This window comes from Culicoides brevitarsis, chromosome 2, assembly GCF_036172545.1.
Source record: "Culicoides brevitarsis isolate CSIRO-B50_1 chromosome 2, AGI_CSIRO_Cbre_v1, whole genome shotgun sequence".
NCBI classification, from domain to species: domain Eukaryota; kingdom Metazoa; phylum Arthropoda; class Insecta; order Diptera; family Ceratopogonidae; genus Culicoides; species Culicoides brevitarsis.
In genome coordinates this window covers 2,974,760-3,263,117 of record NC_087086.1, presented here as the reverse complement: position 1 = coordinate 3,263,117, position 288,358 = coordinate 2,974,760, and the positions used below count along the sequence as shown (strand labels likewise).

The following is a 288,358-nucleotide window of genomic DNA, read 5'->3' as shown; positions in this document are numbered from 1 at the left end:
TATTTAAAAGCGAATTTTTCTTCTGCAATAGCAATAAGAAAAGTACAAGCAATTTCCTTGCCCTACATATCTGTATAATTTCCGAAGATTTATTTTAAAACAAGGATTAAATACAAAACAAAGTAAAAGCTGGAAATATCACAAGCAACTACGATGTCTTAGAAGACATTGATAACAAGGAATAAGGCTCATTCATTTATTGTGGTAATGCCATTAGTGCACTTTCTCCTTTTATGCAGCAGCACAGAAAGTCGAGCGAAAACGAACCGAGAGAGAGAGAAAGAGAAAATGTAATCCCTAAATGCATTTTATCACTGAATGAATTTTATTTAGTTTTATGTTTAAGCATTTTGCCAGTGACGTCCAATGTTCTCCATTTCTTCTTCTCTACTCGACATAAAAGCTCCTGATCTTATAAAAACCAAGTATCAAGTGAACCAACACACACAGAGAGAAATTGTGAGGCAAACAAGGAAGATTATTATCCTTAAAACCGAATGAGTGAACATGGAATGGCATATTATTATTATTATTATGAGAATGTTGTGTACTAAAGGCAACACAGCAGTGAAGTAATGCGATGCATCTGGTGCCTTGTTATTGGCTGCAGGCATTTTCAATCTAATAATACGAGTGTGGCATACATTTCGCATGAATGCTCCATTAGAAGAAGAATAGACAAAGTGACATTGTGTTCGAGAGAGAGAATTTTCGAGCTAATCGACCTAATGCAGCTTTCGCTCGAAGGAATGAAGAATTTCGCAATGCAAAAAATTCTCCCATTATCCCTTCGATCAGATCGCAATTTATGAATAATTCGGTTTGATTATCTGTACTTTGCTTCACTTAACATCGCACTCAACCAAAATGTAAAAATAAAAAGTAACATCTGTTAATCCAATTCCATTACGAAAATTTTAATCAACATTTTTTTTTGCTCTGCCATGAAAAAATTCCAACCACAATATTTTCTGTGTGTGGGAGCGAAACCGACAATCGACCATATTTGACTGAAAAGGCAAAGATAACCGCCATGCAAAAAATGTCTGATTTATCAGATCCCTTTGCATCTTGCCAATCAATAGACATTCAAATAATTTTTATCAAAAAAAAAAAGGAAAAAAAAAGTTATGGACATCTGTTTGCTTGGATGCCTGCTTGCTTGCTACTTTCCCGATATCATCATGTAAAAAGTTTTTTTTTTATGGCGCACCGACTGATCTCTTTATGAATGATGTCTGCTGTGCTTGGCAAACCAACCTCAACTCAAAAAGTGAGTTAAAAATGCACGCTCAATTTATATTCAAATCACATTTCTGCTCAAGACAGATTTTCATTTCGGATATATTTTTTTTTCGCCCGAATTTGAAAAGAAACCACTACTCATTCATTTGTTCGATGGGATTGAATTGTATGCGAAAGTAAGCAAAAGTCAATATTTTTTGTTAGTTTTTTTCTTCTTTTGATTCAAATGATTTGTTTGCTTTTTGAAAACTTGTTTCAACGTTTCTTATAGTATCAGAGAGAAAATTGATCAATTTTTCAAAAAAGTAGCGAAAAAAACAAAAGTAGGTCACTTACATTGATGTCATCTATTGAACAAGGACTCTGAATGTGCCCTTGTAGATGTCCTTGCTTGGGCTGCTGTTGCGGCGCATAATGATCTGGAGTGGGTGTTGAACCCACTGTTGCTGAAAAAAACGAAGAAAAAAGGTATGAGACAAAAATGTTAATAAAAAAATTCGGAGAAAAAATATTGGATTGACAAGAAATCAATCTTTTATTATCACATCAGGTTTTTTTTTTGTTTGTGAAACTGTTATTCGCTAGATTTATCTATTTTTTTTCCTTCCTTCCCGCATGATGTCATAACAAATGCGGAATAGAGTAGAGAATAGAAAGGATGAGGAAATGTACGTTCAAAGCAATAATACATCAATTTTTTGTTGCGTTCTCTCGTTTGTTCAATATTTATCATACATATTTTTGTAGGCAAATATTTTTTGTTGATGCGATGGAGGGGCGTTCAGAGACAATATTTTGCTTTGGATTTCGATTCAAAATTGTTTATTCAAAGATAACGAAAGATCTAAAGAGATCGAAAGATCTAAAAAGATCGAAAGATCTAAAAAGATCGAAAGATCTGAACATATCAAAAGATCTGAAGAGATCGAAAGATCTGTAGAGATCGAAAGATCTGAACAGATTGAAAGATCTAAAAAGATCGAAAGATCTGAACAGATCGAAAGATCTGAAGAGATCGAAAGATCTGAAGAGATCGAAAGATCTGAAGAGATCGAAAGATCTGAAGAGATCGAAAGATCTAAAAAGATCGAAAGATCTAAAAAGATCGAAAGATCTAAAAAGATCGAAAGATCTAAAAAGATCGAAAGATCTAAAAAGATCAAAAGATCTGTAAAGATCGAAAAGATCTAAAATATTTATAAAAAATCAAAATCCCGCCATTTTTCAAAAAAAGTCATTCATGCACAATCCCGTTTTTTTCGTGAAGCCGACAATCCTGACTCAAATTTTATGAAAAACACTTTTTTTTCTATGTTTGTTGCTTGCTTTTTTCCATTGTCATACCGTAGTTTTTTTTTCTCTCATTTTCTCTCTTGTTAGAATATTTATAATAAAAAAATTTGAATTGTATACAGAATGCCATCGCAATAGTCGTTGCCTCTGCCGCCGCTATATTTTGTTGTTATGTGTTATGACGATGCGAGAAAAAAAATTTATATGAAACAGCAAAAGAAGTATTATTGTTTGCTGAAATTGAGCCCATAGGCAGGATCAAAAGTTGCGCGCGAAGATGAAACACCGAAAGTGCAAGAGAAGTCAAGAATGCCAAACCTAACTGTGTGGAATTCTAGTTTTCTGCAAAAAGGTAATAATAATAAAAGTCATATGAAGGAGGAAATGAAGCGTATTAATGTTGTCTGGTTAGATGATATGTATCCGATTTTTATTGTCTCGCAAAATATTTTTCTTTTGTTAACGAGTGTGTTTCGTTTGATTGTAGTTTTCCTCTCGTATTGTAATGCATTTCTATGATTTTTCTCGAAAAAAATAAAAAAAATGAGAAAGAGAGAAAAAAATCTTATTTTAAACTGTGCAAGGAACAAGTTTCGTCGTCATCACGCCGCGTGCCATTCACGAAAAAGTTTCTTAATTTATTTTGCACAAAAGCAGAAAGGAGATTGAATAAATCTTTAGATGGGATTGCAACAATCAACTTTCACGATTTTCCTGGCGAAATGAAAGCCGAAGGAAATTTGCAGTTGTTGTGCTCTTGTCGTTGTAACAAGAAAAGTAGTACAAGATACACTCCTTCTTCATCGATTCGTAGCTGCGAGATGCGAAGTAAGCTTACTGCGATAAGGGATAATGTTAAGGATTTAAATGAAATTGAAAAGATTTATTTCGAGTTTATGCTGCAACAACACGCGCGCAATAAACATTGATGCCATCACCATGTTTACCGATCCTTGTTCCGTCTTACAAGTACATGGCGACGTTTATTGAAAAATATAACGACGCACATTGCTTTCGAAAGTTTCACTCGAAGGCTTGCAAAGAGATTAATTTTACGAAAATTCTTACATTTTTATTTTTTAAAAATTTTAACTTAAAAAAATTATTGAAAAAAAAAATTTTTTTAATAAATCTTAATTAAATTTATGTAATTAAAATATTAATTTATTTATATTTTTTTTTAATTTTTAATAAGAATAAGAGTAACAAAAATTTTTTTTTTTAAATTTAATTTATTAAATTTTTAATTTAAAAACTATTTTTTTTTTTATTTATTTATTAAACTTTTAATAATTTTTTTTTTGTTGAAAAATTTAAAAACGTAATTCGTGTAAAAGTTTAAAAAAATTAAAAAGATTAAAAAAAAGTAAATTAATATAAAAAAATATTTTAGATAAAAAATTTAATAAGTTAAATCGACTTCAAAATTTAAAAAAAAAATATTTTTTATTATTATTTATATTTTTTAAATTTTATTTTTTTTTTTTTTTTTTAAAATTTTAAATAATTATTAAAATGATTATTAAAAAATTTAAATCTAACTTTTTTTTTAAATTTTATTAATTTAAAATTTTTATTTAATTTTTTTATTCATTTTATAAATAAAAATTATTCTTCTTTCAAACCAAAGTGCAGAAAAATAAAAAAAAAACAATTTCAAGTATCAGATCTTCCAAAGCCCTAAACGTAAAGGTAGCAAAAAAACTGAAGTAGATTTAAAAATAACACTAATTGACAGCCAAATTTGTTATTTTAAGCAAACCCCGTTTCCAACGTAACATTTTATTTTGACGAAATTGTTATATTTATCCAAGAATTACTCGAGTCACGAATTCAGCGAACAAGAGCGAAGCAAAGTCAGGAAATGTAAATAAACATGTGGGAATTCCCTCTACAAAAAAAAAAAATTGAGAAAGCGGAACGAATCCGGTATCTATCAGAGATAGTTGTTATGACGTTCGAAATGTAAACAATCACAGTTTCATCTCATTTTCTTCTTCCACACAGCAAACGGAACAAAACGTGTACAAAATAAATTTTCTAAACTTACAATATTGTGATGGTATCACATCAGGATCTCGTTCGTCTTCGACTACATCTATTATTGATTTTGTTTTATTATTTATTTCGGTGTTTGAGTGTTGCCATCGGGACTTTTGCGTACTGCCATTGATCTGAGAAATAGAAATCGAAAAAAATTGTTATTTTATCCTATTTTTCATTACATCGGGGGAAGGAAGGGCAGGATGAGGACAGGATGTGTTTTTCATAAAATTCAAATAATGAAGATGAAAAAAAGTTAAAACAAGAAGGAAGAAAGTAAGTAATAATATATAAGGATGTTAGTTTAGTTTGGAATTTTGATGAAAAGGAAACAAAGTCACCAAGGGAAAGAAAATTTTCTTCACTTTTTATGAGAATTTAATGGGAGGCCATTAAAATCTTTGGGATATTTGAATAAATAATAATCATCGATAGTGTCGGAGAGTCTCGTGAGATGTACCTTTTGTTTGGGTTTGAAAGTTTTTTTTTTTAAAGAATTATTAATATTTCAAACCATTCTGTTTGAATAATTCATTTTGAAAAGAAAAACTTATTTTTAATAAAAAAAAAAATAATAATAAAAAATTAAATTAATTTAAAAAAATTTTTTCGCCTGAATGTGCTTTGAGAATAAGATTTTTTTTTTAAATTAAATCAATTAAATTAAATTAAATTAATTATTAAAAAATTAAATAAATAAATATAAAATATAAAATAATTTTAAAAAATTATTAAATTTAATTAATTTTAAATTTGAGATTTAAAAAAAATAATAAATATTTTTTTTTATTCTAAATTAAAATCATTTTTTAACAATTTTTTTTTAAAAAATCCGAAATCCAAAAATATTGGTTTCATTAAGAAAATAATTTTTTTTTAAATTTTTAAATTAAATTAAATAATTTCCTCATTTATAACAAAAAACGTTATAAAAATTGGGTCAAATATGGAAATTCTTAAAAAACCTCGTTGTCACTTTTTCAATATAAATTTCCTATCAAAGGTATCCGCTTCATATTTATTTATCTTGTCCGTCTATTTTCTCTGTTTTTGTCACAATTTTTCATCCACATTTCTGCTTATCTTTATTCGCTCCGTTTTTTTTTTGTTCTTTATATTTTTTTTTTGCTCAGGGATCTACCTCAAAATATATTGTTTTTCCAAAGTATGCCTTAAAGCCTGAAATCTTACTTTTTTTTTCATTCTTTTGTGTGATGTTTTGTCGTTTCGATCAAGTCAAGGAGGAAGCGAAGAGGAGATATTGACAACTAACGACAGAATAATGAAATGCCGTAAAACATATCAAAAACAAATTTATCAAACGGGTCTCTTTGGCGTGTTGTCCTCCCTTGTTGTTGTTGTTGTTGTGATTGTTATTTTTGTCATTACCGTCGTCGTTAGAAGATAACGCACGTGAGAAGGTAAAAAAAAGTTTTTTTTTTTTTTTTGATAGAATGGTCGAACACGAAAAAAGAAAATAATGGAAAAGAAGACAAAGTAGCAATAAAAATGGAAAAAAATAAAAGAAAGGACGAAAAAAATAAACAAATAACTCACCTTAATAGCATCCTCTTTATTACTACTGCCATTATTAGTACTACTTAAAATTAATGATTGTTGTGTTATTTTTATGTCCTGCTGTTGCTGCTCTTTGCAATTCTTTAAAAGACTAGCTATACAAATTTTGAAGAAAATGAAGAATGACAAAATGAAGACGGTGAGCACGGATCCAATTAGTATTGGCGACAGCTCCAAGGAATCCGGAGGATCTAAAAAAAACAAAAAAATATTAAAAAATCCCTTTTTCCAATTTTTTGCGGTGAATTCGTCATAAATATTAATAAAATAATAACATGTCTCATAAAATCCTCGTCGTCTCGGCAAATTTTTCAACTGATTGCATCTCAAATGGATCAAAGACATATTTCATTCGCTCCTCCTTTTTACTTTTTTTTTGCTTTTCTCGTCCTCCGAGTTAAAGATCTGCTAAAAGGAATAAATATTGCTTACACACACAAATAACCAACACACAAAAAAGGAATGAATTCAATCATGCTTAAATTTCCATTTTGATTTTATGTACAATCAAATACTTAATCAAGGGTAAAAGTTTAATTTGATCTCGGAATATTATTACTTTTCTATTGCTCCGCAGCGTAACAACGTTGCCATAAAAAATATTTTTTTTTTGCGCTCGCAACACAAATATGACGTGTTGGGTTCGTAAACGAAAATCAATAAAAAATAAAGTAAAGGAAAAAATAAACGTTGGAGAAGACAAGTCATAAAAAAAAAGAAGAAGCAGCAAGCGAAAATCGCGTGTTAGCTGCCTCGTGTGTCATTTTCAATACAATCTTTATTTATATTTTGGAGCGTTTCAAAAAGTTTTTTTAGATAAAACATTTTTTTTGCACGTTTTGATGTCTTCTTCTTAGTTTAACAGCAAAAATCATCTTCTCAAAATTAAAATAATTTTTAAAAAAATATTTTAATTTATTCAAAACATTTTTTCAAAAAAAAAGTAATGAATTTTTTGTAATAAATAAATTATGAAAAAAAAAATATACAAAAAAATTTAAAAATTAAAATATTTAAAAAAAAATTGAAAATTAAATTATTAAAAAAAATAAAATTATTTAGAAAAAAAAAATTAAAAATTAAATTATTTACGAAAAAAAAATAAAAATTAAATAATTTACAAAAAAAAAATAAAAATTAAATTATTTAGAAAAAAATTAAAAATTAAATTATTTAGAAAAAAAATAAAAATTAAATTATTTACAAAAAAAAATAAAAATTAAATTATTTACGAAAAAAAATTAAAAATAAAATTATTTAGAAAAAAAATTAAAAATTAAATTATTTGGAAAAAAAAAATTAAAAATTAAATTATTTAGAAAAAAAAATAAATTATTTACGAAAAAAAATAAAAATTAAATTATTTACGAAAAAAAATTAAAAATAAAATTATTTAGAAAAAAAATATAAATTATTATTTTTTTTATAAAAATATAAAAAATGTTAAATTTTAAAAAAAAGATAAAAATTATTTAAATATAAAAATTAAATTATTTAAAAAAAAAATCAATTATTTATTTGAAAAAAAAAAATTAAAATTTTATTTTTAAATTAAAAATAAATCTTAAAACACTCTAAAGTTATTCATTCACACAACGACAACAATTTTTTTCATTACAAAAATTTTACTTTTTTTTCGCCTCATCTACGAGACATTGCTTGATTCGTGAAACATTTTCTCCCGTTGTCGTTGTTGTTGTTGTGTAAATGAATCACATGTCATAACACAAAATATATATTACGGTTGTTGGTGATGATTATGCCTCAAAGCATTATGACGGAATACTTAGGAACGGAAGATGATGTAAGTAAGAAGATGGTAAACGAGAAGAGAAAAAAAAATGTGTGTACAAAAATTTTTATAGGTGAAACTCGGGATTACAAGAATTTGGCATATGGCAGAAGGAAAAAAAATATTCAGAAGTGTAATCAAGAGGAGCACACACAATTAAATTTAGCATCACGGAAAATAAATGGGAATGAGGAAAATTACGTTTATTTTTGTGGATTTGTTGATTATTCGAGTTTTTTGACATGAACGGAGAAATTTTCAGAATAAAATTTTTTTTCGATGAAATTTTCTATTTTAGGTTAAAAAATTTTCCTAATTCTTCGATAAACTAAAAAAAAATAATTTCTTACCTTCTTGTCTCAACGACTCTCCAATCTTCAATTCTCGTATCAAGGCACCCGCACTCCTGCCCTTTTGATTCATCGCATAAATAATTGACGTAAGCGAGTCATTTTCATTCGTCATTTGTGCATTGATGGCATCCAGTGTGTCCAACATGAAATATGGCTCCTCAGAATTCGTGAAATTGAATCTGAAACAAGAAAATGAGATTTAACACCCACGTTCTTATTTTTTGCTTTCCCTTGAATTGTCATTTTGCGTTACCTGATCCGATTCGTTTTCTTCGAACGCATTTCTAGCACGAAGACTTGCGGCAATCCGCCATCGTATCCAGGCAGGCATTGAATTTCGACAATTTGATGCGTTTGATTGTGAAGCGTGCAATTGCTCACGATAGACGGGAGTGTTGCGAGAACAACTTGAAAAACGCACGCTTGTACTTGCATACCGACTTCGTTGGAAGCCCAACATGAAAGGGTTCCGTAATCCTGAAATGTTAAAAAAAAATATAAATTTTCGATTTAAAACAAATTTTTATACCCAATGCACATTTTCAAGTTAAAAAAATTAAAAATTTTGTAAAATTTTTATTTTTAATTTTAACCCCAAAGCATATTTTGAAATTTTTTTTATGCCTACTGAAAATTTTAAATTTTTCCCAATTAACATTTTAATTTTTTATTATGTGAAATTGAAATATTTTATTTGCCCAATGCACATTTCAAAATTCGAATATTTTTTTTATTAAAATTAAAATTTATTTTTTTTTCATCCCAAAGCAAATTTTAATTTTTTTTCATTGCACATCATTTAGAAATGTGCAGAAAAAAATTTATATTGAAATTCAATTTTTTAAAATTTTATCCCAATGCATATTTTGAGTTTTTTTATGTTTATTGAACATTTTCAATTTTTGTTCCATTGTCCCAATGTAAAATTGAAATATTTGCCCAATACACATTTTAACATTTGATTCTTATAAAAAAAATTTCAACTAATGATTTTATTTATTTTTATCGCAAAAAATTTGCATCTTTTACTTAAAATATAATTTCAATACAATTTTGAAATGGTTTCCCAATGCAAAATTTAAATTAAAAAAAATGCACATTTTACAATTTAATTCGTATACAAAATTTTTGACTAATGAAAAATTTTCATTTTCATCCAAAGGTAAATTTTTTTATTTAACCCCAATGCACATTTTATTGAAATTTATAATTTTTTAATAATTTAGTTAAAATTTAAATCTAACATAAATTTTTACCCTATGCACATTTTTAATTTTAATTCAACCTAAAACTTTAATTCCCAATGCACATTAAAAATGTTTGTCCCAATGCACATTTTAATAATTTTTTTTGTGAATTTGTGGTAAATAAAAGTCATAAATAAAATTTTCTCACCTGATCCGTTATCGGCGTGTACTTGAGCACGCTATTTGTCCCATTTATCGAAAACCGATCGCTATTCATATCTAACGTTTCTCCCGAGTTATTGAATTTCCATCGAAATGTCCTGAAAGCGTGTGTGATAAAGCGGAAATTAGAAAATGTGTAAACAGGAGACGACGACATCATAATCATAATATTTTATTGTTTGTTTAGTCGCAATCCGAACACATTTTGTTACAATATTGATAACAAGTTGTTGTTAAAACCCAATAAATGTGTAATGGCATAATTGACACGACATACAATTATTATTATGTTGATGTTTAGAAAACTCTTTTGCAATTTGCACAAAAGCATGAAGATGTCATCTCGCTCCGTATTGATTTTTGTGCCAAATAATTGTACACGAGGCATTAACGACACCTTCTTGCACATTCGTGTTTACAAAATATTTTCGTGTCAAATTAATTGTTTAGCTGTACGAGAGAACAGAAGAGTAAACAAGTTGTGCAAGGAAAAACCAAATGAAATGTTCGAGTGAATTAATGAATGTGGTTTTGACATGTTTTTGGCTTGTTTTTCCTCTCGTAACGCGTCATGCAGAGAGTTACTTACCGTGCAGGCGGATCTGCATGAATTTCGCAAGGAATCTCGATATTTTCGTTTTTAGCAGCTCCAATTAAAATCACACGATCGGCAGAACAAACAGGCGCATCTGTAATTAACAAAAGCAAGAAAAGTGGGCAGATGAGAAATTAGAAGCAAGAAATATGAAGCGAAAAGTCAATATTTTAACCGCAGAACGAGAAGGAGCTTTGTTTTAACTGCAAATGAACCGAATTTGAACAAACATGTTCAAATGGAATTTTGATTTCTAACGGTTTTAATGATTTATTGAAAGATATTAAATTAGATTTTATTGAAAAATTAAGTTTTTAAGATATTAATTAAAATTCTTGATATTTTTTATATAATAATTTTAATAAAAACTTTTTAAAAAATTAATTTTTTTTTAAATTTAACGATTTTTATATTTTTAAAATATATAAATTGACATTAAATAAAAAAAATAAATAACTATTAAATTTATTTTCATAAAATGATTATTTTTAAATAAATTTTATTAAAATTATTATTTTTTTTTTTAATTTCTTTTAAAATTAAAAAATTAGTAAATAATAAATTTAAGTAGACTATATAAATTCATAAAAATATTTTAAATTAAATTTATTTTATATTTTTTTATTTAAAATAATTAATTTTAATTTATTTAAAAAAAAATTTGTTATAAAAAATTAATTTAAATTCATATTTTTTTTTATAATTTTAATTTATTTAATTAAAATTATTTTTTTATTTTTGATTTTTTTTTCACATAAAAATTTTTTTTTTTAAATTTATTTATTTTATTTTATTTATTTTTTAATTTAAATTTAATTTTTAATTTTAATTTAAAAAAATATATAAAATTTTATATTTTCATTTTATTAAAATATTTTTTTTATATAAAATTTTCTCTTTATAATAACTTTATCTCCATTTTTTCTTTTCAGACCACAGCTTGTAAAAATTTCTTTCTCCCATGATTATTATTTATTTATCGCTGGATCATGTCACTTCTTTTCATTCATGTGAAACGAATGAAAATAAAAAAAATAAATGAAAAGCGACAAACACAAACTCACTTGACACACGAACAGGTCATCAAAGCAATAATGAAATGTTATAACCTGACACCGATGCGACGATGACAGTCAGGGATAAAAAACGGAAAATAAATAAATAGAAAAAAATGAGTGTTTACGAGATATCAACACAATACGCGAGAATCCATAATAAATACTTTTTAAATAAAAAGCAAGAAAGTTGTCATAGCCTCGTGTGTCTGTGTCTTGTTGTTGTTATTTTATCATTATTATCATTCATTCACTCAACTCACATTTACTGTCTACCATATTATTTCACTTTTTTTTATCATCTGTCACTAAGTCTTTTTTCTTCTATTTCTATTCATTTTTTCATGTTCTTGGTTACTCGCTTTGTTCAAAGTCGTTGTAACTGCATTCAAATGCATTTTTATCGCAGAAAACTCGTGTAGGAGGAAAAATATTATTATTTGAACATAAAAAGTGTTAAGTTATCAGTGTTTATTATTATTTTTGCATCATGCCGTATCGCGTATCGCATGGCAATCGCATCAGTTTCCCATAAAATGTATTTACTTCATTTCTATTCATGACAGGGATGGAAAATTGTTAGACAATGTGATGGAAAATGATAAAAGAAGGAGATGTAAGGGCAGTTTTGAGGTTATGTTGTATCGATTTCGATCTAAAAATTATTTTATTTTTATTTTCTTTAAAAAAAAAATAAATAAAAAATTAAATTAAATTTGAATAAAATAACATTAAAAATTAATTTAAAAAAAAATTTAATTAATATTTAATAAAAAATATTAAAAATCATTAAAAAAATTAAAATTAAAAATTATTATTTTTTGTTAAAAAATTTTAATTTAAAAAAAAATTATTATTTTATTAAATAATTTTAAAAAAAAATTAAAATCAAACTCTTTTGAAAATTTGTTAAATTTTTTTTAATTATTTTTTTTTCAGAAAATCATTAAAAAATTATATTAATATTAAATAAATTATTTTTTTAGTTTGAAAATTAATATTTTTTTTAAATTAACTATATAAAAAGTTAAAAGTATAATTTTTATTTAAAAAAAATTAAAATTTAGATTTTCCCGCCATTTTTTAAAATTTCCCGCGCACAACACTGCATCAACGTCGCAATTCAAAACTAAAAAAAATAATAATAAAGTAAAGCGGAAAATGTTTTTTTTTTCTTTTTTTTTTATATTTTTGCATTCACAACATTGAAAGCACGTCACAACAGTTTACGTTTCCTTCTTCTGCACAACTCTTTTTTTTTGTCGGCGTTGTTGTTTCGTTTCCTATTTTATGATTATTTTTCATTTTGCTAAACAAATAAAAGTGACATGAATGGAGTTGTTTATGTTGTCACAAGGAATTATTGACACTGGCAGATGTTATAATTATAATTTATGTCACCTGTCCTGCCAAAGGGGGGCAATTTTAATCCTTCTGAGTGATTTTTTTGTTGTTGTGAGATGTCATTACTTGACAATTTACATGATTTTACATGAATGGAGCCTTATGTTAGCTTTGGTCAGAGTATTTGCGATGAAATGTGAATGCGAATATTTATTCAGAAATTTTATGAAAAGAGAGATTTTCTGATACAAATCTGCAATTTTAATTATGGAAATAGGAGTTTTATCGTTCTTGGATGTTTGAATTGAGGGCAGTACAATTTTGTTTTATTGAAATTGAAAAATTATGAAATTTCTCAAAATATTTGATAAAAAAGTGAAAATTAAGCTTTCATGTTTAAAAAAAAGTAAAATATTAATGAATTAATTAAAAATAAAAATTATTTCATTTTAAAGAATCGAAAAAAAAAATTAAAAAAAAAAAATTAAATTAAAAATAATAATTATAAATTTTTTTTAAATAAAATAATTTAAAAAAAATTAAATAATATTTTTATTAAAAAATTTCATAAAATTTAAAAATAGATTTAAAATTGAAAATATTAATTTAATTTAAAAAAATATTATTTTATATTTATTTTAAATTTCATATTAAAAATAAATATTTTTTTTTTTTTGCAGAAAAAAATGCCTTTAAGGATTTTTTTTAAAATAATTGTTTTGTATAAAATATCTAATATATTAAAATTTTAAAGAAAATTTAAAAAAAAATAAAAAGATTTGAATAAAAAATTTTGATCTTAAGCCATAAAAATTTAATTTTCGGTTCAAAAACAGTTAAAATTGCTCCAATTTATAATTTATAAAAAAAAATCGACTTACATTTCACTCTCAACGACAACTGATTGCTCACAGTTTCTCCTTCGGGGTTTATTGCGCTGCATGCGTAATTTCCGGCGGAATTTTTCGTTATTTTCTGCAACACTAAACTTTGATTGGACCGGATGATGCGCGCTGTTGTATTATGTGTCAACACAACGCCCTAAAAACGCAAAAAAAAATTATTTTCGAACCCGAAAATTCAGTTAAATTCGGAAAAACTCACGTCATGTAACCATGACAGCTTCCTCCATTGCGGATTCGCTTGCACATGACACTCGAAGTAAACGTCGTCGCCTTCCTTGATGTCATCTGGGGAGAGAGTCGAGCCGAGACGCAGCGTGACGAGCGGCGGATCTGAAACAAAAATTGAAAAATTTGTTGAAAAGTTGATGTTTGATGGAAAAGTTTTGAGAATTTTATTGAATTACGCATGAAAGAGAGATGCTTGTGTAAAAAATTTGCGTGCGGTTCGTTTGGTAAAAGTTTCAAGTATTTTTGAATTGAATTACCTCTCTCTGCATTTGAATTTAAATATATATAAATTTATGTACGGGGCGAATAAATGAGCAACATGACGCCGAGCGAACGACAAAGCTCAGAGTAAATTTAAACAACATTTATTTAATTTGGAAAATTTTCACATCTCGTCGGCGTCATAATGCTCGACGTGTACCGACGACGACATGCGAAAGGCTCCTCTCATGTACTTTAATTAAAATTTATTTTCCATAACGGCGCACTCACAAACGCATCACACAGATGACAAACGCACTCCGTGCACACGATACGACACCAAATTAGGTTAAATGTGCAGCACATTCCCTTACCTTTGTGTGGCTTGCAAGTAAAATAGCCATGGATGGCAGTAAAATTTTTCACATAAATGCGTTTTTGTGCAGTCATGCATGTGTGTGTCACAAGCGTTAAATTTTTAAAATCTTGTGACATTTTTTTTATTTATTTACCTCAAAACAACTCTAATTACGTAATACTTTGAGGTTTTGTAATTTTTTCTCTTCAGCCGATTTTTTTTTTTTGAAATAAAATTGATTCAACAAACATTATTTTATGGGTCGTCTCGTCTGCTTTTTCCTTCGTTATCAATAAATCGTCATTTTTTGTGATTTTATTATTTTAGAAGAGAGAAAATTTATTTTGCTTCGAAAAATCGAAGTCGAATAAGGCAATGCACCATAAAATATTTTCGTAGTTGTTGTTGTTGCTGCTGTTAATATTACGTAATTTTATCTATAACATTCAATCTTTAATTTAAGAAAATCGAATTACCTTTATTTTCTTCTGGCTGCCTTTCGAGTACCGTCTCGTGTGTGTGTGCGTCGTCGTTCGTTCGAAAATTTTATTTCTCTGTTCATTCTCGTTATCTTGTAGTATTTTGTATTTATACAGACAGCATTTATGTTATTGGAAATATTTTTTTTTTCGTTTTTTAAGGAAAAATGATACAGGGAGGTTTCTATTTTATTTTTTTTTTAACTCTGAATTAATAAATTTGAGTCAAAAATTTTTAAATTTAGCTTTTTTAAAGGGAATTTTTTAAAAATTTTAAAATATTTAAAAGCAACATCTATCGTATATATTTTTTTCTTCTTTATCAGAAATAATTAAATATTTAATTAATAATTAATTATTAATAAAAATAAATTGAATAACTTATTAAATTTAAAAAAAATTAAAAATTTTAATTTTTATAAAAAATCTTTTATAAGTCCAATTAAACAATGTTTCGTTCATTAAATTTAATTGAATTAATTTAAATTTAAATAAATTAATTATTTAATAAAATATAATTATAAAAATTTAAAATTAAATTTAATAAAAAAAAATTACCTAAATAATTTAAAAAAAACTTAAAATTAACTAATAATTATTAAATTTATTTTTTTTTAATTTATTTTTTAAAACATTTTTTTTTTTCATTAAATTTAATTTTTATTAAATTATTAATTTATTTAAATTTAAATTATTTAATTTAATAAAATTTAATGAAAAATTGTTGAATTGGACTTAAAAAAGATTTTTTATAAAAATTAAAATTTTTAAAATTATTTTTAAATTTTTTAATTTTATTCACTTTTTTAATTTTATTTATAGAAAAGTGAAGGTAATAAATAATTATTTTTAAGTCAAAATAAACTTTCGAAAAAAAAATATCAATATTTTTTAATAAAAAATTAAATAAAATAAGACTTTTAACTATTTTGATATTTCCTTAAAATTTTGATCGAAAAAAAAATTTTTTTGAATAAAAAATTATTTAAATTATTAAAATTAATAAAAATTATTGAAAAAATATTTTAAAATTTTGACTCTTAATTTTTAGTTTAAATTTTAAAATTTAAATTTTGATCACTTAAAAAAAATTTATATAAAAAATTGTAAAAATATTTTAAAAAAAAATAAATTTAATTAAAAATCTGTTAAAAAAGTTCAAATAATCGAACGAACCCTGTACGTATTTTTGCACAATGATTATTATTGAAGTTTCCCAAACTCGAAAGTACAGACAAAAGCAAGAGAAGGCGAATTATGTGATCATATTGTTACTCTATTCTACATTGTTCTGTATATTTCTCCGCATCTACACTGAATTTCTTCATACCCGATATCTTTCCCTCTTGCAGCTTGAAAACGACGAAACAACAACAATTTTGTATATTTTGATAATAATTTTGAATTCAACACTCGTTCTCTCTGTTAGTCTACAATGGATGCATCTTTTGTCCGTGTTTCTGTGTGGGAGGCGTCCTATTAGGTATATTTTGTGTCTTGTCTTGGCTTGCCTCGTCTCGAGCTCGATTGCTTAGTTATCGGTCTGTTGTTATTTTTCTGTGTGTATGCTCACTTACTTTAGCATGTTGCTAAGACGATCTAATGCGAAGAAATTGCAAGAAATTGATATTGCCTCTCATCCTTCGTTCATTCGTTCGTTTTTCACCGCACACTCCATTTCGTCGTTTCTTCCAATTTTATGGCAAAGTTATGTTTATTTTTTTCTTCTTCTTGTTGGAAATATCAATTTATTTTATCTAAAATTTTTGCAATAAAATTTTTGATTTCATTGCATGTTTTTTTTTTCGTTCGTGAATTGAGACGAAAATTTTTACGAAGAAGGGGCAACGAGACATTATGTTATCGCATGACCTTTGAAAATTTTTTGAGTGAAAAAATTACCCTCAACAAATTTTATTTTATTTTTTTTTAAAAATAAATGTGTAAAAAATGATAATTTTGCATAAAATTTCACAAAACTCGAGTTATGCGTGCCATTTATTTGCTGCATTCAGTTCATTCTTGTCGGTTTTTGTACCTCTATTTATTATTTGCTTGCAAATTTTATGATATTTCTTATCCCTTGTTCGTTTTTGCAACGAAAATTCAAATAAAAAATTTGTCCAGAAGCGAAATTGGTAGACTAAACGCTTCGCGATACGAGTCGAAACAAAAGAAATATTTTAAAAATATTTGTCTATGGAATTTTCCGATAAAACAGTCGGACAAATGCGAATAACTAATAATGAAATATTAATTCATGCTGTTCTTCCTAATACATGTTCAAGCGGATTTTCATGTAGAAAAGGCAAATTTTAGAGCGTTTCGTGGAAAAAAATGAGTTTTTATACATAAATTGATGTCTTTCTGTTAATTATTTGATTTTGACTTGAAAAATGTGCACAGGGAAAAAAATGAAATTTCAAAAAAATTTAAAAAATTAAGAAAAATTATTGGATTGAAAATTTGAATAAAATTTAAAAAATTAACAAAAAAAAAAAATCATGTTCATTGGGAAAAAATTTGAATTATGAAAAAAATAAAAATATGCATTGGGTTAAAAATTATAAAATATGTTAAAAATAAAATTCATTTAAACAAAAATTTTAATTTACAAATTAATTAATAAAAAAATTTAAATAAAAGTGAATTTCAATGAAAAAAAAATTCTTTAAATTTGCATATTTACTTTGTAAAAATATTAAAAATATTAATAATAATAAGAAATATTAAGAATAAAAATAAAAATTAGGTATTTAATTAATTAAAAAATTTTTAAATAAATTAAAATAATTAAAATAAATTAAATTAAATTTAATTAAATGAATTAAATTAAATTAATAAATTAAAAATTAAAAAAATAAAAGTGAACTTGAGTGAAAATAAAAATATTTTAAATGTGCATTGGGTTAAAAATTTAAAAAATACCAAAAATAAATAAAAATTATTTATTCAATTAAAAAAAAAGTTTAAAGGAAAAAAATTAAAAATAGAGCAATAAGATAAAATTTTACATAAAAAAAAATAAAAAATTATTTAATTAAAATAAAATTAAGGACAATATTTAAAATTAATTTTGGCGCGAGATTTAAAAATTATTTAAAAATATTTGAAAAATGCTTTGAGGTTAAGTTTAAAAATTATTTAAAATACAATGCGATATAATTTTAATCGACAACTTTTAATACTTTTGGTCCAAATTGAGAGACAAACTTTTTAAAAAATTCAAATAAACGGAACTGCACTCAAAAATAAAATAACATTGAAATTCACAAATTTCCTGTGTTGCCTCCGTCCTGTTAGGAAAATATTATTTTTTTTCTGCATATTTCCCTTGATAATGAAAAGATATTTTTTTTTATTTTCAGCTAAGCCCGAGAATGAAATAACGAGGCGGGTGTGCAAATGTAATCAAAAAGCGGTTAATAATTGCTCGGGACTTTTTTTCTTGTTTGGGCAACTTTTAACGATATAAAAACGCCCCTTTGACCTGAGAACGACGTCGCACGTGGAAAGTCATCGACATTCATTGATTGCGTCAATATTTACAAATAATTTACGATCATCAAATAACCTTTTTTATATCGATCGTAAAGCATCTTTCTTTCCTTCACGTGTGGATGGATGCGTAGGAACCGAACATCAGAGTAAACAAGAAAATTCCGAGTAAATAAAACGAAACTACTTACAAACAACATCTAATTTCCATGATGTTTCCATAAAAAGTCCATTTACGGTTGGATTTTCCGCTCGGCACGTTATCGATTTGCCATCGTCCTCCGTTGTCGGGACAAAGCTCAGTTCACTCCGTGTCGTGTTGTTTAAAATGTCGTCCTGTAACGAGAGAGAGAGAGAGAAAATATGTGAAAAATTTCATTTATTAGCAAATCATGTGTGGTAAGACGTGTGTTGTCGCTCATCATCAGCAGCTCAGGTTAAAATTTGCTTGAATCGTAAATAATTACATTTGTTAACAGCTTATTTACCGCAAAATGAGAGTAGGAGAGATGCAAAGGTGAAAACATAAATTTTAAAAGTAAATATCATGATAAAAAAAAATCATGAATAATAATGGAAAGTACTTTACTTACAACAACTCTCGTGGTTATGGCGGGCGGGCGTTGTGTAAGGAGCACAAACACACGAGGTGACTCACACACACAACATAATTTACATTTAAATTACCACATCATACTTTTAAATGAAGCGAACGTTAAATATACGTGTCTTCATTACAACAAAACATGCCGTTTGTGAGAAATTTACTTTTCGCGTTTGATTTTTGATTTGTTTTGGAGGATAAAGTTCAAAAGTTTCTTTGAAATTATCAATAAATGAAGAAATTTTTCTTTTTGTCTAAATGAAAAATTTTAAAAATATTTGAAAATTTTACAAATTCGATTTTTTCCTTAATTTATTTAAAAAAATCAAAACTTAAAATAAAAATTTAATTTAAACAAAATTATTATAAATTTGAAGTCAAAAAATATATTTTTTATTAATGCATTTTATTTACAATTTTTTGTTTAAAAAAATTAAAATGATTTTTCAAATTTAATAATTTTTTATTTTTAGACAAAAATTTTAAATTTTTTTTTTAATTTATTACTTTAATTTATTTTTTATGACTTTTGTTAATATTTTTTTTATAAAAATATTTGATCATAAATAAAAATAAATTACTTTAAAAAAAAAAAAAAAAAAAAAAAAATTTAAAAAAAATCTAAATAAAATTAAAATTATTTTGTTATTATTTAATTTTAATTTATTTATTAAAAATAAAAATTTTTTATTTAATTTCTTAATTTTAATTAAATTTTTATTTAATTATAATTTATTTTTTAATGAATACCATAATAATTTAAATTTTAAAAAACAATTTTTTTAAATTTTAAGAAATTTAAAAAAAATTAGTATAAATGATATTTTGAAACAAGATTTGAATTTTAAAAAAATGTAAAAGAAAAAAATTAAATTTAAAAATAATATTTCTTAAAAAACTAGAATATTCATTAAATTTGCGAAACATGTTATATTCAATAAATTTCGTGTTTTTCACCTTCTAACCATTCCCTCCCATCCAATCATCGCCTACGTAAAATTTTTGTTGTCGCGTCAATTCACTCATTCCTCAAAATGCGATTCATGTAACAAAAACGCAAGATTTGATCAGATATCGAAAACATTTTTTTTATTATTTTATTAAAAATTAACGCGTACGAGCAGATGAAATTGTTTGTAATAAAAAAAAATTAATAATGAAAAAATCATTTTTTCACATGTTCACATGACTTGGCAGGTCAAAAATTAAACACCAATGAAATTATAATAATAACGACGACGACGACGATGATGTCGAGTCAAATCCCCTCCATCGAAAAATCACACGAAAAACACACACGACGCTCATTTCTGCATGTTTTGTGGCCAAATTGGTATGTTTTTCACATGTTGTTGGCATGCACATGGCAGCGAGGTGTCAGATATTACATTTTCAGTTATATAATAATAATAATAGTAATAATCATAAACACACTCGACGCACAACACACAAAAAGTGCAGGTACGTCGTTCGCGGTAAAGGCAAATGGCAGCCATATTGCTCTCTCACTCATTTCGCTTAAAAACAATGAAAATTATTTTTTGTACGAAAAAAACGCGGGAAAGTAGAGCAATCTAATATTAAAGTTTTTTATTTTAATATTTTTCGTTTTTCATTTTATTTTTTGGGGAAGGAGTATTTACAGGATTTGTAATTAGAATCAGATTAAAGCAAGAGAGATAGAGAGAGAAGGCAAAACTTTTAGATATGCATTAAAATTAAAGTTTTAAGGTTATTCTTCATACATGATTGCCTACAAAACGCCGTAAATGCCAACAAATGCTTACAAAATGTTATCTCGATGTTAAATCTAGATTGTTTGTGCAGCAAAAATATAAAAATGGGTTTTTGGAACAAATTTCATGCAAAGACGAAGGCATTGTAGTTTTCTAAAGGAATTCTCGGAAGGAGAAAATTTTCATAGAATCATAGTTTTTGGGTTGAATGGCAGAAAATTTTTTGTCTTTCTATTAATTTGTTTGAAGAGGAGTTGTTTTTAAAGAATATTTACGAATTAAAGGAAATGTAAGTTTTTAAAATTCATTTTTATGATCATTTTGAGCTTTAATAAATTTAAAGTTTTTTTAAAACTTTCAGAAATTTTATGAGAAAAAAAAATAAATAATTTTTAAGAATTAATCTTAAGCAAAATTAAAGTTTAATAATTTTTTTTATTAAAATTAATTTAAATAAATAAAATTAAAAATAAATTTAATTTAATTAAAAAATTAATTAATTCGCAAATTAAATATAATTAAATTAATAAAATTTAATAAATTAAATTTTAAATAAATTTAAAAATTAAATTAAATTAAATTTTTAATTAAAAAAAAATCATATAATTTTTCTAAACTTGGCAACCCTGAAAAAGATATTTTAATATTTTGAAGATCATTATGTTGAAAATTTTGTTTTTCAAATTTTTAGTTCTCTAAAATTTTATGTTATTAATTTTTTCGTTGAGAAAAAATATTATATTAAAAACTTTTATATTTGATTTAAAAATTTGGAAAAAAATGAAAAATATTTAAATTCAGGGTTGCCAATTTTTTTTTTTTAATGAATTTTTTGAAAATGATTTTTAATGATAAAATTATTTCATTTTAATACAAAAAAAAACATATTTTAGAAAAAATCACGAAATTTAATAAAAAATAAGAAAAGAGCTCAAAATTTGGCAACCCTGTATCAAACAATTAAATTTCCCGCCAAAAATGTAACTTTTCATTAAATTACTTTTCGTCTCATTATCTTTAACTCAATTCAAGGTTTCTTTAACTACAACAAGTAAAATCTCATATCGAACAAATGTCTCTGACAAATCCAAAAATTAATAACAAGGTCACGTATTCCAATTGGATACTACGACATTTTGTTTCAGTTAAACTGGCAATTTGCATCGTTCCTTTTTTTGCGTCTTTCCCATCAAAATTCAATATCAATCTCCCTCTCGGATATAATCCGAAAATCAAAATTTCGCACGTCGTTCAAATTCATGCCTCGTCGTTTTTGCAGTAGAGCGTCGCGTCAACTGTTCGCGAATCAATCTTGCGGAAAATCGGGACATCCTTGCTAAACATCATTATCATCATATCTTAAATGTTATTTTTTTTATGTTGAACACAAAACATATTAGTGTGAGATATCACACGACGAGTGATGTGCTAAATTTGTTCAAAATCCCCAAATGGGAAAGGATAATGCGATGGTTATAATATGATTATACACAAACACATAATATTTTTCGTGTCTAGCATTTTGCGCCATTGTCATCATTACGACTTGGCTGCTTTTTTGTCGTCGTTTTTTTTTTGTGATGAAAGGCACTTTTTTCTGCACATCTCGTGAAAAAAAGGAGAGAGACAAAAAAATTGGAAAATGTGCTATAATATGAAATTCTTTGCACAAATTTTTTCTTGTTTCTTGTTGTACGTGTAATAAATTTCGAGAATAATGCGACTTTTCATGATATTATCGCCATCCAGCATCGTCATCATCGTCTCTCTACCGTTTCTCGTGTTCCGCTCGCAAACTATTATTATAATGGACATAATTGTTGTACATGTGCTGCGACGCCATACGTTGTCGGGCGAGATAAGAACCGCTTCTTTTTTTACTGTGCAAGCGAAATTGATGGTTTGTTCGAGGAAAATTAGCAGAGATTCCAAAGAGATTGTTTCGCCCCAAAATTGCTTGTTCGCAAAATAACAAAAACACACACACAAAATATATGTGACACCTTTTCTGATTATTATTATTTTTTTTTGCAGGATTTTTACCGAGCAACGAGGAAAAAAAAAACGAGGAGGAAATAAAAAATGAGATGCTTACCTTTGTTCTACGTAATTGTCTTTTTCCTTTCCACCAAGTTATAATGGCATTTGGCCGAGATCCAGTACTGATGCAGGTAACTTCGTATCGACGATCAGCAACTAAACGATTTGGCGGATCCATTATGTTCACAGTTAAGGGTTTCACTGTTGTTGTTGTTTGGAGTTATTAATGACGTTGATTTTGTTGGTTGATGCGGGAGAAAAAAAGAAAACGAGAAAAAAAGATTAAAATTTAAAATTATTGAGAGTGATGTTAAAGTAAGATTGTAACAAATTAAAGATTTTATGGGAAATGTTTTTTTTTCATTTTTTATATTCTTTTTTAATTTTTAATAATTTTAAAATTTTTAATTAAAATTAATTCAATAAAAATAAATAAAAAATTAAAATTAAATTAAATTAAATTAATTAATAAAATTTTGCATAAATTTAATAATTTTTAATAAATTAATTTTTTTATTATTTTTATTTATTTTTTTTATTTAATTGATTCTTGAATTAATTTAATTATTTTTTTAAATATATTTTATTAATTTTTTTAAATTTATTTTTTTAATTATTAATTAATTTTTGTTTATTATTTACTTTATAATTTTTTTATTGAAAAAAAAAAAATTTTTTTTTCATTGTTTTATATTCTTTTTTAATTTTTAATAAAAATTAATTCAATAAAAAAAAAATAAAAAATTAAAATTAAATTAAATTAATTAATAAAATTTTGCATAAATTTAAAAATTTTAAATTAATTAATTTATTTACTTATTTTTATTTATTTAATTTTTATTTATTTTATTTTTTTTTTTAAATTATTTTTTGCTTCAAAAGCTTCATATATCGTTAATTTTTCAATATTGGTCAAAAACATTTTAATTCATAAAATTTTTTAAACAAAAATTTGAATTGATCTTTTATGACACAAAATTGACATTTAACGAACATTTATTTGACTTATTCAAGTTAGATAATTTCTATTCATCAAAATTCACTTTTTAACCTATTTGACAAAAAATTGACAAATCAGGGTCAAAAACGTTTTTGATCTTCTTATTCATGAAAAACTGTAATCCGCTCACAAAGGCCAAATGTGCCCAAAATTCCAATTTACCAAACAGCTTTTTCCGCGAAAAGAAAGCCATAAAAATAAAATTTTTACAGCAAACTGCAACACAATGACAATACGGCGCGCAAAATGTTTCGTGTTGCAAGTCAGGCAAACAGGCAGACGAGCAAAATGCTACAGCGAGTTAGACAGTTACAGCGAAAAAAAAAGTGAGAGAGGAGGAAAATCTATTGCAACTTTTATTACACTGTAAAAACGTGATGAATTTTCAATAAATAAATATTTCACACAAGTACGTTTCCTGCGCGCTCGACGAAAAAATATTGTATGACTGGATTACAGTTTTTCATGATTTTTTTTTCATAAAAAATTTTGCTAAAAATTGTTGACCCGGAAAAAAATCTGGATTTAATCCGAGTTTTAAAAAAATAACTTACAATTCATATCCAGAACGAAACTCGTTTCCTTTGGTTCAACCAGCAGCGTGTTTAAGGCTTGACACGTGAACACGGAATTGAGATCGTTGCGAGCGATGGAGGGCCATAAGAGACGATTTTCAATGACATCGCCGGAATTTTGCTCGCATTCGTCGTCGATAACGTCGCCATTAATTAACCATTGTACTTGAGGTTGGGGTCGACCTGAAAAAAAAAATGTAAGAAAAAAAAAATTAAATATTTATTAAAAAAAAAAATTTTAATAAAAAACCAGTCGTCTCCATTCGTAATCATCGCTTGTAATTGAAATAATCAGTATCCGGGGACGACGATTTTAATTTTTAAAATACATTAAAAAGCATTTCCTTTTTCTTTTTTTTTCTCGCTCTTAAGCTTTGTATCATATCAAGAAGATTATAAAAGACAAAAGATTATGAATGTAGTAAAAAATAAATGAAAAGCAAGAGAAAAAAGCGAACAAGAGCTTATAATAATAAAATAAAAACTGTCAACAGGGATTTTTATCTTCTCGAAACTAAGGAAAAAAGCAAACAACGCTCCGAAAAAGTTAAAGAGCCGTAACGAACGTTTCCTCATCATGTTTCGAGAATCCCGAAAACAATAAAAAAAACAGCATGAACTCAATTTGCTTGTCTAATTTTCCGTGTCTAACTCAAATAAATAGTTCCCACAAGACGAACAAAAAAAATCCTACACCTCAATTTCTTCTTAATTGACTGCGTGTTTTATGTCTCTTCTACCTTCTAACATTTTTTTTTGCTTCCCCATTATTTTCTAACAACAAAAAATCTTGCCACCAAAAATTTAAAAATTTCCCATTAAATATGAATTATGTAGCCTCAAGAGTAAATTTTTCATTCATAGACTCGATTTTTTTTTTGCTCGTCGTCATAAATAATTTTTACCGCATTCACGAGCATTTTCGGTGCTCCATGTTATTATAGTGTTACACTCCTCATTATGTTCTGCCCTTGAAGATATTATTTTTTCATAACCACAGAGATAAAGTGAGGCTGAGAGAGAGAATTGTAACACATTTGTGAACATGCACAAAAAACGAAAGAGATATAAAAACAAGTAGGAAAAAAATAATTTTAATGAATACGTAAACGAGTCTGCAAATGGTCTTTGAATGAGTTCTGCCATATGAAATGAAGAGCACGGAAGAAACGAAGGAAAACGAAAAAAAAAACAATTTAATCTTCTTATGAATTCAGTGATTCATTTGAGTCGAGTACAATGTCATAAATGTTGTATGAGGCTCATATAGAAATGTAGTTGGAGAGATATTGCAGGGATGGATTTTATGTTAATGAAGTGCCCTCTAACGTTGGATGATAAAAACTTTTGATCAGAAGATATTTAAAGTTGTCATTAGATACAAAATTTTGAATTCATATCTTCAAAAAGTATCAAACTTGTAAGAAAATCTTACTTTTGGTATTGAAAATATCATTAAAAATAAATTAAATCTTTTATATAACAAATTTTGGCGCCCTCTACAGTTGAAAGAAAGAATTTTTTGATCAACACAAATAAAAAAAAATTTAAATATAAAACTTGAACTGAAACTCAAACCTGAATTAAAATCATGAATTAAAAATTTTTTTTACTTATTTAAAATTTATTTTATTTAAAAATAACGCGCCCTCTACCGTTAATTGATAGAAGTTTTTCAATAGAAGATATTTAAAGTTGTCATTAGATACGAGATTTTGTTTAAAAAGCTTTAAATTTAAAGAAATTTTCAATCAAAGTAATTTTTCTTGTATTAAACAAGTTTTAGCACCCTCTACAGTTGAAAAAATGAACGTTTTGATCAACACAAACAAAAAAAGTTTTCAGACTTGAACTTGAAAATTTAGGATCGAAGTAAGATCTTGAATTTAAACCTAACTTGAACATTTAAAATAAACAATTTTTATTTAGATGAAAAATGGCACGCCCTCTGTCGTTAAATGAGATAAGTTTTTGATCAGAACAAACAATTATTTTATAAAATAATTTAAATTGAAACTCGAAGTAAAAATATAAATTTTTTGACAAACAAAAAATATTTTGGCGCCCTCTGCAGTTCAAAGAGAAAACTTTGTATCAAAATAAACAAAGATCTGTCATTATCTGAGATTAAAAAAGTCAAAACTGATCAACTTTTGAATTAAAATTAAAATGTGAATAACAAAAAATTAAAAAAAAAATTCAAAAGTCACAAAAAGTCATCAAATACTTTTTTAACAGGTAAATTTGACAAAAAAATTACCCTACCAACCCTAATTTGACAAAAAACCCAAACTTTTAACCTCCCATCTCTGTTTTGCCTTCCAAATTCCTTGTAATAATAAATGTTTTTATCAACATTTTCTGCTCTAAGGTCAAATTGCACGCCACCCTTTTTTGTTTAAAGGGCTGTAAATCTCTTTTTTTTGCTTTCATTCCTCGTGCGTAAAACAAACAAACAAAAATAATGATCATAATTGAAAGTATTTTGCAAAAGGCCACGAAACGATTCAAATATAGGCACAAATAATTGAGACTATTAACAAACATTTCTCTTGTTTGCCAAAAAAAAAAATCGTAAAAAATGAAAAACTGAGCGAAGAGAAGAAAAAGTAACTGCCAAAAATGATTTACACTCATTCTCGATTTTATTATTTTATTTTTTTTTTGTTTGTTTCAAGTAGTAGAGGAGAAGTAGTAGAAAGAATGTAACGAAATATGAAAATGATTTTTAATAATTTATTGTTTTTTTTTTCGCTATTTCATTTCGTTTCTCGAGCGGGTGATTTTTCAAAACGAAATTGAATAAAAATAAAAAATCATGAAGTTCGCCATAAATCAAAGGGGAGTAACTTACCTCCAACCACACGACACGTTATCATGAGATCATCTCCTTCCTGTTTTGGCCCGAGCTTTGTGCCATTTAATTGAACGCCCCATCTATCTAATACAATTGGTTGCTCAGGTAGAACTGAAATTCAAACAAAATTTATGGCTTTTTAAAAGTTTCTTGTTTGACTTTTTTTTCGCGGCAAAAGTTTGACGAATACAAAATTTTTTGCTTGTTGCCACGTGAAACGACAATTTCAGTTAAATATCTAATTAATTATTGACTGAATCCATTAAAGGTCATTTATTTTTCATCCAGCAAGCAAAAAATTAATGACGTCTTTTATACAATTTTTTTTAATCGAGCCAATAAAAATTAAAATAATGGAAAAACGAAAATTTATTGCGGTTGTCAGAAATTTTCGGTTCCTGCCCGCAAATCGATACTTACTTATTACTGATAAATTATATCTAAAGCTTTGCGTTTGACTCGTACGAAAGTCGATGCGGCAACGATAAATGCCCTGATCATGGCGTTTAATGTCCTAAAACGAGAAAAAAAATTTTTTTTTAAAAAAAGGTAAAAAAAATCTTCTGTGGAGACGCCTTGTTGAAAAAAAATCGATAATCCCTTCATTTAAAATGCATCAAAGTACGTAAAAAAAAGTAGAAAACGAGAATGCGAAAATACGAGAGAGATCTTAACTACGTGCATTATTGATAAAATGGTATTACACTTTTATTCGTTTTTTTTTTTGTAACGTACCTAAAGCGAAAAGTAGAGGTAGGAAGTAATTGAAATTGGTAGTTTTATTTTAAAAATGAAATGTTTGTAAACCACATTAAGGTCGTAATCATAATAATGCGCCAACTACCTCAAAGTTGATTTTTTTTCTCTCTCGTTGTGTGTCGGTTTTATGTGTCAGAGCAGCGTTAATGCATTTCTCTGGTAGTTTGGAGGGAAAAGACAGGAAAACTTAAGAAGAAAAGTTTTTTTTTGCAGAGAGAAGATTTTATTGTGTCATCATGCATTTCTAATGTGCATGAGGTGATGTAAAAAAGAAGTAGCAAACTCATTTAAAACTGCTTGAACTGAAGTGTTTCACGGAAACAAATATTTTTCTTTTAAAGTAGATTTTTTTTGACTTGAGTGTTTTTTTAAGTTTTTAATTAAATTTAATTAAATTAATTTTTAAATTTAATTAAAATTTTAAAAAATAATAAAAATTTTTTTTTTGAAAATTTAAATTTTTTTTAATAGTTTAAATATTTTTGATATTTTTTTGATTTACCAAGAATTTACTAAATTTACTAAAAATAAAAAAAAAATATTTTTAATAAAATTAGAAAATTTATTTAAAAAATAATTAATTAATTTTTAGTAAAAAATTTTTATCAAGATATATCAAGAAAATTAAAATTATTAAAAAATAATTAAAATTTAATTAAAAAAAAAATATTTTTTTTTTTAATTTTAAATTAATTTAAAAATTGATTTAATTTAAATTTAAAAAAAATATTTTTAGTAAAATTATATAAAGAAATATCAAGCAAATAAAAATTATTAAAAAATATTTCTTAATTATGAACTTTAATATTTTTTATAATTTTATTAAAATTTATATATTTTATGAATATTTCTAAAATTTTATGATTTTTAGAAATTAAAATAAAATTTATATTTTTTTTAGATTTAAATAAAAAAACTTTAACAAATATTCGAAAAGAAAAAACAAATTCAAATTGTAAACAAATTTGAAAATTTAATGACGTTTATCAATTTCATACATCTCAATTCATAGATCAGCTGACAAACAGATCCAATATGGCGATCTTACTTTTCGCCATTAAAATGCATCAAAAAAAGTTTTCAGAAGAGAAACAGAATCCAAAAATTACTTGGCGCAAAATGTCCAAAAGTTTTATTACAAGGTCTGTTGAGTTGAAACTCACGGAAAATTACAAGTTTAACTTTTCATCGTCGTCATCATCGTGCAACTTTTGCATGTCTGACACGATCCATCTTTAAAAATAACATCAGGTACACATAATCGTGATGCAATACCTCTAATAATATTTTGATTGTTCGAGCACGTGGTGTGCATTTTACATCGAGGCAGCGAGAGAAAATTCCGCATGATGATACAGAAACTTGAATAAATTAACTTTGTTAAGAGTGTTGAACTGATAATAATGCACGCTGCTCGGAAAATTTGCTTACTTTGTAACTTCCGTGTGGAATTACATTTTAAAGGCAAGTTTGACGTCGTCTTTTTCTTCTTGTGTACTTTCAGCTCATGATGATGATGATGCTGCACAAAAGTAAGCAAAATAAATATTACGAGAAGGGTTGCTATTTTTTGATTTTTTCTCTTAAAATGTCGAAAAGTTCGGTCATTCACCCCTTGAAAAAAAAATTAATTTTATGATATGTTGTGATTTTTCGCATCCAAGAGAAAACTTAATTTTTTCATCAAAAAAACAAAAAAATTGATACTCAGTTTTCAAAGTTTTTTTTTTCGTCTATAAGGCGATGCAATGTTGTAATGCGCCGCCTTTAAAATATAAAGTTTCACTATCAGAATCAGTGTGTAAATATTTGATTAGAATCTTGCAGGCAGGCAAGTGCGCTCTTCTTCAGAAACAGCGAACAAGTGTTGTTGTTGTTGTTCGTTGCTATTTGCTAAAATGTAAAGTTTTAATTGGAGTGTAAAGCTAATTTAACTAATTTATTGCTGTTACTGCATCTTAAATGAAGACGGAGCAAAATCAAGAGTTACGACGACGAAAGACGCGCAAATAAAATAAATGTTACGGCACGTCGGGGAATAATTCGGATTCAATGATAACTTGTAATCATAACTTTTGCAATAATGATTTTTGAGTGCAATGAAATGGAATTGTTTTAAATTCGAACGAATTTTTTCTATGAGAGACTGTAGAAATTGAAATAGTAATAAGGAATAATAATAGTTTTGAAAGTCGAATAAATTATTTTTTTTTTCTGCTGGGTTTTGATTGTTAAATTGACTTTATTGATTTTTTTTATGAGATAATTTATTTTTTTTTTCGCATATTTTTTAAATGAACTAATTTTACATAAATTTACATAAAAATGAAAAAAAGTCTCATATAAAAAAATATTTTGAGCAGAACTTTTCAAGAATTTATTTAAAAATTAATAAAAAAAATAATTCTATGGAAATTTAAAAAAAAATTAATTTTAAATCGAAATATTTTGATTTCTTCGAAAAAAAATAATTTCTTCGAAAAAAAAAAATAAATTAAATTAAATTAAAAAGAAAAATTAATTATTTTTTGTTTTGATTTTAAAAACAAAAGTTTTGATAAAAATATTAATTTTTCGAAAAAAAAAAATAATCAATTAAAATAAATTGAATTTACTAATTTGACATTTGAAATGCATTAAAATTTGACGAGCTAAATATTATACTAATTGAAATTTTTAATTTGCGAAAAAACTTTTATTTAAATAATAATTAGCTTAAAATCACAAAATTTTAACTTTTTGATTATGAATTCATCATTTTTGCTTCAAATAATATCAATAATTTATTTTTATCAAAAAATTCTTTACACAAAAACATCTTTCAAAGCCATTTCCTGATAATTTTCGTGCCCCAAATTAATTCAAATAAAATTAAAATCTCGTCTTTTTCGCTTCTTCAACATTAATAATAATTATGGAAAAACAAAATATAATTAATTATCGTGACAAATATTGAAATTGACAAGAAAAATCTTTCGTTATTGTTTAACTTTCTTCTCCCATTTTATTATTTTTGTATTTTCAACGAAAAATCAACAACAATTTTTTTTCTGCGTCAAAAAGTTTTTCGCTTCCTCGTCAGTCGTCCATAAATCTAAACAAACATCGAAACTCTCAAGAATAAAAATAATTTTTTAATAAAAAAAAAAAGTTAATAAAAACGCAGTAAAATACCCTCTCCTTCGACATCATCTTAACTCGCTTAATAACGTAATGAATAGCTTTTGCCAGCAGATTACACCATCAATGCCGTAATAAATCAACTTATTTTCTACTTTCTTAATTCTCAATTATTAAAAGCTAATCATAATTAAGTTTTTTTCTTTTCTCTCTTCTGTTTTGATTTCTTGGTCCGTATAGAAAACATTTTTTTTCTCTTCCATAAAAGAACGTTTCACACCTGTTTCTCGTCATTTTAACGCTTTCTGGATTTGATTAATTTTCAAGTTTGAATACATTTTTCTCTCTGTTTTGTGTTGACTTTGTGAGAAAACGAGAAAACTTTAATTACATTTCCATTATTTTTCTTTGTAAATAAATAAATCTGGGTCGATAACTCGCACACAACACACATCGACGACAACACTCAAGTTGAACGATCAATAAATCCATTCGAGAGTGACAAGAAAATAACCAAAGGGAGGAAAATGTCAGATGGTGTTACATGATTAATGTCACTGCTTGCTGCTGATGCGATGATGACCTTTTTAATCTAAACATAAACTTAAATTATCGCTTCATATTTTTTTGATGCATTTGGCTTCAATGAATTTGAGATTTTTATGCTTTGATGTCATTCAGTTTAAAAAATTAAAAAAAAAAATAAAAACTTAAAAATTAAAAAAAAATATTCATCAATTAAAAAATTTTATTAAACTAAAAAAAATTATAAAAATTAAAAATTTTATAAAACTTTAAAATTTTATAAAAATTAAAAAAAAATTTTTTTTTTAAAATTAAAAAAAAATTTTTTTTAAAGATTAAAATTAAAATAAAAAAAAAATTTAAAAATTTAAATTATTAGGTAATAAAAAAAATTCAATTAAAAAAAAATTAAATTTTCGATAAAAATAAATTTTAAAGATCGAAAATTAATTAATTTAAAAAAATTATTTTTTTATTAAAATTAAAAAAAAAATTAAAATCATTATTTTAAAAATTAAAAAAAATAAATTTTCGATAAATAAAAAAAATCTGAAAGAGATCAAAACTATAAAAATTTAATTAAATCTTGTAAAATTTAATTTTGTAAAAATCATAAAAATTAATTTAAAAAAATTATAAAAATCAAAATATTTATTAATAAAAATTAAATAAATTAATATAAATTATAAAATTAAAAAAATAAAATAAATTTATGAATTAAATTAAAAATTTGAAAAATCTTGAAAAAACAATGAAATTTAAAAAAAGCCGCCAAAGCTTCATTCAAAATGACAAAAATTTCTATCTCATATTTTTTTTTGCATTGCTAATGTTGTTTTTGCCTGTAACTCTCCTCTAACGGTTTGTCATACAAAACCGCAAATTCCACTCGTTAACGACCATGTGCGTCGTCCTTGCATTGTAAACATTGCAACTGAACCGAGTTATGCACACACAAAATAAACACGAGCAGGAGAGAGACAAAGCGAGTGTAGGACGAAGAGGAAAAAAATATAATTAACTTTGTGGAAAGTGTGTTGTTGACACATATTTTCATATTTTCTCCTTTGACACATTTTGCGTTAAAAATTTCGCTTTAAAGGTGAATTTTTCCTCTTTTTTTTCAATGACAAGGCGTCTCCATGGAAAATTTTTAAATAAAATTAGCTTACCTTAATAATTAATGATTCTGGTTGCGTTTCTAAGCTATATTTGGCACGTGGACCGAAAACTTCTGGCGCTGACCAATGTTTCGGTTTCGAAAAGGACTTATCACGAACGTCGAAGCTGCAAATGAAAAAAAAAAAGAATAAAATATATTTAGACAGAGAAATAAAAACGGAAACCACAATTATTTCATCAAGTTTGTTTGTTTGAAAATTAAAACAACAACAAAACTCGTCAAACTTGTATTTTGTGCGCTTCAAACGAGCCAAACGAGCGAAAAGAGAACATCATCCAGGTTGTTGTTTTTTTTTTGTTGCGCACCGGAAAACTCTCTCACACACTTTTTGTTTGTCAAACAAGCAGCAGCAGCAGCAGGAGGAGGAAAAACTTGTACGAATGGTCAGAGAATAATTGAAACTCGAAATTAAAATTAAATGAAACAAAATATTTAGATAAAATCTCGCAAGCGACGAAGAAACCGAAACACAGGCATGGAATTGAAACAGATGAGAAAACTTTGCGTCGAGTGCAGAAAAAGTTTCGTTTTTATAGTTTGTGAATTTGTTTGACCTCAATAATTGTCGGCTTAAACGTAGAGACACGAGACGAGAGATGAGGAGTTTATTTGATATTCATTACGAAATCTCTCGGAATTTTTGTGTTGATTTTGAGTTCTTTTTTTTTTACAGCGCAATGCGAACCGCAAAGAGACATTTTTTGACATTTGACTTGAACGAGAAATTCTCAAGTGCATGAATTTATATTTTCGAGAAATGAAAAGTTTTTGTCCCTTTAGTTTATTTTTTTTTTATTTTGTGGAAAAATAACACACACAAAAATGCATTCATGAAACATATTTTGACGCTCTTTTTTTTATCACATTTAAAAAAAAAAATTTCTCATATTTTTTTCTCGTCTATTTTACCATAAAAAAATACATAAGAATTTCTCAAAAATAAATTAAAAAAAAATTAAAATAAAATAATTTCTCTTAAATTTTATTTTTAAAAAATAATTTTAATTTAAAAAAAAATAAGAAATTATTTAAAAATTTATTTTATTTTATCGAAACAAATTTCAAAAAAATATTTAAAAAAATAATCTTATAAAATTATTTTAAAAAATTTAAAAAAAAATAATTAAGTTTAAAAAAAATAATAATATTTAATTAAATTATTTAACAAAAAATTATAAAAAAATTATATGAAAAAATTTAAAGAAAAAAAAATAATTAATTTAAAAATTATTAAATTAATATTTATTATTTTAATTAATATATAATTAATTATTACTTGTTTAATTAATTTAATAATTTAAAAAAAATATTTTAAAGAATTTCAGTGAAAAAAATAATTAAATTCTAAAAAATCAATTATAATTTTGTAAAATCAAAAATTATTTTTATTTAATTTTAATTTTATTAAATTTAATTTAATTTAATTTTTTTTAATTTTATTTTATTTAATTTAATTTAATTTAATAAATTTTAAAATGAAACGCGCTCAAAAATATCATTTCACGATAACTCAAAAAATTCAAATTTAAAAAGACAAAACAAAACAACTTTTGAGGTCAACAATACAACACAGTAAAACACAAAAAGCAATGTTCAGGTCTTGTGTCTTGTGACATTTTACGTTTTATGAAATATTTTATGATGAAGATAGTCACAACTCCTCTGTTCATTTCCCATCTGAGCATTGCAATGAATAAGTCAAAAGTTTTAAACTCTTTTTAAGTGTTCTCTGTCCTCCTCTTCTCATATTTTTTGACAAAATTTGTACTGAATTTTTTTTTTGCGGAAAATGTCTTTAAGAAATTTTCGGGTTAAATTTTTTAAAAGCATTTTACGACGCAAAAAAAAATGTAATAAGATGTTTTTGTCCGATTCAAAGTAAACAACAAACAGTCGAAAGTCAAATACAATTCCGAAAGATTTTGTTTGCGAACACACATCGACGACCCAAACACACACACAAAAGCCGAGATGAGATTCGAAAGAAGACGTAAAAAAAGTAAATTTTACCTGTACAATGGAATTCCAGCGGTGTCTCTAAACCACAGCACCATATAAACATCACGTATATTTGTTGACATTGGGCATGGCAGGGAGATACTTCGTCCCTCGACAGCTTCGATATTGACTGCATGCACTGCAAAAAAAAGATAGAAAAAGGGATTATTGATTAATTTTCGTTCAAAAAAAATTTTCTCGTGTAAACAAATTCTTGGCAGCCGATCACTCAAAGACGATTTAATCGAGAAAAATGCCTCAACCACTCGATTAATTATTTTCTTCGCTCGTTTTCAGCAAAAGGAAAACAAGTTTTCTCTGTCCTCGAGAGATAACGACGATAATGTAATGGAGTTTCATTAAAATGATCAAATGATGTAATAACAACGGCGGAAATTGTGGAAATTGTTTAATTTTAATACACAACACTTTTCTCTCTGTTTTCTCTTCAATTTTTTTTATCTTTTTCTTTGCAGATACTTTTACTTTGATTACATTTTCCTCAGATACAGACGAAGTGATAATGTAACTTCAAACAATTCGTGTCATTTATCGTCTGTCTCTCTTCGTCGATGATGATGATGGGAAAGAGGAAGAAGATGATGTCATTCGCTAAGGAAATATTTTTACACGTAGATAGATATTTTATACAGTTAGACGTGATTAGGATCGTTTCGTGTTTCGTTTGAACTCTTTTCTAGCGTGTTGTTTAGACAAGGCACGCGGAGAAGAAAATTGGCGGGAAATATTAAAAGTGAGTATTTTTAACATTTTAATAATTTTTTTTATAAAATAAATAGTTTTTTATTAAAATTTATTTTTTTCTAATTTTTTTATATAATAAAAAATTTTTGTATAAAAAAAATTATTCAAAAAAATTGAACTTTAACTGAAAATAAAAATTTATAATTTTTTCTTCTAATTTTTTTTTTATATTAAAAAAAATTTTTATTCAAAAAAATTGAACTTAAACTGAAAATAAAAATTTATTATTTTTTCTTCTAATTTTTTTATATTAAAAAAATTCTTGTATAAAAAATTTTTTATTCAAAAAAATTGAACTCAAACTAAAAATAAAAAATTATTATTTTTCTTCTAATTTTTTTATCTTAAAAAAATCCTTGTTTAAAAAAATAATTTTTTTTATATTCTTGTTTAAATTTTTTTTTAAAGGAACTTAACCTGAAAACTAAAATTTATTATTTTTTTCTAATTTTGTTAATATTAAAATTTTTTTTTTTTTACAAAAATTCAAAAAATTAAATTAAAAAATAATAATTCAATAAAAATTTTTAAATAATTTTTTTTTTTCAAAGAATTTTTTTTTGTTTAATTGAAAAATAAATATTTTGATGTTTTTGATATTTCAACTTGTAAAATTCGAATTTCAGTTAGGAAGAAATTTATTATTTTTTTCATTTAAAATTTTGTTTTTCATTTTAAATCAAAACTTTATCAAATAAATGAGTTTTTATTAATTTTTTTTTATTTTTAAACTAATTTTTTTTCTATTTATGAATCTTCAATGATAAATTCTAATTTATTAAAAATTAATATATATGAAGTTTTTAAAAATTTTTTTTTTTCAAAATTTTGATTTTTCAATTGAAAAAAATTAATTAAAAATTCCAAAAGATTAAAAAAAATATTGAAAAATAATTCCCTTTAAATTTTAACATGAATTTTCTCCTCATTGTGTTTTTACAGCACAGCTCCTTGTTCACATCGTCATCAAAAACATCGCCTTTCCCATACTCTTACCCGCTCGTTGTCTGTAACCTAAATATTAATGTTCACACAAAAACGTCCTTGCCTTTCTCGTTTTTTGCACACATTATTCACGCCATAGTTGGCACACAACCTTCTTGCCGTGTTAATTCATCATCTCATCATCATCATCGAACCTCGCGCCGCTCGCTAATTGCGTTAAAAATAAAATTCAATTTTATTTATGCGAAAATCTCGCACAAAACCTCCCCTCTAACGACACTCGACGCTGATTATTTCGACAAAACAAAAACAAGAATTTTGCCCGATTTTTAATGATGATTACACGGAGCGAAGAAGTTATAAATAAAATGTTGTTTAATAAATAAATCGCCTGCGGAGCATTCAAATCAAAAGAAGAGGAAAAAAAATTGTAACAACCCACATTTTACGTCGAATTTTGTGACATTTTGAACCGTGAATGACCTCGAAGCGGACTTTTTATCGGATGTTTCAAATCAAAAAATGACAAAAAAGTTCATTTATTTATTTGTGTATTTACCTTATCAATAAAACATTATCGACTCCTCTTTAATTTAATTGAATCAATTAATTATCTTGGAAATTGATAACAACAATAATACATGATAATCATGCGTTTTTTTGTGAAAAGCGAGCGGCAGCGGCACAGAAGCAAGTTGACATATAATTCATTCTCCGTAATAATTACCATCATATTTTATTATTGTTTTATTTTATATATTATTATGATTATTATTGCCGTTTTGTTGTTGTTCGTTGTTGCTTTTGGTCGGTGAGTAATCGGAAAATACGGTTATTATTTTATTTATCAATTTTTTTGTGTTGGTGTAGCTTCAACATAATTTAATCCCCTTTTTTCTCATTGTCTCTTGCGGATTTGTCTCTTCGTACATGAATTAATGTGTGTTTGCGAGTCATAATTATTATACAATAATAATTCATTCGTAATTAATTTTATTCGATTTATTTTGTGTTTTATTAAATTTAACCTTTTATTGTATATTTTTTCCAATTTAATGCCATTTTCTTCAAAATAATGGAATTATGTGGATTTTTTGTTTATCAATAAAAAATAATAAATTTAAAAAAAAATATTATTAATTATATTAAAATTAACAGAAATATTTATCCGATCAACCTAAAAATTAATATTACTTATATAATAAAAAAAATTAAAAAATAATAAATTTAAATTTAAATTAATTTTTTAATTCAATCAATTTTTAAATAAATTTTAAAAAAATTAATTTTAATTTTTTTCAATTTTTATAAAATATTTTTTTTATATTAAAAAAAAATAAGAATAAAATTTTAAAAAATTTATTTATTTATTATGAAAATTTTAAAAAAAATATATTTAATTTTAAATAAATAATTTAAAATAAATTTAATAAAATTAAATAATTTAAAATTTTAATAAAATTTAATTATTTTTAATAATATTTTTAATGTAAAAATAATTAAAATATTTTTTTTTAATAAATTTTTATTTTAATAAAAAAAATTAAAATTTAACTAATTTTAATTTAATTTAAATAAATTAATTTATTATTTTTTTTATTAATTTTTAATAATTTTTCTATGATTACTCGTATTTTTTTAATTCAAAAAAAAAATCGTCAAAAAATAATTTAATTTAATATTCATTTAAAAATAATAAATTAATGAAGTTTTATTGTGTTTCTCGACATCGTTCACTTCGTCGTTGTCAAAAATTGATAATAATGGCCTTTTGTTTTCTTTTGTTCTTATAAATAAAATAACACCGAAAAGTAATTATGTAAATCGAAAAAGTGAGTTGCGTTGTGAGAAGCGTGCACGACAATCTCATAAATTAATAGGATAGTTTCGTAAACAACTATCAACAACTTTTCACTCCCCTTGATTAATTTTAAATTTTTTTCTTCTCTTCGTTCGAGCAACTGGTAAAATAAATAATTTTTCTTGTTCTTTTTTTTTTGTTTGTTGATTTCTTGTTTATTGAATAAAAGATACTTATTATGACACAAACGAACACAAAGAAAGAAAACAAATGGAACAGAGTCAATTTCTGATTTGTTTAAATAAAAATCAATGCCAGTCGATGGGAGAGACAAACAAATGATAGAAAAGAGCAAAAAAAAAAAGAGGAAAAGTCTTCTTTTATGCGGGATGGCTTTCTGTGAAAGAATAGGAAGTTATTAAGTTACAAAGAGAAAATAGAGAGAAAAATAATATTGTTGTAACTGAACTGGGCGATTTTTGTGTGTGTCTGTGTTGTTTTGTAAAAGGCTTTGTTTGTCGAACAAATGAAAGTAGAGACAAATAATGCTCAAAAAGGCTTTCCTTTGTGATTCAAAATACTTTTGTGAAACTAAAGAGTCGGATTTTTCATGTGAAAAATTTATTTGTGGCTTAAATTTTAAACAAATATCTTTCAAAAGGTAAATATTCCAAATTTTTATTCAACTTTTTTCATTTAAAAAAAATAATTAAAATAAATAAATTAAAAAAAAAATAAAATAGAATTAAATAAAACAAAAAAAAAATAAATAAAACAAATAACAAAAAATTTAATTGATTTTTTTTTTGCAATTTTAAAGAAATATTGAAGTCTAAAATAATTTAAAAAAATTAAATTTTTCAATTTTTTTTAATTTAATAAAATAAAATTAAATAAAAAAAATTAAAAAATATTAAAATAAAATAAAATTTAAAAAAAAATAAAATTAATTAAAATTAATTAAAAATTAATTTAATAAAATTATTAATTAAAAAATAATTTAAATTTTTTCAAAAATAATTTTTTTTTTTTTTTTTAATTTTTGAGTAATTTTGACGCCAAAAAAATATTTTTTTCTATTTTAAATCCATAAAAATTCAATTTTTCAAACTTAAAGTGACTAAAATGACTCTTAAAGTTACTCAAAGCCATTTTCAAAAATAATCCATAAGAATGACATGCAAAACAATTATTATTAGACGTTCCATTGTCTCCCTTCCTCAACATTACAAACATTCAGTCTCCCTCAAAAAAAAAAAAAAGTAAAAAAGCTAAATCATAAATTCCTAAAGTCCTTTACAAAACAGTGAGTCGAGTGTAAACTTGTAAAATGAATTTTTCATATACTCGAGAACAATATAACAGCACTTTACGTAGAGCTTTTCTCTCGGCGCGCGTACGTGGGGCGACAGGCACACACACACAATGACATCATCAAATTTTTATGTTGTTACCCTTCAATAAAATGTAAATGTATATGTCGTTAAAATTTTGTTCACTGCATTATTTAATGGGCATGGTTCCTCGTTGTTGTTGTTGTTGTTGTATCGCTTTAACGTAGTCAAAAATGCTCAAAAAAAATTTTATGACTTCAACATCATTTATGTCCTACTTACGCACGACAACGCTCTGGCTATGCAAACAATAAATGACTCCCTCTAGTGTCATACATAATACAAGAGGCTGCTCATATTTTTTTTTGTTGTTTTTGAGTGTATTTTTTATAGATTATATTTTATTTTTTCCTGTGTTTGCTTTTTTCTCGTTACTGCACAAAATATCCGCATTTATGGATCACTTGACAAAATCATTGACAGAGTAAATTTGGATTCGGGGAATGCATTATTAAATTAAAAAAAGTTTTTCAAGCGATTAAAATATGCTTTTTTTTAGTGCTACTCGAACTGATGGGGAATTAACACAAACGACAATATTTTTTTTATGAATGGAGTTGTCAGGTTTTTTACTTAAATTTGATTTAATCAAACGTTAAAATTTTTAAGCAAATTAAATAAAAATAAATAAATTTTATTCTTTTTTTTTAAATAAATCGAAATTTCTTCAAAATTTAAAAAAAATAAATTTTATTAAATTAATAAATTAATTATAAAATTATTTATTTATTATTTTATTAAAATAAAAAATTAAATTGAATAGAAATTTTTTGTTTATTTTTAAAATTAAATTTATTATTTAAATTTATTTGAATAATAAGTAATAAAAAAAAATATATTTTTAGAATCAAAAAAATAAAATATAATAATAAAAAATTAAAACATAGAAAAATATTAATTTTAATTATAAAAAAAATGAGACAAAAAATATAAAAAAAAATTAAGTATAAATTATTTTTTTAATTTCAATTTATTTTAATTTTAATAGTTTTTAATTAAAAAAATAATTAATTTAATCACGCCAAATAAAATAATTCATTTCAAAAATAATTAAAAGTATTTTTTTTTTTGCTTGAATATTTTATTAATTTTAAAAATGTCAAGAAATTGATGAATTGAAAAAAAAATTTATTAAATAATTTCTTTGCTTGAAAAAATCTTAAAACCAAGAAAGCTTTAATTTTTTAAATTAATACTCAAAGTGTAAATATTTATCTTTGAAAACTTTTAAAATTATGTCGATCACTGAAGTATTAAATTATCCAAAAAAAAAAAATTGTTCGGCAACAAAACAAAGAAGACAAACACAAACTTCTCCCTTGTTAACCTTCAATTAAATCCCCATTTGTTCTTCGGTAATACTAGCTTTTAAATTTTTGACCACATTTTGAATCCTTTTATCCGGCATTCGACACACACACACACACGAGGTTGCCTAAAAATGTAAATTCTATTTTTCCGTATTTGGAACATGCGAGAAATGGAGAAACACAAATCTTTTGGGCAACCTCAAACGCTATTGCGCTAACTAACCAAAAACCATTGTCGTCGTCGTCGTCGCTAAAAACAACAAAAAGTAAACAAAACCGAAAATTTCACTTCATTAAAATTCTCGCGAATCCGAAAATTCATTGTTTGGCAATAATAAAGCGGCGACGCGTCGGAGGGGATGAGACGAAGACGAGGAAAAATAAATGGTGAGGCAAACATGCACCTTATTTAAACAATTATGCGAACCCATAAAATAGATAATTTATTACCGAGAGTTTCTGTTTGTTTGTACACAACAACGAACAATCTAACGGCGGATGTACGTGCTTTGCTTACTTTATGCCTTGCCTCGTCGTTGTCTCTCGAGTCGCTCACACACACCAATGAACGGGGTAGATTTAAATTTATGTCTCTTTTATATATTATTGTCTCCTTTACAGCTTTTGACATAATAACAATACCTAAATGGCGAGCGAGACTTCACTCCATTCAATTCAACGGCGTGCGGCGTTAAAAATTTTCTGCTTCATGGATTTTTTTTTATTTTTTCTATAAATTTTGCATGAGCAAGCGAGTTGTTAATTTAACGATACATGCAGCGGCAGCAGGAGGAAATTTATAAAGAATAAACAAATGTTTGGATTTTGCAGAGAGACTTGTTGTTGGCTTTCGGGATTATCCGATTGTTTATCAGGTAGTCGATTTTGTCCATTGGAGCGACAGAAATGAACTGGATTTAATCTTGAGTTAGTTGTTTTTAGCATTTTTTTTCATAAATTTTTCACAGAAATTACTTTTTTCATGATCTTCAGTTATTTTTTTGTCTAAAAATTTGAAAATAAATAATTAATTTTTTTTATTTTGCCTTCTAAAAAAACAAAAAAAAATTTTCGCCAAAATATATATTTTTTTACAATAATTATTTTAAATTTAATTTATTAATTATTTATATAAAATTTTTAAATAATTAAAAATTTAATGTATAAAAAAATATTTGTTTATAAATTTATTTAAATTATTTAACTTATTAACAAATTAAATTAATTTGAAAATTTTAAATAATTATTTCAAAAAAAATATTTTGGCGAACATTGTTTTATATTATATTTTTAATTTTTTTTTTTTGAAATAATTATTTAAAATTTTTAAATTAATTTAATTTGTTAATAAATTAAATAAATTTATAAATAAATATTTTTTAAATTAAATTTTTAATTATTGGAAAAAAATTAAATAATTTAAATATTTTTTTTTAATTTAATTTAATTTATAAATTTTTGTAAATTTATTTAAATTATTTTATTTTAAAATTATTAAAATTAATCAATTAAATTTTTAATTAATTTTAATAATTTTTTTTAGTTTAATCTTATTCAAAAAATATTTAAATAAAAAAATTTAATAAATTAAAAATAATAATTATTTAAAATATTTATTTTATTTTATTTCATTTTTTTTTTTTTTTTTTTTTGAAGGCAAAAGGAAAATTATTTTTAATTTTTATTAAATAATTTTACAAAAATATTTTATTAATTAATATTTTTTTCAAAACGAAAGAAAAATTTTCTTTTTGCCAAGTTCATCTATAAATCCATGATAAATTTAACAAATTCCATCGAAACCCATAAAATTCAACTCATTTCTCACAACTTTAAACGAAAATCGATCAAAAACTCATAAATCGAAGACATTATTACGTCTGTACTTTTCAAGGTTACTCTCAATCGTTGAATTAATTAGTCATCCATCATTTATAGTCGATTTCCCTCAAAATTTATTCCATTTCCCCCGTTTTTCGGAATTAAATTTTGATTTAATTGAAACTCGAAATCAATCGATATCATCTGAAGTGAATGTTTTTTACCTTTTTTGATCCATTTTACCCAAAAAGCAAAGTTTTTTTTTCGAGGAAAATGTATTCAAATTGAATTAAAACGAAAAAGTTTCCGGCAAAAAAATTCACTTCCATGATCGAATTACATCACATATAATTTTCCGCTTCATTTGTTTTTTTTTTCGTTCTTCCTTTTCTTTTGTCCTCTTAACCAAGCTGCTGCTGCTGCCTCGAAGGCACTTATCGCACCTTCGCAAATCATGTGAACCGTCTCCCAGTTTAATAATAAAAATAGAACGTTATCGAACGACCCTTGTCATGTTACTCGCCGGTCTCCGTTCGTCAAAGCGACGAGCGGCAATTGGGTCCCATGTGCATTCCGATTTTACTCTAAAACAAATCGTAAAACAGCAAAAGACAATCGGTTTATCGAGTTTTTTTTTTCTCGTGTCACATCACTTTTTGCACGAGATGAGAGAAGAAGAAGAAGAGACACGATAATAATAAATATACAATAAAATCATGATATCACAGTACATAAATGGAAAAACTTGTTAGACACTTATGATATTTGGGAATTGATACGACACATTGTGCTTATCTTGTGTGATATGATTATTATCAAGAAATTCTCTTCTCGCCTCGCTCTCATGAGTTGTCCAGTGCTATTTTTGTTATTTTATTTTTCTTTTATTTTTACATGACGTCTCTGTACGGCGGCGCTACGAGTGTATGTGACAGGTACATGGAGACGTCATAATAGCATCCTGTGAGAGAAGAAAATCTAATTTAATTCTGTTTATCAGAGAAATTAGTTTTTCCATTTCTGTTTTGCGTTCTCTTCGTCATCTTTGGGCGTCCCACGTTGCTTCGTGTGTTTTTCTTCCTTGTCGGTGTCGCAAACAGATATTTATGACAGGGATCAGTATCAACACTCGTCGTCAACAACTTGCATTAAAAGTTTTCAAATGCATTTCTGTGAAAAATTTGGGATTTTGTGTAGAAAGAGTTTTGTCTGTCTTTAAAAAAAAATCTTTAAAAAAAATCTAAAAGAAAAAAAATTAAAATAATATTTAAAAAATTTCAAAATAATTTCTGAAAGAAAAAAATTTTCAAAATAATTTTTTATTTTGATTTAAATAATTTTTTAAAATTTCAATTTTTTTTAGTTTCAAAATTTTTTGAAAAGATCTCAAAATATTCTTCAAAAAAAATTTTGTATAGTTTATAAATAATTTCTAAAGGGAAAAAAATTAAAATTATTTTTAAAAAATTTAAAGTCATTTCTAAAAAATTTCCAAAAAATTTTAAAATTATTTCTAAAAATTTTCAAAAATTTTTTTTTTAATTTAAAATATCAAAATAATTTTTAAAAATTTAAATTTTTTAAATTCTTTAAAAATTTTTAATTTTTTTTTACAATTTATAAATTATTTCTTAAGAAAAAGAAAATTAAAATAATTTTTAAAACTTTTTAAAAAATTTCAAAATAATTTTTAAAAAATTTTAAATTTTTTAAAAAATTTTAAATAATTTTTAAATAGTTTTTAAATTTTTTTAAAAAGTTTTTAAAAATTTTTTAAAATAATTTTTAAAAATTGTCAAAAAATTTTTTTCTGGTTTCAAAGTTCAAAATAAATTCTAAAATAATTTTTTAAACATTTAAAAAATTTTTTTTTAAATATTTAAAAAAAAATCAATAAAATTTTTAAAAGTTTTGAAAAATAATTGAGCTTCAAAATAATTTTAGAAAATCCGCTCAAGTTAATTTTTTTTTTATTTTTACAATTTTTCATCATTTAGATTTTTTTTCAATCTGTCTTTTGTTTTCTTTCTGTATACTTTTATCCCTGAATAAAATTAATTTTTTCCCTCAAATGACCGATTTATCGTCCCACAGCGTAACACAATATTTTCCGTGTAGGAATTTATTCAAAAGTCCTGATTGACCTTGTGTCCCATATCGCACCGTAACCCCCATTGTTATGGCATGTCATGCTCTCCATTCAATTTAACACAAATTATCCTGTCACGTATCTTTTCAATTTCATTCATTTCATTCCGTTCCGGGGAGTGTATGCGTGTGTTTGCGTTTGACAAGCAAGCAACCTTACCTTTTTTTTTTACTTTTTTTCGTTAGTTGGATGAATGATTATTCTGATGAAACCAAAATCTTATCGATCGAAAAATAAATTTTCAGTAAAATGTTTTTTTTTCTGTCAAAATTAACAAAAAAAAAGTCAAAATAAATGAAGTTTACACATAATTAATTCAGTTCGACACAGAACTAGCAGTAATTAGGTTACCACGCAAATTAACATCGGCTAATGTTGCAATTAAATTAAATATATAAAATAAAATTTAATTCAATAAATATTATCTCTCTCGCGAATTCCCTGATTTAACGCTCGGTTGTGCGTGAGTCGTGCATTATTTGCATATTTTATTGGTATTGATTCAGTCAAAATTTACATTTTTATCCTTTTTTTCTCGTAGATCTTTTTTTTTGTTGGCAGGTTTGTCATGCAGGCGCGAAACAAAATTTATTTATTTTTTTTTTAAATTCATATCAATTAATAAATAAATTTATGTATGCAACTCATTTTTTATCGCGGTAAAGTGCGAGGAAGGAATGAGAATGAGGACGATGCACGTGATAATACATAATTGACATCGAAATTTTTTAACTGTCTAGATTATCTTTAATTAGTTGAAATTATTTATATGAATAAATAAATAACGTCGTTTAATTCTGCATACATTTATAAAAATAATTATTGTTCATTTATCATTTTTTTTTGTGTGTGATTTTTTTAAATTCATGAAAAATCTGTTATGGAGACGAATGGTTTTTTTATTTATAGAATTTTTTTATTATTTAATTTATTTATTTAATTAAATAATTTTATTATTTATTTTCCAATTTAAATTTTTTTATTTTTAATTATTTTTTTATATTTAATTTAAAATTTTATTTATTTTTTTTTAAATTTTCTTCAAAAATAGTTTTTAATTTAGATTAAAATTTTTTAATTATAAATTATTTTATTTTTTTTTAAATTTAATTTAATTCATTATTTTTTTTATTTCAATTTTTTAAATTATTTATTTTTATTAATAAATTAATTTAAAAAATTTTTTTAAATAATTAATATTTATTTTAATTTTTAAAATTAAATTATTTTTTATTTAAATTATTTTATTTTATTATTTTATTTTATTTTTTATTTAAATTATTTTTTTTAATTTTTTAATTAATTTTTTAAATTGCTTTTAATAGAATTTATTTTAGTTTTGTTAATTTTTTTAATTTTTTGAGTTAAAATAGCTTGATTTACAAAAAAAAAATATTTTTTTCAAATAATTTTAACACATAAAAATATAACCGCATTTTTTCATCGAAATTCGGTAATAAATTAAATAAATCCATTATTCGCTTAAAAAATTATTTTTTAATCAAAATTTTTAACTTTATTCCATGAATCAACCAATTATATTTTTTTATTAAAAAATTTATCTTGTCACTGCCTACCCATGGTTAATATTTCAGAAAAAAAATGTACAATCAAAAAATCGCCCACACAGATCAAAAAACCCACGCTCAACCTATTTTTGTTACGTTAACATTTTACGTCACTTGAACTTTTTTTTTGACAAACTAATCTTCTGTCTCTGCTGTAAAATTGTCTTTTTTTCCAAGAACTCTTGAAAAATTCCCTAATCGAGCAATTATTCATCATTCCGCTTACTTGAACTCTGAATAAATCTTACTTTATTCCGCTTTTTCTCCTTTTTTATTTTCCATTTAAAATTTCATTTCAACTGCAAAAAAATTACAAAAATCCCAGACAATTTTAATAGACATTGATCGAATGAATTCATTTAAAAGGTTCATTTACCCGCCCGTCATCCAGGGCAAGAATCAAGCGAAAAAACCTTCCATAAATCTGCTAATGCGGTAATGTATCAAATTTACGTTTTTCTGAAGTGATTTTCTGTGCAGTCATTTCATTTTGCTAATGCACTGCCTGAGATGTGCGGCAGAATTTTTTCACAGAAAAAAAAACATTAATTTTAACAGGATGGAAATATAATTCATGAATGTCTCTCATTATTATGACTCGCAAAAATTCTTCTCTGCATTTCTTGTGTTTTTACCTCAAAAAATCAAGCTGAATAAAAATTTTTCATTTTTTTTTTTTGGCAAGCAACGTTCACCTGTCTGTATCTCGTTTGCTCGATTTTCTCGTTTCGACGTCAGAATTTTGCTGCAAAACTATGCGAACGGCATAAAATGAGAGCGCATCAAAGTGATTGAAAGATATGAAGAAAAATATGTTAATATGATGCACTTTCTATGTTTATTAACGTGATTTACGTGCACTGTGGATCGTTTCGCAGCATTTGGGGCGAACGTTGATGGATACATGACGAGACGAGAAAAGTGCTCGTGTTCTAATAAAGTATGAAAGAGCAGAAAGGTGCTTGAAGCAGCATTTGTGTCGTTTGATGTAGAAAAAAATGGAGTAATTGTTGTTTAAGAGACTTCCAAAGGCCATTTAATGTTTTAGTTAATGAAAAAATGTAAGATTTTAAGCGATGAGAAATTTTTTTTCAAAGGAAGTGGTAAAAAACAAAAAAGTAATTTTGAAAAGAAAAATTACTTGAAGGGATGTTTTGGTCAAAGAAAGGGCTGGAAATGAACAAATTTTGCTTATAGAAATTTTTTTAAATATATTTAATTGTAAATTTAGCTTAAAAATGAACATTAAATAAAATATTAAAAAATAAAATAAAAATTAAATAATAAAAATAAATTAATTAAATAATAAAAAAAATAATTAAAAAATAAAAATTAATTTATTAAATAATAAAAATTAATTAATTAAATAATTATTTTAAAAAATTATTATTAAAAAATAAAAATATATTAAAAATAAATATTTTAAATAATAAAAATAAAATTATTTAAAAAAATAAAAAAGTTGAACTTTTTAAATTAGAAAAAAAATTAGAAATTAAAAAAAAATAAAATTGTATTTATTATTACTTTTGAAAAAAAAATATTTCTTAAATTTCAGTAATTAATTTGAAAAAAATTATAAGAAAATTATTTTTAATTAATTGTTGAATAAATTTAAATATTTTTCTATCAAAATTTCAAAATTAATCAATTTTTTATTTTTCATAAAATTTTATCTGAATTAAACTAAATGAAACTTATTTTTTTTTTGTTTTTTAATCAAAACATTTTTTTACTTTTTTTAATATTCTCTATTATTTTTCATTTTTCAGTTTATTAAAAACAAATTTCTCCGAAACCATAGGCAAATAATTTCAAACACAGATGACCTGTTTATTATCTCCAAAATTCCCGGACAAGCTCACGTTGCATCAAAAGTACAGATGAAAAGCCTTTTCCCGTAAATTGAAGCGAAATTTTTGATTGAAAAATTGTGTATTTGTGTAAATGAAGTTTCCATGTTCGCCGTTCATCCTGCGCGCAAAATATTCGAGTAAAAATAGACAAGCACGAAAGTACCTGATGACCCAGCAATGTGCACATCAAACAAAATACGGAGCAATAGCGGCAGTGGTTATGCTAACAAAGCCACACAACACAACGCACACGTGACGCTACGTACCTTTCAGATATGATCCACAATTTAATCATGATGATGATGATGATGTGAACGTGCTTATTTTTTGCGTTTCGCTGCGATGTTCACTGAATTGAATATGAAACATTGTTATTATTACGGTTTGGCACACACACATTCCCGTGCGATATTCCGTGTGTGACCTTACAATGTAGGGAAGGGAAGTTATTCTTGAGACAAGGTTATTGATTATTGGAAGTATTTGGTACGTGATCGGTTTTGTTGCTGCGAGTTTTTGCGATTGTTTGTGCGGAGATGAGTCAATTTTTGTGCGGCGAAATGAGAGAAAGATGGAAATTAGTTGGTTTTATGTCACGAATTGACATTATTTGAAGGTTATTTGATTGAAAATTAAATTTTGAAGGATTTCAAGTACGAATTTTGTTGAATATTGAAAAGTTTGAAGATTATTTAAAATCTTCATAATTAAATTTTTAACTAAGTTTTTGAACCATATTTAATTTTTAAATGTAATTAATTAAATAATATTAATTTTTTTAAATAAAATTAATAAATAATTTTTAATTAATTAATAAAAAAAATAAAAAGAACACTCGGTACTATTTTTTATTATTTTTTTTTTACTATTTTTCAATACATTTCACTGTCGTGTGTTTTTTTTTTTTTTTTTTTTTTTAAAAATTTTTAAATTTTTTTTAATTATTATTTTTTTAAAATAATTATAAAATTTAAATAATTTTGATATATTTTAAATTAAAATTATTTTTTTAAATTAAATTATTTAAGTTTTACATTATTTATTAAGCCTTTTAAAAAAAAATTTTTAATTTTTTAAAAAATAATTTCTTAAATTTTTTTCTTATTAAATAATTAATTTAATCAATTAAATTTTATTAAATTAAAAAAATTAAAAATAAAAAAAAATATTAAATCAGAAAATCAAAAAAAAAATCTTTCTGCAAAAATTAAAAAAAAAATATTTCTAACCCATATTCCCAAATCGATAATCACTCGTTTTCTATTGATTTCCCCAGCATGAAGTGTGTCGTGTCCTCTCAATGTAGTAATAACAAAAACACAAAAGGAAAATATAAATTTCATTTTATTCCATATATATTTATTTACCTTTTCTCGTTACCTAACTCATTCCCTTTCCCTTATTTTTCTCTAACACTATAAACTTCGAACTGCTTGCTAAAACTGCAACGGATGATGATGAAATGCGTTTCATTTCGCCGCCCGATGAATATTTCACACAAAAGCATAAATAAATGTTTAGATCAGCAGAAATATAATATTTTGCGAAAAATAGCAGTTCAGGGGCTTTTTCTCTCTCGCTCTCGAACATTTATTTATTATTATATAATGCATGTGTGACGGAATATGGTTTCTGCAATATACAACGCCGCAACGAACAATAGGGACTCGATGAAAGCGACGATTTTTATGTTTATTCAAAATATTGAGAGTTTATGAAATTTTGTGTTGATTTTTGCGAGTGTTGTTGCATGGGGGTGTGATACGCACTGAACTAGTTTTGCAGAAAACTGTGTTAGAAGTAATTAAATGGGAAAATCGATGACATGTTTCTCTCTAATGTTTATTGATTACTTGAAAAGTTTTTGATACTCTTGACAAGAAGAAATTTTTGTATTAAACTAACGGTCATGTACACTTCGTTCTACCCAATAACCTTTTTTTTTAAATAAAACCAACTCCTGAAAGTATGCAATTAACATTTCTCAATAAAAATTCGTTTAAGTATCTTATGGGTTATGCAATGAACATTACATTACATTTTATTGATTTTCCACAAAATCTTTACCGATTTTTTAATTTTTTCTAAATAGAGACCTTCTATGAACTAAAAGTGACTTATTACAAAAAGCTTCAAGGAATTTTCTGAAGAAAACATTTTTCAATAGAAAATGAATTTGAAGTCTTGGAAGTTATGCAATGAACTTTACATTACATTTTGTTGATTTTCTACAAAACCTTTAATGATTTCTCAATTTTTTCTGAACAGAAACCTTCTATGAACTGAAATTGACTTATTACTAAAAGCTTTAAAAAAATTCGTAAAGCAAAAATTGAGTTATTGCATGTCAAGTTTTTTTAACTGTCAATTACCGTATAACTCTTATAGAGCTCCGTACAGAAATTATCTATAAGATAAATTTCTGTACGAAGCTCATACGAGTTTTTAGTTCCAAGTCTCACCGCTTGAGTAAAACTTAAACTGACGGTTACAATAAAATAAAATGAAACAATAAAAAATTTCACAATAAAATTGGATAAGAATAAATAATGAAACACGAAAAGCGGAGGTAGTATTTCCTTGTTTTTATATCATTTTTCTCTCTAAAAAGTCTAACTCATGCAGACTTTCTTTCTTTCGGTTTTATTTCATTTTATTGCTTGCTCACTCGCTTCATGTTTGTTGCATTATAAATTTATTTCTGTTCTGCTTTGCCATTCCTCCTCCTCCTACGATTTTTTTCTGTGCTTCTCTCATTTTTTCTCGTACTCAATTGTTGCATTTTGAACATGTATCTCATTATTATCCTTCTCCCTTTTTCTGATGCTCCTCCGATGATAATAATGGAAAAGAGGATTCCATTGTATGTTTTTCTCTGTCTGAATTCTGAGTGTGTAGGCAGCAAAACGAGAGAAAAACATAAAAGAGACGTCATACATGCGAAATTTAAAGAAAATTTTCTACTTTAATTCTGCTCGTTTCTGGGTCAGCATTTTATTAAAGCTGAGAAAAAAAAACAAAAGAGAGAAAATTTTGTGTCTTTTCTTCTGGTTTGATGATATTAATTAAAGACACACAAAAATGAGACAAAAGGAAGACAATTTTCTGCCGAAAGACGTGACATCAGCAGAAGAAAATTGACACACAGAGAAAAAAAAGGTAACTATGACAACATTTTCTCTTTTGCTACATTTAACTTTAATGACCTTCATCAATCAATCAATTTGAGTTTTTTGCTCTGTTATTGTGTTTGTGCGTGTATTTGTTTGTTCTTCTGTTTATTGATGATTTTACGAGAAGAAGAAAAAAATATAGAGATTGATGTCGTTTTGTACACGAGTAGGTTTCACGGAAATACTTTGCTCGAACGACTGAACATGAAAAAGGAGCTTTAATAAAATACACAAAAAAAAGGTTAAGGAAGAAAATATTTTTAGATGAAAGAAAATTTTTGAGCATTTAAAATTTTTAGGAATTTATCGATTAAATTGAATGAAATTCAATTTAAAAATTATTTAAAAAAATAAATTTAAAGTAGAAATTTTAATTTAAAAAAAATAGATACTTTATTTTAATAAATTAATTAAAATAAAAATTTAATTAAAAAAAAAATAAAAATTAAAAAATTAAAAAAAATTTAAAAATTTAAAAAAAAAATAATTTTTAAAATTTAATTTAAAAAAAAAATAAAATTTAAAGTTAAAAAAAAAAATAAAAATTTTAATTAAAAAAAAAATTAAAAAAATAAATTAAAAAAAAAAAAAAAAAATAGAAATTTAACTTAAAAAAAAAATAAAATTTCAATATAAAAAAATATAAATTTAATTAAAAAAAAATTTTTTAATTAAAAAAAAAATAAATAAAATTGAAAAAAAATATTTTGTTTGAAAATCTTTCGATTTCTCGGAAATTTTTTTCTATTTTCAGATATTAATTTTCAAGGAAATTTTTTTATATTGAAAAAATTAAATATTTGATGGATTTTAATTCCAAGAAACGTTGAAAATGTCAAGTAAAAGTTCATATTCAAAAAAAAATAAATTTTGCCCTTAAAATTACTTTTCGCCTCAAACAAACAAAAAATTTTCTTCACTTCGACATTTCCCAATTCTTTTATTTACGTTTCCTTGTCTCTCGAGACATTTCTCTTCCTGTGTTAACTCAAAAAATGTTGTCCATTTTACAATTTTGCTTCGTTTCCGTTCGAGTCACAATGACAAAACACGAAATAAAAAGACAACTGCTTCAATAATGGCTGTCCCAGTTTAGCAGCGCACACTTTTTTCCCATAAAAAGCCTAAATTTAATAACAAAAAAGCTGAAATAACCGAAGCATGAACAAAAAAAGACGAAACGAAGGAACGGAAAAAATATATTACTGTTGGGACAATAAATAATCAATAAAACCAACATTGGATCATAAACGACATATATCAATAATGCTTGAATTCTTGAATTTGATATTTATTTTCGTCGTCTTCTCTTCGTCGGCGTTTTCTTCTTCTTCTCCTCCTCAACTCGAGCTGGATGTTATATTATTTGTCTCAACATTTTGACATTTATGCAATATTAAATTTCTGTTTTTCCTGACGCCAAAGTGTGTGTGTGTGCGACATATATTTGAATATATTTTAGTTGGAAAGTGTTTCGGAGTATATTAGGTCTCTTGACATTAATATCATTCAAATATCTTGTTTACTCATATGTCGTTGTTGCTGCTGCTTGTCGACGACTGAACATTATTATTATTATTATTTTGTGTCGTCTCACGGTGTTTCTTCTATTAAATTTGCTGTATTTGTTTTATTTTGCTGCCTTTGACGAGTTAGACAAGCGTCAGTAGCTTCAATAATTTCCATTTCTTGAAGAAGGAGAGCTTTAAAGTTAATCCATGTGAGCTCCCCTTCTTTTAGTTTCTTTTTTCATTTTCGTTTGAAAATTTTTGAAAAGCACTTCTTGCTTTTTTTTCTCGCTTTTGAATGAGACTTGAAGATTTTTTTCTTTTTATAGATTGCGTTGACATCAAACTCATGAGGACTCTATGGAAGGTAAGAAGATTTATTTTGAGTTTTGAAGAATAATTTTTTTTATTTTTTTTTTACTTAATTTTATTTAATTTAATTTTTTTTAATTTTAAATTTATTTTTTAAATAAATTTATTTTATTTTTTAAACTTTACTTAATTAATTATTTTAATTTAAATTCTTTTTTTCTCAATTTTTATATTTTTTTTTTACTAATTTAATAATTTAATTAATCTTTTTATTTAAATTTTAAGAAAAAAATTTTTTTTCATTTTAATTTAATAATTATTAATTAATTTAATTAATAAATTTACTTTTTAATTATTTTTTTTTATTCAGCTTTAATATTTTTTTATGTTTTTAATTTTTTTTTTACTTATTTAATTATATTTTTATTTATTTTTAGTAATTTTTGATTATTTTTACTTTTTTTATTTTTTTATATATTTTTAGGTAACTAAAGGATTCAATAGATGAGAAAATTTTAAAAAATCCAAAAATTATTTCAATTAATCCAAATCAAGCAAAATTACAAAATTACTTTTTCATTAATGGAGTCGATAGATCTAAAAGATCGTTAAAGATCTAAACTTCCAATAATCCAAAATGGCGGGAAATTATTCCAATTAATTCAAACCAAGCTAAATATCATTTAAACCCTATTAAAAAACTCTAATATTCAAGAAATAATAATTTTAGACCTTCAAAGAGAAATTTAAGACCTTTAGAAGGAAATTTATAACCTCAAAAAATTTTTTAAGGACATGAAAGGTAAAATTCATCCATTTTCTCACTTTAGAGCACTTTTCTCTTAAAAAAAATTCTTTACATGCTCAAGTTTTCTCTTCATAGCAAGCAAAATGATGAAACTCTGGCAATATAAAATTTATATATATTTACAAAAACCTGCAGACACACACAGAAACTGTAACGATTTGCTCTATTTTGCCTTTCTTTCATGCTTACACGCGTCACGCTTTACTAACAATTTATTGTACAAATAGAATTACTGATACGAGAGAATCGTAGACAGAATCATGGCTGCATGCCAGGATCTTGACGATAATGTCGACGACGACAACGACAACGAACAAAACGACGATGAAGCAGAGAAAAAGAAGAAGAGAATGAAAACGTCGGTGATGGAGGCAGGCAATAAAATAGACGAAGCTAGTTTATTACATAAGTAAAATATAAATAATAATGAGAATGGCAATGTACTGCGACGAAGATGAAGAAGAAGGGAATTTAATCTTTCATGAGATTTTTGACAAAACTCGACGTTTTGTTTTGTTTCGTTTCATTTTGAGGCATTTCAAGAGCGAGACTTTTCATCTTGCAATTCAATTTCAGTTGACAACAATTTTGAAGGAGAAACTGTCACATGTCTCTGCTTTTCAAACAAATCAATAGACGACACCTGTTTCGGTATTTTTTTCATTCTTTGAGGGGGAAGAGAGCGACGTTGCGGATCATATGTCGGTAATTTTTCACCCCAAAAGTTTTTTGAGAGATTTAAAGTCAGTTTAAAGGTTCTTTAACTTTTATCAAATATAATTTTGTGAAGATTTTTCACATTTTTCTTCGAAAAAGATATTTTTTAGAAATTTATGTTAAGTTAAAGAAACATAACCTCAAAAATTTTATTTTTTAAAAAAGGCGCCAAATTTGAAAATCTGTTAAAATTGCCAAAATTATTTTTTTTAATATGAAACATATTTTTTAAGGTTAAAAGTAAAGTATTTTCTAGTCTAAAATGTTTCATATGAAAATTTGGCAACCCTGAAGATAGATCTTGACAGATACAAATTTGGCGCCATTTTCAAAAAATTATCTTTCAATCAACATTTTTCTATTTTTAAAATAAATTTTCAAGTTTTTGTTAAAAATTTCAGATTTTAAAGAAAAAACAAACAATTTTTTTGACATAACTCAATTTTCTCACAAAATCTCACGAGAAATTTAAAGTAACCATGTAAGAAAATCTCAAGTAGATTTACGAATTTCATTTTTTTTTCTCGTTTCTCATAAAAAAAGCGTCATGTTGTTTTATTTACTCTTTCTATATTTGAAGGGTTCATGTTGATCCGTCATGTATAGTCAAACTCAAACAAAACACATCAACGTCAAATCGAAGTCAAATGCGTAACATGACGGCGGAACGTGTGTGTGCGCGATAAATCGAGGTTAAAATGAATCGCCCAATATTTTTGGTTGCCAAATATTTGCTTACTTGATCGAAAAAAAAAAAAATCGAAGTTGGTGTGATGATATCAATCAGTTCAATCAGCTTACCTGCAAATAAAGAGAAAAAAAAGGAAAAAATTAGTTAAAAAGGTAACATGTTTCATACATTAAATTAAATCGTGCGTTCGCTTAAATGAACCCATTAAAACAACGGGCACTTGGTTACCGCAAGAACATGACGCGTCATGCCTCCCACAAGTGCATCAATGATCCTGTTCATATAAAATGTATTATTTCGTCGGAATTGTGTTTCGTGTCGTACACCTGTCAGGATATTTATACATTTCCATCGGCGGCGGAGCAAAAAGCATGTTATGGCGCGCTTATAAAATCAAATAGTCGCATATTTTATTCATTTGCAGTCGTCGTCGTCGTCATTTCTGCAACGATGTCGTTTTAACCAACAAACAAGCAGCAAGAGCAATAACAACGAGGGGTGATTTGTTGGGCAGTGACTGCAAAAGTGGCAACAACGGGATTTATTATTGCCTTTTTGAAATGTTGTTATGAAAATGTTGCAACAATTTAATTCCTTATGACAGAATTTCTTCAAGGCATAGACACTTTTCGATAGAATTTTAGGTTTTGATGCATTTTGTAAAATCATCATATTTTCATTAGAAAATTATTTTTGTTTATATTCGTTCAAAAATGGAAAAAAATTGATCAAAATTTTCTTTTTTTGAAACGAAACGAAAAATTGATTAATTTTTGGGAAAAAAAAATTAAATTTTAATTTATTATAATTCAATTATTTAATTTAATTTTAAAATTTTTAATTTTTTTATTAAATTAAATTTATGTTATATTAAATTATATTAAATTTATCTAAAAAATTAAAAAAAATATATTAAAAAAATCAGATCTTTAAAAATTTTTATTATTTTTTTTAATTTATATTTTTTTATAAAACAATTTTTTAATTTTTTTTTAAATTATTTTTTTTTTTTATTTTTTTAATTTTAATAAAATTTATTAAAAATTAATTTATTTTATTATTAAAAATTTAAAAAAGCTTCTTTTTTTTTTGAAAAAAATAATTTGAAAATATTTTAAGATCTTAAAGTTTTTAAAATTAAATTAAAATTTTGAGAGACAAAGAAACTTTTTTAAAATTTCTAATAATAAAACCAGCCTATGACCTTTTTCAAACAAAATTTATTCTATCCCAAGGGAACTTCACTTTGCATTAACTGTCTTTGCATTTCAATAAAATTACTTGGAAATCCTATTTTAGATCATCAACCTTGACCGGTAGATTCTCCTTAAACGCCTTAAACCTCGATTTTATCGATTTTCATAAATAATACGAACGAATGAAGATGATATTCCTCTCACAATCAAACGCAATAAAATATTTATCAAAGTCTTAAGCACAAGATAAAACTTTATCTACAACATCATTATTATTATCTTATTTAAATACTTGAGACTTTTTCATTGGAATAATAATAAATCAACTATGTACTTTTTCTTTGCATTTTATTCGAATTCGTACAAAGCAAAAAAAAAAGAATATTGAAAATTTTCTTTTTCGATTTTATTTTACTTTTCTACAAATATTTTTATTAAAGGAGGCACATTTTTATTATTTGTCTTTCAAATTCAATAGAAAAGTTTTTTTTTTACGAGAAACGAATGAAAATATGATGAACCTTTTTGCTTGAAATACCTCTCAATATTTGTTTTTTCCTCGAAATAACTTTTTTTTCTCGGAAAAAGGTCCAGGCTTGCAGTTTTTTGTTACAATTTGATCTCTTGCACAAACACTATTAAGCAACAAAGAAACTTTTTAATTGTCTTTCGCTCAAAATGCGAAGAAGAAATTAATGGAGTTTAGAGAAAAGTTTGACTTTTAATAATTACATTTGATATCTTCGCAAAAGCAAAAAAAAAAGTAATGGAAAAAAATTACAAAAATTTATTATCTCATAAAAGTTTCCCATCATTAAAACTGTCATTCAAGGCAAGGCAAGAGTAACACTTTCGTCATCATCTTATGAATAATGAAACACGTTTTAAACAAATTTCACCTGTGCTCATCTTTAAATTTTCTTAATCCTTTCGTCGTTCGTCTTCGTGATATCATTGCACAAAAACCCCTTCGAGCATTTACGTTTTTCGCTTAATAGCGTAAACTATACTCTGCAAAAAAGCGTATGGCGGCGAATACGTGTGAGAAGCAACGTGCAAGCAATTATGAAAAGAAAAGTGTGTAAAGCAACTCGTTGTTGTGAAAAAATTGTGGAAAAAAAGAAAATTTTGAGCGAATTTTTGTGTTATGAAAAAAATAAAAATTATTAAAAAAATACAAAATTTTGAAATAAAAAATAATTTAATTTTTTAAGATATTAAATTATTAAAATATTGTTAAATATTTCAATTTAATGTTCAAATCAAAAAAAATAAATAAAAAAATAAAATAAAATAATAATTTAAGAAAAATATTTTTTTATTTTTTATTTAAGTATTATTTTTTATTTATTTTAATTTATTTATTAAATTATTTTTATTTAAAAAATATTTTTAATTTATTTAAAATAATAATTTTAAAAAATTTTAATAATATTAAAAAGCACAAAAAAAAATATTTATTTTATAAAAATTTGTTTAAAGTAATATTTTTTTTATATTTTTTTTAATTCATTATTTTTTATTTTAAAAATTAAATAATTTAAATTATTTAAAATGAATTTTCATAAAAATATTTTTTTAATAAAAAAAATAAATAAATAAAAAAAATGAATTAATACAAAATTAAATAAAATAAAAAAAATATTTTTTTTCTTAATTTTTTTTTTTTTTTATTTGAACATTAAATTACACTAAATTGAAATATTTAACAATTTTTTTTTTTAATTTTAATCTTAAAAAAATAAATTATTTAAAAAAATAATTTTAAAAAAAATTTTATTAATTTAATTTTTTTTTTTTTTTTTTTTTTTAAAACCATAAAAAATTCCAATTAATTCAAACCAAGCAAAAAAATTTCCTCGTGCGAAACACAAATTCATCACAAAGCAATAACGGTTGTCTTTCGTTAACCGTCGTCGTGAGATAAAATTCTGCAAAGTAAACAGGGTGAACCATTTTCTCCATCATCATGATCAACATAATTGTAATATAAATACCCCCTGAAATGTACTTTGGTGTGTTGTTTGTGTGTTTGTGTCAGCAGGTGTGAAACTTGTAAGTGTGTGAAGGAATAAGAACCAATTATGCGGGTAAATGTAATTTGTTTATTACACAAACGTTTGATCGTTCGTTCGGTTATCGCCATCGAGCAAGTAAACTTGTTGTGTAATTATTAATTGTTATTGCCATTAATGGAAGCGTCTGGTTGCTTCGTGATAAAAATTATTTTTTAAACGTTGCCGCAAAACTTTTTCTCTCTCTCGCATGAATAAATATTTATTCAAAACAACCGCGCGCAAAATCATCACAAAGCGCGAAAGAAGCCAGTCAGGCAACAAAATATGGTTCTGTCGTTTTTTTCATTTTTTTTTCCTTGCTGGCTTCTAACAAAGCGCCCACGATAGTATTTTACGATCATCGTATACAAAAAAGTAACAAAACAGTGAAATAATGTAATATTTTACAAACACTTGCAATGATGATGGTAGATCGCTACGTTGGATGCACGAGCACTTTATATTTATATGAATAATAATTTGCACTGAATTATTCATGGAAATTTCTCATCATCATCATCTTTTTTTATTCCTGACTTGCTACGTTCCGTGTCGACCATAAAAATTACAATGAATATTTTTCTTTGTTACTTTTTTTATTATTAAGAATTTTGCGGGGAATCGATTGAATGGAAAATCAATTTTTTTTGCGAATTTTTTTTTAACGAAAAGATTTTTAAAAAAATAAAATAATTACATTAATAAACAAAAAAAAACTGAAAATTCCCTTGGAGCGTCATTTAATTTTTAATCTTCAAACGGCGGGAGGCGAGAAAAAAATTAAATTTCATAGGAAATTATTTGATGCTTCTTCTTCTTATTTTTTTTACATTTTTTTGTTTCCCTTTTTTCTTTGCAAAAATTTATACAAAAAAAAATAGAGAAAAAAAGGAAAACAAAAACATTGCAAATTCAAAAGAAAAATTAATGAAAAAGAAACATTATGATATGCAAGATTTTTATTTACTTTTCTTCCTTTTTTTCATCTTTTTTTTTCGATATACAAAAAAAAACAAAAAATTGTCGTCTTGTATCCACAAAAGTGTTGTGAATTCAAGCGTGTGCCTTACAAGACAAGGATTTTAACAGCTGCTGCTGCTGCCGAGTCGAGGGATCTTAAATAGCTGTTTTGTTTGTTTTTTTTTTATACTTTTTGAGACACCTCTCAAATGACGTCAAAAATAAAAAGAAGAAAACGAGGGAAAAATTCGTTGTTTGTGATTATGCTTAAAAAGCTTATCCTAGCTTCCAATTTTTTTTTTTTCGTGCGCTACTTTTTTGTGTATTTATTTATTTAAAACGGAAGGAAGGTGGATAAAAGTTGGGTAAAAATAAATAATTTCGGGGTTTATTTAATGATTAACAAGACCCAAAAGAGAGATAACGGGATTATTTTGGAATTTTTATTTTAAAGGAATTTATTTCAAGGACTAACAATTGATTTTTTTTGTGCTGTGAAATAAATAAAAAATAAATATTTTTTGACACGATAAAGAAAATTTTAATTTTAAATGTTTTATAAAAAACTAAAATTTCGTAAAAAATATTTTAAATAAAAAAAAAATCTTTTGAATTTTAAATTAATTATGTTTTATTTTTTTTTATTTATTTTAATTTTTATTTAAATTATTTAGTTATTTAAATATTAAAAATAAATTGTAAAATTAATTAATTCTTTTTTATTAATTTTTTATTTAAATTTTATTATTTATTTTAAATTATTTTGAAATTTTAATTAATTTCATTTTTATTAATTATTTCATTTATAATTATTTTTTAAAAAATGTTTTATTTAATCAATTTTTAATTATTATAATAATTAATTATTATTTATTTTAATTTTTTTAAATATTTAAAAAAATAAATTTAAATAAAAATTTATTTTTTTTTATTTTTCTTTAAAAAACCTTATTTTCATATTTTTTCCTTATTATGAATAAAATAACTTCTCAAATAACAAACTTAATCTCTCAAAATAATTTCAATTTACGTTAATGGAATACCTCAGCAATTGTCAACATAAATTTCCTGTTAAGTAAACCCAAACAAAAACTAAAAAAAATATAGGCCACAAAAAAACGTGAGAATCCTTGAACTTTGGAAATTAATCCACCCCAAGTAACACGTTATTACGACAAACCACACACTTTTTATAAATATAATAAATAGTTCCAAAGGTACAAACAACCTACATTTATTTGTTAATCCATGCGAAAATTTATAATACAAAAAATAAATAAATCGCTGCCCTTGTTTCATTTTTTTTCATTATTATTATTTTTATTGTATTTTCGTACAAAAACAAAAAAAAATTATTCAGAATCCATTTTATTTTTACTTTTCCTCGTGTACTGAGTTGTAATTGCCTTTTGTAAAATTTATTGTTTGTTTTATTGTTGGTGCAAACGTGAAAAAGCATAAAACTTAAAAATTACAAAGCACGCGTTTCCTACTTTAATTAACAAACGAACGAAATTTTCAACAGGAAAAATATTAGTTTTATCTTTTTTCGTTTTTTTTTTGTTATCTCTGTCGAAAAATGCGCAATTATAAAAAAAAATTGTAAAAAAAAGATGTTCGACACTCACTCGGCAGGCGGCAGGTAAATAGTTATGACAGTTTTGCACGAACCGTTTATGCCCAAAATTACTGGCGAGGCATGCGGAACGCTGTTTGGTTGACGTGGCATAAAAACCAACGACAATTAATTAAATAAATAAATAAACAATTTTAATAGAAAATATTTAAAACAATAAAATTATGTTTGAAATTTTGTCATGCCCATCATTGTTGGGTTTTAATAAATAAATTGCGAGAGAGAGATATTTACAATTATTTTGTGTGTGGCACACACGATTTTGATCTAAATTTAATGACTACAACAATCTATTTGAATTAATTTTGCGCCGCAACCCGCTGAAAAATTTCACGAGCGTGGCAAAAATACAACAAAAACTAAATAACTTTGCTGGAATTTTCATATTATGCGACATTTTATTTGTTTATTTAATTTGGATTATCAATGAATACATTTTTGCTTTTATTTCGCAAACATACGAGCAATGCAAATATAAGTAGCATGGAGAGAGAGACGGAGATAATAAAAAACAACATGATGTACTATTTACCGAGTAAACATTCATTTTTAGGCAACATTCATTTTATTTTCATATTTTGTATGAATAAATCCAATCATTTTATGCAAAAGAATTTTTGATATTTATTATTATCATCGGCATCACGAATAAAAAAAAATGAAGAAAAAAATGTATATAAAAATAATAAATATCGCAGGGCTTATCATTTCGCTCGAACATAAATTAAAATGTCATATTGATTCAACATTAACATTTATTATCAATCATTGGCGGAATATAACGAGCCACACATACACGCGATGCGATGCGAAACGATACGAATATGCTTCATTTTTTCCGACCATATCATCATCATCATTTCGTTCGAGTAGCGATAAAATAATAAAATAATGAAAAAAAAGAGTTGTTGCAAAAAAATGTGTATTTACCTACATTCTTTGGTGAGGGGGTTTGAAAAAAAAATTTAAACAAATAAATAAGTGACTTGAGCGCATTTAGTGTTTCAGTTTTTTTTAATTAAATAATTTATTAAAATAATAATTTAATTTAATTTATTTATTAAATTATTAATTTAATTATTTAATTTATTGAATATTATTTTTTAATTTTAATTTTTTGAATTCCAAAATATTTAAAGAACAATCAATTTTTTATTTTTATTATATTTTCATAAATCAGAAAATTTAAAAATAAATTTAAATTATTTGATTTTTATTTAAACTAAACTAATTTTATTAATATTAATTTATATTTTTTAAATTCATTAAAATTATTTTAAATTTGAAAAGATTTAATTAACATTCATTTTTTTTATTTTTTTTTAAAAGTAAATTAAATTTTAAAAAATATATGTTAAAAATATTTATTTAATTTTTTAAAATTAATTTCTGTTTTTTACAATTTTTATAATTTTTCAATTTCATATGAAGTTTAATAAAATAATTATTTGTTTAAATTTTTATTTTAAGCTGAAAATATTTTAAGATTAAAAATATTTATTTTTTATTTCTTCAATATTTTTATTTTATTAAAATTAATCAAAATTAGTAAAATTAATTTAATTTATTGAAAAAAATAATTAATTTTTTAAATTTTATTTTAAAAATTTTGATTTTTTTTCAAATTAATTTTTCGTTGGAATTTTCAAACAAACAACAATCCACAAAACTAATCGATTAAAATACCCTCGAATTCCTCGAAATGCGGATTTAGCTAAAATTTTATTTTTTTTATTCGAAGCAAACAAAGCGCCGAGTATCATCGAAAAATAATTTATGTCACATAAATTGACTTCATGGCATGGTTGGCGTGTCTACATATTATTTCTTGTCAATTTTTTTTCCCTCGCAGTGTTTATACGCGAAATTGTATCGCAAAAAAGTAAAGGAAAGGGTTTCATATTTGTATGACGATGATGATGATGATATATCGATCAGTAACGACAACGGTAGACGGCAGTGAGTGCATAAAATTATTAATATTTGAAGAATATGGGGGGATTCTTTGTGGTAAATGTAAATTTTTTGCATACGTTCATGAATTATGATGACATGAGCGAACAATTGACCGACAATTAAGAGGGAATTTTTTACTTTGCGGTTAATTTTTTGTTGAATTTTTCAGAAAAAATATATTTAATTTTTTTTTTTCATTTATTATCTGATAATTTCAAAAAATAATTTCAAAAAATAATTTAAAAATTATTAATTTTTTTTAATTTAATTTATTAATTATATTCGATGTTTTTTAAATAAAAAAATTAAAAAAAAATTTTTTTTTGTTATCTGAAAAAAGTAAAATTTTTAATATGTTTTAAAATAATTTCAATTAAAAGTTTTAAGTCTTTGTCAAAAATTTAAGTTTTAATGAATTAAAAAAAAATTAATTTAATTTTTATTTAATTAAATAAATGTGTTTTAATTTATTCAAATAAAAAATATATTTTTTCAATAATATTTTAATTTTTTAAAATATAATTTTTTAATTAATTTAAAAATATAAAAAAAATTTATAGGTACTCTAAAAATTAATATTTTTCACATTAACATTAACTCAAAAAAAAATTGTCAACCACATTAATATCTTAATTTAACCATCATTACTCAAAAAATCCTAAATTCCCCTTTTTTCGTAATTTTTCATTTTTTTTCTTGTCAAGCAATTATTCGCTACAAAGCCCCCTTTTTACGACATAATTGAGGATGATAGACAAAAAAAAATTTAGAACTAACACAATTTTTACTCATTTTCAATCATTTCCTCACAAACAAAGCATCGTTCGCCCGCCGAAAAAGCAAAAAAAAACCGACGAAAAATGTGAAAATGCAAGAACGTTTAATCTATTATATTCCTCAAAATTACTTATAAACGATCCTTTTTCGTGTTTTCTTTCGGTAGACTTCTTCTTTTCGTACATAGTTGAGTACACTTTATTATGACGGTTGTTGTTTGTGTGCTAAATAAAAGTCTTTAATCATCTTTTTCACGGTGTTCGTACATAATTTTTATTTTTTTTTCGTCGTCGTGTATTTATTATTGTTCGCTACTTTTTTTTGCTTTATTATTTTTTTTTGTCGTGTACAAATATATCGTTACAAGAACAACAGACAGCGAAAAAAAAACTGGAAATAAAAACATACAACAATCCACAATGTACAAGGAAAGTTTCAACAACAACAACAACCCTTTTTTTGCTGCCAGATTTTTTTTTCGTTCCTTTTTTTGTACGAATTTATACGTCACTCGCGCAGCAGTGTATCTCATCCATTTAAGTCATTATCTTGTCTTTTTGTGTTCCTTTTTGCGTTACGAGTTATTGTGTCGTGTTGTTGTAGATTATTCGTCATCGTTCCCTTTTTCAGCTTTATATCCCTTCGTTCGTCTACTTTTTTTCAGATATTGACACGAGGATGTCTCAAAAATGTTTAAACGAAGGATTTTTGGGGAAAACTTTTGTCAGGAAATGGGAAAAACGATGCTCGGACAGTAGAAAAAAGCGGGCGCCAAATGAAATTAAATTTTTGTCTTATAATTCTGTTCTTTCATTAAAATTATGAATAAATAAAATTATCCGAGCGGGACCCCGTCATAATTTGCACAAAGACAAGTTATTGGGAGAAAATTGTGTTTCGCAGAATATAAAATATTTAAATTTATTTTAAAATTAAAAAAAAAATATTTTACAAAATTATATTATTTAATTTTTAAAAAAAAAAATAATTTTTATTTATTTTTTTTTTTTGTTTTAAATAAAAAAAATAATTAAATCTAGATTTCTTTTATTTTTATGATTTTAAATTTTTAAAAAAATTAAAAAAAATAAATAAATATTTTTTTAAAAATAATAATTTTTTAAATAATAATTATTTTTTTACAAATAAATAATTAATTTTAAAATATTTTTTTTTATTTAAAAATTTTCGAAATTTAAATGCTAAAACATTTTTTTAAAAATAAATTAAACAAAAAATATTTATAAATAAGTAAGATAAAAAAATATTTTTTTGTAAAAAAATTAATAATTTATAAAAATTGTTAAACTTTATTAAAAATATTTTTTTAATTTTGAAAACTTTTAATTATTTTATTTAATTAATTATAACTGAAATTTAAAAAATTCTTTAAAAATTTAAATTTTGTTATAAATTTCTATTTAAAAAATTTTGAAGAGGAAAAATTAATTTGTAATTAACTAAAATCAATTTTCATCAAAATTTATTTTTTTTTAGATAATTTTGAATAAATTTTCAAATTGAATTAATTAAAAATAATTTTTCAAAAAATAAAAAAAATAAAAAATTAAAATTTTTGCAAAAACAAAAAGCGAAACATAAATTTCTTACACTTCGTTTTAAAAATCTTCCAAGTGTGAGTAATGAAAACTTAAAAGAAAAGCGAGAGAAAAATATGCTCGCTTGCTTTCTTGTTAAATTACTACTAAAACAAGTACTCTAACAAGTCTTTAATTAAAAATTTTCCGTTCTAATCGATTTTCTTCACTCACTTTACATTTTTTACATTTTTTTTTTGTCATACACGACAAATTTTCTTTTAAAACCTTATTATTACTTTATTATTATGATTATCACTGTGAACGAAACGACTTTAAAAGTTGCTCGTGTCTGTTTTTTTCTTTCCTTTCTTCAAAAAAAAATTTTTTTACGACTTTTTCGCCTGCCTTACCATGCCACGCCATGCAGTTACTGATGCGTTAATCATCTGCTTCCTCCGTATTTTTCTTCTCTTTTTTTAAGACGGAACGGAAGTATGCGTGTGTCTACTACGTCGTTATTAATTTGGAATGAAGAAAAAAAATTACTAAAGAGAACGAAAAAAAAATTCATAATTAAAATATTAATTGCCGTTTCCTAAATTTTTATTTTTTTATGCTTGCTCGGAGCTTTTGTTATTTTTTTTCTTGTATTTTGCTTGGCTTGAATTTATTGGAATAATTCTTAAAGTTTTTTCTTGTCAAATTTAATAAAAAGTTTGTAGAAAATGAAGTGTTCAAAGTACCTTTTTCTAACCAAATGCCCCAAAAAAATTTCCTGTCGAGTCAATTTCCATTAAAATTTTGGACGATCATCAAATTATAATAAAATTAAGGAGGAACTTTATCTCTTGTGTTGTAATATTTCATGCAAAGGACTCACACTCGGCATTTGATAAAGTGTAGGTTGTTCGAAATTTACCGTTAAAGGCACCTTTTAAGACGAAAACTTTCGAGAAAGTCACTTTTCATGCCTTTTTGTGCAAAAAATTGGGAAAAAATTTGAAGTTTTTTCCTTTTTGCGTATACGCCAACACTCAAAAACTGTAAGAGATACTAAAGAAATTATCCTTTTGTGTATCATAAAGGATTAAGGGATCTCAATTTGACCTTAATTTTATTATTACTTACATGTATATTCGATACACACAGATAAATTTCCTCTGCCTCGACAACGATGACGATATGCCAGGCAATAAAATACAAGTTAAGGTAAGAATAACATAATATAGTTATTTACTTGTCGCATACATAAATAATAAGAAATTATTTTAAACATTTCTCTACACACCCGTCAAGTACACTCGAAACCATGAAAGCCATGAATGACAAAAAGTTTTGCATAAAGGAGTTTATGGTAAAATTTTGTTTTATTTTATGCGACATTCTTCATAGGTTAGTTCCAACCTTTATACGGAACATAAAGAGAGAGAAGTAACTCGATGAATTATTCAACAAATGTTACAGTTTATCCCTTTTTATTTTGCGTGTGTTTCAGGAAAAAAATAAAAATAATTTGCAAAAATTTTTTTTTGTTAAGCTTTTACGTTAATAAGTCATTAAATGGGTAATGAGCGAGAGAAGCTGCGTAAATGCGCTTTAAATTAATGAACAATTAGATATAATTCCAAAATCAATATAATAATGATGATGTCAAAAGTTCGACTTATCGTGAAAAGAGACTTAACATGTTTTGAACAAAAAATTCGTTAAAGCGCATTTTTATTCTGAAAAATTATTTTTATGATTGATTTTTTGGATTATAATAAATTATTAAATTAATTATAATTTTTTTAATAAGTAATTTTTTTGACTTTTTATTTTTACTATATTTTGCATAATTTTCTGAAAATTTTAATAATTATTTATTTTTATTATTTTTTTATAAACATTTTTTTATTATTCACTTTTTGATCAAATTGTTTTATTTTTTTATGAAATTTATGTAAAAATTCACTTTTTTTGAATTATCTTAATTTTTAAGAAACACATCAAGCAATTTTATAACTACTATTTTATTGAATTATATAAAAATTATAATTTTATTTTTTACAATTTTTAACATTGAATTAAAATTTAATTAACAATTTTTAGATTTTATATTTTTGATTTTTTTTTAATATTTATTTAATTAAATTAAATTTATTTTTTTACTTATTTAATTATTTCTGTAAATTATAGTATTTTTGATAAACTTCTGAAAATTTTTATGATTATTATTTTTTTTTAATTAATTTAAAACAACTGAATTTTAATAAATTAAAAAAAATTAGTAAAAAATTTAATAAAATTAAATTAAATTTTTATATTTTTTTTATAAAATTAAAAAAAATTACTTAATTTTCTTTTAAAAAAACGAAAAATAATAATTTTAATAAATAAATAAAAATTTTTTAATAATTAAAAAAAATACGGTCATATTATTTTTTTTTTTAATATTTTTCATTTTTAATTTTTTTTTTTTTAATTTCTGTTAAATTTAAATTAATTTTTTTTAACTTTAAACCTTTAAATTATAAAATTTTATTAAAATAAATAATTGTAAAAAATTATTTTAAAATAATAAAAATCAGATAACCGTTTATATTAACATTTTAAATTTTTTTTTTGATAATTCACAGACAAATAATGATAAATAATTTTTCAAATAGAAACGCATTAAAAATATACATCTGCGAAAACAAATTGAACGCAATTAATGAGCATGCAATTATTTTCCATCAAATGCAGGTCGTTGTTCGTCGCCCTCTTTCACGCACACGCACTCGTCATGTTAGTGATGAAACGTGACAGTTTATAAATGATAAATACATGTAATTAATTAAAGAGATTAAGTTACGTAACGTAAAAGTGTGTGGCGACGCTGCAAGGATGATAATTATTCTCCTCATTCAATAACGACAACATGCGAAATCCTTTAATAAGCGAAACTCTGTATCGATATGCGTTTTCCGGTAAAATTGCGGATAATAATGAGGATTAACTTTAAATTGAGTTTGCTCTCACGAGCGACAAGAAATATTTTCGCATTATTGTAATTAAAGCGTCAAGTCAAGTGTAACTAAATTTCGGATTATAATTTAAAGCAGAGAGAGAGAGAGCAATATTGATGTCCGTAGCGAGTTGCCGCAATTTATTATAACAAACAAAGTTAATTAGTGTGCGGTGTCGAGAGATGCGAACGGATGATAAGGAGCAAGAAAGTAAAAAAAAAGGAAACCACTCACACACATAAACACAAAACCCCGAGAAATTTCTCAATTTTCCGGTTCGTTTATTATCATAATAATAATATTAATTCTAATAACACACAAAAACCGCACACACACTCAACTTTTTTTTTGTACATTTAATGAAATCGATAAAGTCAATTTTCTCAGTCAATAAATTGAATCAAACCAACACCTTTTTTATTTGGCTACGGCAACACGTATCGCGCGAGTGTTTGAGCAAGCATTAACATGCAAACACCCAACACACACGAGCTTTATTGACTATCAGAAACAATAAATCTTTCAAACAAAAAAAAAAAATTTTTTTTTTCGTTATCGTGAATTGGTGTTCGTGGGTATTTTTTCGGATATCTCTAATACAACTAATAATATGGATTTTTGCCATTTTTTGTGTTGTTCTGATCGAAATCGAGCTAAATGAGCGGAAAAAGAAGCAAAATATAGAACATTAATTTGCTCGTTCGTAACACGCATCATTGAAAAGAGGTTGATTGTGGGCATGTAACATATATAGATTATTTTATTAAAAAAAAAAGAAAAGAAAATAATGCGGGGGCTCGAAAGTCAAGTCAACGTAGGAGAGAAAAGTATAACATGTAATAATATACATAAATGGTCACGAAATGTGTTTAACGAATCAAACATATTTTTATAATGTGATGTATTAATTAGGTATTAGACATATGAGGAAATGTAGGTAAGCTATCATTAAGATGTTTAAATGGTAATTGGATATTTTTTGACATTTGTTTTGATTGTTTTTGGTGTTAATTTTAGAATTAATTAATTTTAAACATTCATTAAATTGTGTAAAATTTAGAAAAATTATTTTAAAAAAAATATGTTGAAAGAATTTATTTAATTTATTTTTATAATTAATTATTTTTTTTTATTATTTAATAAATAATTTTTAATTTTATTTTTATATTAAATTATTATTAATTGTTTTTATTTATAAATCAGAAGTAAATAATTAATAATTTTGAAAATAAATTTTTATTTATTTTTTTAATTTATTTATTAAATGTTATTAAATTAAAACTGATTTTATTAATTTTCATAGTTTTCTAAAAATTAAAAAAAAAAATATTTTAAAAATTTAAAATTAATTCAGTTCAATTTTGTTAAATTTTAATTTAATTTTTAATAATACTAATTAATTTTATTATTTATTTTCAGTTTATTTTTTTCAAACGGGTAAGTTTTATTTTATACTTTAATTAATGGAAAATTTCGTAATCAAACTTCGAATTATTCCAATTAATTCAAACCAAGCATAAAACATCAAAATTACAATTTCTTTAATTTTCTTAACCTTTTTAGCGCAAACAAAAAATAAATTTTATATAAAAAAAAAATATAAAAAATTATTTTTTAAAAAATTTTTATTTTTAAAATTATTATTACTTATAGAAAAAATTAAAATATAAAAAAATAAATAAAAAATAAAATAATATAACATTTTTAAATATAAATATTTTTCAATAAAGAATTATTTATTTTTTTCATATATAATTTTGTATGTTTAATTTTTTTTTTTAATAAACATTATATTCTTATTTTATTTTTTATACTAAATTTTAATCAAAAATACATTCAAAATAAAATAATTGTAATTATTTAAACATGATTTCCATTAGAATAAATTTTCATTAGAAATTCTTATAGAGTACAAGCTTGAAAACATTCACCGCTAACGACATCCAATTTATGTTCGCTTTAAATTAAGTTAAAATGGGTGTCAAGAAACGACGTGTATGTTAAATTTATTCATTATATTGATCGGTCTATTTCGGAATACGAAAAACCGACCACCAAACATAAGCCCCAACATAAATTTTCCTTTCCTCTTTTCATATTATAATTAGTATCAACATTATTTATCTTGTACACACATAGCTACTCTATAATTATTATTACAAGTATACCACTTATTATTATACAACCGCTTTCGCTTCACCGCTTGATTGTTATATACATTGTATATTATCATTATATATTCAAAAGTAACGGCATGCATGTGGCAAAAACTATAATTGCTATTCACATGGCGGAGAGGCGAAATTTATCTGTTAGCAATCAACAAATATACATAACTTAACTACGCCTTTCCATGTTCTCTCGTTCTCTCCGTTTCATGACATGAGCAAATTCTAGCCCGCTTTCGGATTGAATGTGAAAATGAACATGACACGGACTCTGTTATTAGTCGAGGTAACAAATATCGAATGTCGGAGAAAAAGGAGAGAAAAACTATTATAAGTAGGGCATTTGCATTGATTTTACATAACAGTAACCTCGCACTGTGGGCTGAAATTGACTCTTCGAGGTCAAAAAAATTTTCATAAAAATTTCTTTCAAAATCTAAAATAAATTCTTGATTTAAAGTCAGTTTTAAAAAAATTTTTTGCTTGGTTTGAAATAATTATGAAAAATGTGAAAAATTTTGCTCATTTTTAATCATTTTTGGACCACTGTGCGTCATTGTAACACAAAAGCAAAGCGAATCGAGAGTGAAATGGAATTTTAACAGACATTTAACATGATCCGTATCGACGCCCGCTAGCAGCTCCGATATCGATGCAACAAAAAAAATGTTAACAAAGGTCTCTCTCTGTTCAACGAGAGGCAAATATATACCGAAAGGCAGATAACGAAGGCAACATTTTGACTTTTCGTTTTTGGTTTCGTCCTCTTTTGCACTTATCTCCGTTCAAGCAACATATCGTTCGAACTAATGCCATTAGTGGCAGTGATGAAGTTATCTTACTTGCGTAATCTATTAAATTTATATTCGACGTGTGTGTAACAATGGCAAAGAGCTGAAAGAGAGAGAACTAAATGTGTGAATAAATGAAATGTTTTTATTACATTATTGACAAGAGTTTCTTCCTCTTTCTTCTGTTTGTGGCTCGTTGCATGCGCCGGAAATGTCGACACATGTAAAAATATGGGTGAAAGACACAAGTTGCAAACAGCAAAAGTTAAATTGAATTCCGAAAAAGTAGTTTTGCTTGTAACAAAGTGAGGGAGACATGTCTTTGGTTTTGATTCAATTTCCATCAGATTTTTCGGTAAGAAAATTAAATTTCAATGAAACATTCAGGAATTTTCAAATAAAAGTGATTTTTCAATCTAATTATTTTTTTAAACAAAAATAAAAAAAAATATTTTTTATTTTGATTTGAAAAAAAAAGTAAAATATTTTTTATAAAAAATTCGAAAAATTCGATTTATACCAAATTTTAAAAAAACATTTTTTTTTTTCAAAATCAAAATTCATAAAATTTATTAAAAATTGATTAAAAATTAATTTTATGTTTCATATTTTGATAAAATAAATTAATTTAAAAAAATAATAAAAAAATAATTAAAAAAAAAATAAAATAAAAAAATAATTAAAAAAATAACAAAAAAAATTAAAAAAAAAATAATTAAAAAAAATAAAATAATTAAAAAATTAAAAAAAATATATTTTAAAAAAAATGTTGAGTTATTTATTAGAAATCAAATTAAAATAAAAAAAATTAAAATAAATAATAAAAAAATAAAAAATATTGAAAAAAATAAAAAAATTAAAAATAATAATTTATTAAAAATATTTTAAGAATTAGTTTTAATGTTCTTTTTTTTAATGAAAAAAATAAAATTAAAAAAAATCAGATTTAAAATATAATTAAAATCCTCATAAATTTCTCCCTCGAGTTTCATCCCATTAAAAGCGCAAAAAAAACCAATGAAAAAGTGCTTATAATGCATTTCTTTTCAATAATTTTTTTTCTTTTTTTTTTCAAGATGCACATGTCTAGACAAATAATTTTCATTCCGGTTTTGATTCAACCCTTACAAAACACTCATCTTCGTACATCTATTGTGTCTCAATGTTGGCTTCCGTGAGGACATAAAACACTTTTAGCATCCCGCAGGAGGAAAAAAATTATAATTACTGCAAAATTCCTCATGCGTCTAACGAACGGTAAGAGGAAGTGTTGTTTTGTTTCTGGTTTCATTCTATTTTCCTCCTCACAGTTTGTTTTTTGTTTGTTTTCGACAAAAAGCTTTCCTCCCCGGAAACATAAAAGAAAGCATGGGGGAGAAAAGAGAGAAATAACGCACTTTGGTGAAGTGCTTCAATTGTTTCTGACAAAGAATTTTCCTGAAAGCTATTTTTTCATTACATTAAAAAAAAAGGAAAAAAATGGCTTTTGAATATGTTTTAATAATTAAAAGAAAATTTGTAAAGTTTCGTATGAGGATAGGTCAATTTTATCTTCAGCAATAACCTTCGAGTCTCTCTATCACTCCGTTCATGTCACACAAGTGCTTCGGAGATAAAGATAAGTGACTCATGTTACTAAGGATTATTTACTGTACTCACTTGGCAACGCGCTGCATGTACACAAAATTGTGGCAAATATAGATTAAATCTTTTCCGTCCAAATGCCTCTTTTTTTCCTTTTTTTCGTATTTTCACACAGAACAGATCCGACAGTATGAATGTCACTATCAGTGTTGTTCTTTTATTTTTTTTTCAGCATAACTTCAGACTATCTCTTCTACGACACGCCAAACAAGAGGAGAAAGGAATAAAAGAGAGTAGAGTATCAAAATCGCCTCTATCATCAAAAATAAATTTAGCAAAATGTTGGCATACGTTTCGCACACCTGCCTGTCTTATTTTTCTATGTATCACTTTTCCTTCAGTTTTATCTCTCTTTTTCTCCGTTTTGTGAGTGTATTAGGCACTCAGGTGTTTTGCAACATTTTTTTTTTTATTTTTGGCATGCAAAGCAGCAACAACAAAACATGAAATGAAGTGAAGTAGTAAGAGGAAAAAAGGGAGATCTGCTACTTAGCTGGAAGGTGTTTGATAAAATAATATTTTTTTCAGGAAATAAATAAAAAATATTTTAGTTTTTGAGGCTTTTTTTTCAGGTTAATCGTATTATTTTATTTTATTTTGTTTTTTGTGAATTTAAAATGATTTTTTTTTAATTATTACTTATTTATTTTTAATTTAATTAAATTTTTATTTAATTATTTTATTTTTTAATTATTTCATATATTTTTTAAATTTTAGTGTATTTAAATTTTAAAAAAATAATTTTAGTTCAAAACGCAAAATTTATTTCAAAATTAAAAAAAAAATTAATTTTTATAATAAGAGTGAATTTAAATATATTTTTTTAATATTTTTTTTTAATAATTTAACAAATATTTTTTTATAATTAAATTTTTTATCAAATTCCATGAAAATAATTTTTTTTATTTTTTGTCATTTTATTTATTTAAAAATTATAATCAATTGATTTATTTAATTACAATTTTAGTTGATTAAAAAAAAAGTTTAAGAAATATTTTTTTAAATGATTAAATTAAATAATTAAATTAATTTTAAAATTTAAAATAAACAATTAAAATATTTAGATGATTTAATTTTTTTTATTGAAAGTCTAAAAAAAATTTTTTTAAATTTATTCTAAAAATTCTAAAATTATATTTTTTTTTTCAAGCAATTTTGATTTAAATTTAAATTAACGTAAGAAAATTAAAGAAAAAATAATTAAATTTTTCAATTAAAAAATTTTTTTTAGAATAATTAGCCTTCAATTGAGCTATTTTAGTAATAAATTAATTAAAATGTTTTTTTTAACTTTCTTTTCTTTTCAGAGTTAAAAATCTCATCATTCTCTCTTAGCAACAAAAAGCAATTTTCCTTATGTTAAATGAATTTCAAACACAACAAAAGCAAAAAAAAGTCCTTTGATCTTTTCATTTTTTTCCGTCACTCTTGAAAATCCCTCCTCTTACATAACACAACAATTTCCGTGTTCAGTTCACGTGAGAGACCTTTTTGCCTCACACACACGTTCGTTTTATTATTAAAACAAAAACCAACCTTTGAAATTGACTAAAACTATATCATTATTATGATTATACAATTACACACACAGGGCACTTCTATAGCTTTCTACACCCACTCTCACACCTTTCATTATAATCAAATAAGCGTAATAACGATATTAATGACAAACAACCTCATTCATTAATATTTCATGTACTGCCGCGGCTTTTCGAACCAACCCCGTCATCATAAAAACGCGCCATCGATGTAATTACCGACTCTTTCGCATTCCGCTTTTCTGTTTCTGAATTCAATTCTCGACGATTTTTCTGCTCTTTAAGAGAAAAAAAAATTACACATTCGCTAAATGCTACCTGCGGTCACAATTTTGCAACAATTTAAAGGAAAAAAAGTTCAAAACCCCTGAATTAATGGATAATAAACATAATTAATACAACAACCAATTCGCTCGTTCACTCAATTCATTTATATTACTGCGACTCGAACACCGCCAGGTCATAACAGTAAAACAACGTCCTGAATCTTGATCATATCAGTTCAATCTTGTTGTTCTCTACGTTTTATTTTTTCGTTTTGTGCCACGACGATTGCGACGGAATTGTATTAAATCGACACTATTGTACGTGTTTAACAAGTGGATATTAAATTTTAGTGTAATTGTTATGACTGTTTGGGCGCTCTTTCGTTTCTTTCCTCCCGCTTCGAATTGTGTATCCCCGAAATAAGGTTATTTGACACGATTCGTCGCGAAAGAAAAAAGAGGAAGGAAGGAAGTTGGATTAATAATATTAAATTTTTTATTCATTTTATTGATGGCGAAAGTGTCTTTAATTGCGATTTTGACAAAAATGTTTAAAGTATTTAAATATATTCTTATAAAAGAATATTTTTTTTATTTTTTTTCATAAAATAAAAATAAATAGATTGGAATTTTTAACAGAAAAATAATTTAATTAATTAATAATTAAGTTAATAAAAATTTATTAATTTTAAATATTTTTTAATTTGAATAATAATAATAAATCATTTTTTTTATTAAATAATTAATTTAATTAATTTTTTTAAATAATTATTTAATTAATTATTAATTTTTTCTTTATATTTTCTCACATTTTCAAATTATTTTAATTAATTTAACTAAATTTAATTTTTATTTTAATTTAAGAAAATAAATTAAAAAATTAAAATTGACTTTTATGAAATTTTTGAACATTTTAATTTATTTAAAAATTAATTTTTTTTATTTAATTTTTTAAAAAATTTGAATTAGGATTCAAAAATATATCTAACAATTAAATTAATTTTTTATTTATTTATTTTTATTTTATTTTATTTTTTTTTAATTTATTATAAAAAAATTAATTTAATTATAAAACTTTTAATTTTAGTTTTTCAATTTTTAAAAGAATTTAATTTAAAATAAAAAAATATTTTTAAAGAAATTGAATTTTGAAATTCATACAAATTTTTTAAAAAATTTTAAATTTAAGTTTAAAAATTTTTTTAATTAAATTTTAATAGTTTCAAAAAGATTTATGTTATTTAAAAAATTAATTTAATTTAGAATTAAAATGAATTAAAAAATAAAAATAAAAAAGAAATATTATAAAAAAACAATATTACATAACTTAATATAAAAAGTCAATCAAATTAATTGAGAAAATTCCTAAACAAATAAAATTCATCAATTTTCTAATCACAAGTCATTTAAGTCAATAAAGGTTAATTTTTCCATCAATTCATGTCCATTACTTGTCGTTCTAATTTTTCTCTCACACTTTTCTTTTTACAAAAAAAAAAAATCATAAAAAACTCGTTTGTTGAACTTTAATATTACCAAAAATCTCTTTTTCTACTCTAATTACTTAAATATTCATCTCTCATTGTTTTTTCACGTTCACAAACCTTTTAACTGTGATTAAAGTAACTTTCTGATCGAAATCGCTGCTACCGCACGTTGTAATCCATTTACATTAAAGCATGAGAAAATTAAGTAGTTAAGCCTAAAATGTTTTATATAAATAAATAACTACACGCACTCCAACGTTGCTGATAAAGGAAAGCACACAAAAAAAAAGAAAAACAGCTTGTTTCTCGACGATACATTATAAGTAGCCCCAAATTGCTGATTTATGATTTCTTTGTGCAGATGTCAGTAAATAAATAAAATCGCCCCGCAAAAAAGTCATTTTTGGCGTGTTTTATCGGAAATTAGCTCACTTTTTATCATCCAAGCTCTTTATCGTCAAAGAGAAAAAAAACAACTTTTTTTGTGTCATTTGCTAAAGTGGGGATTTGATGGATGACTGCAGTAAAAGGTATTCAAGGGATCGTCATAGTTACACTAATGAGGGCAATAATGTCTCTTTTAAAGGGATTATTCGTCGGCGATGATTGTTTGGGACCATTGTTGGCATACAAATTGTTTTCTTACAACTTTTTTTCCGCAAAATTTGATAATTGAATAAATTACGAGGAAACGCCCGGCACTTAACTCCATCCAAAAAAAAAACTTGAATGATGGTCAAAATTAATTCAAAGAACGTCAAAAACAATTTTTTTTTCTTTGAAAAATAATTTGGCTGAAATTCACTTCACACAGCGAAAAAATGTCACAGCTCATTATTAAATTTATTACGCCGTCATCGCCAACACGTTATTTACAGAGCAGGAACGAGGAACAAAAGTCCCATCGTCGAAAAAAAAAAATTCGTCGTCGTCGTCGTGATTTTCTGCGCTGTAAATTTTATGAAAACGGAAGCAAAGATTTATTTTCGGCAATTTGTCAATGTTGGAATTCACGTCATGCTAAATCAGGTTATGAATTCATTTACTCGTCGGCAGAAAATTCGTGGCGTTGTTCAAAAAAAAATGTTTAGAAAAAAATTCTGGCTTTAAATTATTGATCGTGAGTTTTTTTTCTGAGCATTTCTCGTCTGACCCATTTCGTCGTTTTTTTGTAGTTTTTTTTTCGTGTCATTCACTAAATAGAAGAATTTTTTTTTGCCTTCGTTGAAAATGAATTTGAATGACAAAATGAAAAGAGAGGAGAAAAATCAATAGAATTTAGTTGAATTCGGGTTTCTCGGAAGCTTTTATTCCGATTTGTTGCACCTTTTTCGAGGAAAATTACATTGAGAGTTGTTCGACATGAGCAATTAGTCACAATTGATTCGAGGGAAATTCGGAGTAAAAAGGTTGTCTTTGTCTGTTGTTGTCATTTTTTCGAGGAAAGGAAGCAAAAATAAAGAAAATAAATGCTTCTTTAGAAATTTTAATGATATTTGTTTGAGAGATTTGTACTTCTTGAAAGCTGTAAATCAGCTTAAAAGGTCAGGAAAATAATTTTTTTAAATTGATTTGAAGAAAAAATTACTTAAATGCGCAATTGAGTTCAGAATTTTATTAAAAATCATTAAAATAAAAAATTGAGTTTTTGTGAATAAAAAAAAATTTTTGACAATTATTAAAGATTAAAATAAATTAATTTAATTAAATTAAAATTTAAAAAATTGAATTAAATTATTTTTTAATTTTATTTTAATTTAATTTTTAATTTAAATTAAATTATTTTTTATTTTTTTTTAATTTAATTTTTAATTTAATTTTATTAAATTAAATTTTTATTTTTTTTTAATCTTTTACTTTTTTTTAAAAGATTAAACAAATATAATTTAATTAAATAAATTATTTTTTATCCACAAAAATTATATTTTTTAAATTTTAGTTATTTGTAGCAAATAATTTTTTTGTTCAATAATCCCGAAATTTCATGCTTAAATTCCCTCACAAGTCCTCGTAAGCTACTTTTTCGCCATATATTTAAATTTTTCGTTCTTAATTACACAATGCTTCAACCACTGATTACGCCGCACACGTTCCTTGTTTTATTTGCTATTTTCTCTCGTTTCATTTTTTTTTTCGCTTTCTCAATAGGGTGCCTCTGTTCCAACCGCATCTTCATCACGCATTAAGGACACGCTCGTCGAATGTTGTCGCTGAGAATAAATGAGACTAATAAAGTGAAAAATTGATTTTAACCACGACACGTCATGTCAAGCTTTTTGTGCGTAGACCTAAAAACAAGGAAAAAATGAAAAAAATAAGAAAACGACGGAAACACAATAAAGAAAAAAACGTAACGAAGGGAAAAAATTAATGAAAATTACACGAACAAAGGTATCTTTATTCGCATTCTCGTCTGTTTAATGCTCGAGGAACACACATAATGAATGTCTTTCCCGTGTTGTTTTGCGTTTATTTTTCGCATGCATGGCGAACGAATAAATGAGGAAAAAGAAAAAAAGGGAAGCTCTAATAATAATCTTTAATACACAATTAAGTTGTGGATAGTTGACTTGTGTGTGCTTATAAATTGCTGTATTAAGCATCTTCTGCTTAGGTTTTTGTTTTGCGCGTTTCAAAAGAAAAAAAAATTGAATTTGACTTGTCCGTAAATATATTTTTGGATAATAAGAAAAAACTGAAAAAACTTTTGTTTTTTAATTATATTATTATTTTATTTTTTTTTATTTTTTTTTTTTTTTTTTTTTTTTTTTTTTTTGAAAAAATTAAAAAAAAATATTTTAAAAATTATAAATATCTTTTTATAAAATAAAAAAAAATTAAAAATTTTCTAAAAAAAAATAAAAATGAAAAAAAATTAAATTTGTAATTTTGTAAAACTATTTAAAGCTTATGGAATTTTTTTTTTTTGTAAATTATTAAGAAATTAAGTTATAATTTTTTTTTATAAAAATTGAAAATTTTGGAATATTTTTAAAAATTCATAGAAAATTATAAATTTTAATTATATAAATAAATAAAGTGTATAAAAATATACAACTTTTAAAAAATTATAAGTGAAGGAATCTAATTTTTTTTTTTTTTTTGACAAAAATATTAATTTTCAAATTTTTTCATTTTATATTTTTTCCATTTAAAGTTAATTATAATTCAAATATTTTTTTAATGTTAAATAATTAAATTTAATTTTTTTTTTAATTTAAAAAAAATATTTTTTTTAATATACCTTTAAAAATAATTTTTTATTTTTTTCTAAAATAAATACATACCTAAAATAATTTTTTTTTTTAAATAAAAAAAAAATAATTTTTAATTTTTTCTTTAAAATTTAAAAAAAACTTATTAAAAAAAAATTAAATAAAAATTATTAAAATGCGCTTAATATATTCATTTGAGTCAATTTGTGTAACAAAAATTTCTTCTTTGTGCCCAAGTTGTTTCTCATTAATACTAGATGAGAGCATTTTTTGCTTCCCTTTCCATTTTTGCTGTTCACAGACCCACAAATGATCTTTATCGACGCCAGATGTAGGCAAGACAATGTTATAAATATTTAATTCACGTACCTTCTACGCGCGCTTTGTGTGAAGTTATTTCGTCTGTAAATGCGAGATAACGTGTCAAAAGCCTCTCGATAAGAATCTCGTCATCTTGAGCTCAAACAATAATCGATTTTCGCGCTTAACGCTTTGTTACCCCGTTCCTTTACATATTTTTTCTACATTTTTTTTTGTTTTGTTTTTCATTCATCACGAATGTCACACACACATTTTTTATTGTTTTTTCGTTGATTACACAAACAATTCCGTTCCTGTGTTTGTGTGGAAATGACGTTGAAAAATTGCGACACACAGCGTGGTTTGGACGACAGACATGCAAAACACAAATTGTACAACAATAAACAAATTATGTGCTTTTTTAATGGCACCACGCGAGAGGCGAGTTTGTTTACTGATGGAGTACTTCATCTGTGTTTCGCCACAACATACTTTTATTTTTTTTTACATGTTTTTTCTGTGTTTGTAGCACGCAGGTGAACTCAATTCACTTCACGGAGAGAGAGACAGTGATTAATTGGATCATTTCGAGACCACCAACAAATCCGAATGTTAATGAAAGAGTAGAAAAATTATGTTGAATGAGCTTCGATGGGGATTTTTTTTTATTTAGAAAAGGAAAATTTTTTACATGAAATGAGCAATTTTTCTTAATTTTTATTATTTAGTTAAAAAAAATATCATGCTATGGAATGTTTATTCTATATTTTATTTATTTTTTTTTTAATTTTTTCTTTTAAAAAATTATATTTTTGTTTATAATAGAAAAAATGTCTTTTAATTTTAGATTAAATTTTTTAATATTTAAAAAATAACTTTAAAGATTTAAAATTGAAACTTAAAAAAAATTATTAAAAAAATATTATTAATATTATTTATTTTATTTATAAATTTAATTTGTTTATAAATTAAAATTTATTAATATTTTTTTTAAATATTTTATTAAAATAAATTTCTTCACTTAATTTGTTATTTCATTTTATCGTTATTTTTTTTTATTTTTCATAGAGTAAAAAATTAATTATTCAAATTAAATAAAAATTAAAAATAATAATTTATTTTAATTTTTACAATTAATTTTTTTTTCAATGTAAAAATAAAAATATAAATTTGGAAAAAATATCAATAATTTTTTTAAATAATTATTGGGATTTAATATTTTTTAATATCTATTAAAAAAAATAATTTTTTACCAAAAATTTTAAAATAATGTCAGAATATTATTAACAAAAAATATTTGATCGTAAAAATTTTTATGATTCTTGATACTTTTTAACTTGAATTTTATCTTTTAATCACTTTTTAATCTTTTAATTAAAATTCGTAAATATTATACCAAATCCAAATTTTCATTTTTTTTTAAACAAACAAATTTTGCTCTTTTCAACGGATTAAAACGGCAAATAAAAAAAAACCTAAAAGCTTTTTAAGAGCATTTTCACGGAAGACTCTCAACCAAAAAAAAAAAAAAACTTCAAAATTCAACAATGTTTGAAGCACTTTCAGAACCTTTTACTTTTTTCCCGCTCAACAAAAATCATTCATCCACAAAAAAAACCTCAAAATATGTAAATTCTCTTACGAACTCAATTAGTGGCTACTGCCATTCACGTGAAAATTAACCAACAAAAAAAAACCGAATCCTAAAAATGTATTTGCCCAACAAAGTCCGTCGATTCGTGTGTGGCAGACAAATAATCTCTCACTCAGTCAGTTCGTTTATTCGACTCACATTCCTCTGCGCAAAAAAAGGTACAATTTGCGTGTTGCACGGAAAATTTATGTTCGCTGTTTGTTGCTATTCTGCTTCGTATATGAATCTAATAATACGAAAAAAAAGGTAAAACGTGATGAAAATGAATTGAGTGAGGCGCTACAATGACCACGGATTTTACATGATGAATATTATTATTTTTTTTTTATTATTTTATCACACACTGCGAACGACGTCACCCACGCACACGAAAAAAAAAATAAAAATTAAAGTAATGGTCGTGATAGTAATAAAATGGAAAGCTAATCTAAAGTTTTTGTTGTTACATAATTAAAATTACGCGATTATTCCGTTTTTATGTGTGTGTTTAATGACAACAAGTCAGTGGTTTGTGTAATTGGCAACACACAATTTTAAATTGCCGCCTACTTTGATGAAACTTTATCGTCGTCGCCTTGTCGTTGTCGTCAAATTAACTTAAAACCAAAATTGCTCTCATTATCGATGATTTATACGGAAAATATCTCCCGCACACTTAAATAACAATATAATAATTTTCGATGATGACGAGAGACAAGACGAGGAGAAAAACATGAAGAAGAGACATAATAATAATAAAAATATTACAGATATCAGATTTTTTTCTTTTTCTTCTAGTTTATCGTCATCGGCGTGGTTCGTCGTCATCTTTCATGGGGGAGACGAATTTTTTTTTTCTTATCTTCCGTTCATTCCGTCATTCATAGCTACAAAAGTTGGAAATGTCAGAAAATATGAATACAAAAAATAAAATAAAATAAAAAAGGAACGGAAATAGAGATGAGATGCGATCAGAATATCAGCAGACAGACCGAGTTGTTGTTGTTGTTGTAAAAAAGTATATTAAAAATAGCTGTTCCGTTACTTTTTGGAGGAATGAAACACTGTTAATTTATTTTTTTTTTTTTTTTTTATTTTTTAAGGAGAAAAATAAAATTTTCAAATATTTTTTTTTTATTTATTTTGATAAAAAAAATTAATTTTATTTTATGAATTGAAATATTTGATTCAATTTTATTTTTTTAATTAAATTTTTTAATTAATTTTTTTTATTTAATTAAAATTTACTGAACTTATTTTTTTAATAATTATCCGCTTAATTTTTGAATTTAATTATAAATTTTTAAAAATAAAGTTTATACCTAATTTTTATAGCTTTCCTGATAATTTCTTTAAATTTATTCTAAAATGTACAAAAATTATTTTAAACTTATTGTTATTTTTTTACAAAAAAAAAAATAATTTTTAATGTCTTTTAATATAGAATTTTTTTTAAATTATAAAATAAACCTTCTGAGATTAATTTTTAATAAAAAGTTGTTGAAATTAATATTTTTGCTAAATTATTTTTGCTTTTGCTTTTTTTTTACTTAAAAAAAATAAAATTGAATTAAATTAAAATACAAAAAAAAATAGTATGAAAAAATTTGGAAAAAATTAAAATTTTAAAAAATTTTTTAATTTCAGAAAAATTCATAAATAATTATTTTAATGAACTTGATTAAAAAAATATTTTTTGAATGAAATTATTTTTATTTTAAATTTTATTTTTATTAAAATTTTTAAATTGATAAAAAAGTTAATTTTTTGACTCTACATAAAAAAAATTTCGTTAAAAAATAAATTTTTACAGTGTACATTCCTGCTAAAATTCCTTCGCATACCTACAAACAAACACAACTGAGGTTACTGTAGAAGAGAAGAGCAAAAAAAAAATATTTTTATCTGGGGTATTCTTTAATTCGCTTTTAATCTCAGTTTTTCATCTAACAGTTTTTTATTTTTTTCTACTCAAATTTTTCAGTCTCATCTCACGAAATGAAGCGAAGTGTGCGCCGCGAAAGAAGAATAAACGACGAGAAAGGCACTTTATCAAAAAGGAATGAATAATAACAGAAGGGCGACATCAAATTTTTATGTAATCTTTGTCTCTTGTCGCACTTTTGTCGAGTGTCGAGTGTGCGAAAGAAGCCCTCTACACAGATTGCGAAGATGATGAAGAGAAATGAAATAGTGCCGGAAAGATGGCACTTTATAGCGTCATAAATTTCATATTTTCTAGTTGAAATATGGTGAATAATGGTTTATTTACTCGGAATATGTGACTTTTTCGACTGTTTTGTTGTTTTAAGCTTGAACTTGCATAGAGAGAGAAATGAATATGAAGAAGAATTATGGTGACAGGCAATAGCAGTATATATTTATTAAGTAGATTCGAGACATTTTGCGAATATAGGTCATAATTTGAACATTTTTGGAAGAGAAATGAACACGAAAAAGGTGTTAAAGGTCTTGATTTTGACAAATTTTCAGATAAAAAATTAAAAATTTCTCGTATTGAGTTAGGTTTTTGAACGAAAGACAAAAATTTGAGAAAATTTTGTAAAAAAATATTTTTTAAACAATTTTTTTATTATTTTTTAACTTTCTTAAACATGAAATTATTTCAATTTTTTAATAATATTCGATTTTGAATCAATTTTGAAATTTTAATGAAAAAATTAAAATTTAAAAATGCTTTTCCTAAAAAGATTCTTCAAATGCTCAAAAATCTTTGAAAATAAATTATTTTTAATTTATATTGAGCTTTTTATTAAAATTTTTTTCTTGTTGAAGACTAAAAATGTCTTTTAATTAAAATTAAAAAAAAAATTAAAATTCTAAAAAATTTTATAATTTTTTTAAAATTTTTTGAAGAAAATTAAATTTGTAATTGTTCAAGAATTAATTTTCTTAAAAATTTCTTTAAAATTTTGACTTAAAAAATAAATTTTGCAAAAATTAGCTTCAATAAATTTAAAATTTTTTTGAAAATCGAATTTAAAAAATATTTCCTTAAAATTCGTTCAATTTTCAAATAAAAAAAGATAAGAAATTGATGAAAAATGCTCAAGATATTTTTTGTACATCATTTTTTTTAAATTGTTTTCTTGTGTGAGAAAAAAATCCTCAAACTCCAACAAGCAAAGTTCTTTTTTACTTCCAAATTTTTACATCATGTATTTCGTAAGAAAAAATTTTTTGGCAAAATTCGACGAAAATTCTTCTGAAATCCCATAAAATAATTAAAAAATTTCTACTTACCATGCTTTTCATTGATAATCTTCCCGCTCCTCGCATCCGCGACGAGACAAAACTCGTACAACAAAATCCACAAACAATGCACGAGTGAAATTCTCCTGCGGCTTCCTACTTTTATCGGAGCATGTATAACTTTTTGCGGTAATAATTTCATTTTTCACTCATTAATTTACGATTATTTGATATTTATTTATTTATTATGACATGTATAATTATTTGATATTATTATTTATTTAATCACTTTTTTATTTATTTTATTTTATTCGAATAATTTCTTTATTATTCACATAAATTACTGAAATAATTATTTTATTATTATTTTTTGATCAATAGACACACATATTTATTTATTTTTTATTTTTCCATAAAATTCATAAAATAATTGCAAAGCGCATTAACTAGATTTATTTCACAATTTTTTTTTTTAATTTTCTGTTGTTGATGTAATTAGAGGCTTCAATTGACTGCCAGAAGCATTTTGTTGTGTATGTAACTTTTTAATTCGTTTAAAAAAAATGACAACAACGTCGAATTGACAGTAAAAATTTTGTTGTTTTGTCTGTTATGTCAACAGCAACGGTGAACTATTTGCGAGTAATCGATATTTTTTGTTCAGCTTTTTTTTTGTGTGTTTTTAGTGATAACAACATGAAAATTCGCCTGTCCAATCGCTTTTCATAATGGTTCAATGTCAATTACGGGCACTTAGCAGCTTGACAAATGAAAGGGATAAAAATTTATTGTTGTGTCAGGAATGTTCTCTTTTTTTCGATCACAAAACTAATTTGTATTAATTAAAAAATCCTGATTGATGTTTTTGATAAGGAAACAAAAAAAAAAAGAAAAATTGTTTCTCTGTGCCCGACATTGCTCGAAAGGGTTTTCTTGTGATGATTACAGCAATGATGAGGGAAGAAAAAAGGATTCGACGGTTTCCCCAAATCACGTCAATTTGCGCTTGTTATCGTTTCGGTTTGATTTCGTCTCTCTGATATGCTTTTCTGTGAAGGAGAGGAAAAAAAAAGAAAAATTCGAGAACATTAATTAAGTTATCAACACATTTTAGGAACAGATCGATTTTTTTTCGATGTTTTTTTCTCCCAAACCCGTGTCAAGCAGCAACAACAACATTTTTTGACAAACGATCCAATCAATAAAAAAAGTCTGGGATCAATGTAGACGGAAATTCTGTGCGCTTTGGGAGTTCAAAGTTATTTTTATTAAACATTTATAGAAGAAAAATATTTTTTTTACGGAATTTGAAGTCTTTCAAGTCACGTGGTTAAATTTTTTAAAAATGTGCATTGGGGAGAAATTTTTAAACAGTTAAAAAAAATAAAATTTGCATTGGGAAAAATGTAAAGTCTTTTAGGTCACGTGGTTAAAAATTTTCAAAAATGTGCATTGGGCAAAATTTTTAAACAGTTAAAAAAATTAAAATGTGCATTGGGATAAATTTAATTTTTATAAAAAATGCAAAAAAAAATGTAAAAATTGAAATTTGCATTGGGCAAATATTTTTAGTTAGTTAAAAAATTTAGAATTTGCATTGGGATAAATACAATTTTTATTAAAAATGCAAAATTTTTAATATAAAAAAAAATTAAAATACGCATTGGGATGAAAATTTCAAATGAATATCGGCCAAAATTTTTTAAAATGTGAACTGGGTTCAAGTTCGTTAATTTCAAAATACGCTTCTTTCGTTCAACTAACGACAACTTTTCAATATTTTTCAACTATTTGAAATGAAAAATAAGAAAAAATATGTAAAAAAGGATCCCAAATCAATTTTTGTGTCGAAATGGAAAAACAAATCACACACAAACTGTATCAATAACCCTTTTCACAACTCCCACTAACAACATCTGTTGTAAAAAAAAAACGTTTTCTATTTTTGTTTTACATAAAAATCGCCTACCAAGCGTCAAAAAACAGGACGACACAACGCACCAAAAAAAAATATTCAATCCCTCAATCTCTAAATTGAATTGGGTCAAATCAAATAAAATGAATTCCAACCAATTTAATACACTTATCACCTTTTTTGCTCCGTTTGCTTCATGCAAACCGTCATGAGACGAGGAAAACTCGTCGTCGTCGTCGTTATTATTATTAGGTTTCGGACAAATTTTTTGCTGATTTGTTTTTATTTCGAATTAAATTAAATTGGATTGGGTAATCGACGAATTTTTCGGTGTGCATACCTTTGGGATTGTCTCGTGTTTTTTCGGGCCCTTTATTCGAGTGTTTGTTGTTCCAAAATGCAAATGAGACAAAGTTATTTTAATAAATGAGAATTTTTTCAGTGAGTGTGTGTGGGAATCGATTAAATCTACAATGGATGCGGAGTACTTGTAATAATGTAATAACCAAACCGACAAATAGACAAACAAACAATGATGATGGTAATTATATTTTGTATTGTTCGGAGTAATGACACTGAATTACGTTACAATGGAAAAGTTTCTCTCTCTGCTTGGTTGTGTGTGGAAAATGTAATTTTTTTAATGACTTTTTTGTTCTTTTCACAATTTGTAGGAGGGAGATGAATATTTAAGTTTTTCATTTCATGGGATTATGAATTTTCATGAATTTTTCTGTTTAAATTTATGAAAAATCTTAAATTTCTTTACATGAAAAAAAAAATCAAATAAATTATTAAAAATTTTATTTTCTTAACTTATGAAAATTTTATAAATTTTTTTTAAATTTAGTTTTTTTTTTTATTTTTTTATAATTTTTTTTAAGTTTATTTTTTTTTATAATTTTTTTTTTTTTAAAAAATTTTATTAAATTTTTTATTTTAAAAAAATTTTTTCTTTAAAAAACAATTGAAAAAAATAAGTAAAAATTTTTCAAAAGTAACTTAACAACTCTTGATTTTTAAGTTATTCATTTTGTAAATATTTTTTTTTTCTTTTGAATAAATATATAAAATTTTTTTTTATTTCAAATTAAAATTACAAAAAAGAAGAAATCTAATCAAATTTTATAAAGAAAAATTATTTTTCATTAAAATAATAATTTTTTAGCAATTTCAAAGTAGTTTTGTGTCGAAAATTGAATAAAAAAAATTAAAAAAATTTAAATCAAAATTTTAAATTAAATTATTTAAAAAAAAATTTCAATTTAAAAAAAAAAAATTTTTTTAATTTTTTTTTAAAGCAAATTTATCTTTAAAATTTTCAAAATAATAATTTTTTTAATTTTTAAAAATTTCATAAAATAAAAAAAATATTTTAAAAAATTTTAATCATTCAATTCCTATTTATTTTCTTTAATTGCTCACAAATTGGTTCAAATTCAGACAATTTAAATAAAAACAAAATTATTTTCCCGTGAAATCCTATAAATCAAGGTTGACAAATCAAAACGATTCCTCATTATCCTCATTAAGTCGCAACACGGCAAAACAAAAAATAAAAATTCCCGTCGACAGACAAAAAATATCTCTTTTTAATACAGTTATAAATAAATTAAATTACATTATTTTGGCTCAATTTACGCTCGCTACCGGCACAAAACATAAACGACGTCGACCGAAAACAATAAAATAAAATAAAAATATAAAAAAATAATATAAAAGAAGATACTTCACTTTTTAATCGACCTCATTTATTTTACCCCCATTTTTTCCCATAAACGAACTGAGAAGATACACGTTTTAATAATAACATTTTCAACACCTAAAATACTCACTTGTGAGCGTTTTATTGTGCCATTTATTTATCTCCTTCGTATTTTTTTTTTCTTTTTGTTCTCTCTCCGTTTGTTATTATCATTTCTTCACTTTTCGCCAAATTCAATTCATTCGTTGGCGGCACTTGACAGAAAAAAGGGCAATTTTCATGCAATTATTTATATGAAATAGCATCTCGTCTTTTGTTGTAAATAAAATCTATTTGTATCATTAAAAAGTAACAAAACGTAACAAATAATCGCTCTTTTTGTGCTCTTCTTCGCCTTTTTTCCCTCTTTGAATATTCCTTCGATATCGCATTAATAAATGAAATGTTCGCGCGCTCTGATTAATGACGAAGAATTAAGACTTTTTATTGTTTTTCTGCTTTGTTTTGTGAGCAAAAAAAGAAAGAAAAAAGATTCGGAGATGATTTGCCAATTATTTCTGTCTTTTTGCACACGAACGCTCCATTTACTTTTTTCTCTATTTTTCTTCTTCCTGCTGTCGCCGGTCAAAATGTTTATTTTTATGAAGGAACATGACACACATTGCAGAAAAATTGAGAAGAAAGCAGAAAAAGGAAAAGTTCGTTAGACAGAAAATTGTCGTCGACAAAAAAAAAAGATTTTTCTTTTTTTTTGCGAATGCATGTTGCTGATGATGAGAGGTGATGACTACTGCTGCTGCTGCTTGAAAATGCAAACTCAATTAATTTAATGAAAAGAAAAGTTAAAAAGTTTTTTAACGAGGTTGGCAACTACCGCACTTCCTTTCTCGTGTCAGAACAAGCAACAAAATAATGGGCACACAGGCGAATGTGCTTTACTTTACGTTTATTGTTATTGCACGTTACTCTCATTTTTATTTTAAAATCTAATTTTTTCTACTGCTTAACGATGTTGCAAAAATTTCCCTCAGTATTTAACGCTGAGTTAGACACTCACACGAGTTTACATGAAAAAAAAACGGGAAGTTATTTAAAACAAAGTATGAGTAGATTTAATTTTCATAACAAGAAAGTAGGTGAAAGAATATTTTGTAAAAAAAATGTAAATATTAAATATTCATGTGATTTTTCATGAAAAATTTAAAAATAAACTGTGAAGAATTTTTTTGACTTTCTATTAATATTTTTTTTAAATAATAAATTTAAATTAAAATAAAAATTTTAAAAAATAAATTCATTGCCTGAAGTTTATTAAATAATTTTTTTTTTTCAAGAAAAAAAATATATAAATTACTTCTTAATTTTTTTTATAAGTAAAAATGAAAAAAAAAATACTTTTTGACATGAAAATTTATTTTTAAAATAAATTTAATTCTAAATTAAATTAATTCAATCAAATTAATTTTTATTTCTTAAAAATCGTCTTTAAAAATTAATAATTATAATATATAATAAATTTATTTTTATATATTTTTTTTTAATTACTAAATTCAATTTAATTTTATTTATTTTTTTAAATTTATTTAAATTAATTTTGAAAAAAAAAAAAAATTAAAAAATTAATAAAACATTAAAAAACTATTTTTTTATTTATTTTTTTTTTTTTTTTAAATTAAAAATTAAAAAATTTATTTTTGGCATTCAATGTCATTTTTTTCGAAAAAAAAAACTTTTTGGCACGACCTAAATTTTTTTAAAACTGAATTAAATTTTAATTTAATTAAATTAACTCAAAATTGTTATTGAATAATCATTTAAAAAGTTTAAAAAATATTTAATTTATTTTTGAAATTTAATTTAAATTATTATTTAAAAAATTATGTCCTTTCAATTGTTTGTCCAAATCAAAAAAAAAATAATTTATTTTCATGTTCTTTTATTTCTTTATTTTATTTTCACAAAGAGACAATAAAAATTTTCCATATTAAAAAATGTCTTTTTATTCATTTATCTGTCGAACAAGATGTTGCGATAAAAAAAAAACTTTTTTTCTTGTTCTTTTTTTCCATCATTTTCTTTTTATCTCTTTTTCCACTAAAAATTATGGAAAAACGTAGAAAATAATTAAATAAAAATTAGACAATCAATAAAAAATATTAAATTACTCGTATTTTAATTGAAGAGCAAAAAAATATCAAATTGAAGGGTATTGACAAATTTTCGTTTTATATCAAATTACCCTAAATCAATTCTCATGAAATTCGAAAAAAAATCACTAATGACGAAAATAAATTATTATGAACTGTATCACGTAAAAATCTGACAAAATATAATTTTTTTTTTGGGTTATTTTTGACCAATCCATTAAAAGTAAAATTAGATGATGACGCATTTGTTTGTCTGGATATGCATAATTTTCGTGGTTACTTGCGTCAATATTTCACGTGCAAATAAAATGCGTTAAAATTTACGTCAAAAATTTTATGGTGCTTTGCGTTAAATAAATTTTGTAAAATTATCTGTGTTACGCAATATTTGGAGTGCGGTGCGAGATTTTTCGCACACAGTAAATAAATTCATAAATAAAAGCTGATAGGGCGGCGAGCTAACGCGCAGCAGGTGGCATTAATAATAGAAAATTTATTTACACGTTATTTCAATTTTTTGATAAATATTTTTTTTTTCGGGAGGAAAAATTTTGTTTGAGCGCGAAAAGTGATTGTTAATGCGCTGCTCATAAATAAATCATTTATTTCACTTTATGATGAGAGCGACGATGATGATGTTGATGAAATGAAGTCCCAAAGTGATCCATTTCCGCATTATTTATTAGGAATCCATCATAATTGTATTTTTTGGCGTTTTCCTGTTTTTTTTTATTTCCACGAATTGTTCAAATAAATGAAACAAATGGCGCTGGGACGCAAAATGGAATAATAACAAAAGGAATGAATAAAATATTTTACTTTTATTTAATATTTTTTGGGGAATATTGAAAAATATTTAAATTTGAATTAAAATTTGATGCTGTGGAAAATTTATTCGGGAAATGTAAAAATATCAAATGTTGGAAATATTTTTGCTTGTTTGAAAAAATATTTTTGTTCCCCGTAGATTTTGCTTTTAATTTTTGTGAAATTTTATGCTTTATTTTTTTTTTGGGATAAATTAAATTTATTTTGCCTTTTTGATTTTTCAAATAATTTAAAAATTCAATTTAAATATATTTTTTAATCATTTTTGTTATTTCAAAGTTCACATGAGAATTTAGTTTAATTTTTTTTCATAATTTTCGTTTTATAGAAAAAAAATAAAACTAAATAAAAATAAATTTAAAAAAAATCAAAAATATTCAAATATTAAAGAAAAAAAAATAAATTGTAAAATTTAATAAAAAAAAATAAAATTTTATTATTTTATTTAATGTTCAATATTCACATTCATTTTTTAAATGTAATTTTAAATTTTTTGTAAAATCATTTAAAATTGTCATGTTTTCATATTCAACAATGCTTTCAACTTCAATTTCCATAAAAACCTGTTTTTCAATAAAATTTTCTTGGAAATTTTTCCACATGTCAATTTTTTCCATTATTGCATGTTATTTTAATGATAATTGTTTTTTTTTTTTTTTTTCAGTTTTTTTCAACAATTTTTTTTTTATTTTATATTATTATTTTTTAATTGAATTAAATTTCATTTTCCAACCAACGAACCAAGTGACATTAAAATTGACCCAAATTTCTCTCAAAATTTGTCATCAGCACAAAGTTAAATTCCAGAAATGGATTTAATTGAAACAGAAATTTCTCGTATAACGCACAAAAGGGAAATACTCTTAATTGTGATTTACATTCCGAAATTTTCAGTTCGATAGACAACAAATAAATTCTTCTTCGTATCTCGGTCCTAAATTGGCTTCTGGCATGTTGTTGTTGTTGTTGCTTTTAGGTTGTGATTGAAAATTGGTAGCAAATAACTAAAATATGTCATGAATTATTAAATATTTACCTTTGATGATTAAAATATTTTGGTAATTGATAATTTTTGCTTAGGATATGATTTTGTCAATATTTTAATTTGATTTGTTTATTTTTTTGTTATTTAATTATTTATTTATTAATTGATATTTATTTTTGTATCGTTGCAGATAAATTGTTAGATATGATTTTTATTTTTTTGTATATTGACTGATATTTTTTTTATTTTGTTAATTTTTGGTAAAATTGATATTTTCCTTTAAAATTGATTTTTTTTCTGATATGATTTTCACTTAAAATATTTATTTTTATTATTTTTTTCTCATTTTTTCGAATTTTATGTACATTTTATTTGAAAATTTTCCATTTTCTTTGCAGTACTCGCGCGCGCGTATTTTCCGGACATTCAAGTTATCGTGCCATTTGTAACAGCGGACAAATATGAACTGAAAATCAAAGTTGAACACGATGTCTGTTCACGTACAACGGGTCGTCCTGGAAGTCGTCGTCGTTACCATCATCGCACATCAATGACGATTTCCACGTGAAATGAACTCGGTTGCCGTTAAAACAAATCATGACTCCCCGTTTGCCGTTATTGTGCAAGGCAAAGGCAGATCAGCTGTTTCGTAATATTGCCGGCAATGTGTGGCATGGCGCGCATGCCTTTAACGATTTTACTTCGATGACAACGGAATGAACGACATCCCGCAATGTTTTGGCAGGCAGCATGAAATATCAAAAAAAAAAAGGAAAAAAAAAGTTGATACACGTTTAAATTTGTCAACTTTCATGTCACTCTGGAGAAGAAGAAGAAAAAAAAATTTAGAAAAAAAATGTGAGTAAGAGACTTATTTGTTTAGGACCATATTAGCTGTCATTCAATTTTTTTCTCTTTTAAATTTTTTTTCTCAAGAGTTCTCGACAATTCGCACTGAAAATTATTTATTTTTCAAAGAATCACAAAAAAAAACTTGAAATTGAATTTTTCCTTTTTCCACAAAAAAAAAAAAAATTAAAATAATTTTTATTTAGAAACTCGTCGAACAAACGCCCAATTATTGTCATATTAATTTTACGCGGAACACAAATACGTACAATGAGCGTAACTCAGGAGAAAATTACCATAAAATCGACTGCAAATATTGATAGTAAATGAAAACGAGCCAACAAACAAGCGAGCGCCATTCAAGTTACATTGAGCAAATACGAAGCGAACGAGTGACGCGATGTAAAATGAGAATATAATATTATTGTGTAAAAATCCATCGGATCGAATGGACAAAGTTAATTAAATTTAATTAAAAGCAAGTAGGTAAGCAGCGAACGGACTAAATTGTGTACACATTATTTCATTTTATTCCGTTATTTTGTTGAATGAAGTTTACTGAATCAATATAATCATGATGGAAAAAAATTGTTGTTAATGAAAGGGAAGGAAATGGATCTTACGAAGGTGTTGCATCGAAAGTAAAAAGGGTTTTTGTGAATCAAAAGTTCAGGTTTTTATTGTTTATTATACTTAATCTTACTGAATATGCTTAACCGTAGAAGTTGCTGAGAATTTAAATCCTGATTGGCTTTTAAGCACAATCTAAGTTATGAAGTTATCCTTTGTTGACATCTGAAAAAAAAATTTTTTTCAATGGAAGAAAAATTTTGTAATTTTATGTGAGAAGCTTTTTATTTACCATTGATCCAATAATACAATTTTTGTTTAATACCAATCAGAAATATTTTAATTTTATAAAATTTGTTTTTAAATCCCGATTGGATTCGTTTCACAATCGAAGTTGTAGTTACTTAATGGAGTAATTGCATATCTAAAAAAAAATTCTCAATAAAAATTAATCTGAAATAAATTTAGTATTAAAAAAAAATTACCATTTAAAGTTTCTGAAGTTGGAAATTTGTTGACTTCCATCAGAAAAATGTTTAGTTATGAATAAATGATGAAAATCCTGACCAGCTAGATTTTTGAAACAGCACAGTCTAAATAGTTTTGACTTAACAAGATGTGAAATTCTCGAAAATTGATTTTGAACTGAAGACAAGTCTCATTCTCCCTTGATTTTTATTTATTTTTTTCTATGTCTTACTCATTTTTGATCCCTTATTACATAAAGCTTTTATGTACAGCAAATTCTTTAGGTATGTAGAGACGTACAGCGAGATTTGCACAAAACAACCCGTTCAAAACCTGTTTTCAAATAAGAAAAAAAAATATTAGAAATTTTGCAAATAATAATTATGAGTTTTTTATTCGTACTTTATTTTTTTAAACTATAAGTTTCTATAAATTTTTTTCATCAGCATGACAAGTACGATTAGCTATGCAAATTCTAAATGTAAACAAAACAAAAAATTACGTCATTCGCATTTCACAGAAATTTTTATCGAAATAATTTTTAGTATTATTTGATTGATTTTTCGTAATTTCTTGTTAAGATCAAACCAAATGATCGTTCTTTAGCTATTTCATGTTTTTATGATAAATTAAAACCACTAAATAACTTAAATTACTTACTTTTCACAATAATTATAGTTCCCGGCTTTTTTATTTTATTCAGAAAGAACGAATGACGTATTTCGCCGAATTTAAATACAATTAATTTGTGTATACGACTGTAACCAAGTCATAACAATACCTCTAAATAATTTTTTTCTTCGCAAAACATTTTTTGCATCCAAAACACAAAAACCATGAACCATTTACACAAAAACACATCATCTAGTTCGTAAAACTCCAACGATGAATGATGACGCTTTACTACTTTAGATAAAATATATTTTCATTTTATTACATTTTATCTCGTTACTTGTCCGCCATCGTCACAAAAATGACACAAACCGATGTCCATTCGTTGCTGAAATGTGGGCAAAGAGAAAAAAACTCTTTTTTTTCATCATTATTCATTTCATTCATTCAGAAAATGTTTTCAGTGTTAGATGTCATTCATTTATTTATTCATGAGACTGTTTGCTTTCCTTCTCGATGGATGGCTGGATGGCGAGTTGCTGCTGCGAAAGTTATTATGGAAATTTTATTGCTTGTAAATTTCTCGAGTGGCGTGGAGAACGAAAAAAATTGACCGATGACCATTTTCATGGTGACTTGTATTCAAATTCGTTCGATTCAGGTACGCAAAAAAAAAGAAGTGAAGAAAAAAAAAATAAATGACAAAAAAAATATATATTTTATTTATCATTAAAATATCAAATTTTTTATGAGGGTCAAGTTGTGAACGATCCATAAGAATGACAAAAATGCCGTCGTCGTGCGTCGTAAAGGATAAACATAAATATATTTAGGTAAATATAGAAGAAGTTATACATTTTTGCGGTATCCCAAGAGGATCTTCAGTAATTTACGTTTTATATTTATGTAAAATGACAAGCAAACAAGAAAACGAGGCAGGAGTAGGAGAGACGTGTTTATTGTTTGTGTGTGAACAAATATTGCGTTTTGTAGTTGGGAAAAGTCAGTAAAGCGAAAGAGAAATATGGCAAAAGATGGTTTAGGAGTCGAAAAGGGCACTTGAAAGTTCATGGAAAAAGGACTTTTTTTTGTAATTTTGTCATAAATTTGTCTGAAAAATATTTTTGAGGCTTAATCTTTTAGCTTTTTTTTGAACTTGTAAAATCCTTGAAGGTCGTTTAAGAGTTTTTGAATGTTTTTTATACAAAAAAAAAAAATTAAATAATTTAAATTAATTATTAAATTAAATTATTATTAATTATTTAACTTAATTGATTCACAAATTTTAAATTAATTTTATTAAATTAGGTATATTAAATTAAATTTTTATTAATTGAATTCATTAATTTAAATAATTTTTAAATGTTTGTTGAACCAAATTCTTTAAAAATTTAATTTTTTTCGATTATCTTTAGTAAAAAAATTATTATTTTTTTTTTAATTAAAATTTTTAAAAATTATTTTTTATTTTATTTTTTAAATTTACCTATCTCATGAAAAAAAATCCTCAAAAAAATTTTTTTTTTTAATTTTAATATTTTTTTTAATATATTAAAATTCGATATTTATAATTTTAATATTAATAAAATTTAAAAAAAAATATTAATTTTTTTGAAGCAAATTTTGACGTTCAATTACTTCAGAAAATAATAAAAAATAAATATTAAAATTAAAAGAAAAAACATTAATTTCAATCATTCAAAGAGGAAGTAATTGACCATTTATTGAACCTTTGGCAAGGAAATAATTTCCTCAAGTATTAAAATTTACCGAATTTGGTCTTTCACTCAATTTCTCGCATTTCCGGTAGAAATTTTAATTCAATTTCCATCGGCAAATGTTCCTTAAAAACTGTTCTGTAAGCAAAATTCCTCGAACAAAACCGCAGTATTTGTCTTAAGCCCGCATGATGATCTTTTTCAGCAAATTTTGATTGTTTACACCACACAAGCAACCTGAAAACGAAACAAAGTTTAATTCAAATATTATTACAAGAAACTTGACTTTTCCTTTTGTTAGAAAGAAGACATGAGACTCGAAAACTCTCGAGGCAATTAAATAATTTATTTAAACATGTTCAATTGTTCCTGCGAAATCAATAAATAGTCATCTCATCAAGCCTCCCCTCGCATAGATTTTGTTGCTCATTTGCATTTCGAGTGTGTCTTGTGTGTGTTCAAGACAATGCAAAATTATCGACTCACATAATCAATTTAAATCAAGAAGATATTTTAATTGTTATTACAAAGCAAGCCAAACAACTCACTCTGTACAACGACGACGGAGAAATTGTTTTGTTTGATTAAATTTTAATTAAACTTGCATGCAGCCGAACGGGGTCATGTGTCGCTCGTTATTGAATTGTCTCCAAAAATTTCCTCCTTCGGTAAATTAATCGATATTTAAGTTGCCATTGCTTAATTTAACCAAATAATTATTGTCATGGTTGTTTATCTGTTTACGAGAGTTTCAAGGACTTGGCGAAGTAGACCGGAGATAATTGAATTAAAAGTTTAGCAAATAAAGCCAACGGAGGATTAATTAACGGCAACTTTTCAAATTCACGTGCGGCTTTGTGATTTTTTTTTGAGCCACGCGCTTGTTGCGAGTAGCAACAAAAATCAAATTCATCGCAGATCAAAAGAATTTCGTTAACACATGTACTTTTTATGTTTTATAGATCATAATCGTGTCATAACAACCGAACGAGAGATGGAGAGAAGAAATTTCTTTTCGAACATGTCTTTTATGAATTTTGTAACGTAGTCGAACATCAAGCCTATTATAGATTACAGAAACGCTCGTTTGGTAAGGTTTATCGATCCTGAAGTGAAATAATGAAAATTTTTACATACATTAGGTTTTAAATAATTTTTTTTTGTTCATGTTAAAAAAATAATAAAATTAACTTTTTAAATTTAAAGTTGTTTATTTAACATGATATTTTTTTTTTAAATTTTTTATTAAAAAAATAATAAAATTTCAATAAATCTTTTCTATAAGTCATGGAAATTAAATTTTATTTATAATTTCAAATATTATTTTTTAAATTAAAAAATTTTTTTGGGTTTTAAATTAACAATTTTAATAAAAATATTTTTTTTATCCAAAGCTGATATAAATTTAAAAAAATATATAAAAAAATATTAAATTTAATTAAAATATAATAAAAAAAATTAAAATTTTAATTTAAAAAAAATTATTAAATTAAATTAAAAAATTTATTTAATAATTTTTTAAATAAAAATAAAATAATAATAAATATTTTTTTTTTAAATTAAATGAATAAATTTATTTAAACTGTAATTTTTTGAATATTTTTTTAAAATAAAAAAAACTAAAAAATGTTTTAAAAAAAAATTTAAAAAAATTATTTTAATTAAATTTTATAAAGAGATTAATAATTTTTTATCGCAGTTTTAGATTTTATAAATTACAATTTTTATTAAAAAATATCCCTTTCAAAAGAAAATTTTATCTAATTTCAAATCGCAAGGAAAATTCTTGCCATTCGCCTTGTTTTTCTTGCTTAAAATGCATGCTTGATGGACAAAAAATGAATACAAAAAAATTTCGTGTATATTTTTCATAGCATGAACTAAATAAAAAAAGGGGGAGAGAAAAAGATAAAAGCAATTCTTGATTGGATCAATTTCAGTCACACACTCGTTATGTTCTGCTCTTTTACATGGTAATGGAGATGGATGAAGATTTTTTTTTTGTGAATTGAGATGCTGCACTTTTGATGGAATTTTCTGGACAAAAAAAAATTTCTGAGAAAAAATTTGTCACAAAAAACCGAGCGAAAAAGTGTAAATGAATGAATTGGGATGATAGATTCGATTCAATTCAATTTTTATTAATAATAGAGGAGAAAAGTGTCCTTTTACTTTGTCGTCTCTTCGTTTTATTGCCATGTACGTTTCGAGATATTGATACAGGCTTTTTTGTTGTTTTTTCTTTGTTTTATGAGGAAATTTTGAGGGTTGGAAACTGTTTAAAGCAAGTTTTTACTGAAAAAAAAATTTTTTTTCTTACTTTAAAATTTTAAAAAATATTTTAAAATTTTAATTTTTTTTATTTATTTATTTTATTTTAATTTTTATAATTTTCAATTTTAATTAAATATTTAATTTATTTAAAAAAAATATTTTTTAAACAAAAAAATAAAAAATAAAATAAAATAAAAAAAAAAATTAAAAAATTTTTTGAAAAAAAAAATTAAAATTTTACAAAATTTTATTTAAAATTTTTTTAACTAAAAAAAATTTTTTTAAAAAATAAAAATAAAATAAAATAAATAAAAATAAAATTTTTCGAAACATTTACCCTCATTACATCATCACTCCTTGACCGACAACATTTTTTTCTCACACTTTTAAAAAGGTTCTTACCATCAAGAAAAAAGACGTTCGCTACATTTTCGCAACAAAAAATATCGGATATTCTCTCACACAACACACACGAAAATGTAAAACGTGCTTAGAAATTAAATCAAAAAACAACAGAAAATAAGGTTTTTGTTCCAATTCCTCGCGTACATGAACTTGAAAGGCATTTTTATCGTCCATCGTGGCAAAAAAAAACACACGAGTGTAAAAATAAAATCAATAAAATGTTAGCAACTCATCAGAAGTGTTATGCAATCCAAAGAGCGACAACGATCCGGATAAATAATTGTTATTATCTGCAGGTTAGTGCGATTAAGGCAGACAATGCCATTTAATAAAATTTAATTACTTTGCTTTTGTTCCGAGTTTTTTTTTTGCGTCGAGTAATTTCTGTGTGTGTGTTATAATTTTAATTTGCGAAAATAAAATGAACCCATCAACGCGTCAACACTTCATTATAAATTACATTAATTACCATTCAACTTTTCCTCCTGATGTGCCGAGGACAACGACGACGACGAGATGTGCGCATGCAAAAAAATTCAGTTAATTAATTTTTTTTTGTGAATGTTTATCTGAAACGAACTGTTCATAATTTAATTGAATTGTTGCATTGCCATTATTACGTTATAATAGTTAAACAATTAAATTTCAGGGGATTGCATTGGATTTACGAAAATAATTACAAAATTAAAATTCTGATTTTTTTCTGCGTTTGTCTCTTTTAATTGATGAGCAACGGATTGATATGGGATTTTTTTTCCTGATGAGCATCGCGGGAATTGAAATTTTTCTTTTGTCTTAATTTTTTGGATGAAAAAAATTAGAAAGTTGTCGTTTGAAGAATTATTTTAACATATTTTGGTTTGAACCACGTGACCTTTAAATTTAAAATTTTTGTTATAATTTTGAAAATTAAGCTTAAAAATCATTTAAAATAATTATTTAAAGAAAATGAATTGAAAATTATTTAAATTCGACCCAATGCGCATTTTAAAAAATTTTCCTGATGAACATTATAAAAATTTTAACCACGTGACCTTTTCATTTGATTTTTTTCTTTAAATATTAAAATTTTTAATTAAGTTTATTAAAAAAAAATTCTTAAACAAATAATTTTAAATTTACTAAAATTTTGACCCAAAATATATTTTGAAATTTTGAAAAAATAACCCACGTGACATAATTTTTTTAAATAATATTTTATTTCATATATTTTTAAATTTTTTGCCCAATATAAATTTTAAAAAATTTCATTCAATTACAAATTTTGAATTTTGTCCCAAAGCACATTTCAATATTTTTTCGTATTTGAAAAAAAAATAACTACGTGACTTTTGAAAACCACGTGACTTTTGAAAACCACGTGACTTTTGAAAACCACGTGGCATTTTCAAATAATTTTTTTTTTATTTATAGTTTTAAAAAATTTCATTCAAATACAAATTAAAAATTTTGTCCCAATGCATCTTTTAAAATTTTTTAACCACGTGACTAAAAATCACTTATTTCATATTTTTCATTAAAAAAAAATGCTTTGAAAAAAGGACAATTAAGGAACAAAAGAAAATTGAAGAAAAGTGACAAAAAAAAACATTTCGCGCCACAAAAAAATTAAACAAAGCCCCAAAATTACTGATGCATGTTTTTTTATTTCGCACAATTCGTACATCACACACGAAGAGACACCAAAAAAACATACATTTTGCTGTTTATTTCCTGATGTTTCTATTATTTCGCGCGAAACAAAAGAGTCTCACACACGTTCTTTTCGCGCGTCGCAAACAAAAAAAAAGTGTATCTTCATCATTTGCCAGTTAGTAGAACAAAACAGCGGTTGGATAATATCTGTGGTGACAAACATAAATTTAAAACAATGAACAAATCAAAGAGACACAAGCAACGCATTGTAGAGAATTTTTTCTGTGCATTTTTTTTCAGCAACTCAGACTGACATGAACAAAAATGCGTAAAACTTGTAAAAAAAAAGAGAGGAAGAGCAGCGACATGACATTGTGGCGTGTTTCTAATTTTAGCGTCGAGTTAAATAACAACAGCAGCAACTCCGAGAGAAGACACAACTTGGTCGACGACGACGAAACATTAAATGAAAATATATTCCTTTAGGTGCTGTGCTTGCTGCGTTTTTCCTCTTTTTTTTTCGTCGTTGCACATGACGCCGAGTCCGGAGAAAATACGTAATTAGAGTCACAGTTGAGCCATTTGTTAGTTTGGTTTTTTCTCTTCTTGCACATTTTCTTCGTCATCTTGTCTCGTAGTGCCTCGCAGTTCGCCAAAGCGAGGCAAAAGTAGTTTTCACAAGTTTTTGTCGGGCCAGACATCAACGAGCAATGTCAGATTGAGTGTCGTTATATGATGAACAGCACAGAGAGAGACGATAATTTAATAATAATGATGATGATTCCTTGATTGTGGGATTGTGTGAAGCCAACAAAAAGTGAGTTGTCTTTATCGAGAACGACGAATTTTATCGATAAAGTGATTTTTTCTGAAGTTTTTTTTTATCGCAGCGGATGGCAAGTCAATGATTTTTTAAGAGAAAAGAGGCAATCAATAGTTTTTGCGGCGATTGATGCGATAAGGAGAGGCAGATTTATGACTTGAAGGCGGTTGAAAAATTATTTTAGTGAATTTATCGGTTTTTTGTATGAAATCTGCATTAAACAATTTCTAACTTTTTCTTATTTTGGTTTTTTTTATATAATAATTATTAATTTTTTTTTATAAAAATTAACTTTAAATAATTAAGTAAAGCTTTAAAATTATTTTTTGTATGACTTTCAAATTTAATTATAATTTATTTTATTTTTTTTTTTTAATTATTTTTTTTAAATTATTTTTTTTTTAATTATTTTATTTATTAAGCTAAAATTAAATAAATTTAAAATTATTTTTTAAAATATTTTTTAGGTATAAAAATTTTAATTTTTTTTTTTATAAATTTTTTTTTTTCATTTTTAAATTAAAACAAAAATTTTATTATAAAAATTAAAAATTACCTTAAAAATTACCTTAAAGAATATAAAAGATTTTTTGATGTAAAATTTTTATTAAAATTTATAAAAAGTAAAATTATTTTTTATTTAAATTATTAAATTGTTAAAAAAACATAAAATAAAAATTTTGCTTTATACTTTTTATTATTTTTAATTAAATTTTATTGTCGTAATAAGAATTAATATATTTAAAAAAAAGTAATTATTAAAAAAAATTTATTATTTCATTGAAAAAATATAAAAAACCAAGAAACTTATCTATTTATTTTATTTTATTTATTTATTTTATTTTATTTTTATTTTTTTGATTTAAAACTTTTTATTAAAATCAAAAAAAATGCTTTTCGCTTAATTTTTTAACTTATCTTTCACTCCCTCCCGCAAAAAAATCGACTTACCATTAAAATTTTCATTGACAATGAACTTGCTTATCAATAAATTCACTTCAACTTAATCTTTTATGTTCAATTTACCTTCACCTCTTTTTTCATGCCCTTACTTTGATATACATACAAATACAGCGTAACCAAGAGATCGTCATTTCCATTTCCGATAAGAAACACAAAGTAACATGCCCACGAGTGAAATCGACAACAACGAACGAAAAAAAGAGCTGAACAGCGGAGACATGGAAAATCACATAAATTTTTGGTCATAAAATTTATTATGCTCATTTAATGAAAATGGTTTGCTGTGGCTCAGTTAGCAGTCTCGCTCGCTCTCTGTCTCGGCTTTAACCACGCATTTTCGTCAATTTGAAAGAATAGTTTGCTTGTTGTTGTTGTTGTAATGTAAGTAATAATATTATTTTCTCGTTATACGCAATAAACTTTTTTATGGTCACATTTGTATATGGGAACGACGACGCCGCCGCCGCCGACGACGAGTGGAAATGGAAGTAAGTAATCTAATGATAATAATAATAATAGTCATTGGAGCGTCTATTTCCCCTCTGATTCCTTTTAACAATCGTAATGGTTTATTTTATGGATTTGTAAGTTGTTTTTGTCTCTCTTATCCCTCGCATCGTCATTATGTGCCGCAGACCCTTTTACACATATCATTAGTTGTCAGTGTCCTCATGATTTTTGATTAGCTATGCAATAAATAATATTGTTATTAGTTTATTGACTTTTTTTTTCGTGTGTCTTTTGTTTGAAGAGCGAGGAAAGTCCTTGAGGGCGTTTCTTGTCGTCTCGCAAGGGCGGTTATGTGGAAAAAAACTTCTTGAGAAATTTATGAGTATGGAGGAATTGACACTTTCGAGTGTAATTTTGATGAGGAAAATTACCTTTTTGGAAATTTTTATCAAGTTTTGTTAAAAAAGTCATCAAAATTGAGCTACAAAAAACTTTTCTGATAAATTAATGAAATTTCTTTAATTATTCAAAATTCATAACAAAATAATCATGATCTGTTTATTTGTAGATCGTATAAGTTCCTTCATTCACCGACAGAGGGCACAAAAAAATCATTCTATCAAAAACCTTTTTTATGGATATAAAGTTAAATTTATTTTTAATATTTTTCCCTATTTTTTATTGAATTTTTCTAAAAAAATCAAAGATCTAAAAAAAATATTTTTTTCACAAATTTATTTTTAATAAATTAAATGTATTTTATTATTTATTTTATTTTAATTTATTTTTTTTTTTATTTTATTTTTATTTTATTTTATTTTATTTTCATTATATATTTTTACTATTTTTCCGAACTTTTTCGTTTAATTTAAAAAATCTACTTGTTAAAAAATTATAAAAAAAATATTTTTCTAAAACCTCCCATTAATTACATCAAAAAATAATAAAATTAGTTAATTTATTCTGCACCCTCGCAATAATTTTCCGCTTCCTACCATCTCAATGCCTTATCACAGCATTACTAATTACTTTCCCGCCAAAAAGAAAGATTGCTTCATCAACCATTATAATTCATTTATTTGCCTCCGCCATCATCCCTCGTCTACTTTTTTTCTCCTCGCGACGCGACTACGAACACAAAAAAAACTTATCATGATAAATCTTTTTTTGTTTTTGTTTCATCATCATCATCATCATCATAATAATAGGTACCCGAAAAAAAAATCAACATTACTCAAGGCACGTGTTTCTTGCTTCTCGTCTTTTGCGATTGACGACTTGTCGAGAACAAAAATGGAACAATGAACGTCTAAGTAAACAACGAAGCGACCTACAACTTATTATCAATGGAATATAAAAAAAACTACAATGACAACGAGACACACAGAAGTAGAGTAAGAAAGATTATTTTTTTATCATTTCATTTATTTTGAAACAAAAGTAAAATGGACTCAGCTCACAGAGACTAATCTAAAAGCATTTATTTACATTAAATGTGATTCGTTTTGTTTTCTTTATTTTTTTTATCTTTTTCAGAATGAGTAAATGGTGAAGAATGGGCACTGAAGACGTCTCTATTGTTTCGCCTCGTTTCGTGAAAAAATGATTGTAGTTTGGTTATGTTGCATCATTATTTACCACGAAAATTCGACTTCCTTTTTTTCTTGGCTTGAGGGTTAAATTTTACTCTTTTTGTTTTTATTTTGTGAAAAATTGAAGTTTTGCAATAAAATAAATAAATTATGAAAATTTAACAAATTAATTAATTCAATTATTTTAATAATATTAATTATTTAATTTTGAAATATTAAAGAAAATCAAATTTGATTAGATAAATATTTAATTTATTAATTTTAAAAAAAAAATATTAATATTAAAAAAATTTAATTTTTTTTTGTTAAAAAATTATATTTCGCAACGAAAAAAAATAAAATTATAAATTCATTATTTTTGAATTAACAAAAATTTAATTAAATTAAAATATTTTTTTTTACAATTTATAAATAAAAATAATTAATTATTATTTTTTTTTAATTTTAAAAAATTAAGAAATTAAAAAAAAAATTATTCAGATAAATATTAACTTTTAAAATAAAAATTATTTATTTAATTAAATTTTAAAATAATACTATTTAAAAAATTAAAAAAAATATTTAATTATTTTTTTTAATTTTTAAAAATAAAAAAAAATTATTTTGATAAAATTAATTAACTTAAAATATTTTTTTTTTTTGCGAAATATGAATTTTTCACATTTTTAGGTAGAATTGTGTAAATGAATATCAATCATCCAGAGATAGAATAAAAGATAAATTATTTATTTGTTCGAGTCTCTTCTATACTCTTTCAGCAGAAAAGAAAGAAATTCGTGAAGCAAGTAAAAACAAAAAAAAAATACATCAAACAGAATTTCCAATGAAAAGTGTTTTCATTAAAAAAAAAAAGAATAATTCTTATTTCATAATATTAGCTTAGCTTCCTAATGTAATGAGAAAATTTTATAATCCGTTTGATGTTTCGTTGCAGGTCATTTTCCATTGTGGCTACTTTTTTTTTGCGAAAAACGAGTCAACTTAACAAAAAAAAAAAGCTATCAACACGATTGGATGCAAAAAACGAAGCATAAAAGCAGAAAATGAATATTAATGGATTTCGCATTTAAATATTTTTTCTGCTACAATCGTTTTAACACATTTTGTTTCGCCATATCAATCCAATTCCATTTTATTTATTTGGTTCAACTTACAGCTGCTTTTCTACTACACAAACAAACAACTACTAATACTTCTGATTGGATCACTTTCAGCCCATAAACCGGAATATTGATTGAAAGAATAACATGCCCAATCAATATCAAATGAAAATGGATTCGGTTTGATGATGATGATGACGACGTAAAAAATAAAAATTACGCAAATTTAAAAAAAAAATTGTAATCGTATTAAGCGTGAAATCCGGAAAGATTCATCAAATTTTCATGCAAAATACAAAAATGAAAACCGAGAGAAGGACAGCCTACCGAACAATGTGTATTTTATTATTCACTTCATTAAATTTGTAAATCTTTATAATGTGAGTACGTAATAAAATTCTTGCTTAGTCCGTAAACCGAAAATAATAAAAAAAAACTAAACGGATGATGTGAAGTGAGTTGAGTAACTCAAGTGAGCGATAGTGTTCCAATTTTATTTTATTGAATGAACACGGATTTTTTCTTTGAATTTATTGACTTGAGTTCAGTTGAGAGCATTTTGTCGTAAAAATTTAATTAATGACAAAAATTTCAATTTTATTTCCTTTAAATTAAGTATTTGCAAAAAAAATTATACGATAGATGGCGCTTTTTAAATAAATTATCAAAGGGGCTCTAATTTATTATTTTTAATCATTTTGCTACTATAAAATGCCAAAAAATTGAAACTGAAAAAAAAATTTCCTTTGACATAGTTTTGTTTTGAAAACTAAATCAAGAGCAAAAAAACTATGTCAAAAACTGTGTCAAAGCCATTTTTGTCAAATCTTGCTCCAAATGGATAAAAATTTGTCAGAGGGCTCTAATTTATCATTTTTAATAATTTTATAACTCAAAACTGCCAAAAAATTGAAACTGAAAAAAAATTTTTTCTTTGACATAGTTTTGTTTTGAAAACTAAATCAAGAGCAAAAAAACTATGTCAAAAACTGTGTCAAAGCCATTTTTGTCAAATCTTGCTCCAAATGCATAAAAATTTGTCAGAGGGCTCTAATTTATCATTTTTAATAATTTTATAACTCAAAACTGCCAAAAAATTGAAACTGAAAAAAAAATTTCCTTTGACATAGTTTTGTTTTGAAAACTAAATCAAGAGCAAAAAAACTGTGTCAAAAACTGTGTCAAAGCAATTTTTGTCAAATCTTGCTCCAAATGGATAAAAATTTGTCAGAGGGCTCTAATTTATCATTTTTAATCATTTTATTAACTCAAAACTGCCAAAAAATTGAAACTGAAAAAAAAGCAATTTTTTTTCTTTGACATAGTTTTGTGTTAAAAATTTGTCAGAGGGCTCTAAATTTTTAATAATTTTATAACTCAAAACTGCCAAAAAATTGAAACTGAAAAAAAAATTTTCCTTTGACATAGTTTTGTTTTAAAAACTAAATCAAGAGCAAAAAAAACTGTGTCAAAAACTGTGTCAAAGCAATTTTTGTCAAATCTTGCTCCAAATGGATAAAAATTTGTCAGAGGGCTCTAATTTATCATTTTTAATAATTTTATAACTCAAAGCTGCCAAAAAATAGAAACTGAAAAAAAAAATTCGACATAGATGGCGCTGATTTTAATTAAATAAAATTTTTTACTGAACAAATTTTTAATTTCTTCATTTATTTCTCCATCTGAGGGTTGAAATTATACAATAGACGGCGCTTTAAGAATAAAATAACTCATTATTAAATTAACATTTTTACTTTTTAAACAGAAAATTGTTCTCATGAGTTATTTTTAATTATTCAAAAACCTTTCTTTGTTTCAAATCGAATAATGGAATGTACTTTGACTATTGACGAATTTGTAATATCCAAAGCGGTTTAAACTTTAATTGAAGTGAAATTTCTATTCAAGTTCAATTCAATTAAAACAAATTTCGACAGTAATTCAGACAGTAATGGAAAGTTTTAACGGACAGTCAATTCCGAATTAAATTTAAAAAATTATTCAAACCAAAATTTTTGGTAAGTCTAAATTATTGATTGACTCTTGTGGATTTGGTTTTATCAATTTTTTTAATTTTTTTCTCTTCAAAATGAATTTTTACGTATTTTCAAGCATTTTTCGACCTCTTTGATCCCACGCCCTCTCATTTATTTTTTCTTCCATTCAACAATCCTTTTCATTTGGATTCCTCTTTGAGTAGGTGTAAAACAAATACTGTCAAGTGTGTGTGCAAATACTCATCAACGTCGTCATAATAACAACAATTGCTACTATTTCGGTACAATTCTCATCATCAGTTTGTTTGCTCTATTCAAATTACGAGGCGATGTTGCGAAACTCCGAAGAAGAAAGGAGGAATGGCAAGTGGTCTATTGAAATAAATTATGGACAAAATGATTAGAATCTTTTATGAGCATTCATTTATAAATGTATATTCGTTTTTTTTTTCTTGTGAGAGAAACGAGAATTGAATTCATGGAAAAAAGGAAAGATAAATATGAAAAGCTCAAAAAAAAAAGAAATCTATTATGTCGATTTAATGAGATATGGAGGTGACTGGCTCTTATTGTCTTATTTTATTAAGTAAACAAGATAAAACGAAGCACGAGTGTTCCTAATTTATCTTTTTTCCTCTTTTTTGCGCTTTTCGAAAAAGAAATCGAACTGTAAAAAAATTAACAACTTCCGTAATTTTTTTTCAAGCTTTAAATAACGAAAAAAAAATAAATTTTGGATAAATTTTAACAGACAAGACAAGACCAAACTCAATTTTATGTAAATTGAGACTCGATGCAAAATTGATGCAATTTTTCGATGGAGAAATTTAGCTAAGACCAAACTCAATTTTATGTAAATTGAGACTCGATGCAAAATTGATGCAATTTTTCGATGGAGAAATTTAGCTAACGAGCAAGTATCAAATGTCAGTTATGCGGATTTTGAATTATTTCGTTAGGGTAAAGATGTTAAAAATTTCTTGGAAATCGGTTGGCTTAAATTTTTAACGACTTCACGTGAAATTTTCGGTAAAACAACAGATGGCTGAAGCGTTTCATGAGAATTTTTTTAAGTTTTCTTAATGTAAATGGAAATTATTAAAAAATTAATGAAATTTATTTTAGCACATTTTAAACTCAAACGACAACTTGAAGTATATTTTTTAAAAAAATCATAAGATTTCTTTTAAAAAATATTTTTTTAAAAAATTCAAAAAAAAATTAATGAATAAAAATGTTTTTTTTTAAATAAAATTAAAAAATAAAATTTTTAATAAAAAAAAAAAAAATATTTTTTTAAAAAATTAAAAAAAAAATATTTTTTTTTAAAAAATTAATGATATACACATCATTTTTCTAATTAAAAATTCGAAAAAAAAAATTTTTTTTAAATAAAATTTTTAAAAATTATTTTTTAAAAAAATTAAAAAAAAAATTTTTTTTTTAAATTTTTTTCTTTAAAAATTAAAAAAAAAATATTTTTTGAAAAAAAATTCTGAACTCGTCATTTAATCAACACTTTGTTATCTGATGCGAACCAAAACCTTCACACACTTGCCGACAATCACTCCGAACAATCATCAGAAAACTTTTTCACACAAAAGTAGACACGATATGTGACAGATTCCTCCGCCGATAAGGCAAACAAGCAACCCAAATAACGCTGAAATTGAAATCAAACACACACACAATCGGCATGAAAATCGATTTCATATATATTAATTAGGTGTAAAATTGTGTCAAGGGGGAATTTGAAAGCCAGTTGCGAATGAAAATTTTTACAACACCCGAACACAGTTCGTTATACGAAAAAGGGTTGGAAAAGTTTTAATGTATTCGCTATTCGCGCGCTTTACCCATTTCAAAAGAAAATTATAAACTTTTCCATTGAACAACAAGAAAAAAAGAATTTACAAGTGTCGAAAATGGGAACCTAAACAAATAAACCTTCTTCTTCTTCTTTTAAGGCTTCTGGTTTCTTAGAAGGAGCATTTTAAGGTGTTATTGTTATTTTTGACATAAGAAATGTAAGGTAAACAAATATAGACAACAGAAGGTGTCTTTTGAAATTTTTTGTGGATCGAAAGTGACTTAATTTAACACTTTTTAATGATTTTAAAGTTAAAAACATTCGAAAAGAATTTGAAATAAATTTCTAAAAAAAAAATGTTAAAGAAATTTTTGAAGAAAAATTTAAATTCTCAAAATAAATTAAATTTTCAAGCTTAAAAACTATCAAGGACATTACAAAAAAATTTTACGAAAAAAAATTTTTATTTAATTAAAAATTTTGCATGACTCATTTTAATACTAAATATGATAGTTTATAAAAATATATTTTTCAAGATTTTTTGAATCTAATGACTTGAGTTTAGTCAAAGACATTTTGTCGTAAAAAATTTATTTAAAGGTTTTTTTTAAATATGAGAAGAACTTTCTTTAAATTATAAAATATTTGAAAAAAAAATTATACGTTAGATGGCGCTGTTTAATTTACTTAAATAAACCTAGATGGAGCTTTTTAATTAATTTTCATATTTCAAAATTATAATATAGGAACTGGTTACAACTTTGAAGAATAATAGATGGCGCTAAATTTTATTTACTTATAATCTTTAAAATTTCATAGATGGCGCTAACTAAAAATAAAATGAAACTTTTTACTTAAAAAATGTAATAAAATAAAAAAAATGGTTAAATTTTCACAAAATTGAACAAATTTTCAATTTTCTTATTTTTTTTTTTTGCATTTCAGAACCAAAATTATACACAAGATGGCGCTTTTAAATAAAAAATCATTTGTGATCGTTTGAATTTAACAGTAGATTGTTAATTTAACATCCTGACGAGTAAAATTCATATCTTATCAAACCACAGAATGCTTTTTGCCTATTGATTATTGCCAAGAAAACGCTTCACTTGGCTTCCAGTTCAATTTGTGACTCTTTTAATGATGATTTGAAGTGCAACAACTTCGTCTTCTCTCTTCGTCTTTTGAATACGACATGAATTGAATTGATGTCTCTAACAATAATAACAATAATTCATCATGAATTGGTTTCCCTTTCTACTTTGCTTTTACCGAAAACACTTTTGACAAACTGAAAAGACACTTTCACAAAAGGAAACAGAATGAAGTCAAGCAAAGTCTTCTTATTCTGTTACTTTCTCGGTATTTTGTTGTTCGAAGCAAATTGGCACCTGATTCTTTTTTATTTTTTGTTTATTTGTGTAAAATGATATACAAAAGTTGTTGGTCTTCTCGAATGTGAAATATTTATTTGGGTGAAACGATAAGAACTGCCATAAATTTGTGCCGTAATTACATTTATAATCTCGCATCAAATTCACTTTTGAGCACGTACGAGTCAATTGTCTCCCGTAACAGTTCCCTTATCTTCTTCCGATAAAATTCGTTGTTCTCGTAGGCGTTCAAGCAGATTTCCGTGTGTCGATTCAGCATGAAATCCTGAAATTTTTCGCTAGATTCCGTCATTTCGGTCCAAAAATCCATCGGAAGGAAGATGATTTGGTTGAACAAAAGGCTCTCGATTAATCCAGCTAAGCGATAATCCTCGTAGCTTTGGAGAAAATCATCGCGATTCAGGAGATCTTCCGTTACGAAGCCATAAAGAGACAGTTCGGCATCTAATGCTTCGTAATAAATATCGAGAAGTTCCTTTTCATGCTTTTCTCGAAAGTCTTTGGTATTTGAGACAGTTAGTAAAGTCGCAATTTCATACGCTGGAGGCGCATATCGCGAAAACTGAAAGTCAACCAATCTCGAGTCGATCGGTTTGTCATCCTCATACTTGAATAAAATGTTGCTACTCCATAAATCTGCTTGGTTCATGACATTTCGATATTTTTCAGAGGGTTTCACAAGGTCATAGATTCGATTAATTACTTCAGGAAAAGCTTCCAGGGTTTCATTGATATCCCAATCGTCATATCCCGGAAGAACTTTTACGAGTTCAAGGATCGTTTTTGTCATTAAACGAACTCCTTTTTGGCGGTATCCGTTTTCGCCATGATTTTCCGGATATCCGTTCTCATCCAAGAGATGCGGATAGAGCTTCGGGATCTCCGAACGAGTTCGTTCTTCAACTGCTATACTTGCGGCATGCAATCTCGCGAGAGTTTTCAAAGCAATGGCGAGATGTTCAAAATCCAAGACGGAAGACTCCAAGCGACACTTGACAAAATTCTCTGCTTGCAAATTCTGTAGGATTATCACAGTATCTCCTTTTGTGTGGTAACATCGAGGCGACCACGGAGCATGACCCAAACCAACGTCTTGCAATCTCGGAATCAGCTGCTCGTACAATTTCCGTTCCTTTTGATAAATCGACAAATCTTGGGCGTATTTCATGTTAAACTCTTCTTGCGGAAAACATTTGATGAAAAATGAGCAACTTTGTTCCTCGTGACTTCCTTCGCTCGAATCGTCGCCATTGCAATCTTTCATGTCTGTGTAAGTAACTCTTTTTTCGCGAATCTTGACTTTTAGCAGATAATTGGAGGAAAGTAATCCGCCCGGGACTTCAGAGTCCAAACTTTTGATTTCGTATTCGATGACTTGGAATTTGCCGCCTCCTTTGTCGACGTGATGCTTTTTGACAGCTTGTTCGACATCTTTTACCGTTAAATTGAGGGATTCGAGTTCGATGCTCATGATTTTTTTTTTTATTTTTTTGGAAATAATTTAAAGCGCGACTTTCTCGTACAAAAGTTCGTTACAGATTAAAAGTTTATCTGAACAGCTCTCGAAATAAATATCGTAAGAGATAAGATGAGAGAAGAACTAAAATTATCAGACACTGGAGAATGACTTAAATTCAACTTAAAATAGACTACAGATAAGTAATGTTGACATAGAGATCCATTGTTTTCAAGAACAGTAGTCGAAAGTTCATGTAAGAAAAAATAATTTAAGCGCTTTTCAACTGAGTTTCAAATTATTTTTAGTTTTTTTAATTTTTTTATTTATTTTTTTTAATTTAAAAATTTTTTAATTTTTTATTTTTAATTTTTTTATAAATTTAACTAACTAATTTAATTAATTAATAATTAGTTAATTTTTGTTTTATTATTAATTTAAATTATTTTTTTTAATAATTTAATTTTTAATTAAAAAATTAATTGATTTTTAATTTTATTTTATTAATTAATTTTAATATTTTTTTAAATTAATTTTTTTTATTATCAATATTAATATTTCATTAATTAATATTACTTGATAAAATTTTATTTTATGTAATTTTTTTCTTAAATTTTTTTTTATAAATTAATTTTTTAAAATATTTTTTATCCATTAATATTAATTATTTTAATTAATAATATTTTTTTTTTTTTATTTTCATTTTTTTCAATTTTTAAATGAACGAAAAAAACATCGGGAAATGAATTTTGTGTAAAAAATTTGAAATGCTCTTAAAATATTTGTGACTCAGTTATTTGCGTCAAATAGACTCAAAAATGACATCATCCATTTCAAACATTTACAAATTCGTCGAAATTGGCTCCCCTTGAAATTCACTTTCTTTATCTCCATTGTAAAAAGTGATGTACTTAATTTACAACAATCATCGCCTGATTTAATTCTCGAGGACCCCAAATGCTCCCAATAGTGTCAATAAAGTAAATTAAGTACCAACAAATAAAAATAAAATGATTATAGGTAACAAGGGAGAAGATAATAAAATTTTAAATAAGGGTAAAACACACAAAATGCTTCTTTTTTATTAAAAACCTTGAGATAAGCTTCAAATTCCTAAAACACGAAAAAAATGGAAATTAAACTTCTTTTGAATGAAAAGCAAAAAAAATAAAATAAAATGAATGGACAGTAGAAATAAATAAGTAGACATTAATGGTCTTCTTTGCTTCCTGATTAAAATAACATTTATTGCAGAATTTTATGGAGATTTTTTTTTGTACATTTTTTATTATTTTTTCGGCAGGTAAGTAAATTGTACGATTTCCAAGAAGCGAAGGGATGGATGAGTTTTATGCCTAAACCCTTAAAACGTGTTTTTTGTCTTTCACTTTATGGGACTTTCTATTTTACGATTGTTTATCTTTATTTTCATCGTCATGTTAAAAAGGTCGTTAAAGCCTCTCTGTTTTCCATTTTTATTTATTTTCACTTGGATGACCAATGCGGAAAGTGTCTTTTTTGAAAAGTATGAGGTCGAGGTGAAAATTGACGAGCAAAGATCAAATTTGAGGTTAGAAAAGATGCCTCTAACGGTGAGTGAGAGAACTAAAAAGATCTTTAAACAAAAAAATGATTTAATACTAAAATTTTTAAAACTTAGAAATAAAAAAAAGAAAAAAAAAATTAAAAAAATTTTAAGTGACAAAAAAAAAATTAATTTAAAAAAAATATAATTTTTAATATAAAAAAAATTAAATTTTTAATTAAAAAAAAAAAATAAGAAATTTTAATTTAAATAATAAATTAAAAATTTTTAAATAACAATATAATTTGAATTTATTATTTAAATTAAAAATTTTTTAATTTATAAAAAAATGAAAAATTTTAATTTAAAAAAAATTATTAGGTAAAAATTAAAAATTTTAATTAAAAAAAAAAATAAAAAAAAAATTTTATAAAAAAAATTTTTTTAATTTTAAATAAAAAATTTTAATTGAAAAAATAAATTGAAAAATTTTTAATTTACAAAAATTATGAAAAATTTTAATTTTAAAAAAATTATTAAAAATTAAAAAAATTATAAAAATTTTTAATTTTCAAAAAAAAAATTAGAAGTTACTTTTGAGAATCCATTAACGATGAGTTCCTTCTATATGTTTTTTGTTTAAGTTCAACGACATTTTTTATCTATTAAGATCTTCAAGACGCCCTCTGGCGGTTAATGAATGAACTTCAAAGATCTGTAAACAATACAAAAAAGCAAAATAATCGAAGGTAAAACTAAAATTTAAATTATTTCTAACATTTTTTTTTTCAATTAAATTCATTCTCGACACAAAACTAACGAAACATTCAATTGCAAGTTCCGAGAAAAACGGTTGATGGGAAATTAATTACGTCGCCGCGCCGTCATTTGATTCGATAATTGCACTAATTATTGGCTTTTTTCCGTACCGTTATGCGAACCGAGTTCGCCAATTACAGTCATTTCTGTGTCAAATCAACCCGAAAATTTCCTTTCTCGCATCACAACTCGACGCGCTGTCTTGTTTGTTAGCATTCACGCCACTCTAGTTATTCACTCACTCACTGACTGATGACGCTGACGTGAAATACGAAAAAAAAACAGTAGTAATTGATAGATAGCGTGCTATTTGAAAATAATATTTAAATAAATGAAATAAATATGTGTTTGATTGCGACAAACAAAACGTGTTAAACTGAAATGAATAGTTGATGCGCGTTCCGTATACACGAAAAAGTCAGTTCATTACCAATTTTTTGTATACAAAGTCGATTCTTTCTGCATTTCGCAGTAATGACTCTCGTAATGTTGTTTTCGGTGATTACTCGCTCGATAGTTGTCAAAGTTAACATGGAACGTTTTGCAGGAATTTTAATCAAAAAAAAAAAAAAAGTTGTCTTTGTTCGAAATTGTTTCTTTTGAAAAAAAAAGTCGATGAGGAAGCACTTTAATTAAAAACAAGTTTATATTTATTCGCTTAATGTCATCTCTTCGTCTTCATGCTGTTTGAACTGCACTTTTGCAACAACTTTTGGAATTAAAAAATATTTGCACACATCTCCGTACTCGAAATGCAGAGAGATAAAGACAAAAATTTGTAATTTTGCAAGCGTTTTGTAAATCATTCACTTTTCTATTTGAGAGCACACGACTTGACTTGCTGCGGAAAAAGTTTATTTTTTAAAAGAGAAAATTTAGTAGTACGACTCGTGTGCATTTAAAAGAATTAAAAACAAGTGAAATATAAAGTCAAACACAAAGCAATATTTATTCAACTGCACATAAATTGCAGTTTATTCAGCTTAAAAGATGGAGAAAGTCGGTAATGTGAAATTTGTTTAAATTGAAAAAAAGCAGAAGAATTTTAATTATTTTCTGTGGATTAATTTCTGAAGCATTTTTGAGCTTATTAAACTTATTCTCGTTCATTTTAATTTTTTTGTCTCTTAAGTTTTTTTTTAATTATTTATTTATTTATTATTGCTCTTTAAAAAAATTAAAATTTATTTAAATGAATAAATTAATTAAAATTAAATTTATATTAATTTTTATTTAATTTTTTATTAAACAAAATTAATTTAAAAAAATTATTTAAATGAATATATTAAATAAATTAAAATTTTAAAAATTAATTTTAATTTTTCAAATAAATAAATTAATTAAATTAAATTAAATTAAATTAATTAATATACCTTAAATTTTAATTTATATAAAATTATTTTTTTTAATTTAATTAATTAATTAATTAATTTTTAAAAAAAAATTATTTAATGAATAAATTAAATTAATTTAAATTTTGAAAATTAATTTTAATTTTTTTCCAATAAAAAAAATTGAATTAATTAAATTAAACTAAACTCATAAATTAAAAAAAAATAATTAAATTACTCAATTTTATTTAATTTAAAATAAATAATTTTTAAATTATTTTAATTAATATTATTTATAAAATTTTTCTTCAAAAAAAAAACTTTTTGTGCGTGTTATAATTTTTTCGAAAATTTTTTATTATTTTTTAAAATGTTTTCAATTACAAATTTAACATTTTCTTTGAAAAAAATTTTAAAAATAATTTTTAATTTAATTTTTTTTAATTAATTACAAATTATTTTTTTTTTTATATCAAAATAAAAAGAAATTTAAAAAAAAAAATTTAAATATCTTAATATGCTAAAAATTTACCGTTATAGACTCTCCCAACCACTTCATCATTCATTAAAACTCATCCTCGTGCAATCCAAACTTTCCGCTTGCTGTGCATTTACAATTCCGTACGCCCGTATTTCATCCCCCATATTGATATATGTCGGTATTAAGGGATAATAAAGCCAACAGAAGATGAAATATCGCACACATTATTAGCAGTTAATCATATCATAACAGTTGTTTGACACTTTTTTGATTTATTTCAATTTTTTTCCTCCTTTCATTTTATTTTTAGAAGTATCGTCTTACCTTTCTGAAGAACATTTCACGACGTGAACTCTTGTCTTATTTCAGGAAGGAACGTAATTTTGACAGATTTATTTGAAAGGATTTTCTTCGTGGATCAGCGGGACTTCCTTCTTCTTCTTGTGAGAAAAAGAAGAAAAAGTGCTTGAAACAATCGAAATCAATAAAACGAGCAAATATTTATTTATTTGCGCGAGAGCATCGGAGGGCGCCCACGTTCGTTCGCCACTTATTTAAATGCCAATCGAAGAAAAAAAAATAAAGTAAAAAAGTTTTGCCGAGACGTAATTTGTATGCCGTTGCCGGTTGTTACGCTTCAAGTGTGTTGTTTGTGTGTGCACTAATGAGAAAATAATTGCTTTTAGTTTGTATTTGTAGCTGCGAAGCGACGATTGGATTGCTTATCCGTGAGCGTTGCATGGAATTGAAAACTAAATAGGCAATAAAACAATGGCGAAAAGAAAACAAAACAAAAAAATATCAATATTGAATAATTTTTTCAAAGAGTGTAAATAAAAAAAAATGCAAACGTTTTGTTTCGATGTTTGCGTGAAAAACTTGACGTGTCGTCATCGATTTATTTATTAACAGAGTGGACTTTACTTCTGAGTATAGTTGTCGATTGGAATGGAAAATAATGAAATATTTAATTTTTCATTTTCAGAATTTTCAATTAAGTTTTCGATAACAAGTCACGGAAGTTAGTTCACATGTGTAAAATCCTGTGGTTTTAAAAATGTTAAATTTTACACTTCATTTTTAAAAAACTAAGACAAATAAAATTTTTATTATTTAAAAATAAAATTAAATAAAATAAAATAAATTATTTAAATATAAAATTTAAACAAATAAATTAAGAAAAATAAAATTAAATTTAAAATTAATAATGATTTATTATTTCTAATAAAATTTAAATAATTTTTTTTTTAATTAAAGATTATTATTTTTATTAAAAATAGTATTTAAATAAATGAAGAGTTAAAAGAAAAAAAAATAGAAAATAAATAAAATTTAAAATAATAAAAAATTAAATAAAGTTTAAAAAATATTAATTTAAAAATTAAAATTAATTATTTTTTAAATTAGAAAAAATACTATAAAGCTCAAATATTATATAAATTTCACTAAACTAAATTTTTTAAATTTTTTTGCAAATTTTTGTATTTTTGAAAAACACTTTTAAAAATTTTTAAAGGAATAAAAAAAAAAATTGGAACAAAAACCAGTTAAATTATTTTATTTCATTTAAATTTTATTTTATCTTTAAAAAATGTTTTCTTTAAAAATTACCTTAATTTTAATATAGAATTTTTATTTTAAATTTAAAATCTTAATTTTCGTGAAAAAAAAATTGAATTTGTAAATAATAAAAAAAAATTAAAAATTTTTTTAAATCTTTTTTTTTAGAATTATTATTATTTAATCTTGTAATTTAGAATTAAAAAAAATTAAAATAATAAACTAATTTTTTTTTATTTTTTTTTTTTTTTATAAATTTGTTTTAAAAATTTATTTTTTAAGAAACTGCTCTTAAAGAACTAAAATTTGTTTCTTCTTCAACCATAGAAAAGCAAAACAAACATTTATTTATAAATATATTGGAAAATTGTTTGACTTTAATCAGTATCGTAACTTCTTAATTGGATCAATTAAAACAAACTTTTGCTGTAGAGATACTTTAAACATTATTATTTATTGATACACAAAAGCTCTCTCTTACTTCCTTTTAAAATTTGTTTTCTAATTCTTCGAACAAGTAAACATCACGTTAGGATGGCTCTCGGTTTTTAAGTAAAATTTCATCATTAACAAGGCACTTTTGGAAAAACCACAAACATATGACGACGCTTGATTTCCGTGTAAACATGTTTGTCGCACACACAACAACGATCTTGACATAATAAGAAATTGTAACTAATTTGTATTGCTTGCAAAAGTTGTCTTTATATCACTTGTTGTTACATTCATTGCCTGCTTTCTGCTTGCGTTCTTGCAAATATTTACAATTCTGTATTATTCATATCTCTCTCTGCCTTGCTTGGTATTTGTCTACATTTGAGACGGGAAACTACTTTGCCAAGAAATTGAACGATTCATGCTGTGCTCGTTCCATGGCACTAATAATGAAATGGAAAAATGCACACACACGCGACACAATAGCGACGCCGCCGAGCAAGAGAGAGAAAAAGGAAGACAGGAAAAAAATCGTTGGAACACACTTGCCACTTGTGAATATGAAATAAAATGTACAAACAATTGCGATATAATAAATTACATTCCTTCCTCTTGTCCTTGTTTGCACAATGTTTTATTATGCATTGTGTTTGTATTGTGCTCCTGCCATTTGTTTTGGTGCTCTTGCGATTTTCGGAGGAGACAAATGTGTGAGGGTGTGCTCACTTACATGGAAACATGCATTATAAATTTAAACGTTAAGGTGTTTTGCAACGTTTAACGCTGGACACGAATTTGATTTCTGACACGTAAGTCCTTGAAGGAAGGGAGACACGTAATTAGCATAGTTAAAATTGCTTTGACGAGAATTCAAGGTTTCACTCTGATGATATATTTTATATGAAAATATAATTTATTTTTTTATTTTAAAAATTTATTTTTTATCATTTTAATTTTTTTTATTTAAAATAATATTTTTTATGCAATTTTATTTTATTTTTAAATTTTATTATTTTTTTATTTTATTTTTTATATTTTTTTGTTAACTAAAAAAATTATTTAAAATCAGAAAATTTTAAATTTTAATTAAAAAAAAATAATAACAATTTTTTTTTAAATTTAATTTTAAAAATTTAATTTTTTTTTAATTTTAATTTTTTTTTTATCATTTTTAAATTTTTTTATTTAAAATAATATTTTTTTATGCAATTTTATTTTATTTTTAATTTTTATTATTTTTTTTTATATCTTACATAATTTTTTTTTATTTTTTATAGATCAAAAATTAAATTAATTTTTTTTATAATTTTTCTTCGTTTGAATTTTCTTTAATTTATGATTCATTGATTTAATTTTATATTTTTTTATTATTTTTTATATATTTTTATAATTTTTCGTTATTATATTTTTATTTTTTTTAAATTTATTTTATTTTTTTTTTTTAAGTTTTATATTTTTTTATAATTATTTTTTTTATTAACTCAAAAAAATATTTAAAATCAGAAAATAATTTAATGTAAATTAAAAATTGATAAAACTTACCTCTTTTTAATCTGCCAAAAATCCTTTAATGGTTGAGCTCCCTCAATTAATGTTTCTCTGTGTGAAAATTTTCTACCGAAAAATCCTCTTTTCACCTTTGCATTATTTGCTCAGCCCAAATTCCTTTTAATTTGTGTACTAACAACAACAATCCTTACACATCATGATTCTTGATCCCATCAAACGCACAAACAATCCCGAAAATGCTCGCTAATTGTCAAATTCATTCGTTTTTGTGCAAAACAAAATCAAACATTTCTCAAAACTTGAATAAACAAAAATTTTGACAAACTATGGTAAAATTGCAGTCAAGTTAAGTACATCAGACAAATAATAATAGTTTACTCACTCACTCTGTCTTCCTCCGTACCTACATGTTTGTTTGCGAGTCAAATGGAATCATATCTCTGGAAAAACAAACAAAAATTTGCCATGTACGAAAAATAAATGTGCAAAAATATATGTTTTGTAACGCAAAAGAGAACGCACTATACTTACTTTTGGGTTTTTGTGTGTTTCGTAGTACATCATGATGTTTCTCTCGACCATAATTTTGTAAAATAATATAAAATGAACTTTTAGCAAGGATTACATACAATGCAACAAGGGGTTATGGAAAAATTTCTCAAGAATGAAAGGTTTATTTTTTACAATTTTTTTGTTTATTTTTTTATAATTTAAAATTTAAATTCAATTAAATATTAAATAATTTTTTTACATTAACCATTTTTTTAAATATTTCATAATTAAGTTTTTTTTTCATTTTTTTTTTTATTTTTCTTCATTAATTTTTTTTTAATTTTTCTTCATTAAATTTTTTTTAAATTTTTCTTCATTAATTTTTTTTAATTTTTCATAATTTTACTTCATTTAATTTTTTTTAATTTTTCTTCATTAAATTTTTTTAAAATTTTTCTTGAATTTTTCGACATTAAATTTTCTTTTTAATTTTTCATAATTTAACTTCATTTAATTTTTTTTTTAACTTTTCAACTTTTTCCTCAATTTTTTCAAATGAAAAAAAATCTTTATTAACTAATTTTTTTTATAACTTTTCTTCAAAAAAAAAATGTTTTTCAAATATTACATGATTTAAATGAGGAAAATATTTTTTTATTATTTTTTTTTTCTTAATTTTCTAAAAAAAAATATTTTTATTTTTTTCAATTTTTTTTTATTTTAATTTTTTTTTTAAAGTCTCAATTAATTGAATTATTATTTGTGTACTAAATATAATTTTAAAAAAAAACTTCTTTCGTTTTAAAAAAATATATTTTTATCTCTTTTATTCCAGAAAAGAAAAAGCTTTTGAGTCGAAATTCCATCATCCCTAAACTCCCGAACAAATCCCAGCTCGAAATATAAGTTGTGAAAAAGATGGAATGCAGACAAAAGGATTGTTTTGTTTGTTTTATTTATTTTCATGAAAGCTATGGCTTTTTGTATTGTTTAAAAATAGTTCTCCATCTCTCCATGTCGTCGTTGGCTTTGTAATCCTCAATACTCAAACCGTCCCATTTACTTTCGCAGTAAAATCGCATGTGATGATGTATGAACTGCCTACGTGGAAACACAAAGCAAAGCAAAGCAAATGATAACTTTAAACATTTTCGCATTTCCTTCTCATTTTTCCGTTTCTATTTTTTTTATTCAATTTTTTTCCTGTGTATTTTGTATTTATATGGATTACCTTTCAAACCAGTTCCATGTTTACGAAAGAAGAAAATTTTGCATCAGACAACGAGTGGGAGTATATTTGTCTAAAATTATGTACCTTCGGCGTCGTCGTGCATAGACAGAAAATGTTATTGTTTCATGCCTTCATGTTGGAGATATTTATCTATTTTTGTACAATTAACATGTCAGAGATATTAAACGAAGATAATAATTGCCAGAGTACATGCCTTTCATGCTCCGTACGTGTATTTACTCAGTTATAATAATAAAATTTACTCCTCACACATCGTCCATCCAAAAACCAACAAGGCTAACTAACTGCAAACACACTGCACATGTACACAACTTCGTGCGGCTTGCTTGCTTGTTTTGTTGTTATTTCTCCGAGCATCCGTTTCGTTTTAATCATTTGACTAAATCCCTTTTTTGAATGAATTTCGACGTTCGTAACAACAAGCAAGACAATAGCCACATTTAAGCCCATTCTGCATTTATTCTCTCTCTCGTTTGCGTTGCAGGAGCATGATGGAAGAATGATTTTTGGTTGTTGGAGAATTTTCGTTAATTAAAGGTCTTTGCTTGTTTATATTTTTGTGGCAAAGCAGAATTGCAAGAAATTTTTAATCAAAAATTCAGTTATCTGTTTATCCAGGAATAATTAAATAGTGAAATTTTTAAGGAGGGGACTCGAAAAAAAATAATAAGCATCTGGTTATCGGCTTATCTGACGCCACATTTCGTAGTTCTGTCCAAACAAATTAAACTTAATCCTTTTCATTTCCCGGATTCAGTCTTATTTCGATTTACCTTGTAAAAAATTGTGATTTTTTTTAAATTTAAAAGTTGACGTTACGGAAGATGAAAGTGCTTTTTTTTGTAGAAACTTCAATTGAGAAATTCACGTGAAAATTAATTAAAATTTATTTTTAAAATTTTCACGTGAATTTCTTTTAAAGTTTTAAAAAGAATTTCACGTGAAAATTAATTAAAATTTATTTTTCAAAATTTTCACGTGAATTTCTTTTAAAGTTTTAAAAAGAATTTCACGTGAAAATTAATTAAAATTTATTTTTAAAATTTTCACGTGAATTTATTTTAAAGTTTTAAAAAGAATTTCACGTGAAAATTAATTAAAATTTATTTTTTAAAATTTTCACGTGAACTTCATTTAAGTTTTAAAAATAATTTCACGTGAAAATTAATTAAAATTTATATTTAAAATTTAAACGTGAATTTCTTTTAAAGTTTTAAAAATAATTTCACGTGAAAATTAATTAAATTTTTTTTTTTTAATTTTTACGTGAACTTTTTTTTAAAGCTCTAAAAAGAATTTCACGTGAAAATTAATTAAAATTTATTTTTAAAAATTTTCACGTGAATTTCTTTTAAAGTTTTAAAAAGAATTTCACGTGAAAATTAATTAAAATTTATTTTTAAAATTTTTTACGTGAACTTTTTTCAAAGTTTTTATTAAACAGACAGACCAAAGTTAGAGCGTTCTTGCTTATATTTCCTTTGAAATCCCATTTAAAAACGAATTGAACGTGAAAAAGAAAAGAGAAAGGATTTTTTTTTAACACTATCACTGCTGCTGCTAATGTTGTAACAAAAAACAACGCACAAAGTTTTTTTTTTCATATTTTCAATTATGGAAAACTTCATTTTTTTGCTTTGCCTTAAGAAGACGCAGAAAATATTGAACGAGAGACAGTTCAATGATGATGGCATCACATTATAATCTTTCGTCCATTATTTTTTCATCATCATCAAGTGTCGTCGTCGGTACCATAAGCCATTTCGCCTTTATGAATTTTAATATTGTCATGAATGACAATGAATCTCGAATTACGTAACTCTTCCAATTACTTCAGTAAAACACAATTTTTTCTCTCACAAATTTTCTCCAAGTTTATTTTTTTCTCTGCGATCCATAATCATCGCTGTGACCACAAAGAGCGTCGTGAATCCAATAAAGGCGGCAAAAACGCGAATTATGCGCGCCTTGTTGTAACACCAACGATCGATGATCATCCAATGCTCAAACCGCATCTCATTTGTCGCATCGAATTGCCGAATTTCCCAACACTTTTCATTGGGATAATGCGCCGTCATGTATTCCAAGTACAATTTACTCATTTCTCCCTCGAATTTCGAACGATCTTCTGATTTTTGTATTTTTCGCGCCATTTCTCGAATTTTGGCGCCCTCTTCTGTGTTATACTCGATCATAAATAACTTTGTAACGGTATTTTTGGGAGTTGCTCCTTGCGATGCGACAAAAAACGAAAAAAATATCGAAAAATAAAACAATTGCATTTGGAATACAAAAAAAAAATGCTAACTTGCACGGAAAATTTCATGAACTAATTGTTGAGGCAAAAAAAAACAGACAAATCCATGATTTTTGTTTTATCTCGTGATCGTTTCAATCAATACGAAAAATAAATTTTTAAATTATTTTCTGTTTGTTCAAAGGGAAATCCAGCAGAATCTGATTCAGTATTTGTTTTGTTTATTTATTTTCGTCTGTTTACATTAAAACTCAAATAAATTTAAAAATAGACAACATTTTATTGGCATCTCTTGACCATAATACATGAGGCAATAAAATCGTATCGATGTATTTATTACGTATCAAGAGTAAATAATTTTTTTTTTGTATTTTTCTCTTGATTTAAAAAAAATATATTAAAAATTTAATATGAAATATTAATTTTTGCGAAAAAAAAAATAAATTAAATATTTTGTATATTATTTCACTAATATTTATTTAATTTTGCTTATTAATTTAAAATAATAATTATGCTAATAATTTATTAATTAGTACAAAATAATATTCAATTTTTAGTAATTTAATTAAAATTCGCTTACTCTGCAAAATACAAAAATAAAACTGCACTAACCTTAATAAAATATTTACATTTTGCACTCTTTTAAATATTTTACCGTTACCCGAATTTATTACATCCAACGAATACTGCAGCAGACCTTTATTTTAATTTATTGCCTAAACGCGTGTTTATTCCTTCAAACAGATAAACTTCTTGACCACAAACTGCTTTAACTGTAAAAAAAAAACATTGACACTCAACATGTTTATTTTCTTTTTTTTTTCTTTTTAAAAAATTTGCATGTTTCTTGCATTTTTATCTTTTCAACAAAATGATTTGTTTGTTAAAGGTGCGCAGTAATTAAATGCATGAAACGCCATTTTTGTATGTTTAACATTTAAAAAAAATGTGTAGAAAGGAGATGTTTTGTGTGAAATAATAATAATATTAAAATTTTTACATATATATTTTAAGCATGATGGATAAAGCGGAATAAAAACAACTTTTTGCATTTATGAAAAAAACGCATGGCACGCTCACTAATCATATATAACAGCAAAAAACAACATAATCCTATAATTTTCCACTCGTTGCGTGTTTTAATCCAATTGAATTAAGATATAATGGAGAAAGAGTTGATTAATTTTTTTTTTACAAAATTATTTTAAAAAAGCAATCTCTTGAATTTGTAACGAAAGAATAATTTTTTAAAAATATCAAAACTCATGTTAAATTTTTATTTTTGTATTTTTTAAATAATTTTTTTTTCATGTGCTTGAGTTTTGATTTTTATGCCTTTTTGGGTGATTTTAAAAATTATTTACGGTTAATAAAAATTCATAACTTTTCATGAAAAATTATTAATTATTTTTTTTTTACATAGAAAGTTTTAAAAAACTTAAAGAAATTTAAAAAATAATTAAATTATTTTTATTTATTTTATTATTTATTTATTTTATTTAAAAAAAAATTTTATTTATTTATTTTTTTATTTTTTTTTATTTTATTTATTTTATTTATTAAAAAAAAAAATAAAAAGTCGTTTCCATTCTAAATTTTTTTATATATTTTATTAAAAAAAAAAAAAAAAAATAAATTATTTTTTATGGATTATTTATTTTTTTTTTTAAAAAAAATAAATTTTATAAAAATAAATTATTGTCAAATTGTAAAAATATATTTTTTTTTTATGAAAATAAATAAAAATAATTTTTCATCAATAAATTTTTTTATATAAAAAGTTGAAAATAATTCATAGAAATTAAAAAAAATAAATTATTTTTTTATTAAAAAAAATAAATAACAAGGCGTTCCCATAAAAAAATATATCCCAAAGTTTGTTGCAAAATCGAATTTTATTTTAATTTCGCAATTCCAAAAATTGTCGTCCATCTACCGTTATCGTCGTGTCGGTCATTTCTGCGGAAGCGATTAAAAAAACTTGTACATCCATTCATCACATTTAATTGATTCTTATAAAAACATATATTTTGAATCACTTTTTTTCCATGCTGCTATAAACGTCGATATTTTGTCACACATGATTGCACACAATTTATTAATTTTCAGCGATTTTCCTCGTGCGCCGCTATTTTTTCGCTCGCTGGCTCGTATGTGAATGCAATCAGACAAGAGGATAAACACACATAAGCATCGTCATACAGAATTTTGTTATTAATTTATTTTATCACACAATATTGATATAATAAATTAAAATTATTTAAATTTATTAAAATTTACCGACGTACCCGTGCATTGTTCGTACGGGGATTTTCCAATGCAATCCAGCCGACGTACAGGGTTATTTTAAAGCTTTAATCCTGTTAAATAATGCGCTTAAAAAACAAAAAATATGGTGCTGATGATTGCTTGCCTTCGTTCGCTGTGGAAAAACTTATGAGAGCATGAAATTTAATTTAATGCCAAGGCACGATATTCATAAAAATCATTGAAAAATCGTTACTATGGCGAATAATTATTATACATATTTATTAATAAATACATCAAAAACATCCTATTCAAACATTATTTTCACGAAAATTAGTAGAGACGAAAAACACAAACGCCCCTTATCACGTCTTTTCTCTCGATTGAGTCGAGGATTTTAAATTTTATGAAAAGGAAAATAAAATAAGTAATTAACCAAGAATGAATATGTGCGATATGGAGAAAACATTTGATGGTATCAATGTTTATTTAATGAATTTTAATATAATTATTATTATTAATATGATGTTAAGAGATATAAAACTTTGTAATAAAATGAGTGATGATGATAAGCGAATGCCTTCGGGGAGTCGTCTTGTTGTCGTCGTCGCTCTTTATTAAAAGTGTGTAGAGTTGTTTTTCAGTTATTTTCACCTAATGGATTAAAAACGATATGATTTTAGTAAATTTAATTCATTTGGATTTTAATTTAAATTTTTAAAAATTTTAAAATTTAAACATAAAAAAATCAAAATTTTGTTCATAAAAAAATTCAAAAAAAATTTTAAAAAAAAATTTATAATTTTCCAAAATTTCATACATAAAAAAATAAAAATTTTGTTCATAAAAAAAATTAAAAAAAAATTTTTTTTAAATTTTTAATCGCTTTTTAAAAAAAAATCGCTTTTTAAAAAAATTTTTTAATTTTTAAAATTTTAACATCAAAAAAGTCAAAATTTTGTTCATAAAAAAAATTAAAAAAAAAAATTTATAATTTTCCAAAATTTTATACATCAAAAAAGTCAAATTGGGTTCAAAATTTTGTTCATTGAAAAAATTAAAAAAAAAAAAAAAAAAATTTTTAATTTTTCAAAATTTTACATCAAAAAAGTCAAAATTTTGTATTTTTGCGCCTGCGGCGGATTGTCGCACTCGCCGCACCCTTGGTACGCCTCTGAAATTGCCCTTAAATTTTGTAACGCAATAACTCAAATTTTCTTTTACGAATTTACTTAATGCTTTTTGTAAATTGATTGTTGTAGCTTTCAGAAAGTTTATGTATTGAAAAAATCAAAAAAGAATTTTAAAAACTCTAAAAATTTAAAAATTTCTTATGTAATATTCATTGCATACCCCAATGAAAAATTTTTATTTTCATTAATTTTATTTATTTTTTAATTTTTAAAAAATTAAATAAAAAAATTTTAATCTCTTAGGAAATAAAATTATACTTTTTTTAAATCCGCAGGATATGTCTGTTAATTAAATTAGTGTGTCAATGATACATCGATGTTACTTACGAGGTTTTACAAAAATTTGTCAATCCATCATATTTACATGTACGTACAAAATTTATTTCAGATTTAAATTAATCTTTTTCCAAGAAATGATTATTAATTAAATTTAAATGATTATAAAAGACAAGAATTGTGACTTTGTGCTGACTGACAGATTATGTAAAAATTAAGAAAAGTAAAAATTAAAGAACTTGAGAAAAAAAGATTTGTAAGAGTAAAGTTTGTAACATATCTCATTAAACTTTTTTCTTGTTTGACTTTTTTTCTTTTTTTTTATTTTCTTTGAAATCAGAAAAAACTAGAACAAACAATTTCTTGAGCGTATCTCATTTATAATTCAATGTAGGAACTTTTTAATCCAATCATTAGATACTTTGCTTTACATTGCTTTGTGTTTTTCTCTTTTTCTCGGAAGATATCAAAGCAAATGTTGATCATTAAAAGAGCAAAAAACGTTTCCTGCAGCGAAAAATTCGAACAATTTAATGATGAATATCCATTCTCCATCAATTTCCGACAATCGAAAGCCCAATTTTTCTTGCGTTTTTTCGATAAAAATTAAATAAATTGCCTCTTACCGCACCATATTGCACTCGAATGCGATTATTTAAGACGATTTTTCATCTGCGCATCTGGATTGAATCCAGAATCTCCAAAGCTGTTCATCATCCCAAAAATAGGAACGAATGTGCATGTGATGCCATTTTGCCCGTTATTTTTTATTATTCATGCAATCATCATACTTTTCTCCATTTCCATCTCTCTCTCTTTTTGTGTCATCACATACACCTGCATTCGTATTTTCTGTGTGTGAGGAGGAAAAAAAAAGAATATAAAATAATAATAAAAGGAGTCATACATGGAAAATACGGAGAAAAATATTTCCATATTTAAATGCAAATCCTTAAAATATGATGTACTCAATCTCGTTTTCCTCGTCTTGCAGCCCGAGAGTCAAGCCTAGACACACTTTATTATGGGATTTAACCTTTTTTGTTACCGCATTTCGATGAAAAAGAAATTTTTAAAGGAATTGACACGACATCCGGTAAAAGCGATAAAAGCTTTTGAAATGTTCATTGGGGTAAAAATTAGAAAATATAAAAAAAATAAATTGTGCACTGGGTAAAGAGTTAAATTTTCTTCAAAAATAAAAATAATTCAACAGGAAATTCTTAATACAGCAAAAAGACATAAACTAAAAATTTATTAAAAATTTAATTTCAAAATGTGCATTGGGTCAAAAATTGTATTAAGTGATTTTTTCATTAAAAATCAAATTTATAATTTTTTAAAAAATTTTTTAAAATTTGCATTGGGTCAAAATTCGTAAATTTATAATAAAAGACAAATCTATAATGTGCATTAGGACAGAACGTAAAATGTAAATTAATTACGACAATTTTTAAAATGTGCATCGGGATAAATTAAATTTGAAATGTTCAAATTTTTAAAATGTGCTTTGGGTAATATAAAAAAATGTGCAAAAAATTAAATTCATGAAAAATTTTATCAAAAAATCAAAAAATTTGCATTGGGGTAAAACTTTAAATGTGCTTTGGGCTCATCTAACGAAAACTTTCTAAATTTTCTTTTAACTGAAGTCGCAGCACCTCATCAAAACGATGAAAAATCCATATGATTTTTTCCTGATTCTCGAATTTTCTTTCTTCCATTCTCGTTTTCTCTCTCTCAGCGTATGGAATATGAATGAATTTAATCAGAATATCTGCAGGATGATCCTTTATTCCCTTTCAAAAGTAAGTCACATTCGCTTTTATCGTCATCGTGACATGCCATATTCCATCCATATACGTTTATACGCTGTGCACTGACAAATAAACAATTTTTCCAGGCAGGCAGAAAAATAAATCATAAAAAGGGTATTTGAAACAATATCTCTTTTGTATTGCATATAAATCCCCGTATTTTCACCTGACCTAACTTGGAACTTTTTTTTTTGTTTTTTTTTTCATTTATGGATATGACGGAAATCGTCACTATCATATCGTTTATTGCCAGTTAATCTACGGGATTTTCCTTTTTCTCCCCGTAACTGGCGTCGTAAATGGCGAAAACATGCTTTGAACCTCCGGCATATTCTCATCCGAGACGACCTCTCAAGAACGAAAAAGATTTTTTTTTTGAGTGAGTGGTTTAACCTTTTCGCTCAAGCAAACAATTTTTTGAGTGATTTTTGTTATTATTGCTGGATTTGACGGATTTCGCAGCGAGTCGAAGGAGAAATCATGAAAGCGCAAATTCTTGGAAAACGTTTTTCAATAAAATGATGAATTAACCTTTTTTTCGTTTTCTTTAACGCATTTCGAATGAATGTCGAAAATTGAGGTATTTTATTCGTAATGATGAATGTTTAAGTTTATTATTTTGAAAAAAAGTTAATTATACAAAATTATTGTTAAAAAAATAATAAAAAAAAATTAAAAAAAAAAATAAAAAAAAAATTTAAAATTTAAAAATTAAAAAAAAATAAATTTTGAATCGAAAAACTAAAATAACTCAAAATATATATATATATATTTTTTTGTATAAAAATAAATTAATAAAATTTTTTAAAATTATTTTTTTTTAAAGAAAATATTTTTTTACATATTTTCAAATTATTTATTTTGAAAAATAAAATAAATAATCAAATAAAATTAATAAAAAAAATTAATTTTAGTTTTTTTAATTATATGTTTTTTTTATATTTTTTTTAATTCAAAAGTTAAATTTAAAATATTTTGCACTAAAAATATTAAATTTTATTAAAATTAATGTTAAAAAAATATAAAAAATTAATAAAAAAATAAAATTAATTATTTTTTATTTTATTTATTTTTTTTATAATTTAAAAATTAAATAATTTGATAAAAAAAATAATAATTTTATTATTTTAAATTATTAATAAAAAAAAAAATATTTTCTTTAAAAAAAATATTAAAAATACAGTTAAGTTAAAATAACTTCACGATAGTTTTTTTACATTTCAAAAAAAAAATCTTGCCTTGAAGAGATTTTGTATGCCTCGAAAGTAGCGATGCGCGTCCTTCAAACAAAAGACAGAAGATGTTACATATCATAAAATTTTTGATATACTCCCCCGGAAAAAAAATTCCTAAACATAAAACATGACAATAAACAACAACAAGAAGAGTACGAGTGCGTCGCTGCTGTAATAATGTCGAAACTGCTGCTTTGGGGAATAATTTTCTTGTTTGAGGCAGAAAATGTTACTAAACGTAAGAACACATAAAACATCAAAAGTTGAGTGAGAGCAAAATTTATATGAACAATATTTTGCGCATTCAAGACAATCATCAATCATCCCTAAGATTTTTTTTTTGTTTTCTCGGGATGTACAAATGACACACGCATGACGACGACTTGGGGGTTAGATCGTATATCCATCATTATTATTATTGTTATGATAACCGCTTTGACTTGATGGCTGTCTTGTTATTGGTTTTCTCACACTCGCATCCATCTATCCATCCATCCATCTCGCAAACAAACAAACAACGACGAAAAATTGTGAAAGAGAGAAAAAAATCAAATTAGCTTTCTTGCCGCTTCCGATGAAATCTGAAACATTTTCACACAAAGCAAAAAAAATTCATCACAATAGAGAGAGAACTTTATTAAACTTACCATTTCCTCGAAAATTGTATACGTTACTTGATGTCGGTCTCAGCTGCTGTGATACATATAATTTTCTTGGTTTTTCCGCCATGATTCCTGTTTCACTGTTTTTTCCAGCTCCGCTCTCTTCTATGATGATGATGATTTTTCTTTCTTTGTCAGTGTCTGATTTTTATGCGTTGCACAACAATAAAATGGAACATTGTTATGTGTTTGTGCAGCAACTTGTTTATAGTCACGTCATATTCAGAGAGAGAAGCAAAAAAAAACTACAAACACATGATGCTTCCTTTCTGCAAGAACTAAGAACATTTCACTTTAAATTTTTTTATGTTTTTTTTTTAAACATTTCCGTTGTTTTCGCCTCTAAAACATTTCTAACAAAAATTCTGAGTTCAAAAATAAAGTTCAGATCTGAAGAATTAAAAATAGGAGTTAAAGAACAAAAAATTGTAAATGAGCTTTTTTATGCTATAAATGCAATTCTTTTATTACTTAATGAGATGCTTTGTAGGAAAGGAAAAAAAAGTTTTATTATGATTAAAAGCATTAAGGAAATGGAGGAAAAAGTTCATCGTGGCAAGTAGTAAAAGAAAACATAAGTGATGGGTTCTTGTTTACAGGACAAAAGTTTACTTACAAGTTTTTGTTTGATTTCGTTGATGGAAAAATTGCAACAGATTGATGTTCGTTTTTTTTTCTGTGGATATTTTATGAAGTTTTTAATAGTATTTGGACTCTGATTTTTTTGTTTCGTCAAATATCGACCCAATATGAACAGAAATGAGCTTTAGAATGAATATTTATCCAATTTTAGGCTTAAAACTGGTCAAAAAATGACTTGTAAAATTTATCAGCGTTTGTACTTCCAAACGCTGATTTTTTTGTTTCGTCAAATATCGACCCAATATGAATAGAAATGAGCTTTAGAATGAATATTTATTCAATTTTAGGCTTGAAATTGGTCAAAAAATGACTTGTTAAATTTATCAGCGTTTGAACTTCCAAACGCTGATTTTTTTGTGTCGTCAAATATCGACCCAATATGAATAGAAATGAGCTTTAGAATGAATATTTATTCAATTTTAGGCTTAAAACTGGTCAAAAAATGACTTGTTAAATTTATCAGCGTTTGTACTTCCAAACGCTGATTTTTTTGTTTCGTCAAATATCGACCCAATATGAATAGAAATGAGCTTTAGAATGAATATTTATTCAATTTTAGGCTTAAAACTGGTCAAAAAATGACTTGTTAAATTTATCAGCGTTTGAACTTCCAAACGCTGATTTTTTTGTTTCGTCAAATATCGACCCAATATGAACAGAAATGAGCTTTAGAATGAATATTTATTCAATTTTAGGCTTAAAACTGGTCAAAAAATGACTTGTTAAATTTATCAGCGTTTGAACTTCCAAACGCTGATTTTTTTGTTTCGTCAAATATCGACCCAATATGAACAAAAATCATCTTTAGAATGAATATTTATTCAATTTTAGGCTTAAAAGTGATCAAAAAATGACATGTAAAAAAATCAGCGTTTTTACTTCCAAACGCTGATTTTTTTGTTACGTCAAATATCGATCCAATATGATCAGAAATCATCTTTAGAATGAATATTTATTCAATTTTAGGCTTAAAAGTGATCAAAAAATGACTTGCAAAAAAATCAGAGTTTGAACCTCCAAACTCTGATTTTTTTATTTCGTCAAATATCGACCCAATATGATCAGAAATCATCTTTAGAATGAATATTTATTCAATTTTAGGCTTAAAAGTGATCAAAAAATGACTTGCAAAAAAAATCAGAGTTTGAACCTCCAAACTCTGATTTTTTTATTTCGTCAAATATCGACCCAATATGATCAGAAATCATCTTTAGAATGAATATTTATTCAATTTTAGGCTTAAAAGTGATCAAAAAATGACTTGCAAAAAAAATCAGAGTTTGAACCTCCAAACTCTGATTTTTTTATTTCGTCAAATATCGACCCAATATGATCAGAAATCATCTTTAGAATGAATATTTATTCAATTTTAGGCTTAAAAGTGATCAAAAAATGACTTGCAAAAAAATCAGAGTTTGAACCTCCAAACTCTGATTTTTTTATTTCGTCAAATATCGACCCAATATGATCAGAAATCATCTTTAGAATGAATATTTATTCAATTTTAGGCTTAAAAGTGATCAAAAAATGACTTGCAAAAAAATCAGAGTTTGAACCTCCAAACTCTGATTTTTTCATTTCGTCAAATATCGACCCAATATGATCAGAAATCATCTTTAGAATGAATATTTATTCAATTTTAGGCTTAAAAGTGATCAAAAAATGACTTGCAAAAAAATCAGAGTTTGAACCTCCAAACTCTGATTTTTTTATTTCGTCAAGTATCGACCCAATATGATCAGAAATCATCTTTAGAATGAATATTTATTCAATTTTAGGCTTAAAAGTGATCAAAAAATGACTTGCAAAAAAAATCAGAGTTTGAACCTCCAAACTCTGATTTTTTTATTTCGTCAAATATCGACCCAATATGATCAGAAATCATCTTTAGAATGAATATTTATTCAATTTTAGGCTTAAAAGTGATCAAAAAATGACTTGCAAAAAAATCAGAGTTTGAACCTCCAAACTCTGATTTTTTCATTTCGTCAAGTATCGACCTAATATGATCAGAAATCATCTTCAGAATGAATATTTATTCAATTTTAGGCTTAAAAGTGATCAAAAAATGACTTGCAAAAAAAATCAGAGTTTGAACCTCCAAACTCTGATTTTTTTATTTCGTCAAATATCGACCCAATATGATCAGAAATCATCTTTAGAATGAATATTTATTCAATTTTAGGCTTAAAAGTGATCAAAAAATGACTTGCAAAAAAAATCAGAGTTTGAACCTCCAAACTCTGATTTTTTTATTTCGTCAAATATCGACCCAATATGATCAGAAATCATCTGTAGAATGAATATTTATTCAATTTTAGGCTTAAAATTGATCAAAAAATGACTTGCAAAAAAAATCAGAGTTTGAACCTCCAAACTCTGATTTTTTTATTTCGTCAAATATCGACCCAATATGATCAGAAATCATCTTTAGAATGAATATTTATTCAATTTTAGGCTTAAAATTGATCAAAAAATGACTTGCAAAAAAAATCAGAGTTTGAACCTCCAAACTCTGATTTTTTTATTTCGTCAAATATCGACCCAATATGATCAGAAATCATCTTTAGAATGAATATTTATTCAATTTTAGGCTTAAAAGTGATCAAAAAATGACTTGCAAAAAAATCAGAGTTTGAACCTCCAAACTCTGATTTTTTTATTTCGTCAAATATCGACCCAGTATGATCAGAAATCATCTTTAGAATGAATATTTATTCAATTTTAGGCTTAAAAGTGATCAAAAAATGACTTGCAAAAAAAATCAGAGTTTGAACCTCCAAACTCTGATTTTTTTATTTCGTCAAATATCGACCCAATATGATCAGAAATCATCTTTAGAATGAATATTCATTCAATTTTAGCTTTGAAATCCATTTTCGAATATTCGGTCATGAAAAATTTTTGACCGCAATTCGAAGAAAAAATTCGGTATTAAACTCGATTTGTGTGTCAATAACTTAACTAGTTTTTTTTTGTCTCAAGTAAAGTAAATGCGAATTATTTTTAGCTGAAAAAAGTCATAAAATTAAAGAAATTCATGAAGTTTTTCAAAAAAATTATAGAAACATATTTTTTAAAATTAACAATTTCCTATTCAATGATATTCAAATTATTAAAATTTTTATTAAAAAAAATTCTATACTCACATTTTTGTAAAAAATTCTTTATAATTTAGTTTTCTTTCATGCTTGAAAACTACTTTTTAATACAAAAATCTTAAATTATCATACAAGCATTTAACATTGTTCAGTCTTCACTCGTGCATCGCAAAAAAAAATATTCAACACGAACTATGACATTTTGTTTTTTTGTTTGATTAAAAAAGCTTTTAATTTCCATAAGTACAAGTAGGCTACTTGACATTTTCTCTCATCATAACAAAATTGTTTTAAAAAAATTTCATATAAATACTTTTCTCGCAACTTTTGCTTATTCAAAACGAGAGAAAAGAATTTTTTAAAACAAGACAAATTCATTCTAATAAAAATTCAGGTCAACAAAATATTTAGTAGTATTACAACTTTACAGACATTGTTCATTATTATTAATAATAATAATCAAAGTTTTAAAATTTTTCAACTTTTTTTAACCTAATTTGTTAAGCAAAAAATTCTTTGTTTAATAACGATACCTTTGCCGCGTGTTACGAATTTTTAGTACGAACCCCTTTATAGTTTCAATTCATTCCGAAAAAAAAAGAAGAAGATAAATTATGACTCTGCAAACTTTTCGTCGTAAAAATGTAAAATTTATCTTTTGAACGAAGCGTACAAACAAGACTCGGTAATTAGAACATTTTTTGTTCTACTTGCGACAACAAAGAGGAATAAAAAAGTTTTTTGTTTTGAAGAATTTATTGTTGTCTCTTCAAACAAAACTCGCTACGACGACGACGACGTGTGACACTTTAAGTAATTGTTTGTAATTTATGCCGTTTATTCATAAATCTCTTATTTGTCGTTAGAGCCTTTTGTGCTTTGCTGGATAAACTACCAGTCGTTCGTTTATGCGAAAAATCCGGCAAATTCAGACAACGATAATCCTCACAAATTTACTCCTCGCATGGAAAGTGTGACAAAGACGCTGCTGCTTGTCTTTGTTTAGTGTCGCATGTCACTCCTCCGAGCTGGTTGTCCATTGAACAAAATGTGACGTAATCCTATTACTTGATCCATATGTGCTGAAGATTAGCAGGGGATAATGTTGTTGTTTGCGTTCCTTCGCCAACCGACAACAGATTTCATGAGCTTACAAAAAATCAATTTACTTATAATTAGATAAACGTTAAAAAAAGAACAAAAAAAAGTAGATAGCAGAAAAAAATTCATAAAATGTGTTAGCAAACATGTTGTATATTTAAAAATCGCTAATGATCTTAATCTGTGCTCATTAGAGGAGGAAACGAGCATATTTAACGTGATGAATGTTGAGTAACACAAAAAAGCTGCTGCCCGGGATTTTTACTTTTTTTTTTTTTTTAAAGCAAAAAGGCAAAAGAAAATATTTATTAGAGTAAACAGATGCAAAAAATTACTCGAGTTTATTATTTTTTTTTTTCGTTTTAGTAAAATAGTGGCAGGTGATGTAACATCATTAGGCGGAAGATTCGGAACATCATAATGCTGCCTTGATGTTAATTCAAATACAAATGTTAATTATGACACAAAGAGGTTGCAGAAGGGAAAATTCAATTAGACAACTTATTTATGTAACAACGGGGTGAAATATTTTCGTTCGTAATAGGAAGGAGAATAAAGCATGAACAAACGTAGAATAATTTAAAATGACGTGAATTACAAAAAATAACATGAAAAAGTGAAGTAGAGGATAAAAAAAAGTAGTTCAGATACATGAACTGAAAATTTTTTGTAACAAAAAAAATGAACTTTGAGCCCATTTTTAAAATTTTATATTTTCTTATAAAAAATTATTTAATTATTTTTTAATTAATTTTATTTTTTTTCTAAATTATAAATATTGTTCAAATTAATTAAAAAATTCAATTTATTTTAATTTTATAAAATTTTCAAAATGTTTTTATTTTAAAGAATTATCCAAAAGGTGAACTTTTAAAATTTTATAAAAATAAATTAAAGTTTTTAATTATTAAAAAAAATATTTTGTTAAAAAATAATTAATTTTAATTTAGTTTTATAAATTTTAAAAAATTAATAAAAAAAAATTAAATAATTCCAAATAAAAAAAAAATAAAAACATCTTAAAAATAAAATAAGAAAAAATTAAGCTCGAAAATTGTTAAAAAATTTAAAATTTGAAAAAAAATATAAATTTTATAAATTTTAATCATAAAAAAATTAAATAATTTCAAATAAAAAAAATTAAAGTATTTAAAAAATAATTAAATAAAATAAACTAAATAATAAATAAATAAAATTTAACTCGAAAAATTTAATTTTATCATAACAAAAATATTTCTGTAACAATTTTCAAAAAGAAATTTTAACTCTATAAAAAATACTTTTCTTTAAAAAAACTCTTTTGATGTTATAAAAAAAATTAAGTTCTTGACACGACATTCACTTGTCGTTACAAACTGCTCTAAATTGAAATTGATTTTTGTGAAAAGAAGCATATTTTCACCGCTCATTAATTTTTAATATTTAATTATCGTAAAATGCTTCTGCTGCTTCACAAACTTTACAAAAAAAAATTTAAAAGCAAAAAACGACATGGAAAATGTAAATTTAAGTGCTGAAGCTCTAAATTGATTTTAAACTTTTTTTCAAGTGGTTTTCCTCGTAATCGATTCAATTGCTCTTCTACAGGAAAAAAAAATTGTTAAAAAAAAAACGAAAGAGTCGAGCAGAAGAAATATAGTAAAAATAGACACTTCATCAATATTATTAGATATCGGGGCCGAGTTTTCCGCTCTCGCACGAAACTCGCATATTTGCTTTCCACTTATTCAAATCATAAATCATTGCGAAAAAAAAAATACAATAAAAATATGAAGTAGAGTAATAAATTTCTCGATGGCAAGGAATTGAATGCATGGTTTTGGACGAAGCGGCAAACGGAAACAACAGCAGCAAAAATAAATATAAAACTATGCAGAATAATAAAACGCAGATGTATTTTTATTTACAACTCGAAAAATCATTTGAAAATATGCTCGTGCACTTGCATTGCATGTGAAAATCAATTTATTACGTTTCTACAGCGCGCGTCGTTTTTTCATATTTTTTTTTTATTTGTTTAACCCATTCGCCGTATCCGCCAGCCAGCCAGCATCATCATTATATGAATGTGCGAAACGAAGGACTTTTGCAAACACTTCAGATTAGAAGTGCTTGTTAAATATTTGTGATGGCACTTTCATTTTGCTCCGATATGGATTACAAACGGGCTGCATATTAATTATTATCATTCACGAAAGAGCGAAAAAATTGTTCGCACTCGAAATTAAACAATTTTTAAAGGAGTTAAAGAACGTTCCTTTTTTCTCCTCTAATGATGATTTAAAAACTGAGATTATGTTGATTTAATGCAGCGCGCACTTTCTCGTGTTCACGTTCAAGGCAAAAATACTCTTCAGCGATAATCAACGGAGGAGCAGAAGAAAAAAAAAACAAAAGAAATCGTTTTTCATGTAAATGTACGAGGAGAAAAAAAACGCAGCACGAAGCACAGAGCAAGTCAGGAGTTATTGCACAAGAGCTCGTATTATCGTGAAAGAAAAAACTTTTTAAACTTGCGGTAAGAAAAGAAAGTCATGGAAGTGAAAATTTTCTTTTCTTTTCAGATTTAAAAAAAAAAATTAAAAAATAATTTTAATCTGAAATTTTTTCAAATTATTTTCAATTACACAAAAAAAAAATAATTTTAAAATTTTCAGATATTAAAATAACAAAATTTAGATAAAAATATTTTTTCTAATTTGAAAAGTATTTTAAATTAAAAAAATATTTAAAGTTATTAAATAAAAATTAAATTTCATCCAAATTTTAATCCTATATCTAAATTTTTTTTTTTTAAATATATTTTTTTAATTTTAATTTAATTTTTAAATATTTAAAAAAAAAATATTAAAATAATTCAAACTAAATATTTATATTTTTTTTAAATTTTCAGATATAATTTTAATATTATTTTTTTTCAGAGCCAAAAAATTTTTTTTAGAAAATCAACTAAATTTAATTAAAATTATTTAAATTTAATTAAAATATCTATTGTTTAAAATTTAATTTATTTTTTTTATATAATTCATAAATTAATTTTTTTAATATTAAAAGAAAATTTTAAAGCTGACAATTATTCCAATTAATTCAAACCAAGCATAAAAAAATTATTTTTATTTTTTTTAAGGAACGAAAACGATAAAAAGACATCAATACTCATAAAAACGCTTTTTCAAAAATTTTGAATAGACAAAAAATCGTGTTATAAGAAGCGACGATGCGCCTTCACATGCACATTCACTTGCGTTTCACACATTATTTGCATGAAACTCGCTAACTGCAAGGAGACTTGTAGAGCGCGCAGCTAACAATGCAATAAACGTCACATTCAATACTCGTATTCTTGAATTATTGGCATTGGGAATAGCTGCGTCTCTCTTTAGTTTACTTGCAAATTTTTTTTTGTCTTCCTCTTCGCGAGTTTCGAGTTGCAGAAAAGAAAAAATCATGAAAAATGTTGTTAAAAATGATCATAATATATGAAGTGATACTGAAGGGATGTTCCAGAGAGAGTATTTACGAGATTTTTTTTTAATAAAAATTTTTTCCTGCAACTTTTTTTTCAAAATTTAAAGCAAACCGTTGTCATTTGTGAAGGAATTAAATCCTTCTTCTTCGTATTTTTGCATGACAATGCCTCCCTCTTATTTTTTTTTCTTGGTTTAATAGAATTCAGCAATTTAACTTTTTTTACGACGACAAAGTCTCCCTCCAACTCGAATAAATGAAGAAACAAGTAAAAAAATAAAACTTTTGTCAAACAAAACGAATAAATTTTCACCGAATTGCGAGCCGTTTTTACTTTCGACGCACGGTTGTCCTCTTCTTTTTGCGAGAATTACGTGAAAGTACTCCGAAAAAAAATCAGTTGTTGTGATTTAAATTCTTCGGGGACCTTACTCACGTATGTTTATCCCCATTATAATTTTAATCGCCTCCAATTTTCCTCATCACGCACAAACACAATCATCATTTTATTTCACGCACCTGTACCTGTGAAAAAGTCGGCAGAAAAAGTGTCTTTTTTCCCATCTTTCTTTTAAGACTAAGAGGGTAGCGGATACTTAGAAGATGCGATTCATCTTGTTTGTCCCGCAGCGGAACAATTGTGGATACGGAGAAAAAAAATGAAACAATTTTTTTTTGTTTTGTTTTTATGAAATGGACAATTTGAGCGTATTTTTGGTATTTTTTAATGGGTGCATTCAAGAATGCCCATCGATAGACATCAATGATTTTTTCCAAATTTTTTTTCATCGAACGTGTTCAAGTCTTATAAAATGGATTGTTCAATTTATTAAAAAACATCAAAAATCGTTAAAATAAATCATAAAAGTCAAAAATATTCATCAAAAAAACACATTTATGATGGAAAACATATTACAGAAAAAAATCATGATGGACGCGATGAGTGATCTTGAATGCACCCAATAATTAGAAAATTTTAATAAATAATTTTAATTATTTTTTTTTTATATATTGAAAATAAAATTTAAAAATTTATTAATATATTAATTTTTAAATTTTATTAATTTAAAATAATTAATTTTATTTAAAAATAATTTTAAATTTTTATTTTATTAATTTAATTAAATATTATTTTATATTATTTATTTTGTTAATTTTTTTTTATTAACATTAATTTTTAATTTTAGAAATATTAAATATTCTTAATTAATTAATTTTAATTAATTTAAATTTTTATTAATTTTGTTAATATTTTTTATTTTAATTAACATTGATAATCAATTTTACAAATATTAAAAATTTTTACAGACAGACAAAAATGTAAAAATTATGTTTTTCACAATTTTTTTTTAAATGCTCTTGGAAAGTCTACATTTATTTTTTGGACATCTAAATCAAAATAAAACGAACAAATGGAAAATTATTACAAGGGATCGCAAGACAAATGTCTCCAATTGAACCACAGAAGGGTCCAGATTTTTTTTCTTCCTCTATTTGGAAACTCAAAATCTTTATTCGTCTTAAAAATCAACAAAAAATACGAAAAATCTGTTAAAGCAAAAAAAAACGAAGGAAATTCCCAAAAGAGCAGAGATAAAGAAGGAGAAAAGTTTCTTGATGGTTTCTAATTTCAATAAAATTACTTTACGCTTGTTTGTTTTAATGGATTCACTTGATACAAACACAAACATTCACTTTTTTGTTGCCTTTCTTTTCCTTTTCTTTGCGCCCTCCTTCGTTGTCGGCTTTTTTTTGCGTTTCGTTAGATGATGAAAACTGGCGGTGATGATGATGATAATAATGAAGAGAACACTTCAATGCTAAGTTGAGACGATCTCGTGCGTCTCTCAAGAGACTGTTTATTTTATATTTTTGGGGCAATTTTTGCGCTCAGCTCCATTTTTCGACGCGAATTTGCATTTAATCATCATTTCACCTGAAGACGAATTTTATTTTATTTTTATTTTTTTTAGTTTTTTGACTGCGGTAGAAATTATGAAACTTTATCCAACGATTTTTCCAACAAAGAGAGTACCTAAAAGGTTTCAGTTTTGTCGTAATTACTTTAATTTCCTGTCATTTGAAAAAAAAGTCTCAAACTATGAAAAAAAACGGAAAATGCAGAAAACCTCATAATAATTGCTTTTCATTCAAAATAACAATTACCTTCTTCTCTCTTGTTCTTTCCGTTGCTCGTTTGTACGTCGTTTTAGTTGATTGCAGGAAATTTTTTGGACAACAAAGCAACCATAAGAGCTTTCTCTCGTACATACCTATGACTTTTCAAAACATTTCCGACCTACCTTTTATTATTATTTAACTTTTATTGCGTTATTATTATTTTTACAACGAAACAAAGCCTCTCAATTCAGTCATGCATGTAATAAAAGTTTTATTTTTAAACAAATAGCTTTTAAGAGTTAAACGTTTAAGTTTTTCATTGACCAAAGAACGTGTTAAATTAGAAAATATACTATGACGTAATTAAAATAGTAAAAAAATCTTTGAATTTTATTTATTTTTTTTTTTAATATGGAAATTTTTATTTAAAATAAAAAAAATGAATAAAACTTTATTAATTTAATTAAATTAATATTAAATTTATATTAAATTAATTAAATATTTAATTAATTTTAGTAAATCTTCTATTTTTTTTAAAATTTAAATACATTTCATTTTGTTTCATTTAAAAATAATTTTAATAAAACTTCAAGCAAATAAAATTATTTTATTATTTTTTTATAAATTCTTTTTGTTTTATATAATTAATCTTTTATTTTTCATTAATTAATTTATTATTAAAATAATAATTTTTAACATATTTTTTTTATTTTAAATAATTAATAAAAATATTTAAAAAATTATTTTAATTCATCTTCATCAAGATTCTTTAAAAAATTATTTTTTTTATTTCAATAATAATTTTTAATTTTTAAAATATTTCTAATATTTTAAATAATTAATAAAGATATTTAAAAAAATTATTTAATTCTCTTAAAATTTTTTCATTTATTCTAAATTTTTAATTTTTCTTAAAATTTTTAGTTTTTTCTTTTAAAAAATTCCAACATCTCAAATAATTTTATTCTTTTTAATTTTAATTAAAACTTAAAATTCGACTTTTTTTTAAAAAAAAATGCAAAAATATTCGTCTGACTGATTTTCCATTAAAACAATAAAAAAATAGTTGATAAAACTCACTGCAAAACGAAGCAAAAAAAAAGTTCAAAACAAATTAAAATGTCTAAACACATTATTGTTTCTGTTCAATTTCTGCTCTTCTTCCTTCATTTCTATTCTTTTTTTCCTTTTCTCGCGCGATGAAAACCTCCATAGAAGCAGCATAGAAAAAAAAGATGCAAAACTGATAATAAAATTTATTATTAAGTTTTCGGTTGACCTGTCTTGTGCAAAAGAAGACTTCTCGGCTCTTTGTTCGGGCGATGAGAGAGTGATACACCTGCAGGAAAATTTTTGCATAAGAAAGTAAGTTAAAAGTTTGCAAAAGTTGATTTAAATAATATTGGAGTTGGACTCGCGTATTTATTTTGTAATGTTTGAATTTTCTCAAAAGTTTTTACCATTTAAAAGCTGAAAAAGTCCTTTTTGAACGATATTTTTATTGCAAAGACAGACAAATTTTTAAAATAAATAAAAAAATGAAAACTTTTCAACAACAAAATATCTGATAAGGAAAAATTGAAAAGAAAATTATACGATGAAAAATAATAATAAGATGAGAAAATTTATTTTAAAACTATTCCATTCTCATTTTATTTGATTTTAAAAGAAAATTGAGTAGAAATTAATATTTTTTTTCTTTATTTTTTTAAAAAATATTTTTTAATAAAGAAAATTATCAACAAAAAAAAATCTTAAACAATTATTATCATCGATTTTCAGCTCTTTAAAAACAATCAACGCAACGTCACGAGTAAAGTCGACTCAAGAGAGCTTATAAAACTCCTACTTTATTGAGTGAAATGAGTGAAGTGTGCCTGTTTGTGGTAGACGATGATAAATTGACTTGATTAAATTTCACGTCGTACAATTTTTCCTGCTTGATTGCCCATTTGTGGCTTCGCAATTTTTTTTCGTTGTATTTTTCATAAAAATAAAATTTATAAAAAAATAAGGTGCCGATTTATGAACCTGCCGCCTTTTAAACTTACAGCAGAGCATTATATTACTCGTAATTGAGGAAAATAATAAAAATTCGTGACAAATTGCTTCTAACTTCATGTCGTGTTTCCGCGTCGTGTTTGATAAATAATAAAGAAAAAAATGTTGGGGGATGAAATTTTTTCATGAAATTAATTTGAGCGTATTTTTTTATTTTATTTAATTATTTTTTTCTTTTTAAATAAATAAATTTTGGTTTTTATTTTTTTTTTCTTTTAATATTTTTTTATTTTATTTTTTTTTAGAATTTATTTCCTTTTTATAAAATAAATTTTAATTTAAATATTTTTTAATTTTTTTATTTTTTTTTATTTTTTTTTTTTTTTTGTATATTTTTTAAAATAAAAGACATAAAAAATCTTTTTTTTTTTGTTTTTCTTTTAAACTCAAAATAACTAAAATACGAAATTGCGTGATTTGACGTTTTTTAGGCTTAATATTTAATTGTAAACAAGTTACGACTAAAACTTGTACAAAATAATAAAATCAAATTGTAAATTAATAATTTATTATACAAAATACGTTGGGAGAAGGTGTAATAATATGACAACTATTATCGCCCCATCACAATCAGTTTCCAACTGCGTCGCATTTTTTATTATTATTTTTTTTCATAAAAGGCGCTAAAAAAGTTTTATTTATACATAGAAAAAAAAATCTACTTAATGAGGAAAAAAGTATTTTTCTACTTTTTTATTCAAGAAAAAAGTAAAAAAAAAAATAAAATGAAAAAAAACACATTAACCGCAACGCAGACGACGCGAGTGCTATAAAAGAACTAAAGAAGCGACAATTGATGAATATTGTTGCAATGAATGTTTTGTTTTGTAAAACAATAATGTTAGAAAATAAACATTGCAATTCATCTTTCGCCATGAATGAATTCAAGTTTTTCCGTGTTTTGTTCTTGAAGATGAAAATTTTACGTAAATAAAATAATAACAATAAACAGGACTGTAAAATGAGGATGTGTATGTGGAAAATACTACTTTTGTGACGTTTTTAAAAATAATGAAAATGCATTTTTATCATGAATTTTTCTTTTTTTAAATGAAATAATTTGTTTAGTATTTTTTACTTAAAAAAAATTAAAATCATTTTTAAAAAATATTTAATTTTTTACTTTGCTTAAAAAATTTGCTATGAAATTCTATTACATTTTTTAAAAAATATATTTTTTTAAATAATTTTAATTATTTTTTTAAATAATTAATTTTAATTAATATTTTTTTAAAAATTATTTTTTTAAATTAATTTAATACAGTATAATCTCCCAAAATGGGCACCCAAAATTCAAACTTGTACTTTATTTTTATGACATTTTAGAAACATTGAAACGATTTTTTATTTGAAATATTCAAAATAAATATAAAACTTGAATTTTTGGTTTAAACTTCCCAAATTCAGGGTGCCCAATTTCAGAGTTATACCCGATTAAAGATTTTTTTAGACCTGCCCATTTTGGGAGATTATACTGTAATTAATTATTATTTTTTTAAATAATTAATTTCAATTATTTTTTTAATTAATTTTAATATTTTTTTTTAAAAGTTAATACATTTTCTTAATTTCATAGAAAAAAAATAAAATTTTCAAACTTTTACACAAAAAACGCCTTCTAAGAAAAAAAAAATAGAAAACTTACAAGAATGCATCAAATAATGAACAATGCAGAAATAAAATAAAATGAAATGAAACTCTGAATAGAAACTGCCATGACAATGCAATTTCGTAAAAACATATACAATTTGCATATAAATTTTTCTCAAATAAACATAATTCATAATAAATTTAGAAATTTCTCTTTAAAAAAATGAGTTTTCTCTTGTTCAGTTCTGTTTCTGTTCAGATTTAACTTTATTTTTACAAATTTTCACAAAATTTAATTTTTTTCTGTTTCACATTTTTTTTATAAAAAAAAACTTAAAATTAATCGTTCAATCATGTCGTCGTCTTCTTCACTCCAAACAATTGATCTTCCAATGAATAAATTATTTGCTTATGTCAATCTTGTTCCTCTTCGATTTTTTTTATTGAATTTCGAGACGCTTCCTCGTAATATAAAAGAAAGCAGAAAAATGATAACAAAATTTTATTACATTATTATTAAATTTAATGATTGATCGGTTTATTGCCAACAAATTCATGCAAACCCGCCTACGCATCTCAAAGATATTAAAAAATATCAAAATTTTTTAAGATGATGAAAAAAACTGTCTCTCTGTGGCTGACAACGACACTTTTCGTTGGTCTGTCTCGCATCCGGCTCGTTTTTTTCCATCGGAAAATCAACAGTAATCCTTATACAATATTCATCACTTGCTTAAGTCATCTTCGTTCGTTGTGTCTTATCGTTCCGCAGACTTCTGTTTTAAATTCACAAGAAGGCCTTCTGTTTGTTTCGATTTTTTTATCTTTTTTCTCCATTGTGTGCTTAACTATGAAAAAGAGATAGGTAGATGAGTGTTTGAACAAGTGTTAACATTTATTTATTATTTTATTTTATTATATTTCGATTACTTTTAAAAAGGCAAGACTGCTTTTTTCATTTTTTTTTCGACAAGTAATAAAAAAATGAATATAAACGAAAAAAATATTGAAACATGAATAATCCATCTCTTAATTCACTTAACGGATTTTTATGGGGATTTTTTCGAAACATTTTTTTAATGGAAATTTTAACCTTGATTCAGAGGATATCTCTTTTAATAATTTTTTAGACAAAATTTATTTTTTTTAACAAAAAGATTTTTTAAATTTATTAAAATAAAAAAAAAACATTTTATTTTTCAATTAAAAAGTTAAAATAGATTAATACCAGGCGGGATTACAAAAAATTCATAACCATTATGAATCATAAAAGTACCAATTCATGTACAAATATGCGTTCATATCGTTCATGAACGTTCATAACGTTCATAAATGGTAATAATTGATTCATAAAATTCATAATTGTTCATAATTTGTTCATAATTTTTCTAAACAAATTATGAATTTATGAAGAATGGATTTTATAAAAATTTTGTTTTTAGTGAAAAATTTTAAAATATAATTAATATTTTGTCGAAAACATGTTTCAAGTGAAATAAAAAATTATTTTTCAAAATTTAGATAGATTTGGATGAATTTCGAATTTTCAATTGTGGAAATCATTAGTCGTTTTCTGAAAAATTTTAAAAGCAAACTGCCCTACAATTGAAAGTTTTTTGAGATATTTTTTAAAAATTTCATAAAAATGTTAAGCATTTTTAGTTTATTTTCAAAAAATTAATCTTTATTTATTTTAGCGAATATTAAAATTTTAGAATTTTAAAAACTCTTAATTTAAAATTTTATGCTAAATGTAATTTTATATTAAAATTTTCTAAATTAGATTTAGAAATTCGAGCAACTCCCAACAATAAATTTTAAATATTTGATCATACGGGAGCAAGTATTCCAAAAATTAAAAAAATAAATCTAAAATTTATTAATTTTCATAATTTATAAAAGTTCTGAATTATTTTTATTTCCGAATGTCATATTTTACATCGAAAATTATATTAAGATTTTACAAAAATCTTTTCATTTCAATGAATCATTTTTTGCACTATTGATGAATCACACGAAAATTATGAATATTATGAACGTTCATAATTCTCTCGTATACACGTACAAATTTACGTACACGCTATAGCGTTCATAATGCGTTCATAATCAAATTTCGGTTATGAACGGTTATTACCGAGTAATATGAATTCATGAGTAATTTTCCTGATTCATAACTGAAACGATCTCGCCTGGGATTAATATTTCTTTGTTAAATTTGGTGAAAATTTACAAAACATATTTTAAATAAATATTGAATTAAGGTCATTTTCAATTTATTTTTACTTCATTAATAATAATTAATAAATTTTAATTATAAGTTTTTTTATTTATTTAATTTTTTCTTTATTCATGTTTTTTTTTAAATGAATTAAATTAATTTTAAATGAATTAAATATTTTTTATACTATATTAAAATTAAAAAAATATTTTATTTATTTTAAAATAGACAGAACTATAGATTTCTATTTATTTTCTTTATTTTAAATTATTAAATATTTTTTTTATTTTATTTAAACATTTTTATTTATTTTAAATTATTATTAATTAAATAATTATTTTTGAAATGAAATTATTTATTTAATTATTAAAAAAAATATTTTTATTTTATTTTTACATAGACACAACTTTAGGTTTAAAACTGCTTTTTGAATTATTTTAAATAATTTTTTTTTATTTTAATTCTTTATTATATTTTTTTTTTCATTTAAAAATTTTATTTATTTTTTTAAATTTTTATTGTTTTAAATTATTAATTAAATAATTATTTTTTAATTAAAATTATCAATTCAAATTTTAAAAATTTTATTTAATTTTCATTTTATCTTTACTGTTTGAATTATTTTATTTAAAAGTTTATTAATTGATTATTTTTTTCATTAGTTTTTAATTTTAAAAATATTAAAAGATTTCTCTAAATTTAAATTTTTGCGAAAAATTTTCATTTCAACATTTCGCATTTGACGTTCTCCGTCATCAGCACGAACAAACAAAATAATTTACATGACAAAAGGAACACATCTCACGCCTTATTATAGCTCTCCATATCCATCGTCGCTGTTATCATTCAGCAGATTGAATTGCCCAAAATAATCGCTAATTAAAATCACTTTTACCCCCCGAAAACATTTACTTTGCGATAACGATGATGACAAATTCATCAGCAAAACCCAGAGACATTTATTGCCGAACATAAACCAGATGCGACAACGACACGACGATGATGATGACAACGTCGAAAATGTAAAACTATTTTGAATATTCATTTATTTGCCCTCAACGAAATTTCACAAACCGGGAAAAACAGGATTACATTCACTCCGTTCCCACACACAGACACACACACATGATTTTTGGAAAATTAATCTGCTTGTAAAACTTTAGGCCACTAACATTTCCCCCATTCAGCGAGAAGGTCTCTGCTCTCTCTTTCTCTCTTCAACTAAAAACCCCAAAAAATTTGCATAAAATTTAAATAATTTTACAATGGCAACAAAATGATGAACTTAGTCATTGTGAACTTTTCACATCTGCACTAGTTTAGGACTAACTCGGGGAAAAAATATCTCTACCGAACGAACGAACGAATGTTGTTGTAATAAAAACACAAAATTTTACGTGATGGCACAAAAAAACAGCTCGAGTCGCTTTTTTGCCCAAATCGGAGGCATTTTAAACGGAATTTTCCGAGAAATGTTCCTCCCTAATCCGCATTACACTCTGACAAAATCTCCCAACTATCACCAAAATTAAATAGCGGCAGAGGTGATTTTGGACATTAGTCACACTCACACACGCTCCAAAAATAAAATAATAAAAGACGAGCAAACGAAACGAGACAGAGAACGGTAAAACCAAAGTTAATTAAATTAAATTCAAACAGATTGTTTTATTACAACCTTGTACCTTGCTTGATAGATCTTGTGTCTGTTTGTAATAATCCTCTTTTATTTCCTCGCTGCATGAAGCGTGAATGTACGCATTGTTCGTTAAATTTTACTGCATGTAAATGATGGAAATTAGAGAACTTTTACAATAATAGGAGCTTTTATTATTCGACGGAGGAAAAAAAAGTTTTTATTTAACCGAAAACTACTTTTTTTGTGTTAATTTTTAAAAAAAATTTTCTAAATTTAGTTTTTTTTATTTAAGTAACTTTTAAATTGAATTGTTATTTTTATATCAATGTAGAGAATGCAAAGAGAATTTAAAAATCTGTTCTCTTAACGAAAATGGAAGTCAAAATTCGTTCTCTTAACATTTTTTTGTTTCAAATTCTAATTTTTGAACATTTTAAACTAAAATGTTTGAAATATCAACTAATTTTGTACTTTTATGTATTTTTATTTTAAAATTATCAATTTTTGTGTCAAAAACATTTAAAAATACAACCAAAATTTGTTTAAAGAAATATCTAAAAATATTAAAAATTTAAGAGAAATTTAGTTCTCTTAACTTCAAAATTAATTCTTCTCTTAATTTATCTACGTTTTTTTGTTTCATTTGAATTTTAACGGTTTTTTTTCTCTTAGCATTCTCTACATTACGGTAATTGAGTTTAAAAAGATGTTAAATCACAGTGCTGTAATCAAATCTATGAAGCTCTACAATAATCTGTCGATTTTCAGTTTTAGTTATAATTGCTTTTTGAACTGGAGTGTGAGTTCCTATTTTTTTATTGTTTAGGGTTTTGTTTTGATATTGAAATTGAAATGTATCATATTCAGGGGAAATATCAACGTCACCGTCTCGTGGAATAAGTTTAATGTTGCTTAAAGCATAATGATGAGTTTCATTGCTTTGTGGTAAATTTTCTGTTTCACATCTAAATTTCGTTGGCATAAGAATTTGATTGTAACAAATACTGGGGGGCCATACAGAAGTCGAGGGATCATCTAAACCAAATAAACCTATCTTACTAAACTGAGCCTTAATATGCCAATACTCGAATTGAAAAAGATTTCCTCGTCGATCCGTATGTGATTGAAACGTTAAATCAGTAATTACATGACCTGGTATTGGATAAAAATCTGTGCAAAGGTGTTGAAAAGCAAACTTGTTGAGCTCAATAGTTTGTTTTTTTATGTGTGGCTTTTTTTCCGTAAAGAAATTTTTAAAGATTGATTTGATTTTTTCAATTCTTTGCTTTGATTTACTCTTTTCGTAATTTTGTCGGTCCATACTGTGATCGGGATGTACATGCTTGAAAACCTCAAATTGAAACTCTAAACCGATAGCAGCTTCCGCTTCAAGTGAAATCATTGCCAAGTAAAACTGGAATATCATCGCGTCATAAGGAACATAATTCGCCTCGATTTTTTTCGTCATGTAATCGAACAAAGCTCCATCGTGGTGAATGAAGAGTGTGTCATGCAACTGTTGAATTACTTGATGAATTGTATCTGAATTATCTCCAATGACACTGTTAGCAATCGCTTCACATTCAACGTCCGACAAGTCTCGCGAAATATCTCGATAAATTGCATCCATCTTTGCGCCGAACTGAATTTTCAAAGACCACCATTTGTTCATTAAAGGAGCAATTTCTTGATTTGCTATAATGTCTTTTAAACTTTTATCCATTGTATTAGTAAAATTATTAAGATTATTAATGATTTGGTCCAGCTTTTGGTCCAGCTTTTCTCCCGAGTCATCTCCCGAGTCATTTACCTTATCTATAAACCCTTTCACTTTTACGCCGTAACCGTATAATTTAGAGACTATGTCAATTGCTTCGAAAATGAAACAGTAACATCCATTAAACCCTGCCAAGAAGCAGAGTAAAATGAAGGTTCTTTGTAAATTCATTGTTTTACTTCTTATCGGTACGACCTAAAAAAATTTAATGAAAAAAAATTATCAAATCAAATAAAACAATTATTGCTAACTACCTCCAAAATAAGTGCTCTTCTCTTGACTGATGATTTGAGACAAATAACGAAATGTCTTGATACACAAAGAGTATTTATACAAAATATATGACATATACTATCACAATTTCAGTTCACACGGTTTCTTCAACTTTAATCTTTCCGAATCGTATAATCTTTGTTATCATTGTGTGCTAAATAAATCACGGGTCAAAACTCAGGTTCAGCAAAACTTATTGAACTATTAAAGGGTAATTGGGATACTTCGCACATATGCATATATAAATGGCATATATATGTAAAATACATATGCTATAAAAATAAAAAAAATAGACGTAAGGCGTAGAAAATGAAGTTGTTAGAAAGCAATCCAACCTAATTTTAATTTATTCTCCATTAAAAAACAAACATTTTTTATTCTATATAATTATTCGCCATACACGGATTTTTGAAAATAATTAATTCAAAATTAATTAGTTGATGAAATAAAATAAATAATTTTAACCCAAATATCGATCAGAAAAACATCGAAGTCAATTTTGTTGTTGGTTGGAATAATTTTGTCATTATTCTGATATTCAAAAACGTTTTTTGAGTAGAAAAGATCTGATCGATATTTGGGTTGAAAATATTTAATTAAATTATTTTAAAAAAAAAATAAAAAGTAACAAAAGTAAAAAATTTTAAGAAGAAAATTTTTCATTTAAAAGATTGATTTCTGTTTATTTACGTCTAATCGGCATTTATATTTATTCTGAAATAAATCTATCAAATTTAAATTTTTGTTCTCAAAAATTTTGTTACTTAACAAGTATGTAACTTGACTTATTTTTCGAAAATATCTATAAGTAAAAAAAAACAGAAAAGCTCTACATAATGATTTAATTTAAAACATATTGCGACTAACCTTCCAATAAAATTGAATACATAAAAGGATGTTACATCAGAGTGCTGTAATCAAATCTATGGAGCTCTACAATAAGCTTTTTATCTAAAAGTAAAACTGATAAAATTGCTTTTTGAACTGGAGTGTGAGTTCCTGTTTTTTTATTGTTTTGAGTTTCGTTTTGATATTGAAATTGAAATGTATCATAATTGTAGAACATAACGTTTAAGTCCATCCCAGGACCTTCGTATTGTGCAACGTAATTAATTTCACTTAGAGCATAATGATAAGTTCCATTGCTTGATGGTACGTTTTTTGTTTCCAATGTTAAATTCGTTGGCAAAATAATACTATTGCCACAACAATTATTGACCCATACAGATGTCGAAGGATCAACTAAACCGAATGAACCTACCTTACTGAACTGAACTTTAGTATACCAATAATGCACTTGAATCAAATATTGACGAACTTCAGAATAGCAATCAAACGTTATATCAGTAATTACATATCCTGGTCTTGTATAAAGACGATCTGTACAAAAGAATTGAAATGGAGCGTTGCTCATTTTAAAAGTTTCTCTTTTTATGTGTGGCTTTTTTGCCTTGAAGAAATTTTTAAACGTTGTCTTGATTTTTTCAATTCGTTGCTTTGATTTACTCTTTTCGAAATCTTGTCGTTCCATATTGTGATCGGGATGTACATGCTTGAAAACCTCAAATTGAAACTCTAAACCGATAGCAGCTTCCGCTTCAAGAGCCATCACAGCCAGGTAAAACTTGTATATCATCGTGTCAAAAGGAACAGAAGTCGCCTCTATTTTTTTCGTCATGTACTTGAATAAAGCTCCGTTGTCGTGTGTGAGGAGTGTATCATGCAACTGTTGAATTATTTGATGAATAGCATCCGCATTATCGCCAATGACGCTGTTAGCAATTGCATTGCATTCAACATCAGACAAGTTACGAGGAATATCTCGATAAATTGCATCCATTTTGGCGCCAAACTGAACTCTTAAAGACCACCATTTGGTCAGTAAAGGAGCGATTTCTTGGTTAGCAATGATGTCATTCAAATGTTTATCCACTGATTTAGACAAGTCAGTAAGATTGCCAATGATGTTGTCGAGCTTTTCTCCCGAGTCATCTTCCTTTTCAAATAGTTCTTTCAATTTTACGCCGTAATCGTATAAATTAGAGATCATGTCAATTGCTTCGAAAACGAAACAGTTATATCCCTCAAACCATGCCAAAAAGCAGAGTAAAATAAAGGTTCTTTGCAATTTCATCGTAATGATACGATCTAAAAATAATCCTGATTAATTAAAAAGTCTCGAATCATATAAAGAATTCTTACTTGAATTGATCCGACCAAATCAGAGCTCCTCTTTTAACTGATTAGACACGAATAACTGCATGTTTTGATATGCAGAGAGAATTTATATGAAATATACTATCATAATCAAGTTTTTACAATGCTCGATTTCTGAGAATCTTATAATCTATATTATTATCAAATTCTCAATAATCACGGAAAAATACTCGGGTCAAGTAAAAACTAATGAACTATTAAAAGGTTAAAAAAATCGTACATATGCAGTAGCGATTATAAGTTTTTTGCAAAATTAGGCTCCTGTGAAAAATATTAGTTGCTTTTGGTGAATTTTTTGCGTTTTTATTAGGCTACAGTAGGACAAAAATTTTAATCTCTCAAAATTTTTGATATTTTTAATTTAAGAAGTATTTTTTCACAAAAAATAACATCCAAAAAAGTTGAAAAATTATTTTATAGAATTTTTTTTCAAAAAAATTTTTGAAAAACAAAAAATAAATCAAATAAAAATAAGTAAAAACAATTTGACTTAAGCTTAAGGAAAAGTCAATTTTAATTGACTTAATTCAAAAAAATTTTCATTTTTTTCATAGAAAATTTTTTTTTATTTTAGCTTAATTCATCTTCTTAATTAATCTTCAAAAAATTCTTTAAAATTCTTCAAATATTTTTTTTTTACTTTTACTCAAGTCAAAGATAAAGCATTAAAAAGTAAAAATTTTTTCGAGAACCCATTATCTTTTAAATTTTGTAATATTTTTTTTTCAATAATTTTTAGTTAAAATTAAATTAAAATCAATTAATTAAAAAATTAAATTGATTTAAAATAATAAATTTAAAATAAAAAAATATAAAAAAATAAAATATTAGTCAAAATTTCATAATTTTCAGTCAAATGCTAAAAAAAAACAATAATAACTTACCTGATAAATTTTATCATCTTCTCAGCTGAGGATGGACATCCTTCAAAATGAATTTCTTCTCAATTAAAATCCAATGCCAAATATTTCCTGAAAAAAAATCTAAAATTTTCATTTGATTGAACAAGAACGTGTGATTTTTCATCTATATTGACTCTTAACTCACGAGCAAGTCGATGCAAACATATATGAATATTTTATTCTCGATACTTTTTTTGCTTTTAAATCTATTTTTCATTGATTAGATTCATGAGCGAAAGAAAGAAAAGACGAAAAAGAAGGAAATGTGCTGCTACAATGAAATGTTAAATATTCAGACGATATGAGATGAAACAGAAATATAAAATAGGAAGAAAAATTATATACAAATTTCCACTTTGTATCAAGAGACAGATGCACAGTCGAAAGTCACACGAATGAAAGAATTTCTGCAATATGCAATGAAAAGAAAAGAAATATTGCACATTATTTCTTCATTCAAGCATGTTTCGTTTCGTTTTGCGTTCGGAACAGCTTCAGTTCGGCACAGGCAATACAATTGGCAGAAATGGTGTCACAGATGATTTGAATTGCATTCTTTTCCTGCTTGGCTTGCGTCGTCTACAAAAATAGGAAGAAACAAACGTAAAAAGTCAATGCGATGCGGCTCAACAGAAATTATATTTTTTTCTTGCCTGCAAGTGAAAATAAATTTCCCATGTTGCATGTTAGTTTCCATACCGAGACTTTGCAAGATGTACTTTGCATTCATTGATGCGAGAGTTTGTTTGTTCAAACGAAACGGCATCCTCTATTTTTTGTAACAGGTGATGACAATGGCTCTTTAATATTTTTCTTTGAAATGTTTGTCGGTGCATTGATATGAAGATGAGTGTAAATTGCAGCCAATAACGTCTTTCTGCATTTTATTTATTGTCGAAAAGGGAGTCTCATATGACTTTTTTTGGCTAAAAATAATAAAAAAAAATTTCAATTTTAAAGATTTTTATTTCTATGTGAGAAATCTAAAAGACAATGAAATTATTATAAGAGATATTTATGACGAGCGTAATCTAATTAAATCCATGCCATAAAGTTCAGTTGTCATTTTTGAACTTAATTCAATCAGATTTTTATTCTTGCACTTTTCTATATACTATACAAGATCAACTATTTTGTGAAAAGGTTAACCAAATATTTTTTTAAAACTGTCAAAAAAGTTCAAAAATTTTTTTAGAATTTTTTAATTTTTCATATTTTACTTAAATTTTTTTTTTTCAAAAAATTTCAATCGACTGTTTTAATTTTTTTCTGATTATTTTTTCATTTTTTTTTTTATTTTTGTATTTTGTTTTAATTTAAAAATTTAAATAATTTAAAAGTAGAAATAATTTTTTAAATTATTACTTTAAATACTTATGATTTTTATATAATGGAAATTATTTTTTTTTTTAATTTTGAATTTTTATAATTTTTTTTTTATTTCTTTATTTTTAAATTTTTTTTATTTTGAAAATTCTATTTTCTAAATATATTATTTAAATTCTTTTTTTTTAAATTGTTACTCATACAAATTTAAAATTTTCAGGTTTTGAATTTTTTCTAATTTCTAATTATTTATTATTTTTTTATTTTTATTATTTTTTTATTATTAATTTATTATTTATTTTTTTTAATATTTTGGAATTTAATTTTCAAAATTTTTTTACCTCTTTTTTTTAATTTAATTTTTTTTAAATTTTTCATCAAACAAAATTCTATTTTTTCGTAAAATAGCAGCTAAGTCATCTGTCTAAACTACCCCAAGATATAAATATCTGCAAATGACTGTCGTCGTGTCACTCTCCTTCACTATATCGCCTCGTCTCGTGCACATCAAAGCTTAGCTATCTTTAGATAGAAAAAAATATAAAATAAAAACCGTTGATTGCCTTTTAAAAGCACTGCATCCTCCTGTCTATAGGTGAACTGTATCCGTGAGTCGTGTGCGACTCAAAACAAGTCAAGATAACACGTACGAGAGAGAGAGAAAAAGAGACAACACTACCCATCAAAGTGTCTGTAATGCCTAATAATGCCAATGCTGATGCAATAAAAAACACGAGAGAATTGAATTGAAAGATTTATTGAGTTTATTGAGGATATATGATGATGTCTCTTTTGTAAGACCATCGTCGTGTCGGAGCGATGTGTGACTATGGTAATCGCATAACGGCATCAATTGAACAGAAGATAATCATTTAATCGAGGATTTTTTTGTCTCTTCGTGTAGAGATTTTTTCCACTCAAGTTGATTGTTTTTTTACTATGCGAAGATTTTTTGATGTTGATTTATTTGGCGGCGAGTGAAAAGCATTTAGAAGAAGAAGGAGTAAAGTAAAATCCATTTTCAATTACTTTCCAAATGTGTTTCAATCTGCTTGGCATTAAACATTTAAACGAAATTAAATGAAATGCAAATAGATGTCAATCTCGTTTTCGAGCTTGAGTGACTGACTAAGTTGCGCTTCTTTTTCCATTAATTTTAAATTTTTCTTGTTAATCCGTTTTCGTTTTGAATTTGAATCTAATTTACTTGACTTGTTTTATTGATTTTTCTTTCTTTATAAAAAAATCCAACGTTAATCGCCTTTTCTATGAATTTGCTTTTAACTTAAATGTTGATCTTTAATGGCGCCAAATAAACGCCCTCTACGTATAATCCATGAACTAAAATAGTAAACAAAAGCACGCGAAGTAAAAAAAAACGAGTAATTGAGCGATGATACATCACCTGTCTCGATCAGGTAACGCGTCTATTATTTATCAACTCGCATTGTTGAAATTAATGACTAAAATTTAGAAGAGACCTGTAATTTATGTGTTGCAATAAATTATAAGTGCGCATCATATGTGTAGCTTAACGTTAAAAATATTGTCTATAAATTGTCGCTCAGAATTAATGTTTTGCTGAAAAAGTGACATTTTTGTTTATAGAATATTTTTAAAAGTAAATAATAAATAAAAAATAAATAAATAAAGATAAAAAAATACCTTGATACAAATTTTCTTGAAATTTCTTAAAAATTATAATTTTTAAAGTTGAAATAATTTTAAATTAAATTAAATTATTTTAAAGTTGAAAACTTCAAAAATGTTTTTTTTCTATTTTTTATTTTTTTTTTAAATATTTTTTTTAAATTTTTTTTTTTAATATTTTTTAAAAATTTTTTTTAAATACTTTATATCAAAACACTGTAATCAAACCTAACTAAATTTAATTCAATTTTGAAACCAATACGATTAAATATGAAAAAATTTGTAATTGCAGAACTACCCGATGAGTCAACAATTTTATATTCTTTATCACATCCAGGAGCATCTAATCGCTGTAAGTTTCTTTCTAACAAAGTACCTGTCTCAAAATTAAATCTGGTATAATTTTTGAATACATGCAAAGTCTTCCAACCTGCTTTGTAATCGAAATATATATCTGTTAATGCAAACTGATGAGTTTTATTTGACTCCATTAAAGTCAAATCAATAACTTTTTTTACTTTCTTTGGACTCTCACACCATTTAAACGATTTCCATGAGGAAGTATTTGGTTCAATTAACCCTTGAGAACCTAATTTGCTTTGTTGAATCTGTATTTGCCATGTTGGTAGCAAATAATTTCTCACTGCCATTCGTATATCAGAAATAACGTATCCCGGATCTGCTGATTGTCTTTCTAAACACATGTTTACAAAATCATATCGTGGATTTCTCCGAAGGTAATTAAATATTTGATCTGTACAATTAGGTGCTTGAAGTTTAACACTTTCCATATATTCTTTGAATTTCGCTTTTGTAGTTTCGATTCTTTCTATTGTATTGTTCATTTCAATAATTCGTCGATCTTCATTGTGATCTGGATAAACGTACTTAAAAACGTCAAACTGATATTTTAAACCTATTGCAGCATTAATTTCTAACGACATGATGCCCCGATAAAAATCATACAAAAGTTTTCCTTTAGAAACTGTTCCATTATTTGAATTCCAAATATTTCCCGCCAAATAATTGAATAGAGCTCCATTATTGTAATAAAATAGCGTTCTGTGCAACTTTCGAATCAATTGAGGAATGGAATCCGCACTGTCTCCAATAACATTATTTGCAATAGTTACAAGTTCAATATTTGACAAGTTTCGAGAGATATCACGATAAATTGTATCCATTTTTTCATCGAAATCAATTCGCAAGTCCCAATATTTATGTAACAAAGGAGCAACTTGTTGACTTATTGAGATTTTTTTCAAATCGTCATCCATTTTGGTTGATATGACATTTAGCTTTATTTTGAGCGTATTCATTGTATTCAAAACTTGCTTATTTTTGTAACTCATATAGCTTTTAATTTCACGAACATTACTTTGGAGCGATTTTAATGTTTTTGAGCTTTCATTCAAGGTACTTTGAATTATTTCAAGCTTCTTATTTGTTTCGATCCCATCCATAAAACTATACAAGTCGAAAGCGAATCCAATAATTTCATAAAATAAAAAACTTTCGAATAATGGTAATGCTAACAGCATAATTAGAGTTTTGTGCAAATTCATTTTATTCAAACTTGTGTCTCGTTTTGTTTTGTTCTGCGGGTTGATAACAAGCAAGGTCAATCTATAAATATAAGATGTTATTCAAACTTTAATTAATGTATGAACAAAAATATTTTATTTTTATTATTTTCTCACATAATAATTCAAACTGAAGTTCTTATTAAGTAAAATTTTTAAATCTATCAACTCAATTATATGCAAATGTTAATTTAAAGTTTCACTTTCTAATTTTTTGTGCAAAATATTTCTTATCCCTATTCACAAATTAAAATTTTTACTTAATGACAGTTTATATTTGGGTATATTCAATTTGCGCATTTTATGCAAATTTTTGTTCATTAAATCTCATAATTTTAAATAAAAACACTATAATCAAACTTATGCACTTCTATTTCAGGATAAGATATACGGATGTCAGCAACTGGAGTGTTTGAAAATGGTTCAGTAGTTTTAATTTCATTATAAATTAGCTTAGCTTGTGTCGGAGCTTCATCTTTTTCCCACAATGCGCCTGATTCAAAAGCAAATCTTCCAAAAGCTTTTTCAATGTTTACAGTACTTTCCGATTCAGTTATAGAAATATCGCCCAAGGCGTAATGATGCGATGCATTTCCTAACATTGCTGCTTTGTTATCGAACGTTGAATCTTTTAGGGCTTTAACATTGTTGTACTGTTCAATTTTATGCCATGAAGATGTCGTTGGATCAGTCAAACCAAACGGACCTAATTTACTTTGTTGGATTTTGGGATGGTAATATGTAACAGCTTTGTAAGTAGGAACACATGCATATTGTGTACATAGTTGAGTACTGTTAAAATGACGCACAATCTTTTCCAACTTGAAGTCTGAAACTACATATTCAGGTTCTGCATGAAGGTTACCCAAACAAAGCAATCCATCCTCGTCAAGAGTTGTCTTCTTTATGTGTAATTTTGCGTTTTGCATGTATTCCTTAAACTTTGATTTTGTAGTTTTGATTCTCTGAATTGAATTATTCCTTTCAATATTTCGTCGATTCTCATTATGGTTCGGATTCACATGTTTAAAGACGTCAAATTGAAACTCCAAGGCGATAGCAGCTTCTGTTTCAAGAGTCATGATGCCCAAGTAAAACTCAAATATGAGAGTTTCTGTAGAAATGTTCTTACGATTAGCTATTGTTTCAATATTTTCCGTCAAAATATCGAACACGGATCCATGACTTAATGACGAATCAAACAACATATCATGCAATCTCTGAATCAACTGATGGATGGAATCTGAATCATCTCCGATGACACTATTGGCGATCGCAGCACATTCAACATCTGTTAACTCTCGATTTATATCTCGATAGATTGAAGACATTCGTGAACGGAATGTAGATCTTACGGTTAACCAATTGCTGAACAATCCATTGTTTGATACGAGAAAATCCATTTTCCCGGATAATCCATTTAGTTTGGTCTTAATGTTGTCAAGTTGTATATCTGTACCTTTGCCTCCATCAATGCCGAGAATTGTTCCAACTATTCCAATTCCCAATCCTCCAATGCTGAGAGCCAATGAAACTGCATCGTAGACAAAAAATGAATAACCTTCAAATAAAGTCAATGTCAAGAGCAGAAGGTAGAACTTTCGGATATTCATTTTAAAGCGGCGATGACTTTAATCTACAAAAATTTGAAAAAAAGGTAAAATGGTTAAATTTTAATTAGAATAATTACCTTCTTTTGTCCTTTAAACTTAATTTGTGGATTTCCGATGCTTCAGACCGAATGCTTGACTGATATTGACTAAACGCAGTAAAGTATTTCGCAATATTGGTACAATAATATTTCTCCTCTCTCGATGTATTTTCTCTTTATTCGCTCTATTGATTATTTTTATAAAAAAAAAACTATTTAAACTGATAAGAGTTTCATCATCAACAATGTTCATGATCCCATTTCATCACATTTGCGTGGCATCAGTTAAGGAAGAAACACTTATTTGACTTACATATTATAATAATTAGTCACTAATTACTGTTAAAAATTAATTGTTCGTTAACCTTTGTTAATTAATTTCAAATTATAGATCAGACTTTTATCAACACTACAATGTTTCACCGGCAATTGTTCATTGTGCTCTTTGCTATTGTATCATTTCAATTTAATTCATGTTTCGTTTTGGATGCTATTGAAATAATTGAAAAACTCGGAGAATATAGCATCAAAATTAATGAAATAACGGAAGGATCAAACGAAGGAACTGATCAAAAGCTCGATACCATCAAAGGAAAGCTCGATACAATGTCTGAAAAAATGGATAACGACTTGAGACAAATTTTAACGAATCAACAAATCGCTCCTTTGTTAAACAAATTTTGGGCTTTGAGAATTAAATTCAAAGGAAAAATGGATGCAATTTATCGAGATATTCCCCGAAACTTGACTGACGTTGAAAGCTCTGCAATTGCCAACAGTGTCATTGGAGATAGCGACGATTCAATCCATCAACTGATCCAAAAGATACATGACACACTTTTCACTCACGACAACGGAGCTTTGTTCAACTATGTTACGGAAAATATTCAATTTGTCGCAAATCGTAAAAAGGTTCCCGCAGACAAACTCATATTTGATTTGTATCTTGGCATCATGTCGCTCGAAATGAAAGCTGCTATCGGTTTAGAGTTTCAATTTGATGTTTTTAAGCATGTTCATCCAACTCACAATCAAGATCGTCGAAGAATTGAAAAGAATAACGCAATGCAAAGAATTCAAGTTACAAAATCAAAATTCGAGGAATATCTAAAGAAGAAAAAGTTTCACGTGAAAAAGGAAACTTTTAATATTGGCGATACAACGAATTACAAAAATTCAATCTACTTAGGGCAATTAAAAGCAGATCCCGGATACGTTATTTCTGATTTCAAATTGAGCAAAGTTGTAACGACAAGAAATGCAGGTCGAAGATTTGGAAGTATTGATATTGGAAGTTCGTATTCGTCTTATATTCGTGACGTTTTTTGGTATCCGGAAATAAAGCAAAGTAAATTAGATAAATATGGCGTAATAGATCCAACGACATCTTCATGGAAAAGCTTTGAAACGTGTCAAGAAAGAACGCCTCTCAAGGATCTTCGTTTCGTTAATCAAGAAAACTCAATAGATTCAAGCAATTCAAACGCATTAACTGGCATTTCCATGATTCGTGAATCGGATGGTTCTGTACAAGTTAAGAAAAATCATGTAAAATTTGAAGTCAAAACAGGAGCTTTGGGGAAAAAAAGTGAGTCATTCACTCCAAGTCAAGATTCTTGTGCTGAAGTAAAGGCAGCTGATAAGTCAGAAGTCAATAGTGCAATTTTGGGATTTAAAATTAATAAAAGTGATTCTAATCTTACTTTGGAAGTAATTAAATTTGATTACAGTACTTTGATTTAATATAGAAAAACTTACAATGTTTTTTTTGCAAAATACTTTTAATTTCTTGATAAGCGTTTGACTCAAAATGCCTTATCGTTTCTGACAATTTATTAATAAAAAATATAATAAAACTCATTTAGTCCATTAAATTTAATTATTTTACTTGTCGCATGTGAATTTTGATGAAGGGGGGAGGGGAGAAAAATTATTTAATTTTTTTTTTACTTATTTTTTGACTTTTTTGAACGTTAAACGTTGATTGAAGACATTAAAATAATTTTTACTTTTATTATTTTAATTTTTTAAGTCAAAACTTTAATAATATTTCACAAAATAAAAATTTGAAAAAAACTACTTTCAAATGCATTCTTCTACGTTGTTTTGAAAATCAGAGCTGAAAATCTAAAGACAAAAAAAACAATAAAAAATTAATTTCTGCGTTTTAAATCAAAGTACCTTTTATTTTATGCTGAATATAATTTAAACAAGTCACAAAATTCCGTATTCAAGAATTAGAAAAAAATATTTTTTCACACTTTTATAGACGATTCACTCTTGAATAATAACGGTCAAAACGGTCAAATTGAAACACGTTAAAATGTCAAAGAATTAATCACAGGAATTGCATTAAAGAATAAATAATTGAACACGTAGGATATCAAGAATGGCCTTTATGCACAGTAAAAAATCGATGCGAGACAATTTTTTGGATTTTTTTTACTGTGCAAAAAGGCTATCTTTGATAACCTACGTGTTCAATTATTATTTATTCTGACGACTTATTAATTAAAACATATTGAAATTGGTAGATAAGAAAGAATTAAATTGACACAAAGCAAGAACTTTTGTTTACATTTTGAGAATATATTATTTTTGATAAACTTCAATCAATAATTTTGTTTTCATATTTTTTTTTTAAATTAAAACGCTATAATCAAACCGATTCAATTCTACATCGAGGTTCGATCCCGATTTAGAAACCCGTACATTAGTAACAGGAGTATTTGCGAATGAATCAACTGAAATAACTTGATTTGGCTTTTCTCTTCCCTCCAAACTTCCTGTTTCAAAATCAAACTTTACATATTTTTTCTGAACCTTCACATTTCCTCTCGATACTCGATTCAACGAAATTGCTGTCAAAGCATATTGATTATTTGCATTACTTGGTATAATATCATTGACATTTTCGAATCTTGTGTCTCTCAGGGCATCAATGTTACCAACATTATAATCTTCAATCCTTTTCCATGAAGATGTTTTTGGATCAATTAAACCCATTGGACCTAATTTGCTCTGTTGGATCTTGGGATGCCAATACATTTCAAAAACGATTGGAGGATTGCGACAAGCTAAACCGAAACATTTGAACTTTTTCCTACGTTTAACCGATTCTAATTTAAAGTCAGAAATTATGTATCCGGGATCTGCTTGAAGTTGTCCCACACATAGCCAATCTTGAACTTTGTAATTATCTCTTTTCACGTGTAATTTGGCACTTTCCATGTATTCCTTGAATTTTAAACTTGTTTTCGGTACTCGAGTTTTTGTGTTATTTCTTTCAATGTTTCGTCGATCTTCATTGTGATCTGGATAAACGTACTTAAAAACGTCAAATTGAAATTCTAAACCAATCGCAGCTTGCATCTCGAGCGACATAACTCCCAAGTAAAAATCGTAAATGAAAGTTTCAGCAGGAACGTTTTTTCGACTCGACAAAATGTGAATATTTTCTTTGAGAAAATCGAACACAGATCCATGACTTAATGACGAATCAAACAACATATCATGCAATCTTTGAATCAACTGATGGATGGAATCTGAGTTATCTCCAATGACACTGCTGGCGATCGCAGCACATTCAATATCGGTCAAGTTTCGAGGAATGTCTCGATAAATTGCATTCATTCGCGAACGAAGTGTTGATCTCAATTGGAGCCAATTGCTGTACAAGCCATTGTTTTCGACGAGAAAATCCATTTTGGTGTTCATTGCATCAAGTTTCTTTATGATTTCGTCCAGTTTGTGGTTCATTGCATTTCCGGCGATGAGTTTTTCAATGCTAAAACCCAAACCAGCTAATTTAGTTACCATTCCAACTCCATTGAAAATGAAATTTGATGAATAGCATTCAAATGATGCAAATGCAAAGAGCAAAATAAAAATTTTGCGTAAATTCATTGCGACGAAAATAGATCTAAAATTACAAATTTTATCAAAAAAAAGTTAATTATTTGAATTTTAGTGACTTACCAATTTGATAATTTTACTCTTTCATCGGAAGCAACACAAATGAAATAAACTGCTCGATGAAACATGTTTATATGCAAAAAATAAAATAGATAATAAGAAAATAGATAAAGTCAAGTGTTTCCAAAGAATTTTAATTTCTAATGCTCGAACTTTTAGCTTTATTTATTTTTAACTTGATAAATTTGAATTCAAAATTTTAAAAAATAGATACATTTTTTTATAAATTTTTGATTAAAATTTTTAACACAAGTTTCGAGTGCTCGAGCTTTTTTAGGCTCAAACTTTGGAATCACGCTTTCTAAAAAGATAAGAAACGCGATATCAAAATTGCATTCTAAGAAATCTTGATAAGTTTAGATAAAATTCCAAGAATCAAGCTCGTGCTGATTATTTATCTTACTCTTGCAAACAATTGATATTTAAAAAAATATACTTTCACTGAAAAATATGCTATAAAATTATATTAAAAAAAATTAAATTTTAAATAATAAAAAATATCAATAAATTATAAATCAAATAAATTATTTTTTTTTTTATTATTTAAAGTATTTAAATATATAAATACTTAAAGTTTAAAAATAAAAAAATATTTTTTTTATTTTATTTTATTTTAATTTATTAGTTTTAACTTTTAATAATTTATTTTTAATTTAACTTTTCCAAATTAATTTCATGAAATTTAAAATAAAGTAAATATTGGGTGCATTCAAGATCACTCATCGCTTCCATCATGATTTTTTTCTGTGATATTTTTTCGATCATAAATGTGTTTTTTGATGAAAATTTTTAACTTTTATGACATATTCTTATGATTTTCGATGTTTCCCGATGAATCGAACAATCCATTTTATAAAACTTGAACGCGTTCGATGAAAAAAATTTTGGAAAAAATCATTGATGTCCATCGATGGGCATTCTTGAATGCACCCATTGCTCACTAAAAAAATAAATTTTTCAAGCCCTGTATAAAAAATGACGTTAAAACTATATTCGAATCAAAATTCCCCTTCATATTTTGTAAAAAAAAAATACCGATTTGATATGTTTTAGATAAGATTTACAAAAAAATATCAAATTAGATAAAAAATAGTAATTTTTTTTCGTTGAAAAACTTAAAAAAATAAATTAGCTTTGTGCGATAAAAAATTTATCTCTGCACTCAAAAACTCTTAAAATCGTATGAAAAACGTCTCGATATTAAATTTCGTGTGTAAAATGTCGCTTCTTGATCATCATCATCATTATTGACATTATTTTATACTTAAAAGGCACATGTTGTTGGTTCATATTAAAATTAAGGCAGAAACGACGCGCCACATGTGTTCTGTCAAGCCACCTACATGCACAAGAAACGAGCTAAAAGGCTTTTCTTACCACACAAAAAGACAACATCAAGTGCTTTTTGCCTTTTATTCCGAAAAATAGTGTTAGAGACGTGCCTTGTTCATGTTCTCCTCGACGACACTTTTCTTAATCAACGTACTTGCACATCTCCCGGCATGTGAAGCAAATTTTAAAGGAAATTTAAGATGATTATATGGATTAAGGTGCATAACTTACAAATAAAAGTTCTCGTCTTCTTCTTGCTTTTGCTCCGAAAAACGACGTCGGTTGAAATTTTTCTTCCTGTCATGACCTATTACCGGCATGTACGCTCGTACGTTTGTTGTTGTCGTGTCGTGGCGAAATTGCATAAGCAGAGCAAAAATTTAAGATTTAATATTTTGTAAAATTAAAATATAAACACAAAATATGCTTCTGACGACAAAATGACGAAGGAGGCGAACGAGCGACGTAAAAAAAATCATTGTAGAGACAGGAAATTGAGTGCCTTAAAATGTGAGTGTGTGTGTGTTTATTCAATTTTAAATATGTATTTTCCATTAAACATGTGTCAGGTAAATATTTCACATACGACAACGACGACGACGAGATTATTTTAAAAAACAGACACAAGTTTCGAGACGGCAGCTTGTGCGGAAAAGTCAAGGAAAATCATCTATAATTTATAATTGAATAAAAAAGCATCCGATTTCTGTTACCACAAATTTGTGTGAGAGCAAGTGAGTGTTCGGGAGAACAGGAAGAGATGAAATTAAAGTATTAAATTATATTGTAGCGATGCAAAGTATAAATATTTTTTCATAAAGTAGCTAGAGGGCGCATTTTTCTTTTAAAATTTAAATTATTAAGATTTTTAGCTAATTTTTTTTTATTTTCTCTTTAATTCTTTTCAAAAGTTTTTAAGTTTTTATTTAGGCCGTTTCAAATTTTTTTCGATGTTTTTGTCCCAAAACATTTTTTTCAAAATGGGGGGGGCAAAATAAAAAAAAAAAGTTTTGAAATACTGTTTCATATAAAATGCCAAAATTTTAACAAATTTTGGTCATTCATGAATATTTTAGATGTTTTTATGTTATCTACATTGAGATTTGATTATTTAAAATTGATCTGAAAGTAATTCAAGTTAAAAATTTTAACAAAAAAAAATTCATAAAAATAACCGTCAAAAATTTTTGAAAAATAATTTTTAGGAAATATTTTTATAGAAGAAAATTCATGTAAAATTTCGATTTTCAACACTTTTTAAAATTAAATTGGAAATATTAAAAAAAAAATTTTGAAAATTCCTTGAAAAAGTAAGGAAAAGGACCAAAAAATGGTCAATTTTGATGAAATTTTTGACTTTTTTTTTTATTTTGCCCCATTGGATTTTCGGCTTTTGAAATGGGGCAGGGGACAAAAACATAGAAAAAAATTTGGAGCGGCCTTAGTTTAAAAAAAAATTTTATTTTTTTTTAATTTTTTCTTAAATTTTGAAATTTATTTATTTTTGATTTCAAATTTTATTCAATTATTTAATTTATATAATTTTTTACCTTTTTTTAAATCTTTTATATTATTGAAAATTTTAAATTAATTTAAAATTTATTTTTTTTAATTAACAATAAATTAATTTATTTTTTTTCAAATTTTTCTTGATTGTTGAATATTAATTTTTATTTTTTCCTTTTTATTTTAAACAAATATAAATTTTAATTATTTTTTTTCCTCTTTTTTTAATCGAAAAATTAAATAATATTTTTATTATTCTTATTATTTATTTTGGAAAAATTTGTTTGGAATTTTATAAATTATATAGAAGACGTTTTTGTCGTTTTTTAGAGCGCCTCTTAAAATTTGCGTCTAAATTTTGAACTAATTTTTTTTTAATTTTTTAATTTTAATTCACTGATAAATCTAAATTACAGAATTAATTAATTAAAATTAAATTAAAATAACTAATTTCTTTTGTAAATCTTTTAAATCAAATTTAAAAAATAATTACCTATTTAATTTTTTTTTTAAAGTCTTTAAACTTATTTTTTTAATTCTCTAAAATTAACAGAGGGCGCTTTTGTCAAATTATAATAATTTAATTAATTAAAAAAAATTAATTATTTTTAAATCAAACTTTTAAATAATTTTTAAAATAATTAAAAATAAAACAAATTAATTTAAAATTATTAAATTTGACAAAAGCGCCCTCTTTTAATTTTTACAAATTTTAAAAACAACTAAATTTAGTTCAAAGATCTTTAAAAAAATTTCTTTTTAGTTTTAAAAGTTCTTTGACCGTCTCATAATTTTTTTTCTATCAACTTTATAAAACTTTCTATTCCTCAGAAAAAAAAATCGAAAAGAGGTTCAAAGCACGTAACCAATAACAATAATTCATCGACGAAGGAAAGGGCAAAACTTTTCGGACAAATAAAAAAAACTACACAACTCCGCCAAAAAGAGAAGCTTCTCTACAACTGCAACTGGAAACCATCGTTATTAAGCATTTATCATCCCTTTTTGTCTCTTATTATTTACTCGAATGTCCATAAACAACACAGAAATATGGACCGAACAATTTCACCGTGCGTCGCCACACAATCCTTTCATAATTTCCCTGAAATATATGGATGGCAACGAGAATAGGCGACAAAAAAAGGCTGAAACTGGATTCGCACATATGCAAAGAGATATTGTCCTAATAACAAAAAATATGAGAAAAAGTGGGAAAAATAGACAAAACACACACGAAAAAAGCTACGAACTCCGAATGAATGCGAGACACAATGAAGGCAATAATATTATGCAAATAAATTTTTGTCACGAATAAATTTTACTTTATTGTAGTTTATAGTTTGTGGTCATAATATATATTCTAACCTCCGTGTGTGTGTTTGTTTGTTTGTCGAGGTTTTTTTAATAGATGTGGCTGTTTCTTTTGTGTTACTTCGACTCGTAGCTCGTGTGTTTGCCAAGCAGGTATATTACATATTTTGTGATGCTTTTTATCATACTTATAACTTTCTGTCGAGAATTTGTACGAAAAAATTGTGCCTTCTGTGTGTTTTGCGGTTGTAAAAGATGATATAATACGAAATTGAGTAATAAACTAAAATTAACGTGAATATTGCTGCTGGTTATTGTTGTTTGGTTATGAAATAAGGAGGAGGCAATGACCGATAAACAAAGTTTTTTAGCTTTGATTTTTTTTTTCTTATATTATTAAATTTTTTTTTATTTAAAAAATTTAATTTATATTTTACAATTAATTTAATTTAATTTTTAGAATTATAAAAAAAATAAAAATCATAAGAATTTATTTAAAGTTTTTTTTTTAATTTCCTTTTAAAATTAAAAATATATTTTGTTATTATTTTTTTTTTTTAATTTTTTTTTTCTTTTAAAATTTTATTCAATTATTTAATTTAAATTATTTTTGTACCTTATTTAAATTTATTTAAAATTAAATTTATATAAAATAGATTTTTCATAATAAAAATAAATGATTTTGAAAGGTTTTCATAACTTTTCGTTTTTTCTATTTTTTCTTAAATTTTATAATTTTTTTTTATATTAAATAAAATAATTTATTAAATAAAAAAATTTTAATTATTTTTTTTTTCTTTTTATCAATAATTTTATATACGAAAAATTAAAAACTTAAGAATAAAATTCTACTACAGCGCCCTCATAAGATCGACGGCAAATTCTCGTACTACCAAAGACGCATACCAAAATTTAATTAAAAACCAAACAAAAGTTCCATCGCTGATGAAAAGAAATTCGCGCTAACAATAAAACAAGAGAGAGAGCGGCACATTATTCACACAACAAATTTTCCATTCAAACAAATTTTTCTCTTTTTTCGCCCAAGGTACTCCCATCATTAGATTTTCAACTTTCATGTATCAAATGGGACCTTCCCATATAAGCCTATATACCAAAAATCACAAAATTGACCATAACGGCATGAAAGAGAACTGTTAGAGACTTCATTCAACCGCCAAAAGATGCGCCTTGAAATCCGAACAAAACATGGAAGAAAATCATGAAAAACTATGAATGAACATTGTGCAACTTTTCGTTTTGTTTTACGAGTTTCATTCATTTCGTAAAGCGATGTTTTATGTGCAAAAAAAAATAAAAGGAGGAAAATTAATGACACGAATTACGCTTTTTCTTCCAATTTTGAGCTTCCTTCGTTTCTTGCACCATTCCCCAATCATTGATTAGCATTTATCGTCAGATAAATCTTCTCTTCTCAAAATATAAATAACCTGCATCATTATTGTTAATGATATTTTTTGTGCCTCGATACGTCACTCGAAAAAAAAAAACAAAAGCAGATGTGATGTGTGCTTCGAAATATGACCCAATAAAAATAAAAATGATGAAAAAAGAGAGACGATGGTGTCAAATTTAGCTATAAACTTTCTTATCTATAAGAGTTTTTAGCAGCAGTCAATTTTGTGATGATGATGTTTGTTGCCCTGAAATAAAAAAAAGTTGAATTTATATTTAAATTATTTTTATAAAATAAAAAAAAAATTAAATTAAAAAATTAAAAAAAAAAAAATTTAAATTAAAAAAAAATTATTTTATTTATTTTTAATTTTTTTCCATTAATTAAGCATCTTAAAAAAATAATTTAAAAAAAATTAAATTAATTAATTTATTTTAATTTATTTAATTATTTAATTAATTCATTTATTTTAATTTTAATTAAAATTTAATTAATTAATTTTAAAAAAATTAATTTTTTTTAAGAAATAAAAAAATACAAAAAATAAAAAAATTAAAATAAAAAGATTTTTTTAAGACTAAATTTTTTTTTTCTAAAGGAGTAAAATTAATCGCTTTTCAAACCATCAAGTGTCGTCTTTACGCAAAAATTTTACAGTCTCCTTAAAAAAACATTGAAAAAAGGACCGGAATGACATCAAGTGACCCGACGACGTCGTTTATCTGATCAAACTTCCTCCTGCAAGACTTTCACCTCTGCCATTTTTCTTCTTCCTTGCCAACAAATAAATTTTATTTGCGACGAAGAGGAAGGATTCAGGATGAGCTGTACAAAAAAATAAAGAGAAATATTTGTCATTCGTGTCATCCAATTTATTACTCACTGAATTCAATAAATAAATTTATCGCACGATGATGGGTCGTCGTCTATTTTTTTATCATCATAGACTTTTTTTTTTTTGTTTTAAACACTTTTTACTGCTTGGGTTGTCACATCGCCCAAACACTCCGAAAAATTGGATTGGGATCCGGAAATTATTTCATTTGAACGCATTTTGTATAAATTTTTATCCCTTTTTTCCAGATATTTTCAATTTAGTTAAGATTCAGTCCGTTAAATCATTTCCCCTCCGACAGCGACAGCAACTTTTAGCTAGTTTTGCGTTCGTCAGATAATTAATCATAATTTTCCATTGACATTGCTTTTGCTCGTTAATGCGACGTGGTTAATGTTACTTCTTGTTTTTTTTTTGTTTTGAGTTTCAGGAAAATGACACGACTGTCTCTCGCTCCATGAACAAATTTTTGACGAAACAAGAGAAACTAGGTGAAAAAATAAATTAACAAAGTCACCGGAAGTCGAGGAAAATAAATTATTATTAATGTGATGTGAAATTTGTGCATGAACAACAACAACGAGGAAGTTAAAGTGTCATTTGTGTTTCGTTGTGTCTTTGTTGAGAGACATGTTTTGTGATGAATTGGAGTTTATTAAACTGAAATTTGTGTTATGAAGTAATATTGTAAGAGTATTTATGAAGAAAATTACTTTTAAAATTGATTTTTATTAATTTAAAATGTATTTAAGAAAATATTTTAAAAAAATTATTTCTTGTAATTTTTTATCAAAATTTAATTTAAAAAAAATATAAACAAAAAAATTAAATAATTAATTCAATTAAAAAAATATTTTTAATAAATTAATTGATTTTAAAAATAATAAAAAAATATATATATTTAAATAATAAAAAAAATAATTAAAAAAAAATATTTTACGTTTGGTTTTTTCATTTATTTTTTTTTAATAATTTTTTTTTATTATTTAAATGTTTTTATTTTATATTTAAAATGTATTTAAAAAATTATTTCTTGTAATTTTTATCAAATTTTAATTTAAAAAAAAAATAAATAATTAATTTAATTAAAAAAAATTATTTTTCATTTTGTTTTTTTTAATTTTTTTATTATTTAAATATTTTTTTTAAAAATTACGTAAATTAGAAAATTAGAAAAAATTTAGATAAATTAGAAAAAAATTTATTTAAATTAGAAAAAAAAATTTTTTGTCAAATTTTTATATCAATAAAAGTACTTTTAGACTTAAAACTCACAAAATTTTAATAAAAAAAAAACTTCTATGAAAAAAATTAAAAAAAAACTAAAAAAAAAAATTAAATTAAACTAAAATTTTTATTCAGAATTATACTAAATTTTGTTGAAAAACCTGCAAGAAATAAAAAATAACGGTTCAAATCTGATGTAAAATTCAAAATTATTGCAACTTCGTTGCATGTTTTAAAAATCCATACCGTTATCATGTAACCAAATATGGGTCGTTGAGATATGAGGCCTAAACAATTCAAGTCCTTTATAACAGTAGAAATAAAATTCTTTTTTTTTTTAATTTTTTATCAACATTTAATTTTTCTTCTTTTGTCCTATTTGATATATTTACATTTTTTAAATTAAAATTATAAGATTTAGTAAGAAATATCTACAAATATAAACTAACTTGCACTTAAATTATCAATTTTTAAACAAATTTGTGTTAAATTAATTTGTTAAGTTGGCTATAAAAGATAAAAAAATTTCTATTTTTAAGTAACATCGAGTATGATTTAAAGCAAAAAATAATTAATGTTAAATTCATTTTTTCATCTTTTTTTCATTAAAGGGCACTTTAACAATATTCATCAATATTGGGAACCATAGACATCAGGAGTTTTTAAAATTCACAATTTTCTTGGCTTTTTTATAAAAAGCGCTCAGTTTTCAGGTTTTTCAAGCAATTTTTTTGTGTAAATTGTTTTTTAAGGGCACATCTATTAATTTTAGTAATTTTATGACAACTTTTCCATGCATTTCGTATTTAGAGCTAAAAATTCGTCTTAAAAGCACGTGTAGCACTTGTTAAACTCGACATCATCATTGTGACTTTCGATAATTTTGTCGATCGTGATGAGCAAATCAGTGAAAGTTGGTCTGCTATGCGGATCGTATTCCCAACACGGATCAATTATTTGTTCAAACACTATTTCAGGGCAGTTATCAGGGCGATCCATGCTAAAATTTTATTTTAAAAAATTAAAAATTTTATTTTTCATGAAAATTGTGAAATTTCTTACCGTCCTCCGTCTTCTAAAAATTTATCAAGAGCGAGCGGAAGTTGAGTACTGCGATCAGCGCCCGTATATCGATTGTTTAGTTTTTCATAAGGCTTTTCGCCGCACGAGAACATCTCGAAAAGTACGATGCCAAAGGACCAAACATCCGATAAACTCGAAAATTTGTTATGGCGAATGGCTTCGGGAGCATGCCACAAAATGGGCAAAGCGCGATCTGTCGTTTGAACGCTGTAATAATCGTTTTCGGAGGTAAAGCGAGCGAGTCCAAAGTCGGAAATCTTTACGCAATTGTCACTTTCGACGAGAACGTTGCGTGCTGCCAAGTCACGATGAACAATTTGTTTTGTTTGGAGGTATTGCATGCCCTGAAAATGGAAAATTTGGAGGAAAATTAATTTTTTTGATGGATTTTAGATCAAAAAATTTGAGCAATTAAAAAAAAAATTTACATTTTTTTTTAAATAAAAAAAATTTAAATTGATTTTTTAAAATAAAAAAATTGAAAAAAATTTTTTTTGAAAATAAAAATTCAAAAAATTTATTTTTAAACTAAAAAAAAGTAATGAAAAATTTTATCAATTTCGGAAAATAGTTTTTTAAAATGGTTTTTTTTAAATAAAAAATTAAAAAAAAAAATGATTTGTAAAAATAAAAATAAAAAAAAATTAATTTAAAGAAAAATTAAAGAAAAAATTAATTTATGAAAAAAATGAAAAAAAAAATTAAAAAAAAAAAATTTAAAGTAAAAAAATAATTAAAAGAAATAATTTTTTGAAATAAAAAAATAAAGTAAAAACATTTTATGCAAATTAAATAAATTAAGACAAAATTTTTAAAATAAAATAAAATAAATAAAAATTGAAAAACTCACACTTGCAATATCTTTGGCAAACTTCATAAGCTTTATCGACTTAATTTTCGGTCGATTTATCTTCAAATAAATATCAAGCGACTCATTTTTCATCAATTCCATCACAATAACCAACTGACAACTAAACTCCTTGTACATCAAAATCTTCACAATATTCGGATGGTCCAATTTTTGCATCAATTTCGCCTCTTGCAACGCTTCATTCAACTTTCCTTTGCCCGATGTTGGCAAAACTTTCAAAGCAACGGACGTCATTGTCTCAGTTTTGCCGTCGAGCAACGTTCCTTTGTACACTTTTCCGAAATTTCCCTCTCCGATGACCGTTTTGAAGGTTATCGTGTCGTTATCTATCGTAATAATTTGGTTCACGAGATCACGTTCGAATTCTTCTGCCTCATGCACGAGGAAGGGCTGAAGAATTTCATCGCCCGATGCCATCGCGAGCGAATTCATCGAGGAGTTCATGGAATTGAGCGAAGAATGGGAGTATCCGTTGCCATTTGACATGCTCGGAAAATGATCCGTGATGAAAGTGTCTTCGGTGCGAACACTTCCGCTCGTGTAATTGGTCTCTGCTTCGCTAATGCGGTAATGGCGTTCAGTGTTTATCTCGGAATAATTGCTGTCGATGCGATTTCCTAAAAGAAAAATTTGAAAAAATTTTTTGAAAAAAAAATTAAAATTTTTTTATTTTATCTATTTAATAAAAATTTAAAAATTTTTAAAAAAAAAAATTTTTCAAAAAAAAAAATTATTAAAAAAAAAATTTTCTTTAAAAAATTAAAAAAACTTTTAAAAAAAATTTTTGAATAAAAATTTAAAAATTTTGATTAAAACCTAAAAATTTTTGAATAAAAAATTAAAATTTTGGTTAAAACTAAAATTTTTGAATCAAAAATAAAATTTGATTTTTGATAAAAAATGAAAAAAATTACTCACTCGCTATCGTAAGTCGTGAAAGAACAAATTGAGTTGAGAAACGTTTATCCGGGTCTTCATCCCAACCTTCTTTCATTATATCCCAAATTTCTTTTCGATCTCGACACTCCTCAGGGGGACTCAATCTCGAGCCATTTGCGAAAAATTGCACCGGATTCGGGATATTTATATCTGCGCCATGACTAAAAATCTCCCAAATTGTCGTCGCAAATGCCCAAACATCAGTCTTTACATCGGTTTTTGCCTTTTCCAAATTCTGATAATGTTCGACAGGGATCCATGGCATACTAAAAATATCAAAAAATTATCAAAAATTGTTAAAATTCTCAAAAAATTTCAAACTTACTCTGAAATATCGTACAATCGAGGCAATCCCGGATCTCCTAATTTTACAATTAGACTAGAATTTTTATCGTAACTCTTCACGAAGACATTACAACACCGAATCCTTCCGTGAACAATTCCCGAATCCTGCAAATAAAGCACGGCTTTTGCGAGGCATTGAGTTGCGTCGATCAAATTTATCGTTGGCACGCGTTGTTGTCGTTGCTTTTTGTCACGCAAGAATCTTTTCATGTCGCACTGATAACTTTCGAGAATGAGACATCGATTGTTGCTTTGTAGCGTGACGCCGTACAAACGAAGAATGTCCTGCGAATCGATATTTGCCCACAAATCGGCGAGATCCATAAAGCCAGAGAGAAATTCTCGTTCAAGCGTCAGTTTGAGATATTTAATTTTGCAGTCGATGCGTTTGTTTGTCGGCAAGAGGAGATCAGCTTGGCATTCAACCATGCGATTGAAGTCGATATCGCGACCCGTTTCTACATAAAAAAAAAATAATAAAAAAATTATTAAAAAAAATTAAAAATTATTAAAAAAAACCCTATTAAAAAATTTTATTAACTAATTATTTTTTTATTAATTTTTAAATTAAAGAGAACTTTTTAATTAATTTCATATTTTTTTAAATATTTTTCAAGTTTTTAAAATTTTAAAAATAAAAAATTAAAAATAAAATTTTAAAATTAATTTATTTAATTTAAAAAATAATTAAAAAATAAAATTGAATATCAAAAATAAATTTAAAAAAAAAATAAAATTCTAAAAAAAATAAAAAAAAATCTGTTGCAATAAAATCTTTAAAAAAATAATAAAAAATTAAATTTAATAAAATCATAAAAATTTTTTGCTCAAAAAATTTTTGAAAACATTTTTTTTTTTTTTGAATTATTTTTTTCTATTTTTTTCTTATTTTTTTGATATAAATTTTAAAATTACTCAAACAATTTTTTTATATTTTTTTTACTTAAATTTTTTTTTTTAAATAAAATTTAAACAAAAACTTACGTTTATGCAGCAACAAAGACTGTTTATTAATTATCCTCGGCGCTCGATTTTCCATTGCATTAAAATCCTTCACCTTTTCAATCGCTTGTAACGTCTCAGGCGTCGCACAAAGCAACAATTTCACTGGTTTATCTTTCTCTGAAATCGGCGAAAATCTCAAATGCGTTTCTCCGGGCGGCAATTCTATACTTTTGGCAAGTTGATCGAGTTCATTGAACGTTTCCGTTGTTCCATCGCGTTTGTGAAAGATGAATTTTGTGCCTTTTTGTACGATTTTAAAAGTTTCCGGCTCGTTTCTTATCACAATGTCGATCAAAAAGTGCCCAAAATTCTCCTCGCACTGTCGAATGATGTAATTTCCAGTCTTGAATCCGTTTCTCTCGAGTTTCTTGTATGAAAATGCGCCGCCAACGGGCCCATGACACTTCATCTCAAGTAATTTGTTCAGCAGAGGCGATGGATAATCGTTGCAGATGTTATAGGTCCATTTTACCATCAAACGATAATAACCCGCGACACACGTGATCAAACTTTCACGAATTTGCGGATCTTTTATCGTGAATTTCATCGGATCTCTGCTCCTGTTCACAACGAGAAGGATTGTCGAGTTGTCGTGTGTGTCGTTCATGATGCTGATGACGTCTTCCATGCGATAATGCTCGCACGTGTCCTTGTACGGGTAGAAAATTCGAATTCCCGGTTGCTCCTTATGATGCGGCGTGACTTGAATCTTGATTTGAACGATGCCTCGATCCGTGTATCCGTGTTCCGGGAGGTAATTACTCTCAGCGACGAAGGTTTCCGTGAGATAATCCGGCGCGATTTTGTGAATGTCTTTCAAATATGCCTCGCGGATGAAGCTGGAAGGGAAACTTGATGAGTTAAAGGGAAAAATCCGTCGAAATTGGGGAGAAAACTTACAATTTATCGTGCGATTTGTGCTTGATGTTGTCCAAAAAGCTGTAAATTCGTCGTTTTACGAACAGTCGATGATGTCGTTTTATGTGACGCGGTATGTAGTTTTTGTAATTCCGTTTGAGCTCTTCTTCAGTCGATTTGCGTTCGATTAATTCTCGATACCTACAATGAAAAATTTGAAAAAATTAATTTAAATAAAATAAATTTAAAATTAAAAAATTATTGTTTAAAAATATTTAAAAAAAAATTTAAAAATTATAAAATAATTAAAAAATAATTTAAAAAAAATTTTAAAATAAAAAAAATAAAAAAAAATAAAAAAAAATTTTTTAAAAATTAAAAAAAATTTTAAAAAAAATAAAAAATAGGTATTTAAAAATAATTTTAAAAAAATATTCATAAACAAAATATTTAAAAATTTAAAAATAATTAAAAATAAATTAAAAAAAATAAAAATAATTAAAAAAAATTAAAATAATAAAAAAATATTAAAATAATTAAAACAAAATTACAAAATAATTAGAAAATAATTTTAAAAAATTATTTTAAAAAGTTAAAAATTATTTTAAAAAATACATATTAAAATTATTTTTAAAAAATTAAATAAAATTTAATATTAATTTTAAAAAATTTAAAAAATTTTAAAAATAATTTTAAAAAATTTTAAAATAATTTTTAAAAAATTGTAAATAATTAAAAAAAAATGTAATTATAAAAAATTTAACTCACATATCAGTCGTACATAATCCCAAAATGCGATTTGTAAACTCCGAATAATCCAATCCGGGCATTTCTTGCGCCAACAAGTCATGTCTCACTTGAAAATAGTAATAATCGTACGCTTCTTTGTCCAAATCGCTCAATTTTCTCACCGGATCAAGTTTAAATCGCAATCTGAACTCATATTGCACATTTGGGTCGAGTTTCTTGCATCCGGGCAACCATTGTTGCGAATCCGCGTATCGTAAACCAAAAAGTGTCTCGACAATCGGCGTAAAATCATGTTGGATGCACAAACGACGACAAACCTCTTCGCATGTCTCGTCCTTTTCATAACGCACAATCTCAAATTCGTTCGTTGTGTAGTTGAATATTTTGCTGCTCATTCTCATCTGGTATTCGGGCATCGTTTTGTGTTGAATTGTTGTTTGCTTTCGTTGATTTGCGGGTTTTTAGGCAGGCAAATTCATTGTTTTTCTGAAAAAATAAAAAGAAAATTAGATTTTTAGGAAATCTTTATAAAAAATAAATTAAAAATTGAAAATTTCTCTCAAGTTTTGAATTTTTTATTAAAAATAAATCAATTTTCGACAATTTTTGTTTCATTTTTTATTAATTTAAAATTTTCCATATCCCATTCTTCCTTCGTTAAGCAATTTTTGACCAATTTTGGAGACTTGACGATCCCAAATTTGTCCAAAATCCCCAAAATCTCCTCTAATCTCTCACATTTGAACTTATTTTTGAACAAATAAACCTCCATAAGTCCTGAATTTCTTCCAATTATTCCTTCCATATCGAAATCCAACATCGAATTCCCCCAAATTGAAATAACTTCCAACTTCTTTTGCTCTTTCAACATGTCATCAACTCTTATTATGCTCATATTTCTCATTCTCAGCTCTCTTAACTCCTGTATATCAGTAAAATCGACTTTCATATGAGGAATATTTCCATTAGAAATCCACAAACTCTGCAAAGAACGTAAACCACGAAAGGCATTTTCTCCAATTTTCTTGAAAAAATTAAAATCCAAATCAAGTTCAATGAGATTTTTACAAGCGACGAACGCAAAATCTTCAATTTCTTCCATTTTTAGTTGTTTTGCTTCGAATTGAATTAAATTTGGAAAAGCTTCACAGATGCCAGAGGTTAAAATTGGAACAACTCCGTATTTGGCTAAAGTAACATTTGTTACTAAATCTGGTTTTGATGCTTCCGGTTCAATTTTAAACACGTTTCGAGTCAAATTCAGCCCTCGCAGGTAACATACAGTGCCCTCAAAGTAAATGGTGCAATTTATTTTCACTCCAAACACATTTGAAATGCTCAAAATAAACCAAAATATTTTAATTTTTAACATTTTTTCGAAATTTTATTTAAAAACGTCTCTTTTTGTCAACGAAAAAGACAAAACTGATAATATTATCGCAAAAAAATTAATAAAAACCTACTTTCAGATTTTTTTAAACGTCTTAAACGACTTTGTTTATAAACAGAGACGACAAATCAATAATAATGATTATTAATTCATGAAAACGATTAAATATTTAAAACAAATGATGAACGAGTATCATTTGCATTATCAATTTACATTTTTTAAAATATAAATTGCAGTCTAAACGGCGTCATATGAACTGAAAATTGTCTTGAAATCAAACATAAATAATAAAATAATCACTCACTTGGGTCATAAACTCACTTTGCGATGCAATTTTTATGATTTACGAAGAAATTAAAGCAATTTATATCAATTTTTATTGCTTTTATCGCGATATTGAACTTAATTTTAATTTTTTCAAGTCTGGATGAATTTTCACACCTTTTTAAAAAAATTTAATAAAAAATAAATTATTTAGTAAAACACATGTTCGACATGATATTTTTACATTTTAAGTGTAAATAATAATATTTACTGAAAGTTTGTGTGTTTTTAAGTTTTTTTCTCTCTTTGAATAAATTATGATTCAAGACAAAAAACAGACAAGGAAGTTTTTCTGTCTGTTTTTCTAAATAATTTCCGTTTTATCGAGTGAAAAGATAGTTTTGAACTGAGTCCCTTCGATGATTGTTATTGTCGATCGGCAGAACGTTTGCGTGAGTCAATATTGGTTCACATACTATAAAATGATTTGAAAGAGTATCATTTCAACTGTCATAATATTTATATGAAAATTAAGTACGACATAGTATAAAATTATTAAAGGGAAGAGGTAAAAATAATATTTTTTATTGTAAAAAAAATTATTTTTTTTTTAATTTTAAAATTTGCTCTTTAGAAGGATTTCTGATTTATATTAAAAATTTTTAATTTTCTTAAAAATTTTGGCTTTAAAATTAATAAAAAATTATTTTAAATAAATTAATTTTTTAATTAAATTTTTAATTGAACTTCTTACTTTTAAAAAAAAAATAATTAAATTTAAAAAAAAATAATTTTTGATGTAAAAATATGAAATTAAATTTTTCGTTGATTTTTTCATAGATTTAATATTAAGCTAAATGAATAAAATTGAAAAAACATAAAAAAAAATATTTTTTAAAGAAAGTTGATATATTTAATATTTTTGAAAAAAATTAAAGTTGAAATTTATTTTTAAAAAAATTATTAAAACTTAAAATAATTAAAAATTAATTTAAATTTCTGCTCAATTTTCTTATAGTCATCCCACAATATTTAGACAATTATTAAATACAAAAAAAAAAATAAGGAAAAATTCTTAAAATTGTTTTTTGACCGATTTTCATAATTTGAAATTTTATTAATTTTATTAAAAGTTATTTATCTTTTGAAATTGTTATTATTAACTGAATTAATAAAAATTAATTCTAAAATAATTTATAAAATAATAAGAAAAATTAAAATTTTTAAAAATCATGAAAAAAAGAATTTTTAATTAAATAAAAATAATTTTTTATGTAAAAATATTAAATTAAATTAAATTTTTACATTTTCATTAATTTAAAATTAAAAAATAAAATTCATAAAAAATAAAAAAAAATGTATTTTCAAAGAAAGTTGACATTTTTTAATATTTTTGAAAAAATTAAAAAATTTTTTAAAATAAATATTTTCTGCTCCATTTTCTTAATTATCATCCCATAATGCGCAAACATTAAATACAATATCAATTAAATCATCAAACAAGCAGTTGTTCCTCGTTGTTGATAAGGTAGACAAACATTTATTTTTATACAATTTGCAAGCGACAACGCTGTATTAAACACATTGATTGAGGTTCTTTCGCAAATTAAGTGAATTATTGATGACTTGGGAATGTCTCTTCCTTGTGTCGAGCAACTAACTGAACGGTAAACTATACACACCTCTTTTGCGACATTTTTTGTTTCGAAACTTTGTAATCATTCAGCAAAACGGTTGACATTTCGCCGGAAAAAAAACTTTGTTATCGCATGTGACGTAAAAATTATGCAAAAAAAATAAAGATTTCCACGAATCGTCAACCGTTTTTTATGGAAATGAATGAAAGTTATTGAGAAATTTCAGTTTTATTTTTATAATTTCAGATTTCAGGTGAGATTTCGCAAAAAAAAAAATGTCAATAAAATAATTTTCTTATCAAATCAGGAATTCCATAGAAAAAAAGTGATTTGTGATCAATTTTTTTTCCTGACAAGCGATAACGCGATGGTTTAATCGCTGAACTCGCATGTTTCATTAAACTGCATATCAAGCGCATACTTTTGCGTTGCCATCGCGCATCGTAATCATTTATTTAGCAACAAATTACAACTTGTTTGATTCCTCCTCCGAATTTGTGTATCGATTTGCATGCATTATTTAGCAAAGAATGTTCACCTTTTCGATTTTACGCGATTTTTCGTGTAAACAAAGCGATTTGTTTACATTCCGCTGCGAAAAAAAATATTACAAAGCGAATTCTTTCACACACACTGCGAAATCTTCTCTTTTTTATGCTAATGAGACACTTTACAAAGCTTCAGTTTTTTTCTTTCCTCTTTTTTATGTTAAATTTCACTTAAAATCGGCAAAACTTACATTTTCCGTTTTAATTTTTCATTTGATTGCACATTTTTTGTATTTTTTAAGGGGAATTCTGCCAGAAGTTCATTTAATCAAGTCCGCAGTTTTTGTTTATTTAGAAGTCGGAAAACAAAAATGGACGAACATTTTTCACTTTTTGTCGATTTTCTCTTGATCTTTTTATTTTTTTGAGGGTTTCTTGATGCGTTGAGCGATTTTGTGATGAGCTGCTTTGGTTTTTTGTTGATTTTTTTGTGTTTTATTCGGCGATAATGCGATTAAATTAATAGAAAAATATTCGAAAATAGCTCTACATTTTTAATAATACTTGCGAGACGGATAAAAGTGATGAATGATGACAGTTAATGATCCTATGGCACAAACTATTTATTTCTATCGTGTAATGTGAATTATTTTGTGGGATATTCTGAATGGTATAAAATTTTGAATTAGTTAAATATTAAAATAACGTTGAGATTTTTTTTTATTTTTAAGATTTAAAAAAAATTCAATTAATTTAATTAGAATTATAAAATTAATTAATATTTAATAAAATTAATTAATTAATTAAAATAATTTTAAATAATATTTTTTTTTAATTTGAGTAAAATTTAGAACTGATATTTTATCATAAAATTTTTTATGAGAAAATAAATAAAAATAAAAATTAAAAAAAAAATAAACAAAAATTTTTATGAGAAAATAATTGTTAATTATTAAATAATTTAAATTATTTATTTCTGATTAAATTTTTTAAAGTTTTTTTAAATTCAATTTCTCATCAATAGAGGGAGTTTTAACAACAAATTTTTCTCAATAGATGTCTCTCTTTTTAATATATTTTTTTATTTTTTATTATTTTTTATTTTTTATGATTTTAATCATCTAATTTTTTTATATTTATTTGAAATGACTCTTTAATTAATAATTTCATAGAATTAATAATTTTTTTTTTGTATTTTTTGATAAAATTGATAAAATTTTGTCTTTTCATTTAATTTTAATTTTTTAAATAAAAAATAAATTCAAATTAAAATTTAATTCCTTTAATTAATTTCTTTTTATATGATATTTTGTCTTTTAAATCACTTTTTAATCACAATTTCAATCCAAGTCTTCTATTCAAGTTTTTTTTTCGTATATTTTTACGCTCATTTTACTGATAAAATTTCTCTCTGTTATTAATTGTCTATATGTTCTATACAATATTTTGTTTTTGCTGCATAAAAATTATTAATTTTATAATAAAATATATTTAATTAGAAATATTTAAGCATTATCCATAGAATAATTAAAATGTTAAAATAATTAATTTAATAAAAAAATTTTTTGAAAAAAAACTCCAAAAACATATTGGAAATTTATTAAAAGAAAAATAATTTTAAATTAAAAAAAAATAAATTTTAAATAAAAAAAAGTATTAAACAATTAATAAAATATTTAGATTAATTTTTTTTTTAAAAATATTTAAAAAATATATAAAAATTTTAAAAAATATCATAAACAAAAACATACCAAAATTAAATTTCTTTGCTAATTCAACTTTTCTTTCAACTTCTCTCTCTCTCTCTTTCGGCAAATATTTCTCTCTCCCCCAATTTTTTTTTCATACGAACTCCATGCAACAGTCTTGCATTCTTAAATCAGTCTCGTTTTGTATTCGAACGTGTGACGTACTCTTCGTGAGTGTCGGAACAAAATTTTGTATTAATTATTATCAACGACTTCAGGCAATATTTATTTACGATATCAGATTTTTCGAATCTAACAAAAAATAAATAAATAATTAAAAATTATTTACGATGAAATATTGAAAGCTCTTAAAAAAATAAATCGATAGTGAATTTATGAATAAATAAAAATATTTAAAAAAAAATAACTCATGTGAGGATTATTGATAAAAAAAATAATTAATTAATAAAAATAAATAAATAAAAAAAATATTGAAAAATTAAAAAATTAAATATTTACTCATAAAATGAGAGATTAGTAAGGCGCCTAATAAGTGATAAGTGCTAATTGATTTCCATTTCGAGGAGTAGAAATAAAGCCGGATTACGGATTGATTTGTGCGTGAATAATGAATAAATTTGCATCGCCCGATGATAAGAATCTGTGCAAAGTAGAATTAGTGTTAAATTAAAAAAAATATAAAAAAAAAAATTAAATAAAATTCAAGGAAAAAAATATTTTCAATGAAATCAATGTCTTCTAGTATGGAAGAAGAGCTTCGGTGTGTGGTTTGCAAGCAATTGTTTGTGAACCCCGTGTTATTGCCATGTTTCCATACCTTGTGTTTAGCTTGTGCATTGGATACGCAAGTTCCTTCCGCAGCGCCCCTGAGTGCTAACCAAACTGTCGTTCAAGTTCAAGTGCATCATTCCGCCACAGCGCACATCCAATCACAAATTCACTCGTCGTCAGCTTCATCAGCGGCATCTACCGGCAGTTCAAGCGCCACAGAAAGCATCTCCTCCGACCAAGATCAAGCCGACAAAGTTAGTATCTTGAGCGAAGCTGATTCCGGCGTCATTTGCTATACTTCGTCGCGTCCCGGATCGTACGCGGGAACTCCAAATTTGCAAGGTTTACTATTCCCGCCGCAAGGTGTCGGTAGTTCATCGTACAGTCTTGCGTGTCCCGTTTGTCGCAAACTTGTCTTTTTCGACGAGAACGGCGCCCGAAATTTGCCGACATATCGCGCCATGGAAAATATCGTCGACAGATTTTGCGAAAGGGAAGCACTGAGATGCCAAATGTGCGAAACAATTCCGCCAAAAGTGGCATCCGTGATGTGCGAACAATGCGAAATCCGGTATTGCGAGGGTTGCAAGGAGCTTTGTCATCCGGCGAGAGGTCCTTTGAAGGAACACACACTCAAGAGACCACGTGGTTCGAGTCAAGTGCGCGAAAGTATCTGTGGCGATCATACGGAGCCGTTAACGCTCTATTGTAGCACGTGCAAGATACCAACATGCAGTCAGTGTCTCGCCGAACAACGACATCAATCGCATGACATTCAATCGATTGCCAGCATGTGTAAAGCACAAAAGGTAAGTGAAGATATTTTTTTTTTTTAATTAAAATTATTTCCGGAAATACGACAAAAAACTGCCAAAAGCGAAAAATATCACGAAAAAATTTATTTTTTTAATTTAAAATAATTTTCCTCCTCGCGGCAAAATAATTATTTACAATGGAAAATTTTTATCTGCGCGAGAAAATCATGCAAAGGGGTACGAAAAAATTGAAATAGTGTAAATAATTGCAACTCTGCAATTAAATTTTAAAGCACACACAAAAAAGAGCAATTTAATGTCGTCGTCGTCGAAGAAAATGTCGAGATAAGCGCTTGTGAAGCGGAGTCATTACTCGAAGTAATTGAGGTGAAATCGTTCTTAATTTAAACAATTTTGCTTTGACTGTTCGACTGATAAGCAGCGCGGAAATTATTTTTAACGAAGTCGTTCTTCCCTCTTTAAATATAATTTTCGAGAAAAATATTTTTTTTTATCATCACAATTTTTGTGATTTATTTATTCATTCAGTCATTTATTTAAAAAAATAACGACACCTTTTTTGCGTAATTTTTTTTTCTACCTTTCTGGATAAAGAAGAAAAATTTACCCTTCAAACTTTTTTTTTGTTGCTCCGTTATTTTTTTTATTATTATTACTTCGCTTGTTATTATTTTGTATGGAATTAAAAAATAAAAAAAAGAATTTAAAAAAAAATAATTTTAGCACTTTTGAATAAGACCCATTTTGGGATCGCTGAGCAATTATATCCGTCAATGTCGAAAAAAAAATATAAGAAACGTGAAAAAATCAGCAATTAATTGTTTATTCGTTCGCTCAAGTGAATTTTGTTCATTCATTTAATTTGAAAAAGGATCAAGGACCTTTCTTCCGTTCTTTATTTTTGAATACAATTTCTTTCATTAAAAAAACTGAAAAAGAAATAAAAGATAAACTTTTCTTTATAATTTAATTTTATTTTATTCTATTATCAAATTTTATTTGAAAAATATTTTTTATTTAATTATTTTGCCTATTTTCACAAAAAAAAATAAATAAATTTAATTTAATTTATTTTATTTAAAATTTATTATTTTTTTATTAAAAAATTATTAAAATAAAAAAAAAACTAAAAAACTAAAACTAAAAATTCATAATAAAATTATAAAAATTTATGAAAAAAATAATATTCTTGTAATTAAATTAATTTTAAAAAAAATTATTAAAAATTAATGTTTTATTTATTAATAATTTTTTTTTTTAAATAAAAAAAATATTTTTTCATTTATTAATTAAGTATTTTGAAAATTTAAAAACTTAGTGAAAAAAAAATTCGTAAAATTAAATTAAATTTATTTAATATAAAAATTTTAATAAAATCAATTAATTTTTTATAAAAACATAATAAAAATTAAATGGGAATTAAAATTATTTAATTTAAAAATTTTAATGAATTTCTTTTGTTTAAAAATTATAAAAAAAATAATTAAATTAAAATTTATTATTATGATAAATTTTATTATAATAAAAATAATATTCATAAAATTAAATTAAAATAATAAAATTTGTCAACATTTCTTCTGTTTTTTCTTTGTTTGTCATCATTCGGTAGCAGCAATAATCACTTTACTCCAATAACATTTAAATCAGACGACAAAAAACCGCAAAATAATTTTGAATTAGCGTCTTGCAATAAAAATTTGCATCAAAATCTAATATGTGTGAGCGAAAAATGAATACGAGCATAAAGACGGTCGTTATGCAAATGTTGCGTCGAAAATCCCGACAATGACAATTTTTCTAAAGAGAATCAAAACAAAGAACGACAACGCTTCAAACCTCTTTTTATGGTTGTTCGACAGTCTTTTGTCATTATAATATATTTTTATTTAATATAATGATCATTAATAAAATAGTCTAAATTTCGTTTGATTATTTCTTTTGTGAAAAGATGCGACGACGAGACGACATTACCGTTTGTTGATGTTTTTTTTTATTAATTTTTGTTATGAATTTCATTCTTCGGATTAAATTTTTGATGCTTGATGAATTTAATAATAAAAAAAAGTTAGTCGTGAGAAAATAAATTAGAATATTTTTTTACGTAGAAAAAAGGATAAAAAAATTCCAATATTTATAAATAACATTTTACGATCGTTTTTTTGCGATTATCGAAGAAATTTTTATTGCAATACTTTGTATTTATTAACATTTATTGCGATCCATATACATTTTTTTCTGCTCTACATTCATGACGGGACATCGTTGGCAACGTGTTCGGGCCCGGAATGAAGAGTAAGTTATTTCATTTATTACATTATCATCATCATTTTATCATATTTTTATTGCAAAAACACACATTTGGCTCGATAAAATCATTTTTACTATCGGAGCTACGATGAAAAAAAAATATCGAAAATAATGGCACGCGGTGCATTAAAAAAATAATTTATGAAAATCGAAAAAAATGATTTAAGCGTATTTTCGTAAATATTTAATTAAAAAAAATTTTTTTTGAGTTTAAAAGAAAAATAGAAATTCAATAAAAATTTATTTATTTTATTTTATTTTTTTTTTAAATTAATTATTATAAAATTTGTAAATGTCAAAAAAAATTCCGTTAATTTTTTTTTAGATTTAATTTTTTTATTAATTAAAATTTTTTATTATTTATGATTTTTACAATTTTTTAATAAGTTAAAAAAATTGAATTCAATTTTTAAATAATAAAAATCATTTTATTTTATTTTTATATTTTTTTTATTTTTAAAAAAATTTTAGATGTCAAAAAAATTTCTTTATTTTTTTTTTTAGATTTAATTTTTTTATTAATTAAAAATTTTTATTATTTTAGATTTTTACAATTTTTTAACAATTTAAAAAAAATAAATTCAATTTTTAAATTATAAAAATATTATTTTTTTTTATTCATTTCAAAAATTAAATATTTATTAATTTTTATGTAAAAAAAAATAAATTTTTTGATGATATAATACCAAAATTTATACAAGATGCGAAAAAATATAAGTTAAACATTTTCTTAAGATATAAAAAATAAGAATAATAAATTATTATAATGTAATATTCAGTATTAAACATGTAAATGCTACTCACAAAAATATTTTTGAACACGTTTTATTATTATTCCACACATTTTGGAAGTACAAAAATAACAATAAGACCTAATATAATTTATAACAATAAAAAAAAGTGAACGAAAAATAAGAAAACAAAACAAAAAACGCAAGTTACTCGAAAAAATTCATAACACACGCATGAAACGTAAATAAAAAAATTAATCGATATAAAAAATTCTCAACATGTTTACACTTTTGATTATAATATCATCGTTATGAATCGTTATGAATAAAGTTAATAACATCAACAAATAACAAAAATATAAAAAAAATTGAATAAAATGAGGCGACTTTGGTCATTAATCCAGATTTCTTATTTACATAAACAGTTTTCGTATTTAAGCTTTAAGAATAAAAAAAAACGCATTTTTTAAACGTTTAGAAATTCATGTTGGCCTTAAAAGGGTTCTCACGATTTTATTCTTTTTTTTATTTCAAATTAACTTTGTCGTCGTCGTGGTTACTCGTTCAAATTTTGTTTTGTTGAAAAAAGTTTACATTTTCAGGAATTTAGTCGATTTAACTCGAACGAAGCTCATTGACATGGAAACCTAATACTTTTTTTTCTCGAAGCGTTAAGTGGCTTCTTGTTGAGCAGATTTGCTCAACGCAAAAAAAGGGAAGCTGTAATTTACAAAAAATTTCTTACGGTAAATAAATCACGCATCAAAAAAATGTTAGACATGTGTTATCCAGAAAAAGTTTTTTTTTTCGAGCGACGAAGAAGACGACCTTTTGTTACCTCACTTAACAAAAAAAAATCGAACAAATGTGTTAGTATCCTAATTTGTTCCGTTTGACTTCAAATTTCTTCTTTTTTTTTTTCGTAATAAACGGACAATTTCACATTTGATTAATTTTTCATTCGTTGCTTGACGATCGCACGCGTTTAGCATTAAAAGTTTATTTATATTTTTTTTTGTTTCGTAAACGATCTCCGCCTACTTTCATCCTTTTTTTCACTCGTACCATAATTTTAAAATTTCGGTCTTTCCCAAAAAAAATATTGAATTTTCTTATTAGAATGGGTTTTTATGACGGTATCGGGTAGAATTCCAATCGGATTTTGACACCACGGGAGGTTTTTTTTTCTAAATTAACTTTACTGAGTAAGCCAATGAATGGATGCAAAGGAAGAAAGTGAATAATTTGACACTCAATTCAAATTTATTTGATGATATGTGAGGAATTGAGTTTCCCCTAAAAATAATAATTTTAAATTTTATTTTGTATTTGGTGACATTATTATGTTGTAATGTTGCGTTTTAATGTTTGTTGGTGCGCAGTAATTTAGATGCATATTGAGATTAGATAGGAGCGAGTATCGAGAAATTTCTTTGATAAAATTTTTTTTTATCAAAAATTTTTTTTATTAATTAAAAGTTCATTTTTCAAATGAAAATTGTTAATTTTTAAATTAAGAATTCACGAAATTGAATTTTATAAGATCTAAAAATTAAGTTTTGTTTATTAAATTTTATTTTTATCTCAAAACTTAATTTTTAGATAATCTAAAGTTTATTTTCTGATCTAAAAATGAATTTCTTGACGTCATGAAGTTCATTTTTGTTCATTTTCTGATTAAAAATGAATTTCTTGACGTCATGAAGTTCATTTTTGTTCATTTTCTGATCAACAACAAATTTCTTGACATCTTTAAGTTCATTTTCTGATTAAAAATGAATTTTTTGACGTCTTAAAGTTCATTTTTGTTCATTTTCTGATTAAAAATGAATTTCTTGACATCTTGAAGTTCATTTTCTGATTAAAAATAAATTTTTTGACGTCTTAAAGTTCATTTTTGTTCATTTTCTGATTAAAAATGAATTTCTTGACGTCATGAAGTTCATTTTTGTTCATTTTCTGATCAAAAATGAATTTCTTGACGTCTTAAAGTTCATTTTTGTTCATTTTCTGATTAAAAATGAATTTCTTGACGTCTTGAAATTTATTTTTGTTCATTTTCTGATTAAAAAAATTTTTTAGCATCTTTAAGTTTATTTTTCATGAAAAAAAATTAAAATTCGAACTTTTTAAAACTAAAAAATTTCATGACGCATCAAAAAATTGCATTTACTCCCAAATTCACTTGCGCTCCTCCCTAATTATTACATCATAAGCCGTCTCATATACAGGACACGAGACACTACCATGCATTTACTGTCACCATAATGAAAGTTAATCCTTAAAAATATTTTGATACAATCGGGGATTTATTTAAAATTTATTTAGATGATGACAATTTATTAGATTGCCTTTTGTACTTTTTTCTCCGTGCTTGCATTTCTATGACGAACAAAAGAACGAAAGTCGGTGCAGAGCAAAAAAAAATAAATCATGAACGAAGCTTATTATTACCATAGGGACATGTGTTTGATTTTTATCGTCCTGCCTTTTGTCTCGGATGAAAGGGGAGAGTCGTCATCGCGAATTTTATCATTTTTTTCGTCTCTTGAGATACAAATCTCGAACAATAGATCGATTTCAAAAGAAAAAAGACTCTCAATGGGACGAAAACTGAGCAGTCATGCTTAATTAATTAAATTGATTGAATAATTACTGCGAACAATCATTAAAGAAACTCAAGCACGAGACGAAAAAGGGGTGAAAATGACCAATTTATGATAATTTCCATCAATTACGAACGAAATCTCATAAAAATAAAATCTTATCGAGACTTTTGTTCGAGCAAAGACAATGGAATGCAAGCGAAAATGTCATTGGCGCCACTCGTAACTCAATAAATTGCAATGAAGATGCCTTTATTGAGCATGATAATCAAGTGTTTTGTTTATTTTATGCTCCGTGCTCGGCGATAAGCGAATTTCCTTGCGAAACTCATATGACAAAGAAATTGCCTCGAAGCATCGTCGCAGTGACACAAAGAATTTCTAGTTGTCGTCTAAAAGGATTTTCGGAGTAAGTGATGCAAATGTAACACGCAAATATATTGCCTTGGAGCGATATGAACATGTGTCGCATCTTTTTATTGCGAATTTTTTTCAATAAAGATGCGAGAAGAGCGAAGAAAATGCATTTTTTTATTGCCTCGTCGCTTTGCCTGCGTCATCAGATAATAATAAAGTAATAACATAAATTGAAGAGTGAGGCAAAATAAACAATCGTCACATGTTTTTAACACAATCGAGAAAAAGACAAGGATCATGCCGCCTTAATCCGTTAATAAAAATATAATAGAACAAACAAATATTTATCTTTAAAAAATAAAAATTTAATGTCAAATACGTGATTCTTTAAAAAAAAATGAAGAACCTAAGACATTTCAGAAAATGTTGAACGAGTAATTCAGAAAAGGAAGTTATTAAAGTGTAAATGAGTGTCATGTTTTTTTTTCAATAGATACTTTATTTAATATTGAAAAGGGCGTGCGACGTTGACAAATAAATGACGTCTTGGGAGGTCAAAAGTGCAAGTAAAAGACGTTAAATTACTTAAAAATATTTAAAATTCTTCAAAAATTTTAATTTTATGGGAAAAAACGTACAAATTATGGATAAATTTTGACTGTAAAACGAAAAAAAAATCTTGAAATTTTCTTTGAATTTATTTTGAGTCATAAAATGTACAACAAGTAACATAAAAATATCCTCTTAAGCTCTTGTCTTGTCTTTTGAAAAAAAAATCCTAAATTTACTGCTTTTTATAGCTGTTTTGGGTTACAAACAAGACAAAATCTGCAAACAAAATTACCGATATAAAATGTAAGGACATGTCACATATCGCTCTTAAACTTAAAGGAACATGAATTGTTAAAATTTCATGTTTTGTGGCTTTAGAAATTTTGCGAGTTTACTTTCATAAAATAATTTTTGTAAAAGTTAATTTAATTTTTTTTATTTAAAATTATTTAAATAAATAAAAAAATACTTAATTTTAAAATCGAATTTATTTTGAATATTAATTCAATTTAAAAATAATTTTAATAAATTTTTTTATTTATTTTTATTACAAGTTATTTTATTTTAAATAAATTTATTTTTTTTTTTTATTTTAACAAAATTCATTACATAAAATTTAATTTATTTTAAATAAATTAATTCAAAAAAATAATTTCAATTATATTTTATATTTAAAGAAGTTTTTAATAAAATAAAATAAAAATAAAAATTTAAATAAAAATAAATAAATATTTTAAATAAATTATAGGTATAATTTTTTTTAAATAAATTTTTTATTTATAATAATTTCAGTAAAACAAATAATTTAATTAATTTTAAAAAAAATAATTTAATTAATTTTAAAATTAAAATTAAATTTATTTAAAATAATAAAATTCAATAAAATAAAAAAAAATATCTAAAATAATTTTTATTTAATTAAAAAAAACTAAACAAATGAAAAAATTCACAAAAATATTTCTATGCGAAACATGAATTTTTCACAATATATTAACATACATAAACAACAAGACATGCCACTTTTCTCCCCGAAAAAAAATCTTTACGAGGACAAAATCCGGGCCACATGTGATGTTGATAGCGATAAAAAAGCGGAAATTTATTTGCCTTGAGATTTTTATGACAAACTTTAAAATAAGGCACGTTTGTTGACCCAATTTCGGGAAAAATCCTACATAAATTTATATTCATTGGCATAAAATAGCAAAAAAAAACAGAAGAAATAAAAATGCAAAATTTAATAAAAATAACTTTTATTATATTTATTTACGAAAACTTACAACTTATAAAAAAAAAACTTTTTTTTTGTTTCAAATTGTATTGTGAATATTAAATAACAACAAATTTCTTTTTTATTTTTCCAAGTACTTGACTCGTTCTCTCATTAAATTTCTCGTAAACGCAATAATAATTTGTTATATTTTTTTTGGCAAGAATTTTTTTTTATGAATTTTATTATTTATGTTTTTGCCATTATTTATGTAGAATTGTAGGCTAACGGACACTAACAAGGTAAAAAATATGATTTTTTTGTATATTTATTCATAATCTCAAAATACAATATAAATCTAATTATTGTAAGCTTCCTATTCAAACATATACAGAAAAAGGACCGTACGAAAAAAAAAAATCGAGAATGTCCTTTATTTTTCCTATAAATATACTTTTCGTACATAATTTTAATAATAAATAAAAAATAAATAAATATTCAGGGCAGAACAGATTTTTTTGCTTTGCTTTGTTTTTTTTTTTGTGAGATGGAGTGTGGATTATTATTATTTATTTTGTGAACGAATGAATGAATAAATGTACAGAAAAAAATATAATAAATAATTAAATTATTATTTAACATGAAATGAACTGGATTTGTGCTAACGTGACGGTACAAGCGACTTTTTGTTGTGCGCGACATGAATTTTTATTTTAACGATTTTTTGTGGTATTTTTTTCGGTGAAAGAATTTCGTTCAAGGTCTGAGTTTTTCTTTTCATGAAGAAAGTAGTGAAAGGTGAAAATGTTTAAATTAAACATAATTTTATGATTTTTTTTTAGCAAAATAATATTTTTATAATTTTTCAAAAAAAAAAATAATTTAAAAAAATTTTGAATTAGCAAAAAAGTAATTTTCAAATTTTTAACGGTCAATTTTTGAATTGATATTTACGAATTTTTTAACTTTTTTCAAGTTTTTATGAAAAAAATTATTTTTAATAATATTTTTGTTAAATTTTCGAAAAAAAAATTTAAAAAAATGTTCCTAAAAAAAATAATATCTTTTTTTGATAAAAAATATCCTAAAATAAAAGAAAATAAATAAATGATAAAAAATTCTATAAAAAATTTAAAAATTGATTATTTTTTCTTGTTTGCTCAAATACCAGACAACATAATTAAACTTTATCGTACTCCACACACAAAACAGTGCCTTAATGGAAAAACGAGTAAACTTTGCCAGACACTTTAAAATCAATAATCATGCCTTATGGGTGACACAGCTTTCTACTTTGGGAGTCACGTGCGCAAGTAAACAACATTTTTTTCTGTACATTTCCTGAACAAAAACAGAAAATAAAAAAGTTGACCCTTTTCTGTCAAAGGTAATTATCTTGTTTGTCATGTATTGAAGGAACATGTTAGGATCATGTCAGTTTGTTTTATGAGCGATCACTCCGAAAAAAAAATTTCCCTGTAAAAACTTCGAGTAACATGAGAATTTTTTTTCCTTATCATCCTAATCGATGTTTTTGTCGTCATTTTTTTCATCGAGTAAATTACAACAGAGTTCATTTCCGAGACACTTACGATGACACGTGTTTCATATCATCGCGCTCCGGATCGTTTGTTCTGGCGATGAAACATCAAAGGAAATTCGCTTGTGTTGTTTTCGTTTACCGGAGGAGTAAATTGTTTGTCCTCGATGGGTTTCAAAACAATTTATTTACATGTATCGTGAAACGGGAGAATGAAAGAAGATATTCTCTCACGCACAAACACACCCACATATCAGTAGGGCAACGAAAAAAAAGGCAACGGAAAAGTATTTATGGGTCTAATCTAATTCGCAGGAGAAGGCAAAATAAGCTACTTGAGAGGAAAAAGACAGGGATGGAGGTTCGAAAAAAAAAATTAATGCACAAATTTGGGTAAAAATCTGAAAAAAAATCATCTTAAAATTCTTAAAAAAATATTTTCATTAAATTTTAATTTAAAAAAAAAAGATTTAAAATTTATTAAAAATTTAAAAAAAAAATAAATAAAAAAAATTAAATAATAATTAAAATATTATTTTTAAAATTTTATTTTTATAATTTTTATTTATTATTTATTTATTTATTTATTTTAATTATTATTTTTTTTTTTGAACACTTTGAAGAAATTTCTCTAAAAACTGAATAAAATTAAAAAAAAAATAAATAAAAATTTAAAAAATAAAATAATATTTTTAAAATTTAATTTAAAAAAAATAATATTTAATAAAATAAAATATTTAATAAAATTTTTATATTTTTTTTATTTTATAAAGGAATTTTTTTGAAGAAATTTTTCTCAAAATTCAGTTTAAAAAAAAATTAATTAAAAATATTATAAATATTAAAATAAAAAAATTAATGTAAGAAAAATTTTCGAAAAAAATAATTCTGTCACTGTCAAACCAATCAACCTTGAAGACCTTGAAAAAAAAATTCCTTCGATATCAATATTCCGCTCACGAATCGTTGCGATATCCTTCCGTTACCCAACCTGCTGCCTGCCAAAAGAAGATTTAAACTTTTCTCGGCATTAATAGATAATATTTCAACATTTACCTCATCCACACAAGACAAAGTTTCTTGTTCGCTCGCCCGTATGTATTTTCACGAGAGAACAACGAAAAAAAAGTAACCTTGTTATTTTCGGGAAGTAACACGGAGCGAAAAACAACAAAATGAGGTTTTTGGGCTTATGTTTGCTTGCTTGCAGTGTTATTTTATTGTAATAAAAATAATTTTTTTTTGTTACTTTTTTTCCTCTTTTCGCTAAAAATAGCTTCGTTCACAAATAATTTGCCAAGGGACCTAATTTCTCGTTGCAAACTCAGCGAACAAAAAGAAGCAAAGGTAGATAAAATATGATGATAATTTATTGTGCAAGGAGTTCTCTCTTTCAGTTACGAGGAAAAATGTGTGAACTCACGTGCTTATGGTCCGGCAACATTATTTTTGATTATGCGTGAAAAAGAAATATTACGTCGCAATTCAAGCGCTCGAGGGAGATCATGCATGAAAATAACACAAAAAAAAGTAATTAAGGACGTCAAGTTGGGTTCTGTTGAGGCGAAAATTGTGATTTTTTGTCCATATGTTCGCTGCTCTTCAATTTTATCGCACTTTAACCCGTATTGTGACACTTTTTTGATGGCAAATGTCAAAAACACTTTAAAAATTGTTCAATTTTTGTCCTTGCCAATACTTCTTAAAACGGGACAGTAACCTAATTATATGTCACTGTGTATCGATTCGACAATGCCACGTGATATTAAAAACCACCCTCACTCATATTTTTCTCGAATTTATTCATAAAGCACACAGGAAAAAATGCATTATGGCAATTATTTATGAAGAATTTAGAAAGTTATAAGAACGACTTTTAATATTATCGCATTTTTGGATTTTAACCCAATGCACAATTGGATAATTTCCCAATGCATATTTTGAAATTGTTGCCCCAAGGCATATTTGAAATAATTTCTTAATGAAAATTTAATGAAATAATAATTTTTGATGAAATATTTTAACTTTTATCCCAATGCACATTTTAAAAAATTTCCCAATGCACAATTTGAATTTTTGCCCAAGACGCAATTTTAATTTCAATTCAAAAAAAATATTAAAATTTTCGTCCCAAAGAACATTTTTAATTTTTACCCAATGCACAATCTAAATTTAAAGTTTATTTTAAATTTCAATATTCGGAATGTGCATTGGGAAAAAATTTAAATGTTGATTGGGATGAAAATTTGAATATTTTATTAATTGAAAAATTTTGTTCTTGGGTAAAAATTCGAATTTTGCAATGAGAAATTTTTCAAATGTGCCTTGGGATAAAAATCGAAATCATAAACTTTTTTAAAATTTTCTTTAAAAAATAATTTAAAATGTGCATTGGGAAAACAATTTTAGAATAATGCGGAAAGACGTTAAATCTTTTAAAAGCTCGAAGTTTTTTTTTTGAAATGCCTTTCAAACTCCGCTCAGTGTAACAATATGTCGCTACAAAATTGAAACTATTTACGAGACACAAGAACATAAATAACCGAAAAACATTATTTTATTGCATTACTGCACCCTCACTTTATTCAAAAAAAAAAGTATTATTAGGTGCATTCCCCCTCTCGTTGTTTTTCCATTCAATCAATGAAATTACAATCTTGGGTACGTTTATGTGTTATTGAAAGCCGACGAGGTGAATGTTTTTTTACTTAAAGATGATGTTATTTCATCAATTTCAAAAAAAAAAAATTTTTTGATATTCCATCAATAAATCGTATTTTTACACTCGAGTAACCAACGAGAATATTGTTTTTTGTATTTATTTTTTCTTTGTTTGATGTCGTCGTGAGCGATTACTGAAGTACCGAGTCACCCCTAAATTTTTGTTTGTTTGATTCGACGTTGTTATTTTTTATTATTATTACAATTCATTGATCAAGGAATAAATCCAGGTTTAAGAAATCTCGAAGATTTGCATTAAAATCAATAAAATTCGAGAAAAAAGGTAAAATTTTTATTTTAATATTTTTTTTTATTCGAAAAAAATTACGTCGCAGTGTATTGAATAAAACTTAGTTTCAAAAATCGAGGAACCCCCTTGAAGGATTTTTCTTTGTTTAATGTTCGTTCATTGTTCGGTAATATTTTGTACAAACACCACATAATGTTCGAACTTTGACTTCCGTTTGTGGCGTTGAAACAATCGACACTTTTTTTATTTAAAAAAAAATTTTTTTTTCGGGTGAAAATAACACGACAAGAGTTCATGAAGTAAAAACCACAAGTTGACTCAGCGACCTTTTCTTTGGTTATTTTTTTTTTTTTGTTTTCACTTTCAATTGTTTCTTTTGTTTTGAAACAAAAAAGTGAAAAAATAATAATGAGGGACACGGAACAATTTTTTAAATAAAAAATATGGAGATTTAATGATTTTTGATGTTTTTAAAAAAAATTTTATCAAAACGTCTAAGAAATGTAAAAATTATTCTCAAAAAAAAATTAAAACTAAAATAAAAGTAAAAAAAAAATTGAAAAAAATTTGAGAAATGTTTAATACATTTTCTATTTTTTTAAATTATTTTTATTTTTTTAAAAAATTATTTTTATTTTTTTTTTAAATTATTTTTATTTTTTTAAAAAATTTATTTTTATTTTTTAAAAAATTATTTTTAGTTTTTTTTTTATTTTTATATTAATTTTTTGAATTTTTGGGATTCTGATAAAATATTTAATTAATTTTTTTTTAAATTTTATCAAGTCCTTTAGAAAATTCTCCTCGAACAAAATTTCATTAATTTTCTGATCCAATCTACAAAAGAAAAAAAAACAAATTTTCTTCACATAATGAAATATGTATTTGAAAGGTGCAATCAAAAAACAACAGACAATAACAAAAACATCTCATTAGGAAATGGCGACCAACCGACGAATGTTTGTCTTTTATTACAATATTACTTCGCCTCTTATTTATTTTGTTTGTTTGCTTCAACTTGCTGCTCGATGTCGAAATAACAAGATAAGGATGTTCCTCTTGCTTTATTTATTCTAATGCAATGTAAATGTTTTGCGGATGTTATGATTATTAAGAGAGTGTGCCTAAATGATATTCATGCGACTAAAACGAGAATTTCTGACAAAGGTCCCCTCATTGCGTGGATTTTGTGTGATTCGGAATACATTTAACCGTCGAAAAGATGGAATAAAAGAGGAAAATTGGATAAGGAATCAATTTCTACCCCTTTTGATATTTATTTTTGTCTCTGGGATGGATGAAAATAATTGTCTCAAGATACTTAATTTGGTTAAACAATGCAAAGAGAAACAAAAATGAAGCAAAATGGCAACGAAAATTGAAATAAATGGAGGAAAAAAGAGAAATGAGATCAGATCCTAATCAACAATGAACTGATTTCACATAAAAAAAGGTCTTTTCGAGGAAAAATTCGACTTGAAGGACTTGCATAACTTATTTCATCAAAATTTCCATTAAATCACAAATCAACCCAACTTCTGACGTCTATTGGTCGTTGCAAACCTTATTTATTTCCTCTATTTCAAACCAAATTGAACTTTTTTCAGTATAATAACTTGTGTCGTCAATGACGTTTTTCATGTCAAAAAGTCTTCGAATTCAAACAAAATCCAAACTTCAATCAAACGAAACCGAACAAGAAACAAATATATCAAAGAAAATTTACCTTTTCTGACTGATTTATTGTGTTTCATGCTTCTACCTTGTTACCTTGTTAGATTATAGCACGTGAAAGAAACATCAGACCTGAATTTTTGAACGACAAAACTTTTGCTTCTGTATTTGCTCAAGGACCTTTTTCTCGTTCTTCGTTTTTTTTTTTTTTGAAGAAAGGTACGAACTTTTTAGATTGACTTGATTTTGAGTTATGACTGCGGAACATTGATGAAAAGCAGTGAGGTTTAGGGCAGGTAGTAATGAAAAATCCGGAAGAAAAAATTTCCCCCCTTTTTTCCTGAAAATATATAGAAAAAAATATTTAATTTTAAGTCAAGCAAGTTATTGATTCAACATGAATGCTAATCACATTAGAAAGGGTCTCTGTGAGTTGAAAATTGATTAATTTTGCTCTTGAGAACTTAAATTTCTTCTTGAGGTCTTAAAAATTTTTTTCTTGAGGTCTTAAAATTTTTATTGAGTCTTAAAACTTTCTTCTGAGGTCTTAAAATTTTCTTTCGAGGTTTGAAATTTTTTCTCAAAGTTCAAAAATTTCTTCTTAAAGTCTAAAAATTTTTTCTTGAGTTCTTAAAATTTTCTTCTTGAGGTCTTTAAATTTTCTTTTGAGGTCTTAAAATTTTCTTTTTAAAGTTTAAAATTTTTTTTGAGGTCTTAAAAATTTTCCTTGAGGTCTAACAATTTTCTCCATGAGGTTTTTAAAGTTTCTCTTGAGGTCTTAAAATTTTCTTCTTGAGGTCTAAAAATTTTCTCTTGAGGTCTTAAAATTTTTTCTTGAGGTCTTAAAATTTTCTTCTTGAGGTCTTAAAATTTCTTCTTGAGGTTTTAAAATTTCCTCTTGAGGTCTTTGCTTCATGACATTTTTCAAAGTCCTTCACGTCGTCTTAACAATCAACCCTCAAACGAACGAACATGCATAACAATTTTTCTTGTTTACATTTTCTCCATTAAAAAGAAAATAAATAAACTGCTGCACCAAAAGATGAAACGAAAAAAAAATTGATTAGGTTTGTTTTTTTCCTCGAATTTTTTTTTTTACTTTCAAAAGTAAATAAAATCATTTCGATCGAGTTTTCTGGTTGGCATTCCTGCACACAAACTCGAGAGGAATTTGAATTAGAGAGCGCTCAAACTTTGTCAATTTAAGTTATGCAAATCGAGACAAAAAGGGTGCTGCTTGTCGTACAAACTTTTTTTCCTTTCTCGAAAACAAACTTTCTCGCAAGTGGTTACGAAACATGGAGAATATTAATTTAGAAGTTGTTTAAACAACGCTCGGCAAACACTCGGCACACAAAAAAAATGTACAAGCAAAAATCTTGCATTTGAACTTTTTCGTTTGTCGACGCAGAATGCAAAAAACTGCAGTTTTTGTGTTAACTCGACAAAGTTTTAATAACTTAATGATGTCGAGATGGTGTTAAACGAACGAAAAAATGCATTTGAAGTGCTCGTTAAATGACAAAAGTGACAATGAAGAGCTCTTATCACGACGAAATATCTCGAAAAAAAACGTTCAAGTGACATTTTATTAAATAAAATAAAATAAATAATAATTTCGATCAACTTTAATCATCAAAGTAAGAGAAAAATGCCTCAAAGGACCACTTAATCCAGGAACTTTTAATAAAAATAATAAAAGTTTGATTGTTTCGTTCAGACAGAGAAATTCCCCCAAAAAATTTTGTCCTGAAATTGGATAAGAGGACGTCATATCTCGAACATGGCGTGATAAAAATCAATCAGACGTCGCTCGATGACAATGGAAAGAAAGGAAGACTTCAATAAAAAGGACGAAAGATGGATTTTTAGAGATATTATGTCATTATTGGTCATTTTGCTTTTGGATAATCTCCTTTTTTTCTGTTATCATGATTTTTGGTAAAAGGTGCTTTCGTGTCTAGATGAGATTTGAAATGATTTGGAAACGGAAAGGGGGTTGGAGACAAATTTTTCGTATTACATTAAAAGTTTAATGGTCTCGAACGAAGTGAATTCTCAGATAAATTTAATTTTTGGAAGTAGTTTTGTGGCTTTGGGCAAAAAAAATTATATTATTCTAAAAAGATTTATAAATTTTACCTCAGAAAAAAAAATTAATTTAAAAATAAATTTTATTCATATAAATTAAATTAAATTAATTTTTTTAAATTAAATTAAAAAAAAATTTTAAATTTTGTAATAAAAATTAAAATTTAAAATTTGAATTTTTTAAATTAATAAAAGTTTAATTTTTTTAAAATTCAATTCCAAAATTTTTTTTTAAAAATTTAAAAAAAATTATTTATTTTATTTTAATTAATTAAAAAAAAAATTTTTTTTTCAAAAATCATAGAAAAAAATTAATTTAAAAATTAAAAAAATTATCAAAGTATCTTAAAACGACATTTCTATCCTAAAAGAACACTTAAAAAAATTATTTAAACACAAATCACTTCAAACACAACCTGCAATTCTTTCACTCTTTTCACATTTGACCCCTGAAGTAATTTGTCGAGATTCACCTCAACTCGTAAAAACAAAGTAAAAGGTGTGTTCTGCTGATTCTACATCTGTCCTGTTATCTCTTCACATTTTTTTTTGCTCTTTTCAAACTAATCTAAATTACAGACATTAAAATACTTGCACACCCTCGTCATTCTTCCATTTCGCTTTTGTGTCACAAAAATCCGTGTTTCGTTTCCTCTATGCGAGGCGAACAAATGACCTGAGGCCAGAAAACACGACGACAAAAAAGACGGATAATGATAAAATGCAACAAAAGTGACAATGCAGGCGCGCATGGATTGAATAAATGAAAAATTCAGAAAAATATCAGATAATGGTCCACAGACAAAAGTAGAAAAAAAAAATAAAATAATAATGATAATAATCACATTTTTGTATCCTCGTTGTGTTATTAGTGTTTTTATGAAATGCACATCTGTCGGATTTTTTTTTGTGTTGCATGCGTGCATAAAAGACACAATCCGATATATTTCTATAATAAATATCGGGGGAGTATTATTCTGCTAATAAATATTTAAAAAGGACAAAACTTTGTATTGAATTGTATTGTTGCTCATTCATTCGTTCGAAAAAGGCAAAAAACCAACAAAATGTATTGTAATGTCGGAGGTTTTGTCTGTTTTTGTACGAAAAAAAGGGTAAATTAATGAAATTAGTACGACTTGTGATTATTATTATTTTGTTTTTATAAAATACAGAGTGTTTTAAAAAATTTTTTGATAAAGATAAATAAATTTTTATTTTTTTATCTTAAACGAATTTTAAATTTATGAAAAATATTTTTAAATTTATTTTCAAAAAATTATTTTATTTATTAATAAATTTTTAATAAAAATTTTGAAAAAAAATAAAAATAAATTTTTTAATTATTATAAACTAAAATAAAATTTTTAAAAAAATTAATTAAAATTTTTTTATTTTAATTTAAATAAATAATTTAATTTTAATTTTTAATTAAAAATTTTTTATTTAAAATAAAATATCTATTTTAATTTAAAAAATATTTTTTATTTAATTTTTTTAAATATTAATTCAAATAAATTTTATTTTAAAACTTATTTAAAATATTTTTTTGAATTAATTTAATTAAAATTAAAAAAATAATTTTTTTTTTAAATAATTATTTAAAAAATTTAAATTTTCTTTAAAAAATAATTTAATTTAAATTAATTTAAAAAAAAAAAATAAATTTCATATTTTTTTCTTATTTAAAACTTATTTTATTTTTTTAATCAAAAATTTTTTAAAACTCTCTGTAGGTACTTCAAAAGGGGTTCAAAAGTGAGTGTGACACACTAATTTGTCTCACCTGCACTCTTCCATATCAACAAAGGGCATACGTTACAACTGACAAATAATAATTTTGATGTGATTTTAATCGGACAGCAGCTGACTGACATCGAAATTCCGTCTCTGCCATTCGAGATTTGACAAAAATTTTAATCCTGCAGACATTTTTTGTCGCCGTAATCCGTCGGAATTTTGACGAGGCAACTTTGTCATCGTCAAAACATGACGGAAAGAATAACGGAGGATGTCATTTAGCCATTTCATTTCGCATTTCTGCATGCCCGACAGCGCATCAGCCAGGATATTTTGACAAGAACGACGCAAAAATATTATTCATAGAGAGCGAAGCTTTGATACACTTTAATCCTTTTTGTCTGTTTATTCAATTGCGAAATGCCAATCCTTCCCGGATATAATCGCGTCGAATCCTTTTGGGACATTTTTCCCATTTTTTTTCATGCCTTATCTCCATTATTTTTTTCTGTCATTTCGATTCCATTTCCAATGTTGGTTGGTTGGCAAGTGACGTGAAACTTGGAGAATTGTGCTCGAAATTTATGAGAATGAATTTTTATGACCTATTTCGAATGCGAATTTGTTGCTATTTGTTTCGCTCCGCAAAACTCTCGAGCAAATATTTGTTCGCTTGTGTGTTATTTTAAAACCATTCCGCAAATATTTCCCTCGTGATGCGAGTTTCGTGTGTTCATCCACTGAAAATTCATGTAATTCCCACAAGACTTTTGGAAAAAAAATAAAGTTGCAGGAAAAATAATAATAATAACTGGCAGGCGAAGTCATAACCATTAAATGTTGTTGGCACTTGTCATTATGACGAAATTGTTGATGTCCCAAATGTCCTCTCATCTGAGTAAACATTCGACGTTTGTTTGTATTTTTTTAGTTGGTTGCCAAAGTATCTACTCGGTTTTTTTTTCAGTAATGCGAAAAAAATGTCAATAAAAATGGAAATGATAACGTGCAGTTCCATTTTCATTAATTTTGCATTTATGGTAGAGTTTTTTTTTCATTTTGAAGCAAATATTTTATTTTTTTACATTTTTTAGTTTTTCGTTAAATTTTTTCAAATTTCATAATTTTTCGTTAATAATTTTTTTTTTCATGAATTTCGAAAAAAAATTTGCAATAAAAATTAAATTTTTATTTTTAATTAAAAAATAAACTTTTTAAAAATTTTAAATTCAATTATTATTTTTTTTATTTTTAATAATTTTAATTTATAATTTTTACTTAAAATTCGTTTTTAAAATCAAAGTATTAAAAAAAATAATGTCAAAGAATAAAAATAAAAATCTCAAAGAAAAAGTAAAAAATTTCCTTTCCATGAGTTTTTGCTTCTTCTTTTATCATTTTTTCCAATATTCTTTCAACCTTCATACCATTAAATGTTCGAAAAATAATTAAATCCTCCCAAAAAAAATTTTTTATTTTTTGGAAATTTAATGGTCAATTTTTAACTCTTACCTGATTCAAAAACTAAAAAAAATATAAATTTTTTACAAAAAATTTCGCTTCATTCAAGACAAAATATGACAAAATTTCATAAAAAAAATTGATGAACAAATTTTCACGTTCATGAGCTCGTCAATTTTTTTTTCTTTTGTTAAAGGAAAATAGAAACATGAACACGAGACGGGAAAGAAAAACATAAATAATGCATCATATCAAATTTTGAACACACTCACGAGATATCCGAGACAAGACATTATTGTTGTTGTTCTCCTTCTCCTTGTTCGAAAATTCCTTCGACTTATCCTCAATAACAAAAGAAGAAAGTTCTAATAGAAAATTTTTGGGATGATAAATTTTTTCTTCTTTCAATTTTTTTTTTTTTTTTTTTTGAGAAGAAACTGAGCTGCGAGACAAGAAAACGATAAACTTTTTTATGACACATTTTTCCTCGTGTGTCGTTCCTTGTTGTTATTTCCGGCTTTTTCTCGTTTTCGCCATTTTATGGCTTGATATGATACCACAATGATAACTTTTCTTCAAAAAAAAAAAATATGTTCAACTCTAAACTTTTTTTTGCTGTGAAATTTCTTTAAATTTGTCCATAATTCCCTCTTCGTCTCTCATTTCACCGCCAAAATTCATTTTTTATCGTGCGATATCACATTACCATCGATTTGCAGCTTTTCATTATTATCCCTCGCTGGATAATAAATTTTCAAGCAAGCAATAAAAACGGAGCTAGACAAGTTTTTGTCGTTATTTGTTTGGTTTTGATGTTTTTTGCCAAAATTTTACTCGATAAATAATATTTTATTCTTTTTTTTTCATTTCAGGTGAGTGACGATTATTTACTTCAACTCCAGAAAGTTGCTGAAAAGATGTTTTAATGCAATTTAAAACTTTTTTATGAAGAAAAATGAGTAAGAAATGACCTTTTATCCCATTTTTTGTTCAATTTTGCCCCGAAATTGGAGCAAAATTGGTCTAATTATAAAATCAATCAATCAATCATCACCCTTTTCTCTTCTTTTCCTGTCCATCCTTCAACAAAAAAATATTTCACATGTTTATGAAGAGTCTTCGGGCGTCGCGCCGAACACCAACAGCTGTCAATCTTCATTAATTCCCGACTTTTTTGACGTTTTCAAGTGAATTATTGGCACTATGAACCCTTTTTGTGCCGAAATTCATAATTTTTCGAACGTAATTAATGCCGATTGGTTTCGAGTTTTGTTTTGACCGATCGTTTATTAATTTGCTGTCGTCATGCCCGGAATAAATATTGAAGAGATCGGATTTCTGTTTGAACATTTAAAGTCATTGTATAAATATTTAATTAAGGCATCAATGCGATCGTTTATCGTGTCAATCAGAATTATATATTTATTTTTTGTGCTCTCTCATGCTGTTTGTGTTTCAAAGCCATAAAATACACAGAGCCTTTGAAGTGCATTTTGAAATTTATTTACATCATGGGACGAGAGAAGGAGATAAAATCAATGATTTAAATGCAACGTAATTAGATAAGTTACTAAAAATTGATAGAAATTTGCTGATAATTTGATAAATTTTTATTTTTAGAGACATTTTTGAACTTTTATTTATTGAAAAAATTATTTGAAGTTAAAATAAGACTTGCTTTTAAGTCAAAAAAAAATGAAAAATTATTTTTTAAATCTTTTAGTTTTAAATGAATTATTATTTTTAAACAAAATTTAAAATAATTTAAAAATAACATTTTTAAATAAAGAATTACATAAATTTGCTAAATTTTTTTATAAAATTTTTTTTTTTTTTCAATCTTATTTTTTTATATTTTTGTACCAAATATTTAATATAATTTAAAAAATTCAATAAATTAAAAAAAAAAATAAATAAAAAATTAAAATAAATAATACCTAATAACTTCAATTAAAAATTTAATTAAAAAAATTTAAAAGTTAAGTTCAGAGATTAAACAATAAAATTTTTGAAATAATTTTTAAAATGAACATTTTATTCAGAGAAATATTTTTTTTTCAGAACATCCAAAAATAACTAAATTATTTTTTTTCAATTTTTATTTTTTTTTTATTTTTTTTTAAATACTTAATTAATTGATAACTAATTTAAAAAAATAATAATAAATTTTTTTTTCAATCTTATTTTTTTTTTTTGTACTTTTGTACCAAATATTTAATATAATTTAAAAAATTCAATAAATTCAAAAAAAAATAATTAAATAAAAAATTAAAATAAATAATTTGAAATTTAATTAAATGTATTAATAATAACTTCAATTAAAACTTTAATTGATAAATTCAAAAATTAAGTTCAAAATAAAATAATAAAATTTTTGAAATAATTTTTAAAATAAACATTTTATTCAAAGAAATTTTTTTTTTCAGAACAACCAAACTAAAAATATTTTTTTTAATTTTTTTTATATTATTTTTTTAAATATTAAATTAATTTATACATAAATAATTAAAAAAAATAAATAATTTATTAACAATTTAATTTATTTTTTTTTTATTAATTATTTATTTATTTAATATTAAAAAAAAAAAAAAAAAAAATTAAAATTGAAAAAAAATCAATTTAAAGCTAAAATTGTCTCTTTAATCAACATTATCGCCAATATTTACTTTTTGATATTGACTCACAAATCCGCAAGTCAATAAAACAACATTATTTGTACAATTGTTTTGTTTTTGATGTAACGCGCCGCAGCAACATTTACTCAACCAGACAATCAATCGTCAAATTCGCAATAAAACATTATTTATAAAATTATCAATTTTTCACGTTTCTCAATAATAATTCTCGACATCAGACAACCATGAAATACAAAAAGGCACAAAAATTCAATTCTTCTTTTTTTCCGCAACATAAACAACAACTTTTGCCGAGCGGCGTTGTCTAATTTTTTATTTATGTTTTTCAATTGAACATATTTCCCGAATGCACCCCGTACCGTACTTGGCTTGTGATGCGAAAAATTGTTGATTAAAAAAATACTTTTTGCTGCGTTTCTAACAATTTATAAATAAAACTCGTGCATGGATAGATTATTAATACTGGACAAATAAAATGAACAAAAAATTTTCCATCGTTCGTCGTGACAAGTGCGACAATTTATTTTTCGTATCGAAAAATTTGCTAGTTTTCTAAACTCGACGTTGGCGACGAGAACAATAGAAGTAGACCATTTTTTATTATTATATGACAAAATGACAAAAATTCAACGTCGCATAAAAAAAAGTGATAGTGTCAATTATTTTCGAGTCTCTCGCATGATATTCGAACATTTTTTTCGTTATCAATATGCTAATGAAGAGAGTGATGCGCCTCATCTGGTTTTCCGTTATTTTTTTTTTTTTTTGCTCGCGTTTCAATATCATTGCAGTCCCTCCAGCTCGAATTATAATAAAAATAATAATAAAAAATGTGATAACTTTTCTATTGCTTTCTGCGAGTTTTTTTGATACATTTTTTTTTATTTGAATTTTTTTTCTGCGCTATAGAAAAGTTGAAATGCAATAAAAATTGGATTTTCTCTATTTTTATAAAAAAATAAAATAAAATAAAAATTTTCGCTTAGCTTGTCGAAAAAAATTAACGTTAAAAAAATAAATTAATACAAATTACTTTGGCTTCCCTGATGATGGAAAATAGAGCTTTGTAACGAGGGTAATTTTAATAATTTTTTTTTTAAGTACAGGAAAAAAAGGAGCTCGCTTATTTATTAATAAATTCTGTTTGTTCTATAAATGGACTGATTAGCGACGTTGATGGAGTCAATTAAGGGGACGACGCAACAGATCATATTTTTTTTTGTTTTTCATCCTCAAAGAAAACTCGTCGTTAAGCTTCTTTTTTCTGTGAGTCACGATTAGAAAATGTTTCCATTAAATTAGGGAAAATTCCGTTGAGGCATTTTACGAGCGCCCAAGTGTTTCGCTGCTAATAAAAACACATTAAAACTCCTTCCCTTGAATTTTTCACGTGCGAGATGAAGGAGGGTCGAATGCATTCATTGCATGTTCGTATCGACAAGTTCACTTGTAAAATTTTTGTACTATTTATTATTCATAGTAGGAAGATGTCTGCAATGCTTTAACGACAAAAACGACGAAAAAAAAACTAGAAGATTAATTTTCTTCTCGTAAATTTCCTACTGGAACTTATTGAAATTTTAATCAAATTTTCCCCCTTTTTATACACGGTGCGTTATAAAATTGTTCGTATATACGAGAAAGGCACAGCAGCTAATTTTTATTCTGAACACTAAATTTATAGACTCTGTAGTGCTTTCTACTGTTCTGTATGCTTTTACGGGTACTTTTGATAAAATTGTGAAAATTTTATGTCTCGTGATTTTTCGAAAAAATAAAAAAATGAAGAAATATTTTTTAAATTGTGCAAAATGAATTTTTAATAATTGAAATATTTTAATAATTTGTAAAATTAATTAAAATTTTAAATTTCATATGAAAAAAAATTTCCATTTAAAATTATATTTTTTAAGAAATAATTTAAAATACATAATAAAATTAATTAAATAAAATATAAATATTAAAAATAAAAAAAAAGTTTTTTAATTAATTAATTATTTAAAAAAAAATAAAATAATTTTTTTATAATTAATAAATAATTAAATAAAAATAATTTTAAAAAAAATTTTTTTTTTTTTGAAAACAAAATTATTTATTTAATTTATTTATTTTTTTTTAATATTTGAAGAAAGTTTAAATAAATTATTTTTAAAAAAATATTTTTTATTTTGAAAAAAATAAATAATTAAATAAAATCAAATAAAAATTAATTTAAAAAAATATTTTTTATTTTGAAAAATTGAAGTAAAGTAAAATTTTAAAATAAATTTTTTATAATAAATAATTAAATAAAATTAAATAAATAATTAATAAGTAATTAATTAATTTTTTTTTATGAAAAAAAATAATATTTAAAATTTTTATTTTTTTAATATGATTTTTTTTACAATTTTCCTGAATAAAATCTTTTAAAATTAAACCATTGCGAAACACAAATTCCCCCAATTTATGCAGCAAGGAAGCGACACATTGCAAATGACTTGAGATGATAAATGATGCAAACTGAAAAATTTTTACTTCTTGCAACGGGAGTTTCTTTAACTACTACACGTGTAATTGAGTCACCCCGACAACGACGACGATAGGCAAGGCAAAAAGAAAAAAACGAAACAATTCCCTTGAAAGCCATTTAAAATTTGTAACATACACCCATTGACTTACTTTTCTCTCTCCTGTTTCTCGGGTTTTGATGACGCCATGAAAAATTCCGTCTAATCAAAATCTTTTTTTATTTATGAATGTCGCGCGTCGCGCCCTTCTTCCTTTTTACGAGACATGATAAGAAGCACCTCAGCTAATAATATTATTTATTATATGCACGAAAATAATAATCGTAAGGAGCGACACAGTAACATACTGAACATTTTTCACCCTCAAGTTGAGAGCTTGGAGTTGTTTTTATTTCATTTTCTCGAGGAGAAAAAAATATCTTATTTCATTTTCTTTGCTTCTCTTGAGAAAATTTGAAATAGAGACCCAAAAAAGGTAACAAAGATAATTTACTTCATGAAAAGGTGCGTTGATAAGCCACGGAGACATTTTTGCTCCTTTTTATTATCTTCCTCTTTATGAAGCAATTTGCGAACCTATTTGATGTATTTATCATAATTTTCTCATTTTCTCTCGTTTTTATTGCCCAAGCTAATCACACACATGTGCGCACAAAAACTCGGGACTCATCATTTATCGATACATCAATAAATGTGAGATGATGAATCGTTTGCCGAGAAATATTTTTTTTTATCCCAAAGGATTGTTCTCGATGATTTGGGATTTTTTGCGATGATTTTTTGATTTTAGGTCATCGATTACGATTTATTTTTGTTTCGGGTGAAGTACTTTTTGTGAAATTATTAAAGAAAAATCAGGAAAAAAATTATTCAAGCGCGGAATAAAAAGAATATTTTTTGCTCAAAAGAGAAAAAAATAATTAAATTTGAATAATTTTTCCATCCGAGTTTATAAATTCACAGAAAAAAAGGAGCTTATTCCATCATCATAAGCTGAGTTGAGAACATAAAGGGAAAAAATGCACTTGAGAAAAATATGGAAAAATTGCACTCTTTCGTCATTTATTATTAAATTTACTTCCAACGAGGAAAATGTTTGCTTTTGGACTAGATTTACGTTGCTTTGAGGAAGAAAAAAATATGAGTTATGACTTGTTTGAGTTTTTTTCATATTTTTTTTTGTGTTATGGGTTGTTGAGATGTAGAAAAATTTAAATAAATAAAGGAAATCGCGGAAAATTGAATAAGAGATGGATCAGTTTTTATTAGTTTTTAATATTTTATTAACGGAAATGTTCTTTTTGTCGTCGTTTCTAATTGTGAGAAAGCTTTTAAAAGATTTTTTATTAAAAATGATTATTTTTCTTTTAAGATTAAAAAAAAATATTTTTTTTTAATATTTTTTTATTTTTAAATTTTTATATTTTATTTAAAAAAATTAAATAAATTATTCATTAATAAATTTATTTTATTTCAAAAAATAAATAAATAATTAAAATTTAAATTTAAAAAAAAATTAATTAAATAAAAGAAGAAAAAAATTTAAAAAATTAAATTAATTAAAATTAAATTAAATTAATTTTAAAAAATTATTTATTTATTAAAAATATTTTTTCTTGCTTTTTAATTTTTTTAAAATTTTAATATTTTATTAAAAAATAAATAAATAATTAAATTTAAACAAAATAAAATTAATTTAAATAAAAATTTATTTTTTTTAAATACTTATTATTTTAAATTTTTATTATTTAAAAAAAAAATTAAGAAAAAATTAATTTTCTACTATCTTAAAATCTCAGCAAAAATTAAATCATGAAATCCGTTCTAAATCTTCTAAACTAAAATATTTAAATACACAATTTAAACATAAATAATTATAATAACTCCAACTAATGCCACCAACGAATGTTTACACGCGCGGCTCGTCTATTGTATAAATAAAGAATAAAAACACATTTTATTAAATCAAAAGAGTGAAGAAAAAAAAATTATTTAAATTAAATGCAATGAACGTAATAAACAATGACAGCGTAAAATAATTTTCTGCCTCTTTATAAACTAAGCAAGTTGTAAATAATAAATAATTTAATGTTTTTGCTGTCTTTTGTGATCTGATCCATTATTTGTTGTAATTGTTATTGCAACTACTACTGCAAGCCGAGAATATGGATCATTAGTGCGCGAGATTGTTACAAAAGCAATTTATTTCCCATTATTTATGTAAACAAGTCAGTCAAATCCAAAACACCTCCGTCGTGCATGTCTCCACGAAATTCTTTTTTTTTTCGAAAAATATTTAGTAAGACAGTAGCACAATCATGTCAATAATAATAAAAATACAGTAAAATATAGAAAAATAGAAGAATCCGGGAATTGTACGTGAATTGTTTACACAATCGCGTCATAATTTTTCTCCATTATATTTTTTTTTTGTTGGAAGTCGAAAAAATGCATTTAATGCGAATGTTAGTGTCTGACAATCCATTTTATGAACTGTTTGTACAAATGAAATTGATTGAAATTTATTGCTTTGAGATTCTTTTTTCTTCTATGGAAGATTTTGAAATTTGCTTTGAATTAAAAACTGAATAAAATGTCAAATCTGTAAATCAAAAAGTTCAACGAGTCATAAAATAATAAAAATTAATAGTGAGAAATCTCGAATTTTTGTAAGATTTTTTTTAATGAAATAATGATTCTTGACACATTTTTTTTCTTTTTGGGAAATTTGATGATTTTATCAAAAAATGAAACTTCCCACAAACAAAGAAAAAATTAAATAAATTCGTTTAATAAGATAATTTTTGTTGGCGAACAAATGAAAAGAGGAAATGCATCTCTTTTGTAATCCAATTTGATTGCAAGTAAGACGGGTATGATGCAAGCAAGAAAGATAATTTGTTTTATTGGATTATTATTTTATTATTAATTTGGGTGTTGTTTACTTATGACATGGGCAGGGAAGTTCAAATTAGAGTCAATTGTGTTAAAAATTGAATTATTGTAGAAAAATATGTTGAAATAATTGAAAATTTATGAAAAATTTCGAATTTTGGCAACCCTGTAATGTTGATTTTTTCTGAAAAGTAAAATTTTCTTATTGAAGATTTAAAACATGTTTTTTTTTTAAATAATTTTAAAGTCAAATTTTTAAAAAATACTCGTAAAACTTAACAAAAATTAAAAATTTTGACATTCAGGGTTGCCAAAAATTTTTTGAAAATTTTATGAACAATTTCGAATTTTGACAACCCTGCATTTTTTTTTTAATTTTTGATTTTTTTAAACCTAAGATTTAATTCATTAACAATTTTTAAATTCAAATTTGAAAAGCAATTCCTGTAAAATTTATCTAAAAACGAATCATTTTGATGTTCAGGGTTGCCAAAAAAATTTTTTTACAATTTTTTTTATTTTAAATAAAATTTAATTTTTTTTCAGGACAAAATTTTAACGATGAATCACTTTTTTTGTTAATCCACACCTCAGCGAACAATTAAAATGAATGACTTATTATTTCTTTCTTGTCATTTCGTGTCGACGACACACGCCGCCCACACGTTTAAATAATTAATTTTTTAAACGATTTCATATAAATTACCCTCTTTTGCTGTTTTATTCAAATTTTGATCCCTTCATTGTTGTTTGATTAATTCAAAATTCAAAAATTTTAAGATTCAAAACAAACAAAAAAACATCGAACAACCCTTTTTTAACACATTACTCATATAACATATTATTTGTTGAAATATTGTTAAAATCAACAAAAAAATAACACGAAAATGAATCATTTGTGCAAATAATTAGATTTTTTATTTTTACCGCATGTTAGACAGGAACAATTTTTCATTTGATGGATTAAAAGAAATTTCGACGAAAATTCGTTCCAAATGTAGTTCTATCAAATTTATGCATGTCCATCAACATATTTTCCCTTTTATCGCACACAATCGGTATCGAGGGCGATAATGTGCAATACGTGCTCGCCAAAATATTGCGAGGGTTATGATTTTCATGTCATGAAAAAAAAAATTCGCATAATTTTCCGAAAAAAAAAATCGTTCTAAACACGTAGATATAGCACGTTGTCGATGCGAGTCTATAAAGTAAATTAAATTAAATTTTATGCATTTTAATTGAATTAAAAGCAAAACCCCCCCATTTATTCCTGTCATCATATATTTTGAGATATTTTCATTATTATTATGCATGTCGTTGCAGGGCATAACGAGACTTTGTTAACCTTGCTCGTTTCTTTTTGCCCCAGACACTTGTTTTCAATTTCCCCTGTGTGTTATCTCGTGCTAAAGACACGTGCTCTCTACGCTCGAATAATCCGTTTTTCGAGATCCTCGGCGAATCGAGTCGGGGAGTGAATGAAATTTTTAATTATAAAATTCCATTAGTCAGGGGCTTAAGTGCACGTCATGTACCAAGTGCAGCAAAATTTATGTTTCTTTTCATTTTTATTTCGCCTTGTAATCCGCTGCCTGTGTGTTTAATATTAAAAATACGAAAAATTTTCAAAGTTATGATGGTGCAAGTAAATGAAGCGTTGTATATAAAAATGAGTTGCACGAGAGAAACACGAGAGGGACGAAAGACGAAAGTAAGGGGAATTCAATACATGAAACATTGCAAACGTTTATTTAACAAAAACCATACGGCAGCATAATGTTAGACAATTGTGCAATTTTATGATGGTTTTCCATTTCAATTTTGTGGAAACCTCAATCTATAACAGACAAATCGTGTAGCGGCAAACGGGAGAGTTGATTCGATGCGGTTATGTTCAATATTTTGTGTGGTTTTATTATCGCTCTGTGTTTTTTTGGGTTTAAATTGGCGACGAGGCACAGGTTGTTGAATGTCAAAGATTTTTGCCAAATTGATTTTTTTTTTCTATTTTATTTGAAAGGTGATCGAACGAGAAAGACATAAAGACAATTGTTTGTACAAAGTGCCTCATGAATATTATTTTCAGATGGATTTGATAGAAAATTGATCGAAATGTTGCTTTTTGGTTCATCTATCAACCAAAATGAAACGAAACATTGCTGTAAAAGTATTTTTGCTTGGTTTGGATTTTAATGAAGTTCCAAATTTATGCTTGGTTTGGATTAATTGAAATAATTTTAAATTTTGCTTGGTTTGGAATTAATTGAAATAATTTTAAATTTTGCTTGGTTGGGAAAAAATTTAAATCATCTTTTTTAAGTATTAACTTTTTTATTTAATAGTTATTTTTTATTTAAACGTTCATTGATTTGGTTCACATACTTATCGGGATAGTTTTAGCTTTGGGTTTCAGCAATGGCATCATTGTGTCAGCCGTGCCACTTCAGTATATGATTCTCAAGAACTTACCAATTAAAATAATTTTTCGATAGACTTCATCCCAAGATCCATCGATAATTGTTGTTAATGCACTCATTTCCGTTGAACTTCCGTTCCAACCTTTACAATGACACAAACAATCGATTTTGTGGTTAATTCCATTCAATTCAATTCACTTACCTGACATTTCTGTTTTTTGACATCCAAATTGTAACAATTTCCTTGAACAAATTTCACACATGAACAAGAAATTTTCATGTTTTTGTCTTCCTTCTGATTCAATTTGAGTCTATCTCTGCCATGGAAATCCTTCAGCAACTACCTGTAAGAGAAAAAAAATGAGGAAACTTTGTATACAATTCAAAAGTACTTTTCTCTAACTAAAGAGATTACGAAACAAGACAAAAAAAAACTCTCTTTTATTATTATGAAAGATGCTTCTTCTTCTTCGTCGTCGTTGTTTGTTTGCACAATCAAAACTTTTTTACCCGACAATGATCGTACAAACCGCTTTTCTTACCTCATTCTGCACTTTTTCTTCAAACAAACACAATTCTTTCTCGTTTTTTTTATGCTGGTATAATAAAAATAATAATAATAACACAAACAAAAGACGAAGAAGAAGAAAAAAAATAGAATATGCTTTTACCGCATTTTATTTTGTTATTTCACCTAACAAAACATTATATATCTGCGCGCCACGTAGATTTGCATGTGCTTGAGCATCGAGCATGTAAACTAAAAGCATGTGTGCATAATAAAAATACACATCGTTAAATTTCCTTTTTATAAATATTTTTTTCTTCTTCGTCGCTACGGAAAAATAAAAATTTTTGTGTAGTCTACGAGAATGAAAACAACAAACATTTCCTATCTTCAATGTTGGGAAATTGTTCGCATCTACAATTGCTCCAAGAGTCTTAAATCACGTAATTTTTCGTGTTGTAGGAGGGAAAAATATAAAATGGAAATATAGCTTACTTCAAGCGCAATTCACGTACCTTGTTTACGACGAGAATTCGCGAAAATGCATCTTTTCATCAACTACTGTTCAGCATTCATCATGCATTATATTGCAATTTTGTCTCGTTTGATGGGGATGCTTTCATGAGTTTATGTTTCCGAAGGACGCTCTTTAAAAATATTTAAATATTTTTTTGAGTAAAATTTATCAAATTACATGAACTTTCATTCAAAGTCTATTTATTGATTCTTAAGCTTAAAAATTGATATTTAAAAAATCCGTAATTCTTACTTTGAAAGTTTACTTGTTAATTCTGAAGTTTGAAATTGATCAAAAATTACGGAAATTTTAATTGAATGTCTTTTTGTTCGTTTTTAAGCTCAAAAATTAAATAAACTCATTAATTCACATTTTCATTCCCCTCATTTCACATTTTCTAACCCCTCGTTTCACATTTTCGAACTCCTCATTTCACATTTTCGAACTCCTCGTTTCACGTTTTCAAAACCCTCATTTCACATTTTCGAACTCCTCATTTCACAAATTTCAAACTCCTCATTTCACAATTTCTTCCTTTTCACATTTTATTCGTTTCTCCTCATTTTTTCTTCGAAATGCGGTAAAAATAAATATTTAAAATTTCTTACCAATTTTTGATCTTGATCCAATTTCACTTTAAAATGTTCCTATCTAACAATTCTCTTCCATCTGGAAAAAATTCCCTCTAAAGCGAAAATTCACCTGAAATTCAAGAAAATTTAAAAAAAGCAGTACTAAAAACTTCTCGGTGCAAAAACATGAAAAGTAGGATAAAATTTTCTTCATATATGAGAAAAGTTTGCTCGTTTTCTTCTACTTTTTCCATTCGACGAACATGTTTCTTCGTAAATATTTATTAAAAGAACATTTTGTCAGATTAAATTTGAAAGTGTTTGTTATCAAACTTTAACATAGTTCTACCAAACTTGACTCATTATCGCCATACCATCATCAATCACGTCGAAAATTTCAAGGCTATTTGATAAAATTTATCTTTTCTGAGAAATGTGTAATTTTAAAATGTAATAAAAAGTAATCAATTACCCTTATTTTCTATCGTTTAACATCAATTACCCGCAGTTTGCACTACTTTTCGAGCATTGAATTTTGAACTTGTTAAAATTTTTGAACAAAAATCAATTAAAAAGTTACAAGAAGTTTAAATTTTAACTTTTCAAGCGTCACAAATTTATTTTATTTCATTTTTAATAAGTTTATTTATTTACGAGGAACAAGAAATTTTACAATGTAATAAATTACGAGATAGTTCGAGAATTGTTAACAGCTTATAATCGTAATTATTATCATCATTTTATTGAAAATGTTCATTATAACATCACTTAACACATGCAAAGTTATTGCAATGAACAAAAACAGAAGTTAATCTGCTGCTATTATTATAAAGTAACGCTACAAAGGCGAAATAACGCGAATAAACAATCATTTTACGCACCATTCGACTACTCGACACTTGCTACTTTAACAATTACTGCAACGAAGCGTCTAATAACGTAAGTGCATAAATGGCGTGAAACTTTTTTTTTTGTAGAAAATTATTAATAATAATAATTTATCGGCGCCAATCCGCGCAATTCAATTAAATTTTCAGCCAAAGTTGAATTGTATTTATTTATTGAGTAAATTTATTCGTAGACATTGTTGATTTCATTGATTTATTCGCCAAATAAGGCAAAGTTGACCCAAAAAAAAATTATATCTATTTTTCCAATAAACTACATTGTTATCGAGAATTCATTTTTGGGCAATATTAATAAAAAAAAAATGAAATTAATGTGACCACCCATAATAATTAATATTTATAACGGAGTATTTTTTAAAAGGTTTCGACGTCCTTTTACGGATTAAAATTGCATGCATGGCTTACTGTTTAACTGAGAGACAAAAAAAATAAAACGTAGAGTGTACAATGGCGTGATAATCCCTTGCGATGAATGTCATATTATTATTTTTCGGTTTAATTTAAATAATGAATGCGTTTAATGCAAGCCCATGCATGTTTCGTTTTTTTTGCACCGCGGATCATTTATGTATTTAACTTGTAAATGAGTATTTTTCGGAGAAATATGAAATTAATTCGATGGTTTATGAATTTATTATTGAAAAAGTTGTCGAAAATTAATTTAAAAATGATTTGAGTGGATTTTAATTAAAAATTAAAATAAAATAAAAGAAAAAAAAAACTTTAAATTATTTAAAAAATAAAAAAAATAATTAAATAAAATTAATTTTATTAATAAATCAAAATTAATTATTTTTAATTCATAAAGAAAACTTTTTAAATTATTAAAACAAAAATTTTTAAAATTAAAATAAAAAATTAAATAAAATTTTTTTTTTAATATTTATTTTGAATTAAATTAATTAAAATTAAATTAATTGAATTAATTATATTTTTTTGAATTAATTTATTTTTTTTTCAATTTTTTAAATAATTTAAAAAAGTTTTTTTATTTTTTTTTAATTTATTATTTTTTTTTTAATTGTTGAAAAAATTTTAATTTTTTAAAAATAATACTATTTAATTAATAATAATTAAAAATAAATTGAAATTAATTTTATTTTTTTGAATTAATTTTTTTTACAATTTTTTAAATAATTTAAAAAGTTTTTTTTTTATTTTTTAATTTATTATTTTTTTTTAATTTAATAAATTTTAATTTTTTAAAAATTAATATTTAATAAAATATAATTTAAAATTAATTTAAAAAAAAATAAAAATTAAATTAATTTTTACTTTAGAATAAAAATTTTGTAACAGACAGACATCAAAACGTTCAAAAACTCAATTTTTATCCAAAAAATATTAATTTTATAAATTAAATATGAATCACCAAATAAATTCGGTTAACCGCTTTAATTTGTCTGACTCGTGTGAGGGATTAAACATTACACAAAAACACATCCAAATATTTAAGAACTGAAAAAAATTGCGTTATTGACCTTCGTATATCTGTTTAATTTCATTGCATTAAATCGCTCGTAAGTCCTCGTTTATCACTCAAAATAAAAAAAAAAAAAAAAAATAGAATAAAATTATGATAAAAATCATTGAATAATATGTTCACGGTCCACAATTCCATATAAATACTCATAAAAAGTGAAAAATTGAGGCAACATATGGGATACTGTGAAGCGCATATAATTCGTGAGTGTAATTTATGGATATGATATCGGTCAATTTTTTATATTTTACGCACTTTAATGACGTAATTTCGATTAAAATTAATAATTGATTGCCAGTTAACATGCTTTTTTGTTTATACAAAATTTATGAAAAAAACAATTTTAGTGGTTTTAATATTTTTTAAGAGTCCTTTTAACCGTAATTTATAGTAATTAGCATTAAAATAACATAAAATGTGGCGTAATGATGGTCATCTGGTTGCTAACTCGGTTGAGTGAAAATGATACGATTTTAATAATTTTTAGTAATTGATCAAAACTAAAAATAATTAGCGGTTAACGCATCGTAAATCTCAGTTTTTCTGCAATAATGGGTAATAAATTACTCAGTTTTAACATCTGTCATCCCCTCATAGATCATCATCAATTACAAAAGTTGACTTGAAAAAAAAATTTTTTTGTATGCGAAACTTTTTCAGTAGAATATCCAATGATGATGGACTTTGAAACAAAGCACTTTATTGTTATTTTATTGTTAAAGCAAAAAAAATAAAATTACGAAAGACTGTTGAACATTCACTTTCAATAACTCTCAAACAATGCCAAGAGGCTTACTTATTGTCGGCATGCGACTCGAACAAACACGAGACACATACAAGCGAGATTACAAGATAATGAATGAAGGAATAATTCTTTCGTTTTCTTTGATTCGCTCGTTGTTGTTGTTGTTTATCGGCTAAAGCATCATCGCTCGTCTCAAATATCATTTATCAAGCGAAAAATAACTGGAAGCGCAATACAAAGCTTTGATTGTAATTGCTAAAGCGAGCGTTTAATCATTTTTTAATCCATTTTCGAGACAAAGTTGAGTCGAGACGACTCTTGACCTTTTTTTGCAACATATAGCAACATATATGATCAAAGCAATTGATTAGAATGCATGTAAATCTTTAGCCAGAAGGTAAGATAGATTTGCAGAGATTGAAAATTGAATTAAATTTGATTTATGAGGAGATTTAACGGTAGTTAAAGACTTGGAGTTCAAGAAACTTGAATTGTTGAATTTTTTGCTTATTTTACTTTACTTAACGCGTTGTCTCTTGTCCGAAGATTCGAAACTGTCCTCATGTTGAGCAAAGGCGTTCCACGAATTGTCGCTATCTGGTTCGACGATTCGCAAGGTCTTTCAGATCCAAGAGGTTAGTTAGTTACCCCTCACCCTCTTTGATGATGTTGACTTCTGAGAGTCTGGAGCGTCGTCAGATGTTCTCAAGGCGACCTCTTCTGCAGCTTCCTTTTAGGTTGTACACAAGGGCCCTGTTGCATACTTCCTCGGGATCTTTGCGAATGGTATGCCCGATCCAACTGAATTTTCTCCTGCGTATTTTTTCTCTTGATTGGAGATCCGATTTGCCAGAAAATACGTAGGATTCGTCGTAGACAGCGGTTGACGAAAGTCTGTAGTTTCCTCTTGATGTTCTCCGTAACGAGCCAGGTTTCGCAGCCCTAAATTTTTTGCTTGGTTTGAATTAATTGGAAAAGATTTTTTTAAAACTTACCAAAACTGAATTCTTCAAGTCCTTTAACTTCTCTTTATTCAAAAAATTCCTGAAAAAAAATTAAAAGATTTGCAAAAAAAAATACTTAAAGATACTCACTTGGACAAATTGCTCATTGATTCACAGTTCGTTTACTCCAGTTATCGAATTTAGGTCACACGAAAGTCATTTTGACGGCAAATAATAAAAAAATACAATCAGTCTCTCAAACACAATAATGCACAAAAGAAAAACATTTCCAAATAGGTAAAAAAAGATAAGAAAAACAACAAAAATAACAAACAAAAAAATCGCAAGTAAATGTAAACCCAATTTTATTCCCAATTCAATTTCTCTTCAATTCAGGTTTTGCTCCTTCGAATGACGATAACAACAAACACACCCAAAAGATAAACTTCAACCATTATTACGGAGAATTTTCAATTTCAAACACTCGTGCCCATTTATTTTTTCGACGTTTTCTACCTACTTTTTTTCCTTATCTTGAAGGCAAAAGGAAAAAGGTACAAAAAAATGTTCAACATTTCCTTCGAAATAAATCAAAAAAAAAATAGCGAAGGTACTTGACAACAATTGTAAACTCCCAAGGCTGTTATTTCGCTGTGGGTTGCTTCTACCAATCAGTTATTCATTGGAAAGTCGCGAAACTTTTTTTTTTGTCAAAAATGGAATATTTTTTGTTATGTCAGATTGTCAAAAAACTTGATTTGACACAGCGCCCTCTACAATTGATCCATGAAGCTTGTGATCTTTAAAACAAAATTTTCCCGCCATTTTTCTACAATATTAAATTTTGATGAAATAAAGGAACAAAAACTCAGCTTTAATTTTTTCAAACGTGTAATTTTCCTCACTCTTAAGCAAATTATCATACTTAGTATATCAAACGAGCCTTTTTTCCTTACTTCAAACGAACATGAAGAGAACTTTAAAAAAATATATAAACATAAACATTACGGAGCATAACAACTATATAAGGAAAAAAATGCTGAAACAATGTAAGTTGTGAGCAAAGTAAAGTAAAGGCAATTCAGGATGCTTCAATAAACTCAAATAAAATTTTCTTTGTTACTTATTCGTGCTTGACAAGAAATTTTTTTCCTCTATGTGTGTTTTAAAAACTTTTGTTTTACAAAAAAAAAGGAAAATACAAGAAACACATAAAAAGCAATGTGAGTTTTATTTGCATGAGCAAAATTTTTAAACAAGAATTTTCCCTTTTTAGACTCAAATGCTGGAAAATTTGTTAAGTCTTAAATTCCTTTGCTTTTAAACTTTTTTCTTTTTCTTATTCGTAACTCGGTTATTTTTGTAAAAATAACAAAATCGCTCCAAATCCTCAAATATTTAAGAGACAGACGAATCTGACGTAAATAATTAATGAGACAAACCACCTGCCCTTTGTCATTTCCATTAATTAAGAGAGTTGACAACAATTTCTTGCTTTCTTTTGTGTGTAGATTTGTGCGTTGGCGTCTTTCTTATAGAAAATAGTATGAGAGATACAGAAACACACCCTTATTTTTGTCTCGTGTTTCTTTAAAAATGCATAAGTAAGCGAAAAAACAATGTGAGAGAATGAGAGAAAAACCACACTGAACCTCGTACCGTCATTTATTTAAGGTTTTTATTATTTTATTATCTTGTTTGTTTGTTTGTTATTTTTCTTCTTCGTCTCTATTTTCTACTTTTTGTTTTGTTTTTGACGCATTTTGCAGAAAAATTGAGGAAATAATGAGTTTATATCGAATCTGACAGTAAAAGGAACTAAAAGATATTAATGAAAAATTCAAAACAAATTTGAAAAAAAAAATTTTTTTTTTGAAGTCAAAAATATTAGGAAAAATTTTAATTTGTCAAAATACTTAATTTTAAAAAAATAATTTTAGGAAAAATTTTTTTTTAATTTTTCTTTTAATTTTTAAAATATTTTTGTTTTAAAAATCAATTAATTTTTTTAAGCAAAAAAAAATAATTAAAAATTAAATAAAATAAAATAAATTTAAAAAAAAATAATTATTAAAATTAATTTTAAATTTTTATAATATTTTTAAAAAATTTAAAAACTTTTTTCGGTTTTAATAAAATAATTATTTTTAATTAAATTCAAAAAAATATTTAAAATAAAATTTAAAAGATCAATTATTAAAATTATTTTAAGAATTGTTTAAAAAATCAATTTAATTTTTTTAATAAATAAAAAATTACAAAAAATAAATAAATATTTTTTTATTTTTATAATATTTAAAAAAAATGAATTAATGAATAAAAATAAATAAAAACAATTAATTTAAAAAAAAATTTTAAAATAAAAATTTCAAATTTAATTAAGATTTTATAAAAAAAAAAATTAAATGCGCTTAAATTTTTTATTCCTTGATATTTTTATTTTTTTTTTCCATTGTCAAGTACTCCATTTCTCACAAACAGACTATATTTATGTTTGTCTCTTCATCTCATTATTAATCCTTGCAATGCGATATCAAGTGCAAAAAAACTCACCGAAGAAAAAGAAGAAGGGTTAGACAAGTTTCCATTTTTAATTAAAAGTCATCTCAACGCGTCGCACGAAACACCCTTGAAACCATATGATGACTGCAGGAAGTCACGAGCAAAAACCGCACAGCACACGAGATACAGAGTGAATGAGACAAACTGCAGTCGAAAAAAAATTTTTTTTTTCAACATTATTTTAATTTCATTATGCAACTCTCGACAACGTCGGCGGCGTCAGTCACTACCTGTCGGTTTTTTCTCCCTCATTTTTTTTAATTGAAAATCCTTCGTTTTTTTCCATGGTTACAATTTTTTACAAGAGAATGATAACAAATTTTTCGCATGTGAGTCTTTTTTTAACGATGACATTAATACGAAGGAGATCACATTCATTATGACACTGTTACGCAAACAACAACAACAGCTCGTCTCGTGCCCATTATAAAAGGCTTAGTTAGAGCGCATGATGTTGTTGATATAAACACCCAAAGTAAGTGTTGCTGATGGAGTTTGTTGGAAAACTCGTTAAAAAATAGATGGAAGAGTTTTTAACAAGAGCGGTTGTGTGTATTTTTTAATCGATTTGTTGTTGTAAGTTTGCACTTATGGGAGTTTTACTGATGTTCAAAAGCGGAACAACGACAAGAGTATTAAAAATATTTTTTTTTGTGATATGAAACATTGTTAAAAAGTGAACTCAGTTGGGATGCCAGTTTCTATCATGTTACATGTTTACTTTTGTGACACTGAAAAAATGATATGAAATTATTTTATGACATTTATAGACTCATTTTTTGATCTCAAGAGCATTTTTCAACACATTCCCATAAAAAAAGAAAATTTTTATCAAAGCTGCTAAATTCTCAACGGGACTATTCTTCCATAATAAAATTGCATTAAACAAACTTTAATTTTCTCATTTATTAACAATTTCTTTTCATATTTTCCTCTCATTACAGGTAAGGAAGAAGCTCATTACCCAACCAGACTTTATTACAAAGAATACAGACTGAGCGAAACTAAATGCAACAGACTGTGAGTAAAATGAAAACTAATTATTACGCTTTCTTGCGGGCGGTGTGCATTCATATCCTTGGAGATTTCTCGGAGCAATATTTATCAACAGAAAACGTCGTCTATTCAAGAAAAAAATTCCAGATTCGTGAACAATGGAAATTTTTTCATGCAAAAAAAAATTATTTAATTATGTCAAAGAATTATTATTGACACAATGCGCTATAAATGTCAAAAAGACCTAATTTTGTCAAAACTCTTTCATAAAAAAATATATAATCTGATACAAATAATATAACAAGATACACAAAGAGAGAAATAAAAGATTTATTGGATTATTGTCTCGTGAGTGTGTCTTACTTCCATGTCGATTGTTTTGTGAAAAATTTGTGTCTCGCAAATTAATTATTTTTAAAAATAATGTCGAAGTTCAATAATACTGAAAAAATTTAATTTATTTTTTTAATTAAAAAAAAATTAAAAAATTAATAAAAGCTAATAAATATTTTAATAAAATTTAATTTAAAAAAAAATAAATTATTTTTAAAAATAAAATAAAATTTTTATAAGATTTCGAAAAAAATTTTCAAAATTAATTCAAAATAAAAAATAATGAAAAATTATTTTTTTAAATTAAAAAAAATAAAATTAAATAAATTTTAATAAAATTTAATTTAAAAAAATAAATTATTTTTAAAAATAAAATAAAATTTTTATAAGATTTTGAAAAAAATTATCAAAATTAATTCGAAATTAAAAAATAATGAAAAAATTTTAAATTAATAAATAATAAATTAATTTTAATAAGATAATAAAATTAAATAAATTTTAAGATAATTCAATTTTAAAAAAAATATTTTTAAAAATATAAAATAAAGTTTAATTTTTTTTATAAGATGATTTTTTAACAAATTTATTTGTCCGATATTTTAATTAATTTTAATACCCGATATAAATTGAAGAATTTCAAAAGAACAAATAATTTTTAATAAATAAATATTTTTTAAATTAAATTAAAAAGATTATATCAAAAATTGTAATAAAAAAATTATTGGATTTTTTTTAATAATTTTTTTTTTATATTTAAAAACTATAATAAATTTGTTATATTTATTTAAATAATTAATTAATTTTATTTTAATATATCAATATTTTTTTTTTATCAATATTACCAAATTCAATTATTTATTTTTTTAAAATTACTCAAATTAAATATTTAAAAAAATTTTTTAATTGCGAAACACAAAATCCTTACAACTCTGCATTTTTTTCTGTATTTTCTTTAAAAAAATACAACCATTTAGTAGCAAAGCAAGCAACATCTTTTACTTGTGTAAACATTTAAAATACCCGTAAAATATTATTATGGCATTATTGCTCCTTCTTCGTCTTCTTGTGTCGTTCATTTTTTGGCACACTCCCCTCTTCTTCTTCGTTTGTGTCGTCTCTCAATTGCTCATATAAATTTTAAAAGTTTAAATTCAGCATCAATTCAACAACAACAACAACAAGAGTAAACAAGCAAACAAAAGCAGAACAATCGATACCTTTATTATGATTTATTTTATTATTTATTCATGACTTATTTCTTCATTTCTGACTAATGCAAAATTTAATAGTTTTCAAGTAATTCAATCTTCTTGGAAAATTTCTCACATGTGATCTCGAAGTAATTTTGTGGAAATTTAATTAAAATTTTCCCAAAAGGTTTCTCACTCCAATTCAAATATTTCGAAATTTATTTACGGAAACTAAATCGATTTATCATCACAAAGTCAAGTTTGATACCTTATCGTTTTTTATTTATTGCAACAAAACTCGGCTTTTCTCTCAGTTGTTTATTCCATTGCGAACGACGAAGTGTAAACAAACTGATTAATTGTCTTTCTTTTTTGCTTGGAATCTTTTTTTTTTTTGAGATAAACTTTTTTTTTCGCATAAATGTTGAAACAATCATGAAGTTAAATGTATTTAGATCAAAGAGAATCTTTCATCTTTTTATTATTAGTTTTACAGACATTTTTCAGGCGGTTCGTGTTTTCTATAATCTCGCGTCATTTTGCATTTTATTTCATGATAAAAATATTTTATTGGCAAAGTCGTTTAAATTATGCGAATTATGAATCATTTTGATTGTTCAAGTAGAAGAAGAGAAGAGATGGGTGGCAAAAACATCAATTTTATAGAGGTTTAAAGTATTTAGAAGTGAGATAAGAGGACATCTGCTTATTAGATTTATGGAGTAATAAAAAGTAGTTGGACAGAAGCAACTTGTGAAGTCTCTGTGAAATAAAAATTGCAGTAATAGCAAAAGTTGCAGTTTTAGATAAAAATAAAGATTTTAAAATTTTCTAAATTGAATTTTATTGAATAAAGAAATTTTGTAAAATTTTTTAATTTAAAAAAAAATAATAATTTTTGGCAACCCTGTACTAATTTTTTTTTAAATCCGGGTTGTCAAAAATTTAAAAAAAAATGAAACATTGAAAAGATCATCTGAAAATATTCACTTAAAATTTAACGAAATTTTTAGCATTTTTTTATCTAAAATTAATAATTAAAAAAAATGGTTTTGGAAACCCTGTTAATTTATTTTATATCCGGGTTGCAAAAAAAAAAAATATATAAATTTTGATCAAAAAAAATTATTTATTTTAATTTGACTAAAATTTTTAACTTTTTTAAAAAAATTTTAAATTTTTATTAAAAATATAAATTAAAAATTAAAAAATATAAATTTTAGCAACCCTGAAGAGAAATTTTTTATTTCCGGGTTGCCAAAAGTTTATGAATTTTTTTTTTCTGAATGAGATTTTTGATCTCTAAATTAATTTTTAATTTATTTAATCAAATACGATAAAAAATTAAAAATAATTTTTTTAAATTACAATTTTTAAGCTCTTAATAGCATTTTTAAGCAAAATATTTTTTTTTAAATTTGTAATAATTTTTTAATTATTTTTGAGGACTAAACAAGTATAAAAAGTATCTTGACCTTCGTCAAAACATGTCACAAACGCATTGAAATGACATTTTAAATTCATAATTTACCAAAAAAAACAAAGTTGCAATATTTTCAAGCAATTCATCTTCCATTTCACTCGACAACGTCTTCTTGGAAATGCTTCAGAGACACATTTGTATGCAAATCTCTCCTTTTTTATGTCCCATTCTCGATTTTATTTGTTGTTATTTGCTAACAAACACGACTGGAGCCCGACTCACAGCTCTGATGTCGAGACAACGACGTCGAGCCATGACCATGGACCAAAAATTTTCATTGTTTGTTATTGAATTTTGTCTCTTCTATGCTTTTAGAGATTTGCCTGCAAAACAAGCAAAACACTCGAAAACATGTGTTACATGTTATATTTTAATTCTTTTGAATTTTCTCGTGTACATGAACTCCAGACAGAGAATTTTCAGAGGTAAAGAAAGAAAAACGAAAAATATTATTGATGAAAATAGAATATTTGCATATAAATTTGACTTGCGATCAAACATTCGATTTTTCGAGCGCCATAAGAAATTTATGAAAAAAAAATAATCTTTTTGCAAGACAATGGCAGAGAGTAGCGGAGATGATTTATATTGTCTGGCAGCGTGATATTTGTGTGTGTCTCATTCGTTTTCCCATTTAAATCCAATTTATTTTATTTTACACTCAATTTAAACGATTCTCCGGTTCGGGCCGAAAGAAAGCAGGCAAAGAGTGATTAAATGCGAGCTCAACGGAAATTATTCCATTCAAATGCACAAACAAACACAACACTTGTTCAATTGTGCAAAAGGACAAATTTTTGTGCGATGCACGTGAATAAACACACACCCGAGAGAAGATAAAGCAAATAAAATGACAATTACGACATTTAATGCTTGCTGCTCTCCGCCGGAACACGATAAAAAAGTTAAACTTTTATTTGTGGCGTTTTTGGTGCAAAAAGAAAAAGTCGCAAAGAAGAAGGCAAGAGGAAATAAATTGATTGTCTAATCTAACACAACAGAAGCAATAAAATTTTGCTGGAAAGTAATTAAACTTTGACAAATAAACCGAGCAAAAATGCAATGCAAGTCGATTTGCGGAGAATAAATGCACAAAAAAAAATACGAAAAATTGAGAGAAAATTCTTGGTTAATTAGAAAAGTATTTCTTCTCGAATTAAGACGTTCGTTAGTTTTGAACAAATTTTAAGTTTGACAGTTTTGTCACCCAAATAATTTTCAATTTGTTGAAAAAAATTTTTTTACTCATTAAAGTATAAATTCTACTATTAATTTAATTATTTTTTTTTATTTAATTTTTTTTTTAATTTATTTATTTAATTTATTAATTTAATTTTTTTATTTTTTTTTAATTTAATTTTTTTTTAATTTATTTTATTTATTAATTTAATTATTTTTATTTAATTTAATTTTTATTCAATTATTATTTTTTTTTATTTTAAAATAATTGATTTTTTAATTTTTTTTTATTTTATTAATTTCATTTTTAAAAATTTTTTTAATTAATTATTATTTTTTTTATTTTAAAATAATTGATTTATTTTATTTTTTTTTTAAATTTTTTATATTTAATTTAATTTTAAAATTGAAAATTGATTGATTTTTTTTTTCAATAATCATTTTTAGTCTTAAAATTGATTTTTAACGTCTCAAATTTGAATTAAAAATTTTAAATTAATATCAAAAAGTTATAAAATTTAAAAATCTATTCTTGAGGTTAAAAATCTTCACAAAGTGAATTATCCTTCAAGATTATCTCAAAAACTTCACAATCCATGCCTCCAGCTGGCTATTTATTGCTCGTGCTTCATTACTTCCGTTGCGTTGTTGTTATTTTTTATCGTCTATAAATGTCTCCTTCATTTTTCCCGATAAATAAATAAATATAGAAATAACACATTTATCAGCTGGAAGAAAAAAAAGTAGCGATGGAAATGTAGGTCAAATGTCTCATTCTGACATAAAAAGCAGCAGAAACTCGATACGACACCAAAGCAAGAACGGATTTTCGTTCGACACAAACGATGCTGATGATTATGAAAGAAGAAAATTACTTTTATAGAGAAGTAATAATAGAAGAAGCAACTGTTGTTGATTCCATGGCATGACGACGTGCTACGATGCTACAGGCGATATTTTAAATATTAACTCGCTTCTTCTTAACGCTTATGGCTCATGACATGAGAAAAATGAGCAAGAGTTGTTGTTGTTTGAGTTTCTAATCAAAAATTATGTTGGGAAGCAACAGATTAAATGTGACGTGATTGACTTTTAATGAAATCAGGAAGATTTCTTGAGAAATGAAGACTTTGCTAATAATTTTTTTAAAATTATTTTTTTATGAAATTGAAAAATTTTATAAGTTTTTAGTTAATTTTATCTTTTTAATTTTTTTTTATAATAAATCTTTAATTTTTTGAATGTTTTTTTTTTAATTTATTTAAATAATTTTATTTTTGTAAATTAATTTTTAATTTAATGATTTTTTTTTAATTTTTAATAATTTAAATTGATTAAAAATTTAAATTAATTTAAAAAAAAATTTAAAAAAAACTATTTTTTTTAAAACTAATTATTTTATTAAAAATTTAATTAATTAATATAAATTAATTAAAAATTGATTAATTTAAAATAAAAATTAATTAATTGAAAAATTTAAATAAAATTAATGAAAATATTTTTTTTATTATTTTTTAAATATTAAAAATATTTTTTAAAAATTTTAAAAATTCTAATTATTAATTTTAGTTAAATATTTTATAAATTTTTTTAAAATTTTCAAGAAAAAATTCTCTGAGTCATTTTTGTTAAATTTTTGCATGACTTGATGTTTAAAGACTTCCAAAGAAAATTACGATTCACTCAAAAATGCCAAGAACAACAAAATCCAGACTTCAAGACATGATTCATCAACCAAAAAACACACAAAAGATAACAAAGTTTGTCTGCTGGTTGTCTTAAAGGTATTTTCTCGAGATCCGTTCTCGAGTAGACCAAAAATTGTCTTCTGCAGACAAACTTCGATGATGCGGTTTCAACAAGAGAAGAAATATTGTTCTTCTTCTATTTTTCGCACACGTTCAACTCCTTCGTCTGCCTCGATAATGAGAAAAAACGGATTAACAACGCATTACAAAAGAAACTGCTGCAACTGCAACTTTTTGACCAGAAGGTGAAATAAATTATTTTTTCAACAACTGCGTCTGTGAAGAGTGTTGTTCGTTATCTAACAGTGCGCGCTGCGTGTAACAACGATTCATTCATGAAAATTAATTCAAAGCACGTAGCTCATGCCCATTTCTGTCTTTTGTATATTTATTTTAATTCCATTCAATTATATTGTTTCACATTTATTATTCCTTTTTGCCACTAAAACTAGAAAAGAGTCGTCGTCGTCGCCGCATCATCATCGTCACGAGCTCCGGTCTAATCGTCATTACCATTGAGTTGAAATTTTAATTCAATTCAATTTCTTCTTATCTCACGTCCGTTTTTTCCAACAAGAGGTGCAGAAATTTCAATTTATCTCGAAAAGTGCGAACACAATCCGACAAACAATGCAATAATGGGTTAGATAATAAAATAATTTTTGTTTTGTGTGTGTTTTAAAATGTAGTTTGAGCACACGCCTCGACGACAAAAGGAAACGAAGGAAAAGAAACGGCAGATTTAAAATGCACAACACATAACTCAAAATGAGGAAAATTAATTTAAAAATAGTTTTGTGGTGTGTGATAAACCAGAGAAACGTGAAATTGTTAGCAAATCCGAAAAAAGGGTAATATTTAGTCAAAAACTTCCTTTTTTATGAGTTTTCATGGAAATTAATGATTTCTGATTTTTGAGTAAATATTTTTATTTATTTTAATTTTAAAAAATTTAAAATTATTTGTTCAAATTTTTTTTTTGATATTTAGGTATCATTTTTAATTTTTTTTTAATAATTTTTAAAATTAAAAAAAAATAAAATTTAATAAATTTTAAAAAAAATTACAGAAATAAAATTTTAATTAAAACAAATTAAATAAATGTTAAAGAATAAAAAACAATGGAAATTTAATGTTATAAAAAATTGAATTAAAATAAAAAAAAAGTTAAAATTAAAATAATTAATAATTATTTGAATCAAAAAATTAATTTAAAAACTTAATAAAAGTTTTTAAAAAATTAAAAATAATTATTTAAAACAAAATTTAAAAATAAAAATTAAAATTTTTTAAAAGCTAAAAAAAATTAAAAATATATTTTAAAAAATAAAAATATATTTTTTTTGCTAAATTAAAACGAAAATTATTTAAAAAAATTTCTAATGCCAAAACCTTCATTTTGAGACGGAGAACCGTGATCTACAAAAGTTGAAAAAATTTTGAAAAATAGGTATGTGAGCCCTCATAATAAGAGGATTTTGACTTAAATTTTTTTTAATCAATTTTTTTTGCTAACAAAATGGCTCCTGTACATCGAAAACGATTTAGAAAAAGTCCAAAACAAAAGTTGTTTCTAACATTTTCATTAATTTTCGGTATGTGAGCCCTCATAATAAAGGATTTTGATTAAATAACATTAAATGGCTCCTGTAAAAAACTTTAAAAAAGTCCAAAATTGTTTCTAACATCAAAACCTTCAATTTGAGACGGAGAACCGTGATCTACAAAAGTTGAAAAAATTTTGAAAAATAATTGAGCCCTCATAATAAGGATTTTGACTTAAATTTTTTTTCATCAATTTTTTTTGCTAACATTAAATAAAAATTTCTTTCAAAAGCTAAAAATTTTGAAAAAAATAATTTGACTTAAATTTTTTTTGCTAACATCTTTAAATGGCTCCTGTACATCGAAAACGCAAAATTTAGAAAAAGTCCAAAACAAAAGTTGTTTCTAATGCCAAAACCTTCAATTTGAGCTGGAGAACTAAATTAATTAGAACTAAGAATTAAATTAAATTAAAATTTCTCAAAAGCTTAAAAAATTAAAAAAATAATTTAGGTCAAAAAAAAAATCATCAAATTCAGTTTTTAAATTGATCACGTGCTCTATTATTTGTTCAAAAAAGACTCAATTGTTCCAAATTCCTGCCACAATTGTTTCCTTTTCCGTCATCGGAGCCGGACAACTCTACTTTTCTCTCCTCATCTACTTCCATTCAATTTAATTAAACTAAATGACTTGCAAATTAGATTCACTCCTTTTTTCACTCAAAGCCATTCATTTTCCTTTATGGCACACAAAAAACAAAAATTAATTTAATTGGTCATGCCATGTACGACGTTTCTTCTGTCATTTTGCTTATGTATTATTATTATTGTTGTGCAAACATATTCTCGATGCGATGCCACGATGACACAACAAAAAGCAAGAAGAGAAGACATGGGACGACATTCATTTCCATCTTCATTCGGAAAATGTTTACATTCCATATCAAAACATTATTTATATGCTCTAAATTCTTGACATGCTCGAATATTTCTCTCCGTGTATCCAACTATTGCATTTGCTACTCTTTCTATACTGTAAACAAAACACCCGAAATTTTTCCAATTTCACAATTTGCCCGAGTTGCGGAAGAAGAGCGGAGAAGGGTTTTCTCGCATGTTCCATGAAAATTAAATGAAAATTTGTTCAGTCGGTGTACAAATGTGACAAACTTTGTGATATATTTTTTTCCTGTGCCATATTTGAAAAGGAAGAAATTAGCATGATGGAGGCATGTGAGTGCAGGCAACTACGTATGCATGGGAATTTATTGATCAAACGAATAATATAAAAATTTTCCTTCTCTCTCTCTCGGGCGAGTGTCATGCGATGAGACGACGACGACGACGATGAACCGAAGGCAGGTAGAACGCAAGTTATTTAAATGAAAATAAATGTGAATGGAAAAAAGGCAAATTTAGAATTTGTTTTATGATGTTTTATGTGAGAAGTTTGCTTTTCTATACATTGTTTGTTATGCGGCATTCAATAAAAGGATGTGAAATTGGAAAATTTACCATAAGAATTTTTTTAATTTTTTTTTTTATTTTTAGGTCATATTCTTAAAATATTTTTAAGAATTTTTTTAAATAAAAAAAAAAAAATATTAACAAACTGATTCAAATAAAATTAACATTTTTAAGCTTTTTTTAAAATTATTTAATTAAAATTTAATTTAATTTAATTTTAATTTTATATTGGCATTTAATTTAATTTTTTTTTTTAATAAATTTTTAATTTTATTTTTTTTTTATCAAATTCTGCATATAAAGAAAAATTATATTTTACAAAATTTCCAAAACTTTATTTAATAATTTTTTAGTTTTATTTTTTTTTTTTTCTTAAATTGAAAAAATTATTTATATAATTTTCCTTTATAAGCAGAATTTGATAAAAAAAAAATTAAAATTTATTAAAAAAAAAAAATTAAATTAAAATTTAATTTTTTTTATTATAAAACCAAAAATAATAATTTTTTTTTTGCCTTCTTGAATTTTTGATTTTTTTTTTTTTTTTTTTTTGTTTTTAAAATTTATTTGCTTGGTTTGAATTAATTGGAAAAATTAAAATTTATTAAAAATCTTACCTTTAGTTTCCATCCCTGCCTTCCGTTATTATCTCCATATTCTCGAGCCTCTTTACCGTCCATTCAAGCGAATTCCTTCGGGGATATAAACATTTTGCATAGATCTGCTCTATTCCTCTGCATCTCAAATTAGGTCATCGTCACATTTTATTATTGCCATTTTTGCTTGCAGAAACAATCTAATCGGCAATTTTTCGCATTTCACGGAAAAAAAAAATTTCCCGTTATTGCAACAAACTTTCCTCGCATCGAGCGCCAATGTGTGACAAGAATGTCAGAATTACTCGCAAAATATGCGATGATAAAATAGCATTTTGCCTTGCCTATCGCGTGCCTCGCATTTCCGAGAAAATATTTTTGATTGGGGAATTTTGTCGTCATCGCTGCCCGTCGATAACTTTTTCGCCAAATAGTGCGATAACGACATAATTTTAAATAATTGAAACAGACATTTGACTACTATATTTAGCGTCGGAGCACACACAGCTGCCTTTTCTGGAAGAATCGTGTGTAAAAATACAGACATCACAATTTTTTTATGCGATAAGTCAGTCTGCGTTCTGTCAAAGCAAAGAAGAATTGAAAAAATAATAAAAAAAATTATTATTAATATTTATGTACCCCAAGACAAGAAAAAAAACAACAACAACAGGCGTGGATCATGATTTCGATGTAAATGCTTCTGTTCCGCGTGTTGCGAGCAAACGGAGGTAACGAGAGACACACGCATGTAATTGAATAAGATGACGACGACGAAATGCTAAATTATGGAATTAGAAAGAATAACGAGAAAGAATGTAAAAAGAAACATTAAAGGAGGAAATGAAATGAAATAATGAAGGAATAACTCAAAACAATAATGCTAAAGTAGCAAGAAATGATGAATAATGTAATAAAAACACTTTTAGGATTTTAAATAAACATTTTCAGTTCGTGCATGTCTCACATGGATTTTTTTAAGTAGGAACAGACGACATCTTAAGGAATTATTTTTATGAGATTATTTAATGACTTACATCGTGTGAAGATTTTTTTTCTCGATTTGCCTTTTTCAGTTTTTTTTATCCTCAAGAGAAATTTTTCATAAATTTTTAAAATTTAATCCTTTTTTAATTATTAATTTTATTTTATTTTAAAATTTTTATCTAAAATCAAAATGTTTTTGTCAAGGTCTAAAATTTTTTATATATCTTTTTCTTTAGTATCAAATTTTTTATGAATTTTTTTTTTATTTAATTTAATTTAATTTTTTTTAATATTATGTAATTTTTTTTAATAATTTTTTTTTAAATTTATTTTCTGACTATAAAACCTTCAAAAATAATTTTAAAAAATAATTAAAAAATTTTTATTAAATTAATTTTGAATAATTTAAATTTAAATTAATTTAATTAAAAAAATAAAATTCAATTAATTTATAAATTAAAAATAATTTAATAAAATTTTAAAAACAATTATTTTAATTTAATTATTAAATTTTAATTTTTTTAAAAAAATAATTTTATTTAATCTTAAAAATTAACACATTTCTTAAACAAACATAAATTGCTTAAAAAATTACCTAAAACGACCCTCTCTATTAAAAAACCTCTACTTTCAACCACAAAATCCGACACTTTGTTGTCATTTCCTCTGTTTAACTTAAAAAAATACAAAAAAAACGAATTCCCTATTTCTATTAGCTTTCTATACGATTTTCTGTACGGATAAATAATAAAAACATAAAAAGTTGTTGATTTTCTACAATAAATGAAACAAAAACAAAAAAAAATAACAAAATAGAATCATGTCATTCTTAAAACAAAATATTTTATAAAAAAATCATGAGAACCAAATACAAAAAAAAATGAATTGAAAGCAAAACGATGATGAAGACAAAAAAAATCGTCATAATCTTGCGATGAAATACGAACAAAAATAAAATAAAATGAAGAATGATAAAGATTAATGCTAAAAGATAAGACAAAGTGAACTATATTGCTCCATTTTCTGTACAGAAATTCGGAATTGTACAAATGTCGAGAATAAACATCAAGACAAAAAGGAAATAAAATAAAAATAAAGCCGGAATCAGCACAATTGTTTTTATTTTTGTTTCTTCGGTTCTTTTGTCTTCGCATGTCTTTATCTCACTTTGTTTTTATTTGTAAATCATTCACACAACCAGATAAATTTACCGTGCCCAATAAAAATATTAAATCATAATTACCATCAGCAGAAAGTTCCATTTCTGGCGTAATTTTTCCATGGAAAAAACAGAACCTCGAGTTTATTGACTTTTGTTTATTTTTAGCTTATCAGCTAAACTTGATCTTGGTCAGAAAACACGAAAAATCAATAAAAAAATGTTTCATAAAACAAATTTCGTGTCATTAAAACTGGCATCATGCGATCCAAGTTGTACTCACGTTATTATTAATTATCATAACAAGCAACTAATTTTTCCCTGCATTTCGGTACAATTTTTCACGTGCTTTTTTTCCCTTTTTTCCGAAGCAAAAATTATGAAACATGATGATTTTCCATTTTTTTTTTTTTCTTTAGACTTAATTACGGGTCGTAATTTTCATTCCATTCCGTAACAGAAAAAAAAAATAAAGCGAAACACGCATGCATGAATTTAATCTATTTTATGTCTGGATGACATGTAATAAAGTGCCTCGAGTTCGAGAAGAGGACGAGAAAAAAATAATTTCGAAACCTTTTTATTTCGCCACGTAGAAAGACGTCTTTTTCGTTTTCATTAATTGCCTGATTAGCATAAGCTGTGCATGATCCCTAAATAGTTACAAGTAGGAGGACCTTTTGTGTCTTTTGGTGCTCTGTGATGAGAAAAGACATGAAATTTAACCTTTGAGAAGTAATTTTAAGACCTCAAGAGTTGAATTTTAAAATTAAAAAATAATATTAAAACCTCAAGAATTCAAAATGAGACTTTTTAAGAAGATTTAAGCTTTTAAGAGGAAAATTTAAGACCTCAAGAATTCAAAATGAGACTTTTTAAGAAGATTTAAGCTTTTAAGAGGAAAATTTAAGACCTCAAGAATTCAAATTGAGACTCTTTGAGAAGATTCAAACTTCCAAGAAGAAAATTTAAGACCTCAAGAATTCAAATTGAGACTCTTTGAGAAGATTTAAACTTCCAAGAAGAAAATTTAAGACCTCAAGAATTCAAACAGAGACTTTTTGAGAAGCTTTAAACTTTCAAAAGAAAAATATTAAAACCTAAAGATTCCAATTTTAGACTTTCAAAGCGAATTTAAACCAAAAGTAGTAAAATCTACCAATTTTTCCATCACAAGGCACATAATTCCATCCACGAACCTTAAACCAAGAAGAAACGACAGAGAAAAAAATTAAATTGTAAGCAACAAAATATTTATTCAATCACGTTCTTTCTTGCATAATTGATTATTTTCTGATCTAGTTTGTTACTTTGCGCGGTCCCTCATTAATTTCGTACCAACCCACAATCCCAAAGCCATTCCGCTACATTTTACGAGAGAAAATTTCGCTCTCCTACATCTTGGATTGCGCCTTATTATCCGTATTGTTCAAAATTATTTGCATATTTTGTTCGTTGTCGCCCGCAATGTAATTACATTCACAAGTATTTAAGCGATGATCGAGATAGTTGCTTATTATTATTTTTTTTTTATTAAAGAAGGTGAATATCATTTGAATAACGAGTTGGAATTTAAAAACAAAGATCAAGACCTTTCGTTGTAAGTAACTGAATTCATGTTTCAATTGTGTTCAACTATTAAATTTCCCGTTGAAAGAATCGACCAAAAAGGTGCAGAAAAAATTCTCATTAACGACTAAAATTGAACGCCATTCACTTGTTGTCAAGAGAAACGACGACGCACTCAGGAAGCTAAAAAATGTTCTATTCTATCAATATCGGATTAAAAAAGTGAATAAGAGAAACCTGCAGAAATTGCAACTATTATAACATAAATGGAATTGTAACGTGTTTCTTTCGTACCTACTTCGATCTAAACATTGCAATTTATTTCAGTTTATAAGGCAAGAGTATGAAAGAGGAAAAAAAGTGAGGAAGAACTTCAATATCAAGTTAATTATCGATGATTTTTTTGATTTGTAACTGTGTATGAGAGGGAATTTATAGAATGCAAGAGTTAGTTAGTTGAATATTTCTGCTTTGTCTATAAATTGAGACATTCTACGGGATTTTTTTTAATGAAACTGATTTTCAAAGATTTTATGGAAGTCTGTCGTTTTCAAGTCTTCAGTACTGAATTCTTCACAAAATCTTTTTTCCATTTTAATTTTTTGTAGTTTCGAACTATGTTCATCGTCAGGCAAATGCGGAAGATTTAAAGATGAAAATTTAAATTTTGCTTGGTTTGAATTAATTGGAAGAATTTTTCATATGTTCCATCCATCAAAAATCTTGTCAGGCAAATGCGGAAGATTTAAAGTGAAAATTTAAATTTTGTAAAAAGAAAAATTTTTTAAAAAAATGTTATGAAGCGATCACGTTCATGCCAAATTACTTCCTGATGACTTTCAATTCGTCTCTATCAGACATGTTCTTTTCGCTACTGCTCCATAACATGACAAGACGAGCATGAAAATGATTGACATGAAAGGAGAATGTTGATAAGCAACATAAATGGCAACAGTTATTCATTCCATCCAACCTTCCAAAGGCATGAGACCATCTGAGTTATTCTCTTGCACGTTCCTTGTCAATTTTGATGAGAATTCTATTTTTCGTTCTTAATCAATTTTTTGCTCGTTTCTTTCGCAGAGTTTCTAACCAACAATCAAAAGTCATTGATCCAACGTGTATTTTTCCTGTTGCCTTCGTTTTTTTGCGCAAAACGCACCCATAAAAAGCAATAATAATCATCATCATCTAACATTCAATCATCGATAAAATCAATCAAATTCATGTAATAATAACTAACGTGCGCGCTTCCAAGATAATCTCTTTCATAACATCGCATGTTGCTGCGCTTACTGCTACTGTGTGCATGGTACTTGACTGATTTGCCGTCAATGAAACAACATGACGACAGCAAGACAAACAACAACATATTGTTGTCGTTTGCTGCTGCATCGCTGTTTGAATCGACAAGAATCGATAATAAAATGTGTTTTAGTTACTTTACTCCAAGGTTTGAAAAGGGTTTAATTCTAACCTTTTATCTTCAATTCGACTTCATTTTTTCGAATAAAATTTCAAAAAACAAATTTTCGAATAGAATTTCGAAAAAAAATTTTCGAATAGAATTTCGAAAAAAAAATTTTCGAATAGAATTTCGAAAAAAAATTTTCGAATAGAATTTCGAAAAAAAATTTTCGAATAGAATTTGAAAAAAATGAAATAGATTTGAAGATAAAAGGTTAGAATTCAAACGCTTTTGAATCTGAGAAAAAAAAGAACCTAAAACACATTTTATTTTTTTATCAATTCTTATATATTCGATTAACCAAAAAAAAAATAAAATTATACTTACCCAAATTTTTGACTTCTTTATGAGCTTTAAGACCAAAAGTCGTTTCTATCCGCAGCGCACTTTATTGCAGATGGTAGCAAATTGTAATCTCTTCAAATTATTTTGTCAAGCAACAATTTGACAAACGTCGATTAACAAGCAAGCACGTTGAAGGTGTCCCGTACGGAAAATGTCTCGAAACTAATAAAATATTCAAACTATTTTTGTTTGTCTTTGTTTTGTCTTCGTTCGTCGTCGTTGTCTTCGTCGTCATTTTGTGATGAATATATTGTTGTCTTTATCTTTGTGTCGTGATGGAAAATTCAACATGAGATAAGACACAAGATACCGAACGAACGAACGAATCGCCTGAAGACATCTGTTATAGCGCTTCTGACAAAACGAAAAAATTTCTCATGCAATATTTAAACAATTTTTGCAGAGACCTGAATTCTCGTGCTCTCAGAGACACCGTTAATCTGATTAAATCAACACAACAAAAGTGCAACAAAATCATAAATCACGATTTGATCCATTAACACTTTTTGTTCACCAAAAAAAAAGTTTTGTGCGCGATTCAAGTGTAAATTTATTTAGGTTTAATTGATAATCTAATCAACTATTTATGGCGCGTTTATGCGGAGATCAGGGCCCGATTTGGAGTCTATCAATAGCAGATTAAACGAATGAATGAAACGCATTGTATTTGAATAAAGTACACGACAGAAATAGCTGTTTTGGTTGTAAAAAAAAATCGAGAGACATACCGAGATTTATGATTATAATGTTATTTTTGCTTGTGTTATTGTTATTTTATTCGTTCATAAAAAAGTTGAAAAATGATTTTTTTTTTCGGAAATATTAAAAAAATTTTTCGAAAATTTGAAAAAAATTCAAACATCCTTCGAAAACAATTGAAAAAAAAATTCGAAAATTTTTAAATAATTTTTTTTTTTTTTCGAAAATTTGAAAAAAAAATTCGAACATCATTCGAAAACAATTTAAATAAAATTTCGAAAATGTTTAAATAAAATGTTTTTCGAAAATTTGAAAAAAAATTCGAACATCCTTCGAAAACAATTGAAAAATAAATTCGAAAATGTTTAAATAATTTTTTTTTTCGAAAATTTGAAAAAAAAATCGAACATCCTTCGAAAACAATTGAATAAAAATTCGAAAATGTTTAAATAATTTTTTTTTTCGAAAATTTGAAAAATATTTCGAACATCATTCGAAAACAATTGAAAAAAAAATTCGAAAATGTTTTAATACCTAAAATGTTTTTCCAAATTTGTAAAAGATTTTGAAAATTTGCATTATATGAATATTCAAAAAAAATCGACAAACGCTAATTCACTTCACAAAAAGAAGCAAAGAAGCTTTATTAGTGTCTCTGACTGTTTATCTGTCTACCAAGTTGTTGCTGTTGTTATTTCCATATCCGTACAACAACAACAACAACTAAAAACCTCTAAGAAACATTTATTTGTTATTATTTTATTATTATTTATTCAAATAAAATATCTCTTTGAAAAAAATCTTGGCATCACGATTTTTGTGTGAAACATTAATTTTCAAATAACTCATAATTCAACGCAAAATCTCTCAAAATATTGCCATGCAAAAATTTAATGGCACAAAATTAGAGCAACCAGCATCTTTCGAATGCCTTCTGGACAAAAGATGTAATTTAATCATGTTCGTTTCTCATAGAGAACGAAAGAAAGAAATCAATGAATCATCATTTAGAGACGACGTCGTTCACTACAATTGATACAAATTGAAATTTCTCTTTGTCCGCGCGAATGGAAGTGAGTGCAAGGTAATCAACATCGTCGTTCGTGAAAACGAAAACGGACTCTTGACAGTGTGTGTGAAATCATTCTAAATCAATTTACCGCGTGACTCGTTGGAATTGCATGAGTCCATTGTGATAACTGAAAGGAGAAAAAAAACAAGTTGCGTTTAAAAAAAAATAAATAATGAGAGCGACAGACAAGATGTTTATCAGTTTTAACATGCTTTTAATTAGTTAATTTTTTTTCTTCATTTTTTTTTGTTTCCCGGTCTGAAACTGATATCTCCAACTCGAGCAACAGCTGGTTCATTTTCTTCCAATTTATCAAGAACTTGGATCAAGATACGCCAATTATGCGCTTTACTTCTGTCACGCTTCGTCGTTCATCATCTTTTTTTTTCGTGTCTGGATCTCTTTCGAAAAACTCTTTGGAAATTTGGCCAACGAAATAAAAATTAATGTTTTTTAATCAGAGTCACGTTGTCATGTTTGTGTCAACGAAGGGATTAACCGAAATGTAAAAATTTTGTAAGAAAAAAAATGTGTTACAAAATTCCCCGTGATTATCTTACACATGTCGCGACGTAACCCGAAAATATCTTCGAAAAACGCTAATTAGTGATTTATTGAGTGAATGTTGTTGTTTTTGTTTTTCTCTCTTATGGAGCGAAGGAAAAGTTTACACGTGCTCGGCGAGAATGATAAATGAATGTTCAGTTGCACTGACAGATCACTTTAGTTCAAAAATGCATAGAAAAGGTCGATCAGTCAATTATGGGTGATTTGTTTGTACAAGGAATGAACTGACATGGAGGTTTAAATGGGATTTTGAGAGAAAATTTAGAGTTTTGAATTGATTGAAATTGATTATTTTATTAAAAAATTTGATTTTTAACCAAAAATAGGTCGATTTAACGAAAATTTTGTATTTAAGGCGTTGACTTTTTTCTAAAAAATAATTTTAATGAGCAATTTTTTCTCAAAGTTTTTCTTTTATTAAATTTTAATATTACTAATTCAATAAAAATATCTTAAGTTAAAAATTTTTTAATTTCTGTTTTTTTTTAATTTTACTTAAAGCGTCGCCTTAAATTCAAATTTAATTTTAATATTTTTTTCAAAGGTTTTTTTATTAAATATTAATACAAGAAATTCAATAAAAATTTAAAGAAAAAAAATTTTGTAAATAAAAAATTTTAATTTTTTTTAATATCTGATTTTTTTTAATTTTACTTAAAGCGTCGCCTTAAATTCAAATTTAATTTTAATATTTTTTTCAAAGGTTTTTTTTTATTAAATTTTCATACAAGAAATTCAATAAAAATATTTAAAATTTAGAACTCAAAATTTATTTAAGTTCTGAATGTTTTTTAAGTTTATTTAAAGCGTCGCCTTAAAATTTTCAAACTCTTAAATTGACAATTTCAGATTTTTTTTCTTAATTTGCTTATGTTCAAATTTAATATTAAATGAACAGAAAAACGAATTTTCAATAAAATTTTCTTCAAAACTTTAACTTGAGATTTTTTTTTGTTCACCTGAAAAAGAAATTTTCGATTAAAAAAATTTCTAAAAGACAAAAAGCGATAATTTTTCTCATTCTAAAAACAAATAGAAAAAAAACGCAAAACGGCATCAATCAAAGGGAGGCAATGAATAAATAATGGCTTAGTTGGCATTACGAGAGCTCAGAGCAAAAGAAGATGCAAGTCATGAAAATCTGTTTTTAATTTAGAAAAATGATGTTTACGTTATTTTTCCCTCCATTTAGTTGTCTTTTTTTCCATCCTCCAGCTAAATATGCGATATGCATCAACAGATATCTATCAAGTTGATCTCTTCTCTTCTTTTTCTTCTTCATTTTTTTTCATATATATTTTTGTCGTTTTTGCCGCTACTCTCCATCTGTTTATTTACATTTGTTTTTTTTCGTTCATTCATTCTTTGTGTATAGAGTAGCGACGACGCTCGTCTAATACACATGTTGAACACTAATTTGTTGAAATAATTAATGGGACCGCATATGCAAGAGACACCACACGAGGCAGGAGAGAAGAAGAATCGTTAAATTGACTGATTTATTTTTTTGTAAATAGCCGATTTGATTGCAGTTTGGAATTTCACGGGCTATTTAAGAAACATTTATGAGCTGCTGCTATTAACTTTAAGTGCAGAAAAGACATTTATGAGCCAAAAAATTTTATAAAAAATTATGAAAAGTCATAAATTTTCGACTTTTCACAATTATTATGTTTTGATTTTTTGGATTTTTTGTAATAATAACGCAATTATGAGATATTTCAAAAAGAAATTTGACGTAGGCGGAAAAGACATGACGACATAATTGACCTCCTATCAATTTTTGAACCTTTACTAATTTTTTTCTTCATTTCTTTTCAGACTGAACTATCACACAATCTACAGCAATTGTCAGAAAAGGCGCGATCTACGACAGAATTTATCCAAAGACTGAAAGGAATGAGTGATAAAGTAACGGTAAGTTTCCTATAACTTTCAACCTAACCTCAAAATCTTCAATCTAACCTCAATTTTTATTTTTTTCTTCTATAGGATTCTTGTATCGAATTTGAACGCCTCGTAATCGAGCAATGCGAAAACTTGATAAGAGCCATCAACGAACGTCGTGAATTCCTGTTAGATGCCATCCGAATGGACAAAGAATCGAAAATCCGGATACTGAAGGAGCAACAATTGAATTGCACGGGAAAGTTGCAACAAACCACAGGCCTCATACAATTTTGCATCGAGGCGCTAAAGGAAACCGATAGTGCGGCTTTTCTGCAGGTGCGTAAAATGCTCCGCCGAAAATTTATCTCCTTGTTAAATGACGTTAATAGCTTGAAGAGCGTATTAGAGGTTGGCTTAGTTGGATTGTAAATTTTTTGAATGCGGCAAAGGGATTACATTTGTTTATCTGATAGAGACAGACATGATGTTTACCTATTGACATAATATGTACCGAAAATATAAAGAGCTCTGAATGGAAGTCTAAAGCGGTTTTCAGTATCAACATGTTGTTGTTATTATTATTCATTCAGTCTACGACGATGTTGTTATAAAAATATCGTATAATGGAGTAACGTGAGAAACCATGCATCTGTTGTCATGTTTTGTTTTGTGGCGTTCGGAAAATTCAATTTTCGTTACATGAAAGTGCTTTTGGAGCTTCAGTTATTGATAAAAATCTATTTTTGGAATTCAGAAAAAGTTTTTATCAGATTTTAGCACGAAAAGAACTTAAATTGTTATTTAAGGCAACGACTTTTTTCAAAATAAGTTTTCATTAATTTTTTTTAATTATCTACGAAGGAATTCCATGTCTTGTGTAAAAATATATTAAACTAATGAAATCATAAAAATTTTATAAGAACAATGAAATTTCCTTAAGTCTAAAAATTTAAAAAATTAAAGCGTCGCCTCAAAATTAAATTAAGCCCGTTTTTATATCAAAAATTGACTTTCAGAATTTTTTTTCCAAAAATATAACTTTTTGAAAGTGCTTTTGTAGCTTCAGTTATTGCAAAATATATTTTTGGAATTCAGAAAAAGTTTTTATCAGATTTTAGCACGAAAAAAGAGATATTGAGTTCGTTAAAACACTCAAATTAAAATTTGAGGCGACGACTTTTTTCGAAATATTTTTTTTAAATTATTGGGTTATTTACGAAAAAAATTTGTGTCTTGAATAAAAATATATTGGAATAATTAACACAAAAAAATCTTATAGAAAAAAAAATTCAAATTAATTAAGTCTTCAAAAAAAAGCGTCGCCTTAAAATTCAATTGAGCTCTTTTAATTTCAAAAATTTAATATTTCAGATTTTTTTTTTCGAAAAATTAAAATTTTTAAAAATTCTAAATTGAATTTTAAAGAATTTTCGTAAAATTTTCAAGCTATTCACGTCTCACGTACCTCGACACTATCGCAAAAGTCATTAACACCCATCTCATTAAAAATTTCTTGCAGGTTGGTTCAATGCTGATAAATCGTGTTGCAAATACCGATATGACTTGGCATCAGGAGGTAACGAATGCCGCGCCACGAGTGTCGCCCATTGTTGACTTGACATTAGACGATGCAAGTGTTTTACGTGCCATAGATAATCTTAATTTTATACAAATAAAACGTGAGTATACCTTAACTTCTCTAACTCTCAAGCTCATTATTTATTATTTTTTTTTACTTTACTCCGATTTATTTTGTAGTTTATTTCTGTAATTTTGTTGTCCGCGTGTGATTATTTTCTTTAATTTATTTGTCTGTCATTAAAATGCTGACATTTACTACTGCTTATGGTTTAAAATCATGTCTCCGCCGATTATGATTATTATTTTTCAGTCAGATTAAGTTACTTTTGGCTTTTAATTTATGATTTAATTTATGTCTCTCTGTTGCATTTTATTTTATTTTATTATTAAGTCGTCGCTTGCAAAAAAATGACGCAATTTTACGTTTAATTTTTTTTAAATAAACGACAAATTAATTATTTGTCTTATTTTACATGCCTCAAAAAGCCGCAAAAGATGGAGAAGAGCGTTTACCAGCAGGTGAGATACTTTGCTCTCATTTTAGAAGACACGAAAAAAAAACAATCAACTGTTTTATGACTTTGAGATTCCGAAAGATGCAATCGACATGATAAATTATCTTGCGCCATAAATCACTCAAGTTGCCTCATTTAGCAAAAAAAAATACAGAAAAACCGCAAAATAAATACATTTATCTAACACTTCTCGTGTGCACACATTTAAATAATAGTTTTAGTGACATTGAGACAGTAAACCGAGAAAAAGAGATAATAAAAAAAGGAATTATTTTCTCACCACAGAAACAACACAAACTTTGTGTCGCATGTCGCATGTGAAGCTGGAACATTACCATAAAAAAATAATAATCATGAAAGATCTCATTACTTCGCACAGAACACCCGAGACTTGTGAATGCAATTTCTGACGCACACTCCAAAAAAAAAAAATTTTTTTGTATAACAAGAATTTCATTGTGCACGAACAATATGCAAATTGCAAAAGCTTGTCGTTGCGGTGTAAATTGACATTTTTCGTATGTCAGGCTGGAGAGAAAAGATTATTCTCCTACTATTTGTTGTTGTTGTTTGGAGTGACAGAAACATGCAGATTTTTGTGTTTTTCTTTTTAGGTTTAGTTTTTCACATGTGTGGATGTGTTTTCCGGTTGTCTGAGTGATGATTAAGAAGTTGGAGTCGACTAAACGACGGATTATGGCTCAGACAGATTTAAAAGGAGAGTGAAAATGAGAACGAGTTCATGGTTTGTCAAAGGATGCTTGAAGAGGATTTGACGAGTTATGATAAAAAAAAAAGTTGAATTGGAAAAAAGTCATAAAAATGATTTTAAAAAAAATCTGAATAATTCTCAAACAAAAAAATTATAGAAGATATTATATTTTTTTGAATATTTTTTTAAAGAGTTTTCCAAATAATTTTTTTTTCTCAATAAGAAATTTTAATTTTGAGAAAAAAAATTAATTTTGAGATTTTGGAAAACTCTTTAAAGAAATAAAAAAAAATCCATACCACCTATATATTTTTTTTTTTTTTTTGTGAGAATTATTCAAAGTTTTTGAGAATTATTAATTTTTTTTTAATTCATTTTAAAGAAAATTTTAAATTTCATTTTAATTTGAAGATTTTATTTTGTTGGTAAAAATTAAAAAAAAAATCTGGTAAAAATAGATTTAAATATTAATAAAAAAAAATATTTAAAATTGAAAATGAAAAAAAAATAAAAGATTAAAATGTTTCATCCTCTAAAAGCATCATATTGATAAAAAATACCGAAAGAAGCGCAAGAAATCATAATCTACACAAATTAGTGAAAATAACTTATTCAGCTTAAATTTCTCAGAAACAAGTAGAAACGTGAAAATATCAGAAAAAACTCTTTTCTCCTAAAAAAAAAATTTTTCATAAAAATTAATTTAAAAAAAAAGAAAAATTATATTCTTACCATGTTTTGTTGATCCAAAAGATTTATGAACCTTCCAAACTTTTCCAAAAATGCCACATAATTCACCGAAAAACTTGAACAAAATTCCGCATATCTTCACTTCAACACTCCTCATGTCAACATTTACAATGTTAATTATGCCATTTGCTCTTTCAATGTCTAAAACTAAAACTAAAAGAAAGAAAATGAACAAATTTTCGCCGTATTTTGTCACCGCCGTATGCACATAAATTAGAATGCAATATGGCGATGACGGCTTAATGTCTTACTTACTCCATTTATAGCTTCATAGCTAAAAGTTGGTACAAAAGTTGTAAAATTTATTCCTCTTAATATTTTAAATCATCAGTTTTCTCTGCATTCAGGGAGATAACTAAATGCGGTTTAACAAAAGTTGTAAAAAAAAAATCTGAAAAGAAAAAAAATTGTTTGATTTTTGTTACATTTACGTTGTTTGAACTATTGTCCGACTCGACACGACACGAAGTTGAGAAGAATAGAAAGGTGTTCAGCTGTGTGTAATCTTTGAAAGTGATCCGTTTTGTGTGTTTTCACATTTTATCACATATTTGCACTTCCTCTTCCTTCCATGACATTTTTTCACACTTTTTTTATTTTTTGCAGTTCCTGCAGCGCCACAAATCATTCCCGACGAATGTTCAGCGGAAAATAACTCCGTAACTGTTGCATGGCAGGCACCCAATAGCTCACACTCCTTCGTGCAAGGCTACGTATTGGAGCTCGATGATGGAAGCGGCGGCGAATTCACGGTAAGCCTTCATTAATTTCACATTTGTATCCTCAAAAAACAACTGAAACGAGGAAAAAAGGGAGAAAGTGTATTAATTACAATATAAATATCATCCATAAATTACGGAACAGTCCCATATATTTTCCGACGTGGCAAAAAAAAACAGTCCTTCCGAAAAATTTCATCATGTTTTCACGAAATTCACGTAGAAAATTCTCCTTTGGGCACGCCGTGTCATAAAGCGGATTATCTGCATGAACATTGATATTCACTTTCATTTTGCTTTTATGTGTTTCCCATACGCGACGCGCGGTAACAAATCGAAACGCAACGTAATCTACTGCGTTGGCACTACGTGATTGTGTCTCGTTCTTCGGGGTAGGAACACACAGGAAAAACAGGAGGCGAGATAACATTCAGGAACATAAATACCTAATAATGAAATATAAATAGCCTCTGGTATTCCGTGATGCGCAACGACATCGATTCGAGTGAAGTAAATGGAAGAAGAGAGTAGAGTAGAAACGTTGTCTGCATACGAAATTGCAATGCACAGGGAGATACATTTAATGATGGACTAACAAGTAACATATGTGAAGCATTTTCTCTACTCTTTACTTGGGCTTGAAGTTCAGTTAAAATTTGTCAAACCTGAAATTTAACGATAAATTACGTTTTTAATTGATGAATTTCTGAAAGGTAATTCATCTTCGAACGTCATTAATTGAATTTATTGACGTTTTAAGTGAAATTTGTTAATTTTTGGTATTAAAGTTAGTTTAAATATTGATTTTTGAAAGAAAAATTCTTTTTGAAAAAGTTTTCTTAAGTTAAAATATTATGAAATGTTCAAAAAGAACAAAATATGGAAAATTTTGACATCTGTCAATTCAAAATATTTGACCGTTAAATATTTTTTTGATTTTTTTTTTTTAACTTTTTAATAATTTTTATGCACTATAAATATGAAATTTTTGGTAAAATTTTATGATAAAATTTTTATTCATTATTTTTTTATTTATTTTTATTTTATTTTTTTTGTTTTGAAAAATATATTTAAATTTGAAATTAAAACTATTTTTTATTTTAAAAAAAATTAATTTAAAATCTTTTATTTTAATGAACTAATTTTTTTTTATTTTTTTATAATTAAATATTTTTCAAAATAATTATTTTTAATTTAAAAATAATAATAATTAACAATCTTTTGTTTTAATAAACTTTATTATTATTTTATTTATTTTTTTTTCTTTTAGAAATTTTTTTAAATTTTTGATTAAAAATATTTTATTTTAATAAAGTAATTATTTTTTTTAAATTTATTATTATTTATTTATTTATTTTATTTTATTTTTTTTTAATTTAATTTTAAATTTTTTTTTAATAAAAAAAATAAAAAAAATTTGATAAACATATTTTTCATTTATTTTTATTTATTTATTTATTTATAAATTTATTATTTTTATTTTTTAAAATAAAATTTTAAATTAAAAATATTTTTAAAAAATTGTTTTTTTAATATTTTAGAAAAAAGTTCTTATTAAAAATCTCAATCATTATAAACTTAAATTATTTTTTTTTATTCTCAAAAAAAAAAAAATAAAAACTTACCTCGTTTTCAAATTTTCTTCAATTTCTCCGCATCTGCATCACTTTTCCTCCCTATTGCAAAAAATAAAAATCTCATATGCGTCAATCAACAATTCCATCACTCCTCCAATTCATTCAATTTCTGTTTTCCATTTGATTTCTCCTAATTTACCTTCATTAGATTTTGCGGCTTTCTATGTGAAACGACAAAGCAGAAAGAAAAATCAAGAAACCGGAAACAATATCCGAAAAAGCACATTCAATGCACGTAACGCCCGTACATCAATAATACTTTTTAACACAAAACGGAAAAGCAAACGCATGTTTTTCGCAATTTTGATTGTGTTTTGCGGGAATGTTAATGTCGAAATAATGAAGGCAAACAGTGTGTTGCATGCTAAATAGCTCGACAACCAATAATGGAAAATGTATCGAAAGTGAATTTTTTTTTAAAAATCGATTTATTTTGTCTCGACTTAAATAGTGTTTAGATGTGTGACGGAATGACGTTTTTTTTGTATAAACAGGAAAAAAAGGATAAAATGAGAAAATTTTAACGGGAAAAGTCAAATATAATTTCCCCTCATTTACAAAGGAAGTCGTGCAAGGAATTGTTTATCACTTACTTCGATTTTTTTCATTCGAATCCAATGGGGACGCCATGCCACGTGTTTCACATTATTATTTGTATCACATATCCGTATTTTATTTTACTGTAGAGCTGTCTGGTTTATTCCTTCTAACAACAAATTTTCATGAAAAATTTATTTTTTTTGCCATAAAACATTTTTTCATAAAAAAATATATTTTTACCAAAAAAATTTTCTCATTAAAAAAAGTTTTTTTTAATTAGTTTTTGTTTAGTTTTAATATTTTGATTCTATATTATAAGAAAATAATTAAAATTTTTAGTTTTTGACTCAAAAATGGAGAGCTGAAAAGTTAGCTCTTGTTTCTTTGAAGCAAATTAAGAACTTTTTCTTCATATTTCGAGTTAGTTTTTATTTTTAACAAAATTTAATAAGAAAATAGATAAAAATTCAGTTTTTAAATAATAAAAACTTTTAGATTTAGCCCAAAAATTAAAAATCTAAAAAGTTAGCTCCCTTTTTTCAAAGCAAAATTTGAGTATTTTGAGTCAGTTTTCATTTTTGACAAAGCTAACTAACAGATTTTATCAAATTTTGCATTTCGAGTTACAAAAATGTTAGATTTTAAACAAAAAATCAAAAAGCTGAAAAGTTAGCTCTTTCCGTTTAAAGCAAAATTTTAATTTTGTAAGTCAGTTTTCATTTTTAACAAAGTTTAAGGGAAGAATTTATCAAAATTTACTTTTCAGGATACAAAAATGTTAGATTTTGAAAAAACTGAAAAGTTAGCTCTTCTCAAAAAATGGAAAAAATTTTTAAATATCATTATGTGAAAAAAAAATTATGAATTCTAATTCTAATCAAAAAATTTTCTCTTTTTTCTTTTTCGCTTACTGCATTTTCATCGAAATTCAATTGGACATCACATTTCTCCCAATAGGAAGTTTATTGCGGCAAAGAGACAATTTGCACGGTTGACGGTTTGCACTTCAATTCCATGTACAATGCGCGTGTCAAGGCATTCAACAGTGCTGGCGAAGGCGAATATTCGGAGCTAATTGGACTGCAAACAGCTGAAGGTAAGTTTGTCGTCTCGTACCGTTATTTTGCTTCACTGATTTTCTGCATGCTGATGTCAGAGCCATTTGAATAATTCATGAGAAATAGACATATGATGCAACAACATTATGATTATCATTTTCTGCTTGAGTTTAATATTTATGAGCCAAAGTGCAATTTCATCATTCATGCCAACTCAAACGACAAAGTGCAGTAATTTTACGGAAAATTGAACAAAATTCGTCTAAATGAATTTCTTTTTAATTCTTTTCAGTTGCTTGGTTCTCCTTCGATCCAACGCTCAGTCTCACGCCGTGTTCCAGCATGATGTTCATGAACAACAATCAAACCGTCACAGCGGATGGTTGGGAGCACTGCGTTGCCCTCGGTTCTGTCGGGTTTTCACGAGGCGTGCATTATTGGGAATTCACAATCGATAAGTACACAGCAGATACGGACCCGGCATTCGGTGTTGCGAGAATTGATGTTGCACGGGATAAAATGTTAGGTAAGAAATGAGGGGATAAAAGTCATTTATCTTGATGCGTTTCGGCGCGCGGTGATCCTTGAAAATACATGAAAAACATAAAAGGGGAGATTTTTTAGTCAATTATTATTACTTCATTTTAAATCAGATTCAGGTTTTACCCTTTTTTGGTGCAAATAACGTCATAAATCAACGCCGCACTTTCAGAGCTTCCCCAATTTTTTTCTGAAAATGTAAAAAAAGTGATTGGGGAATGAATTTTTGGTTCATGATTTAAATTTGGTTTTATGTAATTTATTGAATTTCATTAAAATTTAGACTTTAAAATATCAAAAATTTATTTAACAAAAAAAAAATTTTTTTTTTCAATTTTCATTCAGAAAAAATTAAGTTTTTGTTCAACAAACGACTTAAATTTAAAAAAAAATTTCAAAAATTCAAAATTAAAAAGAAAATAAATTTAAAATTTAAAAAAATTTAAATTAAAAATTGAAAAAAAAATTTAATTAAAATTGAAAAAAAAATTATATTAAAAAATTTAGTTAAAAGTAATTCAAATTCAGAAAAAATTAAAATTAAAAATAATTTAAATTAAAAAAAAATTAAATTGAAAAAAAAATTAAATTAAAAAATTTTAAATTGAGAAAATTTAAAATTCAAAAAAATTAAAATTAAAAATAATTCAAATTCAGAAAAATTTAAAATTTTAAAAATTGAAAATAATTTAAATTCAGAAAAATTTAAATTAAAAATAATTTAAATTCAAAAAAATAATTAAATAAAAAATTGAAACATATTTAAATCAATAATTGAAAAAAAAATTAAATGGACAAAAATTAATTAATTAATTTTTAATATTTAAAAAAAATATTAAAGACAAAAAAAATATTTAAAAAAAAATTTTACTTACAAAATTTTCAAAATTTCTCCTTTTAACAGGCAAAGACGACAAAGGCTTCGCAATGTATGTCGACAAAAAACGTTCTTGGTTCCAACACAACTCCATGCATGAGCGTCGTGTCGAAGGCGGCATCCAAACAGGCAGCACAATTGGCGTTCTGCTCGATCTTGAACGTCACACACTTCGTTTCATCGTCAACGAAATGCCACAAGGCGCTGTCGCTTTCCGAGATTTATACGGCGTCTTTTATCCCGCAGTCAGTATTAATCGTGGCGTTACTCTAACACTCCATTCGGGCCTCTATGCGCCTCACATGGACTATCATTAGCATAAGGACGACGAAAAATGTTAAACTTTTCCATCACATATCCAGAATTTATAGCAGCAAGTGTAAATAGAGAGCTAAGTAAATTATTTGTACATAAAAAAAAAATTAGCAAAAAAATCGTACTACTAAAAAAATTAAAAAATAATGAATTAAGAGCTTCAAAAATATCAGGAATAGCCAAACGCATGAATTTATCTCTGTATCAATATCACTTTTTCACATAAAATTGTATCGCGGATCAAATATCACAAAAAAAAACTTTTTCCCCGCATGCAAAAATATCGATCTGTATCAATTTTCTGGCTTTTCAGTGCAAACAATCAAATAATCGTTGAATAAGTAAAATGTAAATATTTGACTCATTCAAATGTTTGTTTTAAAATTCATGTTTACAGAACTTTTTAATCGTTGCAAAAAAAATTCATTTAAAAAAAATCCGATGTATTAAAAAAAGTTAAAATTTCTTCTCAAATTCACGTCAAAAAAAAATTTTTTTAATGAATTACAAAAAAAAACTTTTTTAATGTAAATTAAATTTTTTTTCATACGATGACATTCACTCAAATTCCCATCCGTATACATTGTAAATACAAAAAATATATGTTTAAAAAAATAAATCGATTAACTCCATTAGCAAAAAAGGGCCTGACAGTACACCTGTTCAACGCAACAGTTTTTAACACACGAAATTTTTTATATGGGGCTATCATTAATATTACACTTACACAAAATAATACAGAAAAATACAGCGAAATGTTAAAAAATTGAATGTTTTTTCAGTACACGATAATAAAAAAAATATATATGATAAAATATAATAATCACAGTACTCCAGTTACAAAAAAATACGTGCAACCGATGATGAAATGAATAATCAAAAAATATACATTAAATTTTTTTTTTGTAACATATAACAATGTATGATAAAAAAAATATAAAATAATGAAAATATTAAATAATTTGCACGAAAATTTTTTAAATTGAACCAAAAAACAAATGATTTTGTAAAAAAAAATGTAAATGCGAACATTAATGCAAAAATGTAACGAATCGAAATAATCGACGTTTAATATTTATAAAAAAAAATTATATATGAAAAAAAAATATCATAAAAATATTAATTACAATTGAATAATAATTAATTATTAAATAATAATAATTATAAAAAAAATATTTAATATAAATAAATATTTTAATTTGAAATTAAATATCCTTTAATTTGTAAAAGAAATTATATTATAATATATTATGATGATTATTATTATTAATTAACAATTGTTGTATTCATTGTAAGATAAGATAATAGTAATTAATTAATTAATAAAAATAAATTAATATTGAATAAATAAATAAAAAAATAATAAATTGGAAAATATTTTATTTTATTTTAAAATAATATTTATTTAGGAATAAAATAAATATTTACACAAAACTTTGGTAAGTATAAAATTCAAAATATATTTTTATCTTTAAAATCGCACGTTTATTTTATTTATTTAAAAATAAACGCCACAATTAAAATAATCATTGCGGAAAATTTATATTGACTTTCTAATTAGTTTGTGTGTTAAGTTACAATATTGTTCCGTTCTATCATTTCGAGTCCGTTCTCACACATAATAAGCTCCAAACGTACAATAATATAATTATTTTTATTGTTTTGTATACTTATAAACACGTATAAAATATCAGGAACAACGATAAATTATGATGTTAAATAGGTTTGCTGCTAATAATAATTACTCTACTTTAGTCTATTTGTTATTTCGTTCGGCATGTGATTCATTTTTGTATTCTACAAAAGTCCAGCCAATGGAATAAAATGAATAAAATCTAATGAATAATGTATGTATGAATAAATATATATATTTAATATAATGAATTGGGTGTAAAACGGAATGTAAACAATTTTATTGTTATTTTATAAAAATATATATTTATTTTTTTTACCACAAATTTTATTTTTTTGCGTTTTCTGATAACTTTTTAACCTCTGTACCTCTTGAAATGCGGTAAAAAAAATAAAAATATTATCTTTTTGGTCGTAAAACGCATAAAAATGAGTTATTTTTGTTTGTTTGTTAGTTTGACGTGACACATGGAGGACATTTTTTATCTCGTTACGCGAACAATTTATCTCTCTCCATTTATTTTATTTAAAATAAAATATTTATTTATTAAACTAACGCAAAATTTAAATTACGTTTGTTGATCCAAATTTTTATTCATTCATATTGCACATGATTTTCATGCGAGTGAGTAAAGAACGAGTAATTTACGATAATGCTTGCTGATCTTAACATTTATTATTATTTTTATTGCCATAAAATGGAATACGAACGACTCTTTGTTTTTTAAATTTTTTTCTCTCTTTTCTGAAAAAAAAAATGCAGTTGCGTAAAAATAAAATCTAGAAGGTGAAATGTTGCTTGAGATGCATTTGTAATAAAATTTCTAGATTATTTTTATTGTTTTGTTATGATTCTTCATGTACGATGTGTCGGCAAATAAATATTGGAATAATGCATGAAAGCAATTGCAAGTTTTGCAAATACGTGAGGAAACTTTTAATTTTTTTTCCGCTTAAAAACAACTGTTGGTAAAAGTTTTTCAAGGTCACTTTTTTAAAAAAAAGCGGAATGATATCAAAGCTGGGCTTAATATGGTAATTAATGCCGTTAATGGTTCATTCTCAATCCTCTGCTCGTTGTTTTATTACCCTTTCACACATTTATGTTGAATTCGCCCCTTTATTTGCCATCGTAAAATCATTACCATCCAGAATTTAGCTTAATGTTTGAAAATACACTCGTTTCTTTTGTTCCTTTCATTAAAAATTATATTTTTAGCTACAACATATTTTTTGCTGTTTAATAGTCATCATCACAAAAACAACAAAAAAAAATTTCCCGAACAAAAAAAGAGGAAATTTTAAAATTTTAATGAGCTCAATATGCTTGCCGGGTGCAATGCAGTTATTATACCGAATATGGAAACAGATTTTTTTCTGATATTTGTGTGAATAATTAAACGTGAATCATAATTAGAGCATCATTATTTCATTTTGTGTTGTTTTATTCATTCGTTTTGTTCAGGCAGCTCAGACATTCGGGGATCAGAGATTGTTTTAAAATTGTAAATTAGGGATAAAGTTAAAGGTCCTTTTGAGTGAAGTTTTTGTGTTGTTAAAAGAGAAAGAGTTTGAATGGAATGAAAAAATAAAAGTGGTGAATATTTAAATAGTATTAAAGGTTTAAATTAACAAAGTATAAAATTATAAGAGTGAAGATGATTTTTTTCTTTCGAATTTTTTTAAAGGGACGATATTCGTATTTTTTTATTTTTATGCTTGGTTTGAATTAATTGGAATAGATTTTTGAATTTTTCTTAAATTTTTTGCAAAATTTCCTTTAAATTTCAAAGTTCAATTTTTTTTGTTGAAAAGCTTGAACCTTTGGCATTCAAGTACAATTTGAATTATTTTAATAGCTGAACTTAAAGTTATTGAAAAATTAGTTTTTCCAAATTTTGAAATGTCCTCCTCTGTGGAAAAACCGGGAAAGGGATAAGAGTGAAGATGTTTTTTTTTCTTGCGAATTTTTTTAAAAGAACGATTTTCGTATTTTTTTGTGCTTGGTTTGCATTAGTTAGAATAGATTTTCAAAAAAAAAATCTCTTCAATTAATTTTTTTAAATTTTATGCTTGGTTTGGATTAATTGGAATAGATTTTTGAAGAAATTTTCCTGTAAAAAAAAAATAAAAATTTTAGTTTAGTTCAAAAAATTTAAAAATACATACCAAAAATATTTCCTTCCGTAAACGTTTTGTTGTAACATAATCTCCTTCCTTGTTCTCCAATTAACCATTTCAGCTACAAAACAAATTCTTCTCTAATTCCCATTCATCAACATTATTCATTTCGCCTCACAGCTGATCCTTTGTTCTCCTAAACTAAACTAAAATAAAAATATGAAAACATTTAATCCGATATCCTTTAATGTGGCTCACTTCAAATATTCTACTACTCATCATTCATTCACACAGAAAAGAAAAATTTATATGGGGGAATAATCCTTTATATTTAAAGCAATCCATCCTTTTGTTCGGATCTCCCCAAAAAATATATTTAAAACAGATTTACTGTAAACAAAAACAACAACAACAATTTTTGTGTCTAATTAGTATTTATAGTCCCCCATCATCATCATTATAGAACAGCCAGCAACATCAATGCTATTATTATCCGTTATGATATCCTTTTTGTTGTGTTGTCTACACTTTTACCGAAACATTCAATGATGAATTAAAATAATGCTTGCGCTTAAATAAATCATGCATGCGACTGAGGGAATCACTTTCATTCGGTGTATCGCTTAAAAAACCGACAGGAAGAGAAAGGGAAAGTTTGGATGTTGATGAAATTTCAAAGTGAGTGCATCAACTTTTGAAATTTAATTACTTTACTCGTGATGATTAAAAGTTCAGTAGCTGAATTAAAATGAGTCAATCAACCAGAAAAATGATTAAAAATCTTTTTTTTGTTTGTGCGATTTTTTTTGGACCGAACATCAGAGTAAAGTGAACTGAATTAGAAATAAAATTAAATTTTTCGCAATGTTTTTGACACTCAATTTAAATTAAAATTTTTTTATTGGGATATGTGAACATAACGACAATATGTTCAGAGAGTTGATTGAAAATTTCGACAAATTGGAATATTTTATTGTTTTTTTTTTTTTTTTTGATAAAATATTAAATGTTTGTTTATTCGAAAATTGATTTTTAAAAAAATAAAAAAAAATTAATTAAATAATTAAAAATTAATTAAAATAAAATTTAAAAAAAAACATTTTTTTTTTTCAACAAAATTAATCTTTAAAATAATTTAATTAATATTAAAAATAATAAAAAAAATTATTCTCAAAAAAAAATTATATTAATTAATTAAATTAATTAAAAAAATCAAAATTAATTAATTGAAACATAAAATAAAAATAAAAAACTAATTAGTAAAATTAATTATTTAAATTTAAAATAAAATTTAATTTAAAAAAAATTAAAAATAAAAAAAAAAATATTTTTCTTCTAAATAAAAAAAATAATTTAAAAATTTAATGAAATTAAAAAAAATAAAAAATTAATAAAATTAAAAAAATGAAAAAGTAATTGAGAATAAAATTAAGTAATGTAAAATTAGAAGCAATATTTTTTTCGAATACAATATAAATTTTTAAATAATAAAATAAATAATTTTTGAAAAATAAAATTAAATTAAAAAAAATATTTTTCTTAAAAATATTTTTAAGAAATTAAAAAGAAAATTTTTGTAAATAAAATAAATTTGAAAAAAAATTAAAAAAAAATTAAAATTATTTTTAATTAAAAAAATATTTATATTTAATAAAAAAAAAATAATTTAAATAAAAATAAAAATTTAATTAATAAAAAATAAAAATTCAAGAGAAATTCTATTTTAGAAACGAAAACAACAGAGCAACAGACGAAGCAACAAGAAACGGAAACACGGCACAGATTGCAGCAAGAAACTTTTGTTGTTCATTGTGCATCCTCTTAGAAAAATTCTCTCATTTTATATTTCCTCATTATTATTTACTTTCAGGCACACAAAGTACCTACAAACAAACAGAGAAATTTCATGTCTGTCGGTCTCTTTTTGGTTTCTTTGCTTTCTCTTCGCACAACTATTTCGCAAATTAAATATTTTCCGTTCAAAGGTTCAGCAACCTCGGAATTTCGACAAAGAGGATTCTCGTCGACACAAAGAAAACTTTCAAGTCGATGTTACAAAAATGTTAATTAATGAAGTTGTATCTCTCGCTTGTCGTCGACCCGAATTCGATTATTTCGGATTACCTTTTGGTCGGAAACGATCCACAAACAATAACAATCAAAAACAATGACAAAATTGAGAAAAGGGTAACTTTGAGGTGTTTGATATTTATGGGAATACCTCTCTTTTGTTTCGCTACTTTTTTCTCAGGCCACGTTATGAATAGTTCATTTTATGGCAAGGACGAGGCAAGACCATCATGCGTGTAACCAAAATTCGAAAGAAAATAAATTCTCTATTCACAAAAGGCTTTAAACCTTATCGTGTCGTCGGAGAATAGACGAGAAGAGAAGAGTTTATAAGCACCCTCACATTTATGGTTTATTTAGAAATGCATTAAAGAACACAGAGAGAGAGGACTTTGTGATGTGTGTCGGTTTTGTGGAAAGCACAGAGAAAAAAAAGGAAATGTTAAAACCACATTTACACATCTTTCAAGCAATAATTTGTACCCGATAGCACACATGCGAAGCTACAAAGTCGTAATTTTTAATATGGTGTCACAAAATGCTCGTAACAATAGCCATAAAATGGGAAGTTGCAGATAAACAGTCGAGAGATGTATGGAAATTTTCGCAAAAGAAGCGTAGGCAACAGGGCGTTTCCCCTTTCTTTCGGGGAGTCGTTAAGGCTTTTAACGATCAAAAGACAAAAAGGGCGTCGCGCGGCGTCGTCGAGATTTGATGATGAAACAATTATCGATCGATTTTTGAGAGAAGGAGGAAATTTTGATGGGCGATTTTGTGGTTGTTTGCTATTAAATGAAGTCAAAGATGAGTTTTTATTGAAGAAATTCAAAGGAAATGGAAGAAAAAGGACTAAAAAGTTTTTCAATGAAACGGATTTTGAGGTTTACCAAATATCAAAAAGGCTCAATGCGTAAAATATTTTTTTAATTTAATTAAAAAAAAATTAAAAATAAAATATTTAAAAAAAATATTCAGAAATTTTATAATTAAATTTTAATTTGAAAAAAATAATAAAAAATTTAAAAATTAAATATTTAAAAAAAAAAATCATAATTAAATTTTAATTTGAAAAAAAATAATAAAAAATTTAAAAATTAAATATTTAAAAAAAATTAAAAAATTTCATAATTAAATTTTAATTTAAAAAAAAATAATAAAAAATTTAAAAATTAAATATTTAAAAAAAACAAAAAATTTCATAATTAAATTTTAATTTAAAAAAAAAAAATAATAAAAAATTTAAAAATTAAATATTTTTAAAAAAATTAAATTAAATTATATTTAAAAAAAAATAAAAAATAAAAATTAAATATTTAAAAAAAATAAAAAAATTTTATAATTAAATTTTAATTTGAAAAAAAAAAATTAAAAATTAAATATTTAAAAAAAAATAGCTTAAAAAATTTATAAATTAATTTTAAATTTATTTTACTTTATTTTTAATCAATTTAATGTTAATATACTAATTTATAATTTTTATAATTTTTTTTTTAATTGTTTTTCTAATTAATTTTTTAACCCTAATCAAATTTTATATATTTTTTTTAATTAACAAAAATTTTGAGCTTTTGTCGATACTTTTGAATTTCTTATCCAAAAAAGGAAGGAAATCCTCATGTAAAAATGAAGAAATAATTTGATTTTACTCACCATAAATCCATTTTCCTGCATCTCAAGAACAGCAAAATGTCTTCATTTCATTCAAAAGCTCCTTCTACAACTGAATTTTTCATCATTTTCTTCCCCATCGGCCAACATCAAGCCATTCTTTGAAAATAACTACAGACAATATGTCACAAAAAGTCATAAAACTCCCTTAGAACAACTAGATAAGGAAACAGAGGAAGAGGAAAAAAGACAAACATGAATAATTTATTATATTGATATCTGTTTCGACCTCATTATTATTATTACAAAGCGAGCATTTGAGGACCGTTTGTTTATTTTTATGATAATACGCAATTGACTTTCTTTCCCACTTCTGCCTCATCTTCTTCTTCTGCGGTTTCAATATCAACAGCAGAAAATAAAAAAAAATACAAAACAAATGAATTATGACGACAATTTCTCATTTACAAGGCTAAACAACCAACAGCCTTATTTGCATAAATGTTGCCGGGACCTTTTAAATGGAGCACTTATGGCAAAAATTTAAAGCGAAACTCGTGGCAAAAGGAAAAGTAATTGTCCGGAAGTTGAATATTTTATCTATTAGCCCAGATATGAAAATTATTAAGAGCGAGCACTGTTTGGCACAAGAGTGATGATGTTCAATTAATCTCTTTTTGTCTATTTTCCCATTCCTTCTAAGTTACTTCTCGGTAGGGAAAACAAAAGGAAAATCACGAAAATAGGCTTATTGAGAGAAAGCTGCTTTAAAGATGAAATTTGTCCCTTTTAAAGAGAAAAATTTAAGAAAAAATCATAAAAAATCGACCATAAAAGGAAGAAATTCAAAGGAAAGAAAAATTGTTTGGCTGTCTAGTCTATAAAAAAGAGAGAAAAAAGTAAACTTCAATATTTTATGCGTCTAAAGTCCCAAAAAGAGACGTGATAAAAAGAAAAACACATAAAACATAAAAACAAGGCATAAAAAAACTTTTATGGAAAGAATATTTTGAGCGTATTTCATAAAAAATTATCGTTTTTATTAGGTTTTTATATTTTTTTTAATTATTGAATATCTTATAAAAATGTGTTAAATTTTTAATTTGAAAAAAAAAATTTTTTTTTAATTATTGATATTTTATTATATTTCAAAAATATTTTTTTAATTAAATTTTTCCATTTTTTTAATTTTTAATTATAAAAAATCTTTAATTTTTTTTTCTTTTGAATTTTTTAAATTTTTATTAATTTAAATTAATTAATCGATTTTTTTAATTTTAACAAAAAAAAATATTTTTGAAATTTAAAAAAAAAATTAAGTTTTGAAATTTGAAAAAATAATAATTTTTGGAATTTAAAAAAAAAATTAATTTTTGATTAATAAAATTAAATTTTTATTTAATATTTTTTTTAAAATTTTTTAAATAATTTTTTTTATGTTAAAATAATTTGAAAAAATATTTTTTATGAAAATTTAACTGACGGAAAAAAAAACAACATTTTTATTTTTTTTTTCTCTTTTTGAAAATGCGTTAAAAGTATAGGAAACAACAAACATCAATACATCTAACGCCATTCCAGCAACAAAAGAAATAAATTTTATTATGTCAATTTCTTTTCTCTTTCTTCTCTCTTAACATCGACACGCAGGACGTCTTGTCGCGATACCTTCAATTCCAGAAGGACAAAAAAAATAAAAGGAAAGAAAGAAAAAAGTAAATATTGATATGTGAGATAAATCACCCAGAAATGAGTTTAAAAGTGTTCGACGACTTTTTTTTCTTGTAACGACAACTTTTTAATAGAGCCTTCAATTGCAGCATTCAAAGAAAAAAAAATGGAAAATTTCTTACAAAAGTAACTTGAAACAACAACTTAACTTCAAAAATTTTATGAATGCGAGTTGACTTGACACGTGAGAACACATACACACGAGCAAAAAGCAAAGAAATTTTCCGACATTAAGAAATAAAAGTAAAAAAAAGAAAGAAATTCGAAGCCAAAGTGTGAAGAAGTATTCAAACGTGGCTCTGTGCTGCTGTTTCTGAATGAAAGTAAAACTTTATCGTTCAATTTCTTCGTTTCTTTTCATTTCCAATGTCGGATTAATGTTATTCCCTCTCCACACATTCGATGTCTTATCAAGACTTTTTCCCTTGATGCTTTAAAGAAAAAGTAGGAGAAACTGGGATATGAAGCTATTATGTTCAAATAATAATAAAAGTGGCGGCATTTTTATTACACAACTTTTTTTTTTGCTTCGAATCCAAAATTGAACGTTTTTAATCCGGAAGTAAATGGCAATAGAAGTGTCATTGTAACTTTGGAAAATCAATTTATTTTCATTTTATAGTAATTTTAACATCATTGACACAAATGACTTTAAAAAAAAGTCATAGGATGGCTCAATATCGAGCTTTTCAATGGATTTCGATTGAATTTGTAGCGAAAATATTTTGTCACTCATTCAAAAATGTGAGAAAGGAAAACGAAGGAAAAAAGTTTTGTCATTGGATGAGACACCATTATGTTAATGCCAAATGCCTATAATGACGTGATAAGCGAATGAATAATTGTAATTTTACTTTTATTTGAATTTCTTTTCAGTTCTATCTGGATTTCTGTGTCATGGGATCCGGTTTTTACACGGGATTTGCTTATCTGACAATTGTTCAATGGTAAGAGAGAGAAAATGTTGATTTAAAGGAATTGAATTAACTTTTTTTTTATTTTGTCAAATTTAATGGAAAATTTGTTTGAAAAATTTTTAACTGTTAATTTTTTTTGAACTGATAAATTTTATTAATTTTAAAAAATTTTAGCGGTTTCTTTTTTTTTAATTGACAATTATGAAAGTTTTTAAAACGATTTTAAATTTAACAAAAAATATCAAATTTTATTAATTTTGGAAATTTTTATAAATTCTTAAAAAATGATTTTTTTCATTAAAAAAAATAAAAAAATTAATTCATATAAAAAAAATAGTGAAATTCTTTTTCATAAAAAAATTTTAGAATATTTTTTTAAATTTTAAAATTTTTTTTATTTAAAAAAAAAAATTTTATTTTTAATCAAACCTATTTTTATAAAAAAAATTAACAAAATCTGTTATATATAAAATATTTAGAATTTTTTTCTTAATTTTAATAATATTTTTTTTTTATTTCTTTCAAAATTCTCGTTGATAAAAAAATTAAATAAAAAAATTTTTTAATTCATTTTTTTTAAATTTTTAATTTAATTTTTTTTTTAATTTTTAATTTATTTTTTTTTTATTTTAAATTTATTTTTTTTTATTTTTAATTTATTTTTTTTTTTAATTTTCAATTTATTTTGTAGTTTTTGTAGTAACCTATTTTCATAAAAAAAAATTAGCAAAATTCTTTTTTAAAAAAAATTTAACGGTCAATTATATTTAAATTGACAATCTTGACATTTTATCAAATTTTTGCATTTTTATCTTTTTTTATAGCAAATTAAGGTCAATTAAGACTAAAAACTTGTTTATTGAAATATATTGAGTTAAAAACAAATCATTAAAAGAGGATTTAATCTACTTACCAAACAAATGCGTCACCAATTGATCGCAATCTTGTTTCCAAGTTCCTTCTGAGAAAATCTTCGTTTCCATTAAAAAATTTTTTTTTTCTACATTTACATTAATACAAAACTTTTTGCTTCGCACATTTAATTTGTACCTCATCATCTCTCTTGCAACATCTTTTTTTCTGTTGGCTCCATCCTATAATGAGATTGCAAAATGAATAAAATGAAAGGAAAAAAAGTTGTGTTGAAAATAAGCGTAAAAGTTATTTATTTTTACATTCATTTGAATTTTTTTTTTCACTGTTCGTCTTCTTATTATTATTTCTTTTGAAAGGAACTTGATTAAATTTATTTCTTCGACCAGGCAACTCCATACACGAATAATTTTAACGCAGCAACGTTAGCTTCAACTTTCATGTTTTAGACTGTTTTCGGTATTTTAAGCTAAGATGCAATGAATCCGACAACTTCTGAGGAAATTACTCTCAATACTCGTGGATATCGCTTGCTTGATAAATTGGGTCAAGGTTCTTATGCAAAAGTTTATTTGGGCGAGTTCAAGGTCAAAAGTCAAGGTCAAGAAGAAACGGAGCGAATTACGCATTTGGCTTGCAAAGTAATTGACATTAACAAAGCCCCGTCAACTTTTGTGGAGAAATTTCTTCCTCGTGAATTAGAAATTTTACTGAAGCTCAACCATCCGCATGTCATCCATACTCACAGTTTGTTCCGACGAAAGAGCAAGTACTACATTTTCATGCGATATGCCGAGAATGGCGATTTATTAGCTTTTATCATCAAAAATGGACTTATTCGAGAAAATCAGGCGAGGATTTGGACAAGACAACTATGTTTGGGGCTTCAATATCTTCACACCCTTGAAATCGCTCATCGTGACATAAAATGCGAAAATATCCTCGTCACGGGAAATTTCAATGTAAAACTTGCGGATTTTGGTTTTGCGAGATTTCTTTTAGACGAACGAATGAATCCTGTGTTAAGCAAAACTTTTTGTGGCTCTCTTCAATACGCAGCTCCCGAAATCATCAAAGGAACGCCTTACAACCCAAAACTGTCAGATGTTTGGGCACTTGGCGTCGTTGTCTTTACCATGCTGAACAAATCGATGCCCTTCGACGATGACAACGCAAAATCTCTGTACAACCATCAAATCAAACGTAAATGGCGATTTCGTACAAAAGTCGTTGACAAACTTTCGCACGAAGTTAAGTCTCTAATCAAGAAAATGCTTGAACCAACAATCGAAGAAAGAATCAAACTCGACGAAGTAATTGCCTCGAAATGGATTCAAATGGATGACAGACTCAAAAGTTTGCTTCCAGATGAATTTGGAGCTCTGATAAAAGCCAAAGAGCATATTCAGATGGTTAAAAATGGAACTTTAAAACTTAAAAATATCCGAGATCATCATCCCGACATCTCAAATGACGTTGAAAAAGCACGAAAAGAAGAACAAACAGCCTCAAACACAACTGTCGACATGAAAACGAAAGGCTACTCCTTCATTGAGTCAAAAATTACGCCAACATCAACCATTAAACTCATGCAAGACAAGACTTTGATCTTGAAATAACGAGATATCAAATTACTGACGAAAATAAAAAAATTCCATCAAATTGACATTCCTCCGTAATAATCATCATCATGAAATTGAGAAATTTATTTGAACAGACAATTATTTGAAAAGTATCAAAATATCACACAGATGAAAAAAAATATATAAAATTGAAATTGCTTGTTCATGAATGTGGAAAATTAAATATATTGCCCAAGTTGCTTTGTTTTTGTTCAAATTGTTTGTTTTTCTTCGTGTGTGTGAATGTACCTATAACAATTGTCGATAGTAGGTTTGAGATCTTGGCAAATATGCATTAATATTGAAAATTATTTGTTCTGAGGGCAGTTTGAATATTTGTTTTTTAAAATATTTTGCTTTCATTTGTTTTTGTGGGAGTTTTTGGCATTAAGGAAGCAATGAGAGCATTAAAATGTCAAATTATTATGGGAAATTGTTGGAAAATTATTGTTTTTTGTTTGTTCTCGGAAGAAGAGAAAGTTTTCGATGGATGATGATGTTTATTCAATTTTTATGGAAATTTAGAAAAAAAAATAAAAAAAAAATTTGAAATAATGGATTTTGAAAAAAAAAATATTTACCTTTAAATAATTTTTTTTTCAATTGACTTTTAAAGATTTCTTTTGCGGTTTTCCAATTTTTACTCAAATCCTATAAAGATTTTTTTTCTTCTGAATGATGAATTTTAACAAAAAAAAAATATTTAAAAAATTTTAAAAAATATTTATAAACGAGTTTGGAAAAAAAAATATTTTTTTTAATTTTAAAAGGTTTAATTTTTTTTTATAATTTTTTAAATTTATTTTAATTTTTGATAAATTATTTATATTTCTTCAAACAAAAATATAAATAATTTTTAAAAAAATAATTTTATTTGTTTTATTTAACATTTTTCGATAAAACAAATAAAATTTAAATTTTTTTTTAAATTATTTAGATTTTTGTTTGATAATTAAGAATTAATCAAAAATTAAAATAAAAATTTTCAAAACTCGTTTATAAATATTTTTTTTAATTTTTTAAATATATTTTTTTTTGCCAATTAATCTAAAAAAATACAAATTATTTTAATTTCTGTAAATCTAATTTAAAAAAAAAATTTAACATATTTTCAAAATGAAAAAATTAAATGAATAATTTATTTAAAATAAAAATTAAATTAAATTAATTTTTTTTATTTAATTTTAAATTTGTTTAATTTTGATTTATTAATTTTTAACCCAGTTTTGAAATAAAAATTTAAATAAAAATAAAAAAAATTATTGCGTTTTATTTCATATTTCCCGCATCTTCTTGTTGTGTGTTAATTTCTTCCTTTAACTCCAATTCGATAAAAATCTCAATCCTTTTTTTTCTCTCAAAATTTACTTTTAAAAGTCATTCTCCTTATTTGCATATATTTTTTTTTCGTAACTTCTTATCTTTTCGCTTCAAGACATTTTTACGTGTTTTTTCTGTTTCATCGTAAAAGTCTTAAATAAATGATTTATCCTTTCGATAAGGACCAGCATCTTTATCCTATTTATAAAAATTTTCCTTTTCCAAGTATTTTTTTTCCTGTTTTTTTAAATATTTTTAGAAGAAAAAAAATGAGAATAATCGGCAATTACCTCTGAGATTTTTTCCTTGCCTTCTGATTCACTTCTTGACTGCGATTATGATGTCATGTCGTTTATTTATTTACAAAACATTGAATGGACAGTAGCTGAAAATACAATGAAGCAGGAGTTAGACAAGCAACGAACAAAAAAAGGATGAAAAGTCAATTTTTTTCGTTCTTTAAGGAGATTATGTTAATTTTTTCTTTCTTCTTCACTTGCGATGTTTACTTTTTTTTCGTATGCGGTTAAATCCTGGCCCAGTTATGGAAATGATTATTATTATATATTTTATGCAAAGGAACAAGAGACTCTTAAATTCGTATCAGATTATCATATAAATGGTTTCATTCACCTTTTTTGTCCTGCTTTTTGTGCTTTTGCTTCCGTTGTTTTTCCTCCGTTCGTTTCTTCTTGAATTTTAATCAATATCCACATTGTCTATATATGCTTTTGATGCCCCTTTGATGATGAGGATTATTCCATTACCGGTGTCTCTTCTGTGTTTTTTTTTCTGTTTTTCTCTGCAACGTCAAAGGGATCTGATTCGAGTGGAAAATAAAAGGAAAACTTTAAATATTTGCATGTTAAAAACAATAAAAAGATCCGAGTCGAGTTCAAATAAAAACTTTTCTACAATATTTACATGACTCCTTCTTCTTCTTCTTTTCGTTTCATTGTTATTTTTGGTCCGAAAATTTATGTTTTATTTTTTTGTCTTTTTGTTTTAATTGCAAACAAAGTTGGAATGGCCTTGAGCTGCGTCGCTTTTCCTGTGTTCATTCCCGAAAAATAAATCCCAAAACATGAAAGGAAATAAAAATACAGACGGAACAAAACATTTCGAGAGTTGGAGGGAACATGGAAATTAAACGTTTTAATTAAAATAGACGCGTTGTTGCACAGAAGAGGATTCAAATTATTTGTTACGACTATCAAATGCAGACATGACCATGACTACCCTTTTCTCTAAATTCAACATTTTGTGTGTGTATTTATTTACATGTTTCCACGGATTCGAGTTTGGAAATTGAAATTGAATTGCGAAAAAAAATCTTTAATTAAAAGTCGATGGAAAAAAGTCATAAAAGCGCTTTTTTGTGCTTGTTAAAAATTTTACTTCATAAAATAAATTTAAAAAATTAAATTATTTTTTTAAATTAAGACATTAACTTTTCCAAATTAAAAAAAAATAAATTTCAAAGTTAAAAAAATTTTAAAAATATCAAATTAAAATTAATAATTTATCAAAATTATTTTTTTTAAATAAAAATATTTTTGAAATTTTTGAAAAAAAAACTAAAATAATTTTTTAAGTTAAAAAAAATTGAAACAAAATAAATAATTTATTTATAAATTAAAATAATTTTTTTATTAAAAAAAAAAATAAAACTGAAATAAAAAAAAAATTTAAAGTTAAAAATATGAAAAAATAATTAATCAAAATCTTTTTTTTTAATTAAAAAAATAAAAGAAATATATTCGTGTTTAAAAAATTTTTTCATACTAAAAAAATTAATTGATTTTTAAAATAAAATAAAAATAAAAACTTTAATTTATAAAAAATTAAAATATTTTTTAGAATTAAAAAGAAAAATATTTTTAAATATTCGAATTTCTTAAATTTTTCTAAATTATTTTTTTTATTTATTATTTTTTTAAATTTATTTATTTAATTTAATCATTTAATAATTTATTTCTTTTTTAAAGTAAGAATTTTGACACAAATCAAAATATTTTTTCGCAATTCAATTATAAAATTTTCAAAATTTTTTTAATTTAAACGCTTTTTTCTTTATTTTTAAAAGACAGACGTTTCAAAGGTGAATTTTTACAAAATTACCTTCTAAAAAAATTCTAAATTGAAATTTCGTACAAACAACAAAAAAAGTACAAAATTAATTAACTTGACCAATTGAAATATTTTTTTTTGTTTTATTTCTCGTGTCGAAATGGCGGAAAAAGTCCCGCAGTGAAAAACGTTCTCGCAACGATTAGTAAGTTCTATATTGTCATTTCCCCCGAAAAATTCTTTTTGACATTCCTAATGAAGTACAAATTTCGGAAAAAGGAAAGAAAAGATGGCAACAGGAAATAAAATATTTTTCTTTATATTCCGTAATTTCCCTGCGCCTATTCGATTAACTCCCGTAAGAAAATTACACGTCAACGCATTATTTTAATATTTTTTTCCCCCAAAAATGAAGGAAAAAAGTTTTTTTTTGTGCAAGAAATGTGCAAAGGAATCCATCAGTGCATTACGTAAACTTACACGTTTACCGTTGATGTGAATTTAATTTCAGACTTTCTTGCTGTAATGACCATTTGGTCCCAAATCGGCTCCCCTTTGAATGTTTCGATGAAAAATTGTTCACTATGAGAAGAAAATTTTTTCTAATTTGAAAAAAATTTAATAAAAAAATAAAATTTAAATTAAATTTATAAAATAACATTTAATTATTCAAAAATAATTTAATTAAAAAAAAAATTAATTAAAATAAAAATTTAAATAATTAAAATAAAATAAAAATTAAAAAAAAACAAATTTAAAAATTGGAAAAAAAATTTTGAAGTTAAAAATTATTTTTTGAGATTTTTTTTTTTTTTGCTTTGAAAATTATTTTTTTTTAGTTTCTTAAAAATTAATTTTAATTTTGAAATTTTTTTATAAAACTCTCGAATTTTCTATGAAAAGAAAATTTTTCGGATTTTTTCTACTTATTGTGAATCGTTATTCATAACGACACGCAAAAATGCAATAATTGAAGTTACGTCGATCCTAATTACTATTCCAGTAGTTAAGGGATTTGTTCGGAGTTGCTTTTGTGGTAATAACGATAATAACTGCCGTTAACGATTAACAAGAGTACAATTTCGCTCTTTGTGTATATTGACCATTATTCCAGCCTTAATTCTTTTCGACATTAACCGTGTAAAAATTTTTTTCTTTGTTTGTTTTCCTTCGCTTAAGGGATTTTTTTCTCGAACAACTCGCCTTTGAATTTCATGTCACCCGAAATTATTTTCGTCATGTCCAATTTCGTCGCTGGCAGTGAAGAAGAAAACAATTTAAATCAAGATGAAAGTAAACTTACCGCTGACGAGACTGACATCTTCAAAGATTACTCGAACAAAGAGCTTCATGACTTGATCGATCAAACAAAAACGGAATTTGACAAAGTTGATACGGAAAATCGAATGTTTCTCTCGTACATTGGGTTTGAGGACCCAAATTTAGCACTTCAAGTAGCGACAGGGATGCAAAAACTCCCGCAAGATATCTACGATTTGGCGGTTAGTAACAATACTTTCGACTCGACTTCATGGATGGATGGAAGTTCGATCATCGAATCAATTTACAGCCGAAAATCCAAGAAAAGTTTGTCGATTTTTTCGCGTGGCTCGCAGAAATCCATGCAAACAGGAACTTCCGAAGCTTCAGGATATCAAAAAACTCTTGAACAGCTAAGTCCCTTGATGAAAATCGAAATGGCTGAAAAAGCGATAAAAGAAAAAACGGAAAATATTAAAAAAATTTTGAATGAAAGTTCAGGAAAAATTCATCAACTTACCTGTGAAGCGAAAGAAATTCAAGCTACAATTTCAGAAATTCAACAAAAAAAATTAAAATTCCAAAAAGAAATTTTACTCGAAGGAATCGATCCAATTACAGGAAGAATTCCTTCCGAAACTTTTTTGAAATTTATTCGTTCGAAAATCAAACAAGACTCAACTCTTCTCGACAAATTGAGACTTCGTACAAGTTCATTGAAGCAAACGGCAAAAACAGCAAATTCCAAACTCGCAACGAAAAAACAACTCGTTGGAATTTTGAGACCAGTTGATTTCGAACAACTTAAAATCGATAAAAATACGTTAACGAAACTCCTGAAGGAGAAGGACTCGCAGTTTTATGGCTTGAAACAAGTAAATGGACAAATATCGTTGGCGTGTGCGACACAAAAGAAGGCATTGGACAAGAAATTAGCTCGCGTCGAAGAATTAAAGGCACGAAAAACGTTGCTTTTCAAGTCGATTGAAAGATTGTGCCGAGAAAAATCCGTGCTAAAGCAAAAAATTGACGAAGTAAGGGAAGAAATTGGAAAGTTGGAGTACAAAATGGAGCATTATAGCACGCCAAGTGTAACGGATTACTGCAATCAAAAGGAAAAGTTAATGGAATTGGAGCGAATGAACAAGAAATTGAGACGCGAGACGAAAAATCGTCGCTCGAAAGAAAATGCTTTAAATTAAATTGAGTTTAAAATTTAAATGCATTACATAAATTTTGGTAAAAAAAAATTTTTTATACTTTGACGTCTCTTTGTCTTAAAAATTCATAAAAAAAAACTTTAAAAAAAAATCAAATTTTCCTTCAAAAAATATTTTTTTAAATTAAATTAAATTAACAAATAAATTTTAAGTATTAAAAAAAACAAAATTTAATTATTCAAAAAAATTAAAATTTTTAAAAAAAAAATTAAAATTATTTTTTCCAAAATTATTAAAAAAATTAATTTTAAAGAAATTTAGAAAAAAAAAATTAAATTCAAAAAATTTTTCTTCTTTGAAAAATAAAATTTTCGTTAAAAAAATATTTTTTTTAAAAAATAAATTTAATTAATAGAATAAAATTTAATTAGGTATTTAAAAAATTAAAAAAAAATAATTTTTAAAAATTTAAAAAAAAAAATTAAAATTTTTTTTAAAAAATTAAAATAAATTAAAATTAAATTAATTAATTTAAAAATTAAATTTTTCACAAATGAAAATTTATTTTTAAAATAATTTAATTAATTTAAAAAAAAATTAAAATCTTAAAAAATAATTTTTCTCTCCAAAAAATTTTTTCAAATTTTAATTTTAAAATTTATTTTTTTTTTATTTTTAAATTAAATAATTTAAATTTTTATTTTAACTAATTTTTTTAATTAAATTATTTTAAAATTTTAAATAATTAAATCGTCAATTAAATTTAAATTTTATTTTTTAATTAAATTGAAATTTATATTTTTTTTTTTTTTTGTTAAATAAAAATTTGAAATTTTAACAAAAAAAAAAGGAAAAGCGCTTAAATTCTTCAATTCAAGAAAATTTCAATTTTTTCCTTTATATGAAGACATTTTTCCATCAACCAAATTAATTCTTCCCTTTCTCTGCCATTTTTTTTTTGTTTCACGAGAAAATTCCTTTAGACTTTAGGCAAAAAGTAAATATAGAAGTGAATGTTCACTTTTACATTATCGTCTCCCTAAAAGACGCTCCAGGATAGACACAGCGCATGCAATTATGCTAATTGCCTTATAAATTGCTACATTTTACCTTTACTACATTTTCACGCAACTCACGGGATATCAGATTTCCTTCGTTTGTTTTTTTTTTGCGTAATTTCTCGCTGAATGTGACGTTCGACAGGAAACTGAACAAATTCCCACATGAATAATCATTTTGCATTACTTTACGTTACATTACGTCACGAGTGAGTCGGAAAGAGAAAAAACCGAGAAATCCCTCAGGCAAGGACTTCCTAAAACTAACCAGGCAACCGCTTTTTGTGCCTCCTTGTTTATTAAAAATAATTTACTGCTAAAGAAATATACGGAGAAGCAGAAAAGGACGAGTTGTGTAAATAAAAGCATTTAATTTTGCTTTGGCATGCAAAAAGCCAAAAGTGTCGTCATCGTCAAGGAAAAGTCTCTCTCTCGCCTCGTACAGCAAAAATTTTACGTCTAAAACATATTAAAATGTCTTTTATTATGATATTGCTTGGGGCGTTTTTATTATTAAATATGAAATTTAACGAGACACGACAAACGCACACAACGAACGAGAGAACGAGACTCGAACACGAAAAAATATGGTAGTTGGAAGAATAATTGTGTTCCTCGTTGTTGTAAAATGAAATAATAATTTTTTGCGCCAAATTACGTCGCAAATGGATGGAAATGAATGGAAAAGTAGTTCATAAAATGTTCCAACAAGCAACGTTACGGCTCGAAAAGCAGTTGATGATGACTTTTTGAGTTTTTTTGGCTTTAATATGTTGAAAATATATGTTGAACGATCCTTGAAAATGAGTACTGAAGACCTGAAATGAATTTTAAAATTAGTATTGGATTTAATTTTTTTTTTTATATTTTTACCTGAGTTCAATATAATGAGCTTTAAAATAATTTTTGTGTTATTTTTTAATTTTTTAGTCCATGTAGCTAAAAAAAATAAATTAATTAACTTAAATAATTAATAAAAAAATAACAAAATAAATTAAATAAAAAATTAAATTTAATTTAATTTTTAAAAATAATAAATTAAATTTAATTTAATTTTAATTTTTTTTATTATTTTTTTTATAATTTTAAAATTATTTTTAATTAATAAATATTAAAATTATTAAATATATATTTTTAATTTTTTTTCAATTTTTTTTAGTAAATAAGTGCGAAGTCAAAATTTATAAAATTTTTTTTTTAAATTTGAAAAAAAAATTAAAAAATATTTGTTTTATAATTAAAATCTTTATTTATTTTAAAAAATATCCAAAAAAAAAATTAATTTTAAAATTCATTTAAAAATTTTAATTTAAAAAATTAAAAACAAATATCCATTTGATAATTTAATTAATTAATAAATTAAATCAATTAATCAAAAAAAATAATTTTTTTTATATAATTCATTAAAAAATTTAATTTGAAACAAAAAAAAATTAATCATAAAATTTAATTTTGAAAAAATATTAAAAAAAAAATAATTTAATTATTAAATTTATTTTATTTTTTTTTTATTTATTTAAAAAAAAAATTTATCAAACCTCTAATTTTTTTTAAATCTTTTAAATCCTAATTTAATTCAAAAAATCCTTTAAAAGCTTCTAAAAAATTAAAATAAACTTAAAACCTTTGTCATTTCCAACATTTTTATCTTTGTCACTTGGAAAATCAACGACACAACTCCTTCTCTTCCTCTTTCCATCCAACTTTTTCCTTCACATAATCACGATTGTGGTAGTCGCCGACGGCAACAGCAGTGTCATGTTAACTCATCTACTCGTCTTTCGCAGAAAAACCAGTTAATTAACTTTAAAATCTGTGCTGAGATTGTTTGTTCACTACTTTGCTTTCGACAGAGACACAAAACGAGGTAAAAATCATAAAATCACAAGTTTTGTCAAGTGTGTGCCAAAAAATAAGTGAAAATTCTTGTAAAATGGGAACAATAATCATTACCGTTAAAATTCATGTTTTCTACTTGAGAAACTTGTTCATTATCATCGTCATTGACGAAAAGTTTTTTTTATTTAGGTCAGAACACGAATCAGAGCAACCGCACACTAATTCCTAATGATAAACTCCGCAATAAAATTCTGTTGGGGAAAAAGAGACAGAAAAATCATGAATATTCGAAAATGAATGTCAACATGTTTAATTTTTCACAAACTCATTTCTATGCGAGCTCGAATCGAAAAGAGACACATTTCCAGGCCAAATTTCATCAGATGAACAAACATAAACAAATATCATTATTTATGCAAATTTAACCTCAATTTATTTGTCACTCACCTCTCCGAATGTTACTGACGACTTGTTTTCCTTGCTTTTGTGCGGCGCGCTTGTTGTGCCATGTGTTGCACAGACTCACCTGAAACTCCGAGTAATTGTTGTGTCAGGATATTTGCAGTAATTAATTTGACATAATTTTGCCTTTTGGTCATGTTTGAGTTTGCGTTCGAAGTGAAAATACGAAATTTTCTGTTGGTTGCTGAAATCATTAAAAATTTACAATTTTAATCAAATTTATTCGGTTTACTCATCATTTTGCATGAGAAAAAAAAATAACAGAGTGCAGAGTCAACAGATAAAACAAATAACAGAACGCGCTTCATTGCACTCCAGACTAATAAATATTTTTTGACCGCGAAATTTATTGAGTTTTGCTGTTTTGTGCCCGGTTACACGCAATATGGAACCAAATTTAATTTAAAAGAGAGGAAAAAGTCGATTTGGTAGACTCAACAGTTGAATTGGAGAAAAAAAAATTGAAAATGATGTTTAAAAGCAAAATTTAAAAAGATTGAAAAGCAAAAAAAAAATGAAAATCAATATTTTGACAACTTTTTCTTTTTTATTGCAGGAGACGATGAAACACTTAAAATGCCGCAAATGGATTGAATGATGCCCAATTAGAAAATATTTGGTAATTTTTTTTTAAATTTTTATAATTTTTTTTTTAATTTTTACAAAAAAGATTTCATAAAATTTTCTTAATGTCCAAAAATAATTTCATCATTTTTTTAATTTTAAATAATTTTAATTTTAATTTTTAAAAATATATTTTTTTATATTTTTTTTTTTTATTTAAAAAAAATATAATAATTTAAAAAAAAAATATATAATTTTTTTTTTCTTATAATTTAAAAAAATTTTAAAAAATGTAATTTCACAAAAAAAGTTTAAAATAATTTCATAAATTTTTTCTCAATATTTTATTTATTTATTTTTCGATATTCTTCGAAGAAGAATTTTATAAAATTTTCTTTTAAATTTTAAAAAATATTTTTATTTTGATATTTTTTTCAAAAATCTTGGAAAATAAATTCAAAATTTTTAAATAATAATTTTATAGATTTTTCCTTATTTTTTTCAAATAATTTCCTGATTTTTTTTTCTAATTTTTAAAAGTTTTAAAAAAATAATTTGATAAAATCCTTTTCAATTAAGAAAAAAAAATTATAGTAATTTCAAAAAAAAAATTAAAATAATTTCTTCGATAATTTAATAAATTTTTTCATAATTTTTATGATTTTTTTATTCTTAAAAATTATTTGAATTTTTTTTAAATTTTCGAAGAAGAATTTTATAATTTTTTTTTCTTTAAATTACATCATTTTTTTTAATTTTTAAAATAAAAATTTCTTTTAAATTTTCAAAAAATATTTTTATGATCTTTTATTTTAATTTTTGAAAAATTAAAATTTATAATATATTTTTTTTTAACTTTAAGAAATGAAGAAATTTTGTAAAAAAAATAAAATAAATAATTTCGAAACAATTTTTCTAATTGAGTACATCGACGAGGTAACATGTTGCTATATAAAATGCGTTTCCCCAACAATATACCAAAACAACATCATCAAATGATCCAAAATCTCCCATTTTTTCAGACGTCCCCTTCGTTTATATTTCATGTAATTTATATAAAATTTGTGCTTGAAAAACGAGACAGATACAAGTCTCAAGCAAAAAAGCGATGAAACAATCAACATTTGTCTATTTATTTAATCCACATGTACTTCAACTCCTTAAAACGAGAAAAGTGGTCTAATGAGTCATCTTCATGCGATTTGAGCGATTTTCATCTCGAGCTTATATCTTGTATGGAAGAAAAATCGCATTATTTACTTAAAAATTTTAATAAAACTCTTCAACAAACGGGAAAAAACAAAACAAGGGCGTGCAAAGTTTAAAGTACCGACAATAACAATGCAAAATCTTAAGTGTGATCCCCTCATGTTTATAAATATTTGCATATGTCGAGTAATCAAGGGGATAACAAAACAACGAAAAAATAATTGCACAATATTGCAGTTTGGATTTTTTACTCGAACGAGGGAAAAATGTTTCACGCACAAAATTTAACGATAACCTGCTCCCCCAAACATTTTTGTATCGTAATTTTTCAGATTGCACACGCATTCCGAGACAGCACTCGAAAAATTGCCTTTTCAACATATTGCAGTACATTCACGAACACGGAGCAAGAAAGTACAAGATCATTACGAAACATTAAATTAGGAAATAAAATAATAACAGGAGTAACATTTGTGCCACGTAAGTAGAACTTTAGTACATTAACTACTCTTTCTACCATTTTCCAGCATAAAACAAACAGGTTTTCTTCTATTTCAGACAGGAAACTTTTTTTTTGTGAGGGGTTGACGCCATAAAAAATTGCTTTGACTCAGAACGAAAGTAAAAGTGTGCAGAGGACAAAAATTAATAAAAGGATATAATTTTACATACAACTTTGTTGTTGTTTCGTCGGTTGCTGCCGTTTTCACAAAGAAAATGTTTACAGGTTGCGTTTATGGGACGCAAGGGAATTTGTCGACACATCACAGTAGTGAGGTAAATGATATTAAATTTTCGTTTTTTTGTCTTTTTTTGATGAAAATTTTGAACTTCATTAAAGTAAATCTTTTAAGTTTATTTTTTTTTTATTTTTGTTAATTAGAATAGATGTTTTGTGACACATTTGAATAGGTAAGATTGGGAAACGAATTAATGTCATGCATGATTGAACATTTACGTAATTAATAAAATTTTGTCAGTCACTGTTGGAGTTGATTGGGAATTAATGTAATTACGAACAGGAGTGTTGTATAATGGAGATTTGTCGTTTTATGAATTTTGAAAAAAAAATTGACAAGAAAAAGAAATTTTGCTCTAAAATTTTGAAGTTTTTAGTTCAAATTGGTAAGTAAATTAATTTTTTTAATAATTTTTTATAGATGTTTTTTGAATTTTACGAAATATGGTAATTTTTTTTTATTATTTTTTAAAAATGATTCCATTAAATTTTTCTTAATTAAAAAAAATATTTTTTTTTATTTATTTTACAAAAACTTTAATTTTATTTTTAAAAATAAACTAAAATTAACTAAAATAATTTTTAAAAATTAAATTAAATTAACCTTGACTTGAACAAAAAAATCTGGGGCCCTTCAAAAAATTTTTTTTTCAAAATTTGTTTTTTTTTTCAAAATTTTTTTTTTTTTCAAATTTTTTTTTTCAAAAATTTTTTTTTTTCAAAAAATTTTTTTTTCAAAATTTTAAAAATTTCTTTTTTCGCCTGTACATCGGAAACGCAAAATTTAGAAAAAGTCCAAAACAAAAGTTGTTTCTAACATCAAAACCTTCAATTTCATTTTTCAAAAATATTTTTTTTTTTAAAATTTTTTTCGCTATTTTGTTTCTAACATCAAAACAAAAAATTAAAAATCGGTATGTGAGCCCTCAAATAAAAGGATTTTTTAAATTTATTTTTTTAAAAAAACGCAAAATTTAGAAAAAGTTTGTTTCTAACATTTCATTTTGAGACGGAGAACCGTGATCTAGCTTAAAAAAATAAGCCCTCATAATAAAAGGATTTTGACTTAAAATCAATTTTTTTCGCTAACATAAATGGCTCCTGTACTTTAAACATAAAACCTTCAAACGGAGAACCGTGATCTAGCTTAATTTTGAAAAATCGGTAAGATATAAGAGGATAATAAAAGGATTTTGACTTAAATTTTTTTTTAATCAATTTTTTTCGCTAACATCTTTAAATGGCTCCTGTACATCGAAAACGCAAAATTTAGAAAAAGTCCAAAACAAAAGTTGTTTCTAACATAAAAACCTTCATTTTGAGACGGAGAACCGTGATCTAGAATTTTTGACTTAAATTTTTTTTTAATTTTTTTTCGCTAACATCTTTAAATTCCTTACAAAAAACGCAAAATTTAAAAAAGTCCAAAACAAAAGTTGTTTCTAACATCAAAACCTTCATTTTGAGACGGAGAACCGTGATCTAGCTTAATTTTGAAAAATCGGTATGTGAGCCCTCATAATAAAAGGATTTTGACTTAAATTTTTTTTTAATCAATTTTTTTCGCTAACATCTTTAAATGGCTCCTGTACATCGAAAACGCAAAATTTAGAAAAAGTCCAAAACAAAAGTTGTTTCTAACATCAAAACCTTCATTTTGAGACGGAGAACCGTGATCTAGCTTAATTTTGAAAAATCGGTATGTGAGCCCTCATAATAAAAGGATTTTGACTTAAATTTTTTTAATCAATTTTTTTCGCTAACATCTTTAAATGGCTCCTGTACATCGAAAACGCAAAATTTAGAAAAAGTCCAAAACAAAAGTTGTTTCTAACATCAAAACCTTCATTTTGAGACAGAACCGTGATCTAAATTTTGAAAAATCGGTATGTGAGCCCTTACAATAAGAGGATTTTGACTTAAATTTTTTTTAATCAATTTTTTTCGCTAACATCTTTAAATGGCTCCTGTACATCGAAAACGCAAAATTTAGAAAAAGTCCAAAACAAAAGTTGTTTCTAACATCAAAACCTTCATTTTGAGACGGAGAACCGTGATCTAGCTTAATTTTGAAAAATCGGTATGTGAGCCCTCATAATAAAAGGATTTTGACTTAAATTTTTTTTTAATCAATTTTTTTCGAAAACGCAAAATTTAGAAAAAGTCTTGTTTCTAACATCAAAACCTTCATTTTGAGACGGAACATCGGTTTTTTTTTAATCAAATGGCTCCTGTACATCGAAAACGCAAAATTTAGAAAAAGTCCAAAACAAAAGTTGTTTCTAACATCAAAACCTTCATTTTGAGACGGAGAACCGTGATCTAGCTTAATTTTGAAAAATCGGTATGTGAGCCCTCATAATAAGAGGATTTTGACTTAAATTTTTTTTAATCAATTTTTTTCGCTAACATCTTTAAATGGCTCCTGTACATCGAAAACGCAAAATTTAGAAAAAGTCCAAAACAAAAGTTGTTTCTAACATCAAAACCTTCATTTTGAGACGGAGAACCGTGATCTAGCTTAATTTTGAAAAATCGGTATGTGAGCCCTCATAATAAAAGGATTTTGACTTAAATTTTTTTTAATCAATTTTTTTCGCTAACATCTTTAAATGGCTCCTGTACATCGAAAACGCAAAATTTAGAAAAAGTCCAAAACAAAAGTTGTTTCTAACATCAAAACCTTCATTTTGAGACGGAGAACCGTGATCTAGCTTAATTTTGAAAAATCGGTATGTGAGCCCTCATAATAAAAGGATTTTGACTTAAATTTTTTTTAATCAATTTTTTTCGCTAACATCTTTAAATGGCTCCTGTACATCGAAAACGCAAAATTTAGAAAAAGTCCAAAACAAAAGTTGTTTCTAACATCAAAACCTTCATTTTGAGACGGAGAACCGTGATCTACTTAATTTTGAAAAATCGGTATGTGAGCCCTCATAATAAAAGGATTTTGACTTAAATTTTTTTTAATCAATTTTTTTCGCTAACATCTTTAAATGGCTCCTGTACATCGAAAACGCAAAATTTAGAAAAAGTCCAAAACAAAAGTTGTTTCTAACATCAAAACCTTCATTTTGAGACGGAGAACCGTGATCTAGCTTAATTTTGAAAAATCGGTATGTGAGCCCTCATAATAAAAGGATTTTGACTTAAATTTTTTTTAATCAATTTTTTTCGCTAACATCTTTAAATGGCTCCTGTACATCGAAAACGCAAAATTTAGAAAAAGTCCAAAACAAAAGTTGTTTCTAACATCAAAACCTTCATTTTGAGACGGAGAACCGTGATCTAGCTTAATTTTGAAAAATCGGTATGTGAGCCCTCATAATAAAAGGATTTTGACTTAAATTTTTTTTAATCAATTTTTTTCGCTAACATCTTTAAATGGCTCCTGTACATCGAAAACGCAAAATTTAGAAAAAGTCCAAAACAAAAGTTGTTTCTAACATCAAAACCTTCATTTTGGATCTAGCTTAATTTTGAAAAATTTGTGAGCCCTCAAATAAAAGGATTTTGACTTATCAATTTTTTTCGCTAACATCTTTAAATGGCTCCTTACATTTTAGAAAAAGTCCAAAACAAAAGTTGTTTCTAGAACCGTGATCTAGCTTAATTTTGAAAAATCGGTATGTGAGCCCTCATAATAAAAGGATTTTGACTTAAATTTTTTTTAATCAATTTTTTTCGCTAACATCTTTAAATGGCTCCTGTACATCGAAAACGCAAAATTTAGAAAAAGTCCAAAACAAAAGTTGTTTCTAACATCAAAACCTTCATTTTGAGACGGAGAACCGTGATCTAGCTTAATTTTGAAAAATCGGTATGTGAGCCCTCATAATAAAAGGATTTTGACTTAAATTTCGGTTCATAATAAGAGGATTTTGATTAATCAATTTTTTTCGCTAACATCTTTAAATGGCTCCTGTACATCGAAAACGCAAAATTTAGAAAAAGTCCAAAACAAAAGTTGTTTCTAACATCAAAACCTTCATTTTGAGACGGAGAACCGTGATCTAGCTTAATTTTGAAAAATCGGTATGTGAGCCCTCATAATAAAAGGATTTTGACTTAAATTTTTTTAATCATTTTTTTTCGCTAACATCTTTAAATGGCTCCTGTACATCGAAAACGCAAAATTTAGAAAAAGTCCAAAACAAAAGTTGTTTCTAACATCAAAACCTTCATTTTGAGACGGAGAACCGTGATCTAGCTTAATTTTGAAAAATTTGTTCATGAGCCCTCATAATAAAAGGATTTTGACTTAAATTTTTTTAATCAATTTTTTTCGCTAACATCTTTAAATGGCTCCTGTACATCGAAAACGCAAAATTTAGAAAAAGTCCAAAACAAAAGTTGTTTCTAACATCAAAACCTTCATTTTGAGACGGAGAACCGTGATCTAGCTTAATTTTGAAAAATCGGTATGTGAGCCCTCATAATAAAAGGATTTTGACTTAATTTTTTTTAATCAATTTTTTTCGCTAACATCTTTAAATGGCTCCTGTACATCGAAAACGCAAAATTTAGAAAAAATCCAAAACAAAAGTTGTTTCTAACATCAAAACCTTCATTTTGAGACGGAGAACCGTGATCTAGCTTAATTTTGAAAAATCGGTATGTGAGCCCTCATAATAAAAGGATTTTGACTTAAATTTTTTTTAATCAATTTTTTTCGCTAACATCTTTAAATGGCTCCTGTACATCGAAAACGCAAAATTTAGAAAAAGTCCAAAACAAAAGTTGTTTCTAACATCAAAACCTTCATTTTGAGACGGAGAACCGTGATCTAGCTTAATTTTGAAAAATCGGTATGTGAGCCCTCATAATAAAAGGATTTTGACTTAAATTTTTTTTAATCAATTTTTTTCGCTAACATCTTTAAATGGCTCCTGTACATCGAAAACGCAAAATTTAGAAAAAGTCCAAAACAAAAGTTGTTTCTAACATCAAAACCTTCATTTTGAGACGGAGAACCGTGATCTAGCTTAATTTTGAAAAATCGGTATGTGAGCCCTCATAATAAAAGGATTTTGACTTAAATTTTTTTAATCAATTTTTTTCGCTAACATCTTTAAATGGCTCCTGTACATCGAAAACGCAAAATTTAGAAAAAATCCAAAACAAAAGTTGTTTCTAACATCAAAACCTTCATTTTGAGACGGAGAACCGTGATCTAGCTTAATTTTGAAAAATCGGTATGTGAGCCCTCATAATAAAAGGATTTTGACTTAAATTTTTTTTAATCAATTTTTTTCGCTAACATCTTTAAATGGCTCCTGTACATCGAAAACGCAAAATTTAGAAAAAGTCCAAAACAAAAGTTGTTTCTAACATCAAAACCTTCATTTTGAGACGGAGAACCGTGATCTAGCTTAATTTTGAAAAATCGATATGTGAGCCCTCATAATAAAAGGATTTTGACTTAAATTTTTTTTAATCAATTTTTTTCGCTAACATCTTTAAATGGCTCCTGTACATCGAAAACGCAAAATTTAGAAAAAATCCAAAACAAAAGTTGTTTCTAACATCAAAACCTTCATTTTGAGACGGAGAACCGTGATCTAGCTTAATTTTGAAAAATCGGTATGTGAGCCCTCATAATAAAAGGATTTTGACTTAAATTTTTTTTAATCAATTTTTTTCGCTAACATCTTTAAATGGCTCCTGTACATCGAAAACGCAAAATTTAGAAAAAGTCCAAAACAAAAGTTGTTTCTAACATCAAAACCTTCAATTTAAGACGGAGAACCGTGATCTAGCTTAATTTTGAAAAATCGGTATGTGAGCCCTCATAATAAGAGGATTTTGACTTAAATTTTTTTTAATCAATTTTTTTCGCTAACATCTTTAAATGGCTCCTGTACATCGAAAACGCAAAATTTAGAAAAAGTCTTTTTTGTAATTTTTAGTACATTATTGTGTTTATATGTTTGTCCAGCATATGAAGAATTGGCAATAATTTCTCTTAAACTAAACAATGACTCGGTACACAAACGGGTTATGTAACAAACATATACTACAATTCGAATTTGCTTTGCTAATTCAAGGTACTTTTTTTCTCGTTTTAAAAGAATTTTCTTTTAAATAATAAAAAAAAACTTGTCGTTCAAAAAAAAAGTTTTGAAAAAAAAATTTTTTTTTGAGCTTTGAAATAAAAATTTTGTCATTGAATTTAACTGTTTAAATGTTTTTGAAAAAAAATTAAATTTCATTATGAATTTATATATTTTTTTTAAATTTAATTTTTTTTTTTAGGAAAAACATTTTTAAAAAACTTTAAAAAAATGAATTTGGAAGCTACAAAATATTTTTCAATTTCATTTAATTCAAACCAAGCATTTAAAAAATTACAGGATCTCTTCATCGAGTTAAAATTTGTGAATTTCGATAATTTTACCAAAAATGAAGCTGTTACCTCACGAAATCGTTATCGCCTCGTTTTCAACAAAAAAATGTCCCTTAACGCTCTTCGATTTACTGTCCAAGGTGTGTCTTATAGCTCCAACTTAATATTTTGACGTCTGTGTAATTGTCACACGCAAACGAACAACTTTGCCAAAACGCCAACAACAATTACATTCTATTAATACAATCATAAACGGAACGTTATTAATAATAATTTGAAAAGCCAATACCGGAACAATAGAACTTAATTATAAAGACTGTGTGACACATTCGTCTTCTCTGATTCGATTTTCGGTGCAACACACACGCATTTCTTGAATCGAAAGTAATTTCATGCCTCAATTAATACGACATTCAACTCGAAGGTACTCGAGCAAGAAGACGACAACGACGAAGAACCCACAAGTTTGGAATCAAAGAACATTCTTTCATATAAATATTTTATTGCCGATACCTTCAGCTATCTATTTCACCCACAAATTGCCGAGAATAACGAGAGACACGTGTTCTAATAGGATTTTACTCTTACAGCCGGAGAATTGCCACAAAAATTGTCAGACATCTAACACCTAAAAAAAAAAGTACATGGGATCAAAGATTTTCTCTGCTCTCGTTTCGTTGCTATATCGCATTACACGGCAAATGCAAAACCAGGAAGAGTTATGCAAATTTCGTCAAAACACCTTATTTTCTCTTTTATCTTCTTGCTTACAATTTACGGTACTCACAGGGAAAAAAATCCAAATTTTACCTGAATTTCGAATTAGCAATTGTTGTATAGCTTCACTTCGCATCGAACGAGGCACGAAAAATCGAACGCAATATGGGATCAAAATCCAATAAAATGGGGATGAGGCATTGTAAAAAGGGGATCATTGTCGCGAATCGTCTGTTTTTGGTACGATAACATTCAAGAATTTACTGTAAAATTTTTTGTTTCCTGCTTCTCGACAACGTGGTGTGTTTGTCTGGCGAAATTCATCCAATATTTATTACCATGTCGCTCGTTTCGTCGATGAAGGAGCCGAAAAAAATGTATATATCGAAAAATAAGGCAACAATATTTATATCCTGAGGCGGTAAAATGATAATGTGTTGCAACAACAGCAGCTTTCCCCATATTTTGCTTTGAATTATTTAAAATACGATTTTTTTTTCGTGTATTTCTTGAGGCAATGGCTTGTTTGGGATTTTTCGATAAGAAATTCAAGAACAAAGAAGTTTCGGCGATATTGATCTGCTTTGTTTGAAGTTCAATTGATTTCGTAATTGGTTCTTATTTGAGATAAAGAGCTTCGAAAATTGATTCTGTGGAAGTTAAAAGATAAATTTTGTTACTTTTGATCTTGAAATTCATTAAAATTTACCTTTTTTCATTGAATTTGGTCAAAAATTTCTTTCGTTTCCTGTAAGAAAAAAAAAATTTCGTCAAAATATTGATTTTTTAGATTAAATTCATAAATTCTGTTAAAAAAATATTTTTTTATTAAATACAAAAAAAAATTACGATCCATGACGAAGATGGATTCATAAACGGATTCGCTCGAGGCGCAAAAAAAATTTACCCAAGTTTTACTGCGTTCAGCATTTCAATCAGATTCAATTTAAAGTTTAGATGTCATTGATATCGGGGAAAAAATATTATTTTATTTCATTTTATTGAACGCCGTCTTGAATCCAGAACGAGCATCGCGTGCGAAAAAAAATCGTTCGCACGTTTTAAATTTAGCTGAGAAAGTCATAACAACTAACATCGTTCTTATGAGCAAAAAAAACGAAAGAAAAAAAAGTTCTCATATTATTATTTTTTTTTCTTGTGAGAAAATTGGAAATTAAAAAAAAAGAAAGAAAATGCATTTGGCAAAATTCCATTAAAAACGGAGTCGGTTGTGTTATGAAAAGTTTGTGTTTGTCTTTCACTCGTATACCAAAAAGGTGTGACACGGAAAATAGTCACGTCTTTGAAAGGTCCTCGGAAAACATTCTGAAAAAAATAATAAAAAGAATTAATGAAAAAAAATCGAAAACCTTAAATTTTTACACTTTTACTTAAAATTTATTTAAATTAAATAAAGAATATATTTTTATTAAAAAAATTAATAAATTTAAAAAAATGAACAAACTTTCTATTTAAAAAAAAATCTAAAAAAAATATTGAAAAAAAAATTTTTTTTTTTTTAAATAATTTTAAATAATTTAATTTATTTTTATAAAAATTTAAAAACAAAATTTTTAAAATTAAAGAAAATTAATATTTTAAAAATTAAAAAAGTAAAAAACAATCAGCTTTTTAAATTTATTTATCTTTTTTTTTATCAAAAACTGATAAAAATATTTTTATTTTATTAATAATTTATAAAAAAAATAAAATAACAAAAATAAATTAAAATTTAAAAAAAAATTAATTAAATTAAAACAATTAAAATAAATTAAATTAAAAATAAAAAAAAAAAGATTTTTTTTATAATAAAAATTTTTAAATTAAAAAAAAATAATAAATTAATTAAATTTATTTAATTAAATTTGAATTTTTGTCAGGTATTTTTTTTATTTTATTTTTATTTTTATTTTTTTTTTAGTCTTTCTATAAACTATAATAAAATAATTCTTCATTTTAAAAGTTTTTCTTAAAAATAAACTTACATTTTTTGTCTTCAGATCTCCAACTTCCGTAAATTTCTCGTATCTGTTTGTAACAGTATTTAATTAAGACAAAAAATATAAAAATTACTAAAATTCGCAATTTCCAAAATCCCATATTTGCTCCTCAGAATGACAGTTAATTCCAATCCTACCATAAAAATTTATGCAAAAATAATTTGTTAATGTTCGTAAATTACGAAATCCGGATTTAACTCCGGAAATGATAAATTGCGGATTTTCCTCCCCCCTTTTTTATTTCTGCACATACGAGATATGAAAAAAAATATAAAATAACAACAGCACCTTATCAATTTATCGTCATCTGAAAATAAATACGACGAAGGAAGAAGAAAAATTGCAATAAAATTCGTGAATCTGTAATGAAATTGATGACCTACATTTGTCTCTTGCTTTTTTTTCAGAACACGCGGCGCCCAGCAAACAAGGTGTGAGGTGAAAAAAGGATTGTTTCTCATCAAACATAATTTATCCGTTCATTGTGTGCGATTGGGTATAAATGTGGCTTTTTATGGGCCATTACGATGAATTTATTATAATTTTTGCGTCAAAAGGAAGCTTTGCATCAAATATTTATGTCGGTTTTCGCCTAATTTTTATTTAACAACAGATTTTGCCAACACATAAAATCGCTCGAACAATAAAAACGAGGCGGAGCGGAAAAAAGAAAGGAAAGAAAAGTGTTAATTACCGCCATAACCTGTCACTGAGATAAATTAAAAGTGTCGTTGTCTGTTTAGCATCATCACACGGAACGCGACGACGATGATGAAAGCTAATCCAGTTTAATCAAGGAAACTTGTAAGATTATGAGGAACAGAAGAAAGGCGAAGAATGCCACTTTTCGGTAGAACGAATGTCAGAACGGGAGAAAATATAATCTTCTCAGGCACTTAGATTAATGGCAATCATCGTCATTCATTCATTCAATTTTTATCAGGAAGTCAGTGACGTATGTGAGAAAAGAGATTGATTTCTAAAAAATAAAAAAAATTAAGAATTGGTTCATTTTTAATCTATTTTGCTGTTATTAACTTTTAAATTTTTAATTAAAAAATATAAAAAAATAAGAAATGAAATTTCACTTAAAATTTCAGCTTTTTAAATTTTCCAAGAATGTTTAATTTTAATATTTTTCAAAAATAAAAAATAAATATTTTTAATAAAAGAAAAAATTAAACCAGCTTTAAATTAAATTTTAAACTTTTAATTTAAAAAATATTTTTAATAAAAAAAAATTATTTTGAAAAAAAAAAAAAAAATTAAACGAGTTTTCACTTAAATTTTTTACCTTCTAAAATTTTAAATATTTTTTAAAAGCTTAAAAAAATATTTTTAAATATCAAAATATATTTTAAAAAATTACAATTTTAAGATATTATATTTAAAAAATTTTTAGTTTTAATATAATTTTTTTTTTTTTAAAAATTAAAAAAAAAAAATATTTTCATTATTATTTAACTATTTTAATTATAAAAAAAATATTTAATTAATTAAAAACCTAAGTAGTAAATAAATTTTATATTTTTTTTAAATTAAAAAAATATTCTTTAATTAATGAAAAATTTAATAAGAAATTGTTAATTAATAATTTTTAAAAAATAAAAAAATAATTTAAAAATTTATTTTTTTTTTCAAATTAAAAAAAAATAATAATTTTTTTCAAATTAAAATTAATTTATAAAAATTCAAATAAACTTACTTCTCAATAAAATCCCCATACGTCACTGTTTTTCATCAACAACCAAACCCCATTGCAAATGTCCAGTTTTTCTTTTTTTTCCTTACATTCTTGTTCAAATATTTTTGCCGCACTCATGGGATACCGCACACTTTTTGACAAGATCTGACAAATAAAAGCATCATAAAAATAAGAAACAGAAGACGTACAAATGGACACAAATAGCCCATATTTTGCCATAATTTTCACTCTATACTTTCAAAATCCACTCTACTCTTCATGATAAAAGGGAATAATTGTCTCTCTTGTGTATTTGATG

The 288,358-nt window shown here is 25.3% G+C and overlaps 10 protein-coding genes and 1 long non-coding RNA gene across 13 annotated transcripts in view; 4 read left to right on the top strand and 7 right to left on the bottom strand.

The window, feature by feature from the left end:
- Positions 1–85,161, bottom strand: part of LOC134832647 (hemicentin-2-like) — an 87,604-nt gene extending 2,443 nt beyond the window's left edge. The window contains exons 1-17 of the mRNA XM_063846744.1: positions 85,011–85,161; positions 34,786–34,912; positions 32,765–32,879; positions 27,609–27,702; positions 27,186–27,299; positions 24,311–24,514; positions 22,812–22,957; positions 18,568–18,712; positions 13,812–13,942; positions 13,589–13,748; positions 10,303–10,402; positions 9,700–9,811; positions 8,558–8,781; positions 8,302–8,483; positions 6,139–6,350; positions 4,589–4,712; positions 1,582–1,691 (exon numbers count right to left, since the gene is read on the bottom strand). Coding sequence (XP_063702814.1) covers positions 1,582–1,691; positions 4,589–4,712; positions 6,139–6,350; positions 8,302–8,483; positions 8,558–8,781; positions 9,700–9,811; positions 10,303–10,402; positions 13,589–13,748; positions 13,812–13,942; positions 18,568–18,712; positions 22,812–22,957; positions 24,311–24,514; positions 27,186–27,299; positions 27,609–27,702; positions 32,765–32,879; positions 34,786–34,912; positions 85,011–85,161 — 2,451 coding nt within the window. The remainder of the gene's footprint in view (positions 1–1,581; positions 1,692–4,588; positions 4,713–6,138; positions 6,351–8,301; positions 8,484–8,557; positions 8,782–9,699; positions 9,812–10,302; positions 10,403–13,588; positions 13,749–13,811; positions 13,943–18,567; positions 18,713–22,811; positions 22,958–24,310; positions 24,515–27,185; positions 27,300–27,608; positions 27,703–32,764; positions 32,880–34,785; positions 34,913–85,010) is intronic.
- Positions 85,162–94,355: 9,194 nt separating this feature from the next.
- On the bottom strand, positions 94,356–95,104 carry LOC134832314 (uncharacterized). The gene is made up of 3 exons (XR_010162060.1): positions 95,087–95,104; positions 94,659–94,759; positions 94,356–94,382 (listed from the first exon to the last, which is right to left on the bottom strand). It is a non-coding gene; the product is annotated as an uncharacterized LOC134832314 (long non-coding RNA).
- Positions 95,105–110,623: 15,519 nt separating this feature from the next.
- On the bottom strand, positions 110,624–112,752 carry LOC134830372 (uncharacterized). The gene has a single exon (XM_063843826.1). It carries the CDS (start codon positions 112,668–112,670, stop codon positions 111,324–111,326), a length of 1,347 nt encoding a protein of 448 aa, XP_063699896.1. The 5' UTR covers positions 112,671–112,752; the 3' UTR covers positions 110,624–111,323.
- Positions 112,753–152,299: 39,547 nt separating this feature from the next.
- On the bottom strand, positions 152,300–153,983 carry LOC134830523 (uncharacterized). The gene is made up of 2 exons (XM_063844033.1): positions 153,940–153,983; positions 152,300–153,885 (listed from the first exon to the last, which is right to left on the bottom strand). The coding sequence occupies exon 2, from the start codon at positions 153,869–153,871 to the stop codon at positions 152,636–152,638; it is 1,236 nt and encodes a 411-aa protein (XP_063700103.1). The 5' UTR covers positions 153,872–153,885; positions 153,940–153,983; the 3' UTR covers positions 152,300–152,635.
- Positions 153,984–159,372: 5,389 nt separating this feature from the next.
- On the bottom strand, positions 159,373–161,183 carry LOC134829444 (uncharacterized). Its single transcript, XM_063842510.1, has 2 exons — positions 161,106–161,183; positions 159,373–161,051 (listed from the first exon to the last, which is right to left on the bottom strand). The coding sequence occupies exon 2, from the start codon at positions 161,026–161,028 to the stop codon at positions 159,751–159,753; it is 1,278 nt and encodes a 425-aa protein (XP_063698580.1). The 5' UTR covers positions 161,029–161,051; positions 161,106–161,183; the 3' UTR covers positions 159,373–159,750.
- Positions 161,184–161,357: 174 nt separating this feature from the next.
- On the top strand, positions 161,358–164,415 carry LOC134832510 (uncharacterized). Its single transcript, XM_063846561.1, has 2 exons — positions 161,358–161,394; positions 161,458–164,415. Exon 2 carries the CDS (start codon positions 161,481–161,483, stop codon positions 162,807–162,809), a length of 1,329 nt encoding a protein of 442 aa, XP_063702631.1. The 5' UTR covers positions 161,358–161,394; positions 161,458–161,480; the 3' UTR covers positions 162,810–164,415.
- On the bottom strand, positions 163,555–165,113 carry LOC134832511 (uncharacterized). The gene is made up of 2 exons (XM_063846562.1): positions 165,045–165,113; positions 163,555–164,988 (listed from the first exon to the last, which is right to left on the bottom strand). The coding sequence occupies exon 2, from the start codon at positions 164,970–164,972 to the stop codon at positions 163,707–163,709; it is 1,266 nt and encodes a 421-aa protein (XP_063702632.1). The 5' UTR covers positions 164,973–164,988; positions 165,045–165,113; the 3' UTR covers positions 163,555–163,706.
- A 7,950-nt stretch (positions 165,114–173,063) lies between these two features.
- On the bottom strand, positions 173,064–182,857 carry LOC134829601 (tyrosine-protein kinase hopscotch). 2 transcript variants are annotated; one of them, XM_063842765.1, is made up of 9 exons: positions 182,551–182,857; positions 178,539–179,006; positions 177,813–177,971; positions 176,892–177,763; positions 175,888–176,365; positions 175,542–175,828; positions 174,603–175,240; positions 173,732–174,096; positions 173,064–173,669 (listed from the first exon to the last, which is right to left on the bottom strand). In XM_063842765.1, the coding sequence occupies exons 2-9, from the start codon at positions 178,934–178,936 to the stop codon at positions 173,495–173,497; spliced, it is 3,372 nt and encodes a 1,123-aa protein (XP_063698835.1). In that variant the 5' UTR covers positions 178,937–179,006; positions 182,551–182,857; the 3' UTR covers positions 173,064–173,494. The 2 variants fall into 2 exon arrangements, with proteins under 2 accessions (XP_063698835.1, XP_063698836.1); XM_063842766.1 differs by having other exon boundaries at positions 176,892–177,751.
- A 1,894-nt stretch (positions 182,858–184,751) lies between these two features.
- Positions 184,752–253,153, top strand: LOC134831499 (E3 ubiquitin-protein ligase TRIM9). Of its 2 annotated transcripts, XM_063845235.1 has the most exons (9): positions 184,752–185,588; positions 243,722–243,817; positions 243,893–244,126; positions 245,310–245,469; positions 245,858–245,890; positions 247,955–248,100; positions 251,202–251,340; positions 251,595–251,828; positions 252,747–253,153. In XM_063845235.1, the coding sequence occupies exons 1-9, from the start codon at positions 184,752–184,754 to the stop codon at positions 253,034–253,036; spliced, it is 2,169 nt and encodes a 722-aa protein (XP_063701305.1). In that variant the 3' UTR covers positions 253,037–253,153. The 2 variants fall into 2 exon arrangements, with proteins under 2 accessions (XP_063701305.1, XP_063701306.1); XM_063845236.1 differs by lacking the exon at positions 245,858–245,890.
- An 11,312-nt stretch (positions 253,154–264,465) lies between these two features.
- On the top strand, positions 264,466–265,605 carry LOC134832643 (testis-specific serine/threonine-protein kinase 1-like). The gene has a single exon (XM_063846738.1). It carries the CDS (start codon positions 264,466–264,468, stop codon positions 265,603–265,605), a length of 1,140 nt encoding a protein of 379 aa, XP_063702808.1.
- A 4,631-nt stretch (positions 265,606–270,236) lies between these two features.
- LOC134832638 (coiled-coil domain-containing protein 113) lies at positions 270,237–271,460 on the top strand. Its single transcript, XM_063846733.1, has one exon. It carries the CDS (start codon positions 270,237–270,239, stop codon positions 271,458–271,460), a length of 1,224 nt encoding a protein of 407 aa, XP_063702803.1.
- Positions 271,461–288,358: the final 16,898 nt, after the last annotated feature.

Coding starts and splice junctions, on each gene's coding strand:
- LOC134830372 (XM_063843826.1), bottom strand. CDS start 112,670: ATGAGCATCGAACTCGAATCCCTCAATTTAACGGTAAAAGATGTCGAA.
- LOC134830523 (XM_063844033.1), bottom strand. CDS start 153,871: ATGAAATTGCAAAGAACCTTTATTTTACTCTGCTTTTTGGCATGGTTT.
- LOC134829444 (XM_063842510.1), bottom strand. CDS start 161,028: ATGAATATCCGAAAGTTCTACCTTCTGCTCTTGACATTGACTTTATTT.
- LOC134832510 (XM_063846561.1), top strand. CDS start 161,481: ATGTTTCACCGGCAATTGTTCATTGTGCTCTTTGCTATTGTATCATTT.
- LOC134832511 (XM_063846562.1), bottom strand. CDS start 164,972: ATGAATTTACGCAAAATTTTTATTTTGCTCTTTGCATTTGCATCATTT.
- LOC134829601 (XM_063842765.1), bottom strand. CDS start 178,936: ATGCCCGAATACCAGATGAGAATGAGCAGCAAAATATTCAACTACACA. Junction 177,764..177,812: donor CACAAATCGCACGATAAATT/GTAAGTTTTCTC, acceptor TAACTCATCAAG/TTTCCCTTCCAGCTTCATCC. Junction 173,670..173,731: donor TTTTTAGAAGACGGAGGACG/GTAAGAAATTTC, acceptor ATAAAATTTTAG/CATGGATCGCCCTGATAACT.
- LOC134831499 (XM_063845235.1), top strand. CDS start 184,752: ATGGAAGAAGAGCTTCGGTGTGTGGTTTGCAAGCAATTGTTTGTGAAC. Junction 185,589..243,721: donor GCATGTGTAAAGCACAAAAG/GTAAGTGAAGAT, acceptor ATTTCTTTTCAG/ACTGAACTATCACACAATCT. Junction 248,101..251,201: donor GAAGCGGCGGCGAATTCACG/GTAAGCCTTCAT, acceptor TTCTCCCAATAG/GAAGTTTATTGCGGCAAAGA.
- LOC134832643 (XM_063846738.1), top strand. CDS start 264,466: ATGAATCCGACAACTTCTGAGGAAATTACTCTCAATACTCGTGGATAT.
- LOC134832638 (XM_063846733.1), top strand. CDS start 270,237: ATGTCCAATTTCGTCGCTGGCAGTGAAGAAGAAAACAATTTAAATCAA.